At 35.6% G+C, this 288,358-nt stretch overlaps 1 protein-coding gene and 1 long non-coding RNA gene across 4 annotated transcripts; both read left to right on the plus strand.

Moving 5' to 3' along the window:
• Positions 1 to 17,951: 17,951 nt before the first annotated feature.
• SLC16A7 (solute carrier family 16 member 7) lies at positions 17,952 to 174,282 on the plus strand. 3 transcript variants are annotated; one of them, XM_019742386.3, is made up of 6 exons: positions 17,952 to 18,331; positions 101,664 to 101,795; positions 104,140 to 104,383; positions 162,152 to 162,295; positions 165,723 to 166,538; positions 169,800 to 174,282. In XM_019742386.3, the coding sequence occupies exons 3-6, from the start codon at positions 104,170 to 104,172 to the stop codon at positions 170,066 to 170,068; spliced, it is 1,443 nt and encodes a 480-aa protein (XP_019597945.1). In that variant the 5' UTR covers positions 17,952 to 18,331; positions 101,664 to 101,795; positions 104,140 to 104,169; the 3' UTR covers positions 170,069 to 174,282. The 3 variants fall into 3 exon arrangements, with proteins under 3 accessions (XP_019597945.1, XP_019597947.1, XP_019597946.1); XM_019742388.3 differs by lacking the exon at positions 17,952 to 18,331 and adding an exon at positions 18,534 to 18,849; XM_019742387.3 differs by lacking the exon at positions 17,952 to 18,331 and adding an exon at positions 77,547 to 77,687.
• Positions 174,283 to 186,987: 12,705 nt separating this feature from the next.
• On the plus strand, positions 186,988 to 209,114 carry LOC141568595 (uncharacterized). Its single transcript, XR_012491758.2, has 2 exons — positions 186,988 to 187,049; positions 208,827 to 209,114. It is a non-coding gene; the product is annotated as an uncharacterized LOC141568595 (long non-coding RNA).
• Positions 209,115 to 288,358: the final 79,244 nt, after the last annotated feature.

Here is a 288,358-nt window from a genome sequence, read left to right on the forward strand (position 1 = left end):
ATAAGTAGCAGAGCTTGGATTTGAATCCAAGGAGTTCATGCTTTTAATCACTATACCCTGCTACCTTTCTCTCTCATAAAAAGCCATTCTTGGTTCCTTCACCCACAAGAACTTGTTATCCACTCTAGCCTGAATTGCCAAACTGCTTGATCTGGAATTCTGTGATGGTTATTTCTTCCACCTTGACTTATAATTACTTATATAAATGTTCTAACTAGATTATCTAGTAGGTGGTAAGTTCTCTGAGGCAAGGACCACTTCTCACTCATCTTTTTACGTACAGCCTAAAAGAGCAAAGCTCTATAGCATATTGAGTAATAACAGCACAAACCCTAGAATCAGACAGACTCCACTAGACTGGATGTTACTGGTTTACTGTGTGACTTGAGCACAGTTCCTAAAATGTATATGCTTCAGCCTCCTTAACTGAAAAATGGAGTGAAAAATCTTCCTCTTGTGTTTGTTTTGATTAGATAGGTAATGTACATAAATTTTTAACATAGTTTCTGATATGCAGTAAGCACTCGTGATATGTATATTATTTCCATTTTTTGTTACACATAAAAAAGTGCTCAATAGATGTTTATTGTATTAGTGATTCTGTTTTTGAAATTCCATACGGATCTGGCTGGTAAAAAGCACAGAAAATAACTTACCTATTTAAAATTATAGGAGAAGTATCTTAAAATATAATTGTAAGCAAATATTTCTACTTTCAAGTATATTGACTAATCATCCATTCCAGTTTTAACTTGTAAGGGGACAGGTATCAGTTATTACCATGTAGTTTTTCCTTGTGCATTTAAAAACAACGTTCATGAGATGATATCAGATAGAAGAAACATAGGGACAGCTTTGTTTAAAAATTTATCCAGATTATTATAATATGTCCATCTGAAAAATGAATAATAAATTAAAACTCAAGATTAAGGCTAACTATATTTGTAATTTAGGAAATGAAAATAAGAAATGTTAAGCATGATTATTCAAATTAAATCAATTGGAACTGAGAACAAATGGGTTCATGAGCTGTTTATTATTCTAAATGGAAACAAGAAAACCTTATGGTTTCTAAGAAATGGTAGCAGAGCTTGGATCCAAGCTCTTAAATCCAAGCTCTTCATCCAACCCTGATTTTTAGACATTGTAGGTTGCCCTCCTTGGATTCTTATGTGAAAATCCTTAATGAAAGATCTTATGACTCAATAAGGTGTCGATGTAAGAAACATCCAAACCTACAGAGAATTTTTATGAGTTTACTTGAGACAAAACTGATGACTTTTTCCGGAGAGCAAGATCTCAAATGTTCCCAGAGAATAACAGTTTTGCAGCTTCTTTTCTTCATTTGAAATTAAGGAGGGAACATAAGGAAGATTACGTGAAGATGGGAGAAAGCAAGGAGGGGATTGTACTACAGGATAGTTAAGATTATGTGCTCTCTTGAGGGTGGTCACATTTTAGAAGGAGAGGGCTCACAGTGGCATTTCAAATGTGTGTTAACCTAGATGCACCGAAACAATGGACAGGGCTGCTTATGGCAAAGATAAGCCTTTTACTAAAGAAGGTATATGTCGGGAGCATGACTACCCACCATGACCTACCCAGTTAGAAATTCATGATCAGATCACCCTGTGAGGTTACTTTCCATAGAACCCCCTTTTCATCCACAAAGGCAAATAATATTGCATACTTGTATTTCTTTTCTCAGATGATGGAAAGGTACAAGAACATATGATTTCCTTAAATTTCAAATTATACTCTCCTATTATATTTACTTCTGGCTTCATAGGAAAGTATTATATGAACTACAGATTGTTGCTATAGTGGAAATGCACACATTATATGTCTATATTGTTTCTTGAAGGGACTTCCCAAAATAAAAGCTAGTATATTACATTGGGTGGGAAATAGAGGCATTACTTTAAATTAATCTGCATATCATTTTAAATGCCATACATGGGACTCTTTTGCCTTCACCTTCTAATAATCCTTCACATTTTTTGGAAGATTTTAACAGGAAGAAAGATAATACTGATAATCTTGCAAAGGATGAAACGCTGAAGGTGGAAAAAGATTAGCAGTAGGAAATCATTTCAAAGAGTATTTCAATCATCCAGGTGTAGCTTGATGAAGGCTTGAATTAGGATTAGTTTCTGTAGCTAAAAATAAACTTTTTATCCTTTATGATTTTTTAGTTCAAGTTCTAGCAGTAAAGGTATTTCCCATTAAATAGTCTTACAATTTAATGAAGCAGTAAGCCATTTAAATCTAAAACTTATAGGGAGAAAGTAGGTGATATACTCAGAGTTACTAGAGTTGAAACATAAATTCATTTGATTTCATGAGTCCTGGAGCCTCTATGTGATTACTCAGTTCAAGTGGGGAATCTGAGAAGAGAACCTTAAAGCAATGAACTCTGAGAAGGAGGGAGCTAGCTTGACTGATTGGAAAAGGCAGAAGGTAAAGCCCCAGAGCCAGGTAATGTGAAAGTTGGATTAACACATCATGTCACGCAGCAGCGGAAATTCTCCTCAGGTGAATATAAGATGTTCCAGAAGAAGCAAGTGAGCCATTTCCTGAGGGGCTGCCTGATGTCACTAAATTGGAGTCAGGCTAAAATTCCAGCCATGATTGTGAAGGAGGATGAAATGTCAAGAGAAAGAAAAAAAGTTGCAGTGTAAAAAAAAAAAAAGAGAGAGCAGTTAAAAAAGTATAAAACAGCAAGCTAAATCAGTGGTTGCCAAGGGCTGGGAGTGGAAGGAGTGGATTGACTACTTGGTTCTGGTGGAAGTTACAGGACGTACTCATTTGTCAAAACTTATAAGACTGTTTACTTAAAAAGGGTAAATTTTCCTGGAAGCAAATTATACCTCACTAAACTTGAATAAAAAATATTAAAAACAAGCATGATTCACTTAGAAAGGTGAGTATGCTAAAAGAAGTGGAAAAAAAACCACACATGTGATTTAATCCACAACAATTTTAAATCACAGCATGTAGTATAGGAGTTAACCAGGGTTTAAAAAGAGGAAGGAGATGGGAAATTGCATATTAATTTTATTTATTTTATTGCTGGCTTAGTGATAGCATGTATTCTTTATCTGCAGGAATTTCACATAGTTTTGTGTCTTTAATGTGGAACCTGAAGGCAGAGAGAGATAGTACCTGGTTTGCATTTCTAAACTGGTAGGTCACAGGTCAGGTTTTCCAGAAGCACACACTGACAGTGCATTTTGTGGGCAAGGTGTTTATTAGAGAAGGGAAAGGGGAATAAGCAAGATTGGGCAGAGGAAGAAATCCACCTGTGATGTGGACCCAACAAAGTCTTGGCCAATTTATCATGGAGCTCCAGAGAGAAATCAGGTGACCCCTATGGCCTCTACTGACCCTCCCTTTACCAGCTATGACAGTAAACAGGCATGTACATCCATCCCAGGTCACCTAAAGTGATGGGGTAAAATGGCCAGGCCTTCCACTCTTGCCTTGCTCAGTTACCAGGTGCAGGTGAAGCAGTTTGCTGTCGCGGAGGCCACCTCTGAAGGAGGCTGTCTGCTGAGGACGCTCCCTTCAGCAAGTGGTTCTCTGAAGGGTTTCTGGATGGTACATCTTTGTAGCTATCACAGGTCACCCTTGGCACCACTGCCATCTACTTCTCCGTGTATGTTGCAGGAGTAACTCTTGGTGGAGCAGGACTCTGGTGGGTCTCTCTTCCAGAGGAGACTCTTAGAAGTGGGAGGTTAGTGAGACAAATGACAGCTCCTGCCACAACAGTTGTGCTTGGTGCCACCATTAATACTCAGGTGTAATCTTCTGTCTGCAGTATGCATTCTAGGTTACCTCACTCTCAACTACCCCTCTGCTGACATCAGTGACTTACCTGGTGGTGTGAACCAGACCCTCATTGTCAACAGGCCTCAGTCCCTGGTCACCATGCCCTTTTCAGCCTGGGGTTGGGATTCCTATATATGTCACAATTAGGTGAGGGGTTATCAGTAGATGCCTATGTGAATCACCTGAGTCCCACATGTATTCCTTCCTGCTCCTGTTGAGTGTCAGCAGCCTTATTTCCCTCTGATGATCAAAGTCAATTACTCCTGCCAAGAAACTGATTCCTCTTCATTCCTGTTGGTCCCTGGAGATAAGGCAGCCAAAGTAGCCAGGCAGTAACCGTAGGTTATCATTCAGTAGGAACTTGGCTGTAGCCTCTGGAAAAAGGGAGTCCTTTCGGGGGGTCAGGACCTCTAATACAGTACAGCACAGCATTATGGGGACAGAAGTGCAAAGTTTCAGTATCTGCCTCATGGCCCCTGAATTTATGTACAGATGACATGGTCTTGCTCCAGAACCCCAGGGATTTTCAATGGGATTCTCTCACTGGCGTTTGCCACAAACTTCATGTAATGTATACTTTTTTCCCACCACTAATACCACCAACACAATAGAGATTATTGAATTGTGTTTTTCAAAAAGACCTTTCTGTACCTGGGCCCAACTCAAAGACAACAGCTTTTCAATGTCTCAGTCTCTGGGCCTGAGTGATTTCTATAGGTATAAAAATATGCTGCTTCCAAAACCAAAAGAAGCAAACAGATGGCATGCTTCCCTTTTCATGGTGGGAGGTGAGATGTATAATTTATCTTTCCTTTGCATGGGACATCCTGGCTCACTGTGGAACATTAGACCCTTATAAATTTTACGGAAAAGGAGGGTTCCTGAGCTTCACTGTGTTTTATCTCCCTCCCACTGGAGTAATGTGTCCCGTCAAGAACTCCAGTGTGCTTTCTATCGCTTGCTTATTCCACCTGATAAATATAATGCAATCAGTGTAATGGGTCAATCTGATGTTCTGTTGGATATCCAGATAGTCAGATCTCTTCATACTGCATTATGAGAGAGGGCAAGAGTGTTTGCACAGCCTTAGAACAAAGTCTAAATGTATATGGTTGTCCATTCCATATGAATGTGAACTGTTTTTCATCATCTTTTCTGAATAGCATAGAAATAAATTTATTTACCCAATCAATCAGTTTCTAGGGCCTCCAGCTGACTTTTCCCACTACAATAAACTTTTACCTCAAACACCAAGGATGCAATATGGGAGCTGCTTCAACTATCCAGTGTTTAAATCCTAGATGGGAAATGACCACTGAATGGGTCCATTTGAAACCGGAGGCCAAACAAGTCTGCCCACGCAGCTCAGCCAATAGACTGACACAGGAATGGGTCATAGAATAAGTGTTTATTATCAGAGCACTGGTGGTCTGAGAAGGCAGCAGGTTGACACCTTCAAATCTGCCTTAACATTCTCAGTCTTGTGTGGGGTATTTAAAGGAAAATCTGGGCCTTCCACCAGAGGCTATGTGATGGTTCTGAGGGGTCTGCATGGAGCCTTCCCTCTGGCAATGTGGCTCTCTAGTGTGGTCACCAATGCAGGAGCAGTGATGGCAGTAACCTGGAAAGAATGCTAGGCCATAAAGATTGTAATCGGCAAGCATAAGTTTCAGGGTAATTATCTACAACAGGGAACTGGGACAGGGGACATCCTAAGTTCAGGAACTGGGACAGGGAACATTTCAAGTTCAAAGCACAGGAAGGAGGTTGATCAATTGTTAAGCTCTAGGGCAGGGAGAGGTGAGGCCAGGGACACCGCAAGGCCTCTTTTGTGGGGCTCCTAACCGGGCCCTGTTCCACACTGATGCAGTGAAGCCACTGTCAGCTGGACCCTGGCAGTGCTCCATTTATTTTCTGGAACCCATATGCTCAAATGCTTAGAAGGGGCGTGATGATACTTTGGGTCTTTAGGTGACAGTGTCCACTCATACATTCTTCATACTATCTGGTTTCCCCTTTTCCCAGTGAAATGGCTGTAGCGTCCTTTGGGGAAAGACCAGGGGATGTATTCAAGTATAATTGTCATGGTGGGGCAAGGTTGTTTTCCTTAGGAACTCTATAATCGAAGTGTCCCAGTTCTAAAAACTGGCTCAGATCTAAAACCAGGGCAAATGTTGTGATTTTTATTATTATTTTTCAATGGCGTGACTGCCTGCTCTCCCAATGATTCAACTTTGATTTCTCCTGCTGATTCAAAATGAGTAGTGCCCTGTCAGCTGTCCATCTATTATACCCCTTGGTATGTCATGTTCTGTTAGTCATCTCAAAGCACTCTGGATGGGCCCCTCTAGGACGCCACACCATGTTGTTTTGAGGCCTGATTCACCCCATTGTTAACAGTGAGCCTGGTTAGGTAGCAGCCTTGCCTGAACTGCAAAGGGGAGTGACCATGGAACATTCTAGTGGTCCTGGTGCCCCTCTCACCAGCACATTCCTTATGACATTATTAAATGCTGTGCTGTAAATGCTCCCGGTAGAAAAGAATCATCTGGGAAGTGTGTTGGTCATGCACAATATATACATTCCTGCATACTCAGTTCCCTGAGCCTTTTACTGCTTTTCTTCAATCATCTGCCATGGAAATTCTGGCATTCCAACTTTGCTTAGTGTGATGCTTAATTTTAAGTATCAACCTGTCTAGGGTGTAAGAGACAGTTCAATCAAACACCAGTCTACATGTCTTTGTGGAGAGAGATACTTTTTAGATGTCATAAATATTTAAATCAGAAGAGTCCTTAAATAAATCCCAATCTCTCTCTCTCTCAATTTCTCTCTCACTTTCTCTCTCTCTTTCTCTCCCTCCTTCCCTCCCTCCCTCCCTTCTTCCTTCCTTACCTCCCTCCCTCCATATATATAAAATTTCCTATTGATGCTGCTTCTCTGGAGAACCCTGACTAATACATTCATTATGGGCTATTGCTTTTCCATTTTTCTAGGAGCCTTTCTAATAGAGGGTTCACACCATGTCCTGCAATGGTTGCTAGTGTGTTAACTCCTGTATCTTGAGAAAGCACTGCTTTTTTGGTTCCTGTACCCAATTCCAGTGTGTGTGTGTGTGTGTGTGTGTGTGTGTGTGTGTGTGTGTGTGGAGGCTTCCCCACACCAACAAGCAATTCTCAGACACCAGCAGAGGTTCCGAGAATTCAACTCAGTTCTGACACTTGTGGGCTCTGTATGGTGAGACCCCAGCTTGTTACCCATGCTTCTGACCAACTGATGAGTTTCTCATGACCCTCTCCTTGGGTTTGATTAATTTGCTAGAATGGCTAACAGAACTCAGGAAATCTGTTTGCTCACTAAATTACTGATTTATTACAAAGGATTGTGGGAACTAAAAAGGAATAATTTTCTTCCCACCTTCTAAGTTCTTCTACTAGGCTAAAAATCAAATTAACAGAGACAGATTAAGAGGGAAAAAAAATACCCGAAGTTTATGATATGAACGAACATTCAGGGGTCCATAAGCATATGAAAACTCCAAAGAGGCATTGGGTAGTTGAGGTTTATATGCCATTTCAGACAAAGGTGAAAGGGAGGGAGGCAGGGATCTGGGATTTCAAAGGGGAAATAGGCAGTTTACAGGTAGCCAAGACACAGCAGAATGCCATTATAAACAAATTCCTGCTAGGCCACCCAGAAACCATGGGATGAAGGTGGGACTCTAGCTAACAGGTCCCTGCTTGGATCCTTCTAACGCTAAGGAGACTATGTAAGATCCCCTCCTAGAGGAGGCCTTTCCATTTTAATCTCTTAGGCAGGAAAGGGGAGGATCAAAGGTTCTTTCTGAGTCTTTTGTTTTTAACAACCCAGCTTAAAATCAATATCCCAATAAGCACACTTTGGGGGTGGCAAAACTTTGGTTCCCTTCAGGATATTAAAGAATATGAATTAATAGCCAGATGAAAAGATGCACAGAGTGAAGTCCTGAACAAAGGAGTTTCTGTCCTCATGGAGCTTGGGGCCCAGCAAGGAGGCCCGTGGAAGTGTTCTGGTTCTCCAATCTGGAAGCTCTCGCTCTCTGAACCCTGTTCTTTTGGGTTTTTATGGAGGCTTCATTACGTAGGCATGATTGATGAACTCGTTAGCCATTGGTGATTGATTCAACCTCCTGCTCCTCTCTCCTCCCCAGAAATCGGGCTGGGACTGGAATTTCCAACCCTCTGTTCCTGGCTGGTTCCCATGGCAGCCAACATCAGTCCTTAGGTGCTTTTCAAAAAAGTCACCTCACTGACGTAAACACAGTTGTGGTGGAAAGTGCTTGTTCTGAATAACTTATGGCTCTGAAGCATTTTTAGGAACTCAGGTCAAAAGACCAAATATTATAAGAAAAGATGCTCCCTGCTTTTATCACACAGGAAATTCCGAGGGTGTTGGGAGCTATGAACCAGGAACTGTGGATGGAGATCAAATACATATGGTCATCTGAATGACCAAAAATATATGTGTTTCTTATAAATCACAATATTGCAACTGCCAAGTCAATCAACTCTGTCCTATCTAATTTTACATTTTAACTTCCTTGATTAAGCACCTTCAGAATCCAGTCACACAAATACTCACCCAGCCCTACTTGCCAAATCTTGTAACTGCTTTGGGGTATAGTCCTTTATCCTTATCGATACTGTTTACTCCACATATCTAAACAATCTGATACTTTGCTCTCATTAGCATATCTCCCATATGCCCCCCAACACTGCTGAAAAGTTTTAACAAATGAACTACCATGTTGTTTCAGAAGCTATTTGTGATGGGGTCCTCACTGCCAGCCCAGTGATAAACAATGTAGCTCTATGTGCCTATAGTTACCCCTGCTTTCTCAGACCCCTCCTGGTACCAAGTTCCAAAGGTTGGATTACCTAAAAACAGGTTTTGAGAAGTTTGGGGTGCCACGTATTTATTAAAAATCAACTCCTAAGAAGGGAAAGGGGAGTCAGCAGGATTGGGCAGAAAAGGAAATCGAACGGTGACTTAAACCAGCAGATGTCTGGAACAAGTGTGGCCCACCAGCATATCTCACGTTGGACCTAAATGACTGGGTTTTATACATCTGCCACACTCAGTCACCAGATGCAGGCTACCCAAAAGAAGGAGGTGACATCAGAAAATGTGATGTCCTGCAGCTAAGGCAGAATGTGAAGTTGTTGACATGTGGAGGCTACCTGCCACCCATACTCTACACCTGGGGTGCATGTGGAATCTAAGAGGCACTGTGTCTACCACATGGTACCACATGGTATAAAGTTTTCAAAGGCAGGAGACAAAACAAAACAAAAAAACCCAAGAAACAGATAGGAAACCACCTGGCTCTTTCCCTGTTTTTCAGACCTGATTTTCTAAAGGAAAACTGTAGACAGGTCCATTTACTTATTGGAATTTTCTACTGGTATCCAATTGGAGGAAATGATACAGAAAAAGAGCCAAGGAAGAAAGTGTGGCAGATTGTGTTTTCCCAAAATAGCTGCAACATCTCTCATCCAACATGCCTGCATAAATGTATCCTTGCAATTCCCCCTCTAAAGGTGGAATCTAATTCCTCTTCTCTTATGTGTTAGGTAAAATTCCTTTCCAAATATATTCACACTCTAATCCCTGGTTCCTGTGAATATTTTGTCACAGGGCAAAGGGACTTTGCAGATGTAAGTAAGGTTATGAGCCTTAAAATAGAGAGATTATTCAGGTGAGTTCAATCTAATCACATGAACCCTTAAAAGCAGAGAACTTTATGGAGCCCGAGGCAGAAGAGATGCCATGGAAAGGAAGTCAGAGAGATTTGAAGCAGGAGAAAGACTCCAGGAACTGTTGCTTTTTGAAGGTGGAGGGGCAATGTGATGAGGAATAGAAGTGACCTTCGCGAGCTGAAAACCACCAAGGAACTGGGGACTTCTGTCTTACAACTGCAAGCGCTTGAACTCTGCAAGCAACCTGAAAGAGCTTGGAAACAAAACGTCCCCCAGATTGTGAGACCCAGAGCAGAGGAACCAGTCAAATTCACTCAGGCTTCTGACATACAGAACTAAGAGTTCATAAATGTGCGTTGTTTGAGGCCACTCAGTTTGTGATCATTTGTTAACAGCAGCAACAGAAAACTAATACCAACTTATGACCTGCTAGCTAGCATTAGAATGCACTAGAAGAGACACTGAGTGACTTCTGAGCGGAGGCGAGCTTCCACCTGGTTCTTGGAAAGGTAGTTGTTAGCAGGCTGCCTTTAGTGTAGTCATCATGCCGTGAGAATCTAAAACCATGTTTCAGGAGAAATCATGTTTCAGTAACGAGACCCACATGAACCTAGCCTTTGAGCCATTCTAGCCCAGAAAGGGAGGTGGGGTAGAGTGGGGAAGGCCTGTCTTCTGTTGATGTAAAAAATATCCAAACCTGGACAGAATGTTTAGAAGAGTTTATTTGAGCCAAAATTGATGATAATCACCGGGGAGCGAAATCTCAAATGCTCCAGAGAATAACAGTTTTGCAGCTTCTTTTATGGGTTTTAAATTAAGGAGAGAACGAAGGAAGATTCCATGAAGGTGGGAGAAAGCAAGGCAGGGATTGAATTACAGGATGGTTCAGAAAATAATGTGTTCTCTGGAGGGTGGTCATATCTTCAAGAGATACTACTTCTGGCATTTCAAAAGCATGTTAACTTAGATGCACAAGAACCATGGGCAGGGCTTGCTTAAAACCCTTTTGCTAAAGAAATTTCAGGCTTGGGGCATGACTACTCACCATGACTTGCCCAGTTAGGAATCTATGATTCATTACAGCACCTCTTTTTTGCCCCCTCTTTTAACAGGATAAGACTTAAGATTCACTAAGCTTGGACCCACAGCTGATTTGGCTGTCCACCAGATACATGACCATCCTCCAGCTGGAGGAGATAATAGACCATTTCTGGAAGGAATGGGATAGACACAGAAAAATCCCTTGAGATCTTTTCATGGCCAGATAGAGAGCAAGGAGAACCTTGGCAAGTGTACACTCGGGATGGTAGAAGCCAGAGAGAAAACATTCTCACTGGTCATAAGGTGAAGCTCTCAGGACATACAACAGGATAAAAAGGGAAAACCCAGACACAGAGAAACATTAAACTCACTGAGTACTCATACCAAGTAACCAAGAGATTAGCTTCACAAATATTTATCCTACCAATCTAAATTTAGAATAGCGAAAAAGATTCTCACCACTCACTCCCACCAGATCCTGCAGATAAAGTTCTGACAATGTGCTAATGGGGTCAGAACCCTTATCTTCTGCTGGCCTGTGTCAGACACCCTAGGATCTCATCATGTGCAGCAACTTTGTGGGGAAGTGTAGGGATCCAGCCAGTGAATTTATCCTGCTCACAGTGCCAACTGTGGGGGAGGAACAAACTTTCCTCTACTCCGAAGGTTCTTCTGGATGATCTAATAATCAGATAGACATGAGATAGATTAGCAAGAGAGAATGACCAAAATTATTATATACATGTGTATGGGAACCCCACATACATGAGAGAGTCAGAGACCCCACATGCAGGAGAGGTGCAGAGACTGAATGGGAAAACGAGTATATAAAACATCCTGAGTTAAAGCTGAGGTGATGTACCTTGGGGGCTTCAAAGGATCATTGCAAGTGGATAAAAAGAGCAGATATTTAGTAAATAGAAGTTTATTGTGCCCGATAGATAGGTCAAAAGAGGTAATGTCTGATAACCTCTTATTATGGGCAAGACCCCTAATTCGAGTTCTTCTAGGTAGTTGAGGGAGAGACAGAAGTTACTTCTGAGCCAGCTGCTAAAGTTGCCTTTAGTTCAAAATGACCCACATATTTCAGAGGCACATCTTGGGCTGAGTCATTCTGAACCCTCTCACTTCCATAGAAGATATTTCTAAAGTAGCCTATATAGATGTACGCAACATATAAATATAGAAACAGTGGAAGGATGTCTCTCATATTTTGTACATTCTATGAAACCAGGTCAGAACAATCACATTCACAGCAGCTAGCCAGATACAATCTCAGACACAGTATGCTGCCATTGGGTGGCAGGTGCACGTTTGTTTTCACTCTGGCTGAGGGGAGTATTGGTACATTGGTTTTTTTGTCCTTAGTAAAAACCAATCTATTGTGTGAAGTTTCCAACTTCTACCTTCCCCCCTGCCACCTCCCCCTCGCCACACACACACACACACACACACACACACACACACACACACAGATACCTACTTCAGTCTCACAGTCTTTCCATAAAAAGGCTGTTATATATCAGTTTTGTGTTGTAAGAATATATATTTTCAGCCTTGACTTAAGAACACATTACAGCATTCTCATAAGCTCAATGTTTCATTGGGTCTTTATGCCATTATGATTTATAATCTTATTAAGTAAGATCTTGTATTGGTCAGAATAAACTAGGTTATGTTCTTGTGACAAATAAAGCCTGAAATCTCAGTGGCTTAACACAATAATGGTTTCTGGCTCACACAAAAGCCAGTGCAAGTCAAGCAGCCTTTCTTTATCTTTTAGTGACTGCGTTTTGTAACCATTCCATCTGAAACATGAGGCTATTAGAGCTGGGAAAGGCAAGAATGAAAGAGGTACACTGGCTCTTAATTCGCTTTACCCAGAAATGGCATGCGTCACTTTCATTCATGCTCCATTAGAACTAGTCACATACTATGTTTCCCCCAAAATGAGACCTACCCCAAAATTAAGCCCCAGTTAAGATCTCAGCCAGACGGATGCATTTAGTACGCGTTTAGTACATTATGACGATGTTCCAGAAGAAGACGATATGACTGTATTTGAATAATGCAGATTGTTGTACATAAAGAAAATTAAGACATTCCCTGAAAATAAGCCCTAATGGAGCAAAAATTAATATAAGACATGGTTGTATTTTGGGGGAAACATGGTAGCCCCAAAATGACTGTAAGAAAATCAGGGAAACTAATGTCATGCAGATCATGGATTTTGTGAGCACCAACAGCCTGTCCTACTAGTCTCTTGCCTAAAGGCACACTATTATCTCTTTCCTCCACTTGGCAAACATTATTGGTTTCCTCTGTGGGGTTCAGAAGGAGCCAGAGCCAAGATATGCTTCTGTGGTATGCAGATTACTTTGAGATTACCTTTAGCAACTTTAGCCTCAGGCTCAGGAAAACTTCTTCCCCTCTCTTTAACTACCTGGAAGAATTTAAATTAGGGGTCTTGCCCATAAGAGATATCTGTTTTTGACTTATCTATAGGGCAGGGTAAACTTCTATTTCCTAACCATCTGCTCTTATTATCTTGCAATGATCCTTTGAAGCCTCCAACAGGGTACATTACCTCTTCCCTAGCTCAGAATATCTTATATATCCCAAACCCCCTTTCTGTCTCTGAACCTCTCCTGCATGTGGGGTCTCTGACTCTCTCATGTATGCAGGGTTTCCATACATATGTATGCATTAAATTCGGTTAACTTCTCTTGCTAACCTATATCATGTCTGTTTTATTTTACACCAGCCAGAAGAACCTTGAAGGTGGAGGAAAGTTGGTTCCTCCCCCAAGCCTTCTACCTGCAAGAATTTGTGCTGAATGTTGGAAGATTACAGAAATGAATAAAATGTCATCTCTGCCCTCCAACAGTCTAATAGATTGGGGAGATACACACACAAAAATATTATAGCCATACAGTGAAGCAGAAAGAAAATGCCCCAAATACAGGCATACAACAAGTTCTATGGGAAGGAGCACAGAGGAAGCTGCAGTTGATTCTTACTGAAGGAATCCTTGAAACTACAGATGTGATGACATATTTGCTGAACCTTAAAGAAATAAAAAAGCTTAGGCAACTTTGATATGGAAAAGAAAGTAGGGAATGAGAAAAGTGAAAAATATGAGATGATATGGCATAGCTGGGGAATGAATCAGGGCCAGAGAACCTGGAATATGAGGCTGTGGATATATATGAAGTTTGACAACTAAGTTTGTGAACTTGCCACCGTGTGCTTACATGGGCAGCACTGTACAAACACACAGCTCGGTAAGGTTTCATAACTTTGGTATATCAGTGTCATAGCTGTGTTCATGTTGATGTGTGGCGGTGTCTTGCTGAGTGGCGTTCATTATTGTTGTGTGTTTTGGGTGCCATCGCGAGAATATCTCAGCTTGAATTAGAGCAACAAACAAACATTAAATTGCTTGTTAAACTTGTCAAGAGTGGAAGTGAAATCAGGGTCATGTTAGTCCAAGTTTATGGGGATAATGCCACGAAGAAAATGGCAGTGTACAAATGGATTCACCGTTTTCCTGAGGGGAGAGAACGTGTAACTGATGAAGAGAGGTCAGGGCAGCCAGTAACGAGCAGAACTGACAAAAACATTGCAAAAATATGTTGAATTATGTGTCAAAATCATTGGCTAACTGTGAGAAGCATAGCAGACCAAATAAACATTGAAGAGAAACAGGAAAATCTTACCTGAAAATCTTGGCATGAGAAAGGTGTATGCAAAAATGGTCCCGAAAGAGCTCACTGATGAACGAAAGCAAAGGAAAGTTAAAGTTTGCCAAGACCTTTTGGAGAGGCAAGTTGATGTTTTGGGCCATGTTATCGTTAGTGATGAAACATGAGTGTACCAATATAACCCTGAAACAAAGCATCAAAGTGCACAATGGGTCAGCTAATTCTCCATGACCAAAAAAGTTCCATCAATCCAAATTAAGAGAAAAACGATATTGCTAACATTTTTTGATATGATATCAGAGGGATTATTCATTATGAATTTGTACCAACTGGACAAACAGTTAACCAAGTTTACTATTTGGAAGTGCTGAAAATGCTGCGTGAAAAAATTAAACTACCTGAACTTTTTGCCAATTCATGGCTCTTGCACCATGACAATGCACCAGTTCACACGGCACTGTCTGTGAGGGAGTTTTTAGCCAGTAAACGAATAACTGTATTGGAGCATCCTCCTTACTCACCTCATTGGACCCCAATGACTTATTTCTTTACCCGAAGATAAAGGAAATATTGAAAGGAAGACATTTTGATGACATTCAGGATATCAAGGGTAATATGACGACAGCTCTGATGGCCATTCCAGAAAAAGAGTTCCAAAATTGCTTTGAAGGGTGGACTACCTGCTGGCATTGGTGCATAGCTTCCCAAAGGGCGTACTTCGAAGGTGACCATAGTGATATTCAGCAATGAGGTATGTAGCACCTTTTCTAGAATGAGTTTGTGAACTTAATTGTCAGAATTTATAGTGCAAGACATTTGGGTTTTATTAGTTTATATGTTATATACTATTCCCTAGTTTACTTATTTGTGGAACATGAGTTGTTAGAATATTAAATATATTGCTATTCTTTGTTTCTCCCATTGTTATTTCACCTTATGAATAGAAATCAAGGCAGAAATTTTACCAAAAAACTTTCAAATTCTGATCATATTGTTTACTTTCCCCCGAAATTTCATATATATATATATATATATATATATATATATATATATATATATATATGTATATGAAATTTCATATACATATATATACTTTTTTACTCTCTCTCAATATTTGAACAACACTGAGACAATAATTCATAGGATGAATAGACTGGCTTTATTCTCATCCAATTTGCCTTTCAGATTCCTTTCTAATCCAACCAAATATTTACATAGCATGCCTAGCCATAGCAACAAGGCGATTTAGAAATGAATTCCCAAATACTAACACTGGGGCAGTAGATAAATTGTAGCCAGAGTTTTAATTGTTGGAAAAACAAGATTTAAAAAGAAAGCTTGCTACAGTTATGATGTAATGCTATGGGGAGTGATGTTTAGGGGTTGGGCAATGAGTTAAGTAGAACTAGGACATGGAGCTGTAAAAAATACAGGACGAAAAAGAAAAATCAAAGATCAGGAAAAGAGAGAATTGGGTCAAAATTCAGGAAATACATGGTCTTTCTTCTTCTCTTCTTTGAAAGGACATAAAAGTGATGAATGAGCAGGAAAAATGTCAACAGCACACACTCAAGAAGATGACCTTGAAATTTAGATTTTAATGTTGTTTCTTTTCAAATTTAGTTTTCTTTTGTAACGAAAATGAAGTATTTATAGTTACTGCTAGGCATTTTATCATTATCAAATGCCTATTGTATTTTATGCAAATGTTGATTTGCATGTTTTAGCTTTAAAAAAATATAAAGTCCTTTCTAGAATTTCCTGCCTTAATTCCTTAGTTTCCAATCTACCACTCTTTGTAGAACTGTCTTCCAAAGCTTTTGAAGTTACTAAAAATAGCCACTATTTTTTTAACTCATATTATATACCATCCACTTAACATACATCATCTCATCTAAATCTTATGATAGCAATAAATGTTAATATTATTTGTATTTTGTACCTGCAGAAACTAAAATTCAAATTTTGTCCAAATTTACAGACAAGCTATGGCAGAAGTAAGGCAATGTGAATTTAGCCAAGTGAATTAATATATCTCTTTCCAAATTTGTAAAATGTGAGTCATCTAATAAGGTTATTGTATTAATTGAGATAATCTATATAAGCACTTAGAACAGTGCCTGACAACGATGAGCACTTGTGAGGGAGAAAGAAACTGTCCTCTACCCTCAAGTTTCTTTCTGCTGGTCTAATGATCAAATAGACATGAAACAGATTAACAAGAGAAAATAGCCATCCATATGTATGGGAACTCCACAAAAGTGAGAGAGTCAGAGACCCCACATGCAGGAAAAGTTCAGAGACAGAAAGGGGGACTGAGGTATATAAGACACCCTGAGTTGGGGATGAGGTAATATACCTTGGGGGTTTCAAAAGATCATTGAAGGTTGATAATAAGAGCAGATATTTAGGAAATAGAAGTTTATCTTGCCCCAAAGAGGTTATATCTGATAATCTCTTATTATGGGCAAGGCTTCTAATTCAAGTTCTAGGTAGTTAAGGGAGGGGCGGAAGTTTCTTTTGAGCCAGCTGCTAAAGTTGTTAGCTCAAAATGACCCGCATACTTCAGAGGCACATCTTGGGGTGACTTGTTCTGAACCCACACACACTTAATATGTGTAATTATTTATTTTTTGGTATTATTACCATTTTGATTCTTTGCCTTTTGGGTTTCAAAGCTCTCATTATTTCAGCTAACTTATCTTGGCTTCTTGTAAATGATTTCAGTTCTAGGATAAATAAGGATAGCTTCTAGAAAGTTATATTATTATCTAGGATTAACATAACATTTATTTTTTTTCACTCTTTAGAAGCATAAATGAGGAGTAGGGTCAGTTAAATTGACAACAAACAAACAAACAAACAAAAAACTGCAATATGAGTTCTCAAGTCCAAGCCCATGTTTATTCTTCTGGATAGTTTCTTTTCCTCTAAGTAGTTATTAAACCTTAAAGACATCAAAGGAACAGAATCAGCTCTTCCTCTTTCCATTTTCCCCAAGAAACATGTTCTAGACAGGGGAGGGGAAAAAAATAAAGGTATAATAAGCCAAACTGATGACTGAAGTTATCATTATCCCTAGCACTAATGTCAGAGAACTAAATCCTTCTTTGAAGAATGAAATAATTTGAGGAACTAAAAATGAAAGCATTTACAGATGATTTTAATTTCCTATCTATTTTCAAATTCTTGTGCTATTTTCTATGTATTTCCTCTCCTAGTGTCAATTTTATTTCTTCTCTTAAAATGATTTGGTTGGTAAGCCTAATCTCTAACACTGCCATCCTCATGCCCCCCTCAACCCTCCCATAAAATACTCATTTGAAAAATTGCCCATCACTTTCCCGCCAACCTACAAAGGGAGTCTTCTAGTCTTCCTGGCCTCTGCCAGGCTTCTCTCCTTTTGCATGCTTTCCTTTCCTATAGGTTGCACAAGTACCTGAGGTATCTAAACAGTGCTACTGTACACCTGCTTCCTAGGTTAAGCTCCGGCGTACTTTGGATAAAGCCTCAGGACTGATCTGAACAACTTCTCTCTCTACCTGACTTTTGGCTTTCTCTCTTGGTCAAAATTAAAACCTGAAGTGGAGTGACCCAAGTCATAAACTGTCTACAGCGTGACATATGGAGCATGCTCAGTCCTCCGTGAGTCGCTGGGCGGCAGTTTGTCCCACCTGCCGCTGCTGGCGGGGCTCCTGCGAAGCCGAGGGCGCTGGCCCGAGTCCTCCTCCACCACTCCCTCCCCACCCCGCCACCCCTCCACCCCCACCCCACCCCTACCCCCACCCCACCCCCACCCCGCCAAGCGAGTGGCGCGCGCTCCAGGGCACCCACAACGCTCTCTGCAGCCGCGCCTCCTCTCCCTGGGGCCTCCTCCTCCTCCACAAGCGGGTGAGGACACGTCAGGGGACATAAATAAATAAATAACTCCATTCACCACCCAGTGACAGCGAGGCGAATCGGCTGCAGCTAGGGGTGAACGGAGAGCTGCAGCGCCCACCCTGTGCCGGAGACCAGGTAAAGTACACCCCGGGAGGCCGGGAGGAGGAGGCGAGGAGGAGGCGCCGGCGGAGAGGAAGGCGACGTGCGAGCGTCTGCTACCGGGCTGCCTCGGGAACCGCACGCCAGTGTAAAAATTAATGGCCCGCCTGTGACAGACGCGCCAACGCAGTTTGCCAGCGAGCCCTTATATAGACAAAAAACCCCAAAGCTGCCTCTGGAGGAGAGCTCGCGTCATCCTGCGCGCGGAGAATGGCACTGGAGCCGCGGGGGTGCAGCTGGGCTCGGGGCACGCGCGCGTCGGTGAGGGAGGACGTGGGGTCCCGGGCCAGGAGCCTCCCGCACGCTCGTGTGCTTTCGGCCAGGAAGTGCCCAACTTCTGGGTTTTTGCAAGGAGACTCTTCTGATTCTTCCTCCTCTCCTTGCCCATGAGTCTCCCAGGGCTGGTTCCTGCCCTGCGTGCTCCCGGTGCTCTTCTCACCAGCATCCCGCCCCGGGCCAGCAAACACCCCGGGATGGCCTGGCTGCAGCACGAGGTGGGACTGGGGGTTGTAAGAGTGTGTGCGTGTAGGGAATGTCTTCTCTTTTCGCAGATGATCGGCTGGTAGAGCTTGAGAGGAGGGGACCAAGTACCAGGGAGGTCGTTTTCCTTCTTTTTCGGTCCCCAGGTAGCATGGCGGGGTTGGAGGCGGATGGAAAGGTGTGTGCGGCCAAAGCCTGCGCCCCAGCACAGGGGAACGAGACTTGACTGAGTGCCTGCGCCCCATGCTCTCACTGGGTTTCCTGGGCCGCTGCGCCACGCCGGGGGCGCCAGGCCAGGCCAGGTAGCGCGGGAAGCGGGAGAGGCGGATCAAGTGCGAACTGCCTCCTCCTGGCTGATGCTGCTAGGCAGCTGCTCTCTCCACCCCCTTTTTCTCCCTTACTTCCGCGAAGGGGATTGCAGACTAACCTGGCAAGGGCAGTCATGACCAAGGCCGCTTTCCCGGTACGTCTGGCAAGGGCATTTTGTGGTCTATGCCAGGGATATTAAAATTACATATAGACACACACACCCATGCGAGAGAAAATGTAGAGCAATCCTCTACAAGTGTCTCTGCCTCCACTTCCTGAGTGGTACTGAGGAGGAAACTGGTAGTACCGAGTGTGCTGGATTGAGTGTGGGCAGGCTGGTGGTAGTAGGGAAACGAATATTTCATGTCCTCCCTTACCAGGTCTAGTAAGAGACCCATCAGAGGGCAATCGCGGGCAATGATGAGGGTGATGTGAAAAAGATTGGGCAGGAGAAAGCAGTGGGCACTAGATGCCTTTTCCTGGCACCCTGTGCTTTATGGCTACACCCAAACTGAGAGCTCAAGAGGGTTGCAGACCTACAGCAGACACATTAGCTTGAATGTGCTGTGTCATTGGAACCACGGATTCTAAGTGTGCCTTTGGGGGAATGCAGCTGAAAAATCTGAGCTGGGTGGTGGCTGCAGAGAGAGCAGATGAGGCTTGAGCAAGGTGACTCTTATTTAACCCTGGTGAAGCAATCCTAGCTCCACTTTCTGCTTCTGAGTACATTGCATTTAAAACAATCTAAGTGAGCAGACAATTGAATGATCTCAGTGAAAGGGAAAGATTATTACCTTAGGCAACTCAGTGTCTTGTATAACAACTCATAAAGTCAAAAACTGTTTTTTGTTTTCCTGCAAAATTCACATCAACAGTTTGCAATTAGGTACTGCTTTTTTCTTTCAGGGAGTGCTTTTCATAATGGTAAGTGATCTGAAATTTTAACACCCTCTTTCCCAATGTCCAGTTAGTGCATCTTCCTATAAATGCTGTTTACTTCTAGACAAGCATTTACTCACTTATAATATCTGGCTTCTCTTTTTGTCCTTGGCCTTGAGCCTAACTGGAAGGAAGGAGGGCAAAGTGACCTAAAGAAATATCCTTTACCCAGAGTCATATTTTTGGTTCATGAATATGAAATAAAAGAAGTACCCTACATTTGCTTTTAATTCTGTATTCATTCACCCAGCATTTTTTTGAGATAGTCACATGGAAAACGATAATTCACTTTAGAGATTTCAGGCTCAGTTCTGTACTTTTGTAAGATTACTTATTTTACAATCTCATCATCAGCTTTTCTTATCCATAAAATGGGATCGGCGGTACCTACCATGAAGTGCTATTGTGACAAATAAAGTATATGAAAAACACCTAAAACAGAGACTAGCTATGTTCAAACCCCTAAAACCATTCCAGACACTGCACAGTGGTTATCAAGATGAATGAACTTGGAATTCTGCTTTCAGAAAATTCACATCTAGTCATCAGATTATCTGCTTTCTACCCTATTTGCCTTCAATTTCCTTCTCAATGGAACAGACATATATTCAAAATAGCTTGAAAGGGGTTTAACAGTCTAATAAATGTTTGTAAGATATGCTAAAAGGCAAATTTGAGAAGGGGATCTTGTGTTAGAAACCTGTGTGTTCTGCCCCATTCCTTTGCCCATCGAGAATGACCCTGTATGAACAGATATGGAGGATTTTCTTCTTGTTAGAAGGGGGGACACTCCTTCCCTGAAGATTATCTTTGCTAATGAATTGATTTCTACTTTTTGAGGAAGAGACTGAGCTGCAATATCTTCCAGACTTTGGACAGACTAATCTACTCACTCTGAGAAGCCCAAGCAGAGTATCACTATAATAATGTCTCTATGATGCTCACCATGTTTCAGGCACAGTGCTACCACTTGCTGTATATTAACTCCTTTTATCTCTTTAAAAACATTATGAGGTCGGTCTGTCAATATCCGTATTTACGGAATAGGAATATAGGCACGGAAAGTAAAGTAACTTGCTCAAATAGCACAGCCAGTAAGTGACCGAGTTGGGGCAAGCACTCAGGCAGTCTGGCTTTACCCACTAGGTCGTTCAGCTTCTGCCTCACATGAAGCTCAGTGAGAGTGGGGACTTTATCATGTTTCCCATTCCCAGTGCAGTGCCTTGCATGGAATAATTCTGAACTGATTATAGAATAAGCGAAGGAAAAAGGGAGGGAAGGAAACAGAAGTGGAGGGAAGGCGAAGAAAGGAAAAGCGAGCCTCCTTCCCTGCCTACTGCTCTTAATCTGTCGGGAAATCCCACTGGGACTTGGCCCTGGGGGCAGGACAGTTGGCCTGCATTTAGTCATTTAGTCATCAAGTGCGAGTTAGAAAAGCATTCTTTCTTTGGACTGACAAATTAGCCAAAGGTGCCTATACCCCATAAAGATAAAAAAGAAACCTCAACATGGACCAAGGAGGGGGGGAAGGGGGACATGTTATCGTCAGAAGTTTTGGGGTTCAAATTTTAGTTAAGCCACTGGCAGAGTTTGTTTCATGCCACATGGGGTAATACTTGTATGGTTTTTGTGAAAACCGAAGAAGATAACAAATGTGTCTTCCATTCTACCTGACAAATAGAATGGCACGCAACAATGCTAATTATGTTTTTTTACACCCTTCATTCCCCTTCTTCCCCACAATCCATCTCACAGAAAATATCCACTCCAGGCTCCCTTATTTTAAAGTAATCTCTGTTCATTTGAACTGTCTTGTAACTTGATCTGGACTTCTCTTAGGCCAGTTATTATATTTTACCTGAATTAGAATTATTTGGGTAATTATTCCCTCTTCCTTCTCTATATGGTTCTTGGGAGTAGAGACCACATGTGATTCATCTGGGAACTCCAGTGGGACACAGGTCCTAGGTCAGGACAGGGCAGAGAGCTCTGAAATCTGGCCTGCGTGGGTTCTGGTCTTGGCTTTGCCAGTTACTAGCTTGGGCACATCGCTAAATCTCTCTAAATCTTGGTTTCTTCATGTGTAAAAACCCTCTCTAAATCTGAGTTTGAGTTTCTTCATGTATAAAAAAGAGGATCATAATCAATTTCATGCGCTGGTTGTAAAGATTAAATGAGATGATACCTGTGCAACACTTGGCACTGTGCCAAGCACATGCATGGGCATGACTCAGTACATGGTAGCCAATGCTGGATGTTAAATATTTGGCCTTAAGCCTGTTAGGTTGTTTTAAGGATCACTGGTTTATTCCTTTTAACTGATTTTGGGAACCCTTTGAAATGCCAACTTTCCCCATTAGATGTTGAAACAGTGCTGGGTTGCATAATAAACCGTTAAGTGGACTCCTTGTCTGAGAAGCTATCTGGGTTGGTCACAGGCTTTCTCAACATTTTTGGGATGAAAGCAGTTAGGAAATGTGTTAGAAAACAACTGCACACTATCTCTCAGTAAGTAATATAACTTTTTTTTTTCTTTTAATTTTTAGAGAACCCTTTGTTTCCTCCATTGGCCCCTTAAATGGTGAGCCCACATGCCTAGTCTACTTGTACCTTACAATCATAATATGAGAGAGTAGCCTATTAAGGATCATTGTCTAGAGGAAGAAATAACCTGTACCACACATGTTTGGCAATTAGTAAACAAGAGGGTGTATGTACATTTAAGTATAAACTCATAGATAAGAACACTGGAAAAAAGTCAACCACAAGTTGAACAAATTGAAATCGACTATGATAAAACTAGGACTGAACTAATGGGTGCTGTGGTGCCCCAGAGATGTTTAACATATTCATAAGTATCAATGTTACTAAGTGATGCGTATATTTTTGAAAATGATTTTCCTGTCCTACTACTAAAACTGTCTTGCAAATGTTCTCATTAATATTCATTGAATCATAAATGACTTTAGGAAACTCTTACAGGACATTTGAGTGACAGCAACAAAATGCTGGTGTAAAGATATTTTTGTTAAAAGTTTTGTGCCATCAAGATAGCCCCCCCCTACACACACACAAAAAAAGTCTATGTGGTTCAATTATCTAAACTGGTGATTAATTTTTGGTAATATTTGGCCTTAAAACAGCAATTTTCAATTGAAAATATTTAGTATGAGTGGTGAACACAAGAGCATGCAATTGTTTAGATAAATAAAGATGTATCTAAAATGTTGGTATGTTTTAGAAAGTATTTTATTTCAAACATTGGCTGTTTCCTCACTAATAACACAATGACATGTATTCTTAATTATCTAGATCCCTACTCATATTTTGGTTAGACCCAATATGTGTAATAATTATAATTTACAAAAAGAAGGTGCCCTATTAAATATTTTACTTAAAAACTTATTCCTTTTGGAACTAGATTAGATGGGAATAAACAATAAGACTAAAAGGAATTTGTTTGAAAAGCTTCTAAGCAATACCATATCAATGGTATTTACCTTATTTTAAAATTGGTTCTCTAAAATTTCTGAATCTGAAGTTCTATCAATTCTTCTCAAATATGCAAAAAGTGCATTTAGTGATAAACAGCATCCTGTGACAGTGTTTCTCAACAGGTGACGTCATTGGCATTTTTGTCAGGACACCTTCACCTTCATTGCATGGGAATGCCTCTTTCCTTGCAGGACATTTAGTATCTATGGCCCCTGTCCTCCTTATGCTGATAGCTTTCCCTTAGTCATTGTAATTACCTAAAATACCCCTACATTTAATATAGCCCTTGGAAGACTGGTACTAGCTGTGGTTGAAAACTATTGGTCAATAGGATTAAACTGAGAATGTTTAAGGAAATTATCCTTGAGATCAGAGTATCTTCAAATAAGACATTATTTTGCTCTTCCTTCAAAGGATAAAATAAATAAATAAATAAAGTAATTAATTAAAAAAGAAGAAGAAAATTTCGTGAAAAATACTTAGAGTTGAATGAATAAGGTCTTTCTTGTATATATAAGTATTAACATTTACTAATCATGTTACCATGGACCTCCTAGGCTCCAAATCTGCCTTTGCTTTAAATGGTCAACAGCCTGTGTCACCTGCTGCTTCTTAGACTCCTCTTTTGGCTTCCACGCGCTCTTTGTTCTCTTTCTTCTGACTGCTCATTTATAGCTCATTCTTCAGCTCTCCTTTCACCTCCTACTCACTAAATTACATGCTCCTCAGTTTCTGTTTGGAGTTTTCTTTTGCATATATTCTGTTGATTGGTGAAGCTCATCCTCTTTTGGCCTTGGCTTTCACTTCAGTAGGAATAACACCCAAGTCATTATCAGCCTCTCTCTAGGCTGACCTTTCCAAATGCCTGCTGGACATCTCCCCTTTACCATGGGGCCGACACCACCAGCACCCTGTGGTCTCCTTTGAACTTTACGTCTTCCTTCTTCCTGTTGCCTCCATTGCTTTTATTGGTCTTATTAGTTTATTGCATCTAGTCTTGAAGCTTTTGAGGCCCTTCCTCCCCCCGGTCTTGTGTCTCACAGTCAGTTGCTAAGACCTGACAATTGGTCGAAAATACTTCTTTCACCAGTTTCCTCTTTTTTGATGCTGCCACAATTAGGCACTTTTGACATACTGCCTAGAGTCATGTTGTAGTCTCTTAGCAGATCTTCTCATGTCTAGTCTCTCACTGTACCAGTTAATTCTGTATGTGTCACCAGATACACTAACTGAAGTATATCTCCCTTACCTACACGTAAGTAACACTGTGGTGACTCCCATTACCTAGGTCTGAGGACCAATATTTCAGTCTTTGTTATTTCCAAAAGCTTTTTCAGGGTTATCTCCCATGGGCATCATACTTAAATCAAATTGAACTGTCTCCTGTGCCTCATTCATCTCCATGCCACCATACCGTTCGTCATACTGTTATTTCATCTTAAAATACTCTAACTTCCTGCCATGTCCATGTTTAAATGGAACCTCATCTTCACACTGAGCTTAAACAACACCTTCACATTTCCTCTGAAGCCCCTGGATCTGTAGAGAAGCATTCCTAAACTTTTAGTAACATTGCATTTTTAATCTGTCTTATTCATGTTAAACATTTTATTACAGTTGTATTTGTATACATCTTTGGTTTCTCCATATACTACACATTTCTGGTTGTCAGCAATAATAATGTATTCATATTTACGTATCCTTCAACACTTTGGTGGATTATGGAGTTGAAAGGAACTTAGAGGACATCTGTTTCCCCTTTTGTGTATTATTTCTTCGGTATTTTCAATAAACTATCATTTATTGTTTATTTTAAGTATGTACACTGAGACAGCCTGTTCTCTTTAAGCCAGTTAAAATTGTGACTCAATTCTTGTTTCTACCTAGGATCCTTACTCAGCTTTCTGGGGCTACACAAAATAAATCCCTTTTTGGGTTGATCGACAGCCTGTACATATATGGTGACAGCTCACATGTGTTATATTTTCTCTATTAATCTAACACATTCCATTTTTCTACCTGTTCTTTACAGGACCTGATTAAGCTCTTTTTTAGTGCCATTGTGTTTTTGGAAGCATTTATGTTTAGGAAACTCCAGAAATGTACAGAATGGAAATGATTGTTCATAAATATAAACATCTGAACTCTTGTTCATAACTCAGCTAGCTATCAATATCATCAGATGAAGTCAGACGGTGAGGAATAAAGGTGTATGGAGGGACGTACCTGTAGAAGAACCCACGGTTACCTTATGATTGAACATTTTCTCTCTGTGGCCCTCAGTGTAATGAATGAATAAATAAAAGGAAGCAAGGAAAGAAGGAAAGCTTACTTTAAATTTTGGTTGCAATTAGAAATTAGCCACAAAGTAAAATGATCCACCTTTGTAGATTAAAAGGTAAAACAACAAACATGCTGCGTGTGTATAACAAATGAGTTTATAAATACTGGACCAAAAAAGTGGCTGTTAGGTAAATCTATAGAGACAACATTGGAGTAAAAATAGTTTGCCTTTATTGAACACTTCAATATGCTAGGCATCATTTTACATGTTCATTTTACATATTTTAACTAATTTAATCCTCAGCACTTTATGACCCTCATTTTACAGATGAGGGGATCAGGGCACAGAGGTTTCAGGATCTTGCCCAAGGTTACACGTCAATAGAGGGGTCTGGATTTGAACCTATTCATCACAATATGCATTTTCAATATTAGTAGTTTAAAATATTCACTGCTGTTGTAGATTTTCAGAGATTGCAGAGGAAGGAAGTTTGAGAAGTGTTAAAAAAGACTAGTCAACTATAATGAGTTTCGATCTGTTAAACATAGAGTCAGCAGAATGATAAGCCTTCCTTACTGTTTGAAGGAAGTATCTGGAACCAAGTATCTAGGACGCTTAGAAAATGATGACTTCCTCTTACTGCTTGTGAACTCAGGAAAACTGGAGAACTAGTAGGACCTGAAGGAATGAAAAGTTCATGATATCATCCCTCTAGCGCCAGTTGCAAGGTGGTAGAGGTAGAGTGTGCATGGACTCCTGTAGAAGCCCCAGGCTGTGGACACCAGGGGGTGCATGAACAGATAGGGTCTGGTGAATTCTCATGGGTGTGCATATGTCATATCTGCAGTGAAGAGGGATTTTAAATAAAGCCTCTGTCATTTCAAGTCAGAGAATACGATTGTTCTCTAACAACTATTTATTCATTTGCTATGCTCCAGACACCATTTTAGATGTCAGAGAGATGGCTGGGAATAAAACAGGTAAGTTCTTTTTAGTCCCGAGTCACACAAATAATGGAACATATTCTCAAAGCAAGATTAAGCAATTTATGTCCTTTAGTTAACTTTTTAGATTTCCATTGTCCTCCTCTCTCTGTAGTCTCTCATTCTGGAGTTGTCTCTTTTCTCTTTCCCTTTTCTCTCCATCTCAGTGTCACATGTTGGATCAGAATCTTTATAGGTAGATAGAATTTGATGGAATTTTGACTTAGCCATGTCTAAGCTCTTTAACCAAAGTCAAGATATGTAAACCTTCAGAGACCCAATTTCCTCATTTTAAAAGATATAAACAATAAAACCTACACCATGGCATTGTTGGAGAGCAAATAAATAATGTAGGTAACCGATAAATGGTAATCAAAATCATTTTGCTTTTTTGTCTACCTCTGTTTTTGGCAGAGCCTCTTTATTCTTGAGGATTTCTCTGCTATGCACAAGTATTTATGAATTATAAGAGTGCTGTTCACAGACTGAGCCAATTTAGAGATTTATGAAACAACAACAGCAATAACTCATTGACTTTAGAATAATGTAGATTTTCCCAATATTGACAAAACTCTGGGTTTTGGCACATTCAAGCACTGATATTGATGCTGCAAAAATATTTAAGTGCGGAGTTTTTCACTTAGCCTCAAAGTTAGTAATGTCAATTGGGATCCCATCCTACAGATATTTTAAGAGGGGCATTCTTTACTTTCCACTTAGATATTATAGTGCATAGAAGCATAGTTCAAAGCTACCTCAAAGAGAAAGACAACAATCATTCTATGATCATGACTTAGAGATGTTTGTTCATATTAAGACACAAAATGTATGCCAAAATCATTATTGATGCCACTTCCATGCCTCCATGAGAAACCATATATGTATGGTTTCTAGCCCTCATTATTACCATGTAGGAAGGATTATATTCATTATAGAGAGAATAAAGACTCAACAAGGTGAGGCTTCACATTAAAAACCCCCAAAAGTCAATGCTTCAGTAAATGTTTCAATCAAGTAAGATACCAGTGGCAACTAGATCTTACTTCCGTATCTTAAATCAATTTAAATCAGTAAATAACCAGCAAATAATTAAGCATTGCTATATGAAGCACTCTGCATAGAGACCCCAAAAATAATATGTATAAGAGATCTTTCCTGACCCCCTTGAGGAGACTGTAATTTCAGAGATATACTCTGTATGAGGTGTGATCAAAAGATACAATGAATGTTTAAATTAAAAAAAAAAAAATTATTACAGTAAAAGACACATTGCCATGAATCCCCCTCAAAATGCTCCCACTCACTTCAAACACACTTATTCCATTGTCTTTGCCACTTTCTGAAGCAGTTCTGGAAGTCCTCTTTCATGAATGTCTTTACTTCATCCTCCATCATGACAATGATCTGTGTCACATGTCATTCCTGGGATGTCAATTTCTGTCAAATAAAAACATTACAGTGTGTCCTCATCCACCTTATTCACTGGATCTGGCACTGTCCGACTTCTGGCTCATCCCCAAAGTTAAAATGATTCAGGACATCGAGGCAGCCATGACAGCGCAACTAAAGACTTGAAAGAGGACTTCAAAAACTGCTTCAGAAAGTGGCAAGAACGATGGGATAAGCATGTTTGAAGCAAAGGGGAGTATTTTGAGGGGGATTAATAGCAATGTGTTTTTTGCTGTGATTATTAATTTTTATTTAAACATTCACTGTATTTTTTCATCACATATCACATGTGCTGGTTAAAGGTACAATCCAGAGTAAGATTAAGTGTCAAAATAAATGAAAGAGAGCAGTGATCTTCTATAGCAAAAGTTGACACACTGTAGCCCTTGGGGCATATTCAGCCAGCTGCCTGTGTTTGCAAATAAAAATTTCCTAGAATACAGTCATGTTATTTGTTTCACTATTTTCTGTGGCTGCTCTCCTGCTGCAGGGCAGTTGAGTAGCTGTGACTAAGCCTGCGAAGCGTAAAATGTTTACTATCTGGCACTTGGGAGAAAAATATTTGTTGACCTCTGTTCTAGGATTTCAGAAGAGGGAGACTTTCCTGTGTGATGAGGTAATCAAAGAAGGCTTTAATGAAAGAAGTGGAAATGTTTCGGAGCTAGTTTTTAACGTGAAACAAGGTCATTTTAAGTGCCACAAAACTCAAAAGCAAAAACAAACACTTGGATAAATACAAAAGTCTGCTGAAGTATAGGAATCATATCATGATACATAATTCATATAATACTATAATCATTTGTTTATGAGTGTACTTTTTGTAAGTATTCATGTAGAACAGTGATTATTTAACTTAATGAGACATTTGAATCAATGGGTGAACTGTTAAAAAAAATAAGGTTTTTGTTTTGCTCAATAACCTGTGATACTAAAGTATAGTCCATGTAGAAAATCACTGATTTAGAATATGTACTCATTTGATAAAATTGATTATTTTTTGTTGAAGACAGAATTGTTTTCCCCACGTTGCCTCTACCTTGAAAAAGCACATGCATGCTAGACATACACTAATAATTTTTGCTAATCACTAGGTATAATAAAATAAATACTAAGTATTGAGCGTACAACTAAGTGCTGGTACTATGCCAAGAGCTCTTTATGCCTTATCTCATTAAACACTTGGAATAGCTCATGAGATAGATGTTATTATGTCCATTTTACAGAAGAGAACACTAAGGATCAGGTGGAACAAATAATTGACTTAAGACTACAATACTGGTTAATAGCTTCTCTTTATCCAATATGACCAATAAATTGATTCTTTTACAAAGAAACTTTTGAAACTAGGACATAGGTAGGAATGGACTACAAATGTTTCTGAAAGTTTTTATTAAAAATACTGATTTTTTTTATTGGACTAGAACTGTATCATTTCTCTCTGCCTCCTTTCTGTTTCCGTCACTTGATGTCCACTGCTCTTCTTTCTTTTCCTTGCCTCTTAACATCCAATTGTTTGTATTGTCTGCTTTTCCACTTCCTTTTTTTGTAGTACCCCTTCCTAATATCCATTTAGGTCCCAGTTACTTATTGCATGATGTCTTCAATATAGCAGTCAAGGGCTTGAATGTATCTTTCCTGAAGGGATGGCATCTTTCAGAGGAAAAACAAAGAAAGCATCAATGTAAGTGAATACCAGTTTCTTTTTCTGAACTTAAAAAACAGCAGGTACTGTAGAAATATTTGCATATCACTAATTAATTTGACAAAATAATATGTAGTTAGGAAAAGGTGAATGATTCAGAAGAAGCCTCGGGGAGTATAAGAAAACCTAAGTCCAACTCCCACGGGCCACATTAGCATCTGTGTGGAAAGTAATCTGGCCACTTGTGCCACAGGGAGAATATTAATTACACACAGTGATGGCCTCCTACAGGAGGATTTACACACTTCAGATCTAAAGGTCATCCAAAATTATTTCCCTTTTTAATCATTAATTTTCTAAGTAATATATGCATTAATTTAAGAGAAAATACTGTAGCGAGGAGACAAGCAAATTTTTATTGTTTCATTTTATTTTATTTTTATCAATAACATACACTTGTGACTCTATCTTAGTAAGATACTTGGGCCCATTATCTACATTTGTTTTCAAATGTTCCCATAAAAGGGCAGAGACACTTCTATAGACCTATTATCAATTAAAACATATATACTTTAAATGCTCAGAAATCTAATTATTACTGTTCATTAGGATACTTCAGTATTTATGCCCCAAATTATTATGCATATTTGGTCTATAACTTTCATTTAAGAATGAATGTTCCACCCAACATTTTTAGTCAATAAGCTATTTTAAATTATTTCACATTTTATTGGGCCTCTTATTTACTAGCTTTTGTCTTGAAGCAATAATACGTAATGCCTTCTCAGCTATACCCTTAGATATTGAGTTGTGGTCTATACAATCTAAATTTTAAAATATGTTTTTTTGGTATTCTCTTGGTGTCCTAAGGATTGTCAAAAGGATTTACATACTCAGATTTTGGAAATGTTGGGAAAGGGGAAGGAAGGCAAGTGAGATACTTGGTGCCAGCTGTGTGCCAAAGATATGGCTGTGGGGACTGTATGTATCACCTCACATAATCCTGAAAGTCATTTTCTGACAGCCTCAACATCCCTATAATATAACTGTTATTATCACCAATTTAGGGTGGAAATGAAGCACCTGGTGTCTGAAATGGGCTAGGTAACAAAGCTCTGTTTCCAAAATCTGCATTTCCCCCCTCCCCTCCGCCCCCATTTCATGTAGTCTTCCCAGGTCAAGTCCTCCCTCTTTGCACACACATTTTATAGAAAAGGGAAATTATGGGGAAGATAAAAGAGAAATTCTTAGGATTCTACCCTTTATAAAGGTGCTAATTGAAAAAAAATCATGCTTTTCAGTATCAAAATCACACTTGGAAATTTTTCTCAAAAAACAAAAGACAAAATTAAAAGAACCAGAGAAAGGCTGGCAACATTTTGTTTAGCCCCCTTTCCACACTGTCTTAGTCTGTTCATGCAGCTATGACAAAATACCACAGACTGCGTAGCTATAAATAGCAGACATTTATTTTTCCTAGTTCTGGAGGCTGGAAGTCTGAGATCAGGGTGCAAACCTGGCTGGAGGAAGGCCTCCTTCTGGGTCACAGACTTCTCATTGTGTTCTTACATAACACATACAAGGCACTGGGGGGCTCTGTGGAGTCTCTTTTCTAAGGGCACTAATCCCATGCATGAGGCTCCGCCCTCATGACCTAAGCTCCTCCCGAAGGCCCCACCTCCTAATAGCGTCACATTGGGGGTTAGGATCTCAACACATGAGTTTTAGAGCGTTACAGATATTCAGACCATAGCACAGATACATAATCCTTCTTTTTCAAAAATGTTAACTGAACTGTGTATGTTGAGGCTGATGTTAAGGCCAAGAAATCAAGTAGACACAGTTAACACTACTGAATTAGGGTTATGTTTAACTAATTGGGATTTGAATATTGTTGTTTTTCTTTTTTGAATATTTGATGATACTTTATTAAGTAGGTACATTCACCTCCATTTACACATTTATAAAACGAATATTCACATCTTTAAAAAAAGTTAGTAATAATTGGTTCATTAAAATACCAGAACATTATGATTTGAAATTCAATGTAAAAGCCCATTTTAAACCCATTTCAAAGGGATTTAGGAAGCCCTTCGTTATAAGCGATTGAGCTCTTAAACATAGCCTTGTGATAGGAACCTTGAAGATGGCCGCTATGATGAAATTCTAGCATACATGTTTAAAAATGTTTTTTTCATAGTAACACATAGTTTCAAAATATGTGGTTGAGATACTATATGTTTCAAAATGTGAGGCAGTTGAGTTGAACACTATGTCTTATTTATCAACATTCTATAGTATCTAACACTCTTAAAATGCAGTGGGACATTTCTTTACAGCTGACAAGAGAATATGATTGATGTGTGCATTGCAGGTAAAATATCACTTTCTTGACTCCAAAAAGATATCCTAACAAAGAGGTGTGGGAATATCATTAGTTATTATTACTACCTACTGAGTAGCATTTTATAGGAGTTAGTTGATGGGGAAAACAGGAAATGCTCCATTGTTAATTGAACACTTTTATGAACAGATTTAGAGCATAGACCATCTATAGTATATAAATTGTAGTTTACCAAAGCCAAGAGTCTTTCATAAAAATGGAACTAGAGATGCAAGTTGAAAACATGCTAGGATTATGACCAATAATCCTATTAATGATTATTAATTAGTCCTGAATTAAATAAACATGATATTGCCAGATAATCTACTGGGGTGAGAAAAGTCTTTACATGAATATTTTGGCTCCTGAAAAGGACCATCTCTCGTAATTAAATCAATGATTTCAAAGGGCATGGTTCTGATGTGCTCTATATATTATTAAAAGGGATCAGAATAATATAAGGTGGTGAAGTGCCATAATTATACAAGTTTATTTCATTAGGGAATCAAACTTTGTTAAAAAAAAAATAATACATGTTTTACCTATACAGTCATCTCCTTTCTTCATTCCTGGGGTCTCTCAAATTCCCAGAACTATGAAATTCCCAGAAATTTGAAAATAAAAACACATGCAACCACAGAATTTCTGAATTTTTCTATATAATTTTTGTTTCATATATGCCAGTGATCACTAATAAAAGCTTTCTCTACCTTCCTTTGACATTGACTTTTACCTTTTTTTTTTTTCTTTACAATCTCTTGTAAGAGGAATTTCCCGATAGGGTTGCAAGCAGATACGTAAAGAGAGGTGTGTGCCAAGATAAACAAACATTCAGATGCCGAATTTGCCGCTTCTGTGAAATCAGTACACTGTGTAGTCACACACTTGTGCCAGTAATGATACCAGCAAAGTTGTCAGGCATTCTTATCTTTGGTAACTATTCCTGTTCTTGGAGTGTCATGGTGTTGCCATTGCTCCAAAAATCTCCCTTTCGGCTTGTTGCTGAAACAGTGTCCTAATCAACATACCAACCCTTGGGTAGCTGACACTTGTGTTTTCTGGACTTCGCCTTGTCATAAGACGTGGATTTATCCTGTGATTCTAAAGTGGCAGAGAGTCTAAAACAATGAGCTTGTTGGAGCCTGCTTATTGCCTCATCTTGGAGCTGGGCCTGGTTCTTACTTCATGATTTGACTCTGTTGGTTCTTGGCATTGATTCTGGCCGGCACCTAGTGACTGCTCCCTGAAATGTCCTTCAGTTTTACTGGAAGGGGAAACTACAAATAATAGTCATGGGAACCTAATAGTTGCCAAAAGCAGATTGACAAAAGCATAAAGGACAAGCAACAGCATGATGCCTAAAGAAACAGGCTTGTAGCTTTACCACCCTGGGCCTGTAACCTTTAAGTATAAATACATAGAGTAGCGATTTCATTGTACAGCATTTTGCTTGTCATATAACAGAAGAATTGGAGGCACTTAGTAATGTATTTACTGGAGGTAGGAAGTCCCTAAATAACATTTTGTGGGGATTCTCCCTTTTGTTTCTGACCAAAACATTTTATCATTTACTTTGAACCAAGCTAAAACAAATTAGACAACAACAAAAATCATTTGTAATTCAGTTATTCTGGGTAGACTACTAAGAGTGTCTAAATTTGCATGTATCCTCTGTAAGTAAGCTCTTAGATTTTCCTGAATTTATTTTAAATTTTGAATGTTATTTTAGTTTCTTTAATGAAAAAATATTGAGTTAGATGTTTTTCACACACACAATTCTGAGTTAATTTTTAAGTTATGGTATTTGGATTTTATTCTGTAAAAATAACACCATCATTTTCTTAAGACTACTTTATTCTGTTCCTTAATTACTCAAATGTCTGAAGTCATTGTTTGCAAGGGCACAGAATAAAGCATGTTTAATAGAATGAGAAAGGGGGACCAAGTAACTGTTAGTCTAGAGAAAAGAGTAGTCCATGGAAGTTAAAGACATTTCAGCATTTCTAGAATAAGCCCATTATATGAGGAGAGATAAAATACATGTAATGTATTTCCTCAGTTCTCCTAACATGTATTATTTAAACTGTATCTAGAACTGGTACATTTTTTAGTATTAGCCTGAGAGGGAAAGTTCCTGTGAATTGTGTTCTTTACATTTTTATCCATCTGTGAACTGGCAACATTGTTTCTAGAAAGGCAGGTCTTTGACTCCCTGCTGACAGACTCAAAGGGACTCTATCCCTATCCACAGCGCTAGGAAGGTAGCGTGATGTGAGCTGAGTAAATCAAAAGTGGGGGACATTGACGTTGTATGATATCATTAACCCTGAGCTAGTGACTATGTTGGCAGATGTGCAAATGGAAGAAGCCGCCAGGCTGAGAGAAGAATGGAGATGTGCTCGAAACAAGCAATTATAATATTGCTGCTGCAATGACTTTTAGCATTTATTGAGTGCCTACTATTTCTGGCACTATCCTAAATATTTTACATGTGCTATCTTGTTTAATTCATACACTTAAGATAGATACCATTATTACTACTTTACAGAAATGAGAACCAAGGCACTGAGACATTAAGTGACCCCCCAATGTGCACAAACTTAGAAAATAATAGAGATAGCGCTTGAAACTAGATGCTCTAACCCCAGATTCCACATTGTAACACTTGAATCATACTCTTAGCATCTGAACTCTTCTGGGCCCTCTAGAGACAGAGCTGCAGTTGAGTTCTGTGTTGAGGCTGTTTTTATTTCCTCCCCTTTTCCTTAAGCTATGTTGAGTGGATTTTGATTTCTTACAATCATAGATCTATGCCTATGGAAAAAAGTTTGATTAATCGTGTTACTTTAATTTTTACCTACGTAGAGAAGTCTGAGTGTTATAGATTAGTTGTTGGGATTCCAGATGCAAAGCAAACTTGGAAATTATCTACTGTTTCAAATAAACCCTTTCCTCTGAAAAAGTACAAGTAATTATTGAATTTATAATGAGCTATGTTTATGAAATATTGCATGTGAAGACAGTACTAGAATTAATGTTAAGGAGGCAGGTATCAACCAAGCGGCTTTACCTACGGGTTTAGGACACAGTTTTTGCCGTCTTATGCTCACGAAGTTATAAAGTTTTCTCTTGGCATTTTCGTTAGCCTGGAAAGTCAATGACTAAGGCCCTTCTAATCATTTTCTGTTCTTGGTTTTGCAAAAAGAACAATGTCTGTACTTTTACCCCTGTGACAACAGGATAGAATTAGGGACATGTATCTCCTTTGAGAGGAACAGAAAACGGGAAATTGACAAGAGACAATGAATAAGAATCTATGTAGCAGAGGAAGTAGGAGGCATACATTTGTGAGGAAGTGGATAATAAGAATGTACATCAAAGAGGAACCATATGGGATTATTAATCAAACATAAAATTATGCACAGAAGTTTAACCCCTCCAAACCAGGAGAAATATTTATAGTTTTTATTATTCATGGTATTATTTTTTTTTTTAAATTACCCTTCATACCAGCATCTGGGGTTATGGCCTTTCACCTGCTTTACTTAGTTGTGCAAAGTTGGCCCACAGATTGTACTTACAAACCCAGCCCAAATAAAATGTGGTTTGGCAGGCCATTCTGAATAGAATTAGAATATACAGAGGGTGCCAAAGTAATGTATACACATTTTGAAAAAGGAGAAAGCTGTATTAAAATTGTAATACTCAATATATAACTTGTTTCCCCCAAAATAAGACCTAGCTGGACAATCAGCTCTAATGCGTCTTTGGAGCAAAACTTAATATGAGACCCGGTCTTATTTTACTATAAGACCCAGTATTATACTATACTATACTATACTATACTATACTATACTATACTATACTATACTATACTATACTATATTATATTAATACTTATATATTATATTATATTATATTATATTATATTATATTATATTATATTATATTATATTATATTATATTATATTATAAAGACTGGGTCTTATATAATAGTGAAATAAGACCAGGTCTTATATTAAGTTTTGCTTCAAAAGACACATTAGAGCTGATTGTCCGGCTGGGTCTTATGTTCAGGGAAACACAGTACTGATAACAAAAGGTAAATACAAGTCATGTGTATACATTTTTTTGGCACCCCTGGTATAATTAAACAGTCTCTGCCTAGGATCCTAGGAAGTAGTGAGGCTAAGCTGGAATGGAGTTCCCCATACAGTTAATTAGAAGGAATAGCGTTTAGCAGTGTTTCTTAACAACACATCTGGTTCAAGACTTGGTGTGCCGTGGCTGACCCTTGGGGCTCCACTATTATTCTAGCAAATGTAGACCTCTTTTTTTTTCTTTTCCTTATGATGGGAGTTAACATGACTGCATTCATGAGCTTGAGTTTCCCAACCCCATTTCCTTCTGTTATTAGGGCTACCTTATGCTTGGATCCACATACTGATATTGATTATAGATATATCTGGCTCTCCAGTCCTCTGAATACTGGGACACTGCCACGTTCTTGACTAGCTCTTCTGGGAAAAGGAATCCTCCAACCTCAGCCTAGGATCTCAAGCCTTGCTACACGAGAGAGGATAACGTCTGTGGTGACTTCTAGCTTGCCTAGCCTTCAGGCTGTCACCCATCATGCACTCTCCATATATTGGGCTAGGATCTTGATTCATAGCATAGACTCCTCTTAATGATTGCTAGTGATCGTCATATGTCCTGTAATATTTAATCTGAATTGATGTCCCATTCTCTGTGCAACCATCGCTATTCACCTTCTACCAGAATTACTGATTATTTCCCTCTCATTCTTAGATTATGAGGACCTCGAGAGGTGAAATCATCTCATTGTCTCTGGGGATCCACACACAGTGTTCCCCATTGTATATTTCTTTATGATAAATTGAGTCTATTTCTGGAACCATTGGCCCGTACTCACACTGCCCAAACCACCACATGTTTCTGTTTGGTAATTTATGATACTAATTTAGAGTTTAAATTATTTTGAAGTTGTTTAATATCACTAATATTTTATAATATGCCAGAATAAAGGTCAAAAATCCTCTTAATACTTCTCTTAGAATTTGGTTAAAACTAAATGATAAATTAGACCACTTGGAAATGTGGTGGAATGTAGCTTTGTTTCAAATTTTAAGCTACATAAACATCAATTTTCAACATTTAAGTTCTATTAAAATATGGAAACTTTAAAAAATATATATATATGGCAGCTAGGAAAGTGATTTTTTTTTAATCTTGTTCATACATTTTTTGAGCAAGGAAAAAGATGATGCCCAGAGTAATACCCATTTATGCTAATCCAGAGATGGAAATTTTCTTTGCTTTGAGGAAACTATATTTTAGTTATATTTTCAGTATTTCTTCATATATTTATCTACTTTTCTTATTCCACCCTCCAATCACACACCCCTTTGTAGTCTCTGGATCTTCTGATTGAAGTAAAAATGAAATTAATGCCTCAGTCACTATCAAATTCTACATACAGAGTGAAAAGGTGGCATAAATGTACTATGTGCCTCTCAAGTACTCTATTGTGTGCTCAAAATAAGGTAAGGATAAATTGTTAGGTGAACTAGAAAACTATCTTTTAATGAAGATAAGCTAACATTAGAACTATCTATTTAATTACATGTTCAAACATTATTATCAACCTACTTATATGTTGCTGGGCTGCTGTATTATCTAAGCCAGTATAATCTTCCTTCCAAGCTGAAAAATAGGTTGTTGTTCCTCTTTTACTCTTGGTGATTTAAAATAGAACATGGATATTGATAAAAATAAGTCAGACTATAATTATCTTTTTCTGTCATCAAATAGAATGAATTACCTGATACATCTTTAGTCCCTTTTTCTGTATGATTGTTTATCTTTTTATTGCTTATATATGTTCTTTATATATCCCAAGTATTGTGTATATACATATTACAAGTATCTACCTTCGGATTACAGCTTTCTTTTTTTACATAATGTATTTTGATAAATGGTTCTGATTTTAATAGCTGAATTTATCAGTTATTTCTATTTTTTTATTTGTTTATTTTGTTATTTCTTGCTTAATGCACTTTTGCCCACCCCTAGGTCATAAAGATACTATCCTAAATGTCTCTCAGCACTGTCCAACAGACTTTTCTATGCTGATGGAAATATTTTATATCTGGTACTGTCCAACGCGATAGCCCCTGGCCAGATGTCACAATTGAGCACTTGAAATTTGTAGAGTGTGGCTGAGGAGCTAAATTTTTAAACTTAATTTAAATTAACTTAGTTTAAGCTTAAAGAGACTTATGTGATTATTGACAGTTGGATTGAATACTTAAGTTACAGCTTTGTTTTATCATGAATGGTGATTCATTTGGTATTCATTTTTCTGCATGGTGTGAGGGGAAAAATCTAGTGTCATATTTTGCCACATGGATGACTGCATGGCCTAGAGCCATGGCTTTCCCCTACTGATTGATAATGCCAGCTTTGAAATAAAAAAATAAAGTGTGTGTGTGTGTGTGTATTTCTTGGCTTTCTATTCTGTGTTGGTGAATTCATCCATTTCAGCACTAGCACCTCTCACTGTCAGCCTGCACAGCTTTATAAGCCTTTATTAAAAGTTGTATAGATAGTAGCAAGCCTGAGATGAGTCTTCTTCCTAATTTCTTAAAGTGATAACATTGAGTACGATGTTATAGTTTTGGTTTATTATTGTTTTTACAGATTTTATTTGTCAGATTAGGATTTTTATTTCTATTTTTAGGTTGGTAGGGTTTTAAGATGATTTTTTGATCCCCCCCCCCCGTATTCTATTAATGTAGTGAATTATAGTAATTGGTTTTAAAATTTTGTTTATCTATTTATTAATTATTTGTGTTTTGACCCTCGTATTTGTGACGTGCTCTCATCATTCATAGCTATCCTTAATTATTTGTTAATATAATGAAAACCAATGAACCCACTAGCCAACTCAAAACTTAGATTATTAAAAAAGAAATTTAAACGTATTTATGGGCATTTCCCTGACTTCATTCTTTATTGCTTGTCCCACCCCCCCTTCCCAGAGGTAATCATTATTGGAATTTTTGTATTTATTCTTTATTATTTTAGGTGGGGTTGTTTGGTTTTAATAATAAGTTGTGTATGGGCAAAAAGGCTTTTCTAATGTTTAGTTCTCATACAGTTCTCATATTCTCTTACTCTTTAATCATATTTTAATCCTTTCTTGTTTAAAGCCTATTTAATTTGTGTTTCCTGGTTGATAATTTTGCTACCTACTGTCTTTATTGACCTGATTCTCCTATCTGTAGTTTCTCCTGGTTCTTGCTTCATATTGTTTTACAAATGAGCGTCACCTGGATCTTTATCACGTGGGAATTATTTGAAGCTTGGACTAGGCTGGATTAGTATTTGAGAGAATTTATATTTCCTTCTGCGAGGCCTGGAACATTACCCAACACTGTACACTGTTGTTAAATGTTTGAGCCACCTTGAGAGTATGAAATTTAGCTGCAAACCATGTGAGGAATGGCTTGGTCATGAGTCCTCAGCTGATATTTTTTGTTCCCCTTCACTTGTGCCAAGTTTAGAGACAGACTGGTTTTTTTTTTTTGGCAATTGCCAGCTGTGTATAGTGTGTTATGTGTGTATGTTTGGGTGTGTTTGCCTATGTGTGTCTGTGTGTGTATACAGCTGCAAACGTATGTCTAGTACAATGACAGCACAGTTTTATTGAGTCACAGGAGGGCATATCACCTTTTAGACTTTCCATCTCTGGCTGGCTTTGGGCCTTGTGACCTACTGCAAGCACCCTTTGGACTGTGAAGTCCAAGTTCATCAAATGTTCCAAGAGGAAACCTGAATAAAGTACTCCTCTTAACCATCTGGTTTCCCCTTTCAGTTAGTTTTATTCTCTGGATATTCCTTTCTTTCTATCTACTTTTTGTGTTTTATGTTCAATTCTTAGTTGTTTTCAATGGAGGGAATTTTATACTACAGAGGACAGGGACTTACACAAATTAACTCAAGTAATAAACTCAGTAATTGGAAATACAGAGGAATTTCTCGGAGCCTAATTTTGGGAAGTATAGTCAGATCTTGCTGGAATGATTTTCAGGGCTGGTTTTCCCTGGGGCCTACCAATTTTCCATTCTGTTGCAATGCCAAATGAACTCACACTTCTAGTGTCCAACACAGTCCAGCTGACTCAATCTCTCCATGCATACTTCAGATTTCTTGAATTAAAAAATAAAATTGTCTTAGCCTCAACTATAGATGGTAGTAAGGTGGTCTACTATTTAGGTACAGTATACCATATGGTTAGAGCTCAGGTTCTGCTGCTGGACTGCCTGGATTTGAATCTGAGCTCCAAATCTTGCCAGTATTGTCATCTTGGGAAACTTTCTTAAGGATTCAGTGACTCAGTTTCTTTGTCTGTAAATGGGATGATAATAATAGTACTACCTCATAGTTGTGATGAGGGATAAATAGGTTATTACATGTGGAAATTAAAAAGTAAAAGTAATGCCTTGGATATAGTGGCTCCTCAGTAAATATTGGTTGTATTGTTCCCCTCACTTGATGTAACTCCTGGTCTAATTGGTTTGGCCTCGGGTTAGGATCATGTGCTATAAGCTTGTCTACTTGGGTATGTTCCTTCATCATCAGTGAGAAACAAATTGAAAGAAAGTGAGGCAATAGCACATATGACTAATGTAAACTGGTGAAATAGAAACAAAACAACTTGTCAATTTGGTGAAACATTTAATATAATTTCCTTCATATAAAAAAAATATACTTGAGTGATGCAATTGTTACCTAAAGAGACAGATTTAAAACAAAAACAAAAACACCTTACCTTGACTGAACTATATTATGTGTAACATTTCACAGCCAAAAATTTTCCTGTTTCAATTTCTTATGTACTTATTGACAGTCTATTGTGCATACAACATTGTATTATGTGGGCAGAGCATAAAGGAGGTAAAAACAGAATATATTAGTAGGTACGATTACAGATTATAAAAGTAGAACGCTGAGCATTTTACAGAAAAGTGTCTCATTTTTCACCTAAGTCATTCTAGGAAAACCTTACACATTTCAAGGAATGATTTTCTCTGTATTCCTTTTAAGTGCCAGAGGGTTTTATTGTTATTTTTTTGGATATTTTTGTGTGTGTTTTTTTTTTTTTTAAGGGGACAACATGTGACTTAAAAGTGAAGGTTGAAACTCAGCTAATGCCCACAAATTAATACATCCAGTTATGTTCTGGGTTATTTCCAGGCCCTTTGTAACTTAAAAATGAATAAATAAAACTAACAATGCTTTTCATTTGTAGTCCTTTACAGTGAACACAGTGGTTTCATTGATTCATCTAATTAATTCAGTGAAGTGAATCAATACAGTAAACCTCTCCATTATACAGATGAGTACAACTGAGGCTCAGAGACTCTTCAGTGACTCACTCACAGTCACATAACAAATACAGAGTAGAGCCAGACTCAAACAAAGGAGTCCCAAATTCAAGTTTGAGATTCTTCTCACTACTTGCCAGCAACCAATCCTGTCACAGAAATGAATATATGCTATCAATGTATTAGAATATACTCCTGAACTCAGAGTGACTCTAAAATACTCATTTCTACTCATTTTCCCTTTGATTATTTTGCCTCTGGACTTTCAGGATCACAGTGGATGACAACTTGGTCAGATTGAGTAATAGGGAAGTCAATTTTGTATAGTAAAACCAAAAAAAGATATAGATTGTAACCAGGACAGTTTTAATTTCTTTGCCACTGAGTAAAATCAATTTCAACTTTCCATCTGAATATATATCATGTGGGAGTTCAACGTGTACCACTAAGAGACTTTGTTCTTAAAGCATTTATAAATATTATTTAATATAGCTTTTTCTCTACTCTCAAGAACATGGAGAGTTGTTAAAAGTACTCGACCTTTAAATGCAGTGTATAAATTAATTCATGTTATTACTTCAGTTTCACGCCTGACTTGTCTTGTAAATAAAACTTTCCTTCATTAGAAATGAAGCCCATCTTGCAGTTCCCTATAGGTCTCATATCGCTTACACCAGGCTATGCTTCATACATTGACCTGGAACCCAAGAGAATTTATGCACAACTGGTGAATTAAACCAGAAATAATTTCCTGTGGCATTGTGTCACAACCTCAATGATGAAAAAAAATCCATTAATTTCTTTTGCATTTAATTAGGAAAATTTTAATGAATTCTTTCAGAAGTACATAAAATGATAGTTAGGCCACTATTTAGATTTCTTGGGTTTGTATAAAGTACATGTCTATTTCTTACGTAAACTGTTGTCATGCTATTTGTCTATATCTATCTACCTATCCATCTATCTCTGTATGTACCCTCCTTTTGATTTTTATTCATCATTTTATGTCTCATTTTACTGTTAATTTTTCTGGAGAGAAACTTCAGCCTCCTGAGGAAAGATTTTTTTTTTTTTACTTTTAAGTAAGGACGTCTTTTGCCCATAAAGTTTCAGAGGAAGTAAGATTAAATATGAGGACTTGCTCTGGATAAATCTATCTTTACTCAGTTTCCATTTTTTTATATACATTTGATAATCTTCCTCCCTACTTTTGTTTCCTTCACAGACTCTTCTTTTTCTATCCCTTCGCACTGTTTCTGAAGCCTCTGCTTTTTTCTTTCCTTACTCATTTTTTTCAGTGCCACATCTGTCTTCAGAGTTTCAACTCAGTGCTTCTGAGCTGATGGTTTCCCTGCCCTGAACTCCAGCCCTCAGCGATCTCTTCTGCTGCGGTCCTGTATGGCCATTGTCTATGTGGTATCCTCCCATCCAGTGTTCCACATCCCTGCACATTCACCCAGATCTTCTACAGTAGGAACGTGGGGGTCATTCCTGCTCTCTTCCCATCTACATCCAAATTTTCATCAAACCTTTAAGGTTCAAGATATATTCTTGAATCCAACATCTTCGTTCCATTCCTGTTGCCACTGCTTTAGTTGAGCTCTTTAATAGCTTACACCTGAACTATTCTACAGCTCCTCTCTGCTCTTTTTTATAATTATCCACATTGCCCTCAAAGCAATTTTACTAAAAAGCAAACAAACAAACAAACAAACAAACTAATCATATCCCTTCCATGCTTGAAAACCTATCCTGACCTCCCTTTACTGGCATTCCTTTTACTGTCGAGCACTATTATACATGGTCAGTCTCTGCCCCTTCTGCTCATCCATCCAGTGATTCAGGGCCATCACGTGCGAGGCCCATCAAGAATTGCGTCTTTGAATAGTCTGTTCTTTATATGTGAAATGACCTGTCAAACCTTTTCCTCTAACTGCTTGTCTTTCATGACTTAATTCAATTGTTATTTCTTGTATGAAATTATGCCAGAGTCCTATAGGAAGCATTTATTGACTTCATAGGAACTCAGCCTACTCTTGATGTAGCTTTTAGCACACATGACTATAATTAAATGCTTATATATCTATCTACCCACCCTAGTATGTAGTGAGGGGGGGACACAGCATATTCTTGGTGTGTGTGTGTGTGTGTGTTTTAACCCCAGTATATAGCTTAGGGCCTACCATATGGTTGGTCTTCAATTACTGACTAAATAAATCAATTAATCAATGCCCCACTGAACATTCAGATTAAAATTTCCCATCCTTAGAATAGAGATAGAAATAATCTCTTAAGACTACAATGTTTTTTAAAAGACTAGACTCTATTCTTCATATCTCCAAGTCATCTTGGAGGTCAAGTTGTTTGCTAGTTGGTCTGTCTACTTACCTATTTATCTGTCTTAGCTTGGGCCATTAAAACAAAATATCATAAACTGGGGCCTTAAACAACAGACATTTATTTTTCACTGTTCTTGAGAGTGGGAAGTCCATGATTAGGTGCTGGCTACTTTAGTTCCTGGTGAGAGCCCTCTTCCTAGCTTGTAGAAGGCCATCTTCTTGCTGTGTCCTCACAGGATGAGAGGGGGTAGGGAGTGGGGGCATGTGAGAGCAATAGAGCAAATTCTCTGGTCTCATTAGGGCAACTGATGCTATCGTGAGACTGTCATCTCCCCATGACCTCATTTGAACCTATTTATCTCCAAAGGTCCCACCTCCTAATGCCATCACATTAGGGATGAGCGTTTCATATGAATTTTGCTGAAGACAAAAACATCCTTCCTGTAGCATTTTTCATCTAACTGTATCTATTTGTCTCCATCTGCCATGCACAGTGGTAGAGTGGCATTTGGAGAACTCAGTTTTCTCAAATGATAATCAAATTTTTTATTGAGAAGCTATATGCTGAACTATTAAAATGGTATGTTCATCTTGCATTCGTTTAAAATATTATGACGAGTGTACATGTTATACATTAAGTGATGAAAATGATCTACTCCTAAGTAGTAAGATGAAAGAAAATAAGTTGTTTTTAGTAACAACTTTTAAATGGAAGTGGTATTTATGTCATTGCTACACAACATTTCTGCTACAAGCATTTAAGAATGTGTACCTATGTAGACTTTCTGAAACTTTATATTTTATTATTTCCCAAATACGCTATACGAGTATGCCTTTCTGTGTCCAAACTTTTGATCTCTCAGTTTCGTATATTTTCCCTTACAGCGTTTACCTATTGATATTTAGCTTGTCTTTCAAGAGCAGCTCAAATTCCACCCTTTTTAATAATGCTGATCCTTGATGACCTCAACTACAGTAATCTGTTTTCCCTTTTGAATTGTCTTAGTATTCACTAATGGAATAATACCTTTGAAACTCATTGTACATTATCTTGATTTTTAAATTTTTTATGTATTGCATGTAAGCTTTTTGAAGAAAAACATGTTTACATCTTTTAATGCTATATAATAGGTATTAAAGTGTCTCATATATAGTGGGTCCAAATCATCAACTGTTGAAACAGAGAACGAAGAAATGAGAACTGGATTAGCATTGTGGGAATCGTGATACTTCCTGATTCTTCCTTCCTTTTCTTTGTTTACGCCACTGAAAATCCAGCACCAGGATGGCTTCCTATTGTGGTCACTTTCCTTGATGTGGTGCGTTTCCTCTTGGGGAAGCTCATTGTCCTTGTTGGGCTTTGAGCATTGCTGTAGCTTAACATCAAGTTGTGTGTATTGGTTCACTAGTAGAACACTCTTAAAACATGAGCAGGTTTTTCTGCCTTTCATGCGTTAAAATGTAATCTGGAACACTTTGTGGACAGTAGTAGTTTGACATGGCTGGAAGATCATGCTTTAGAAGCACTATGCCAGTGGTATAAAAATTGGCAACTTGCTGAATCATGTTGAGGCTATTTCCTCATCTACAAAAGGTGGGTGGTAAAACCTCTCTTAGTAGCTCTGTGACCTCAAGTTCCCAGTATTGAATGAAGCAAATATGGAAATTACTTGGCTGATGCTGCTTGCTCAAAACAAGTCAGCTCCCTTCTCCCAACTAATGGCTATGGACCAAACTATTAAAATGGTTCTTACTTATCACAGAATCAAGTAGCACCCTGAGAAAACCTAACATAATAGCTCAAGTTTTGAAACGTATTATGTCAGTGGAATGAATATATATGCATTTAATTTTCAATACTTATTTTTTCCACACTAGCTGTTTTGTAATAAACTTGTAAGATTAGTATTTAATCTTTCCAGGTGCTAGTTAAAGGTTAAGCTGATTCTTTGATAAGAAGATTAAATGATTAAAATCAGTGATTTCATGGTATCCATAGGGGGAAATCCTTCAGTTTTCTTTTGGAAGTCACATATTTAGAAACATAAAATATATTACATTTGTTTCAAGGACAAATAGCTGAAAAATTTGACTGTACATGTATTGTATTCTTTTTTTCAAAAGGAGTTGTTTGTAGTTATATATTAATGACTTAGGTCATCTTAGTTTATTTTTGGTTAACATTCAAAATCAGAAATGTCTCAGCATGGTTTTAAGGTCAAGGGTGAGGTAGAGATTGACGGAAATATGCTTTTAAGCTGCATCAATTTGGCTTCCTGAAGAGTCTGACGTACTACAAGGCTATTTCTTCAACTGTTATTAGGAATTGGATTTATTTTGTTGTTGAATTTAGGCTTATACCTCAGGCAAAGACATGAGCTCCTCTGTTGCTATAATAGGCCTTTGGAAAGAAAATACTTTCCGTCCTATATTTTTATTTGTAGCAAAATGTCAAGTCAGTTACCTACAGAAGACAAACCTCAAGAATTCTGGGATATCAAACTTGAAATAGATGGAGACATCTGCCAGGAAAGAAAATTGGTACTGGCTTTTAACAAGGCCTTAATAAAGCAATGTTATATTTAGATTCAGGTTGATACCAAGAAATTGTATAGTTAATGCTATCTGTTGTGTATTATTATGTATTTCTGCCTCATCGATCCATTTTAAACATACACTGAGTACTTTATAGGTTCAAAGTCCTGTTCTACATCGAGGTGGTTGGGGAAGTAAATATAAAGAAAACCTGGTCCATGTCCATACGGATGTTAAGTGTGTGTGTATTTGTGTGCATATTTGCACTGGTGTGTATGGGGGAGTTAAATAAGCAGAGAAATGACTGTAATGTAATACAGGACAGAATATAAGGACCACAAGGAAGAGAGACAAATCTGAGAAGGGAAGGATGACATTTTGATGGGAAGATGTAAACCAGCAGGTACTTTTGCATCTGGGCCTCAAAGGTAGGTGGGATGCATGAGTGACACAGGAGCAGAGGCAAGACTGAAGCCTGAGCACAAAGGCCAGGAAGGAAAGGGCGGGGTTAATTTAACTTCACTGTAGGCTATGTGACTAGGAATGAAGTCGATGAAACCTAAATGCTAGAATTTGGGATGATTTCACTCTTAGGCACATTTAACATATGTGTGGTTTTTAAACTTGCAACTTTAAAGTGGAATAGGGAGGGAATCCAAAGTTTCCATCCCTGCTTTTCTTTAGATTCTTTAAACCAGTCTGGGTTTCTCAACCTCAGCATCATTGATGTCTTGGACGGGAGATTCCTTTTGTGGGGGGATGTTGAGCTGCATCCCTGGCCTCTATCCAGGGCTGGGACCAGGCTGAGGCCAGGCAGGCAGCTAGGGCCCAGCATTCAGGAAGCACTCATTCTCGGGGCCATGTAAATTGTGCCCTTGCACAGGTATGACCTCACAGGTGAGTGAATGCCTCCTTAAATTTTGAGCCCTAAGCACCTACCTTGCCTCTCACCACAGTCCAGGCACTGTCTCTATCCACCAGAAGCTAGTAGCACTCTCCCAGGGGTGACAGCCAAATATATCTCAAGCAATGCCAAATATCTGCCCCCCTCCTCTTGAGAACCACTATGGTCTAAGTGGAATAATTCAGCCTATTTCTTTCTAATTTATAAAATACCAAGAGGAACAGGTATTAGTGTGACCTTTTTTGTACCCAACGTAACAACTAAATACAGATGTACTTTGAAACCTGCTTTTGTATTCATTTAAGGTAGTAACTAAATACAGATGTATTTTGGGCAGTGGGTAAGCAGCTGAGGCACACTTGGGGAGTAAGAGTTTGAAGAGAGAGATGTGGAAAGAAACTGTTGTGATTGATGGGCTGATGGGCATTAGGAAGAGACAAGGGTTTGTATGAAAGTTATGTCATGGAGGAATCCCTCCTGCTGTTAATACACCTGACTTCTAGGCCTTGGCTGCACTGAAGGATGATAATTCTGCTATCTGTCTTGGGGTGGATATGACAAGATTTCAAAGAACCTTTTCCTGGTCTTGTTTAAATGCTCAAAAAAACTATAATGCACTTGTACTTTATTTTCTTTTTACAAAATGAGGCAGTCTTGTTGGTTAATACTTCACTGTGCTGTTTGTATTTGCTATTATCAATTCTACCCTGCCTTACTCGATTCTCTTTTCTTGGGCTTTGGGGAAGCTGTGGCTCTTGGCTAACTACAGTTTGTGTGGTGTAAGTGCCAATAAGATTATGGACACATCAAACTCCAGGGACTACTGATCATATCAGTTAGTATGAGGTCGCAAATCCGTGTCATATAGTATGCTGCCCATTTTCATGGTAAGTGTTAAACGCTTGTAAGAGTGATATGGTTATGCAAATGTTTAGCAATAGAGTTTAATCTCTAAAATTCCAGTTGTCTCTCAATCAATAATATGTCACCCAGCATGCTGCTCCCTATTTTTTGTGGCATATACTACAAAGGTTGGTACATGGCAGTAATAACAAATTAAACAGCTGACTTTCATAGCTCACTAAGCTCTGCCGGGCAGTGTCTGATGTGTTTTATTTGCATTTACTGCTCAGTAGCACTTGGTGGTGGTTGATATTATCATCCCCAGTTTTATGCATATGGTAACTCAACTTAGGTTCATTAACTTGCCCCAATGTCACATGGTTAGGGTCACTTGATTCCAGGTCTGCCAACTCTGGAGTCTATGTTCTTAAATATTACTTAAGCGCTGCCTGTAAGTGGCCTTGCAGATTGCGGTGGGTACCACTCCAGGTGGCGCCATACACACTTACGCATTGTGAGGGCACTGAGATTATTATATTGGTAGGTGTGCGATAAGTACCAAGTGAATTCCACTGCTTTAGAGTAAAGTGTTATTTACTCTAAATTTTTTATTGAATGGTATGCACTGAGTGATGGGAAGGAAAGTGGGCAGTGATTTCTCTCTCTCTCTCTTTTCTGCAAGGACACGTCTAGATGTACATTCCATGGAGGAAAAGATGGAATTCAACTGCAAGGTTGTTCCTTGCCTATTGTGATTTTAGATATTCTAGTGCAGCTGAGGCACTTACAAGAATGAAACTATCCCTTTAGAACTCCTCCTTCAGCTAGTGTTAGTGAAAATTGTATAATGCCACCGGAGTTTTTTTTCTGAGGCCTGAGGCTAGAATATTCCCTCACCATTATTTATTATTGTCACGGAGCCATTAGCTTTTGGCATTAGAAACTATACTTATACGAAAGGTGTTACAGCTGGATGTATGTGCTCCAAATTCTCATTACATGCTGCTGACCGCTCCCTATAAATCTCAGCTTGGAGTTATCAGCTTTCTACTCGTTGGCCCTAATTGGAAAGTTCTCTGCTATATCCAGGTACAAAATATACTATCAGTGCTTGAATTTCTGCCCCTTATTAACATTGCCTTTGTGACTTATTTCCACAATTCTCTTCCCATTGGCAATCTGGCTGAAACAAATTCCTCGGTTTTATATATAAGTGAGCTTATGGTAGAATACATTACAGATCATGCAATGCAATAAACGAGCGCACAGTCTAATACTTGCACCTCTGGAGGAAATGTCCTTTACTTATTAATTACTTGCATACCATCTTCTCACTTAATAATCTAGAAATCATGTATTTTTCAGCAGTTTGAAACTCATTTTAGTTTGAAAATCCAAGTGTCAGCTACACGGTAGTAAATTTCATGAAGAGTTTGCAAGGAGTTGTGTTACAATTACCTAAAACCTATCTACACTTAAGATGGATTCTTATTTGACAAAACTCACTCTTGTCTAATCCAGAGGTAGCAGAGTGAATATTTGTGCCTTTATTGATCTAACAGAAAAAAAAATTTTTTCCCTGGGAGAAACCTTCAGATTTCCCATATGTTTAAACTGGTGGATTTCCCACTGGCCTATCCACCATACCCCCTTAAGAAGGCAGAAGCCGATATACTATATACTAAGAAACTCTCCAACACTCAGCATCTTTGTTCTAGATTCCTTACATAAATTAGTAATGACATACTAAAAGTCAGCATTGCTCAGAAAGATTCATCTTAAGTGCATACTTCAAAGTATTTTTGTTTTCAGTACATATTTAAATATTTAAATAGTTACTTCACTAATTTCAGTTAAATAGCTCTTACTTTGATACAATTGTGTAGAGTAAGCTGAATGTGAACTTTGTTCCCTTTAGGTTTTCTTTTTTCTATTAAAAATTGATTAAACAGTCTTCAAATAAATGAAACTTGAGCTTCATGAGTTCATGAGGCAAAATGATCAAAACTATATAGGTTCTAAATTAAGGTCTATGTAGAATTATGATATTCCCAAGAAATTAAACATGAACACTTCTTTTTTTCTCAGATAAACTTATTTTGCCCCAAAACTAATGTCAAGAAATAAAGAGGACAAATTAATTTAGAAAATTTTCATCATTGAGATTTGAGGTTAAATTATCATCCTCTTTGCTCTAATTGTGGAACAAAAGTTTCAGCCCTTTTCTGATTAAGTGATTCTACAGAATATTCAGACTGTGGTTCTCTTGATTTGGTGGCAAAAATATGTGTAGAAAATAGTAATTTATTACTAGATACGTTACTTTAAGAGTTATAGGGATAGTGGGTAAATTCAGCTGGAGAGACATGTGAAAAAATGAAATGTAGCATATTAAGAATTTTAAGAGTTTATTTGAGCAAAAATGGATCTGGATTGGGCAGCACCAAACTGGAAATGATCAGGAGTCCCCCACCCACAGGAACTTGGGGGAAGTCTTATAGAAAAAAGGCAGAAGCCAAGTAAAGAAATTATTTGATTGGTTTTAAAGCCTAATTGGCTGTTTGTGATTGGCTGTCCTAAGCATTTCAACATCATAACCTTGAGGCATTTACAGGCTTAGATTTTGATATGCATAGGTAGACCACCATGGCATTAGAGCCACATCAGTCTAATGGCCTCTGTGTTTGGTTAATTTAACAGGTAGTACATACTTGTGGATATATATTGTGACTTTGATTATATAAATTTAAGATCAGAGATTTCAACTTTCAGTAGCACCAGACACACTGTGTTAATCCAAATGTTATTCTCTGAGCACATAGATTTGACATACTATTTTTCAGGTAGTATGTAGCTTATGAGAAAATAATTTCTGATTTCAAAGAACTTAGACGATTTTGTTCCCGTTTCCAATATGGGTCTGTACCAGTAAGTACCACTGACTTCTTTGCTTATTCATTATAAAGTAAAAGGAAACTAGAATAAGGAGAAAAGGTTAAAACTGGTCAGCTTCCACTTAAAGAAGAAACTAACAAGTCACACCATTCAGTTGTAAATGTAGTCTTTCCTGGTTTAGCAGAAAGGTTATTTTTGTTTCAACCTCAGATTGCCCTTAGTAAAAGAAGCAGCTACTGCTTGACTCTTTTTGTGTACACATTGGAAGACGAAGAAAGATGTCACAAATACTTAAATTTTTTAAACATATGTCAATGTAGGATAGCACAAAATGTTACTCTCAAATCTGTAGTATCTTGCACACATGCCTAGAGCTCAAAGGACACTAACAGAATGTATTTTGGGGCAAGAGAATTTTTTCCCCCAAATATTTTGAATAATAATCTGATGTTTTATGGTGACTGGCCATTTCCATCTCTTTGTCTTCTTGTGGCCTCTCTGCTCTGTTGTTCTCTTTCTCTGTTTCCTCCCTGTTACTTTCTGTTTCCTCCCTGTTTCTGTTTTAGTAACCCCTTATGTATAAATATAAATGTATCCTATTTTCATGGTCATCACTGTTTGTTTTTTTTAAGTTGCCATTATTTGCCAATCTTGGGTTTCTTATTTTATAGGAATTAAAATTCTAGGCAGAGGAAGACTTTGAAAAATAAAGCTTTTAAGAAAACTCTCTTTCCTGTTGTATTTCAATGGCTTAGTCTCTTTGTTACTGGAAAAAATATATAATTAATAATGCTACTATGTGTCAGGCAAGTGCTAAGCTGTCCACAAGTACTACAGTATATCGTTTTATTCTTTCCGTAACTTATGAGGTAGTCCTATTTTTGAAATAAAAAACTTTGATTTTCAGAGGTTAACTAAATTTTCTGTATTCACAAAGCTCATTAGTGGTTGACCTAAGAAGAAACAGACTCTGACACTTAATTCTTAAATATTCTACAAGTAATTCTTAGATAGAATTAAATATTTCCTAAAGATTTTCTCCAGTCCATTAAGTATAAATACTAAAATCTCTTCCATGATAATCTTCTAGAAAAAAAAAAGTTTTACAGGTTTCTAAAAAGTGGACTAGAATCTCTGATAACTTTGTTTGGTTATAATTAACACAGGAAACATAGTACTTAGTACTTAATGAATATCAAATTATAAAAACAGTATAGGTATTTTTATGTGTCCTGATGAATTATTACATAGTTCTGTACCTTTCCTATTAATACTTGAGTAACATTATACCTTAGTTATTGGACATGATCTGACTTAGAATAGTTCATTCTTATTTCAGTATCAAATACTGATTTAATAGCTTGCGATCCTATCCAGTTTTTATCCGTCACTGGGGAGTCTGAAGTCAGTGATACACACATGAGCAAATTTTATAACCGTTTTGGCTCATGGGTTTTGACCTTGAAGCCTTAAAAAATATGTTGACTTTATTTTCTAAATATTCTTATTAATTCCAAGACTTGATCCAGGAATTGAGAGCTAATTTTTCATAATGGTCTTGTAATGTTACCATCCTTCTTTGGTTTTAGCATTCTCTATTCTGGAAATTCGTTTTTAGTTTGCTCCATCAATTTTTGTTTGATACAAAACTGCATTTTTTGCTCCTGTCTTATTCCTCCTCTTGTAATGTTCTTACAGATCTTATTGTTTATAAGCAAGTAAGCAAACACAAAAACAACCTGAAACTACAACACAAAACTTTTTGTGATAGCGAAGGAGTTGAAACCATTTTGCATAATCAAAATGGTGTAGCAAAAGGCGGTATTGCCAATAAAGAATGCCAGTTATTTTCACTGGATCATTCTCATCATGGGTTTACAAATTTCATCCCTACTTGGAGCAACATTAACAGTTGTTTACCTATTTCTCAGCCTTGTGCCAAGTTTAAATGGTTTTAAGGAAATTCAAGAATATTTCTAGAAACAAAGGAGGCACGGGATTTATATAATTAGTAAGCAGACGAAAAGGAAATCTGTGATTTACTGTTTGTTTTTCATAATTGACTTTTGGGGAGAATTTAATTTCAACTTGTACATTGTCTTTAAATTTTGGTGAATGTTCATTTTTTGTCATTTGAAATGAAATCTTACGCTAACTTGAACTCTGCACTGTGACAGAAAAAAATACTTTAGAATATCATTTTTCCAACCATTGTGATTGTTACTTTTGTTTGCTATAAGAAATTAAATGATGGAGATTTTGAAAAACAAAACAAACAACTGAAAATAAAAAGTGGTGCTTTTCCTAAAATAGTCTTGGATTCTATTTACCCCCATGATGGGAGGATCCATGCCACTCTTGGCTACTAAAACCATTTATCATGCCAAGTGTTTGCAATTGGGTAGGATTTTTTTTCAATGTTTTATTTTGTGTTTACCATTTGATTGACAGATACGATGAATATCATTGGCAGCCCCTATCAAAATCAAGTGCTGCCATGTCCCAACAATTGAAAATACCCACCTTTCTTCTTGGCAGCCTAATAAAGAGGCTGATATTCTAAATGTCTTTTCCAAAAATTGACAAAAATAAAAAATAAAGACAATATTTTGATAGTTAGGCAAAGTTCCTTCAGGAACCTGTAAACTAATATATACAGGATTTTTGAGAGGCACTGTATGTATGAAAAATAGACTTCTTAATTTACCCATGTAAGTCAGAAAGATTTCTAGTTGAACAGAACATTGAAAGCAACATTTGTGTAGAATTTAAAAAGTATATATATATATATATATATATATATATATATATATATATATATATATATATATGTATATAATCTCCAGTATAGGTCCATTGAAGATATATATATATATATATATATATATATATATATATATATATATATGCACATATTTATTTATATATAACACATTATTTGAAACTATTTTGTATAAACTCTTTAAGCTTTAACTTCTCTGTCTATAAGTTGGAGATACCGTATGATAGCCACCAGGCTACACTGCAGTGAGAACTGCATGGTACAGCACATACAAGCCTCTTATTAGGTAAGCCTCTATCCTTCCACCCCACCTCTTCCATCACACAGACCTTCCTTAAACACGTTGCTAAAAGAGCCATCTTCCCCACCCTTTATTTCTGTGATCCTTTTTCTTTAAATTTCATACAAAGCAATTCTTTTAGTTTGTCTTTTAATTTAACGTGTATATACTGCTAAAGCAGAGACATTGTGTGTTCATTTGCTGCCAAATTCTCCTGAATCTAGTCTTACATGCAGCATTCATTCATTCATTCAAAAATATTTCTTAGAACTTACTGTGCTTGAGTTGTGGAAAGTGCAATGAACAAAAATGAAGTCCTTGCCCTGATGGAACACAAAACTACTTGTTGTATTAATAAGTTTTTTTTTATGAGTTCAGATTTATTCTATAATTGTGTAATAGTTTCTAGGGCTACTATCATATATTTGTGAGAATAGAAAAAAAGTCTTTTTTTGTTGCTGTTTTTTACAAAATGGTGCCTTTTATACCTTCTACATTTACATTCATGATAGTCATTTTAGCATGGATATTTCTGAATTGGAGAGAGTCACTGAACATAATCAGGTATCACTGCTTCTTACTTTCTCCTTTTGTGGAAAGAGGGAGCCAATTCCCATGCTTTTCTACAACCTGTGGCTTAATGAACCATTATCAATTGTGCTTTCCAATGGATGTCAGTTTGTGACCTCTCTTAGATGTCATTAATAAGACAGTTTAGAGCTTGTCTTTGATGGGAAGGTACAGTAAAGCTAATACTCCACCACTTTGGAATATCAATACTGTATCCATGTATCCTGAAACACTGAGTAAAATCTAACAAAGCAGATGTTTCCTACTATTGTTTTATATGGTGTGAAGAGAAAAGTGTTTGAATTTACAGATTTAAAGAATATTGTAATAATTCATTTTAGCTTAAACACAATCTAAAATAAACCCTTTCCTACACATTTCCATTGCTGCCTACATACTTTGTGAACTGGTGTACCTAGAGCTTCAAAACGAATTTGCTGTCTTAACATTTCCTATGTGAATACATTATAATTTGTTTTGGGGCTTCGTACCGATGCTGAGGTCTGGAATGTCCTTCCTCTTATCCTTTTAGTCCATTGATTCCTCCTCATCTTTTAAGAAACATGGCTTTTCTAGAATTCTGTCTCTGTCCTTTACTTACCCCAGCCTGGTGAGCTATCCTTTCTCAGTGTTTTTATACAGCCATGCGCATGGTTATTTCGCTTACTACATGTTTCGTACTTATCTATTCCTAGGTTTGTATCCCTTAATTAGATAGTGAGCTCTTTGATACTAGAGACCTTATTGTGTTCATCTTTGTTATCTCTATGACCCGACACAGTATCTGGCACATAGATTGTTTGAGTTTGTTCAGGCTGCTATAACAAAATACTGCAGAGTGGGGAGCTTAAAAACAACAGAAATTTATTTCTCACAGTTCTGAAGGCTGGAAGTCTGAGATAAGAGTGCCAGCATGGGGCAGCGAGTTAGCTCAGTTGGTCAGAGCGTGGTGCTCTTAACAGTAAGGTTGCCAGTTCGATCCCCACATGGGCCACTGTGAGATGCTCCCTCCACAACTAGATTGAAAGAACTACTTGACTTGGAGCTGATGGGTCCTGGAAAAACACACTTGAAAAAAGAGAGTGCCAGCATGGTCAGGTGAGGGTCTTTTTTTAGGTCACAGATTTCTTGTTGTGCCCTCATGTGGCAGAAGAGGCAAGCTAACTTTCTGGAGCCTCTATAAGGCACTCTCTTAGCACCATGCCCCACTTCCTAATACTATCACCTTAGGCATCAGGCTTTCAACATATGAATGTTGGGGGACACAGTCATTCAGATCAGAACATAAATGGTGCTCACTATAAATAAGTCCATTGGATAAATGAATGAATTAATGTTAAGGATTGAGATTGGACCTGATTCTTCCGTGTAGAAGATGGAGCCTCAGGGAAGGTATAGTCCAGAAGGGAGACAAAATTCAGAGAAGATTGCTTTTTGCAATGTGATAGTGGTTGATGTGATGGAGTATAGTGGTAATAATAAAATGAAAGTTGATTGAGGAAGAGCATGCAATGTAGGCCAGAGAATTGAAGTAACCATGAATTAAGATTGTGGTTATGAGACCCAACTGAGACAGATTCCCAAATGTCTGTGAAGAATTTGTAAATAGTGTACAGAGTAAAGAATGATGAAAGTAATTGAAAGTAACTTGATGAAGCAGCTTATTATAATTGGGGAAATAGGCATGAAGATGTTGAAAACCTCATTTTAATGCCATAAATTATTGATGAGTTATCATTGCCAACATGTGCTCAAAATAGATATTTTGTCAATTTTTAAATGCTCTTGGATACTTTAATATAATACATGTAAAAGCTATATGAAATATTAATAAGTAATATTACCTACCACATTAAGGCCTTACTCCATGCTTTGGATTGTGCTGCATATTTTTATATTTATTATCTTTAATACTTAGTACAATGCAAGTGTTTACATTTTACAGGTGAGAAAACAGAGGGTTAGAGAGTTCAATATACCTGTCTTTGATCACAGAACTGTCAAATACCATTTTGTTTGACTTGAAAGTCTGTGCTTTGCTATACTACACTGTACTATGTCCCAACGAGTCTCTGAAATATGTGTATGTTTGCAGCATGAGTATAAAGTGAGAAGCATAAATGTGTGTATACATTTAGTTCATTCATTCATTTATGAAACATTTATTGACCCTCTATGCACTGTGCTAGACACTGCATATGCAACACATTCACATGTCCTTGTGGAATTTATGTCGAAGAGACAGGCATTAGAAATATAAAGAACTGTGTAAGAACAATTTTGATAAATGCTATGAAGAAAAATACAGTGAATGGCTTTTGTTAAGTAGATTACAGAGCAGGGTTTGCCTGTACTTATTTTCCTGTGGGCAAGTGTAATTAGATTTGCAATACAGCTTACTGTAACCCAAGAAGATGCTTAAAATAGCTTTAGATAAGTGGTACCACACCAGTGTAATCAAGCTGAAGAGTTTGAAAACATCGGTCTTCCAAGCAGCTTTTCCACAGCACAAAGGGAATTTTGGTGAACTGAGAAAACTGTGGCATTATACCTAGCAGGTTTTGAGAATTTACCAAATGCCATGTCTTTATTTCAGTTTTGGAAGGTGACTTTGGAACTATCTTAAGAATGACCTACTCTGTTTCCCCAAAAACAATACATATGCACAGAGATGATGATGATGACACTGCCCTTTAGAGAACAGTAGCTCTCTTGCTATATTTCTGAGCATATGGGAGCTTTTGTATTAGAAATATTTAGAGTATTTGATAAATTTGAATATTTGACTTTATATATTGCTTACATTTGGCACAAAATCTAAATAGCAGTAAAACAGGAGAATTTATGTCATTTAAGACTTGATTAAGCTGGGTGATCAAAATAAAACAACCAATCAAACAACCAAAAACCAAAACACAACAAAACAAAGACAAAAACAAAGCAAAACAATGACACTTTACCAGGTATTTATACCCTCTAGGCTCTGTCTTTATTGTAGTTTATAGGTTATAAAAGGTTATAAATCCTAAATTTCAGTTTCAGAAGTCATCTTACACTTGCAATGATATTGTAAGTAACTGGTACATAAGGAATTTGTGAATATTGCAGAAAAATCAGTCAATGAATAATCTCTGTTTATTTCATTTTGATTGTCTTGCCAACAAATGTGTGTTGTAGCTAGACTTCTCTTTCCACCCTTCCCTTTCAAAATCTGTATAATCATATGAAAACTGGTAATTTTCTTACAGTTGGAGACATTTTTGTAATTATCTGCATATCTGAAAACCTTAAGGCTCTATTTCTTATCTGTCAGGGAGCAGATGAAATGCTTTTCAGGAAGTAAGTATAAATGTATGTGAAAGATAGAAGATAATCAAGAAATCCGATATCATAATTGAAGCTCATTATCATCTATCAACTCGAAATACACATATTGTGAGGTTTCCCTATTATCACCTTTCCTGGAATTTCCTTATCCTGTCAGTACCTCTCATCATCCTCTCCTTTATGTCTTCCTTGTGTACTGCTCTCACAAAGGAGGACTCTTACGTTGGGTCTTGGGGAATAAATAAGAGCTTGTCTAATAGAAAAGTGAGAAGAGGATTTTTATTTTAAATAGTATAAAATAATTGTATTTTATTTTTCCAGAGGGCACCACATTCTTCAATATCATACAGGTAAAGAGAGCATTATATGTTCAAAGTACTTTCATGTGTCATGTGAACCACAAAACAATCCTAGTGACCTAAACTGTCTTATCCTAACTTTTTTTATTATTATTAAAGTTTAAGACAATGGTTTGATAGGCATTGACACCTACTAAGACAATAGAGGCACGGAGGTATGAAATAGCATAGGATGAGCTGGAAATGAGTTAATTCAGTGTTGTTAGAACATACAGTGCAAGGGAAGAAGTGACGTTAGAGGACTATGAAGGGGAAAGGGGTAAGATCAGATGGCAAAACCATCAAAGGTCAAGAAGAAATTATCCCAAAGTAGGTGAGGACCTATTTGGTGAGTAGAAAGGGCCTCACCTCCACTACCAGGGCAGGAGTGAATGAATGAAGGACTAATAGAGATACAGGAATGTGTACAGGTCAGAGCAAGACATTGTGAGATTTTATGCCTGGTCTGATGTCTTTCATTTTCTCCGTGAAAAAGAAGCCAGCTTAAGTGGTAGATGAGGGTAAACAGGGTCAAATATACAGTGATGGAAGCAGAACTGACTCTGCGTGATGAACACACAATGTGATGTATAGATGACGTATTACAGAATTGTACACTTGAAACCCATCTATTTTTACTAACCATTGTCACCCCAATAAATTTTAATTAAAAAAACAAAAAAAAAAAAAGAAGAATAAGAAGCCATGTCAACTACAAGTGATAACTAAGGAACATTAGGGAACTTGAGGAGAGGGGAAAATGTTTAGAATTGTGATGGAAAGGAGAAGATACCAAGAGGTGTGAGAAAAACTTACTGGAGAGGCATTGAAGGTCCTGCTACACCTGAAATCTATGAATGTGCAGTGGCATCAATCTGTGCAGTTAATCCATTTTTTTTTTCAGTTCTACTCAGTACTATAATTGTAGGGTCCATTCTGAGTTTGGAAGTTTCAGGCTTCTTTTTGCAGGAAAATAAATGTATGAGCGACTCAAGGATGTGGGTGATTATAGGTGGCATTAATATTTATTGAATATTTAGAATATGCTAGGAAATTTACTTAGCCCAGTATGTAGATTGTCACATGTATTCCCTCCTTTCTCATGAGATATAAAGTATCATTCCCATTTTAAAGAAACAAATTGAAGATCCAGTTAAGTAATTTTACCAATAAGTAGCAGAACTGTGATTTGAATGAAATCAACATTGCAGCTGAGCAGAGAAAACATTGAGGTTAGGAAAGGGCTACTAGTTTTGGAGAAAATTTAAGTGTCAAAAGAGTGGGAAGTTTCAAGGAAATTCCAGAACAGGTTTGATGGAATAATATTTTTAAGGTTGCATGAAAGATAGGAAATAGATTTTCAGTGTTCAAGACTGCAGTGATAGAGGCATTCAGAATGGCCATGAAGTTCAAGTTGGAAGTGGGTTACTGAAAGGAGGGTGGAAGTGGAGGTCATGAATTCTCTGACTAGGTTACTGATTGCAGTGCATGGGTATTGATATTGATACTGATTATGGTGGGATTTTGGAATGAATAGAAATGAATTTTGAAGAAATGACCTGAAAACTTATGACTCCCAGTATTCAGGTTGATATAGCTTGGTGAAATGAACTCAAATCAAGAAAGATTTCTTTGCCATGAGTTGAAGCAGTAATGATAAGAAAGCCACAAACTGGAACTGAGATTATGCTGAGCCTTTTTTCTGGACATGAAGGTATGGAATTAGCATGTGTTCAAGAGGATTTCACTTAAGTCAGGTCCACAAGGAGAAAAGAATGTGGAGACAACACATTTTCCAGGTTAGGAATAAGGAAGTATGTTTATTTTAAAAAGTGGGAGCTCTAAAGGATACAACGGAAAATGTTGGGAAGGACATCTAAAGGAGTATGGTAGTATGGAGACTATGATTCAAATCGGAAAGAAAAAAATACTCAGCTGTATTGGATGAGATTGAGAAAGAGAGGATTAGTGATTAGAGGAAACAGTCTATTTAGAGCTTGACAGTGAGAGAGACAAGAGGCATCGGTGGAATTTGATGGCTTCAAATTGGTAAATGGAGCTTTGGTTTAAAGATATTTTGCTATTTTGTTTTGAAATAGTGCCGTGACCTGACTTCAATTACATTAATGCTTGAGCTAAATGAAGGTTGTGCTGTCTAAAGTTCTGTAGGTGTTGGGCTGACACACATACCTTGTTGGTCAGTTCAGTATCAAATTTGGATAAAGTTAACTGGATTTATTCCTCTGGTTTGTGACCTTGCTTAATAGTGTTTTATTTTAAAAATTCTAAACTTGACATTAGTGCATATGTTATAGGCATAGTTTTCTAATGTTTCAAATCATTACACTATAATGATTTAATATTTACTATTTGGGATTTATATATCATTATCTTTTGATTCTTAGGACAGCTTTTTGCTTAATGATATTTTAATGGAACATTGCTATATTTAAAAATGACATAGTCTTACCTGAGCCCTTTGATAACTATAACACAAACTTAAAAAAATTTAAATTGGGTCTGTAGATGTACCTTCCACAATGTATGAAAAAGAAATGTGGCTTATATGAAATGAAAGAGATATGCCAAGTGCATTTTCTCATAAGAGTCATCAAAGTTTAACACTGGAAGTGCTTTTATACATCACATAGTCCATCAGTCATCAATGGCTGATGCATGCATTCAGGGGCTTCTCATGAAAGAGCTGTCATCTGACTGTATGGCCATTGTGGAAAGGGTGAGCAAAATAGAGGTTGTAATATTTGCTCCTGCCTTTAAAATTGTATAACCCTGAGAACTTGGTTTCTTCAAGCCAAGTATTTCCTGTTCTTCAAAATGGAGATGCTAATATTATGAAAGAATAATTGAGAGCATTGGAACAGCCTATTTAGGTTTTAGATTATTCTCTGACTCTCAGAGGTTATATTTATATGGAACAAAAATCTATCTAAAAAAATCTATCTCTCTGTGAGGCAGCCAAAATAAGAAAACAAATAAATAGATCCCAAATGCAACAACAGGAGAGAGCTCCAGAAAAAGAACTATACAAAATGGAGGCAAGCAACCTACCAGATACAGAATTTAAAACACTGGTTATAAGCATGCTCAAGGAATTTAGTGAGAACTTCAAAACAAAAAAAAATAGCAAGCATAACAAAGGACACAAAACAAACAAACAAACAAACAAACGAAAGAATCAGCCAGAGTGAAGAATACGGTAACTGAAATGAAGAATGCACTAGAAGGAATCACCAGCAGACTAGATGAAGCAGAGGGTTGAATCAGTGATTTGGAAGACAAGGTAGTATAAAGCACCCAGTCAGAAGAGCGAAAAGAAAAATAATTTAAAAAAAAAAAGGATAGTTTAAGAGACCTCTGGGACAACATCAAATATAACAACATTTGCATCATAGGGGTACCAGAAGGAGAAGAGTGAGATCAAGGAATTGAAAATCTATTTGAAGGAATAATGGAAAACTTTCCTAACCTGGTAAAGGAAATAGACATGCAAGTCTGGGAAGTGCAGAGTCCCAAACAAGGTGAACCGAAACAGGCCCACACCAAGACACATCATAATTAAAATGTTGAAGAGGTTAAAAACAAAGAGAGAACCCTGAAAACAGCAAGAGAAAGGGAACTAGTTACTTAAACGGATCTCCCATAAGGTTGTCAGCTGATTTCTCAACAGAAAATTTGCAGGCCAGAAGGGACTGGCACAAAATATTGAAAGTAATGAAAAGCAAGGGCTTATAGCAAAGAGTACTCTACCCAGCAAGGCTATCATTTAAAATGGAAGGACAGATAAAGAGCTCCCCAGACAAGAAAAAGCTAAAAGAGTTCATCACCACTAAACCATTACAAGGAATATTCGAGGAACTTCTTTAAGATGAGAAAAAAAAACACGATAAAAAATATGAATAATAAAATGGCAATAACTACATATCTATCAATAATTACTTTCAATGTAAATACATTAAATGCTCCAATCAAAAGATTGGGTGGCCGAATGGATAAGAAAACAAGACCCTTACATATGCCTACAAGAGACTCACTTCAGATTGAAAGACACACAGAGACTGAAAGCAAAGGGATAGAAAAAGATATTTCATGAAAACGGAAATGAAAAAAAAAAAATGGGTAGCACTACTTATACCAGACAAAATAGACTTTAAAACCAGGGCTATGTCAAGAGACAAAGGAGGACCCAATAATCCCACTTCTGGGCATCTATCTGAAGAAACCCAAATGCTACTTCGAGGAGACATGTGTATCCATATGTTCATTGCAACACTGTTTACAATGGCCAAGATGTAGAGGCAGCCTGGTGTCCATCAACAGATGAATGGATAAAGAGGAGGTGGTACATATATGCAATGGAATATTGCTTGTCCGGGAAGGGAATGGGTTCTTGCCATCTGCTGTGTCATGGATGGACCTGGAGGATATTGTGCTGAGTGGAGTGTGTCAGAGAAAGACAGATGCAGTGTGATTTCATTTATATGTGGAATCTAAAGAACAAAACAAATAAAATACAAATTAGTTGTTAACAAAGTTGCCATGGGGATGTAGGGTATAACAAAAGGAATATAGTCAATAATGTAGTAATAACTATGTGTGGTATCAGATGGGTACTAGATTTGTCAAGGTGCTAGATGGGAAAGGGGTTGGGGTGCAGGGTGAAAAAGGTGAAGGGATTAAGAAGTGCAATTTTGTAGTTACAGAATAGTCATGCGGATGCAAAATAAAGCATAGGAAGTATAGTCAATAACATGGTAATAACTATGCTTGGTGCTAGGTGGGTACTTGACTAGTCAGGAGGATCACTTCTTCTTATTATTATTATTAGTTTCAGGTGTACAAAACAATGTAGTAGTCAGACATTTACACCCCTTACAACGTGATACCACCCGCAATCTAGTACTCCTCTAACATCATATATAGCTGTTACAATTCCATTGACTATATTCCCTATAGGGAAATCACTTCTTAAATTATACAAATGTCTAATCACTGTGCTGTATACCTGAAATTAATATAAAATAATATTGAATGTTAACTGCAATTGAAACATTTAAAAAGGGGGGAAAGATAAAGGAGAAAAAGAGATTCAAAGTACCAGGTATAAAACAAATGTGTTAGGGATGTAGTGTACAGCAGAAGGAATATAGTCAATAATATTGTGATAGCATAGTACGGTGTCAGATGGTGCTGGACTTATCATGGTGATCATTTCTTTAGGTATATAACTGTTGAATAATTACGGTGTGCCCCTGAGACTAATATAATATTGTAATTTAGCTATATTTTTAAAAATAAAAATCTTAAAAAAAACTTTTTCTTTGTAGTTTTCTAACTCATTTGCTGTGGTTCAGCATCCTGAAACTACATTAGGAAGCTGAAAATCATCCTAAAACTAAGTTTCACACTGAGTTCATTTTTTTTAAACTTTTTTATTAGTTTCAGGTGTACAACACAATGTACTAGTTCACATTTACACCCTTCACAAAGTGACAACTCCCCTCCCCAATCTACTGAGTTTAATTTTTGATATTTATTTAGCTCATGGGCTTGATGACTGAATAATAACAGTAGTTTATTTTCCCCATAGATAACTAATGAATATCCAGCATATGCCAGGCAAGGTTAAATCAGTCATCAGAGGAATCCCATATATTCTAGGAATAATCGACTTTAGTGTCCTTGTTGGCTTAGGTGTAGGCTGGGAGCAGCCGGTGGAAGTCTGCAAATCCAACAGTGGATTTCATAGCTGAATAGTTTGGGCCCCTGCTCAGTTACACTCCCTCTCTTGGAGGTCTTTAAGGCACATTCTTAAGAGCACCAACCCATAATTGTGCACCCTAATCATATGTAAAATTTTTGGTAAAGGCCCTGGTGTACAATTTGCTTCATAGAATAAAAAATATAAACTTTTTTAATGTGGGGGAGATGGCAGCTAATAGAAGCTCCAATCAGTTTGGCTCTCTTACATTTCCCCATGCAAGCCCCCCCTTCACAGCCTTCCCCTTCCCCTGCATCATAGAGGTATGATAAACAACATATCAACAAGACAAGCTCAATAAGATGCCTTTGCAGTGTGTTTTGGCTTTGTCCCTCTTCATAGTTAATTTTCAATATGGTTCTAAGGAAATTATATTAATATTTGTTTTCAATGCTGATTGATTTTTCTTTCATCTTTGACTTCTGCAATGAGAGGGGCAGACGATTTATATCTCCGTAACAAAGATGTGTTAATAAGACCAGTGCTTTTAATATTTTTGCTAAAGTTCTGCGATCAAAACTATTTATCCTAGTGTTTTCTCACTTTATTTTCACTCTGAGATGGTGTAAGTCATTTCCTTAGATTCCACTCAGGTAATTTTATTGCACTTGTTTAGAAATCTTAGGTTATACTACTTAAGAAGAAGTGCAGTGCAACTTCTGGAAGTTGGCCATGAACATGGCCGTCTACAGTAGTTGTATATAGTGTTTCTGTAGTGTATGTAACAAAGCTTTGGAGAATCTGTCTCCTGGGACTTTCAAAATCACCTTTGGTGGTTGTGTAAATTTAAAACAATGGATTTGTTTTTGGATATCTAAGAGCGTAAGGTGGTGTGTTGTCGTATGCCTGTCATGTAACAGCAAAATAAATGTTATTCTTCACCTTTGCTATAATGTCCTCACATGCTTCAACCTTGGGTTAGTCAGCCACTGGTCAGCTGATGGGATTTTACATTTTTGCCTTGGTCATAATCACTGTAAGTTTTCTTAGTGTTGGCCATTTGCTTTCAAAACAAACATGTTTTCTGGGCCTGTGAGGTTAGAAAAAAGAAATTTAAAATGTTAGATGGATCCTAGTTATTTTTGGCTTTATTACTAATGCTAACTACTGTCATCAAGTATGGAATTATGAATGAATATTTTATTCAAGAAATGTTTTCTTAATCTCCAGTGAACACTGAATATTTACAAATATGACTGGATGATGCTGTTAACTTAAAGGGAAAACTTTTCACTTCTAAGAAAGTAGGATTATCTGCTGTTTCTCCTAAAAATTTGAGTGTGGATTTACATAGTGTTAAATATCCCTTTTAACTTTACGTTGGTTTCTAACACAGTTCCTTATTTTAAGAGAATTTTTTGTCTATCTTGTCAACTATATCAATAAAATTATTTCAGCTGATAAAATTTTTCATTTTTATCGCTGGTGATAATAACCAACCATGTGTAAACATGAATAATATGTTTCCTCTACGGCATACATATTTAGCTTTTTAATAAACACCTTTGTAAAATATATTTTATTTATGTCTTAATTAAAATTTGTTCATGTTAGAATAGATCATGAAACCTGGGTAATGCATTTGAGTTGCAGCTAAAATTCCTAAGTCGATTAATTATGATATGACCATACACCAGACATAGATAGAGCTTTATGATACCACAGAACATTAAAAAAGCAGTATTGAAGTAGCTGTTGGTTCTTTCTAAAAGCATTGCCATTTAAATCACCTAAATAATGGCCTCTGAAATTACAGAAATAAAAATATTATATTTTTCCTACCTGATATTTGGATAAGAGATTGGACGTTAACATAATTTTCTAGAGACTTAGAAATTCCTGTGTTTATTTATTTGTTTTTTTGCTTCCTCTTTTTATTTGTGTTGATTTTGAGCATAATGAATCAAGGAATTTCTCTTAGTCTTTGGACTTTTCTAAGCTTTTAGTATTGGGTTTATATTAAGGGAATTATAAAACAAGTTGTTTTTTTCAATAAGTGAAAGTCTTTGTAAAACTCTTCTATGATTTAGACATGCATAATTCATAGGGTGATGTATACTAACTTTTGTACAAGGTGAAAGTAATTCAAAGGTCAAAAGGCATGCCAAAACAAATAGAAAACATTTTATTTCTTTTTAACTACCTCTCTTATTAGAAAATCTTTAATAGATGCAATCATGTAACTATAAAATTAGTCCTTATTTTTTGACATATCAATCCACATACACATACCTTTTAAGGTCTTTTTGTTGTTGTTGTTTTTGTTTAAAAAAGTTGCACATTAAAGCAAATGAGAACTTTTGCTGCCCTATTTTTGTAAATAGCAAGTAATGCCAATATAACATCATATCTGTAAATGAAATGAATTTAGAATTATGTATTTCAGCGGTAGTCACTGAAGCAAGAAAGAAAATTAGAGTAAGATGTTATGTCCTTTAACACGCTAACTTTCTTATATAATTTTACTTTTTGTAGTATAATAATACCCATGTTTTTGTAAAATATATTTTGATATTGATTCTACATTCAAATAAATTTGATTATCATTACAAGGACATTCTTGGCATGTGAAACTGACAAGTTTTCATGTGATGTGTCCTAAATGAAATAGTTACGTGTGCATAGTCTGCTTATTATAGTCTTGGAACATCCACAGTAAGCAGATTCACTGCCAGTTTAAGGTTCCTTTCATGTTAGACTACAATGTCAAGTGTCAAGGTTCTCTGGTCAAATCAGGTCATTACAAGTGCTATTTAAATGACATTGTGCAACCACTGTTCTCTTCTCTTAGTCTCTGTTCCTGTAAAATATATTTAAATAATCTTTGCACTAAACTATGCTAGTGTAAAACAATCTGATTTTTCTGGATCATATCTGAAAGTTGATTAATTGTATTGATTTAATAATAGACAAGTATCTGGACTTGTACACTTAAGTCTTGTATTTTTTAAGGTGGGAGTCAGCAAGTAGCTAATATTTATTCATCTATATAAATTAACATTTTCCCACTGTCTTAAGTAGCAATTATTAAAAAGAATTGTTCTTATTATCGTTCTTCTTATTATTTTGTTGCCAAACACTGTGCTAGCATTTTACAAATATTAACTGACTTAATTTAATAGTAACAATTTTGAGTTAAATACTACTATATCCTCTTTTTTCCTAAGAGGATTACAAGAGAAATCAAAGGCTTGTTTCAGGGTTCGTATAATCAAAGAACATATAAGAATTGATGGTCAAACTTTGATGATCTTTTTAAAATGTTTCTGTTTTATTATTATACCTTAGAAATCTTACTGAAATGCTGGGTCCAATTTTTGAATTCAAATTGAATGTAATAGAGTTTTAATGTATTTATGTAAAAATTTCAAGTTCTCATCTTATAAATATACACATATGCATGCACTTATACATTATCCTACCAAAAGTAGAGGGAAAAGTCTCCCAAAAGTTAAAAACAAGTTATTGTTTTGAAATCCCAAATACAATGAATCGAAGTGAATCTCTTTGATGTTTTTGTAGGATAATCCTCTCCATTTTGGGAAATATAACTTAGGATAGAAAATATAAAGACAGGCACAGATGAAGCGAGGCACCATAGTTACAAATGGTCTTAGTGGTGATGTGAAGTGATTAAACGAAACTATTTGTCCATATATAAAGGGGGCCTTCAAATAAAACTTCGGAGATTTCGAGAAGGCACACAGCAGTTTCAGCAAATAAAATAGACAGCTACAGTTATTAAGTCTTACAGAGATGGCATTGGATACCTTTTTATTATTATTTTTTGGCTTAAAAAAGATGCATTTATATTCTCAGTTCTGGATGGAGGCGTGAACTTCAAGATCAAGGTGTTGGCAAGGTTGGTTTCTCCTAAAGGCTCGGTCCTTGGCTTGCACATATCCTCCTTGTCACTGTGTCTTCACACAGTCTTTCCTCTGTGTGTGTACATCCCCAGTGTCTCTTGAGTTGGATACCTTTTTCATTCTTTTTTATTCCTTTTCTTTTATTTTCTTGTTTTTAGCGTGCATCTCAATATTTAATGGTTACTCTATCTCCAATTCTTCTAGGAGTCAATCTTAAAATGTGATGCTTTCCTCTGAAACCTTAGTCGTGGGAATCTTGGCCACCAAAGCACTCTAGGACTTTGTGCCCATAGAAGTGCATTGTGAGTACCCACAGTGGGTAACACATTTTCTTTTTGCTCATTATCCAAGTCGTACCCAGTTTGTGCAATTGGTGGATGGTGACCTGAATGGGAATTTTGGCTTCTCTGGCATTTAAATGTGTGTTCAAAAATAGAATGGATTTTCAAGTTGTCACTTTTATCCTTTAGTCATTCCATGACTTCATATTCTGTGCGATCTTGATTGAGAGATTAAGCTCCAGTTTTTCTGTATATAAATAGAGCTAAATATAAGCCCTTCATCAAAAGGACACTATAAAGGTAATAAATGATAAAGTTCAATAATGGAAGAATTATATTATTATTACTAATGTGAATGCTGGCTTTAAAATAAATGTGGAGGCTATAGGTATTAACTTGTGTTATTTATCTTTATCCTTGGTGCACTTAAAAAAAATAACTTCATTTTAAACAAAAATGATGGTATTTGGATTTCTTATAGTCACATTTTATTTGTATAGGGCTTTGTTACTAAAAGAGTTTCCACACTCATGATTTAACCTAATTTGATCCTCAATACAATCCTGGTATAAAGCAGATCAGAAATTATTATCCCTATTGTGCAGATGAGAAAACTAATGCTCAGAACTGTGTATGTCTTGTTCAAGATTGTATAACTTGTAAGACAGAGAATTTGAAATCAGATGTTCCCATAACATGATTTTTTCAGAAACTATATTTAATTTCTCAAATTTCCTTTCTGCATTGGATTGCTACATATTTTAACTATAGGAGTAGTGTGATAAATTCACCAAATTGTATTACCTGTTTGTCATGAACAGCTCCTAGACCAAGTCTATGGTTGTATTCCATATACTTCTTCTTCAAGTTCCTGAGCAAATCTTGGTATGCCCGTGAGGAAGGCAGAATCATGGCACCCTATGTCCTAATCGCTGCACTCTATGAAAATGCTATGTTCCATGGTGAGGGAGAACTAAAGTTGCTAATTAGATGTCCTTGAGACTATCTTTGATTAAGTGCATGGACCAATGTAATCATCAGGGTCCTGATAAATAAAAGAGAGGTGATAACATGAAAAGGATTCAACCTGACCTTGATGGTTTCAAAATGGAGGAATGCAGACATAAGCCAAGCAATGTGGGTGACTTTTAGAAGCTGGAAAAGGTAGGGAAACAAATTCTCTCCTAGGCCTCCTAGTGATAACTTGATTTTAAACCTGTGAGACTTTTGACCTACAGAATTATAAGATAATAAATTTAGTTGTTTTAAGCCACTAAGTTTGTGGTAGTTTGTTATGGTAGCAACAGAAAACTAAAATACTGTGAGATTAGAAGTTTGAGAGTTGAGTGGTTTATACGAGCATGTCATCAGGTCAATCATGGGGTATTTGGCCCTTTGATTTGTTAATTTTTGTCTCATTCTAAGCATATGATTGTTGAGGTCCCTTGTAATGCTTCGTATTGTTCCTTCGGATACATTGTTATTAAGGGAACTGGTTTATCCCTGCCTATTCCTTATGAGCTAAGACAGTAGACTGTATATCTTGAGCATCAACTGCAATCACAGGCCTATTGAGTATGTGGTTAAGAAACAGACACAGGTAAACACCTTGTGTGCATTTAGTTAAATGAGATTTCTGTTTTTCCTCAAATACATCTTGCATCTTAGCGGTACCCTTCAGTCAATTCCTTCAACTTGTATTTTAGAACCCCATTCTTTTCACACTTCACTAATTAGCATTTCATTTGCCTGGATACAGCTAAAAATCACAGAAAATTAAAAAAGGTTTTCTCCAGGGCACTTAACTGTGTGGAAATATATATAGATCTTCATGTGGTCTTCGAGAAACTTTTGAAAACTGACCCTACAAAGGATATCCCTCTTTCTTGTTTTTGCCTTAACTTTATCCAGCAGTTGATAGAAGGGTAGCAGGAAAAAAAGAAAAAGAAATTATTTGAGCAAAATAAGTCACTGGAATGAGAGGAAGGTTTTAAGTAAGTTACACATCAAATACCTCCTTGACTTCTATATGCCTTTCTACCTTGAAACCACAAAAAGAAATCACTAGGGAGGTAAACAGAGCATGCACAGCAATATTTTCCATATTTAAAACTTCCACTAACCTGCTCACTGTGTTGTCATTTGTTTCACATAGATTGTGGATTCTGTGGGTTGATGTCAATGCTAAAGACCAAATGATTAGGCTTTTTCTTTCAGTCTGAATTGGCCAGTTTTATATACTTTTGGCAGTGTCTGTACCTAGGAAAAAAATTAAATTGAACTTTTAGTCTTCTCCATACATGTTATGCTCCAGAAATAATAAATTGAGACTTCCTATTATGACCAAATCGGTCACACTTGCTAATGTGTCCGTAGAATATCTGGTTAATAATGAGTACATTTGTTTCATATACAGGGGGACTTTTCTATGCTATTATCCTAATAATGAAATCTTAACATTGCTAAATAGCTTTATGATGTTATGGCAGAGGCCTTGAGTAGGTTTTATGATTTTGATTCTTACCTGTAGGATATGTGAGGTGATGAGTTAAACTATGCAATATACTGTATTACATGGCAACTCTAGTAAAACTTTATATCTCTACTTTACCTTTAATGATTCTGGCTTGTTAACTGTATATGAATCTATCTTTCATCACTAGAAGAGTGACTATTTGACAAAAGAAAACCTAGCTTATTTATTCTGGAATCTGTACTATTCATAACATAATAGCTTTTGGATGCCAGCTGCTCACTAAGTGTTGGTTAAATTGATGCATTAACATAAGGGAACAAATAGATTCAGCTAGCCCCCTCGTCTCATCTATTTGATTCTTAAAACTGATGCTAAAGTGGAGAATATGGCTTGGATATATGGTCAAATAGAGATTCTAATTTGAACTAATGTCCAAAATTTAGGCTTTCCTTTTGTATGAGCAGAACCTTCTCTAGCAAAATTACCACATGGTATTGACCGAACCAGAATGCACCTTCCTCCATAGGAAGGCACATATGGAAAAGAAATGTCTGTACTTAGTTTTTGTTTGTTTGTGTTTTTTTCCTTTCAAATTCATCAGTCAGACGTGGAACAGACTGAAGTGTCTACATTTGGAAATATGAAACCAATAGGTAGGTGAGAAGTCTGAGACTCAGAGAGGTTAAGAATTTGTTCAGGGCAAGAAGTAGAGTGTAGGTCTGAACCCAAGCTTTCTAACACTAAACCCAATACTTTTTCTTTTTCTCAAGAATCCTTTAGAATAGATTGAAGAAGGACAGCAAGGAGTTACGCTACACAATAGTAGGAAATAGCTTGTTCCCCAGGGGTTGAGGCTGGAGCCTGTCACAGGGCGAGACAAAGGCACAAAATGTCCATATGTTCATTGTGCCGCTGAGGACGACACCAAGAGCGTCTAGTTCACACAGGGAAGCAGAGAGGAATAAAACAATTGAAGCCACAGGACTTTTATCAAGTCCTAGGGCATAGTTACGACTCCTACAAACTGCTTTTGCCATATGACTTCACATTTCTTTATTTTTCCCCAGCTTTACTGAGAAAGAGATGATGCATAACATGGTGTAAGTTTAAGGTGTACAATGTGATGACTTGAAACACGTGTAAATTGCAAAATGTTTACCACAGTAGGTTAGTTAACCTTCCGTCACTCACATGATTGCCATTTTGTTGTTATGGTGAGCACATTACAGCTCTACTGTCCTAGCAACTTTTGAGTATACAATACAGTATTATTAATTATAATAGCCGTGCTGTGCCTTAGGTCCCTGGAACTTACTCATCTTATAGTGGAAGTTTGTGCTCTTTGACCAACATTTCCCCATTTCTTTCCCCATCCCTCAACCTTTGGCAACCACCGTTCTACTCGATGTTTTTAGATTCCATTTGTAAATATAGTATTTGTCTTTCTCTGCCTGACTTATTTCACTTAGCATAATTCCCTCAAGGTCCATGCACGTTGTCACAGAGGACAGAATTTTCATCTTTTTTACATATCTTTATCCATTTATCTGATGATGGACCCTAGGTTGTTTCTATGTCTTGGTTATTGTGAATAATGATGCAATGATCGTGGGAGTGCAGGTATCTCTTCAAGATAGTGATTTCATCTTCTTTGGTTATAAACCCAGAGGTGGGCCTGCTGGGTCATACAAGCAGTTCTATTTTTAAGTTTTTGAGACGCTTCCATACTGTTTTCCATAGTGGCTGTACCAATTTACACTCCTACCAGCAGTGCACCAGCGTTCCCTTTTCTCCACATCCTCGCCAGCATTTGTTATTTGTGGCCTTTTTGACAATAACCATTCTAGTTTTCTTATTTATATTCCATGGCATAAGCATTTGAAAGCTTTACACTTTCATTTAAAATAACTTAAAAACATTTAAAGCTTTGATTAACTTTTACTAAAGATAAAAACTTATTGAGGTGTGTAAGAATCTCATTGCTGGTGAGGGGTGAATAGGTTAGTAGATGTAATGTTGCCTTTATGTACTCACATTCTCTTAATTTCTAATGCATTTGTAATGTTTTTAAAACCAGGAGAAATGATGGGTTTTAATGGCAGTAAAAAAAAATAGTAAAGCTCGTTAAAACACCTATGTTGGTATTATTGGCTATAACAATAGGTAGAAACTAAACACTTGATCACATTACAAAATAACATACCCCTGTTATTTGTGTGTGAGTATGTGTGTGTGTGTGTGTACACACGTGCACACATATGCACACATGGTGGTGGTGTGTGCGTGTTGGAAAGGGGAGGTGAGAAGTTACCAGTTTTAACTAGGAGCATGTCATGGTCTGAGTTTATATTAACTATATGATTTAGGCAAAGATACTGAGGCTTTATTCAAGTAGAGAGATTGGATGCTGGGATAGCAATTGGGAAGATACCAAATTTATTAAAATTAAGTGGTGCCTGTGGGAAAGAAGGAAAAGAAATAGGTTTGAGTCCTTGTGGAATAGGATCTACTAGGATTGGCAACTTTGATTTGATAGCAGTGAGGGGGAGAAGGTGTTGCTGGCTCTGAGACTTCCAGCCGAGTCACTGGCAGAATGTTGGTTCATTTAATAGGAAGCTGTGAGGCCACAGTGCATATGGAGGGTGATGGCAGGGAGCTAAGAGAAAGCAAAGGTTCCAGGCTAGAGGATATATTTAAAGAATTCTCTTTCTGAACATGGTTCCTGTATTGGCTGAATATAGTAAGATTTTCTATCGACTGGATAACAGTCGAAGAAGAAAGGGTCTTAAATGTTCCATGTACTCAAATCACTTCTAATAATTATATTCTATTCGTGAGCCACTGTCGTCAACAAAAAAGGGGGAAATCTGTTGAAATGGTAGAATACTTTGCTCCCATTCTATTTTCCTATGATCATAAAAGAATTCTTCCATGAAAACAAATGTAACAAGACTTTTTTTTCTTTTATGCTTATCAAGGTTAAAAAAAAAGTCCTTTTTACATTATAACTCTAAGGGTTAACTAAATCAGGGAATAAACTTGGAATGCTTTCTCCTGTATATGCCAACTTATAGCTCCATTATAATTCTAGAATTCATAAAATAATATGTTCACAGTCAGTTTTGCTAAATGAATGCTAAGATTATGGTGCTTTCTCCAGGAAATGAATATGGAAAAAATGTTATCCCGATGAGAAAAGCAATGCATTAGAAGAATCCCACTGTATTTGTGAGGAATTTTATCTTTGTGTCTTCTGACTAGTTTACTGCCTTTTCTCACCCAAAATATACACCTGAAATTTCTGCCCTGTGGAATTTTTTTGCACTTTTTATTCAGATGAAAAATTTGGGTTTTCCACATTAATTCCGTTCTCACTCCTTCTTCATAATGCAGAAAACATCACAATCTTACAAGGGAAATGTGCAAATGCTGCCTGGAACTTGGGAATAATACTACAAACAAATTCATTGCCAAGAACTTATTGTCGTGTTTCAAATGCAGAATTAGTAACCTGTTCCAAGAGCACACATGCTATTCATCAAGGTTCTCCCCTGAGACTTTATTCCCTCTCTCTCCTGTGTACCCGCATTTTTGAAGAATTTTGGAAGTTGGAATATAAAAAAGAGAAAAAAAACACAAACTCACATTATCATATTTTTTGGAATTGCTCTTGAGAATTTGTAACCTTGGCAAAGGTTAGTCACCTTCAGATCTTTTCTCCCCAGGGCTCTTGATAAACAAGCCATTTCTGCATTCGGCTTTTCTTTTTTTAAAGGTTTATGTAGCAAACAAGACTGTTTGTATTTATTTCACGTCCCACAGAACTCAGTTTTTTAACGTTAATAACATGATTTCTCTGTGATTTAACTAAGGTATATTCCTTGTAAAAAAAATGAGCTAAACTGTAAAGTTTTACTGTGATTGCACAGGTGTCAAAAGTTGCATAATAAAGTCAGTTAGTTGTATTTGCTATTTTTTTTCAGCTTCAGCAAACACTAATTTCAAATTAAATAATTTTGAATTTTTGGTAGATGTGCTAAAAATGTATATTTAAGATGTTAAAATAACAGTAGGATAAATATTTTATGTGAAGAAAAATAAATTCTACGTATAGAAAACAAATATTTAATTTATAATTAGAGCTCTTTAAACTTTTCTAACAGGCTCTGTAAAGTTAATATACCATGGTTTCCATCACGTGGATAGTAAGTTTTAAGGGTTTAGTATTGTAATAACAATAAGCAAAATCAGTCCCAACTTTTCTATATAAAATGTATCAAATAAACAAATAAATTTCTGGGCTATTTTAAAAAACAATAAGCAAAGTGAAATAAGTCAGACTGAGAAAGACAAATACCATATGATCTCACTTATATGTAGAATCTAAAGAACAGAATAAATGAGCAAAAAAAACAGAAATAGACTCAGAGATATAGGGAAAAAAACAGAAAACACTGGATGATTGCTAGATGGTATGGGGGTAGTGATGGAAGAGAGGTGAAGGGATTAGAAAGTACAAATTGGCCGTCACAATACAGTCACAGGGATATGAAATACAGTACGGGGAATATAATCAATAATGTTGTAAAGATTCTGTAGGGTGCCAGGTGGGTACTGGACTCATCAGGGGGATCACTTCATAGACTGTGTAGATACCTGACCGATGTGCTATACACCTGAACCTGAAGTAGAATAATATTGAATGTCAACTATAATTAAATATACATATAGTCATGAGATGTGACGTACAGCATATCCTAAGGGCTATATACGATGTCAGAGGCATACTAGATTGGGGGGGGGGGGGTTATCACTTTGTGTAAATGTCTATTACATTGCTTTGTACACCTGAAACTAATAAAAGAAAAACTAATAAGCAAAACATACAAAATAAGTAAAAAATATATTGTTGACGTTCCTGCATTCTAATTTTTATAGATCTTATGTTGTCATTACTTTCTTGATAATATAATTTTTATATAAGCAAGCTTAGACATATCTTTGTGTTTCTCTTTTAACTTTAGAACTTTTATGATAATACTAAGAAATTAATTATACATATAAGAGCTTTTTAAATTTGCGCTCTTGTAATTAATAACATGTTTACTTAATAAAGTTAATAATCATTTATTTGCATAACATATAGTCTTATTGTCATATTTACATTATATCAAAGTAGTTGATCAAGCAAACAACTTCACTGAGATTTTATTCCTCCACTTTTTTTGGAAAAGAAACTCCTTTGAGGTGTCTCTACAGAGTACAAAATGGAGTTATATTTAGTCGATTAATCACCTAAATTATATCAGCTAATTTTACCCCACATAAATGTATTGAACACTTGCTAGCTACTAAGCATTTTGCTGTGTTGGGACAAAGATATTTGAAAAGTTCTCAGTAAAGGTGTTGTCTGTTTTTGATTGTCAGATGTGTTATATAATTGTGCAATCCATAGCACGATTTGTTCAGTGTACGAGTATTATTACAATCTCAGTGTATGTTTAATTTTGTACTAGGCAAAATTTCCTGATGTTTTTATTTTATTTTATTTTATTTTTTGAACTAAAGTTTTTAATAGAAGAGACAGAAAAATACTACATCTTATTTTGTAAAAATGTTTGCTTTATTTGCTTAAATTAGATGAAGTGTCCAGAGATTATTTATGATATTACATATGATATTATTGTAACTGTTATATACATTTAGATATGCAGCTTATTAAAATCTTTGGGAAGCATATTTTACAACTATTGCTTAATGCTAAATATTGGCATCTTTCACATGAAAAATCAGATTCCCCTCACCCACTGACCACAGAAAGGCTGGACTGCTGTTCAGTGGACCTTGGATCCAGACAAACTAGAATTGGAATTCAGGACCCAATATCTAGGCATCAGCTACCTGACCTTACATAAGTAATCAAAACTCTGAGCTTTTAGTATCCTCATGCTTAATATGTAGCATAATGTCTATCTTATATGGTTTAGAGAATGATCATGGATGTAAGTTGTTTGGTAAAATACCTACCTATACTATGAGAAATCCTCAATAAACAATAGCTCTTTATTTCTCTAAAGGTTACTGTAATTTCTTCAAAAACAAAAATGGCAACACTGACCTACCATCAGATTCACCATCACTCTTAGGGAGGACTGTTGTGATAGGAGCATGCATTTACAGAATGACTGGCCGAGTTAGGAGTGACATGTGTGATTAAGAGGCAAAATGAAACTATTAATGAATGACTCTCAAGGGATTCAGCACATGACCTTGACCCCTTTATTATTGTTTATGATTTACTGAGTTATCTAGTCTGAGAAATGGTGAAGATTTACCGACACATTCTGTACATATTATAGTACTATACTTGATATTAAATCATGTGATTGTACATACACTTGAAAATGTGACTATATCAACATCAGAGAAAGAGAATCAGAAGATTACATTTAGCAGTTCGGATTGCCAGACTTGCTCACCTTCTTTGACCCAGAATATAATTTAAGCCAAGTTAAATTTAACTGTGAAAAGTATGAACTAATTGTGCATGTCAAAGTTAAGTTCAAGAAGAGAGAGAGCTACCTTTCCCCTATTTGAGAAACGAAAGAGGGAAGGGCAAAGCAGAGAGTCTCTTGAGATATGTATGCAAAGTTGCTTCTGGCTAAAAGTTAATGATCAGTTGCCTCTGTTTTCAGCTCTAAGCCCTGAGAAAAGTGTCAAATTCATGTTCTTTATCTATTCAGGTAATTTTTAAATTATACAAATTATAGCCATGTTAAGCTATACTGTAGATTATAGACTTTTTTTTTCAGTCCTTTAATATCAGTGTTAGATTTCATGTTCTAAGCTAACAAAAGAATAATAAAAAACTCTATAAATGTTGGCTGACAAAAAATATTTTGCTTTTGAGTTGTACTGAGTTAAAGCTAATGAAGGATTCTATGCTTGTATTAGGGAAACAATTTTTAAATGTTTTTTTATGAAACTATTGTCATTCTTAAACCTCTTGGCTAACAGATGTATTAATCACAATTTAAAATAATATAGTACATTATATAGTCTGCCAAGTCTTCATTAGTCAGGATAATTTTAAATTTTGCCTAACTTTGAAATTTTGAAAATAGCACTGAATCTTGAATCACTAAAATTTCATTTTTACTTGATATTATATGACAATATAAAAAGTAATCTTAGTTTTCTTTTTCTGAATCATAATAATTTATAAATATCTATGTGTACTTTGCTGAAAAAATTGTAAAAGTAAATTGGGCTTTATTATGGGGGTTAGGCAACTTATTCCCCAAACATTTGGGATTGTATTATGGCAAGATACATAGTTATATTTCAGGTGATGCCATAATTTAGATGTAATTAAAGACATTGCTTACTAAATTTTTCCGTTTTCAAAGTTGGTTTCTAAAAATAAGAGTATCTGCTTTATACAGAGTAATCATATTCTGCGTCAAGTTCCCAACATAAAGAGATACATTGCTTAAACCACCGAAGCCATCAATTAGATGAATTCATATAGAGAATTTCAGTTCTTTCTAGAGTATCTGGTTATTGTTATCTTTATTCAGCAGGTATCCAAGGCCAGGGAAACTTGTTTTGGTTGTATTTAGACTCAAGTGATAAAGACAAGCAAGCATCAAAAACTAAATGTTACTGTGGTTAGATATGCAGTTTTCCATTTATATTTCTCTTGAACTGAAATTAAATGTCAGACAATGATTGATGCTTATATAATTGAAATGTGGAGCTAGCAGGAACCTTGAAGAACATCACATTTTACAGATGAGGAACTGAGTCTAGAGAGGGCAAGTAACAACAGCTACTGGGAGTGCTGGGACTAGAATTAAAGTCTCTATTTACCAGCTGACAAATAGAATTAATGGTTTATTAGTCAATGTTTATGCTGGTTTTGAAAGGGAAATCATATTTTATCCCTTACTACATTTCCATTTGGAGGTGTAGCAAAATAAGCACTGGCATTTAAGGTGTAGTTGTGGAGTGATATTTTCCAGATTCATCCTTGGCACTGCTAAAATTTAAACATATTAATTTATTATAGTTTATTTAATCTAGTCCTTCTGTCTGTATATAGATTTGCTTATATATTTATGTTCTCAAAGTTAGAGAAGAGAATACTGCCAGTTTTTGTTTTCATACACACTAAATCCATGCTGACAGATTCATAATTTATAAGTTAAACGTTTAGGTGGCTGAAGTTTCACTAATTAAGGAAATTTAAAATATGAGTCAAATCAAAGTATACAAATAAATATGAAGTGTCTTCATTTAAAGTTTGAAGCTATCTGCATACAGTCTAAATCTAAAACAATTATTTAACTTAACGATGATTACAAAATTAAGTTTGAGACCCTGTCTATTAAGACAATGGCTTTTTAAGTTCAATATGTATAGATTTCTTATCATGTTTTTAGTAGACTCTTCACGTCATCTTTTATTATTAGATACTTACATTCAGAACCTGGCTTACGCATGTTACTATGTAGGTGCTATTCACTCCATTGGATAGTCACCTACTTCAGTTTTCTATTGATTATGCAAATCAGCTTACCATCAAAGAGTTTGCCTCTCCTCCTTTAGCCTATTATCAGATATATTCCATGAATTGCTAAAAAGTTCACCAAGGGTCTCTGTCAGTTACCCTTAGATATCTCTCTCTCACACACACACACACACACACATGCACACACACACACACATTCGTATACAAACACACAAGGTCTATCCAAAAAGGAGGGAGACTGAGAGTACCAGTATTTTCAATGTTGTAAATGTGTCGGCAAACGGAGCTCAAAATCCCAGCATCACAGTTAAGTTGCTTTGTTGACATGGGGAAATCACATAACCTATAAGAGCCTCTGTTAAGTGTGCGATGACTAGGAGTTATAACAATAGTAGTTAGTATGAGAATCACGGGAACATATATAAAACTTTACCTTGTAGACTATACATCCTTATAGAGCCCTTCCTTGGGCTGTCATAACAAAGAACCACAAACTAGGTGGCTTAAAACAATAAAAATTTATTCTCTCTCAGTTCTGGAGACTGGAAGTTTGAAATTGAAGTGTCAGCTGGGCTGTGCTTTCTTGGAAGCTTCTGGGAGAGGACCCTTCCTTTCCTCTTCTACCTTCTGCTAGCCGAAGTTTGTGGTAGCGTAACTCCAATCTATGCCTCCATCTTTAGGCGACATTCTCCCTGTGTTTCTGGATCTCTACATGGCCATCTTCTTATAAGGACACCTGTTATATTGGATTAGGAGTCCACCCTACTCGAGCATGATCTGATCTTAACAAATCACATTACCAATTTACAAATTAGGTCACATTCTGAGGTATTGGAAGTTAGGATTTAAATATATATTTTTTGAGGGACACAATTCAACATAATAGTCTGCCTCCTGACCCATCCCAAACTCAAGTTCTCCCCATGCAAAAAATATGTGAACCCAATCCCAACATTTCCCAAAGTCTTAAGAATTCCAACATTGATTCTAAGTCCAAATTCTTAGTCAGTTTTGGGTGACACTTGGGGTATGGCCCATCCAGTGGCAAAATTCCACTCCATCTATGGCCTTGCAGCCTAGCAAACAAGTCATCTGCTTCCAAGATATGACAATGGGACAGATATGGAATAGCCATCCTATTTCCAAAAGGGAGAAATTGGAAGGAAAAAAGGGTCACTGAGCTAAAGCGAGTTTGCAGCTTAGCAAATTCCCTTAGGTTTAAGGCTGGAAAACAGTTCTCTGTGGCCAATGCCCTCCCTCTCTGTTCTTGCTGGGGTGGTCTCACACTCTCAGCCCTGGCAGCGGCTAGAGCTGAGGAAGTAGCTCCACCCTCTGGGACTGAAGAGGTCGTTATCCGAGGTCTCTGCACCTGTGCTTCTCCCTGCAGTCACTCTTTCTTCATTTCATCCTGTCTCTGTTTCTTTCAATCAAGGCAGGCAGTGTTTGTGTTGGTATAACTTTTTTTTTTTTTTTTTAAAGCCTTTTCCACTTCTTATGCAATTCATGGTATCCAAGCCATCAGACCAAAGGGTTTGCCACAGAGCTTTCCTGGATACTTGCATCTCTCTCCCTCACTTCTGCTGAGATAGATGATTGGACCCACGAGTCACACACCGAATCCTTTTAGCAAATGGTTGTTCTTGACCCTGTTTTTAGAGCACACTGTCTGTATAGGCTGAAAATTTTCTAAATCATCCAGTTCTGGTTCCTTTTTGCTTAGCAATATCTACTTCAATTTATGTCTTTCATCTCCCATTTTCTTATACACAGCAAGGAGAAACCACGCTAGACCTTCCACGTTTTGTTGGAAATTTCCCAGCTAAATATCCATGTTCATCACTTACAACTTCTACTTCTACCCAGAACACAATCAGCCAAGTTCTCTGCAACTTTATAAGAAGGATCATTCTTCCTTCAGTGACCAATAGCATGTTCCTTATTTCCATCTGAGACCTCTTCAGAAGTGTCTTTTAATGTTCATATTTCTAACAACGTTCTGTTCAAGACAATCTAGGCTTTTACAATTAAGCTCCTCAAACTTCTTCCAGCTTCTACCCATTACCAAATTCCAAAGCCACTTCCACAGTTTTAGGTACTTATTACAGCATTATCTCCATGTTACAGTACCAAAATCTGTATCAGTCAGGGTTCTCCAGAGGAGGAAAAATAAGATTAATTTTAAGGACTTGGCTCATTCGATTATGGGGGCTGACAAGTATGAAATCTGTAGGGCAAGCAGGCAGGCTGGAAATTCATGTAAGAGTTGATGTTGCAGTCTGGAGACCAAGTGCGTAAGACCAGCCAGCAGGCTAGAAAATCAGGCAGGATTTCTGTTACAGTGTTGAGGCAGAATTCTTTCTTCTCTGAGAAACCTCAGTTTTTGCTCTTAAGGCTTTCAGCTGATTTCAGGAGGTCCACCTACATGGTGGAGGGTAATTTTCTTTACTTAAAGTCAGTTCACTGTAAATGTTAATTGCATCTACAAAATACCTTTACAGAAATATCTAGATCAGTGTTTGACCAGACAACTGGGCACCAGAGCCGAGCCAAGGTGATACATATAATTAACCATCACTGGTGGGATGTGTAGAAGAGAGGATATGGAGAAGCGGTTCATATTTTTCTGCAGTGTTTCTTTCTTCCTGTCATTTCTTTTCTTTCTTTCTTTTTTCAGATAAAAGAGAATTGACTGAGAATTTGGAAAATTTCTAGGGAAAACTAATATTTCTGCTTTTTATAGTTTGTCTCCTCAACTTTTCTTCCTTCTTCTATGACTCAGAGGCTCTTGGAGACTTGACTTCATATACTGGAGACCTAAATCCATGGGTCATACATTTCTCTGTTTCCCACTTAACCAGATAGTTCTGTTAAAATAACTTTAACATCATAACTATTCTTTGCATAGCTTTTTATTGTTTACAGTGTGCCTCTATATCGATTTCCTTTTGGGCTTGCCAGGCACACTGCAACCTCAAGGACTGCGTATGTTCTGCCACCTACCAGGAGCTCTTCCTCCAGACATCCTTTTTTTTTGTACTCACACCTTTCTAGATATTTGTTTAAATGTCGCTTTCTCAGTGAGGCTTTCTCTGTAAAGCGTTCTCTGACCAACCAGGTTTAAAATAGCACCATCTTACCTCCAGCTCTCACGATCTCCCTTTTCGGTTTTATTTTACTCCATAGTGGTTGTCATCATGGGAAATACTTTGCATTTTCACTTATTTGTTTCTTTTCTGCCTTCTCTTCTTTACTAGAATGTAAGTAAGCGCTGTGAGACCAGGAATTTTAGTCTGTTTTGTTTATTACTTATTCCCAATGCCGAGAATAGTGCCATGCCCATAGTGTTTACATAATATAGTTATTGATTAAATAATTAAATCTTATTTTAGTTACATAAGTACTAATGATTTATAGACATAGATAGAGACCCATACTTTTCTCCTCTCTATTGCTGCCCTTCTCTCCCTCTCTGTTCCTGTAATTTAAGGATCATTATTGTCATACATGGTTTTATACTATTACTATAGATGCTTGCTTTCACATAATATTTTTTAAAGTTTTATAAGTTATCACACTGTATATATTGGTATACCGAATTAGTCCTTTTGCCACATACTTTATTTGAGATGGCTAAAACAGATAGCTTTAGCACATTCAGTTTAACTCTGTATATTTCATTCTATGAATATAGAATGGAATACAATACTTCCATTGGAATACAAACTTTAATTATCTATTTTGTTATTGTTATACAGTTAAATTTTTCTAATTTTTTAAAACTCTTGTGTCTATGCTGCTACAATCATTTTTTATTAAATATATTGGGATAATGTTGGTTAGTAAAATTATTAAGGTTTCAAGTATATGTTTCTATAATACATCATCTATATATCGCATTGTGTGTCCACCATCCACAGTCAGTTCTCCTTCCATCACCATATATTTGATGCCCTTTTCCCTCTTCTACCACCCCACACCCCCTGTACCCTCTGGTAACCACTAAACTGTTGTCTGTGTCTATGAGTTTTGTTTCTTTATTTGTTTGTCTTGTTCCTTTGTTACTTTCAGTTTTATATCCCACATGTGAGTGAAGTCATATGATTCTTGACTTTTTCCTGTCTGACTTAATTTGCGTAGCACGATAATCTCAAGAACCATCCATGTTGTCATAAATGGCAGTATTTCATCTTTTTTTTTTTTTTTACATGTTTTCCGTGTACATCTGGGAGAGAAACTGCTGGTTGTAATATATGCACAGCTTCAACAAGGTGATTTTTGAAGTGTAGGAGAGTTCCCACTGCTCCACATCCTATGCTTGTTTGGAAGCTAAAGAAATGTAGGTTTTAAACCATGGTTTGTTTAGGTTTTGTTGCTATTGGCTCCAGTGTAAAATAAAAAAAAATAGTGTTGTCCCAGGTGGTGATGGGAAATAGTTTTATTTTTCCTTCTCCTCTCAGGAGGGATTGAAGGTATGGAAGGCAGGCCCAGACCAGCACCTGGCCTGTATCAGTGAGCCAGATTCTTGTGCCCCATCTTACTTGGACCACTCTGTCCTCTCCGTTATTCAGAACATGAACTTCTCTGCTTCACGGACGTCTTCTGGTTCCAGATTCCAGCAGACTCATTGTTTTACCACACTGTGGAGATTTTTGTTGTTGTTGTTATCATTTTGGTTAGTTATTTAATTTGGCTTTCTCTTTTCAGATTTTGCTTTTCATCATCTTGCAGCAGAGGGGATATATATATATATATATATATATATATATATATATCCAAATACAAATTTAGATCTGCTTTGCATTCTAATTGGATCGGTTGCAAACATGGCGTTATTATATAAAAATTAAAGAAACTTACTTGTGTTCTTACCTAGATGGAAGGCTGTGCCAATCTCTGTACCAATATTGTTCTGCAAGGGTGCTTTATAGTAGGCCAAGGACTTTAATTCAAATGTGGTTTTGGATCTAGTCAGCGATTTGAACTACAGCTTTAATAAAACCATGGAATTCTGTACTATGAAGCATAAAATATTTGACTATGACTAGGGATATTTTGTAGGCAGGAAGATTTCATTTCTGTCACCTCTATCATAAAATAACTTACAAGGCTCTTATACAATTTAGAATCTTTAGCAGTATAATATGCATGTCAGGATGATTTTGCTCCATAACACTCCATCTATAATGAAGCTAACCATTATTTAGAGAATTTTTGGCATTTTATATGTGGGTATAGAAGAACATCTACCAAAAATGATGAGTTAGTTTTAGCATAATTAATATGGAGTTGTTCTTTCTGATAGTAATTGGTTCAGTTGTTGCTTGAGGCTAGATCTGAAATATACTAGTAAGACCATGTCTTCTACATAGACAAAATAAATATTGAAGATGAGAATTCCATGATGTTGAACAAAATTAAACCTAACTCAGTGAGGTGATTCACTGTGTTACTTATAGACTAGACAAGTTGCCAGTGAATATGTTTTTTTTTTTGTCCAATGGTAATCCTTATCATATTTAATTTTTTTAGCTATAAAACATTTACATTAACATTTAATTAATATGTTTTCTTCTCTTTGCTCTAGGTTAATATCATAGACATAGTAAATAACTGTCTCATATAAGCTAGGAGGGCATCCACAACAATGAAGAAAATAACACAGTATCCATTTCTTATCCATAACACAAATTTAATATTGGAGACATTTTATAAGGATGAAACTATGTGTTTCATTTTGTGTATCAGTTTTTTCGAGTGACTTCAGTCTCTGTTGGACTTTATTGTAATGTTTTCTGGGGCATCATTGGTTGTCTAAAAGAAAGAGTCAATTTTATTTGTTAGTTCTCCAAGTATGTCAGCATCTCTCTTACCAGGAACCTTTGCAAAAAATATTCTTAGATCATTTTTGTCTTTTCTTTTCACTTGATTAAATCATACTCTTCATTCAAAACTCAACCAAAATATATTTATGATCTCCTCAGGCTGGTTTAATTGTACTTGCTAATACAGTAGTTATTACTATAGACAGATTTTCTCATCTAGAGTTTGATGAGAAAATTGCACCTCAATGCCATACGTTTTAGAATGGATTGAATTAATTTACCTCATATGCATCGAAGTGCATAATATTTATGTATCATCATTGGGAAAACAGAGAGTAATCATTCAAATCACTTTCTGTGTTTGATGGTTTAGATAACTCCAGTTGAGAAAAGCTACCACAGAGTATTATAATCTCCCCCCTTATTTGTTGTTATCTCCCACAGAATTTTATATTCTGGGAAGTCACGGACTGCATCTTGTTCTATCATTGTACTCCTAATTCTTACACATTGAACTCCTTCTGTGTAGGAGTTCTTTGATAAATATTTGTGAAAGGATCGAAGAAGGAAGCTTCTTCTAGCAGAACTTCGATGGTAGACCTTTTTGAGGTGACCAGTAACTCATATCACAATGTCCATGAGGGATATGGGAGCCCAGATCACATGTGAACTAGTGTTACTATTTGGGAGGTCCAGCAGGTGAAGAAGAGTGGGGCTAATCTGCAGTTACAATTGTCTCAGGGAGTGGTTGGACTGATCTTCTGCTCTAAGGTCATTTTATACATAACTGAGCTAGTGTGGGACAGCAAGGGCAAAGATGGGACAAGGCCGCATGTCTCTCACTATCCAGCAGGCTAGCTTGGGTTATTTACTGGGTAGTAATGACAAGGGTCCCAAGAATAGGAAGAGAGCAGGGGCTCACATGCACAGATGGTTTTCAAGTATCTACTTCTTTTCATATTTGCTTTTGTTATGAACTGATTGGACTGATTGTGTATGTCCCCCCCCTCCCCAAATTCATGTGTTGAAGTCCTGCGCCCCAATGTAGTAGTATTTGGAGATGGGGCCCTTGAGAGATAATTAGATTATGAGGGTAGGGCCCTGATCTGATGGAATTATTGCCCTTGTAACAAGAGACACCAGAGAGCTTGGTCTCTCAGTCTGCACGCATGCACAAGATAAGGCCATGGGAACACTCAGTGAGAAGGTGGCTTTCTATAAGCTAGGAAGAAAGTTTTCACCAGAACCCGACCATGTTGGCACCCTAATCTCAGACTTCCAGCCTCCAGAAATGTGAGACAATAAATTTCTGTTGTTTAAGCCACCAAGTCAATGATATTTTGTTGTGGCAGCCCACACAAACAAATAACACACAGCACGTCTCAGGGCCAAGCCTAGAGCAAATGTGAAAAGGAACTATTAGAAAGATGGGTACAAGGAAGGGAATAATTTGTGGCCACTTTTGCAATCTACCATAATTGCGTCATATTTTTTGAATAAATATGATTTATTGTGACATACTTAAAATTGTATAGGTATCACAAATTAATAAATTAGGCTTCTTTTGATATAAAACATTACAAAAGAAAGCTAACCCTTTAGAAAAAAATGACCTGGAGTCAGACATTCTGATGTTATTCAGGGCTCACACCATGCACTTAATTATTAAGTGTACTTCAGTGCTCTCATGTTTTACTAGCTTTGCAGGCTATGTCATATTTCCCAGTGGATATATTCATGAGGCCAAATGACAATGCAGGCTAAATATTCATTAAATTTGCCTTCATATAATCTGTTCAAAATTTAAAATTTCTATTATTTCATTGTCAATTGACCTTCAGGCAAATTGTCAAGAAATTTATGAGGGTAGCAGCATGAATATGTGTTCCGAAGTGTCTCTTGGGTAAAATATGACTCATGGCTTTCTTGCTCCTAAAATGATTAAACCTCAAACCTCAAGTTGACAGCAGAATCATTGTACAGATTGATGTTCTCAATGACTCACATTTGACAGAATTTGCTTCTGATTTATTATGCTTCTAGGTAAAAAATTTACCTCACTATTTTTTTTTTTTTGTATTTTTACTATGCTCTTTCACTAATTGGATGAAAAAAATTCAATTTCTCTTGTACTGAGGACATACACATTTAGAATTTAAAAATTTTAATTAAACTTTTATTTTTTTAAATGTGTGATTTCAATGTGTTTTTTTTTATTTTTAGTATGCTGGTATCCTACTCTTTTCTTTTTTGAAGTCAAATAGCTCCTGATTTTTTTTTAATTTGTATCTAACAGTAACACTAATACTTATACAAAAATCCATTTACTAATTATTGGATTTTTATTACCATTATCTAGTCAAGTACAGCAAATATACTTGAAAAACAATCATAGACAATTAGGCGCAACCCCACTAACTGAGGTTGTAATTTGTGGAAAATAGAAAATAAAGAGACCACTTTTCTCTTACTCCTCAGGAATACTTTGAATAATTATAATATTTTAAATTTAATTTTTAAAGAATTAAAGTATGTCACATGAAAGAAGGAAACAAAACACAATAAATGGAAGCAGGAAAGATAATGTACAATTGCTTTCTACAATATTTTCATCTACGGAGCAGATCAAAGAACATTACTATTATATATATGTATATTTATATATATATATATTATATATTATATTTCTATATCACATATATACTTGATAAACACTAACAATTTTAAGTAACATTTACTTAAATTAGAAAACAGATTAATATAATGAATATCCTGCAGCCTACCATTCAACTGAAGAATTTACTAGAAACATTACTTGAAATGGTTTTAGTTCTCTTCTGCTTCATCCCCAACCTACCCCCCCCCAAAGAGGTAACCATTATTCTAAACTTTGTATCCATCCATTGCTTATGTGTGTGTGTGGGGGGGAGTATACCTGTGCTCCCCAGCTTTGTTGAGATATAACATTGTATAAATTTAAGAGTAAAACAGGATGATTTGATACACATACATGTAGTAAAATATTAGGTCAGTAGGGGTAATTAACACCTTCATCCCATTACTGGATGTTAGTAGCCTTAATCCAGTATCTCCCCAATTCCCCCACCCCCCAAACCCCTGGCAACCACCATTCTACTCTGTTTCTGTGAGTTCGATGTTTTTAGACTCCACATATAAGTGAGCTCCTATAGTATTTGTCTTTCTTTGACTTATTTCACTTAGCTTAATGCCCTCAGGGTCCATCCGTGTTGTCATAAATGGCAGAATTTCCTTCTGTTTATGATTGAATAATATTCCATTACACACACATTCCACATTTTCTTTATTCATTCATCCATCATCTATCAGTGGACACTTGGGTTATTTCCATTCCTTGGCTATTGTGAATAATGCTACAGTGAACATGGTGTGCAGATATCTTGTCAAGATAGTGATTTCATTTCCTTTGAATATATACCAAAAAGTGATATTGTTGGATCATATGATAGTTCTATTTTTGATGTTTTTGAGGATCTTCCATGCTGTTTTCCATAGTGATTTACTAATTTATAGTCCAACCAACAAAGCAGCAGGTTTCCCTTTTCTCCAATCCTAGACAACACTTGTTATCTCTTTTTAATAATAGCCTATCTAGCAGGTGTGAGGTGATATCTCATTGTGGTTATGATTTTCATTCCCCCAGTGATTAGTGGTATTGAGCTCTTTTTCATATATCTGTTAGCCATTTGCATGTTTTCTTTAGAAAACTGTCTATTCAGGTCCTCTGCCCATTTTTAAATCAGATTTTTTTGTTGTTTTTTTGCTATTGAGTTGTATGAGTTCCTTATATAGACTATATAATTACCCCTCATCATATAGTCAGTTTGCAAATATTTTCTCACATTATGTAAGTTGCCTTTTCATTTTACTGATTCGATGGGGTTTTTTTTGTTTATTTGTTTTTTTTCCGTGCAGAAGCTTTTTTGTTTGGTGTTTTTCCACTTTTTAAATTTTTTTCTTTTTTATGTTTTTGGTGTCATATCCAAAAAAAAAAAGAATGTTTGAAAGACCAATGTCAAGAAACTTTTTTCCTATTTTTTTTTTTTTTAGGAGTTTTAGGATTTCATTCTTGCATGTAAGTTTTTAATTCATTTCAAGTTAATTTTTATGAGTGGCGTAAGACAGGGGCCCAATTTCATTCTTTTGCGTGTGATTATCTAATTTTTCCAACACTATTTATTAAAATGACTATCTTTTTTCCATTTAATATTATTGGCTATCTTGTCAACTGTTAGTTGATAGTATATGTATGGGTTTATTTCTGGTTTTTGAGTCTGTTACATTGATCTGGGTGTCTATTTTTATGCTAAGATCATACTGTTTTGATTACTAAAGCTCTGTAATAGAGTTTGAAATCAGGAAATGTGATGCTTCCAGTTTTGTTCTTTCTCAAGATTGCTTTCGCTACTTGGGGTATTTTGTTGTTTCATATGAATTTTAGAATTTTTTTTTCTATTTCTATAAAAGCATGCCATTGATATCTTGATAGTGATTGCATTGAACCTGGAGATTGCTTTGGTTAGGACATTTTAACAGTATTAATTCTTCTAATTCATGAACCTCAGATATCTTTCCATTTATTTCTGTTTCCAATTTATTTAATCAAAGTCTTATAGTTTTCAATGCACGGATCTTTCATCTCCTTGGTTAAATGTACTTCTAAGTGTTTTATTGTTTTGATGTTATTCTAAATGGGATTTTGTTCTTAATTTTTTTAGGTTGTTCATTGGTAGTGTATAGAAATGGAACTAATTTATGTGTATGGTTTGTATCCTGAAACTTTATTGAATGCATTGACCAATTCTGACAGCTTTTTTGTTGAATTATTTAGGATTTGCTATATGTAAGTTTATATTATTCACAAACAGAGACAGCTTTACTTCTGCCTTTCTTACATAGATGCCTTTTATTTCTTTTTCTTGCCTAATTGCTCTGGCTCAGACTTCCAGTACTATGTTGAATTAAAGCGGTGAGAGTGGGTGCCTGTGTATTTTTTCTCATCTTAGAGGGAAAGCTTTCTGTTTTTCCCTGTTAAGTATGATGTTAGCTGTGAGCTTGTCATGTATGGCCTTTTGTATGTTGAGGATGATTCTTTATATACTTCTTAAAAGTCTTTATCATGAATTGTTGTTGCATTTTGTGTATTGAGATGGACATATGAGTTTTATTCTTCATTCTATTAACATGGTGTATTACATTTATTGATTTATATATGTTGAACCATCTTTGCAGCCAAGGGATATATCCCATTTGATCATGTTGAGTAATCTTTTTAATGTAGTATTGAATTCAGTTTGTTAGTATTTTGTTGAAAACATTTGTATTTAGTATCAGAAAAATGCTGGTTTCACAGAATCAGTTTGGGAGTCTCCCCTCTTTTGCAATATTTTGCAAGAGTTTAAGGTTTGGCATTCATTGTTCTTTAAATGTTTGGTACAATTCAGCACTCAAGTTGTCTGGTCCTTGGCTTTTCTTTTTGGGAGATTTTTGATTACTAAATCAATCACTTTACTAGTTATTGATTTGTTCAGATTTTCTATTTCTTCACAATTTAGTCTTGGTAATTTGTATTGTTCTAGGAATGTATTAATTTATTTTAGGCTTTGCAATTTGTTGGCATGTAATTTTTCATAGGGGGCTCTTATGATCCTTATACTTCTGTGGTATCAGTTATAATGTCTCCTCTTTCATTTCTGATTTTACTTATTTGAGGTTTTTTTTCTTCTCTTTTTTTGCTTTAGTCTAGCCAATGATTTGTCACTTTTGTGTATCTTTTCAACAAAATTGCTCTTAGTTTTATTGATCTTTTCTATTTATTTATTTATTTATTTATTTAGGTCTCTATTTTTGCTATGATCTTTATTTCTTTCATTCTGATAATTTGGAACTTAGTGTTTTCTTCTTTTTCTAGTTCCTTGAAGTATAAAGTTAATTTGTTTATTTGAGATCTTTTTATTTTCTCAACATAGGTGTTTATCATTATAAATTTCCCTCTTAGACTTATTTTTGCTACTTCCCATAAATTTTGGTATGTTGTGTGAACATTTTCTTTTGTTTCAAGATATATTTTGATTTTTCTTTTGATTTTTTTATTTGACTCATTGGTTGTTCAGGCATGCATTGTTTAATTTCTACATATTTGTAAATTTTCCCATTTTTCTCCTGTGTTTCTCTCTAGTTTCATTTCTTTGTGGTCAGAAAAGACACTTGGTATGATTTCAGTCTTAAAATTGCTAGGACTTGTTTTGTGACCTAACATATGATCTGTCCTGAAGAATGTTTTCTGTGCAATTGAGAAGAATGTGTATTTTGTTGCTGTTGGATAGAATGTTCTGTGTATGTCTGTTTGGTCTATTTGGCATAAAATATATAGCAAGTCCAAAGTTTCCATATTGATTTTTTTTGTTTGGATGAGCTATTTATTGTTGAAAGTTGGGTATTGAAATCCCTCATTATTATTGTATTGCTGTCTCTTCCTGCCACAGATCTATAAGTATTTGCTTAATATAGTTAAGTGCTCCACTTGGGGGTTCATATTTATTTAAACTTTTATATTTTCTTGATGAATAACAGTTTAATCCATTTACATTCAGAGTAATTACTGATAGGTAAGGACTTATTAATGCTATGTTATTGTTTATTGACTATTTTCTAGATCCCTTATTCCATTTTTTCCTCTCTTGCTATCTTCTTTTATGAATTAATGATTTTCCTTATTGGTATGCTTTGATTTCCTTCTCTTTATCTTAGTGTATCTTCTGTAGGTGTGGTTACACTGAGGCTAACATAAAACATCTTATAGATCTAATTGTCTAGTTTATGCTGATAACAACTTTGATCGCATACAAAACACTACCCTTTACTCCCTCATCCCCCACACTTTATGTTTTTGGTATCACAATTTACCTCTTTTTATATTATGTATCCATTAACAAACTATTGTAGGTATTGTTATTTTTAATAAATTTGCCCTTCTCCTCTCTGTCCTCATGGCTACTGCTTTGTCATGGCTTACTGGACTACTGCAATAGAATTTCACTACTTTGTTGATATATCCTCTGTCTCCCTTTATCTATCTTCTTTACCCTATCTCCAGGATCATTTTCTAAAATGTAAACTGACTAAATCACATTCCCTCGCTTAAAAAGCAGAATAAAAATTTTAAAAATCCTTGAATTCTCTGAAAAGCATCCCACCAAATATTTCTGAGTCACATGAGATCAGAGAGAGATCAAATAAATTTTTCTGCTACTGTTTCTTTGGAAACAACAACTACAACATTGCCTATGTAAAGGATCATGTCTGATGCGCTCAAAGTAACTGATTCTCAAAGACCCAAAGCTGAGGAGCAGGCAGTAATGGAAAAAGTGCCCCCTGTCCAAATCTACACCAAATTTGATCTTCTGAATCTTAAAACATCACTGCATCAGAGCCTCCAGTCTTTCAGGAAAACAGTTTCTTTAGCTTCTGTCTTTAAAATCTTTGTCCACTGGAATCCCTTGTTGCTGTTGGACCCAGGTTTGAAATGTTGTCATTCTAGTGAGCAGGGCGGAAAGGATGGCAGCTTGTTGTTCCTATCTCAGCTGCTTGTCACACTGTTTGTTAGGCTGGGGTGTGTGTTATGGGCAAACAAAAGGTCAGAGAAACAGAGTGCTCTCTTGTGGAGCATAAAGGATGCAAAGGAAACATTAAGGCAAGGAAGTGAAATCTTCATCCAAGCTGCAGCAAAGTCAGAACAAACAGGAATGAATCACCTGGAGCAGAATGGTACCCAATGAGGCAGGAGAATCTCTGGTGTGGGACAATGGGTGGATGCCAGGATGGATGAGGAAAAGGCAAGGTGGAAACAAAATTAAACTCATAAAATAATTAAAAGGTAGAGAAATTAAATTAGGATCAAGATGATGCTTGGAAGTATGGATGTCTTCTCTGCCCAGGTGTCAGCCAAACCTGAAAGAAGGCAGCCTACAGGCCTTTAGGAGAAAGCTAATGGGGACAAAAAAAGAATGGATGCAATGTGCAAAGGTGAACAGTTTCTAGTAATTTTGTTACTTCTAATTTGCTATGGCACAAGTATGTCATCGATTCCCAGAGAACTGTCTTTGTTTGTTTATATAGTTTGGTGGCATTCGCCCTTTCGACTAGTCCAGTGAGAAAAGGGGAAAGAAGTTTTTCTTTTCTCTGCCTTTGTGATGATGCTTCTTTCTGCTGACTTTCTAGAAATGCCAAGCAGGATCGGACCAACTGATTTATTTTCAGCAGCTCCTGTAACTCTCATCTAGGCTATTTTAGCTTTGGGTTCATTTTTATTCCAGTCAACACTAACCTTATTATCAGTGTTCAGTGAATGTTACAGAACAATAACATCTGATTCTAAGTACAAGGGCTTGAAATTGTGAATTCTGTGGAACTCACACTGAGGATCTTTCGAGTGAATCTTGAGCCTGTCATAAAATGTGATGAAAATGACCACTTTCTGCTCTGCCTCCTATTTCAGCTAGCTTGTATTGATCTTTTATAAGAAATGACAGCAGTTAACAGTCTCCACTGAGGTCAGTGTCATAAAATTTATATATAAGTTTGACAAGAGGAACACCTTTTGGAATGTTTGTATTATAAATAGCCAACTCTATAGATATCAGATATGATATCTGTAGTGACTATTTAAATTCTATTGAACATGATATTTTTATCAAACAATCCATAATTGACATGATTCTTATTTGGTAGTTGTATAGCATAATTTTTAAATTTAAGGTTGTATAATTGAGACAAATATGGGAAATGCAAATGTACAGTTTATAAACTGAAATATTACATACTTCTTTAAAACATTTTGAATATATAATATGCTGTTTTCATTCTGTCTTTGAAAAGTACCTTCATGTGATTTATTTGCAACATTGAACCAAACTGTCCCACTTTTATGGGAGTATATTCTGTTAAAGAACATGAAAATATGCTTCAATAATTTAATCTTACTTGATAAATGAACAACTATTCAATCATGCACCAGATACTCTGAGGATCCCATACAATAACTTTTACGGAAACGAAACTGTGATTTGGGAATTGAATAAAGTTCTAAGCACACTCGAGGAACTAATACTAGGGCCCTTAGTAGCCTCTCATATTTAATTAAGCACAAGTACTTATCTGCCTACATAATGGAATTCCTTCACTTTGTTCTTTCAAAAAAAAACTTTTCTCATTCAGCCTAGTTTTTAGACTCTTGGAAACCCTGCTCAAATAATGTCCATCTGTTTATTTCTAATTTTTGAGTGGCAGTAGCATTTTCCCAGAGAAAGGGAAAAAATTGTTTTTCACATGCTAAGAAAGTATATAAATAGAACTATTTTAGTGTCATAGAATCAAATATGAGCTGAAAGGGACCTCAGAGAACACTTAATCCTACTCTATTTTTTTTTAACAAATAAGGAAAATAAGAGCCAGTGTGAATGTCACTTGATCAGAGGGTTACTACAGTTTATTGTAATACTTTGACATTTATTGTGATATATGTATTTAAGTTTCTCATGGTACTATATCTCTGTGCATCACATAAAGCAAGCTACAGGGTATTGGAATCATTTTAATCACTCAGTCATTTTACATTTCCAGCATTCACTGGTCCTTCTTGTGCAGGCTGGTAGCACATTTTATGGCATAACCTTTTGAAGAATATTTTTAAATTATTTGGTTCCAGTAGTGCAAATAGTAACACTCAGTTCTTTGTGAGACATGTCTCTTTAAATATACTTAATAATAGAAAATTCAAGTTTATTAGACTTTTAGGGGCCACATCATTGATCTCTTCTCCACTCCCACTCCCAACTATTTTTCAAACTGAAAGAATTTACTTGTGTCTGACTTACACCTGTAAGAAATTTTAAGAGAAGGTACTAAGGCTATGCCCCTGAGAATATTTTACTAGACTAAAGATAGGGCGGACAATGTATCTTTCAACCTGCACGTCCTGTGTTATGTAGGTTGTCCCTTTTCCCTTTTCATCCCTGCTTGCAAACAGGTCTCAAATTTACTATGACCTCATTACCTCTTCTAGTATTTATTAAACATAACTAATAATAACCACTTCATGGTACCAACATTCTTTCTCCAAATCTCTTGCCCCAGAACCCCAAATACACTGTGTGCATTTTCTGCATTTCAAGGTATTACAAGCAAGAGTGTTACCAAATATTTTGCTACTACCTAACAGAAGTCATTTTTCTAACTTCTTTGAACAGGGTCCTCACCACCAGCTGTCTATCCCTAAAGCCAATGTCATATATTTTAGGATTTTGTTTTACACACCGAGCCTGAGATGTTGTTGGTCTGCCAACCAACTCCAGTATCTTAAGGTTTACAGCAACAGCTATTTATTTATTGTCCATGCTACTTGGAGGCTATGGGTCAGCTGTAGCTATCGTTGGCTCTGGTGGGTTCGGCTGACCTTCAAACATATTCTTGTTTTCAGGGATCCAGACTAAATGGGCATGTTCTTTGACTCACAGTTGTAGAGTCAAAAGAAACAAACTCATTTTAAGCTTACTCTTGGATATGGCTTATATGTCATTGGCTTAGAATCCATTGTCACATGGCTTAACCCAAAGTCGGTGGGTAAGGAAGCATGACAAGAATAGGTAGGGAACAAATAATAAAATTATAATTAATTCCATTTTTTCTTCAGGTTGCTCAGAGAATGTCACTAAATATGAGTTGTGAGAAAGATATTAGAAATGGCTTTCCAACTGTGCTCCAAGGAATTCTAAGCATTTTAAGAGGAACCTCCAGGACCATTTCAGGGAAGGAGTCAGTAACTTTTGAACATTAATGTGCATCAGCATCCCCTGGAGGACTTGTGAAACTGTGCTTTTCTAGGTCTCACCCCAGAGATCAGAGATCAGTAGGTCTGAGATGGTGTCCCAAAATTTAAATTTCTAGCAAATTACCAGGTAATGCTTACGCTGCTGAACTGGGGCCACACTGTGAGAATCCTAGATAAGATTTATGAGCAAGGGTCAATTTCTTTTACCTTAGTATAACGAAAATTTAGCTAACAGGATGAAGCAACAGAAATGAAAGATATGAAACATTAAACCTTAAGATTCAAGAGTGATCTTTAGTGGGATGCTCTGCCTTCTGGACATACTGGTTCTCAGCAACAGCCCTGCCCCCAGGGCTCCACTGGGAATCTTACCTGGGGCTCCCTGCAGTAGCACCCCCCCTGCAGTGGTTCTCTGCTTGGGCTGTGCCTCTGCAGGATGGGGTCTTTTATTCATGGCTCCGTCTGAATGGCATCCTGAGCCTGCAGCTCTGTCAGGCACCTTTTGAATCTAGGTGGAGGCAGCCATGCCCTGATGGCTCTTGCATTCTGCACAGTGACAGAGATGGTGAACAAGTGCAGAAACCACCAAAGCTTGCAGTCTGTGTCCTCCATAGGGGTTGCCACCTTGGCACCATACTGTGCAACTGTATCTGGGGCAGCCAGGGAGCTCAGTGCTGGAGTGCAGAAAGCAGAGCCCATGATTTGAGGCAGCACATACCGAAGTCCCACGAGCTCAGATGGCCCCTTTGAGACCGTTCTGCCCTGGGGCCCTGGTGGTCTGGGGCTGTGATGGGAGACACAGCCCTTATGATTTCTGAATTGTCTTGGGAGTTATTCTTCTGTTGTCTTGCAACAAATCGATCCTACTTCTGTAGAGATGTCTGACTAATCTTATCAAATGGTGTTTTGTCCGCACCCTTAGTGTTCTCTTCTGATCGCACTTTCTCATTATTTTCAGTATGGATGGGCTGAATGTTCTCGAACATTTAAGTTCTGCTTCCTTTTTTGAGTAGCAGTCCTGTCTTTTCATTTTTCTCTTCTAACTTTTTACTGTACGGAGTCAGGAGAACCAAAGCCACTCCTTCAACACTTTGCTCAGAAATGTCTTCAGCTAAATGCCTGATTTCATCACTCACAAATTCTACAGAAGTTAGAAGATGGGCACAATTCAGCCGAGTTCTTTCCTGCTTTATAACAAGGATTGTCTTTTCCCCTCTGTCCAAATAACATGTTTCTCATTTCCATCTGAGATTTCATCAGAATGGGCTTTGCCTTCCACATTTCTACCAACATTCTATCCAGGATGACTTAGGTATTCTCTAAGATTGAGGCTTTCTCTACAGCTCTCCTCTTTTCTTTCTGGGCTCTTACTAGAATCACTCTTAATGGTCCTTTTATGGCAATAACCTTTTTCTAGCATGCACCTCAGAACTTGTCCAGCTTCCACGTGTTACCCAGTTCCAAAGCCACTTCCACATTTTTAGGTATTTGTTACAATAGCATCCCACCCCTGGTACCAGTTTTTATCTTAGTCTGTTATGACTGTTGTAACAGAATGCCACAGACTGAGTGGCTTATAAATAACAGAAATTTATTTCTCACAGTTCTGGAGGCTGGGAAGTCTAAGATTATGGTGCCAGTTAATTCATTGTCTGGTTGCGGCCCTCTTCCAGGTTCACAGACAGCCATCTTTCACTGGGTCTTCACATGGCGAAAAGGGTGAGGGAGCTCTCTGGGGCCTTATTTATAAGGGCACTGATCTCATTCATAAGGGCTTCACTCTAATGACCTAATTGCTTCTCAAAGGCCCACCCCCTAATAACATCACATTGTGAATTAGGTATCAACATATGAATTTGGGGGGGACACAATATTCAATCTCTAGGACCATGTAAGTCATATTACAGGTTCTGGGAATTAGGACAGAACATGGACATACTTTCTGGCAGCCACTACATAATTATACATAATTCTAAAAGTATAGTATTGGAAATCAAGGGAATTACTTGGTATGGGATGTTAATTTCCAATTTTTCATAAAAGATTATGTGCTGGTTCATATTAGTTTTCTTAATTTGCACATTGTAAAAACATCTTTAGTTAGTTTGACTCCTATTACAATTAGCATTGTCAGATCCTTTTAACTACAGTAATAATTTGCATCTAAAAATAGGTTTTGTATTACTGACATTTTGCAGGCCGTGCGCTATTGATATCTCTCTTGTCTAGTTGTCAAAGTAAATTAGTCAATAATATTTAAAAGATGGTCCACTTTGAAAAATAAAATAACCTCCCAGGATTGGATTCCAATTTTGATTCAGTTATGTGTTGGAAAAGAGAAGATTTGGTTCAGTTTAATTCCTGTTATAATATTGGGTGAGTTGTCACCTAAACTTAAACATTTTACATTAATTTGACATTACTATATCCTTTTATATAAGAAAGAGGAAATGGCAAAAAGACTAGTTACTCATTCTTTAAGGAACATATTAACTCCTTTAGATGAAACCATAGGCCACTTTATAGGTAGGTTGTGAAGAACAACTCATGCTTTATGTGTAGACTATCTAGAAGAATTTATAGTGAAGCCTATAAATCAATAGTCTCCTAACAACTATTGATTTAATTTGGGACTTAGTTTGCTGAGTACATTATTTTTGGACTGTATTTTGAAACACAAACTTCTGGATAGCACAGGCTATTGATTAGGGTTCATAACATTGATGTACCCTGATTTAGTTTTGGGAAGTTGAAGAAATAATTATTCACAAAATATATAAACATCCTGATATTCTGTGCAACTGAATGAGAAGGGGCCTTGAATATAACACTAGAGTCTAACCATTGACCATTGCTAATAGTTTCATTACTTCTTTATCCTACATCTTGTACTCCACAACGTCATCAACCCTTATTGATTTCTAGAAGACAAGACAAAATTCTTGGGCTTCAGCACATCTCACCACATAAGTTTTTGAAAAATACTTGACATAGCTAAATGTTTTCAGTAGTCATCCAGTCACCCTTTTGTTAACGACAGTGATACAGTATAGTCTATATACTCAGAAACATTGTAAAAAGACAGATATAAATAAACTGGAGCAATGATGGATTTCTAAAGGCTTGGAGGGACAGTTGGGGTTTAGAATTCCAAAGGAGAAATATTTGAATTCCAGTGGACAATACAAGCAAGGATGTGTGCAAGAACTGAAATTTGGGAGTCCACTATAGAAATAAAACTGAAGGAATATATTTGTAAGCAGAAAGAGCAGCCTCCAAGATGGTGTGTTAAAGTGGACCAGTAACAATGGGCTGTCAAAAAGACGCCAGTCCTGGCACCGACTTGATAACTTATTGGACGTCAGTTACACTTTTGAAAAGTCACTTGGCACCTCTGCTTCTTTATGCCTTCATCTGATTAATGTGATTAAAACTGCCACTTCCTCGTAGGTCATGAGATTATGATAATTTGAATCTTTAGACAAACATTGAAAGTTCTAAAGCATTTTTTTTCATGCACCCTGTTATAAGTAAACCCATCATAAACATGGTGCATAAATGTGAACTGCTACTAAACCAAATTCGCTGATACCATAGCCCAGCTTCTAGCTATGGTAATTAACACTGCTTTTGTAGGAGAGAAGAAGCTTTATACTACCTGGACTCCAGGAAGCAGTTTCTAAAATGGTTGCTTTCTCAAATTAAAGGAAAGCCTTCCTACTTGCTTTAAGGATTGGTGGTCTTCTACTGTTTTCTTCGCCAGGCACACACATACTAAAATGCTACCTTTCACTTTTAAGACTAAAGACCAATATAGGCACTGTGTAACTATATCTGCCTAAATGTGTATAGCATATACTATGTTAATCGATGCAGAGAAAGAGATGTAAAATAGATTATTATTGCTATTGCTACCAAGTGGAGGGTTTCTGGGTTATTGGCCAGTTTGTTGAAAAAAGCCCTGGTATGGGTTGGTATTTCTGGAAGAAAATAGACCACTTCGGTTAAGGCACTGTGAAAATTTGGTAGAAATGTTGGTGAGCACTTAGAATGCGGACTTGTCCAGATCGCTGTTATTCTGGCCCCTGAGCAGGCCTCCATGAACCCTAGTAATGATCAGCATAGACTGGAAGGTCAAAGTCCAATCTCAAATGCCTCAGGCTTTCCTATGAGACTTTGCCCTGAACACAAGGCAGCTCTCTCTGCCAGAGGAAATGGACAGAACATATATTTCCCCAAAATATAAACCAGGTTTTCTAGTTGTGGATGGGCTGGTTACTTATGGTAGGATGGAGCTGCCGACCTTGAATTATCCAGCTTAAAGAAGTCACAAAGGCTCCCAAGACTCCTGGTAAGACAAGAGTAGATGTGAGCCACTCCCCATTGCTGTTACCCCAGACCTTGGACATCCATTTATGTGAATTCTTCATTCTTAGCACAAGTTAAAACTTTAATTTTAGCTTTATCTATTTCTCAGATTTTATCCATGACTTTCTAATTGTTACCAGTCTTCATTCTACTCCTTACCCTCAGTTGCTCATTGACTTGGTAATTGGAACACAGACTTGCCTTACCCTCTCACGCAAACCTCATCAGACCTGGTGGCTGCATTGCCTTCATTCAGCACTTTAGGGCTGGGAGTCTGGGTGCAAGGCAGGCAACTGGCTATTTAATTGAAAGAGCTGACTTTTTCTTAGCTTTAATCTAGGCAAAGGAATGCTTGGCCCAAACAAAATAAACTCTTAAGTTCTAGCAGCTATAGGCTCATCACCAGATTTAAGGTGAAATAAAGGTTTTTGATGTATTAGTGAGATTTAGCAGGGTCATCTACCACCCAGACCTGATTAGGAAGTGTGAATTCTAAATCAGAAGATCCCACAAATAGGTTTTTTTTCTTGTCTTAGACTAATTGTAAGGCGTGTATATTAATTATAGTATTTCTAATAATTATCTTTTAAATTTTCTTTTTCTTTCTATTGTCAATGGATGTTTTATTTAACTGAATTTTAGAGCAAATTATTTGAAAGACTATAGGGAATTATTTGTGTGATAGCTAATGAATGCTAATAAATTTTCTTCTCATAATGGTAGATATGTAATCTATTGTTATTTATTAGAAAACCCTAATTCTTCATTTTATATTTTTCATGTTTATCTCCTGTATATGTGTTGATCATTTTGTTTAAACTTTCATAGTCCTATCAATGGATTGAGAAAGATATATATATATATGTATATTATATGTATATGTATCTCTATATCTATAGATCTATCTATATATACACATAGATATATATACACACATATATCTATGTATATATTCTTACGTATATGTGTATATATATATATATATATATATATATATATATATATATATTCAATTTTGCTAATTATTAAACCAGGGTCACAATTTATTGGAGTGAGTTATTGCTAGTGGCCCCAGTGAGGCTTGTGGAATTCAAGTATATATATAACCCTTATTTTTCTATCTCTTTAGATAATCGAGTGTTTGTTACACCTCTCTTCTGTTGTATTGCCTTCAAATATCACACTTCAAGGACTAGTGATTGGACTTAATAATTTCATATATAATCCAAAGAAGTCTGTTCCAGTGGGCATCTGTCAACAGGTAAAATTATACTTTCAACTCTATTTTTCTTGATTATGCCCACAAATAAAAGCCATAAGTTGTATGAAATATTTCATAATTGTGCTCAGGAAAAAAACCATGATGCCAGTGAGTGTGTATGAATGAGATCTTGATTATTAGTCTACTCAAGTTGTTAATAATGAACAGGTGACAATCTTGGAATTAGAAGTTTTTAAGACTTAATTGGTTCTGGGTTCACTTTGCAATGGTTTAGTTAAGAGACGATAAGATGTCAATTTATATGGAAGAAACAAAACAGGTAGGAGACAAGGAAGTGAAGAGGTATATGAGGAGAGACTGACAACCTGGAGTATGTAGTTTTAATTAAAATTTAGTAAATATGCTGGGAACAGAACAAAATATCATATACTGAGATAAACTGGTGAATTACATTAAAAAAGAACCATATAAAGAAGAAGCAGAATTGAGAAAAAACTAGCTCAATCATATAATGCTTCTTTTTAAAGGTCCCTTTCTATGAACATAGATTTCTGTCTTAAAATGGAAATCTCAACATCAACTTGGCTCATTAGTAAATTTCAATATTAATACTCATAGCATAATTTGAATATTAGTAAATTTAAATATTCATATTAATATCGTTATTTTAAAATATAAGATTATTTTTAAATGTTTACGATTTTTGAAAGATTGAAAAATCATCTAGTTGTATTTTTAAGTGTTTACCATATAGCAGATGTGATAAAAGCTACAATAATTTAAACTCATGAATTAGTAATGCAAGAGTTCTTTTCCCTTTTATACAAGCAGGAAAATTGCAGTGTGAGGACTTTAAATATCATAATTGTTTTTACACTTTGCTAATAAAACAAAAAGTGGTTTACCACATAAATGCCCTCTGGTAGTTCCTCAGTATTCTTCTAGATTTTTAAAAAAATATTTTCAAGGAATAAGAAAGTTGACTATTTTATAACAAAATTCAATAACATATCAATTCAGATTCTTGAGACAACTTTCAAAGACTGCTGCTTTCAGCTGGTTTAACTAATATGTATAATCTGTCTCTTTTTTTCTTTCTTTCTTAAGTTTTATACTTTAAAAATATATTATTTCCAGTGCTCATGTACTGTAAATCTACCATGTTGGGTTAATTGATGGCCAAGGAGAAGGCTAACTTCAAATTAAATATACGGATAATTTTTGTTGTTTTCAAGAAAGCAAAAATTATGACAAAAGCAAACTATAAATATACTGAAGACTTACAAATCTTTTCATTTAATCTGCATGTATCAATTAATAAATCAGGACAAACAAATGGTGATGAAGCACTGGAAGTCCTAGTCAGAGCAATTAGGCAAGAAAAATACATCAAAGGCATCCAAATTGTAGTAGAAGACGTAAAATTGTCTCTATGTACAGATGATATGACCTTGTATTGTAGAAAACCCTAAAGACTCCACCAAAAAACTGTTAGAATTAATCATTGAATTCAGTAAAGTTGCAGGATACAAAGAAACATTGATGTTAGGGAACAAAGATGTTTTTAATTTAATATCAATTGAATTAAATTGTGTATGATCATTACTTCCACAGGAGAATGGGTGCTCTATATCATAAAGCTAGCCAGTAAGTGTTTCTAGCCATATCCAAAAAGAAAGTATCATTCTTTTAATGAATAATAACATACCACCCATTTGATTGAGAGAATTTCATTGCTACAAAACATACGTGAAAGGTATTTATAAAACAGGTGGAGGTGGCATCAGTTTTGGATGTGCATTAAAATTAACTTAATTCATTAGAACCATACAATTTCTCATCATACAAGTTTAGAAAATAAATCTGCGCTGAAATATTTTTACATATTCTCAATTATTAAAAGTGAAATTCTAAATTATATATAATTTAATTCTTTAAAATTCATTAGATTTAGTAAATGGTTATTTTTAACATTTGTATTAAAAAAACTCAAACATTTTGGATTAAAAAGTGTCCTGTTCTAAGTGATGACAGCTCCGTTTTCCTTATACTTAGAAATCGGATTGCAATAGCTTTTATATTTTGTCTGGTTCTTCAGTACGGAGCTGAACACTTAACTTCTTGAGTAATTTTGTTTCCAATGCTTTCAAGTTTTAGTCCATAGCAGTCAAAGTTATATACCTGACTCCATTTGTTTGTGTGTTTTTTTTTTTGTTTGTTTGTTTGTTTTTTTGGTAAATTTTCTGAGTGTAAGAGTATTAAAAAATATTCATGAAAAATTCTATAGTTGTAGTTATAACTGGAAAATACAATTTTGGTGACTATTAAGAATGATGAAAATGAAAATATGGTTTAAACCATTATTTTATTATTTTAATTATAGGTTACTTGAATTTCAAATAGAAGAGCAGAAATGCCACCACCAGCAGGTGCCCCACTATATCCACCTCCTGATGGAGGATGGGGCTGGGTAGTGGTTGCAGCATCTTTTATCTCAATTGGATTTTCATATGCATTCCCCAAAGCCGTCACAGTATTCTTCAAAGAAATTCAGCAAATATTCAATGCTACCTACAGTGAAATAGCATGGATATCATCCATTATGCTGGCTGTGATGTACGCAGGAGGTAAGATTCTTTGGAATAAATAAAATTCTGGATTAAGAAGACAATTCTTCCATGCCATAGTTTTACATATAGTGTCTTGGTATAGTAAAGCCCTGTTTTCATATTATTTTCACTTATAATCAACTCAAAGTGTAATTAGAACCGAATCTATAATAATTTTAGTGATTCAGCATCTTGAACTACTCACATCATTCTGAGACTTACAGGAGTATCTATTTAGCTGAGGATTTTTTTGCATAAACTAAGATTTACTAAATTGTGGAACTTCTAAGAGAGACACCTTTCCACTTTATTTGGAATAAATTGTGTACTGTGGTAGAGCATAATTTGTTACTATTGCTACAGTTGGTAGAAATGTTTTCCTCTGAATGAGAAAGAAACTCAAGTAGTTGACAATCTATAAGCCTAGGAGGTATATGAAGTACTTCAGTTTAACTTATAAAAAGGGAGTGTTGTCATGTACATTCTGGATCCATTCAGGTTTATGTGATAGAAATAATTCCATATATCTGTAGTACTTATTAAATATGACATTTAAAAATTTAAATGGTTGCCTGACAGTTATCTTGTTACATTCCATGTTCAAATGAAGGTATGATTCATGAGGGATAATGAATAAATCAAAGTACCACATCACTTATGAATGTTAAATATATATATGTATTGGAATTAGTACATTATTATGTGACCTATCTTTTTTAAATCGATTTCACCAACAGACTAGACTGTCTTATAGATTTTTTTAAAAGTCATTACTTAAAGTATTTAGATTTTCTTTTCATTTTTCAACTATATATTTGACTTTAAGAGACAGGTGTAGACTCAGCATGTAAACACTTAAGGAAATCATACAAATCATGTACAGTCTACACTGTAGTACAATTCCTTACTTTACAGGGGAAGATAATATAGCTCTCATAGTGATGGATATGATGGATAGAAAAGATATCCAATGTTTATTAGTATTTACTTTCAGCTAAGGCCTCTCTAAATTCTTGTTATGTGTCATATGACCTAATCCTTTAACTGTCTATACAATAATTACTATCTTCTCTCCATTCTATAGCTGAGGAAATAGATAAAATAGTTCTCTTAAGTCAAATAGCTCATTACTGACAGGTGGAAATTGATACCCCAAACATTTCATCACTATGCTCTTCTGCATTTCTCATACCTCTAGGAAGTGACAGAGCCAGATCTAGGCCAGGCTTTCTACAGACCTGATTTAGTTGCTTCAGCCACCAAGGTCATTTGTTTAGTGCCCTTGTTTAGTTATTCTTTAGGATTTTGTCTCTTCATTGTACTACCAAGGTAAAAATTTGATCCTCCAATAATTCCGTGTGTGTGTGTGTGTGTGTGTGTGTGTGTGTGTGTGTGTGTGTGTGTTTTCCATTTTCTGTATGTCAGCGATTTTACATTAATTCAGTATATGCCTCCCTTACCCTTTGGTTAGGTTAAATTGATGCATTTTTGTTTCTAGTACCAATAGGTATCTTTAAAATGCTATATTGGTATGTCAATGGAAAACTCTGCTTCTCAAATACTTCCTCCGATTCTGCTTTGGACAGTTTCTTCAAGGATTATAACTGTTATTTCTGATGACTATAGAAATAGTAAATATTGTGCACAGGGTTTTGTTCCTCTATCCCATGGGTCAGGTGTTCTTTAATAATGCTCTGCTAGAGCAACACTCAAAGTCATCGTGCCCATGAGCTGTAAAATGTGTTAATGTTAAGATATATAGTTTTCCCCTTCTTAAATACACCTGAAATAGATTCCTATGGTGAATTAATTTGTCTGTTACATTTTGACCTCAGGTCCTATATATTCATAATTTTCTGTTGCGTAGATAGTTGACTAACTTATAAGCAGGACAAAAAATTTATATACCTTTTTAGTTAAGTCAAGCCTTAATTGACTTTATTAGTTTTAAGCCAACAGTTTCAAAGTTCCAGGGCCTTAAGGCAATACAAGTTTATTTCTTGCTTAAGCAATGTTTCATCCAGTGGCTATGCCATCACCTAAGGCTTTGTAGTGTTCCCTGAATCTGATCCACCCAGCTGGACAGAGAATGAATGTAGATGTCATGGCAGATCATATGAGATATTTTAGGGGCCAGGCCTACAAAGGACAGACATCATTTCTGCACACATTCGGCGGGTCAGAACTCTTATACTGCCCTACCGAGAGGCTGGGGCTGCAGTTGGGGTTGCTGGAAAATACAGGAAGAAATCCTAGAGGAAGAAATGAATAGGATAGCATCCAGTGAAGTCTCTGACTGTGCTTGATATCCCAATAATCATTCTCCATCAAATGAAAGCAAGATGTGTTTATGGACTTGTCATGGTCATTTGACAACCTGCTATGCCCTGGATGGATTTAAAAGGAGGCTGAGAATGAAGAATGATATAAATTTCTCAAACCATTAAATCTCGGTATCAAATTATAGTAAGTAAATATCTGTAATATATTTATCATTAAATAAATGTTTTCATTTTATTCATGTTCTTATTTTTCTATTTTTAATACAGTATAAATGTTCAAAAACACAAAAGAGAACTCTTTTGAAGTTCATTAAGAAAGTGGTAGTTTGGTTAAATAGTTATCAATTTAGAAGAAAAAAACTACCTTAAAATGTTTAGGACGATAGATGAAGAAAACATATACAGATAAAAGATCAAGAGGGATTTTGTATCTGGTTGTTTCAAGAAAGCAATACCAGATGCATGAAAATACTTAATATGTGGTAATTGATAGTAATATTGATAGTAATATACCAAATAATTAGTTGGCATATTACTTAGAACCCTTATTCATCAAGGCTGAAATATTTTGTATGTCATTTTTTGCCATAGAGAAAAGTCAGGAATTGCAGAAATTCTACTACTTTCTGGTCTTTCTCTTAAAAGTGGAAAAGCAATTCCAGGCCTACTGCATACTGGATAGAAATGTCACTACCTACTATGACCCTGTGGAATGGAGACCTCATACACTTACATAGTTTGTTGGAAATAACATCCATGTCTTCTCTGGATAATTAGTTTTTAATCTTTTATCAAAAAATATTTGGTACATTTAAAACTATAATCTTAATATGAAATCAATTCGTCTTATATAGATGCAGATAATTTTTTCAGGAACATACTATTTTGAACAAAGTTCTGATAGATTCAGCTAGTCTAAGACACCAATATCGGTCCTGTTACTCAGGTGGAAGTGTTTTTTCAAATGTGGTCCACAGATTTTTCTGCTTCTGAATCATGGGTTGCTTGTTAAAAATGCATAGTCCTGGGTCTTATCCCAAACCCTCTTTTATCAGAATTTCTGTGGGGAGAGTTCAGACACTTGCATTTCAACAAGCATCTCCAAAAACCACTTCTCTTTAGATACAGCATAGGGATTCACTTTTGTAGAAGAAAATCAATATTTTATGTAAAAACATTTAAATTTTCCTTTAATATTTGAAAGATCTCTATTCACAGAGGCCTTTTAGGTTGATTATTATAAAATAAATTCAAAGACCATAGGGTGACACGGCAGATAATGTACTGTAAAGTAGGAATGACTCTCTCTACGAAGTGACTGAAACACTCTGTTCAATGTAATGCTAATTACATTAGCTTACAGAACATCTAAGATCTGGCACGTTCATTAGGGCTTAGCATTCAACCTATTAATCAGCACGGTGGGGTCACCGGGTATGATGGAGGGTGTGCAGAGGCCTGGCCTGTGATGTCAGGGCTGGAGTCTCTTGTAGTAATTAGTTGGCATCTGGGCCTTGGTAGCAAGGTATTATCTTCCGTTCTGATGTCTGAATTAAAAATGAAACTAATAAGAGGTATGTGGGAAGGACGGAAAATAATGCAAATTATGTTTATCCCTTACTTCATCCTTAGAATAATGGCATTAAATTACACAACCCATCTGGCCATCCATATGGTCTGCTGGAGCTCTAACGAATTTCAGCAAATAGGTCAAGCAGAGTGGTCACCCCATTAATAAAGCACTAAGTAGAGGTAGAAAACATATTACAATTTAAACTTTCCACATTGTTTAGATGGATATAGGGATTTATTTTGTAAACAGTAATTACATAGGATTATCTTTTACTGCAATGTTTATCTTTGTTACTCTATCAAAAGATAATGTGAACATGCTTAGCTATATAATTACTGAGTACAGATTTGGGACTGCCAGCCTCTGTGAGTACGTCACGTTATTTTTCTGGTAATGTCTTTTATGACTTGGAAGAATCAGCCATTTTGGAGGGAAGAGTTGGCTTTGTCTCCATGGTAACTGTTCTGTTTTATGTAAGCAGTGACTGCCAATTGTGTTAAAGTCATGGTGATGGTTTCATGATGGACTGCTTTACACAGGGGACCAAGCATTAGCCCACCTTTTTTGAGGCCAAGAAGCAAAAGGTTTTAGGCATAGGAGGTTGGTGGCCATAATATACAATGTGTATTTTTCTATTCCTTCTTAAGTCTAAGTAAGCACATTGTATTATTTTGCTTAGTGTTCTAAATATTTTGCAGAATAAAAGAGACCATTAAAGTAAGTCATATAGGGCTGTATCTTAGCAGCAATGATAAGTTCCATTTCTGTGTTTGAGATAACTAGGGCTGTCATCTTAGCTTTACATAGACCATAAAGTACTAGGTACACTTGGACAGTCCTGTGCGAGCAGGCTGGGTACTCCTTCTAGCTGTGCCTTTGTTTATTTTTTTGTTGTTTTTAATCCATGAGCGTGGATATTGCTCAAGTTTTCCTAGGAAATACAGTACAGTGTGGCAGAAGCCATTATGCTCATCATCGATCCATGAGCTTCTGTGCATTTTTCAGCTTCTTTACGCATAGGTTGAGGCCAAGTGACTAGTTCTAATCAATAAAATGTAAGCGTGTGTCCACCTGGACACCCTGACAAGGCAGTTCCAGCTGGTGCGCATCTTACGTTTCCTTCTTCCCAACTGCATCAACTTTGCTTCACATGACATGGCTACTGGGGAAGATCCTTGGCCACCTTGTACTTTGAATGAGTAGGAAAGACAATTTTATTAAGTTTCTGTGGTGTGTTAATGCAGAAAAACCTAGACTATACTGAGTAATATAAACATGAAAGCTTCAATTGTTGTATAACTATAATAACAATTATGTAAATTATACGTGGGCCCTAGAACAGACTATGAGATGCCATTTAGCATATACTATGCCATAAGAAGGTTGGTAGATGTGTTACTTCTTCAGATCTCTGTTAGGGAAGGGGAAGCCTTCAGAGTCTCAAATGAAAAAGGAGGTGTAAGTGGAAATCATCATTGCCAGTTTTCACGGGAATAAAAGTTCAAGGCACAGACTTAGGGGTCAACCAAGCCCATGCAGCTTCTTGTGATTGAAGGCTCATTTTCCATCTCATGACAGGGATGGAAGGAGGCAGAGATCAAGGGCAGATCGCAAGTACATATGCTTAGGTCTGTGAAACTTTGCCAGGAGATACTTTCCCTCCAAAAGTCTCGTAATCAGGTCCAAATAATATTGGATTATTATTGCATGTTATTTTCAGCAGCAAATAATTTAAGAAAATGTACTGAAATCTTTTTTTTTATATGTGTGCTTTAGATAGTGAACATTCCACTTACTGACTTATAAAAAGAACCTCCTTAGTAATACGTGGCCTGGCAAGAATGCCTTTTCTGGATTTTGGCTTGAAATTCCTCTAAAATATTATTATATCATTACCTATTTTATGCAGGTGTGTTTTGGTGGCAAATGACAGAAACCTGATGCAAAGCCCTTAAGGTCTAAGAGAAGTGTTTCTGTGTACAAATCAGAGGAGCAGCACAGGTACTAGTGCCTTCCAGGTCAACCAACACCAGTGACTTCTGTTTGTCTATCACATCGCTCTCCCTTCTGTCTCCTCTGCTCTTTCCAGGGAGGGTGACTTTGCTTATTTATTTTGATATCCTCCCCCTGACACAGGAAGGATGATTACCAGGATCTCAGTTTTATGTTGCAGTCTCAAATTTGACAGAGAGAGACTGGGCCTCTTCCCTAAGTTATAATTTGACAAATTCTGGGGAAGATTGCTGGGACCTGGCCTACTTTACATCTGCCCCTGCAGGCAGGGGATGAATGGGGGGCAGCCTGATCATTGGCAGCCTGAGTGGAACTACGCATTTGGGTTAGAAAAGGAGCAGTCCCTTCAAAGAAGGATGAACGGCTCCCAGAGAGGAAGGAAGGTTTTTGAAGAGACTAAACAGGTGCTCGCTACTTGACTTTTTAAGAATACAGACTATTACATGATTTCCCAAGATTAAAACTATGTGTTACTTTTTATACTAATCACTCTTGAGTAATTTTGCATTTAGATAATTTCTCTATAGCCAAGTAGTTAGCTAGATATATGTCAAAATGCATATACTGTATTTAGAAACTCAATCGCTTAATGAAATATGATACTTAGAAGCCATCCAGAGACTCAATTGCACCTTACAAGTGTTGGTCCCTTGAGTGGAACATAGATATGGCAATTCCTGGGATCTCAGGAGGGTTTATTAATAGTTTAATAGTCCAGTGAGAGGCACATGAGCATTGCCATTAAAATAATGAGCTCCAAAATAACATATGAAATGTGGGCTTTGTTGTTTGGGCCACCTGTTTGACCTTTGGGCCTTCACTTTCCCCATCTGTGAAATCATAAAAGAAAAAAATACATTATGTATTTGTACATGTGGTATCTATTGCTCGGGGTCGTTGTCAGGAATTATAATATCAGGATTATGGTGTATATAAAGTACTGAGTTTCATGCGTAGGGATTTTTAGTGTTTGATTCATGGTAGTTGTTTCTTTTGCTACCTCCAGAACTCTGAGAAATAAATTTCTATTGTTTAAGACATTCAGTCTATTATTATACTATTTTGTTATGGGAGCACAAGCTGACAAGTGCAGGCAGACTTCAGCTTGATTTTTTTGATCTTCCTTAATACTCTGTGAGCTACTGTTAGTTCTCATTGAATGCTTTCTTCTTTAAGTAGAATCCATATATGATAGATACGTGTGGGGTTAAGTTCCAGAAAGGTCCTATTGAGTCCTCGTGAGGTATAGCATGAAGTAGTTTCCTGAACTGTATAGGTTAATCTGAAAACTATTTCTATGGATGTTTCTTTCAAAAGAAGGAGCCATCGTATACCCCCTCAAACAGCATTTATATTAGAATTGAGAATATGCAACAGGTTTTCTAATTAATTATTTTAAAATGACCTTATAAAAATAGAAATTTTATATTTTCATATGCTGTGAGTGATTTAAGTTTGATAGATTATATCAGGGAATTGGAATATCCTTTGAATACTTCTTTCTTCCTTTAGTATAACAGTAGTGACTTTGGCAGAGTAATTGCACTATTCCAGAGAGGTTTTTAAATGATGAATCTAGATGGCTGCCCTTGAGCAAGAATTTGCTCATCTGGTTAGAATTACATATGTACATGTGGGGTAGATAGATGTAACCCTAAAAGAGGCCTCTGGCTATGGCAAACTCTGATCTGCAAAACCCAGCTATTGCACAAATACTTATTTGTGATCACCAGAGGTGGGGATGCATAGGTAACTGATTATTATAACTGGGGAGAAAACCTTACGTAATTCCATTCGTTCATTTATTTACCCTACAGATATGCATTGAGCATCTGTTGTTGAAAAGTACTGGCTTGGCACTGGGAAAACCACACCAAACTATCAGACTCAGGCTATACTTTCAGGATATGAAATAGCCATTTTCACCCTTCTTTATTTAACTGTAGTTATGATACATATGAGTAAAGGAACACAGTAGTGCCATGAAACTATATAAAAACAAAGCAGATCTTAAATCTGAGCGATCAGGAAATGTTTCTTTGAGCTGAACTTGAAGGAGGAGGATGCTGCATTAATCAAATGAAGGGAAGGATTTGAAGCAGAAGAAATAGTATATGTGAAAGCCTTAAAGGGGAAGAGTTATAGAGAATTCTAGTAGCCCAAAGGAGGTGAACTGAGTATATGACAGCAAGATGAGGAGCGGTGTAGTTGATGACCTAAAATCTACCAAAATTATCCTGGGCAACATATTTTGTGTCCATGCAGATACAAGAGAAGAGAATCAGAAGATGGGAGTCTAGAGTACCAAGACCACAACTTTGTGTACTTTCCCCCATTTTGTTGTATTTTAGGGACATATTCATAATTCCAAATGTGTTCAAGTACAGTCATTTCTCATTATTTTCCTTAGTTATGTTCTATGGCATTTCCATGGACACTGAGTTAATGAACACCGAACTCTTATCCCTAGGGGCAATGCAGGGTTAGGTTCCTGTGAGCCTCTGGTCACATTTTCATGAACAGATCAACACCTAATCTTGTTTTATGTGTTTCTGTTTAAAGATATTGTGTTTAATATATATTTTTGATTCACTTACATTGAACTCACGGCAAACAGCACTGTACCTCATGCCTGAACAGAAGGTAACGTATATATTTTCTCCACAAGGCACGGCACAGCCTCCTGGTGCTTAGGAACACCAGCCAGCATTTAAGCACTGTACTTGAAGGCCATTTTAAACAGAAAAATCACCAACAAAAAGTACAAAAATGTGGGAAACATGACACTAGGTAGAGAAAAGGACACTTGTCTGCAGTATGAGAACTGAAACAAGTAGGTGGAGTGTCACCTCATTAGACCTCAGCTGGGAACATGCATGTTGGTTGCAATTTTTCCCCATTCTGCACATCTCCATGAGTGACTGAAAAAGCACCACAAGTATTGATTTGGGAGTTATGAATACATTTTAGTGCATAAACGAGTTCAAAAACATGGATGAAAGACAATGAGGATCAGCCACACCTGTAGACGTTTCCTCTGATAGAACTAGCTTCCGGGGCTATATAAAAAGATTTGGAGTTACCCAATTTTTGGGTAACTCCAAAAATTGGAGTTAGGGTTTTATTTGTTGTTTCTAAGAGTGGGATAAGTGTGTACAACCTCAAAGTTTATTTACATTAGGATTTATGTAGATAGACGTTGATTAGCTCCCTGGATTTTACTGGTTCTTAATAAAGGAATACAGCTTTCATGTTTTTAAAGTTACAATAGTGACACTTAGATCTTTTTAGTGACTAGGAGGGCATTAAGTGTAAAGCTTTGGAAAGCGTCTTTGGAAGCTCTGATAAAATTTTGAAGACAGATGCTAAAGTGATGCCCCATAGCCTTGCACTGTTCTGATTAAAATGTGCTCTGCATACTATGGAAATGTCTGATGACTATAGTATTCTGTTGGTCTGTGTTGTTCTTTGGCTTCCCCTCTCATGCAGTCAATGATTAGTTTAGAAATTCATGTGAGAGACCAAATGGAAGCAAGCTTTATGTTTTCTCAGCACCCCAGGAATGAATGTGCGTTCCTAGAAGGCTGAAAAGGAATAAATCCAGTAAATAGAACTCTGAAATGCTTCAGACTCATCTGTTCTCTTCAGCTGATGAGTAAAATGAGTCTGTAAATAAGACTCTGGGTGAAATCTAAATAATGAACAAAGGGGAACAAAAAGGAAAACATTATTTATGTTTAAGTTTCTTTTGGAGTTTCTTTTAATTTTTGCAAGCTTCTACCAGATAACCCAGTGTTCATGTCCTTGACTTACATTCATATAGAAGCATAAGAATCATCCATAGACCAAAATCATGAAAGCATCCTTTTAGTCCTTTTAATTAAGATAAAAAAATATCATACAGTAAGTTAAAAATATTTGAGATTTTTTTTCTCAACTGGTGTAAGTTGTTGTAATACTAATGGGAAGATGAAATGGTGTGTGCTGTGCAAATGAGAGTTGTGAAATCTCTGTGGCTCAAATAATAGATGGTTGCTTATTTGACTTTTGGGCAAGAACTGGGCTGCAGAAACTGTTTTTGAAACAGAAGTCTGTCTCAATACTTCAGATTTCTGTCTTCTTCCAAAGCGTGGACATGAATGTAGAGATTGAGAAACTTTTTAAAGCCTCTGTACATTCCCTGTCCCTTGTTGTCTGGGACAAACTTTGTTTTTGTCCCTCTCAGAAATATGCAAAGGGTTGAATTTTAATAACCTCAGTTAGAGTGTCCTTGAGCATTTAGAGGTTGTCATTAACCTTCCAGATACTTCTTGGGTACAAAAAGTATTTCATGATTAGCTTAAAATACATGTAAAATATCTATGTAGAGTTAATTTTGCCTTTTCAGACAAAGAAAACCAAGTTTAACGAGATGACTCAGATAAAATGAACTAAAGCCTTTCTCATGAACACTGTTCCTATCAAGAAATGATATTAAGTAACTTTACGCTTTAATATTACTTAGAAGTGTTCCTTCAATCAAACATGATATGTTTTAGAAGCTGGGTAAAACTTTACAAGGGCAGCATAACCTCTGCTCCTTAAAGTTGGTTCCCATATTATTTCAAACACAACTGAATAGAAGCTTGAGGTAATTCATGAGTGCTTGTGAAACTGCTTTCCCTGACAAAACAGCTTGGTCCGTGCATACTATTAACATTCCAAACTATGCTTGTGGCACGAAAAAGGAAAACATTTTTATTCATTTTGTGTTTTAATTTATTTTTGTGACCTCTTGTCTCTTTGACTAAATTTATTCTTTTACAAAAAAAAAAAAAGTGAACGAACTAGCTGTTAATGTTGGATAATTATTGTATATAGATTTTTAAAAATCTATCTACTTGTGAAGAAACAGTGAAAAATAGAAATGCTTTTTGTCTTCTATATTTTTGGCATTAATTCTCCCTTGGGGAGTCCGTAGTAGTGGCAAAAACACATCTCACAAAGAATTTGAATTCCTGTTTGGTTTCAGACAACGCTTTTTTGTTGCTTTAGCTAAATCATATTTATTTACCATAGAGTGAATTTAATAAGGTTCAAATTAAATTAACTGACCATTTCAATATTGTTACCTTCAATGATACTTATATAACATTCATGATTTTCCTATTGTAACTATTTTTTTAAGAGGTGTTTTTTTTTTTTCCTACCAGCAGTCCATTTCACTTATTCCTTTGTAGTGCATAATCATTTTTTATTCTACTTTTCTTTTTTTTTAAAATTAGTTTCAGGTGCACAAAACAATGTAATAGTTAAACATTTATCATTTATATCCGTCACACAGTGTCAACCCACCTCGCCCCATCCACCATCCCTCTGACATCATACACAGTCATTACATTTCCACTGTCTCCGCTCCCAATGCTGTACTCCGCTTCTTCCTGTAAATATATATATATATATATATATATATATATATATATATATATATATATATAATTGTAGTTGACATTCATTATTGTTCATTTTCAGCCTCAGGTGCACAGTGCAGTGATCAAGCACCTACATCATCCCTGAGGTGGTCTCCCCAATGAGACAAGTGTCCACCGGATACCCCACAAAATCTCTACAACGTTATTGACTACACTCCCCAAACTGATCCTCTCAACCCCGTGGTCATCTTGTGGTTACTGACTGTGCTTTCTAATCCCCTCACCTTCCCCTCTATCCCCACACCCGCTCCCATACAGCAACCCTCAGTTCCTCCTCCATGCCTCTGAGACTGCCTCTGATTAGTTCATTCATTTATTCTTTTCTTTAGATTCCACATATAAGTGAGATCATATGGTATCTGTCTTTCTCTGTCTGACTTATTTCACAAAATCATTGGTTTTTAAGTAAAACTGATTTTTTTTACTACATTTCTAAACAAAGGCACCTTTTTTTTTTTCTTTCTAGAGGTAGTGGAATAGTGGTTTAGCATGGGGCCTTGGATTGGCTGAGTTGAGATTCCAGCACTGCCACTTACTAGCTCAGTAGTTCTGGCAAGTTACTTAATGTATCCCTCCTTCAATTCTTTATAAATAAAATGTCCAAATTTCTTTTCTTGAATATATATTTCTGAACTCTCTGTTGATTCTTTTCATCTCCCCTAATTAAACACAACAAGGAAGTACAGTGTGATTATCCAGGCAAGCATAGTTACCACTTAAACCTGTGTATATTGCGGTAATGTTCCAGCATTGAGCTTACTTAAGGTGTTTTGAAAATTCAAAATTATCCAAAGACCTGGACAGCATCTCCAGTGTGGAAACTAGGAAAAATGGAATTAAGAAGAAAAGAATCATATGATATTGCCAATGTTCTTAGATTTCGACCTAATAAAATTATAGAAATAATAACATCCATCTTTCTATTACTTAGATGACATTTTGCCAATCTTTCTTCTAGCCATTGTCTAAATTTGATGTTTTAACTTTTAGTCCTTGCTTTATTCTTTATCTTCTAGGTTTCTTTCCCCAAATTTCTTACTTTTTTAGTGAAGTGGACTAAGAAAATCTACCTGATGTGGGAATAAATAGGTTGCAAAATCTATTGTAATTGTAGAGAAATCATTATTTTATCACCTTTTGCTGTGAATGGCTGTGTATTTTTTTGAAGAGACTTGAACACAGTATGTGTACAAAATTAGCACCATACTCAATGACATAATACGGCCAGAGAAAATTCAAAATAGAGAAGCTGAAATGATCAGAAACACATATTTGTGAGTTTGTGTTTCTTTTTGAAATAAAGAATACCTCTTCTACCAAGACAGACAAATCAGATTTTGTCTTTACAGGGTAGAAATACCAAGTGTAAGAAGAGCTATAATAAAACAATATGAAGTCCTGAAGGGTATGGATTATGTGAATAGGTGTGTTAACTAAATTTCACGATATTGGAATTGCAGTGAGAAATGAGAAGGAAAAACAGGGCCCAAGATAAGCCTGAAAAATATAAATTTTACAATATAAGAGAATGATAATCCAATAGAATTTATGATCCCAATAAAAAAATGAATTAGACCAAAATTTTAACAGAATCAAATAAAGTTTTGATAAATTTATGAATGATAGTTCTAGATATAAATAGAAACAAAGGTACATAATATATACACCTTATCAACCCAGCCTTATTGGAGATTGTTGAATTATGAATTTATTAAGAATAAAATAGCATGCTAATTTTCAAGGAAATACTATAAATAGGATTCAGACCTCTGTCTGACTTTAAAGTTCATATTTCTGTTTGCTTTCATATTTAGTTATAAAATAATTTCTTACCACTATACCTCATTCTTTACTTTCCTAATTTTCAGGTTTGGGTAATGTGCAACAGCCATATATTCCATCCATCCATTATGGCATTGCTGTCAAAAGAACACAGAATTGGAAGGACAATAGATTTGTCCTAGTTTGGAATTTTCTTAACATTATTGTTACTTACGTATTCGTAGTTGACTTAAATTTCTTATTAGGTCAACCTTTTTTTTTTTTTTTCCTTTCTTGTAGCACACATTCATGAATTTGGTCTATGTTTAATTATGCTTTAAACTTATGAAGGCATAATTAGTTCTCATGTTAATAGAAATGTATCTTTCTATTTAAAAAGGACCAGTCATGGTAATGTGAACTTCTTATGCTACTAAAATAAAATGGAAAAAAAAGGTATTTTTTTAAGTCAAATGGACCGAGGAATGTCCTATTTCCAATAACTCCTTAAGCATGTTATCTAGCCCCTCTAAGCTTTAGTGCTTTCTCTACAAAATGGGAGGAAATTATGAATTCCAACCCAGATATTTTGTTGTAATAACAAAGGTAGTACATGAAGTTGTCATCATCACCATCACCATCCAATCCCTCTTCAGTGAGAGCCTAACTGCCGTGCTTACATCCTTAAATTTGTCATTAGCAATAACTTTTAAACCCTTTATAATCTCAGTTTTTTAATATCCTACTATTCACCACCATGTCCTATTTTCCAGCCCATTTCCTCCAGGTACCCCAGCTCTACTAATCCTTCAACAACCCTGGTACTATCTATTGATACTGCCACATTTATCACTGCTCCCCTCATGCCATCTTTACCCTCCTTACCTAACGAGATGTCAGATTCAATGAGTATCACTTCCTTGCATACATTCTCAACTTTCATACCCACCATTCATGTTCCTGTATCCTCGCTGAAACCAGAGCTGGTTAAAGCTTGTTTGTCACCTGCTCAGTGCCTACACCTGCGCAGCTAAATGTAACAAGGAAAATGTACTGCAAGATTGACTGTTGTTGTTTTTTTTAAATTCATGATCAGTAATTTCAAGTAGTCCCTTAAGCTGCCTGGTAACCATACTCTATATTTTGTTGCTGTAACCCATTTTCTCTCCCATTCTATGAGATGATTATTTGTTTATTGAATCCTCATGCATAAAATCCACTATCATCTCTTTCTTCATTCTTCACCCCAGGTGATAAATTTAATTCTTATTTCATTCAGAAAATCAAAGTAATCAGAACCAACAAATGTTTCTTACCTGTTTACATTTGGGCCTGTATACTTTACCTTCTGTCCTGTACTGTCTGCATCCTAGCTAAGGCCAACTCCTTTACTCATGCATTTTATCTTACTGCTCACCTGTTGAAGGTCATTACTACAGATGAAATTCTTTTCCCTTCCCCAATAACAATAGCTCCCCTTACAACAGGATAATTCCCATAGCATATAAACATGATGTTATATCTTCCAACTTAGGAAAAAAACAAGACAAAAAAACATTCTCTAGACCCATATTTCCTGTCAGCCACAACCCTATTTATTTCCTTCCTTTTAAGCAAAACTACTTGAAAGTGTTGCTGTATTTATTATCTCTAATTTCTTTCTTCCCAATTTCTTTACCCCATATTCCAATCGGATTTTTGCTCTTACCACTCATTGGAAATTGCTCTTTTTTAAGATCCCTCATGACTTCTATTATCAGTTTAGTGGTCAGTTCTCAGTCCTCATCATACTGGACCTTTCAGCAGTATTTGATATACTGTGTTTCTCCGAAAATAAGACCTAGCTGGACCATCAGCTCTCATGCATCTTTTGGAGCAAAAATTAATATAAGACCCGGTCTTGTATTATTTTATGTAAGACCTGGTATTATATTATATTATATATTATATTATATTATATTATACCCGGTGTTATATACTATCTTATATTATCTTATATTATCTTATATCATATCATATCATACCATATCATATCATATTATATCCAGTCTTATATTAAAATAAGAGTGGGTCTTATATTAATTTTTGCTCCAAAAGACACATTAGAGCTGATGGTTCGGCTAGGTCTTATTTTCAGGGAAACACAGTAGTAGTAGATCACTCTGTCTCTTATTAAATACTTTCTTAATTTTACTTGTAAAAGACCACACTTGTGTTTTTTTTCTTTTGATCCAATTAGACATGTCATTGAAATAGTTTTTCCTAGTGTTTCTTTAGTTTCTTAAACTATCAACATCGAAAGGCCAGCTCTTGGATCTTCTCTTTTCCATATGCACTTGCTCCATAGGTGATTCATACTTTCTCATGACTCGAGTTATTATTTATAGGTGAATGACTCCCAAATTTATCTCTCTACTCCCAGTAGTTCCTGAACTCTAGTCCTGTATATAAATCTCCTTTCAACATATCCACTCAAATGCCTAATAAACATCTTTAACTTAGCCTATCTAAAATTGATCTGATGATATTCTCCCCCAAACCTGTTGATCAGACCAAAAAGGTTGGAGCGATTCTTGATTTCTCTCTCTCTTTTTTTCTTAATCCCAATTAGCACATCTTTTGGTTCTATCTTCTAAATAAATCCAACATCTGACCATTTCTCATACCTCTACTGCCATTACCTGGTTCAAGGCACTATTATTTATATATTATTTGTAGCCTATGATTTGGTTTCCCTGTTCCTGAATGTAGCTGCCAGTAAGATCCTTTTGTAACCTAAGTCTAGTCTTGTCCCTTGTGCAAACTTACCCAAGGATTCCCATCTCACGCTGAGTATCTAATCTCCCCTATTACTTCCCTGACCCTATTATTCTTGTCCTGCTCATTCTGCTGTAGCTATACTGTTCACCTAGTGTTCCGAGAAGATGCCAGCCATGCTTTCCTCTCAGAGATTTGTCCCTATTCTTCCCTTTACTTGGAATGATATTCCCTTGAATTTATAAATGGCTACCTTTGTGCCCCCACTTCTTTCAGATTTTCACTCAAAATTCACCTTCTTAGAGTGGTCTTCCAGAGCTATCCTATCCAAAATTTCAACATCACATCCACATAGTTCTACGCTCCTTTCTTGCATTAATTTTACCCTGTGTAGCACTTATCACATTACTTAGTTTTTATTAGGATAGCAGTGTCCTGTAGAGCAGCTTTCTGTGATGATACAGATGTCTTTAAAATTTGATTGTCCAATATATGTTATCTACTAGCCACATGTGGCTATTATTAAACACTTGACATGTTCAAATTAGCTTAAGAAAGGAACTTATTTTTTATTGTATTTCATTTTAACTAATTTATAAAACCCTCAGTTGGCTAATGGCTATCATATTGGACAGTGCATATTTGGAAGGTAAATTTTCAGTTCACCACTGGAATATAAATTTAAGGAGCGCAGGGATTCCCCTCCCCCCCCATTTTGTTTGCTCTTGTATCCCTAGTGAGTCGATAAGCCCTGGCACATAGTAGGTGCTTAATATTTTTTGAAGGAATGAACAAATGGATCATTATCAACATTTTTGTAATAATCATAAAATAAGCTGTGAAAGACTGGGTTCTGTTCCTAGCTTATGCTACTCTATAATGGTATGATTTTTCAGGAGTCATTTCTTTTCTTGGAAACCAGATTACTTCATATTTTTTCTTTCATTTCATAAACATGTATTGAGTTTCCCGTATGTGCCAGGAATTATGCTAGATATTGATGTACAAAGATGAAAAAGACATGGTCCCTGACCAGGAGTTTCATCCAATGAGGAAAAAAGAGAAGTGAAAATGATTAAATCTATGTGATAAATTTAAAGAAAGAAATATGAACTGCTTTTGGAGAAAAAAAATAAAAGGCAGCCTCAATGGTCAAAGGAATACTTGGTGGGAAGAGGAATGGCAAGACTTCCTGCAGGATAGTGAGGATTTGTAATGTTTAGAAAGAGTCAGTCTTTTAACACGTTGCGTACGGATCACGAGAATCTTCACGAGGGATTTAAACCCCGCCGTACGCAACGTGTTAATTTAAGCGTGACAGAGACCATATTTGAAATTCCTTCCTATAGCATAAAATGTGGAAATGTGGGATATTTGAGTGAGAGGCATTGCGTAATATGACTTTATGTGCTATTATAAGGTTGCAGTGTAAATATGCAGAAAAATCTCTTATAAATTCTGAAATCCTTCAATTACTTTTATTGGAGTTCGAAAATAATAGTTATTTGTTTTTAATCATTGTTCCTCTGTTTGCACTGCTTTTTAAATTTCTGTTGCCTTTTCTTTTCATGTATATCAGAAGTATTCTGCTGATAGTGAATATTTTACAAATCCTTCTTTTTTCATTCCTAAACAGTCATGCAGGTTATAAAAAACTGACAATAAAAAAATAATTATTATGGAGATAAAAAATACATAATATCATTATATATAACATAATGTGTATACTATATATGACTTTAATATCACAGACACTGCATTAGCTTCTAAGCAGTCATGACACTTTCCAAGAAAAGCTTAGTGCAGAAAAGGCTGAAAAGTCCTGGAAGTGCTGAGCAGCGTCTTGTAGATCATCAGGGGAATACAGCTTGTGTGTCCATCTCTTATTCTAGTGCTGAGGATTAGGTGACAGTGGAATAAAGAGCACTGTGAATGTGGTAAAGCAGGGTGCTGTTTCACCTTTCACACCAGCCAAAGAGCATATCAGGTGTCTCCCCTGAAAGCTTAGTTTGTTGTCATAGTTTAATATCAGTTTTCAGGTGCATATATCAATGAAGAAAGATGAAAATAAGATTATTAAATAAGAATACTAACATTAATATTAATAATATGCTTAAAAAATCACATTTTCTTGAGGTTAGTCTTCAGGTTTTTGTATCAATTATAGACAAATAATTATGATTGAGTTTGCTAATCTAATGTATTACTTACCAAATAAATACATGGTGTGCTTTATATGATAGAATTTATAGTAGTAGACTTGCTGGAACCAGTTGGGTGCTTATATCTGAGATGTTTGCCAAGCTGCAAAACAGAATAAGGCTAGAATTTAAGACATAAATGTGACTCTGTAATTTAGTTATATAGAACATTATTAACTAGTTAACAGTGTCATTTTCATTAAAAGTATTTCAAGAGATGGTGGAGGTATATTTTTTATTTGAGGAATAATTTCTTTTTACAATTGAGACATATATAGAATTTCTGCATTTAAGAATATAACAATAACAGAAAGTCCATATCAGTTTTTTAACCTGTGAAATGAAAGGGAAAATGGAAAATTTTTAGTTTATGAAAATACCAATAGATTAGACAAATTATGCAAAGTGTAGTATGCTTCCTACTATATAATAAATTACTCAAAAAAATGATAGCTATTGATATTCCAGTGCTTAAGAATATCAGTATTGTTGAATAAATGTTTTCCCTCAGGAACACATCCGTATTTAATCACAGAGATACAGGGAATAAGTTTTGCTTATAACTGAAGAGATAGAATGTTGCGAGTGTGTACTTAGTGTCATGTTATTGGTATAGCTTATCATTAAACAGCTAGAATCCACTTCCAACTCCATGAATTTAATATTATTTAGAAAAAACACTTCAAACTTTGAATCATAATTATATGTATTTATATGTGTTTACAAAGTGAAGTCGAGTCTCCTCCACTGGACTGCTGCTTTACTTTACAGATAAAAAACAAATTAAGAAAGTTATGAGTTTTCCAAAAGCCACAGAGAGTAGAGGTCATAGGATGGAGAGCATCTGTTTCTGACTTCCAGGCTTTTGTGGTGCCATCTTTCAGGATTATTTCTCCTTGTTAGGCCAGTCTCCATCTTTCCTATTAAAAACAGTATATGGCATTGTTCCATTAGAAATAACTGTCCTCAGACAAATTATTTTCACCACAGAAAATGTTTTATGGATTTAAAATAATTTCTGTGCTGCTTAATTACACTCTGAGATATGTGAGATATATTTTGGAAACTTTACTAAAGAGATGTAAGCTACGTAGTGATTATGATTACCATCCTACTTGGTGTGTAATAATCCTTTAACTTTTGAACATATTTGAGCCTTTGAAACAAATATGAGCAGTTATTCCATTGCCCTCCTTAGTATCGTTTGACCAAGCCACTCATTTTTTGTTCTTTTAATCAACTCTCGTAAATCGGTCCCTTTGCTTTTAGACATTTCACTTATTTCTCCCTGAACTGCCTCCTAGAAGTTCTTATTATTGTAATTTATTTTTTGAGTGTTGACAGTTTACTTGGCACTGTTCAAAACATAACATCTTTCTTTTTAGAGAGGTGACACAAATTGCCACATTGTGTTTGGTGTGGTCTCAGCAGACCATAGAAAGAATGTGGACTAAACCATTTCAATCAAGTTCAGGTTATGAGGAAGGGATCAAAACTATTAGTTAGTAGGTAGAGTTCAGAAGCATTTCTTCACCTCAATTTTATTCTTTCCCTGACCGTGTTTAAAGTTATCTCAGTTATAGTGAAGAATGAGTCTGTGTGGCTAATTTGGGTTGCCTTGAACCTATGGATTTCCAGACTGCTTCCCTGAACTCCAGTGGCTTTCATGTAGAAAAAAACAAACAACTTGAACCTCTTTGGGGAAAGCCCTTTGGAACATAAACAATGGCTATATTCAGTTAGCCAAAGTGTGTGGTTTTTATTCATTATTTTAATAACTGTTTTGAATACAGACTATCTAAAGTTTTTAGGTATAGATTGATAGATAGTCCGATCACTATTCTCATGGCCCTTGAATACTGAAATCTAAGGTCTAAAATCTTATTGGCCAATTTATGATCTACTGGATTTGAATGAATCTGTTAGTAGTGAGCAAGTTAAGACATGACACTGAAAATGAAAAGGATACAGAACTGGGCACCAGGAAATCTGACTTCTAGACTTGGATCCTCCACCTCTAGGCTGTCAGAGTTTGGGGCTGTGATGGTATCCGTTGTGCTCTGTGTCACCTTCCTGTCCTAAGATCTAGCACCCACAATTCAACTCCTTCAAAAGCTTTCCACTCAGTAATCATTACCTCTTAAAAAAAATTAGGAATTTTGTGGTACAATACTTTGAAAATAAGATTGTTCAGAGATTTGTACTTTATGGCCAGTGCATAAATGGATCAGAATTGAGATATGCAAAGTTATTTTAAATGATAAGAAAGGGACTGTAGGCTGTAATAGCAATTACAGTAAATCCATTTACTTGTCCAAATAAGGAGGATGTTCAAAAGGAATGGTCAGGAGGCAAATTATTAATACCTATCCTAACACTGTCCTGTGGTTTAGGAACTTTAGCCAACTAATATCGAGTAACAATTCTGTTAGCAAGATTATTGATAACAGGTAGTGGATATAAATGTTGTATTGAGAAGGAATAAGAGTGCATATTCAGGTAGAGTGAAGTATTTGGTCATGGAAAGATGAGCTAATCCTTGGTGATGACTTCTCTGTTGTTACCACAGACTGACTGTGAGAGGTGGGTACTAGCAGAGAGAGGATAGGTGCTTTGAGGACAGAGGGAGTCGTCTGTGAAATCTCAGTCAGTGGCAAAGCTAGATTATTTGAAAATCATATAACAGTATTGGCACGCTGTTGAAATTATATTTGAAGCTTGAGATCATAGAATTTAAAGACAGTCATGGAATATATCAGTCAGTATAGTTCTGTGATTTTTCTACAGCAATTTTCAGGTTTTTAGTATAAGTGTTTGAAAAGGTTATCCTGGTTTGGTTATTTTCCAGATGAATTTTATGGAGGGAGGAGGAAGTGCATCAAGGATGCTTTCAAAGGCGTTGTTGTAAGAATTAGCCATCCAATTTTAAGTTCTATAAGGGAAAGAAGCATAAGAAAACTTGATATATGTTAGAGGTTGGAGGGGAGCTTAACATATTTAAACTGGAAATCTGATGAGACTGACAAATTGCTAATAGTGAGAGTGAGAGCAAGTGAAATGAAAGGTCCCAGTTGGTTAGGGGGATATTTACATTTGTATGGGATGGGAGAAGTGCCATATTGGTTGATGACAAATTCCAACATATGACTATTTGGTCCATCATTGAAGTAGAATGCAACAAAAAAGAGAAAGACAAAGGATTAGAGGAAATGAAAAGGTCAAGAAACCGAGAAGCCACATATATATTGATGTCCCTAAGAAAGATGACTGGCATTGAAGTAGAGCTACACTCTTGGCCCCAAGCCAGCCATGAAAGTGAGAGTGGGTGAAAGACCTGGGTGCCAAAGGATAAAAGCAAGAAGGAGGTTGGAGAGGGTGCTATAACTTGATGGTAATAGCTTCAAAGAAGTACGAAGACTTATAAAAGAAAGGGCAAAGGTAGAGAGGGAGTTGACAGGTTGACAGAGAACAGAGAGAACTCTTATGCCACTTTCTGGCCCTGGGTGGGAGATAAAATAGTTCCCAACGGAAAGAGTGGCAAGGAAAGGAGTTTTTGTAGTGAAATAGCCATGACACTCAAAAAAGCCAAAATAGCAAAAACATAAACAAAAGATTGGGAGTTCCATATTGTACAGTACAAAGGTAGAAAGTAGAGAGTATTGGGTAATGGCTTTGATAGACCAGCATGGATATAAAAGATCACTTCTGGGAGGATTAGAGTGAACAGGAATTTGAAGCATAGTGGGGTGAGGCCAGACAGAAGAGTGGGGACACTCACTCAGATCTAGTTCTCTGCTCTAAATATTTCCAATGGTGACATAGGGGCATCCACTTCATATTCCCCTCTTAACTACAGACAGGGATATGGCCCTAATGGCTGTGAGCAGCTCTTTAGGCAGAATGTAACTGTCTGTCAATAAATGATAATGGCTTAAACTAGCACGGCAAATGATGAATATGAGTTTGCCCCAAAAAGATGAATATGCTCTCAGATTACTGACAAAAATAGTATTTGAGCTTTCAAGACTAAGAATCTCTCATTCAACAATGTTCTAGGTAATGAATACCACACTGTGCAACCTATGAAATGATGTTCAGCCATAGTTGCCCCTGAAAGGACACACACTTCTATACATTGTGGCGTACTTTTCTTTTTGTACAATACAGGAAAATAAAAACCTAGAAAATCTGAAAGTTCACCAGCTTCTGAAATAGGGAAGTATCTAATAGGTAGGTGTCTTATGTAGATATTTGGCTGAGGTTATTTTTCCCAATATGTCACATTTTAATCTGATAGTTCGTTTTTTGTCAGTTAAAAATTGCAAAATACTTTTCCACTTCAGATTATTAGTAGTGTCATTAAGTTGGGTGAAAGTCATGCCCCATATGTATCATCACTGGATACTCAACACGTTCTCATTAATCATGCCTATGTGTGGTTTGGATGATTAAGTTCATAATTACCCACTTTTCCCCTTAAAGTCATTTTTTCTCAATATTGAGCTTACTGCTAAAATCTACAAAATTTCATAAAATTTCATAAAATCCATAGAATGTGAGGGCATCTAGTAGTATTATAAGTCACCATGTTCATTACCATGCAGATCAGGTGGATATTTCCTTTCCTTGTCCCATCATCTCTTTATAGTTTCTTCCTTCATGTAAGTCTTCTGTGACAAGAAAAGAAAATTTGGAAATATGGTGTCCTTTCTCTTTCAGTCTCACTGTCTCTCTCCTGTTTCTCTTCTTTATTATTAAATGGCATTTTCTGATTCCCGTGTCATAATTCATTCAACATTTTTATTCCTCTCATTTGATTATAATTTTATAGCCTTAATTCTTTAATTAATTGTGAACACTAAAGCTCTTATGACTCACCTTTCTCTATAAGAAGCCCAATTTTTTTTTACATTGTGAAAAAAAAAGTAGTACGTTGTAGTACAGTTGAAGAGTTATGTAGCTAGAGGGTTTTACTAATCACATGCTTTTGTGGTCTTATTAATTATTATATAACAAGGGATTGGATGCTCACTTTGAAAGAGTTTAGTTTCATTAATTTTTTGCCTGGTTGTTATTTGTCATTTAAACTTGGCCTGTTAAAAATGTACAACTGAACACAGAATGACAGTTTAGGAAAAACTAAACACAGCCTTCAAATAGCACAGTGAGGCTTGCTGACAGTGTAGCTCACTTTCATATCTGAATAGTGCTATCCAGCTGTCTGCATCTGTGGCAAAGTTAAAAGTTCTAGGACGAGAATCATTCTTTCAGATTATTGATAATTGTTTAAGATCTACTTTTGTTGTAGTAGCAGGTGGCCTGCAAGCTTTCATGTTTGCAAAGAGACTCTTCATTGTCTACACAGAGCTCCATTATGACCCAACTATTTGTGGAACTCTAGATTGCATTTTCAGGACAAAGGAGCTCTATCATTAGGTCAAGATCTACCAGGAATTATTGAAGATTTACCTTGCATGTGTCCATACCATTTATTGCTACCACCTTTCCTTATTGCTGACGGTGATAGTGCTCTTTGAGATCCCTAATACAAAAGGCGAAACAATCCTCTGACACTTACTTAGGTACATCTCTGTCGGCACCTTCTACCAAAAAGAACTCTTAATCTTCTATTCCTATCCACATCAATAGTCTTATGTCTGCTCTAAAAGATCGGGCTCTCTACAATTAGAAATAACCATGAAACATGGCTCCTAAAATGATAAACTGCTGGAGTTTCTAAAATTTCCCCAATTTCTTGTGCTAGTATATAAATATATTTTAAGTGTGGTAATTAGATATGTTAGCATATAGGTATATATTAGATTTACTCTTCTGTAGATGCAGTTGAGTAAAATATTGGTACAACGCAAGCAATGTTATTTAATAAACAAATGAAGTCACTAAAAGACAGAAGGAATAACTTAGTCAAGGAGGACTAGATTGGTGGCCATATTGCAGACAACGTTTTACCTGAGTATCTGGGCAAAGTCTATCTTTTTTACTTTTTATTTTCGTAATTTAGTTTGGGATGTACGCAGAAACCAGGTGGCATTTTTGTGTTGAAATACATGTTTTTCAGAATGAAATGGTTTAGTAGTATTCCATTCTACTAAAATATGACTGTTATTAGGTTGGTGCAAAAGTAATTGTGGTTTAAAAGGTTAAAAATAATTGCAAAAACCACAGTTACTTTTGCACCAATCTAACAATATTATAGCTGTAAGGAACTTTCAAGCTCTGAAGTCTCTTCATCATCTATGCTTATCTCTGCAGCCGTGTTTATCCATCCAGCCTTCCCACGAATATCCCAAGACCCATAGAGACTTTTTTAATAGATTAGAAACAAAAGGAGAGGAAAAACATATCACTCCTCAAAACAAATAATCAACGAAAATCTAAAGCAATACATGTATTAAATTTCTGCCCAGACAGGTCCTAAATATATTTATGCCAAGTGTCTTTCTTTTTGACCTGGTCTAACTCTTATGTAATACTTATTAATAATGAATACTGCACATTAAATTAAACACAAAATATGCAAGCTCAAACATGTTTAGATTTTTACATTTCATTCTTATGTATGTTCAAAACTTATTAATCAAATAAGAAACTACCTTTAAGACTTTTTCAGAAAATCTGAAATGACAAATACCAGTAACACTTTATATGTGTGTCATACTTTAAAGTTTATTCTGTTCCTTAACATGTCTTACCTCATTTGAATTTTAAACAACTTAGGAGTTTGGGGAAGGATACAATCATTATTTTCTAGATTACAGAACTGAAGTTCAGAAAGGTTAAGTGACTGGCCGAAGATCACAGGACCAGTCCGCAGGAAAGCAAGCCCTGTAGCCCCAAGCTCAGTGCTTTGAAGTGTTTGACAGCAGGATAAGAGTCCGAGATACAAGTCACATTAACTTTTATCTCTACTTTTTCAAATCCTTGAGTTCATTGGCTATCTAAGCACTTTGATTTAAAATAAAAAGACCACATTCTAGTCTTTGCTCCATTATTTGTTACCTATATGACCCTCACGCAAGTCACCTAAGCTCTCTGAGCCTGACTTCTTTATCTTTAATGTGGTTATAATGAAGCTCTTGGCTCAGTGCAAAGAGGTCATATGACTCACCCAAAAGGGATAGTGCTTGGAAAATGAGTGAGTACTGCTATAAACTACAAGCAGATACTGTTTCATAATATTGTGGCATTTTGTAATGCGGATTTCACCCACAGGTAAAGACAGAGGATCAAATCTTAACTCCACCATTGGGAGCTAGATCCTATGCAAGTTCTTGAAACAATATGAGAATCTGTTTTGGCCACTGTAAAATAATGATTTTTGAGTGATATTTATATCACTAATATAATGATATTTATATATCACAGATTTTTATGAGAAGTCAGATGGGTTAAACAAGAGTGTGAAGGTCTTTATACACTGAAAAGATACTATGCAAATACACATATAAAGAGGGTGCCAAAAAATGTATACACATTTTAAGAAAGGAAAACTATATTAAAATTGTAATCCTCAATATATACTGATAACAAGAGATGACTACAAGTCACGTTTGACTTCTTCAATTACAAGAGGTACTCAAAGTGGTGACCATCAACGTCCAGACACTTCTGATTATGGTGAACTACTGCTTGAGCAACACTGACCAAAGTGTCCACTTGTATACATGTTTTTTGTCACCCCTGGTATATAGAGAAAGCCTCATTGGCATGTAGTATACTTAGAAATGTTATACTTTTTAGTCCTATGTCAGAAAATGTAATGATTCCTGAATCTTTATGGATTCAAAAGGAAATGAGGCAAAGCTGATATATGAAAGGGTTCTATGTACAAAAAGACCATATGAGACAAAAACTGGCTTATCTTCATACATTTTCTTTTTTGCCTTTCTCAAGTTTCAAACTTTTTTCTTTATTTCTTAATATTCTCAAATACTCAAGATTGTCTTTTTTTTTTTTTTTTTTTTTGCTGCTTTATAAGGGACTTCATAAAAGTTGAACTGACAGTCCATACTGACTTCCTCTCTTCACATATAATTCATCACTCTATGCACTCCATGAAAGTGACTGCATGCTTGAGCTAGATCGAGTCAGACTTCTAGCCTCGTCAGTCTAGGCCTCCTTATCCCCTCCCTGCCAACACCAATTTTGCAAAAGAGGGTATTAGATGAAGGGTTGATTTCTGTGAGAGTTGACCTAAGAGATCACTTTATAAATGTCTTTGTTGAAAACGTATGCAGTTCATTCTCACTGGTATGTGAAAAAAATCCCTGAGGTTGCCAAAACAAGGGAGACCTAAGCTGGGCTCTGGGAGGTAAACAAACATATTTAATAACTATATACCCTCAATGTGAAAATTCTGTGGATTGTCTCAATTCAAACCTGACTTTCTAGTTATAGAGGGAATCAACAGATCACCTGGGAAATTCAGATTAGAATCACAAATATTCCACATATCAGTGAAATCATATGGTTCTCTACTTTTTCTGTCTGATTTATTTCGCTTAGCATAAAAATCTCAAGATCCATCCATGTTGTCGCAAATGGCATTATTTCATCTTTTCTTATGGCTGAATAGTATCCCATTGTGTATATATACTACATCTTCTTTATGTGGTATATAAAACTGAAAACAACAAAGGAAACAAGGCAAACAAATGAAGAAACAAAAACTCATAGACACAGACAATAGTTTAATGGTTACCAGAGGGTAAGGGGGTTGGTGGTGGTAGATGATGGTAAAAGGGATCAAATATATGGTGATGGAAGGAGAACTGACTCTGGGTGGTGAACACACAATGTGATATATAGATGATGTATTACAGAATTAGACACTTGAAACCTATGTAACTTTACTAATCATTGTCACCCCAATAAGCTTTAATTAAAAAAAAAGAGGAATCACAAATATTCCTAACATTCCTTTAATATTGTAGTTGATGATGTGGATTTGAGGGCTTCAATGACTTCGACAATTATAATTTTTAATTTTATTTACGTAATTAGATATTCTTCAAATGTTATATTCTGAAGAAAAGTTATGAAATGAAGAGATTAGGAAAAGTTGTTTCATTGGGTTTATAATATTCTTTAAAAAAATCCTCACACAGTGCTCTAAATTTATACATTCATGCAATACTCTGTAGAGTTCCTTAAAATTCATCTTGAAGTTTCCTTTTCTGTGACACCAACAATAAAACCCAGTGCATTTCCTGTATAATTAAATCATCTTGAAAAGATTTTAAAATATGATATAAAATGAATGCAAATTTGTGTTTTATAGCTCATGAATATATTTTGAATGTTCCCTTTGTGCTTTGTGACTCAGGTGGCAAACAACTGAGGTATAAAGAGTATACTACTACAAGGTTCCTGAAAAGTCATTTTGATTTGAGACATATGTAACTTCTACCTCAAAAACATAGTCTTTATTCTGGAATAAATGTATTTTTGCAACTAGGAAACCTAAATAATATTCTCATCACAAGCAAAATATGCTATATCCTTCCTGAAGTCAGTATATTCCATTGGATCATTTTAATGTGCTTTGGCTTACGAATATCAATATCACTCTTCAGATGAAAGGTGGCTCCAGTAATGCCTGATGTCTCAACATCATTTGTAACATGTACAAATGGTGGGGAGCCTGTGGCTTAATGGCCACTAACTTAGTTTGAATTTATGATGCATTGCAGCCATTAGAAAGAAATAAGCCGCTTTAAAACAGTTCATGGAGGATAAGAGTTCTATTTGTGGTGGATTTTATTTCTTAATGTCAGATAGGAAAATATACCCATTTCAAAAGAAAAAAAACAAAGGGAAAAAGTCTGCAATAAGATGGGTTTAGGGTACAAGTCTGCTAATTTTATGTAATCATGCTGTATGACACATCATTCACTGTGCCTGATAATAGCTGACCATGAGGGTATCGCCCTGTTGGTTTTGCATTATATTCAAACATAAATTTAGGATGCAATTTCCAGTGTTTTTAAAAACACTTTCTTAATAATATTCATCATGAAATATTTCAAAATAAGTAAAATATTATAATTTTAAGGTAATGGAGATTGCCATAAATTTAAATACACATCAACATAAGAATAAAATAAAACTCTGAAATAACACTTATCAAGTATAAATAGTACTCTATGATTGGTACTGTAGGAAAAAAGAGAAGCAGAATGCATTTGTTGGCCCTTCAAGGAGATTACCATCTACCCAAGGTAACAAGATTTTGGTAGAAATAAATATTTTAATGCATGGCTTTAATAAGAAGTCAAGGCCACAAGTGGTGAGATTTATTCCCAATAAACAATTAAGAGATTTATTCCCACATCCCACAATAGATGGCATCAGTGGTTAGAAATGTGAGAGTCAGGCTCCAAGGACAGACCTTCATTGACCATATGGAGTTTAAGACGGATTTAAAAGAAAAGCAGAATATGAGCTAGAACAACATGTGCATAAAACGTGGTGGAGGCAAAAGAATAAGACTTGCTAGAGGCTTCATGTGATAGCAAATGGTTTATCTGGGAATAGCTATTTTATAATAGAATAATAGAAGACAGAGAGCAGGCTTGCGTGAAGTAGGCTTTAAATGCACATGAAAAACAAAAGTTTTCAAAAGTAATTTCAAATACAACACGCAAATTTCGAAATACAGTAGTCACTAAGGTCCACTGGAGGGGAGTTCCTGTAGTGAACTGATGCACTCCACACCCTGCTCCAGCATCACTTTAAAGTTGGATTGGTCCAGGAACCTACAGATGTCCTCTCATTGCACTATAAACTGTCGCAGACACTGCAGCCATCGCAGTTAAATACATAATCCCATCGAAACAGCAGTCTGACAAGACATCATTTTAGGACCCTAACAAACGAACTTTTGACCAGCCTTGTTAGGATCTCTCAGCCTAGTTCTGCCTGGCAATTAAAACCAGTTGGTTCCTTATCTTTGTCTGACCTTTAGTACTAAACATAAATCCTTCTGATCACCTGTCCTCCTCATATCTTTCTCCACATACTGACCTACGTTTCTCTAGTCATTTCTAGTATCACATTGACATCCCTCCCCGTGCTCCGGAACTGCTCTTACTTCTTTTACCGGCAAGTCCTTGTTTCTTCTCTGACTCCACTTCCTCTCAAGTGGAAGCAGCATATTGTTCCACAGTATTGTAACAGAGAGCCACCATCACCCTCCATACTCACCCCAAAACTCAGTGTTTGAGCTTGTGCGCTGAGGCACAATTGCAGGTGTGATAAGCAGGAGCATTGCAGGTCAGCATCAAATAGGGTGCATAACTCCGTTTAACTCATCTACCTAATTCTATCCACAGGCTATCTTCTGTGAAAGAGCTTTGGTACATACCTAAAAGCTTAGAGTATAATAATGAGGCTGCTTATTATCCTATGAAATCATTCACAGTTGTTGGAGTTCTCAGAAGGGATTAGTGCTTAGCAATGGACCTTTATAAAACACTCAATGCCATCTCTAAAAACCCTGCCCTCTTGTAACATCATTAAATAATTTTATTGCTAACAAAGTGTTGAAGTTCCTTAATTGCTCTGGCGAGGATAAAAGTGAGCTGCCTTTTTGAGTAACTGGGAAAATTAAATGGGACTTTTCCTAGTGTTTCTAATACCATTGCTGTGAAATGAAGAGACTGTCCTTCTTTGAGGTGACTTGGGCTCTTCACCTTAAGATTTTTCCCTGTCGCAAGCTTTCCCATATCTCTGAATTAATGTTACTGTCCCTCATAGAACCATATAATTACAGATATTTTGGCTATGATTCTGTTTCCATCTTGCCAACTCTTGGACCAACACAATTAATGAAATAGATCCTTGCTTCTTTGGTGTTTTAGTACCTTAGCTTCTGTCCCATAGTTATTGCTGTAAACTAAGATAAATACGATGTCTGACAATTATGTTCACAAACTTGTTGCAATGATGTTGCTAGCCTGTTTTTATACCAGAGGAATTATTCATTATGAATTTGTACCCACTGGACAAACTGTTAACCAAGTTTACTATTTAGAAGTGCGGAAAGGGCTGCGTGAAAATGTTAGACGAAAACGACTTGAATGAAGTTTTCACCAACAATTCATGGCTCTTACCTCACGACAATGCACCAGCTCACATGGCACTGTCTGTGAGGGAGTCTTTAGCCAGTAAACAAATAACTGTGTTGGAACACCCCCCCACACACACACTCATGTGATCTGGCCCCCAATGACTTCTTTTTTTACCTGAAAATAAAGGAAATATTGAAAGGAAGACATTTTGATGACATTCAGGACATCAAGGGTAATACAACAACAGCTCTGATGGCCTATCCAGAAAAAGAGTTCCAAAATTGCTTTGAAGGGTGGACTAGGCACTGGCGTCAGTGCATAACTTCCCAAGGGGAATTGTTCAAAGGTGACCGTTGTGATATTCAGCAGTGAGGTATGTAACACTTTTTCTAGGATGAGTTCGCGAACTTAATTGTCCAACCTCATATAAAGAGCTCATAAATGGCAAAAACTGGTAATGCTTTGCCTCTACAGTATAAGTTAATGATCATCATTGTCATATTTCAATTCACTATTTGTGAAATTTTTATCAAATTATACCCTTAAAGAGCTCTATTCTTTGCATTCTTCTGGTGCAGATATTATCACCGATATTACATTTGGGTAAAAAAATGGGTTTACAACAATCCCACGGTAGATATGTGGCCTAAGCTGTTGCACTTAACACACCGACCACATTTGATTTGGGAGGTTTCAAGTTTTACTTGAAGAACCACTTTAGCAGTCTAGGTCACACCATCACAGGAATGAAAATTTTCCACCAAGGAATAAATTTAAAATTTATCCACCAAGTATGGAACTATAAGATTTTCAATGATAGTTCACTTTTTACTGACAAATCTTTAATTCTTTAAAGCATACGTATGAATGATTATGAAATGCAACTATAAATTGTAACTGAGTAAGGAAGATAGGTAAACTGAAAAATAAATTAGGGTGTTAAATATTGCAGAATACTTAAACTTCAATCTTAATATTTTCTGAGTTGGTAGGTTGCAAGAAAGTTTGTGGGTTTGTTCACTGGAAGTTGAAGTATTTCTTGCTTGATGTCTTCCATGTTGTCCAAGTAAGTAGTTAGGGAAGGTCATATGCTGAGTAATGGCAGAGTGGGAAAACGAGAGGCTTTTACATTCTGAGAGATTTGGCAAAAAAATTAAAATAACAATTGCATATAATTTGAGTGGAATAGGGTGGCCAAGCAGCTTGAAAATAGGCACCCCTCTATGAGATAGGTGACCATGAATTTCAATTAATGACAATTTCTTATTAAACTTAAAAGAAGTAAATATTAGTCAACATGAGATGACTACCTCAGTTCTAGTGAGTAACTAGTGACGTCAGAAATCAGAGCAGGGCAGTTTGCTATTGGCAACAGGACAAAGAATGCATTCAAGCTGCATTTGTAAAGTGAGGTGAGTCAACAATAGGAAGACTTTTTGCTTTGAAAACTTTCCCAGATGCATCAAACTGGAGGATTAAATTATTTTCAAACAATAGCACCACACTGGCTTTTAGATCTGATATGGGATACGTGACTTGCTTAGTCAGACTTCTCAAATGTAGAAATGTAGTATTGGTCAAAATAGGTATCTTACCCTAACAAAAATGCAATGGCTCAAACAAATATCTGGAAGAATTACTCTTGGCCCATGTTCTCATTCAGATTTTCCTTCCTTATCTTCTTATTTTCTCCTGCAGGTTTTAATTTTTTTAAACGTAAAATGGTTTTGAATTTTATTTTGTTGTGGTAAGAACACAGCATGAGAAGTACCCTTTTTGAGTGTATAATACAGTATTGTTACCTATCGGTACAGTCTTGTACTGTTCATCTTGCTTAACTGAAACTTTATGCCTATTGATTAGTAACTCCCCAATCCCCCCATCCCCAAGCCCCTATCAACTATGATTCTATCCATGTTGTCCAATCTTACAGAATTTCTGTCTTTTTTGTAAGGCTGAATAATATTTCATTGTATGTATATGTGACATTTTTTTTTAGCCATTCATCCAGCATAGGACATTGAGGTTGTTGCTGTATCTTTGCTATTGTGACTAGTGCTTAAATGTATATGAAAGTGCTAATATCTCTTCAGGATTCCAATTTTAATTCTTTTGAAATATTCAGAAGTGGGATTGCTGGGTCATATTGTAATTCTATTTTAATATTTTGAGAAACCTCCATACTGTTTTTCTATAGTGGCTTCACCATTTTACATTACGGCCAACAATGTACGGGGTTCCAGTTTCTGCACCTCCTTGGCAACACTTTTTACCTTTTTTTTTTTTTTTTTAATAATTGCCATTCTGACCGTTGTGAAGTGATAGCTCATTGTGGTTTTGATTTACATTTCCCTGATGATGAGTGAGGTTGAGCACTGCCAGAACCTTCTCCTTCTTTGCTCATGTTTCTGGGTTAGTCCTAGGACCAATGGGCTTGCTTAGGTTATGTAGATGCTTATTAAAAATAAGACCGAACAAAGAAAGAGCATTAGAGATCTTGTTTCCCAGCATGTGTCGTAGTTTGGCTCTCATAAACTCTTATAAAAATTAAAACAAAAACAAAAAACAAAAAAAAAATACACAAAAACAAATAGGGTAAAAAAATTCAGAGGTACAATGAAGGGTAGGTTCTTTTTTCTTCCAAGGAAAATGAAGGGTAAATTGTCCTAATGCAGTCACTCCTCTTTGCTACCACCATCCTTTCCACTCAGTTTCAGAGCACTTTCAAGAAGTAAGAGAGCATTGGCCTGAACCTCAAAAAAGTCCCTAGGGACTTTTGAGGCCAACCAGTAGCTAAACGCAGTAACTTTATGCTATTGATTAGTTGGTTCACAGCTAATTTTAGGGCACAGAGGAAAGAGGTGTCTTATGTGCTCACTTTGCTGCCAGCCAGTCCTCCACAGTGTCTCCAGACAGTAACCTAGGAGGGCAAGTGAGAGATTACTGTGGAAGTGGGGAACTCCAAAGAGTGTTTTACAATGGAAAGAAAAATTAAAGACAAGGGGAACTATCTTAACGAAAGTTGATGGAAATGGAAAAGTTTAAAACAATCAAGCATCTACAGAGATTATCATGATCTAAAAGATAAACTCTAAGGGGAGACATACAATAATAAGAGTTTATAGAACAATAACGATATTATTTACAACTATGAACTTCTCTAGATAGCATCCAGGCCATAGGAAAAGTAAGGAAGGGGAGTGAATGATGTCCTTGGGCTGTATCTTCATCAATATCTTTATCAATAGATAAAAATACATTTTGGAGAGTCCCCCTTTTCAGCATATATTTTTCTCTATATATATATAAATGTTCAGTTATCTTCATAGTTAACATCAATTAATGTTTTTTTCCACAATTTTCCTGTTTTAGTTTTGTTTTGCTCGCCAAAGCCACATTTATTGGATGTTTAAGAAAGGATCTTACCACCTATAAGGAACCACATGTGATATGTCTTTAAATTGTTGAACAAGTAGATGATTCAGTGCACAGAAATTATTCTGACAAAGAAGGAACCACTCTTTTAGAGCTTAATACCGGGGGTGCCAAAAGAAAGGTATATACATGACTTACATTCATCTTTTGTTATTGGTATATATCGAGTATTGCAATTTTAATACAGTTTTTTCCTTTGTTAAAGTGTGTATACATTCCTTTGGCACCATCTATATGTAGAACCCTAGGCTGCAGAAGGAGCAATGCTTGACACCAGAGTGAAAATACATATGAATACCAGTTGGACTCACTGTGCTATTTAACTAGTAATTAGCAACATTGCTCCTAAGAAAAATTTAGGAGCTAGCATTAGAGAAAAACAAGTTAATTTATTTTTGAGTTTATTTACTAAGAATCAGGACAAAAGGCAAACTTTGTAACTTACTTACCTCTACACTGAAATACAGTTTTACTGCATTGATTTTCAAAATCACCAAAGTTGTATTCACAAAATGTGTCATTTTTCATTTAATTGTATTTGTCTTTAAAATTCATTCAGGCAATTTATTATGTCTGAACTCGAGAAACGTGAAGAGAAAAGATGACAACATCATAATTTTGTATGACAAACCCTGCACTTTTAACTGCATTTTACTCTTGGAGCCCTAAGTGACTCTTTTCTCCCATTTCATTGGATCTAGTTAGTTTAAGTCCAATCCTCCCCATACCATACTGGCAAGAAGGAAGAGATTGCTGTCACTGGCTTAGAGTCTAATGCTACTCGTCTGGGGTGGGGATTCATGTTGGAGAATTTATTGCAGTGTCCATTACAGTGGTGATAGTGACAGTGGGGGTGAAGGGCAGTGGCCCTAAAAATTGAGACAAGTAATTAAATTTCAAGTTAAGATTTAAGTCAACAAATACAGCAATGGAAGACACACTACATAAAGTATACATAGAGGTTACCTTTAAGATGGATTTTGGAATTTATGTAGACATTTTCTATGTTGTCAAGAAAGGCATTCCAGGCAGAAATAATTAGAATGAATGTGCTAGGAGAATAGGACGTTTAATTTTCTTTTGTTCATTCTGTATCCTTAATGCCTAGAATTATGTCTAAAACAGTAGGCTCTCAATATTTATAAGATGTACTAAATGAACAACATTCACACAGATAATAGATCATGAGAGAATGTAAAAAACAAAGTGGAAAATTGTGAAGATGAAGACGGGTAGCATGATGAATGGGCCATACCTCTTTTTAAACTATTTAGTCTTTATTTTGAAGCTGATAGGCAGTCAATTAAAGGTTTTAAGAAGAAAAACCATGATCTATAATATGCCCTTTGAAAAATCACTCTGGTCATCTATTTGTATCCAGTAGAAGGTGGTGTGAACTTCACATTAGGAAAGAGAACAAGGATGAAAAGAAGGAAATGATATATTTAGGAACTAGAATTGCCAGTACTATGTAATTAATTTTATGTCAGATATAAAACACAAGGAGTAGTCTAGGATGATGTGTAACTTTCTGGCTAGATTGAATGGATAGAAGTGACACTAAATGAAATCAGGAATACAGGAGCAGAGCAAATTTTATTTCAGAGGCTTGAATGAAACAGTATTTGTGACTTGACTGATTTGAAGTGTCAGTGATATACACAGTTGAAAAACGCTAGAAAGGCCTTGTTCATCTTGTTTTATAATCATTAAAGAGTTCTAGTGTAGAATTTTGAATTTGGTAGTTAAAGTCTGAAGAAAACTTAGAGAGTAGAATGAGAGATGGTTTTACATTCAATGTTGAGCCAAGCCAAAGAAGATTAAGTTCATGTATCATTACTATCGTTACCTTCGTCAAGAGCATCCTTAAGAATGCCCCAGTTAGTTCTGGCCGTCCTGGCATTCCTGAATAGACTTTACCCCCATGCGTCTGAATCTAGCAGAAAATTATTTTTATTTCCTTTCGAAGAATATTGACAAAGTAGACAGCAAGATAGTTAGGTATTTTATGGATGAAGATGTCCTTGCCATCTGATTTTTTTCCTCAAAATCAAGTAGGCAATATCTAATGTTCTTTATGTTTAAAATGAATGATAGTTCACAATCAAGAAATATACATACAAATTGTGACATAGTAATATGAAAGAAAGGCTCTAAAAATTAAGTTACTATTTAGGCAGAAATTATTACCACTACTAGACTGTTTTATAATAAAATTATTATTGTGTTATACATTTGAATAAATCAATTATTAAATATTGCTATAGACATACAGCAATAAAATTATCTTTAAATATAAGAATTTAAAATATCTCTGTACAAAAACATAATATGATATAGTTTTAATTATTATTTTCCAATTATAAAAATTGTAGGAGATGTTTCTAATTGTTTTCTCTTTATTCTAATGAATTAACACTAGATTGTAGCCTATTCCCTGGTCCTAAGCACATATATAGATCTTGTGATCTTACCCCCTTCTGGCTAGCTAAATGGAGGAACAAAGTCCAGTAAGGAAAGGAGACCATAGAAGTAAGACATCGTAAGTAGAGGGGGCCAGGTGCTTGGTTCAAACATTTCTTTTTTTTCCTTTTCTGATCAGTGGATGAATTGGCCGGGATTAAGATTAGAATTAGTTTTTTGTGAATATGAATTATCTTTAAGCCCTTTATACTTAGCAATATGAACTGAGTCAGTAATGATTATCCAGTTTATATGTACATAATACATATTTGAAAACCATAGTCCTCTAATTTGAGTTTTTAGTAGTATTCCTAGATTGTACAAATTTAACACATTTTTCAACTGTGATAATTGTCCGTCATTGGAATTCCTTATATGCATTTTTGTTTCCCTCTGTCTTCAAATAAGTCTGTACTTCATAGTTGACTTGTTCTTGGACATTGATTTCTGGAAAATAAACACATTCATTTGTCAGACTGCTTTAGAATAATATTTTAATGTGTATTTTTGTTTTCATTTTTGAGTCTTTTTGCCATTTTTAAGGCTGGCTAATTTATTATATAATTTGATATAAACTATATTCTTGGGTCAATCATAAATTTTTGTAACTCTTCTGGATGGATCTTTAATTTCAGAAATTACTGCAAAATGTACTTGTGTTTGCAGGTAGAATATGTGAAACTTTTCTTGATCTCTACAGGCTTTATTCAGTGCAGCTTAGAGTAAGTCTTAGGGACTCATTGTTAAATAATCAGTAGATAGGATTTAATGTTTTTTTTTTTTTTATTTTCCTGTGTTAGGACCATTTGTGTTCTCTCAATGCCTGATAATAGGTTTCTAATTCTTTTAATATTTGTGCTGATACATTTACAACTTAAGTTCAACTTGGGGATTATACAAATTCTTTATTATTTGTAAAGTAACATACAAAATCTCAATGCATTTGTGATTCACTAGTAATCAATGTTATAAAGATGTAGAAAATAGTGATTTACCTTAAACTCTGTTGCATCTGAGTCTATTTATTCAATCCTCTTACTTCCTTTACCTTTGTTTGGCTAACATAAATTATTTTATTTCTTTTTAACAGATCATAATGATAACTAATCTTAGTATACAGTTTTATTTGAAGCATAGATTGCTCTCTAAAAAGCCTACAGTGTGTATCAATGAGCCAGTGTAATTTGGCATTTCAAGTTAAACAGTTACTATTTCAAGTGAACAACACACATTCTTGGCAAGAAACAGAAGGAAATGCCTGATGCTGAGCCATAATTCTGTGGAAACAATGCCAAAGTGCCCAAGGAAACTCTTGGCGAGGCTATACATTTTCACTTGTTTCTCTATTTGTTCTCTTGGTGTCAAGTCTCTAAACAGAAACTCAGAGCATTTGCATGGTGTCTGGGCATAGTTCCAATATGTACTCAAAAGAAGTCCTGAAAGTAGTCATTCTGTGAGAATAAGTAGGATGAGGCGTAGGCCGTAGGCTGTTTGATCTTACCAGCTGTGCTCTGTATTCTCTTAAGGGGCTTCTTTCTTTAATCCTTTGGGCCCTCTCCAGATTACCACATAGGATATAGGATAGGTGATGCACTTAAGCTCTGGCTGAATTGTTTTCTAACATAAGTTAACTCAAGCTAAATAAATGAAGAGGGTCTTTACCGATTTATTGCTTTTTGTGAGTTGTCTCTAACTCTGGAGTCAAAGTTGCTCTGGCCTTCACCTGTTATTGGGGAAATTCCACGAATTAAGTATCTTAAACAAGAATGTCAGGGATGAGTAAGAAGCTATTCTCTTTATAGCCTCCCTTTGACCTCATCATGGATAGCTTTCTTATTAAGTTGGTTCAGTCTACCTTGAATATCCAAATGGAATGTCTCAAGATGAATTCATAATTACATTTCCTTTATTATATCATGTAAGGTCTGACAATTAAGTTCATGAACTCATCCTACTAGAAGTGCTACCTACCTCTGCTGAATATCACCGTGGTCACCTTCTAAGTACTCCCCTTGGGAAGCTATGCACTGACACCAGCACCTAGTCCACCCTTCAAAGCAATTTTGAAACTCTTTTTCTGGAATGGCCATCAGAGCTGTCATCGTGTTACCCTTGATGCCCTGAATGTCTTCTTTTCAACATTACCTTTATCTTCCGGTAAAGAGAGAAGTCATTGGGGGTGAGATTAGGTGAGTAGGGAGGGTGTTCCAATACAGTTATTTATTTACTGGCTAAAAACTCCCTCACGGACAGTGCCATGTGAGCTGGTTCACTGTTGTGATGCAAGAGCCATGAATTGTTGGCGAAAAGTTCAGGTCATTTTCATCTAACATTTTCATGCAGCCTTTTCAGCATTTCCAAATAGTAAACTTGGAAGTGCTTAACTGTTTGTCTAGTTGGTACAAATTCATAATGAATAATCCCTCTGATATCAAAAAAAGGTTAGCAACATCAGTGCAAAAAGTTCGTGAACTTAATTGTCAGACCTTGTATGACATTAATTGAGTTATATGTAAGATTGTATAAAATTTTGAAAAGCTGTATCTTTGCTTATGTATAATTTCTATGTGTTTTTAAAATTAGTTAGTGATCATTCAGAGTTCACCAGAGACACAATCACTATCAAGCAACCATTCCCAGAACTCAAACAAGTCGAGGTTTTTCTTTCAATTTTCTCCTTGCTACAAATTTTTGTACACAAAAAGTATAGAAATAGTGACTTCTTTCTGAAGCAACAATGGAATCTACATATTAAAATGATCTGATGACCACTATCATTTATTTAAAAAATAAATGAGTGAATAAGCATAGGACCACAAAATGGTAAATTTTGCACTCAACTCTTATTTAAACTTACATTTTCATTATACTTCTGTAAATCATTTTCATGTTTTTAAGTACTTTTAATCCCTTTTTTCTTTCTTTACAAAAGCATTACATATAAATATAAGTTATTATGTTTTTAAATTTTCTGGGATAATAAGGCACTACATGTTAACAACATCATTCTGATTGAGCTTCATTATAATATTATTGCAGTAGATTTGATAAAATAAGATAAATATTTAACAAAACAAACATCTAGTGGAAAGGTGTCTTTTAATGAAATAAATGTGTACCTACAGATGCATATTCTTTATTGATAGCTAAGCAGATACAGGATTTGGTCTCAATTATATTCCTTTTTTTTGGTTTTGTTTTATAGGTGTAAGCACTATAGGTGTAAGCATTAAATAAATTGTCCACATAATACATTCACAACACAAATACAGTAAATAACAATGGGAAATATTTGATTTTATAAACATTAGTCAATTCTTTGAATTTGCCCCAAATCACATAACGATATATTATCAAAAATTGTCTGTAATGATCTATTAGCTAACAACTCAATTAAGTCTTCCCTCAATTTTAGAAAAGCAGGGAATTGGAAACCATCTCAATGACAAAAGGAATATTTTCCAGTCAAGAAATTTCTCAACTTCTGAGAAGTCTACCAAAAACGTTTACCAAAAGGCAAATCACTATACTTGTTCTTTTATCATTTGGGGCAAATTTTTAACCCAATAAACTCATAAAGGGTAGAGAAATTAAAACATACACATTTTCAATACAGTATTTGTAAAGGTTTTGTCTGTGACATATTTGAAGTATGTATTTGTGAAAACAGAGATGCAGACTTAGTTCATTCATCCTGTGGGAAAATGATACCCTCCAAATTAAGTAGCAAAGCCAGTCCCTACTCTCAGACTAATCAGCTAAATCAGATTAAATTTCAGTCAGAAAATGTCTGAATTGATTTTTAAGTTCAAATAAATATTTTAATATACATTTGGGGATTATTGTAAAAGTACTGAAAATCAATTATAGGATGCATATTGTAAAAGTTAAGTCAAAATAAAAATGATGTTGATCTAACATTTATGTATTTTTGCAAAGCTTAAAAACAAAAACAAATCTATAGGCTGTTTGTAATACTTAATTTGACATAATTCAGTGTAATATGCACCGAAGATTATTATTTATTTGTGAGGTAAGAATATCTCAAAAGGCACAATATTATATTAGTAAATAATTATCCAAAAGTGTTTTAAGAATCAGGTGTAAATATGCAGAAATATGTCACTTTGTTTTTATATATATTATTATGAACTTTGCCTGTGAATTTAATGAAAGAGAAAGTATATGCTGCTAAAATATAATTAGTCCAACGGCTACTTTAGTATTTATTCATGAGTTTAACATACAAATTTGGTACCCTAGTAAACATTTGAGTTATAATTAAAAGAAGAACTTCAATGATAAGAACTGCTCCAGCTGTTCAAAGGTGCTTTTCTTTCCAACTAATGACCTGTTCTAAGAATTAATAAACAGAGTAGCTGAAAATAATTAAATTTTGAAACGATCATTAATTTTTATCAATGCTTTCTTCTTCTTTGAGGTTTTTTTTATTAGTTTCAGGTATACAGAACAATATAGTGATTAGACATTTATATAACTCACAAAGTGATCACCCCAATTAGTCTATTACCCATCTGCCACTGTACATAGTTATTAGAATATCATTGAGTGTATTCCGTATACTGTACTATATATCCCTCTATTTTTTTAAAATTATAGTCTACATTCAGTATTATTTTATATTAGTTTCAGGTGTACAGCATGGTGGTTAGACATTTACAGAATTTATGAAATGATCCCCCTAGTAAGTCTAGTATCAATGCTTTCTTTATCAATTCTTTGCTTTATTGTTCTCATCAGATTCTCCCTCAAGGACAATGCATTCTTTGAGTACAAAGAGATCTGAAGTCATTGAACAAAAATTACCATCACTTCTGTTACCCACACTACAATGTATATGATTTCTGAATACTTAGATAAGACCACATGTCCCCCATGTATAAAGTATGCATATCTTCAACAGTAATATGCATAAGACAGGAGGCATCATAGTGTTTTTTTTTGGGGGGGGGTGAAGTGGATGGGGGCTTTGTTAATCTTTAAAAAGCATCTAAGACAGTTCTTTAATTGTCTCTGCTGCCTTGGGGGTTTTAATACCTCTGAGCAGTGGACTCTTGGGAAAACAGAGGTAGGAAAGAAGAACCTACATGATACTTGGATTTAGTACATATGGAATTTGTGGACTGAAATCATTGAATCCTTAAAATACCAACACCCAATATTTTTGGGAACGTTTCCTTTACCTCCAAGAGTAAGTATACCTCTATTTGAATACAGCTTACTAGAGCAGTTTCAGTTGGTTGAGTCAAACCACGCGTTCCTCTGTCTAGAATGCCTTCCTTCTTACCCACTGTTGAGTTTCCCTGACTCCTGGAGGTGACCTTACGTGCTCCTTTCATGTAACTGTTTTGAGCCTTCCATAATAACAACATCAGATTGCCATTTTCTCTAATTATTTCCTTATATGCCTGAGCCATCCTCATCTACTAAACTCTGAGTTTTCTTAGAGTATAACCCCCAACCCTTTTTAGGGTAAAGTAGGGTTTTAAACCCTAACAGCTAAGGAAGCTGTTAAAACGTCTGGCATATAAAAAGCACTGTCTATATAGTATTTGTTAATTGAATAAATGAATTCCAAAACAAGTTACCAAGCCATAAGATTGTCAACATTTATAAAGAAAGCTTAAAAATCACTTAGTGTCATGGTTTTCAACAATCATTCATTCAAGCAAGTGAACCACTTTTTTTTAACAGAAAAACACTCGCTTTTCCTGAGAAACTGTTTGGATGTGAGAACCTGCATCTCTTTGAAAGTAGTGTCTCCATGACTGCTTGAGCAAAGATGATTGATTTATTGGTAACTGGAGATATTCAGAGATAGGCCAAAGCTGTAGAACCATAACAATTTTTTTTTGCCACTTTACTAAACCACATTGCCATTTATTCATTTATTTCTCCATTTGCAATGAGAAACTAGTCCTCTATTACATAATTTCCTGTAGTATCCCCCTCATACCTTTCCAATAGAATGCTAAACATCTAATTTTTTAAATTAAATTTATTGGGGTAGCATTTTTAATTTTATTATCCATATAAATTTCAGGTCTGTATACTCAATTGTGAGCTCACCACAAGTCTAGACTCCTTCCATCACCTTGTATTTGTCCCCCTGTACTCTCTTAGCCTTTTCTCTCTGGTAACCACTATTCTGTTGTCCATATCTGTGACTTTGGTTTGTTTGGTCATTTGTTTCTTTTTGTTTTATATCCCATATGAGTGAAATCATACAGTTCTTGTCCTTATCTGTCTGACTTATTTCATTTAGCATTATACTCTCAAGATCCATCCAGGCTGTCGCAAATGCCAATATTTCATCTTTTCTATGGCTGAATAGTATTTCATTGTTAAACATCTAATTTTTGATGAACAACTAGAGTTGATTCTTATTAATTTAAACAGAATTAACTGTGTGTGTTTCAAAATGTTGAGATTCACTTGCAACTTTTTAAAGTTCTGTGCTTTTCTATCATTCTTTCATTGTCATGTCATTTAAAAATGCTATAAATAAATTATAATAAATGTCATGAATGATGACTGTTAATACTAAAATACCGAAATCAACAAGGTAAAAAACCCAATTTAGCACTTTACCTAATAATGAGTCTACAGATTGCATGTTTATTGTAGGAAACAATTTTTGATAAGTAATATGCATTGTTTTTAAAGAATGTAAGCCTCTCTGGTAGGCACCATAGCAATTAAACTTAAAAATAATGTCAAAACTAGACCAGAATTAGTCATTTAATAAATTTGTGATTTAACATGTTTTAAATTGTATCTTTTATTTGTAAGATACATGAGATATTCTGTTTGAAAATCTTAGAATAAAAAAACCCACAAATGTTTGACCAACCTTCAGTTCTTAAGTCACTCTCCAATATTCTTAATATGTGGTCACATAACTTTTACTTGAACAGTTTAAGGGTGAGCAACTACCTTTTAAAGAATTAAGAATATCTTTCTTATACAAAATCAACCTTCTGTAACTTCTGTCCTATCTAATAACTCTCTCAAAAATTTTTCAAATAATGAAAGGAAGCTATTATGTTTTTCCTACGTCATATTTTTCCTAGATAAATATATACATTTTTTTCCAACTATTCCTCATATAACATTGTATCAAGTGTTCATGTGTAAAAGAACTCCCCTCTTCAGGTAATCTACTTCCATTTATCTAGCCCAGAGTATTTCAATGGGAGCTTAATGGAATTTAGGATTAGGCAAATCTTTGTGTTGTAGGTCTTGCTACTGCAGGAGGTGTAGCATCTCTGATCCCATCTACCAAATATAATACTAACAGTGCTTCAAATTTCTGTGGAAACAGATGTGTTCTCTAACATTTCCAAATGTCCCCTGTAAGAATAGATTTTATCTCAGTTAAGAAGCTCTGATGGGCAAAGGACTTGAATTAGACATTTTCCCAGAGAAGACATACAAATAGCCAACAGGTATATGAAAAGGTGCTCAGCATTACTAATCATCAGGGAAATGCAAATCAAAACCGCAGCAAGATATTATCTCACACCTAACATTTTCCCCGAAAATAAGCCCCAGTTAAGATCGTCAGCCAGACGGACGCAGTTACTACTTTATGACAATGTTCCAGAAGAAGATGACATGCTGTATTTGAATAAATGTAGATTGTTGTACGTGAAAAAATAAGACATCCCCTGAAAATACGCCCGAATGTGTCTTTTGGAGCGAAAGTTAATATAAGACCCCATCTTATTTTGGGGGAAACACAGTATTTGAAGGGCTATTATTAAAAAGATGAGATAACAAATGTTGATGAGTATGTGGAGAGAAAGGAACCCTTGTACACTGCTGGACAGAGTTTAAATAGTTGCAGACATTATGGAAAACAATATGGAAGTTCCTCAAAAAGTTAAAAATGGAGCTACCATATGATCTGGAGATCCCATGGCTGGGTATATTATATCTGCACTCCCACTGTGGTATTTATTCACAGTAGCTCAAATCTGGAAACACCTAAGTGTCCATCAATGGATAAATAAAAGAAAGTGTGGTATACAAATAATAGCCCTAAAAATGAAGGAAACCCTATTATCTGCAACCACATGGATAACCTGGAGGACATTATGCTAAGTGAAATAAGCCAGACACAATAAAAAAAAAAAAATACTGCATGGTATCACTTACATGTGGCATCTAAAAGAGTTGAACTCATAGAACCAGAAAGTAGGACAGGGGTTGCCAGGGTCTGGGGAGAGTAGAGAAAATGAGATGTTGGTCAAGGGTACAAACTTTCTGTTATAAAATGAATAATAATTCTGGAGAGCTAATGTACCATATGGTGACTATAGTTAATAATAATGCATTCTATATTTGAAATTTGCTAAGAGAGTAAATCTGAAGCGTTTTCACCACACACATACACACACACAGAGACACACAAAAGGTAACTGTGAGGTGATGGATATGTTAATTAACTTGACTGTGGTAATGATTTCACAATGTACACATATAGCAAATCATTGTGTTTTACACCTTAAATACATATAATTAAAAAAAAAAGCTCTGATAATGTAGATGGATTTTTTGGGGGAGGGAGGTATTCACAAATTCTCTATTACGTGAAGTCAGCATAACAATGTTGATCTGAGTGGGACTTGCTGACTAAAACACTTCCTATAAAATTGGTTAATATTAATCATTAACATTTTCCTAATAAACCAATTAACCCTAAATTCAACACATGTTTTCCATGTTATGTCCTAGAATTTCATTAGAGATATGATAAAATGTCTAGAAAAAGATTGGTGTACTATTTTCTGTATTTCTTTGACCAAAATACAGAAATAAATGAGTTTAGCTTTAATTGATAAACATGCTGGGTTCTATAAATGATTGCTTCAAAAAAAAAAAAAAAAAGAAGTCTTTTAATGATCTATTACAATTTTTTCCTAGAAACCTTCAGAATTTATGTCAAAGTCATTAATCTATGAAAAACATTATTGTTTGTTTCTGAAAAGTGGATTCATGTTTCCCTGACTCTGCTTGTCTCTAACATCTTCACTGTTTTTTATACATTATCCTAACACATTGATTCGATTACCTCATCAGCATCTATCAATGCTTAGAGATACTCTTTTCCATATATTTTCACATAAAAATTTTAATTTTCTGAGGTGTGAATCCTATACCTATCAAGTATCTCAGGTGTTACACATTTGCCTGTCCTGCCCTTTTTCTGAGTTACTCTTCATGAATGTAGTTTTAGTTCCCTCACCTGCATATTATCACTCTGCTCAGAGATTCCATTTCTTCTCTGGAAATCTCCACTGGCCTTCTATTTAGTGATATTACACTTATTAAAAGTATTTTCTTACTTTTCTCTATCAAATAATTAGTATAGTCCCAATTTTTTGGTTTTGGTTTGAACTTACATTTACAGTTAACTCCTTCATTTTTTACGTTATTTTCTATATTCTGGCTAGGATTTTTTAAAATCAAAATATACTGCAAGTATCTTCCTCTTTTCCTTAAGCAGTTGACAAGCTTGTTTGTGGAAACCAATGTTTGTTGCCGATGTGTCCAGTTACTCCTCTTTCTGTGGGCCATCATTGCAGGTGTTGTTGGTATAAGTAGTATGTGGTATTCTTAGAACTTGTTGAAGAAAAGGAGAACTTTTTCTAGAAATCGCTAGTAGATTTCCACTCATGCCTTAGTGGCCAGAATTGTAACGTAAGCCCAGCCATAAATCATTCAGAGGAAAGGGGAATGAGTTTTCCCTAATTGGTTCTCTTAGTAGTAAAACAGGATTGATTCTCACCTCAATATAGAATTTAATTCAATGAGCATATGGCTGCACGGTGAAAAGCAGACTCCTGCAGGGAATCCATGTTCTTCCAAAACAGAAAGCAAGAGAAAAGGGATGCACAGTTGATAACCAAGAGTATTAGCCAAGGGAAGACTCATTTAAATATTAGTTATTATTTGTTCTCTGGAATAAGTAGAGAATACTAATTATTATTACTCTGTAGTACTTTATCCCTTATAATATACTAGAACTTATGTCAAAGGTACACAAAGAATACTAAGAGCATGTTGTCTTGGTACTAAGTCCCTTAGATTCAAAACACACACACCCATACACAGATACATCTATATGTATTTGTGATATATATATGTATATATATGTACATATATACATATATACATATTTATATAGATAAGACAGAAATCTGTACTATATACAGTATCTATACTATCTACAGTATAGTAGATATTGGCAAAGGTGTTGGGTAAGTGGACCTCAAAACTTGAGTGAGGAATTTTGTTTAAAACATCTTTACTCATAAACTAAGGTATTTTTAGAAAGAGCAGTTAAGATGAATGGAGATCATATACACATCTCTAAAATGACCTTTAACCTGGCATATGTATTGTTTTTTTGTTTTATTTATGGTTTCAATAAAAAGAGAAAGTCACTTAGTAGATTAAATATCCTCTTAAAGTCTTGTCTTCTGTGATGAATACTGATATCATGCCAATTAAGTGATGGTAGCATATGACAATTCTAAACCAATTTAGAAAATAATTTAATATAATTAAATTTAAAATAACTACTATCTACTTTATGAAATAAACTGTCTCCTATGCCTAAGTAAATTATAAATATGTATAAAGTTATACTCCTCCCCTCCAAGAGTTGAAACTCTACTGATTGATGCAAATATGCAAATAAATATACCACAAGGTAGAATATTATTACTATCTTAAAAGAGGAACAGAGTAGTGTAGCAGTTAAAAGCTTAGGGGTTACATTAGACAGATGGGTTAAGGGAATACATTATGCCAGTATTATTTTAAAATAATTTTGAAGAATAGATGGAAGAAAAAAGTATAAAATTTCATAGGACTTCATGCAATATTCTATGTATAATAGGAGTTATGAAGAAAAAATATCCATGAACGGAAACGTATTTTAACATCCTTTGGAAATTGTCATATTGTTTATTAGTTGCCTAAGACAGATATGAATTTTCAATTTACAAATTGAATTTTCCTTACTGGTTAATGGAAACATATATATATTTCAGGGTACATTCTGAATTACATATCCACATTTCCAAAATCCCATTGAGATTGAACTATTTCAACATTTAATTGAGTGTAACAAATTGGAAACGTCAGAATCACTTTAAACTTTCTGTAGTTAGGACACACTGAGATAATTATTTGAAACTAGGTAAACATTCAAACTATGGAAGAGAAGCAGGTATTTAGTAGACGTTAACTACTTGTTTACTGTGTGATAGTATTAACAGATTTTATGAAATTTTTAATAGAAATTGAATTTTTTTCTCTTATCATCATAGTTGTGATATCTTAGACTGTAAGTAGGTACAAGTCAAGTGTCCATTGGTGAACTAATAAGGAAATTTTATGATATTGTATCACAAGAAGTCTACAGTAAGGCTGCTCCTGGCTTGGCTGACGTATTGGCTCTTTGATCTAATCACGGGCTTAGATACCTACCTAATCTTCAAGGGAGAACCTCCGTGGACCAAAGATGACTGTGGCACCTCTAGACATCACATTATCATGAAACATTCAGAGGCTTTATATTGTTTTATAAGACTGAAGAAATACTTTCTCAGAAGTCCCCAGAAAACTTTACCCTATAAAAATTGCCCCCAAATGCTTATGTTCAGATCAGTATTTGGTAATAGGAATGGTCCAATCAGGATTGGCTTATAGTGCTTGTGATTTATTCGCCACTATTGGGCCTGGGTCTCACAGAGGAGGTTAGGTATAACACAAAATCAAGATTCAGTTAGGAAGAAGGAAGAAGGCATGGCGCGGGGGTAGGCAACCAACAGTTTCTGCAAATACAGTCTAATTTTTTTATCTTCTTAAACATTCCAAAGAGCAGGGAATGTCAAGTATAAATTTTGTGTAATGTGATATTACATGTACATTTTTGTTTTTAGGAATGAGCATCATGCATGTAAAAGAGATATAATCATTCCTCCCAGGAAAAATGACTCTTCGCAGGAGTGTACACAGCTAGCGTAGGCAGTTAATCGCAGAGTGCTGGAGCATTACTTAAAAGTTATTACTTCACACCTCAGTTTCCTGATACATAAAAAGGGAATGAAGAAACAGTACCAACTTTTACAGGGGTTGTAAGGATTAAGTGTGATTTTTCTAATGTGAAGAGCTTAGAAATCTGCCAAAGTCCTCAAGAAATGTTATTTTTATTATGAAGCCATTGAACCAGCCTTAAACAAATGAGAATGTCTTTCGTGGTTGAGAATAATGTGACCTATAAACATGAAGGAAGTGCTTGGCACTTTCGTCCTTGGGCATAGAGAATGGTCACTTTCAAACCCTTTGATTTATATTAAAAGATTTTGATAAGATGTCAATGTGATATATAAGATATGGAAAATGAGCTATAGATTTATAGATGCATTTTTAAAACATGGCATTTAGTACCTCATTAAAGTTTGATAGCTTCATCTATTGGAATGATGAGCAATCTCTCTGAAGAGGTGTTATATCTGCACATACCTGTGTCTGAGAAAAATAAACCATTTACATATAAAGGGGAAAACATTCCAAACAGAGGGAACAACAAATGCAAAATGAGCTTGTAGTGTAGACCATGTCACGCTCCAGTACCCACTGCTCTGTTATGCACCAAGTATATCTAGCATGTTAATCAATCCCTCTCTTGATTTCTACAACTACTCAGGCCACTGACTCAAAACCTTTACATACTTAAAATACTAGTGGAATGCTGAGTGAACACACTGTGAGTGTCTTCAGCTGAAAAAGATTCCTTTTTTGGAGCTGGATCAGCTCTAGTAAGATAAACTGGGGCATTTGTTGAACAGTGTGCTAACTGATGATTTACCTGGGTCACATTTATGTCTTCTTGCTTTTTACAAGCAAATACAATACAGATGCTTCCTAAGTATCAGAGACTCTCCCTCGCGTTTTTCACAGAACTTAAATAAAAGGACATCACACGGAGAGAGAAACCAGGTGGATTTTTTTTTGCTTAGATTTCACCTTTTCTATTTATTTATTTTTTAATTAAAATTTATTGGAGTGAAAATGGTTAGTAAAGTTACATGTTTCAGGTATACAATTCTGTAATACATCATCTGTACATCACATTCTGTGTTCACCACCCAGAGTCAGTTCTCTTTCCATTACCATATATTTGATCCCTTTTACCCTGATCTACCACGTCTCTACCCTGTTACTCTCTGGTAACCACTAAACTATTGTCTGTGTCTGTGAGTTTTTGTTTCTTCATTTGTTTGTCTTGTTCTTTTGTTGTTTCCAGTTTTACTATAAACCACATATCAGTGAAATCATATGATTCTTGACTTTTTCTGTCTGACTTATTTCACTTAGCGTAATAATCTCAAGATCCATCCATGTTATTGCAAATAGCATTATTTCATCTTTTATTATGGTAGACTAGTGTTTCATCAATCTCAACTTCAGTGCAGACATAGACCTCAGGCAAACAAGTAGCTAATGAAGAGGATCCCGCCCTCTGCCCAACTTTAAATAGTAACAGTTTACTAATTCAAAAAACCTCTTGGAAAAATATTTTAAGTTTAGAAAGTCTCTGTTAGTAAGAAAAATACCATGGTATAAACACAGATAGATTTCTGAAATTGCAAACAACTTTCTCCCGGTCCTGCCCTAGTGCTTTCTATCATTTGATTTGACAGGATACTACATATACAAATTGGAAATAAAGCAAATGAAAAATAAATTATAGCAGTTTATCATTTCTTCTGTTAGTGTTTATACTATGCATAAAAATTTTTAGGTGGCTCAAATTGATAGTCAATTTCAATTCATGCTTTTAGATTGATCAAATATATTTTATGAAATGTTCATTACATAACATACTTTCCTTCCTCACAGCATTTATTATGTACTCATGCAATATACAAAATAAATAAAAACAAGCACTGTGCGTTTATGTCTACGGAACAGAATAATAATATACAAAAGAGTAGACCTGTGTTTATGTGTGTGTGTGTGTATGTGTATGTGTGTACATTATACATTTTTAAAATGTGAATTAAAAAACCCATCTGTTTATAATTTGTTAGGAAGATTCATACAACTAAACAATGTCTTTTTCCTGGCCATAGTTTATTACAATTAAAGGGTGCAAAACAAATCAGGAAAGGGAAAAGCAAAGGGGGCAAAGTACAGAGGAAACCAGTTGCAAACTTCCAAGAGCCTTTCACAACAGAATCACAAAGGATAGGCTTAATTCCTTCAGCAACTAGTTGTGACAACATGTGTGAAGAGTTGTTTAACCAAGAAGCTAGCGCGTTAGAGACTCAGTACTTAAGGTTTATGTTGGGTTGCTGGTCACACAGGCATTCTCTGTGTGATATGTACCAAAATTCCAGACTTCCAGAAGGAAAGCAGATATTAAGCATAAACCACATCATTTGTAACATGTTTTAAGCACAGTGAACCACTCTTATCAGCTAGGGAATGGTGGGAACACTTCTGAAATCCATATTCCCAGATGCCCCCCAAGAGCCCACCTTGCAATCAGACCTTTTTTAGGGTGGTAGTCTTAACCCTGCCATGTCAACTCTTTTCTGCACAGTAGTTAAAAACACAAGTTTTATAATCAGATAGTCCTGGGCTAATATTTACATTCTACCACTTTATGCTGATGTGATCTTGAACAAATTATCTAAACACTTTGTACACCTCAGTTTTATTAACTGTTGCAAAGATTTAATTAGGCAATCATATCATTGGATTGCCATGAAAATCATATACAATAATGCACGTACAAATCTTAGCACACTGTCTGCAAAGAGTAATAACTCAATAAATGTTGATGAATAATAACAGTTTATATGACAGCTACCTTCACAGAGCTTGGAATAGAATATATGAACAATATTCAAACAAATGAAATGGAGAGTAAATTAATGCTTTGTTGTGTGTGTGTGTTGTCAACTATAAATGCAATAGGAACTCTAAGAGTGGGCAAATCCTGTAATTTATAAGAACCCACAAAAGCTTCCTTGAGAGAATAAATATTCTTTTGCTAAGTGTTATGGAGCCACAACCGCAAAAGACAGTAGTAGCTGACAGAAGTAGCTTCCAGAAGATAAAACAGTAGCTGAAGTATGGTGACAGTATTGGGATCTTACACCTCTCTCTGATGAAGCTCTCTTTTACAACTTCATAGGTAGCATGAATGTGGCTATTATACTTGACACTAAAAATTCTTAGAATGGAAAACAGGATCAGAAGAAATAGTCTGATTTAGATGGAATCTGATGCTTTTGTGAATTTTTTGGAAATAAGACATTATTATTCTTACACACCATTTTTTTATAATTGCTTGACAAGTAAATAAAACAAAGAACTTGGATGAACAATAACTGCTCACTTAGATATGGGCTCAGATATAACTCTCATCAGGTAGAGAATTTTCTTTTTTGTTATAACTAATGATTAAACATCACGATTACTTGAAAAACACATGCTGAATAAAAACTTCCGGAATGACTAAATGAATAAATAAATGAATGAATGCATGAGCGCAAAATATAATTAGGCCTATGATTCATTAAAAAGGGACACCCGTGAAGCTAGCTCATGTTTAATAAAAATCACATGTGATGAGAATTTATTTATTTATTTGTTTGACATTTCATCTGTCTTTTTAATACAATAACCAAACTGCTTGGAGGATGGAGAGAGGTAATGGATGGTGTTGTGTTTTACATCTAATGTTAGATGCCTCTTCAAGCTAATGCACATTTAGATGTTGTTTACAAAATAAATATATTTTTATATCATAATTTTAATTTTTATCCACAACTATTACAAAGTAGAAACATTTTTATGACATTTTGTAAGTATTTAATATTAAGGACTAAGGAGCTTTGATTATTTCTGAATAATCACTTATAAAATATCTTTTTTTTACCAGAAAAAAAATATTATAGATGAATTGTATATCCTTACAGGATATCATTTAACTAAAGTATATAACTTAAATAAAAATTATTTGTTAAAATTAGAACTCTTACTGCATCTTGACTGCTGCCAATGTAGAAATTATCAAAACCTCCTCAAAAAAGAAAAATAACAAACATCATCACCTCTAAACTTTTTCTTTAGGGAATACCCTGAATTAATCACAGTAATGGGGAAAAGCCTTAATGTGGTTATTCCAATCTATAGATATAATTATTTCCTATAAATTGCAAATTTAGCTGTGATTCATAGCCTATGTTCCACTTTAAATTTACACAATTTGGGCAAACACATTTATAAAATGTAGTAATCCATTTGTTAGTTATCCAGGCACCACATACTCGTAGAAAATAATATACATAATATCAATGATCCTGAGAAGAGATTGTTGTTATTAACCTAACTGGAAAATGTCCATTAATTAGTTTGATAGTCTAGTATTTATCAAAGCATCCATCACCATTCTTAAAATAATTTGTTGATTATTTCTTCCTCCACACTATAATGCATTGAGGATTATAGTTGTGCTTTTTGTTATTTTACCCTTGGTATGTATCAACTGGCTTTATACTAAGAGCTCAAGAAATATTGAAGTGCTTTGAGTTGAATTGAATTGGTTAAATAATTTTAAGAAGAGCAGTGTCCCTAGTTTCAGATAAAATATAATTTTAAGTTAAGAAGGAAATGTCAAATCAAATCATTTACACATTGACAGGTCTCATTAAATAGTATTGACTTTCACTGACTCTAAGGTAGCCTCAGTGTTCGGTTGCATTATTCTATAAAACACCATTGGAAAAAAAAAAGTTTTGCATTAAAATAAGATGCAATACTTTATTTATATTTAGAACTTTAAGTTTATAATTAGAAAAAGTATTTTTTACATAGTTAAACAGATTATTTTAATCATTCTTGAATATTTTACACACACACACAAACACACACACACACACACACAGGAAAAGGTATGTCAAATAAATTGAGTCCGGCATTCCAAAACCTTCTTCCCATCCAGTATCTAGCACTTCTAAATTAGTTTTTGAGTCTGAGTCCTTGATGTTCATGTTTCACACAGAAGATTGTTTTCTTTGTTGGTGAGGACGTACGTTTTAATTGAGAGATCCACCATTTTCTCTGGTAATTTCATTTAAACTACTGCATCCATTTGGTAAATTTGATGCTGGTACTTTTCTTGACCTTACCAGAATGTGTCAACAGATGATTTTTTCAGACAATAATGAGGATTCCATTTTACTTTTTCAAAATGTCCTTAAATGGTTTGATTGAAATGTGAGATATTATCATTATCCAACCAAAATAACAGAAATAACAACCAAATTTAAGCATGCATAGGCCATGATAGTTACAGTACTACCTTGACTGCCATCTGATGGACAGGGATTGTTAACAGACCATCAAATGTAAGACATCTTTATTTCTAATATAATAAGCTATGGAAACAATTGGTGTCTTAGAATCAAAGAAATGTGGTATTAAGGAAAAATCAGGAATTTGATCCAAGATGGCAGAGTAGATAAATGCTGTGCTTGCCTCATCCCATGAACACATCAAACTTACAACCAAGGTATATATCAATCAACCTGGAGAACCATCTGAAGTCTAGCTGAACAGAAGTTTTATAACTAAAGATATAAAGAAGAAGCAATGTCATGGCTTGTAGGAGGGATGGAGATGCGAAACGGTCTGACCCCAAACCTCTGTGTGGTGGTTGAGAATCGGGAGGGATATCTTAACTAAGTAGGATCCCCCTAGAGGAGTGAGGGATCCCAACCCCATTCAAGGATCCCCAGCCCAAAGTACTGGTGCTGGGAAAAAGAGCTCCCACAGCATGTGGCTGTAAAAAACATTTGGGATTCCAACTGACTGGGTGGGATAGAAGGCTGTAGGAAACCCAGATATCCTCTTAAAGGGTCTGCACACAGACTCACTCACAGGTACTCACCCTGGGCTTTGGTGGAAAGATAGTGACTCAAGGGGTGTCAGAGACATATGGGGAAAAACTGACTTATGTAACTTAGAGGTGAGGACTGTAAGGACAGTTGCCATTTTCCCTGTGTGGGCTCCCCCTTCCATGAAGCCAGCAGGTGGGCACCATCTTTCCTGTGATGAATCCTCCCTCCACTCCTAGGGCCAAATCTGAATCTTAATTGGTCTAGTGAGCTCTGTTCGTTCCACTCTGGTGACTCACTGAGACCCTGCCACACCCAACTCATATACCACAGGACGCTTTATCAGTGGCTGAACTTTATGGGAGATAGTAGGTAGCAGCCAGCCTTGGAGTGTCCTAGCTTTTTGTGGAGCTACCCCAGGCCTGGTACTGGTGGCGTACATCCTTGCTTTGCAGCATGGCCTCTCCCATGCACCTCAACATCCAGCACAAGCAGCGACCAACCATGGATTGCTTTGTAGTTCCTACCAGGTAGTCCCCGTCTAGTCACAGGCAGTGGCTAGTTATAGGCAGTGGCTGATCTGGGCTGATCTGGGCACCAGAGCACTTCCCAAAAGGCCACAGAACAAATGTACTTGGAGGTTGGCTTCAGACCACAGCAGAGTACCTCCAAATTATGCCCACAAGTAGCATACCCGAAAGGTAGTCTCAACAGGCACCAGAGCTAGCTGGGGCAAATCCCACTCCATGGGGTAAGCCATCTACATAGTAGCCCATAAGCTGTGGACATGTCCAAACCACCCAGCCAGTTAGTCTGAGGGTCAATCCTATCCACTGATGTGCCAATAGCAATCAAAACTCAACTATAACAGGAAGGCACAACAACCCATACAAGGGACACTCCTGGAGCACCCAGCATGGGAGACTGTGCCAGGGCCCCACAGGGCACCTACTACATAAACCCACATGGCAAGACTAGAAGACATAGCAGATTTACCTAATACATAGAAACAGAGAGAGGCGGCCAAAATGAGGAAACAAAGAAATATATCCCAAATGAAAGAACAGAAGAAAACTCCACAAAAAGAACCAAACAAAAGGGAAGCAAGCAACTTACCAGATACAGAGTTCAAAACACTGGTTAAAGGATGCTAAAGGAACTTAGTGAGAACTTCAACAGAGATAGCAAGCATAAAAAAGAACACAGAAATGATAAAAAGGAACCAGTCAGAAGTGAAGAATACAATATCTGAAATGAAGAATGCACTAGAAGGAATCATCAGCAGACTAGATGAAGCAGAGGATTGAATCAGTGATTTGGAAGACAAAGTAGCAGAAAACACCCAATCAGAACAACAAAAAGGAAAAATAATTTTTTAAAAGATGAGGATGGTTTAGGGATCTCTGGGACATCAAGTCTAACAATATTTGCATAATAGGGGTAACAGAAGGCAAAGAGAGAGAGCAAGGAATTGGAAACCTATTTGAAGAAATAATGACAGAAAATGTCCCTAACCTAGTGAAGGAAATAGCTATACAAGCCCAGGAAGTACAAAGAGTCCCAAACAAGATGAATTCAAAGAGGCCCACACCAAGATACATCATAATTAAAATGAAAAAAGTTGAAGACAGAGACATTTCTAAAAGCAGCAAGACAAAGGCTGCTAGTTACTTAAAAGGGAGCTCCCATAAGATTGTCAGCTGATTTCTCAACAGAAACTCTGCAGGCCAGAAGGGATTGGCAGGAAATATTCAAAGTGATGAAAAGCCAGGACCTACAACCAAGAGTACTCTACCCAGCAAGGCTATCATTTAAAATTGAAGAAGAGATAAAGAGCATCCCAGACAAGATAAAGCTAAAGGAGTCATCATCACCAAACAAGTGTTACAAGGAATGTTAGAGGGACTTCTTAATGGGGCAAAAAAAAAAAAAAAAAAGAAAGATTAAAAATGTGAATAATAAAATACATATTTATATGCAATAACTATATAGTTATCAACACTTAGTTTCAATGTAAATGGATTAAATGCTCTAATCACAAACATAAGGTGGCTGAATGGATAAGAAACAAAAGCTTTACATATGCTGTTTCCTCGAGACTCATTTCAGAATTAAAGACACACACAGACTGAGTGTAAATGGATGGGAAAAGTTATTTTATGAAAATGCAAGCAAACTGGGGTAGCAATACTTATACAAAACAAAATAGATTTTTCAAACAAAGACTATAACAAGAGATATAGAAAGACCCAGTAATCCCACTGCTGGGTATTTATCTTAAGAAATCCATAATGCCACTTTGAGTGGACATGTACATCCATATGTTCCTTGTAGCATTATTTACAATAGCTGAGATGTACAGGCAGCCTAGATGTTTTTCAATGTATGAATGGATAAAGAGGAGGTGGTACATATATACAATGGAATATTGTTCGGCCATGGGAGGAAATGGGTTCTTGCCATCTGCAGCAGCATGGACAGATCTGAAAAGTATTGTGCTGACTGTAGTATGTCAGACAGAGAAAGACAGATGCAACATGATTCCGCTTATATGTGGAATCTAAAGAATAAAATAAACAAACATTCAAAACAGAAACAAACTCATAGATACAGAGAATATTTTCATTGTTGCCAGATGGGAGGGGATTGGGGGTAGGTGAAAAAAGTGGAAGAGATTAAGAAGTACAAGTTGGTTATTACAAAGTAGTCATGGAAATGTAGTGTATAACATAAGGAATGTAGTAAATAATATTTTAATAACTGTGTGGTGTCAGATGGATACTAGATTTATCAGGGTGATAGATGGGATGGGATTTGGGTGATAGGATGAAAACGGTGAAGGGATTAAGAAACATAAATTGGTAATTACAAAATAGTCATGGGAATGTAAAGTAAAGCATAGGGAATACAGTCAATAATATGGTAATAACTATGTATAATGCCAGGTGGGTACTAGACGAGTCAGGGGGATCACTTCTTAAATTATACAAATGTCTAACCACTATGCTGCACACCTGAAATTAATATAAAACAATACTGAATGTCAACTGTAATTGAAAATTTTTAAAAAGGGAGGGGGAAGGTGACAGGCAATAAGAAGTCCAAGTTTCCAGGTATAAAACAAATGTCATAGGGGTATGATGTACAGCATAGGGAATATAGTCAATAATACTGTGATAGCATGGCACAGTGTCAGATGGTTGCTGGACTTATCATGGTGATCACTTCTTTAGGTATATAAATGTTTAATAACTATGGTGTATACCTAAAACTGATATAATGTTGTATGTTAGCTATATTTTTTAATAAAATATTTTTAAAAAATAAAAATCATAGTGGGTTATAATTAAAAAAAATTAACTCTAAGAGCATGTATCGTATGTGTGCGTGCTCACACACATTTTTATTCTAAAAAATAAAATTCTAACACAAGTCATTTATATAATCCCTAGATTTTTGTTACATAAATTTACCTGCACTTAAGGTAGTTAGACAATTTAGCTATGTCTTGTTGAATAACTTTTCCATCAAAAGTTGAATGAGTATGGTCATGAAAAACTGTATGTTAAACACTTCTACCTTATGATTTTCTGTGCTTTCACATATATGGTTAAAGATAACCAGTCAAATTGATTGGAAAGTATTGAAAAATCTTTGTTATATACCATGTGAACTAGTATTTTTCTTTGGTCATTACAATATGCTTTCTTAGCCTTCAAAAATGAAAAAAATATTACAAATAAATGACCCAGTAACTGAGTGTTTCTTAATCTCCTCTCTCCCTCAGGTCCCATAAGTAGTGTTTTGGTGAATAAATATGGTAGCCGACCAGTGGTACTAGCAGGAGGCTTGTTATGCTGTCTGGGAATGGTCACAGCCTCTTTTAGTACCAGCGTAATAGAGCTTTACCTCACTGTCGGATTCGTTGGAGGTAAGTTTTGTTTTCCGCTTATTGTCTTCTTAACACTTACCATGTTTCCCAGAAAATAAGACTGGGTCTTGTATTAATTTTTGCTCCAAAAGGTGCATTAGAGCGTATTTTCAGGGGATGTCTTATTTTTCCATGTTCTACAATCTACATTTATTGAAATACAGCCATGTCATCTTCTTTTGGAACATCGTCATGACGTACTAAATGTGTCCATCTGGCTGGTGATCTTAACTGGGGCTTATTTTCGGGGTAGGTCTTATTTTCAGGGAAACATGATATGATGCTTGCAAAGCTCTGTAGGAAGCATGAATAATAGAACATTATTGTTTTCTCTGCATTTCCTTTTTATAGCAGATGCGATCTTAAATTATTTTAATCCAGTACATTGAGATACTAGCTATGGACTGTCCAATTAGACTAATTTCAAGTAATGGAAGAAGAAACAAGTTATCAGACATGTGATGTGCTATGATATAAATATCAAAAACACAACAGCTTTGGTCTGCTTTTACTGTTTCACCCATTTCTCTTTAGCCAGTTAAGATGGTATTGTGGACAGAGACTTTCTGGCATATAAATAGTTTTATTTTTAAAAGTTCATTTTTCATTGCTTGTTACTATTTAGAGTATCTGACATATCACTTAGAGTAGGTTAAAATCGTGTCAAAAAGATGTTTTTCTGGATGCACTATTCAGCTTTAACAATAGAGTTATCGGAGTCTGTTTTCTGATTAGTTGTAGTACTCTGTATTGCTACCTCATTTTTTTCCTTACTGGAGGATTCTGTTTAAGAGCTCCTAAGGCACATTTCCTACTAAACACAAATATTTTCAAATGGCATACTGTCATTTGATTATATAATAGTTGTTTCTCATGTATAATGTCTCTAGACTCAAACTGACTGGACTATGTAGTTTGGAAACTACTTTTATTAGCCTCAACAATAAATTGAATCAAACAGACCTATACTCAGTTTTAAGAAAAATTAGACTTTAATATGTAAAGGAATTAAATATTTTTCTTATGCCTAAAGACAAAAAGACAAATATATTTCTCTTTTTATCATGATTTTAGATCAGTCTAACGTAGGACTTATGTATCATTTGATGAAAAAAAAAATTAGATGTATTAAAGCCTACAGTCATAGTGATGTCAAAATCTTTCTCTTTACCTGGTGGCAACTCTTCCTTTTTGATATGATGAAACACCTTTTGTAAATGAAAATCTTATTATATTTAAGAATTGTCATAGTGGAGAGAATAATACTCTTTCCTTTGTGCAGAAATACTATATATTGCATTTAATCATAGAAGTCAGACTGGGTCTACGAGTAGATGCATTAGGGAAAAGATGGTTTTGATATCACTGTATCACAAATAGCAGCAGCATTACATGTTATTCTAACTTCAATTCCATTCCTTTTGACTTTGAAGGCCTTGATGCTTCTAGAGTCAACCACTAAATATACCTATATGGGATTTATCTTTTTTTTTTTTTTTAATTAAAGTTTATTGGGGTGACAATGGTTAGTAAAGCTACATAGGTTTCAGGTGTACAATTCTATAATACATCATCTATATATCACATTGTGTGTTCACGACCCAGAGTCACTTCTCCTTCTATCACCATATAGTTGATCCCTTTTAGGATTTATCTTAAGCCATTATCAGCCAATATTTTTGGTATTTGATATCAGACAGGTCTTGTTTGTAAAACCCAACTCAGCACATAATAGGTTTGTGATCATGAGTAAATTAACCTCCTTATGCCTTAGTCTCTTTGTCTTTAAAATGGGGGAAATGATAGGTCTTCTGGGAGTTGTTGGCATGATTAATGTAACAAATTGATATAGAGTACTTTACAGAGTACCCAGCATTTTGTTACTTTTAAATAAATGTGAGCAAATAATGATAATCACAATGTCATTATAAAACATCTTACAGTTCTAGAATTTAGTTTTTTGGCAAACCCTTATTTTAGTTGTTGAGGGGAATTAGAGCTTAAGAAGTCTAAGTGTTTTGCCCAGTAGTACACATAGTTAAGTAGCTGAGACAGATTTCGGTCTTTTGATTTCAAATCTCATGTTTGTTTTGCCATGCCAGAATAGGAATTAGATGACTGATATCTCCTAAGGAGAACTTGGATTAACATCTGAAGGCAAAATTTCAGGTGACAGAATGGAGATGGGGGGAGATAGCACAAGATAAAGAAACTTAAAACACAATTCAAAACACAATTCCTGGGTTTTCATTTCAGTTCTTCTACTTACAAACTGCTGGGCAGTTTCATTATTTTTAATGGTCTAATTCTATTTTTTATGAGGTAGATTTAGAGATCATACTGCCCTGTTACTCTCCAAGGCATGTTCTTGGTTCCTTTCAGTTACCTTTTACAGACCCTCCTACCCAGAGAAGATATTTGTATTAAATGTTTGCAATAACTATTTGTATTCAGAACTGAGTATCCCAGAATCTAAACACTTAACCACTTCATAATACTGTCTCAATTTACACAAATTGGTAAATGCAAAAAAATTCCTACTTCTATGGCCCCTAAAATAATATAGAGTAAGACCTAAGCTAAAGGGGAAAGAGATAGTTTATATAAATCATTTTCATGTACTTTTTAAACAAACATATTCATTACATTGCTAAATAGTACCTTGGCGAGCTATAAGAAGCAATTCATTTTTCAAAGGCTATACTTAGCACTGCCAAGAAGTTCCCTAGACAGTAGGAACTTTTGACTTTTATAAACAATAACGTTTAATCTCTGAAATAAGAATATATTTGAAGCCAAAAAATTATATTTTATTTAACACACATGTGCATCTATATTCATGAAATGTGGAATGTGAGGGATGTAGAGCATGAAATTAATGGCATGACTTTATTATTCCTTTTTATTATTTGCACGGCTTTGAAAGAATGTCTTTGGGGAGACCTAAGACTGTTTATAAGTGACAAAGTTTTTAGTCTGTTCAACTCTGAAAAGAAGGTATTCATATTTTAAATGCAGGCTTTCCCACAAGGGGAAAAAAAAAAATCTGTCCTATGTATGTGTATATAAATGAAGAAAGAGAGGTTAATTTATCTGTGGAATTAAATGATAGTAATTAAGAACTAATGATTTTGTCCTAGTTTCAACCTATTCTACGATTATTGAAAAATCAGTAGAAGTTCTTGGTTTTATTTTTGTGCTTTAAAATGAAAGGAATATGAAACTGTCATACATATCAAGTGTCCAGTATGGGAACCTTTTTGTTTATGTGCCATTCTATTGATATTCATAATTAAGAAAATCACTACCTGCTGTTGCATTTTTAGGTCTGCCTTACCCATTTAAAAATGTACATTTTGAAAAAGTAATTTATTTTGTGAGTGGCATAATGTTTGTGTTTTTCTTCTTTTTGTTTTGTTCTTCTCAGGTTTAGGTCTAGCCTTCAACCTGCAACCTGCCTTGACAATCCTTGGAAAATACTTCTATAAGAAACGACCCATGGCGAATGGACTTGCCATGGCAGGAAGTCCTGTTTTCTTAAGTACCTTAGCTCCTTTCAATCAGTTCCTTCTTAATACTTACGGCTGGAAAGGAAGCTTCTTGATTTTGGGAGGTATATTTTTGAACGCCTGTGTGGCTGGGTCCCTCATGAGACCCGTTGAACCCAAACAAACTAGTAAGTCTAAAACTAAGGTTTGCGTAAGAGCAGATGATTCAAGTGTGAAGAAAAGCCACGAGAAGAAATCAACATGGGAAAGAATTAATGATTATTTAGATTTTTCCCTTTTCACGCATAGAGGATTTTTGATATACTTATCTGGAAATGTCATTATGTTTCTAGGATTTTTTGCTCCCGTTATATTCTTGGCTCCATATGCTAAAGACAAGGGAATTGATGAGTATTCTGCAGCCTTCTTGCTGTCTGTGATGGCTTTCGTTGATATGTTTGCTAGGCCTTCCGTAGGGTTAATTGCAAACTCCAAACTTGTTCGACCCCGAATCCAGTACTTCTTCAGTTTTGCAATTATGTTCAATGGACTGTGTCATCTACTATGCCCGTTGGCAGAGGACTACACAAGCCTGGTGCTTTATGCTGTATTTTTTGGCCTTGGATTTGGGAGTGTTAGCAGTATCCTCTTTGAAACTCTCATGGACCTTGTTGGTCCTCAAAGGTTTTCCAGTGCCGTGGGACTCACCACAGTCGTGGAGTGTTGCCCAGTTCTTCTTGGCCCTCCTCTTGCTGGTAAGAATATTCCCCAATAAGCAAAGCAAAAAGCATAAAGTCAATAGCCATTAGTCTAGACTTTCTTTGTAGTATATAATGTGGTTTGTAATAATAAATAATAATAGCCTGAAAGACTATGGGTGTGCTAATTTTAGGTTTTATTATGTATTTTTAAACTTCGTAATTAATTGACTTTATACGTAAATTTGTTTCAGAGCCCAAACCTATGTACTTAAGAATTTAAGTTAGACTGATAATTAGTAGCATCATTTTCAGGTTTTTACCCAGATCAGTTATTTTGGGCTTTTAAAAATGTATCATAAAGGTAAAATGTCACTTTTTCTTTATTTTATTATTGGTGAATAGATTTCTCTTTTGCTTATATTAAAATGAGTCAAAATTTTAAAATAACACTCTCAAAAGGACAGGATCTATTTTCTTAGTGGAGTGCATTGGTTATATTAATATGGAACTTTTTACATGCCTATGGAAGAAATACTTTTATAATATCACTGATAAAAATATCTATACTATCTATATCTATATCTGTATCTGTATCTGTATCTGTATCTGTATCTGTATCTGTATCTGTATATCTATCTATATGTAATGCAGGAATATATAGAATGCAGAAATGAAGGAAAATCCATTCAAGATCATTTTTGTGACAGACACTTACATTCCCTATTCATAAATTATAAAGACTACCTTTAAATTTTAAGATCTGAAATATTTTCAGTGATGCCGACAAAAGTATCTGTGCTAAATAACCAGTAAGGAGAATAAGTAAAGACACATGTATAAGTTCATTTCTAAAGTTAAGACTTTATTTAGCCTTAAACTTTAGTGTTATAAAAATTAATATTTTTTGTGGGCCAGTCTTTTCCAGTAACCACTGTCTGTTGTTTTGCTTAACACTTAGACTCCTGGCCTGCCCCCCTAGTGGTCACAGTAACTGCTGGCCTACATATAAATTTTTCCATGTATTTAAGTCAGTTTATAAACTACTTCCTACAAGACATTAAGGAATCATTTTGAAAGTGGGAAAATTCATGTTTAATTTGTTAATCTTAAGGCATCATCGACCTGTCGCCTTTTCCTGTTTCGCTTGGTCAGGAATGAGTTGTGTAGTTGACTTTCTGTCCACCATGGCTGTCCTCTGGTATCTAGCACAGATGTTGTGGGTGTTATGTCTCTCAGTGTGGATATACCATGGCACCAAAACTGTTGTCAAAAAGAGTGAAAACCAATTGGTCTTATTTGTTAGCCTCTTGATTATATAAGACAAGTACAATTGACCTATCTTACCTCATACAGAGGTAAGTTTACCAAATGGGTTTTTAGAAGCTATTCATGAGCAATAAAATTTGCAGTATCAACAGAGAAAATTGTATTTCACCAGCCATGGTGGGATTAAAAAAAAAAAAAATCAAGTCAGGTCAACAGATGTAGTGAGTAGGCTCTAAGGATAAAAATAAAGGAATCTGATTTGGCTACTTCTACTTGAGCTGAGAACCTGTATCAATAATATTTACATCAATTTCAGTGTCCTTGAATGCTTATTGTGTTAATAATGCCAAACAATTGCACCAGTGGTGCCAATGGCAGGAATTGTTTTGTGGCTTTCTGTTGAAGTTCTAAGACTGTAGCCATAATATATCTACTCTTTTATTTCATCCTTTTTCTGCCTCCTGCTTCCCCTGACACTCCGTGACTTTCAGACTGGCTTCTCCTCTACAGCATTTGGTATCAGCTAGAGTGGTGTCTGGCATATCTGAGGCACTCAGTAAATACTTCTGCACGAGTGGGTATCATTGTAGTTACTTCTTATAGTTGCTGTTGCTCCTCCTTGTCTAGGAGAGCAGCAAAAGGTAGGGAGAGTGTGATTTTTATTTTCAGTTTTTTCAGCCCAAACTTTTACTGATGCACTCACAAAGAACTGAAGCTTTAGTTTTGGAAATCATATGTGGTTTCTTGAGAATGATAAAAAATTCCCCAAACCGTCAGAAAGTATGGTTGAGATGACAGCCTAAAGTGATATTAACTCTGATGGTTATGTATTTAGAAGTATAACAATAATTGCTTGGATGGAAATATTTGACTTATAATGGAAAATTAAATTGTGCAGTTTTTGTTAGGCTTATGTATATGTCATATTTACTGAAATAAGCCTATTCCACCATTTACCTAATTAGAACAGGGAACTTTATTCAAATAGATAATTTCACACATAGCAAAATTTAATACTGAGCCACTGACTAGATTTTAGTTAGAATGATAGAGGTGATGACTAAACAAATAGGCCTATATCAGAATCTCCTGAGATACACAAATGATAAACAATATAGATTTATGTAAATTAAATTTTGCTGATAATAATTGTTGTTAACAATTAGGTACCTGCATAGGCAAGAGGCAAAACTATAAACCGAAACATTTTAAAAAGTCAATAAACCTTCAGATGATTTGGCAGCAGGCTAGTTCTTCAATGTTTTCAAAATCAAATGGAATAAATATTTTCATCCTGATTAGTTTGGTCTTAATAATTTAGATTCAAATAAAGTAAACAACAACTGTGATTAGCCCAAGAAGTGACATAACAATTAAGAGGTTTGGTGAAGCCATTTGAAAGAGTAGTTAAGAATATGAGATTCAGAGAAACATGGTTAAAATCCAGATTCTGCCACTCACTAGCTCTGTAAAAATTGTTTAGCCTAGTGCTGGTCATAGAAAAAGCATTTAGTAAACATTATGCCCTGTCAGGAACTTTATAAAAGTCTTTGGGTCTTTCCTAAAGAATGTAATGTTTCCCTCTTTATTGAAAAGCTAGGCAGCATGGAAAGGATGAAGTAATGTTAATGTGTTTTCTGTAAATACATAGATAAATATAGCTATTTGTACATTTACAGATACAAAAAATGCACCTCCTGCATGTATGTATTTATGAATATGTACCTCAAAACATATATATATATATATATATATATATATATATATATATATATATATACTTACTTTCTCCTGGTTGTAGATTTTTATTCAGGGAAATGGTTTTCAATAATTTTAGTGTGCTGGTAATATTAATATAATGCTGCATATATGCCTTTATTTGCATATATAGAAGTCATAATCTAGAATACTTGTTTTATTTGTTAAAGTCTCATTTACATTAACTTAAATAAGAAATAAGTACATACTTTGTGGAAGAATTTATTTGAAACTTTTATAATTTATGACTCTTTTATTATGCTACCTTAAAAGATGCTTTTTGTCTCTTAGGTAAATTGGTCGATGAAACTGGAGAATATAAATACATGTACATAGCCTGTGGAGCTATTGTGGTCCTAGCAAGTGTGTGGCTGCTCATTGGCAATACCATAAACTATAGATTGCTTGCAAAGGAAAAGAAGTTGGAAGAAGAAAAGAAGAAAACGCATAAACTTGAATCCGGAGAATCTGAACCCTTGAGCAAGTCTAACCAATATGATGCTAAAGTCCAAAGTATGAGAACAGGGAATAATCCCTCAGAAAGAGAAACTAATATATAACAAGAATCACACCTCTGATTTCAATGTTTATGATTTTCTTAGGAGTATTTTTCCCCCCAAAATATTTGAAAGGTTCTTAGTTGAAACAAGGCATGATAATTAAGGATGGAGATAAGATTTTCCTCAATGGCGAATTTTAAATGTTTCATTTTTAAAATTAATTTGGGCGGTAAAATTTTGAGATTATGCACATAAAGAATCAATGTAACCGATTTTTTTCCATACATAACTCTGGTTGTGGTTGTTAAAATAATTTTAAAGTCTTCTTCCAGTGACTTCCAGTCTCAATTATAGAGATCTGATATCCAAATTCCTGGTTTAAGTAGTTAGAAGGACTATGTTTAATCCTATAAGAATGCCCTCTCCACATTTCATTTTCTATTTGATATTAAAGTGTGAGATGGAATTAAGGGAAAATGAATTTTACACACACCCATGTGCACATAGAGTATCTGGAGAACAAAAGACATGTAAGTTAAAAAAAAATATTATCACCGTACTACTTTTATTTTTTAACTTAAAAAAAAAAATCCATGGAGAAAAAAAATGTATTACATCTGCATAGTACTTTGCAATGTGGGTTTTAAAGATAAGGACATGGATGAAAAAGAGATGATCTTATTTTGAAAATGCAACTACTGTTGTAAAAAAAAAGCATTTGCATGTTTATAATAAAATTGAAGAAAAGAAGATACTCCATTTTAAGCCATTGTTTCTGAGCACTGTTAGATTTGATTAATCCCGGAACATGATTTCTTTGAGGGGGCCATTAGTACCTGGTGCTAGAGACTAGCATGCTCCAATAATTTTCAGAATATTTACCTAATATGTAAATTAAATTAAAAGCCTAAATAACTCCAAGCAATGAGCTATGTCCATTGATTTTAAAAAGGATTTTTGTTAGTAATCCAGAAAGTAATAACTAGGGATTTTTCTTAACTTTCAGACACACTTTCACACTGAGACATCAAAGTAGAATCAACCAGAATTCTCGTGGACAGGCTTACAGAGAGGCTGAATTCTAATTTTTCTTAATACATACACAGTGGTGACCAGGAGGTTACTGTTATGAGTAATCCATCTGAGTAAAGCTAAGAATGGGAGGTGCTTTTAATGAGCCTTCTAAATTCTCTCATTTCCCTCCCTTCACCAAAATGCAAAAGCGAAAAAACAGAAACCACGAATAGGCTTTGTATTCAGCCACTGAAAAATATCTCATGCTATAGGAATGGAAGCCTTTTAAAATTCTGCCCTCTACTGGTTAGACTTCCTGCTGACTGAACATAATCAGGAGACTGGTAGAAAAGGCTTCTAGAACTGGATGGAGGCTGTGTGTGACTTGGTATACACTTGTGAAGTGTAGGTATCATGTATAACACGATAGCAGGAAGCTTTCAATACTGTAAGCCAGGTTAATTTAGCAGTTTCTCATTTTCATAACTGTATGAAAACATCTGGGATTCTGAATCACTCTTGAAAACAGTCATATGATAGTTGTGTACATTCAGAACTATAAATACCATTTTGAGTGATAAATTACTTTTAAACAAGAAAGACATTGTGCAGCATGGCTAAAGTTATAAATATTTACATCTACAAATCTGAAGTTTAAGATCATGATTAATAAAAAGCATTTAGTGCTTGATTACTGAAGTGATGTCACTCTTAAGATGTCAAAAGGAACTTGCCGTTTTTTTTGTTTTTGTTTTTTTAATTATTATTGCAGTTGAGGCAGGTGCTATTCTTATTTCCTATAAGATTGTACCTGGATACCAAGCTTTTGTGATAGTTAATGTTAAGGATTTTATTTGTAAAATTTATGCACTGTTTAAGCATGAGGCTCATGTTTAGAAAGCTATATACAATTCCATATTTCATTTAACAGTCACTTTTTGCATGTGAATAGATATTTGTACTTCCCAAATATTAAGTAAAACAATATGTGCCAATACTATAGCTCAATTAATCAGGGAAACGTGGCAGTGTATGGCTGTATTTAATTTGATTTCACCCAGTCTTGATTCTGGAACGAGTTATTTTCATATTATTAGTGCTTTTGTATTTAACTCTGACTCATCATAAGAAATGTAACATTATAAATTGTATAGTAGCTCTCCAATTTTAAACATTTTCAAAAATATCTTGAATTCTCTGAAGACACATTCAAATTAATATAGATATCAGACCCCCGGGGGGAATAAACAGCAAAGTAATGATGGTGGGGTTTTAGGTCTAAGGTTATAGTCTGCTTTATCACCTGCTGGTAGAGACATGCTGGTGGGTACATTGCAGTGGCTTTCTCCATGAAAGGAGATTTACATACTGATTAATTTCTTGTCACGTCAAATTCAGTTCATATGTATTCCATTGCTCTTTGGTCATTTTCATTTCTAACACTGATTATATTAAATTGTTAAGAAAAGAAAGGGAGGGAAGTTGCACATTCAAAGCACATGATGTGATATATACAGTCATGCCTGGGAGCAGTGCTGCACAAAGTTGCAGATATTCACACATATAAATTCCCGTACGTAAATGTGGAAAATTAAATCAGAACATACTGAGAACAGTGACATCAACTCATTCATGTACAGGGTTCAGATTGTTCCAGGGTAACATAAATTTTTCTACTTGTTCACTCTTCTCACTCCCTTGAGCTTGTTAGAATATTTGTTGCTTTAACAGCATCTTTGAAAGATTGAGAAGAGAAGATCGACCTAGAGAATTCATTTTTCTATAGTCACATAAACGGAGGAGGGAATATAGTGGACTTCTGTGTCTGTAACAATTTCTTCCCCTAGGGAATGATACATTTTAGGTATTTAAGATATCATGAAGTAAAAATCACAGAACACTAATAAAGTCCCTTGTCAGTCCCATTCCCCTATCATGAAATTGTACAAAAAGAAGGTTATCATAAACCAGGATACCAAAATATTCATGGTCACTGGCTAGTTTATTTTTCCATTTGGGATAACTGATCACCCTGTATTTTTCACCATTTAGCCTTAAATACTTGTATGCCTTCACTAATTTATGAAGAGAATATTGGATATAAATTTGTACTAACCTATTCCCACCCTCTTTCCAGGTTATTTTTGGGTCCAGTTAGCACACATTTAGGAGGCAGTGAGTCAGGCTCTAATGTACTTCACGTTGGAAGACATGATTTCTCAATGCCAATTCATCACTCAGATGCAAATTCATCACTTTCTTTCAACCACCTTATCTCACACACCCCCCCTCCCCGCCCCAGACACTAGGAAATAAGTAAAATCATTAGGTTTGATATATTTGAATGTGCACTTTAAAAATCTCGGGATTTTTTACACAGCCTTCTCTGGCTATACATGACAACTGATATAGAAAAAAACAACCACAAGATGTATGATGTAAGTTTTATATTGATGTTATAAAATGTAGATATCCTTAATCGATTAGTTGAAACTTATTTTCCATCCAAAAGTATCTTTAAAAAAACCCAACAACCTCATTTGTATAATGTTGCAGACTTTAAATAAAATTAAAATCATGATTGTTAAACTCAATTTAATAGGGAGAAAGGATAAAAACAAGGAAGGGAACTAATATTTATGTATCATGCATTTTGCCTACCTTAATATTCAATCCAAATCATAAGTAAAGACTATTGGCCTGATATCATAGATGAGCAAAACAAAACCCAAAACAGACGTACAAAGAAGTTCAGCAAATTGCCCAAAGTTAAAAGGTCATATGTGACAGAATCAAAACTAAAACTCAAGTTTATCTAAAAGTAGAGAGATGCCCTGGTGTGTTCACTATTACGTAGCCTTCCAATAGAAACTGTAGAAGCAAAGCTAGATAAAATATAAATACAAAAAATGTAAACCTTATATGGTAAACCAATTAATTTAACTGTAATTTGTGTTACGTATGATTTATATAGTGCTATTAGAGACTGCATTGCTATAACCTGAATATATAGTTTCAAGTTGCCTGATTTTCTAGCCAATGAAAATTATTCTAAATCATGGTAATGATTATATAATAGCCATAATTGTTTTAATGTGACTTTTTTCGTATAATGACATATTTATATGACTCAAGCATAGTATATTTTCCCTGGGGTTGGATTTAGAAGAAAAAATTATTTTCTTTATGGATAAGTAATTCCCATATTGCTTGCTGCTTATTATGATTCATAAATAAAAAGTCCTTACTATGAAACATTATTTTCAGAATTATAGTGATTCCCATTTACAGGTGTATCCTAAATTACAAACAAAACAAAAACAAAAACAAACAAAAAAACTTGTAAAATGTCATGAGATACAAATGGTTTGGTTCATCTGTGCAGTATATATTCATTTTCATCATTTAATGCAATGGCCCCTACACCTTAACTCATTTTTTAAGTTATCTTGAACATCTGCGTTATCATTTCTGTCCATTTGTCCTATATAAAGAACAAGCGCCATTGCTTCTGCCTTCTCCCTCTAGACTTTTGACATCCTTAGAATATTGTTCTCCTTAGCTCTATTTCAGATGGTATACTTCTAATGTCTTTCATTTCTCACAACATCACCCGTGCTGCATCTGCTCTTATTTTTTTTATGTGCAGCAATGGCCATATTCCTGGAGTCAACAGTGTATACTTTTGGCAATGTGCACTCATCTTCACAAATAAGGGAACTGGTGTGACTGTAGGTTTGAGGTTTCTTGAATAAGGAAGGTGCTCATATTCTGGAAGATTTTTTGTTAATGTGAGTCTTCCTTATGCATGATAAATATATAATTGACTATGATTTTTAAAAATATGCTGAAAGTGATCTTTCTGTCCTTGGCCCTTACTATCCCGAATGTTTCCAATTAAAGTGCCTGACAACTTGGGAAAAACAAGGCTTACCCTCATGCACAGCACCATAACATCCATCCTGTAGGCTCTCTCAATGCAATGACATCACTGATACATCATACCAGATAGATTCCTTCTCACAACAGTTCACCATACCAAAGAGCATTAAAATTATTGAGATAATAATTGAAATGATAATCTTTCCTCATGTCATTTTTTTTTTTAGGTTTTGATTTCTACATATCCATGTGTATGACCTCATGTTTGAGAAATACACTTAAAAGCTGAGAGGCCTAATTATCAGTAACTATAATGCTTGTATACTCAAAATCATAAACTATCTCTGTTGATAACTGAAATATGAATAATTTGCTGAGCTCATTTTTTTTTTTTTTTTAATTCTAATTTTCTCTTCTTTGCTGTCACTTGTGTATACACTCTAGCTTTTAACTCTTATGGTCCCACAATCTGGTTTACTTTAGTCGTCTGTCCCCCACTGCTTTCCTTTCACCTCATTTGACTTATATGCAGTCCATGAAAAATTATTGTAGTAGTATTGAGAATCATAATTTTAGGTCTCTACCTTAAGAGGAAAAGTAGTATTGCAAAGAGAGTATTTGACTTTAGTGGAGCATATGGGAGTTTGTCAGAGCACATTATTTCTTCCATCCCAATTCCATGCTGCTCTACCTTCCCTCCTTTTTTTAAATAATTATTTTTAAAAATTATTTTCTTGTAATTGTTTTCCACAATGTCTATGTCAATTTTAGCATTTTTCAAATAATTATGGCCTTTTTCAGTACAGAATTTTTGTTTCTTTGGCGGGTTTAGTTTACTACTTCTATTTTCATGACCTCCATGTTTTTCACTCTTCATATGTACTTGTTAGTAAGGTGTGTAATATTCAGTATTTGAAGAGGCAGTTACTTAGTGATTATAGATTCTTTCTTCACATGGTAAAACAAGCTTTTTGTTTCTTTGCTTTAAATTCAAATATGGCAAAATAAGCTAGAAAAGTTCTGTATGAAAACACTGGCACTCAACACTCTATTAATGTGTAGGTTGGTTAAAAGGTTTGGTCAGGTGAACAAAAGAATGGAATTCTTATCTCATATGATTGTCAGAACAAAATTTTAAAACATTCTTCTAAGGCTGTAATTCTAGGTGCGTTGTTTTACTTTCATATGCATCTAAAAAAAAGGTTTTTAGGTTAGTCCCAATTTATATAGCTTGTTCATTAGAGTATAAATTTCTGATAGACTGTTTAATCTTTATTTTCCTACCACATGCTATTCTAAGTATGAATATTTCTGAATTTAGTGAGAAAGGACATGTAAACTGCAGTGTTTACTTTCTAAGCATTATATGTAATTTTGATTTTTATTGCATTTTATTTTGAATGTATCTATGCATCAAAGATATATTTAAAATTCATGTGTTTCATCTTCTCAGCCCTCTAAATTAGGTTTGTTAGATACTCACAGTTTTATAGACTAATACTAGAACAGGTTAAGGGCTTTGTCTAAACATGTATCTGTCCTCGGAGTAAATGACTGCATAAACTATCCTATTTGCAATGGTGAATTTTGTAGAGTGAATACATACTTTCCTGGAAACACATTCTAACCTCACTTGATAAATCCTTTATTTCTAAAATGAATATATTTCTCCTAACTGAATCATAGTTTACAAAATCATAGGGGAATGAATGATTTTGCACAATATATATTTTTATAGCAATATATGTCACTAAAAATACTCATCAATAATTTGTTTATAGAATCCATGTGTCAGTATTCCATTAATTTCTTTTTTTGGCTTATGTTCTTATGTGATTTTAGAAGAATTATTCATTTATCTGTTTCCTAAAAGTATAATGCCAGAGCACAGAACACACAAGTTTGTTAAATAAGTCGTATGCAAGAAATTTTTGCCTTTGTGGAGAACACCCCAACAATATTTCTTGATCTAAGAATCTGAGGATGGGTTAATAAAATGACTAGCATAGGATCCATGTCAAACATTCTTGCTTTTTAAATAATCATTTCTCCTAGTTAAACAATGCTAAAACCTATAAGAGGTATCTGGCAAAAGTAAAACTAGAGTTTCTTTTATCTTAGAGAAACCATCTACCTCCATCCCCATTTTATCTAGATAGATATTGTGTTTCTAGATTTTTCCCTTTTGATTCCATACCAGAAAGAGAAAGAAAACAAAATAATAAGTCACTTCTAAATAAAACATCCCTGGTGAATGGGAAGAATACTTGCTATTCTCACTGTGAAAGTATCAGAACAGTAATCTGTACTCAGTATTTGTTGCTTAGTTCATCAAGGATATTTACCATAAGAACATACTTTAACAAAAGTTTTGATAAACAGCTGTGTCACAGTAAAATCTTTCACGAATAGGACCCTAAACACATTTGCAGTCAGTGATGTGTTTGGTTAGATTCAGCCAAACTGACATTCGTATACTGAGTTTGCATTGTCCTTGTGACCTGGGAAAAGCCTCAGTAGCTGCAGTGAGTCTATCAGCTAAATATAAAGTTCCTTCTTTGTCATGATAAAAATGAGATCACATGTTACAAAGATATGAGTCACATATAGAAATTCATATACTGTATTAAAGATGGAAGAGCAGTATCTTTCCTTCTATTGGCTAAAATTTACATTTGCTTTAAAGCTTTTTATTTACAAGCACTTCCCTCCAAATATTTTAAACTAGTGTGTTGATTAATATTTTCTAGAATGAATAATTTCCCATTTTTGAGGAATTTTAAAAAAACATTTTATTTACTACTTATATTTCTTCAACAAATGTGTTTTTCTCATCTCACAATTACATTTGGGCAAGTATTTAAAGTAAGGTTATTGGGCTAAAAGTTATACATAATGACTTGTTGCTAATACAGATATAAGACATTCCTTGGCAATAGCCACACCTAGCTAACTCTTGCAGAAAGGAATTCTTTAGGGGTTGGATTTAGGGGTCAATCTTAGAAAATTTAAAAAGTATAAATTATATCTTAGGCTGTAGTTTTATGATTTTTAAGTAAAAAAATAGAAATGTAGTTGATTTCTTAATAAGCATCTTAAAGGCCGCGGAACAAATGACCATACTGTCACATGGTCTATCAACTATGGTTACTACAACAGTGAAATAAAGAGAAAAATAGCTTTGTCTGACATCTAAAATAATCCAATCAGTTGTTTTTGTATGACTTAAATCATGGCTATGTACATATTTCATTTTCAAAAAATCAATAATAATTGAAAAAATCAATATGATTAATTTAAATGCCTGTAAAAGTTTAAAAATATATGACAGAACCCTCTACTTTTGCCTTCTTATGAATGAATGTACTTAAAGTGATTGTGATCTGATCTTGGAACATATATGTGTTATTTTTGTATATGTAGTAGTTCTAAACTTGGCATATAAAACATGTGGAAAAAAATTAACCAAAAATGAAAGAACTGGCATTTTCATACAATATATGTTATGTCTTTAATCAAGCATAATGTAGATTTATTTAAATCAGGAATATATGGTTGATCATTTAAAAATTCTATTCAGTTCAATATGTTCCTACTTCTTCATTTTTAAGCAAACTTGTTTGAATAACTGAATCATTTACCACTTAACTTTCATTTACACTACAGTATTAATTGGACTTAATGTTTTAGAAAAATCTCTGTCCTAGTTTCTAACTTTCACTACATAACTAATTTAAAACCAAATGTTGAATTTCTCCGTGAGAGTACATATTTGCCAGCAGTTTTGAATATATTTCAAAGTGGTCTCTTTCTTAACTAGACTGTGAGCTCCTTGTGGACGAGGATGTTATTTTAGTTACAATAACAAGTTGAATGCCTAGCAAAGTGCCTGGCACAGAATAATTCCTTTGTTGAAATAAACCGATGGATATAGATTAACAAATGAATACTGCAGTATTCTATGATACAGACTGAAGGTATATTAGGAGAATTCTCTGGCTAATTTTCAAAGATATAGAAAGCAAACACTTGTTCATTTTATCTTTAAATTGATAGTCTCTTTGGAAGATTTCATTTTTATTTTGTCAGTAAACATTCTATGCAAATGCTGAATTATTCAGCAACTAAGCTTCATGGTACATATCAACTAGTTGTATTTTCTTTACAAAATCAGAAATGCTCTGTTTAGGCTTCCTGAAGACAAATGTTGACAATCATTTTATTGACCAAAGGTGCTACTTATTTTTCAATATTTACCTTGATCATAAGTCTGCTGAGCTTTATTTCTTTTTTTTCAGGGGTTGGGGGGGGGTGCAAATCAATAAGAATAAAATTTTTGCCTGAATTATGCAATTTATTGCTGTATATCTTTCTTTGTACTCTATTATTATGGTATTTTCATTATTTCTTACTGCTCACTAATTTTTATTGTAGGCCTATGCTGTTTCTTAGAAAGTAGATGCATATATATTTATATAATATGTAAGGAGAAAGCTGTATTGCTTATTAAATTAAAATTTAAATGACAAATAAATGTTCATGTTAATTTTTTGAAATGAAATATACACTGCTTTTAAGACCATTAAATGCTATGCTTCTCTATGCTAACCAAAAGATAATTTCAACAGCTTAAATGTCAGGGAGCTACTTATTTTTTCCTGAATGTACATAATTGATTAATGTCAATGGAAGTCAGAAACAGTCAAAATATAAGCCATTCCTAAGGGCTGACATGAATGTTTACAGTTTGTTTTTCCATGAGTATACAGTTTAATGGGTTTACAGAGAAGGAACACACTCAGTTCAAAAAGAGAACATTACCTGCACCACAAAAGTTCCCCTCAAACCACTTCTCAGCCTATTTTCCTTCATTAATTTTTTAATAGACTTTATTTCTTAGAGCAATTTTCGGTTTACAGCAAAATTGAGTAGAAAATACAGAGATTTCTCATATATGACCTGTCCCACACGCAATTGACACATTGTTATCACCCAAAGCCCATAGTTCACAGTAGGGTTCACTCTTGGTGTTGTACATTCTATGGGTTTGGAGAAATTCATAATGTCATGTATTCACCTTTATAATATCATATGGAGTAGTTTCATTGCCTTAAAAGTCCTCTCTGTTCTACCATCCCTCTCACCTAATTCCTGGCAAGCACTGATATTTTACTGTTTCCCTGGCTTTGCCTTTTCCAGAATGTCATATTGTCATATATTCGGAATCATACATAATATAGCCTTTTCAATATGGCTTTTTTTACTTAGTGATATGCACATAAGGTTTCCTCCATATCTTTTCAAGACTTGATAGTTTTCTGTTTATTTGTTTTTGGGTGTTTTTGTTTATTTGTTTGTTTTAGCACTGAATGATAGATCGTTGATTTGATGTACCACAGTCTATCCATTCACCTACTGAAGGTCATCTTGGTTTCTTCCAAGTTTGGGCAATTATTAAAAAGTTCCTATAAACATACACTTGCAAGTTTTAGTGTACAATAAGTTTTCAACTTCTTTGGGTAAAATACCAAGGAGTGTAATTATTGGATCATGTGGTAAGAATATGTTTGCTTTTGTAAGAAACTGTCTTCCAAAGTGGCTGTACCATTTGCATTCCCACCAGCAATAAGTGAGGGTTTCTGCTGCTCCACATCCTCATCAGCATTTTTTTTCAGTGTTCCAGGTTTTGGCCATTCTAATAGGTGTATACTGGTATTCTGTTATTTCAGTTTGCATTTCCTTGATGACATTCTCAAAAAGACCCTATTTCATTCGTCTATATGTTGATACTCAGTTTTCCCACGACTATTTATTGAAGAGATTATTCTTTTCCTACTGTATGTTATTTTTAGCATTGTCAAAGATCAGTTGTCTGTAGATGTGTGTATTTGTTTCTGGGCTCTCCATTCCAGTTTAAGACACAAAGCATCTCCTCCTAGCAGCTCCCTTGTAAGCCCTGAGATTCATTCTGATTGTATGAATTTGGATCATGTGTTCATCTTTCAAGTAATTCCTGTGTCTAAAGCATATCAGGGCTTTGTTTGGCCAGGCTAAATCTTGAATACAGTCGTGGATTGAGCCCCTTTTGAACATTGTTGCATGAGTATAGGTGGAGTATATTTCCCCAAAGAAAAGTTGAGATGCTGTATCAGAGAAGGGAGGATGCTGGGTAGGCAAAAACAAAAATAGCTACTATATATTGAAAAAAAAAAAAAAAAGTGACTTCCTGTTGCTACATTTCTATTTTTTTCATTTCTAATTTGCTTTAGATGTGATAACTGAGACCTCATGAGGTTCAAATTAAAAACATCATTATATTATCATTATTGTCTCAACCTTCTTGACTTCTATACGAAAGGCATTCTGGTAAAATGAAGTTTGCTCATTACCCGAAGTTGAATCTCATTTAAGCATTTATTTTAAGGAATAATTGACTATAAAACATAACTATATTCACTATCACAAAGTGAAATTTCATATTGTATTTTACTCTTCAAGCTTAATTATCAACAAGAAAATCTTTTTAGAGCAGTTTTCTACGTTTTCTTCTTCATAGAATTTCCTTTATAAATATTGTTTATACAACTTTTATTTTAAAATCAAGAAGTGAATTTAAAGTTTGGGGTTATTAATTTTATATAATATCGAAACCTGATATGCTATCAAATGAAAATTTAATAGAAAACATAAGGATATGACACAAAATATTTGAATATTATTTTTGAAAAGATATAACCAAAATTTCATATTTACATTAGGAAAATGGTGATAATACATATTACTGTAAAGTGCTAATATTCTGTCACAGATTTTTTTATATACTATATTAGGTAAAGTATACTTTTAACAAAATTAGTATGAGAAGAATGAAGGAATGAAGTTATCTAGAGATATCATTAAGAGAGCAAAGTATCATAGAAAGATGCAGCTACACCATGTTTATATGTATAAAAAAATAACCTGTGAAATCTAAAATAAAAAAGCCAAACTCAGAGAGTGGAAAAGTGTTTTTGGAGTTGGGGAAATAGGGAGAGTTTGGTAAAATGATACAAACTCTTGGCTATAAGACAGATGCATAAGGTCTGAGGATCTAATGTAAAACATGGTAGCTATAGTTAATAAGACTGTTGTATAATTAATTTACTAAGTGACTAGAAGTTAAATGTTCCCACCAAAAAAAATTTTAAAGATAAATATGAGGTGATGCACATGGTAATTAACTAAATGGAGGCAATCTGTTTTACAATGTATACCTATATCAAATCACCATCATGTACTTTTGTATGAGAATTATATCTTAATAAAACTTAAATTAAAAAAAAAATAAACAGACAAACATATGAAGTATAATGTATGCTTTGTCCTCAGGAAGACTTTCCCGGTGATTTTCCCAGTGTTTGCAGATACCAAGGCCTTTTTGTAGTAAGTGGAGGAGTCACCTCTGGGACAAAAGGAAGTCCAAGAAGGCAGCATGTATAAGACCAGAACTCTCATTACCTGCTTGAATCCAAGCAACATTTTTTTTTGGGGGGGAGGTGGGGTGGAAATCCTCCTACTATTACATTTGAAAAAGATTCCACTGCTTTAAATAAAAGTTTGAAGATCAAAACAATAATAACATTAAACTCTTAGTCATTGTATTAACCATTTCAATTACAAGTGATTGGAACCCAACTCAATATAGCCTGAGTAAAAATAAAATTTATTGACAGGACATAGCATACTTCATGGAATTGAAGTAAGACCTGTAGACTTTAGGGAATCTCTGACATAAGGATACTTGACATTCTCAGGCTAGTCTCTGCTGACCCTCATCTCTGCTTTTCTCTATGTGAATCTTCATCCTCTCTGTGTGATGCAGGAATACCCTCTGGTGGTACAGCCACACAACTTATGACTACAGAAGACAGAGCTACTATCCTCTACCCCCTACCCATTCATACGTGTATAATATCCCCAACTCCAACACACGGACTTGTTGAGTTCCAGTTTAAAATCCTGGGGGGTGATTCCCATTGTCCTTTCTTGGATTCCTGCCCACCTCTGGATTAATCTTGAATCCAATTTACGTGTTAGAAATCTCTCAGCTTGGGTCACATGACTGCCCCCGGGATCAGAGAGCAGATTCTGTGAGCAGAAGGAGGGAAGAGAACTCCTGGGCAGACAAAGACATTAGGTATCATTAGGTACCACAATCACCAAAGAAAAAAGGTTACTTATAATAATTTGAGTAACTTCTTTAATTCTCTATTGTTTTTGCTTCCCTCTGAGCCAGAGGTACAAAAAATAATTATTTAAGTGTGTAACAAGCTTTAGGGTTAATTAGGGCAACGCACGTGGGGAGTGAACAAGGAGAAAGGCATGTTGGAATCTTTAAAAGCCAATTTAATTTCGAAAAATGTTTTAAAAATTGTCAGTACCTTAATGTTTATTCAAATATTTAGTTATCTTGCGATTTCAAGTCACATTACATGAGAGATTAATATTTTTATCGTTTATTAAAACAGACCATGGGCTTGCAAAGATTTAGAAAATTAGCGTAGTGGGACTTGTTCTGTTGACAAAACATAAACTCTGAAATTGATTCCAATGTAATACTTGGAAACAAATTGGCTACAAGTCAGCAAATGAATAAGGATTAATTTTCAACTCATCTGCCATCCTATATCTAGGGAATGTTTAGTAAATCCTTTGGATATTGCTCAATGAACTCTAATTTCTAATTGGATTTGATATAACATCTTCAATCTCTTGTCTTTTGGCCTAGTTTCATCATTACTAAGAAAGATAGAAAGCTCAATATTAGCAGAGTTCCCAACAGATAAGATTCTCAAATACTTTTTTCAGTGGAAGAACATTCTTTGCCCTTGTCTGCAAAATTTCTAATTTTACCAATTTACTTTAATTTTTATTTATTGAAGATATATACTATGGGAAAGATTTTAATGAGTCAATCTATCTCCTGAAATATTTAACAAAATTTTATGCATATGTTTGTGCTTGCTTTTGCACACATACATGGAGAGGGGACTCAAAGCTTTTGTCAGAATTTCCAAGGCATTTGTGCACCAAAAAAGCTTAAGAAGGGCCAGTAAAGAATATGAGAAACAGAAAGTTATCACTTATTTGAATAGAAACATATCAACAATTTTAACGTTTTGGTCTTAGTTCATTCCACTGGGGACCTGCTAAACACACTGACATCAGTACTAGCAATACTCACAAAGACAGGTCAACTGCTTGCTCTGAGCTGGCCCCTTACATTCCATACGTTACATAATTTAACACTTGGCATCATCATCCTGTGAAATAAGTGTGATCATCCCCACATTGTAGTGGAGAATATCGTAATTCAGAAAAATGAAATACTTGCCTAGGGTCATATCATAGTGAATGAAAGAGCCAGAATTAGAATCTATTTCTGGTTCTCAACCAGAAATGGTTCTCTCATTCTCTACCCTATTTATCGTGCTAGGAATAGGGAAGACATGCAGTAAACATGAACTGAGTTAAATTAAAATTTTGACGTAAGAAATGTGTGCTACGATAAGAATGGAACATATTCACCTGTCATTAAACTGTCCTTTGAGTAAATAATCTATAATATCCCTTCTACTTCATCCTCATCTCATAAATATTTTTTTTTCTAATCACTGAAAAAGTACGAAATGCTGATTTTATTGAAAGTCATCTCATCATTTTGATAATTTAGACAAAATGTGTCCCCAGAATGAGGCAGAATTGCTTAGAAGTGCAGAGGACAGTTAAACTGTCACATTCTTTCTTCTGGGCACTCTACTTCTCTTAATGGTGCACAGGCCATATTAGCCTCTCAGTCACACATATCACATTATTAATTATAATCAAGGAAATCTAACTCATTTTCATATGGGATTCTGTAAAACTACATCTTTGTCATATGTATACTTGCCATAGATGTTTGGACACAGTTATAGTATTGAACACTTATTTCGATGATGTATTAATGGTAGATTCAATTCAATTCAATGCTAACCTATCAAGAATTTGAGATGCTGACTGCTACATCCATGATATTCATGTTCCTTCCTTTTTTAAAAGCAAAATGATCAGATTTATAGATAAAAAATAAAAATAAAAACACAAATCAAATAAAAATGCAAAGGGAGATATTATGATGGTTATCTTTTTCATCTTATAACTACTAATGATGAAATTAATAAGCATTTATTTAGATAACACCTCATTTGCCATCAGAGGAGGAAATGGTGAAATTTCTTTACCTAGTAGAATTACCCAGAAAACAACAGATTTCATTTCTTGCTGAGGACAAAAAAAAAAAAAAAAAAAAGAAAGAAAAATTGAAGAATGAGGAGGAGATGGAGTAGGGAGAGAAGAAGGAGGAGAAAGGAACACACTGTTGGAGAAAATCTTTATTACTCTAACCCGGCAGTATATATAACCTGCTGTTACTGAGGTGAGAGAGAAGCCTGTGGTAAGGATATCACCTATGACTATTTCCTTTCAATCCCTGCTATAACCCCTGAGGAACCCAGACAATTGGAGCTGATTAGACTTTGTCACATTTTAAAGCTATGTGAGAAATTAATTAAACTATTAGAGTCTTTCCTGGAAAGCAACTGAAACAAAGTAGGAGATCATTTTCTGTACATCCTGAGGAAAAAAATGAAGTCACATTTAGAAACCTGAAGAAAATTTTCCAGAATTCTTTTTACACCTTGCAATAATATGGTAGAGTACTAAAGCATGTCTTATGAAAATCATCACTCTGGCTTTTATAAGTTGATATAAGTTTATAGAAATCTGACTGGAAATATCTTATCCCAACTTGAATCACCAAAACCTCCTGCAGGCAATAATGGGAGTGGAGACGAGATCTGAATTTGTCGTGGGCCTAGGGGCTCCCCCAGCCCAAGACACGAGAAACACAAGCAGGAAGAAAAAAAAAATCCATGGAACTAGTGTGAGAATCACATTTTACCTGTTAAATAGTTGTCAGTTGTCAAGGGGCGAGAGCCAGAGAGGAATAAAATGGGAAGGGTTATTGTATCAACTTTTTAGGTGCCTGCTTTTAAGCGTGACTAGGGAAAATAATTTTTTTAAATGCACCCTGCCAAGGTAAGATAGGATGTTGGAGAGACATAACCTTTGGGCATAGATAGTGAAGTATTGCCAATCTTAAAATGAGAGATTTAAAATCCACAAAATCAAGAATACATTTTATTAAACATCTTCTAACTCTCCTTAATATCCTGTCTTAATATTTATCTGAAAAACTGTTTTGGAATTGGGAAATGAAGAGGCAGATGGTTCAGACTTATTTTAATTTGGAGATAAAGATAATCTCCTGATTTAAAATGAAATTGGAACGAACAGTAATCATAAATTAGCCCTCTAATGTAATATTTCTATGGAATCTTGGTATTTTAAATACTATTTACCTTTCAGCATAACTGGATTTGGGAAGGGACAATTGAATACCATATGGAATTGCACATGTATGAAATATGTAGCGAGTCCACATTGGTTAACTCTTTTAATCAGTTAGAAATGGTCAACGGCCTATTTAATAAAATCAAGGCTTTTAGCACTGTGCCTGTGGTAGATGCTAAAAAGATATAATCTCACATATTTCCTTCACATTATTTTAAGATGAGATAAATAAAAAGATTTCACTTATAGGTGAAATAAATGGAGCAAAGAGTGGTTACATGGCACACCATATTTGTAAATCATGGAAGAAAAAGAATTTAAATATCCAGCTTTCTCCCAGTACAAAAAACATTTCCTCAGTTTCTTCATTAGTTGTATATAGTTGCCTCTATTCTCCATTAATTGCATATTAGAAAAGGATAAGATAGCGATGTTATAAAAAAACACACACCCTGATCTTTATTAATAACTCATAATTGACAGAAATATTTGCTTTGCTGTCTAAAGGAAAATGTTTATGTTCTTTTGTGATGAAACAAAATAGTAATAAAAAAACTAGGATGATCAAGAAAAGAGAATATTGGGAAACTATAGAAAGAAATACATTAAAGGAAAATTTCTACATCAATTAACTTTTTTTTTTTTTTTAGATCTATGTGTGTATAGCTCTAACAAGAGTTATTTGTGTAGCCAGACCAGAAGCAATGTATCGGTAAGTCTTACTCTTAAACTCTTACTGGGTAGCCAAGCATTAATGCATTAATATTAAAGATCAAATTCCTGTGGTGCTTTCCAGGTAATAATCTTTTGAATTATCATTTATTTCATTAGTTAATAACACATCACTAAAAAGAATTATCTTGTTCAACTCTTAAAGCTTCATTCTGTAATGTAAAACTGGTGATTTAGAATTTGTTTCATCTTTCAGATCTCTCCTCATATACTTCAGAATTCTACTGATTGATTTCATCAATCAGATATAAGTAAAATGCTCAAGGATAAAAAGACATATCTAACTCATGAGTACACAAGAATCGTGTCTGATATGAGGCATAACCTGTTAATAATAATGCTCTATGTTACATTTGAATGTATAGAGGAGAGAAAAAACCTTTTTCCTCTACCACCTTAAGTTCTATGGCTGCATTTTGCAAATTAGACGGACAAAAGATTAACAAGAGAGAAAAAAAAGCAAAAAACAGAGTTTACGTACAAATGCAACACACACACAAAGGAGAACTCAGTGATGAAAAACTCCAAAGTGTGGTTAAAATTTGAAGCTTATATGCCATCTTAAGCATCTTAACAAAGGCTGATAAATTTGTGGAGAAGTGACAAAACAAAGGAAAAGGAGTCTGGGCTTCTAGGAGCTATAAATGGTGGGAAGATAAATATATGGGTGAAACAAAGAGAAGAGACGCATTATTTTAGTATTTTAGTTTGTGCAGACTCATTTGATGCCAAGTTTCTGTCGCCAAGGTAAGGGTTGTTTTCCTCCTCCTGATATGGGCAAAGGGAGGAAGAGCACCTTCCCAAAGGGAAATTTATGTTATAGGGGAAGATCAAAGAGCTTTTTCTACATTTTGCTGCTCCTTAATTGCCTTCAGCTCAAAATAATTGTGATGCCAAAGTGGCACATTTTAGGTTAGTAGTGTATTCTGAGCCCCTTCAAACCCAATTTCTCATACCTTTTAAGAGGAGTGAGTGGAGAAAGGTGAAGGACATAACAGTTAAATTATGTGACATTGAAAGGAATATGGTGTCAGTGAATTCTTCTAAATGATTGTACGTTGCCAGAAGAATTCAATTTATTCTTATGATCTAAATCATAATAGTCTATATGTTCTCTTCTCGGTGCCATAGAACAAAGCAAAGAAAGAATGATAAGGATTATGATGAATTAGATATGCAGATACTGATAAATTGGATACTGGAAAAATTTTAGAACAAAATAGATGTATTGATCTTCCAAACTTTTCTTGGAGATATGCAATAACTAATAGGAACAGGAAAACATCAAGTTATAGATATAATTGAGTGTGACAAAATACTTAAAATGTGAGATTTAAATAGTTGCACATTTTATCAGTCACTAATTATGCTGTAGTAGTAAACAACCCTTAAATCTCTGTAGTTTACTTCCCATTCACATGACATATATTTTTGGATCAGCTGTGGCTCTGACCCACAATTATTTTTCATTTCAGGATTTAGACAAGAGGAGATCTCCTATATAGGACACACTCTTCTGACAGAGGGAAAGAGATTGACGGAGCCATAAGCCGGCTATTTAGGTTTCTGCTCAGAAGCAGCATATGTCACTTCCCTTCATATTTCACTTCTCAAAGCAAGTGATATGATCAATACTGACACTAATGAAACAGGAAAGTAAAATCTTCTTAAGAACATAATTTTGAACAATAATGCAATCGGTCACATAAAGACAAAATTATTACTCATCACAAGTTAAAATTTATTTCCTTCTAATTTTCATATAGTTAGTAAAGTCTATCATTTCTCCCTACAAATATATTCTAGGAGCCTCTTGTTTACACTGTCACCATCCTTGTTCAGCAAACTTTCATTGCTTTCTTCAACCACGAAAGCAGCTTCCTAGCTGCTTTCTCCTTTTCATTCCTTGACTCCATCTCTGCTATACTCTCTATACTCAAGGGTCACCTCCTTGAAATATGATATAATCATGCTAGTGTTTAAAACTCTATAATCATTTTCTTTCACTCATAACAAGACTAAAATTCATCCCCATTAATGAACAATGTCCTGTATGATCTCTTTCCTGCTTCTTTCTCTATATTCTCCTCCTGTGCTTTCTCCCTGTCTCTAGACTCTCAATATACACCAACATTTTCCCTCTTGACTCTTCAAATGACTCATTCCTTTCTTTTATTTTGTTGTCAGTTTAAATGTCATCTGATCCAAAAAGTATTCCTCAATAGCTTTATCTAAAGTTGAACCCCTTCACAGTTGCCTCCTTCCCTGTTATTTTCTATTTTAACCACTGTTTATTTCTTTTATAGCATCAATCACAACTTATAATTATCTCATTCATTTGATTATTTTCTTGTTTTGTTTTCTCTCCCCTAGGAAGTTTCCATATTAGTGAAGATCATCTCTTTCTTGCTTAATCATTCTATCTAAGCCTTAAGAACTGTTTCTAGACTATACCATATTAGTTATTATAGAAATATCTGATAGTTTAATTAATACTGTAACAAATTCTATGCAATTAGCACTAATATAAAGGAAATATATTTTCTTAGAATACCATGGGATACAAAAGAGAATTAGTAAATGACAGATCATCGAAGTTAAGATCTTCCAAAAAAAAAGAAGAAGTGTATAGGTAATGTCGATCTTCCACAATTACACTTGGAGAGAAGATCAGCTAATGCTATAAAGATCTACTCAGAAACCTCTAGAATGGACTCCAGTTATAAGGAAGGAACAGAGAGTTACTAGCATTATATTCAGTCCCATTACATTTGACCCAACCACCCTGAACTTGTGAAGTGATGAATCATGACCCTGAGGGTAAGCAGACAATTAATTAATAACCCAAAAATGCAACTCAACCTGCAATAAATGTAAAAGGATCCTAGCTTCACAGAAAATTTATGTGTGCTTTAATAGCTCAAAAGATCCAGAAATCAGTTTATGTGGGTCTGGTTGAAATTTGAAGATGATTTATTCAGACCCCATCTATTTGCCTTCCTCTTTGGATGATAGAAGCAAGCAGAATGGGACAAAAAGTATAGAAAAAGTAAAAGATACAATAATATATGTCTCTATATTTACCAGTATCTATGTGGAAGTGAGACAGGTGTCTGCATTCTTTGTGTAGTCGTGGCTCTTGGCCATCCCAGCACACACATGGTCTCTTTATTGCTGTACTCTCTCATCTGTATCCTTCTCCTCTTATAACCAATAACCATTACATTTTTTACCCCAGAGGACAAGTATGCAGAAAGGAGAGTGTTCTTCTTAATTTCAGGTCTCAACAATCGTGCTCCCATTAGTTACTCTATATATACCTCTTTGTCAATAAAACAAACCAGGTGATCATAGTAAAATAATAATAATAATTCTTTTGTAACATGTATTTTTAAATTTCTTATTCTTTTCTTATCTCAATACCACTGTGAGATAAATAGCATGTGCATAACTCATTCACTAATTTATTTACAGACTCCCTAATATGTGTCAAACACTGTTCTGAGGACAACACATGTCAACCAGACATGGTTTTCTCATCCTCAAGGAGTTAATGTTCTAGTAGGGGAGGTTGGCCTTTGTTTCTCCACAAACTCCCCTGAGAGGAGGCATTTGTTTTTTTGGTGTTTACAATATAAAATCAGATGAAAAAGAGGAGGCATAAGACGAATGCTTCCTTAAATGCAACAATGATCAAAGACTGAGCGACAGGTGCACAAATAACTGGGATACACAAATAACAGTAACAGGCGGTGGTACTACAGAGGTATAGATAAGGAGTTACGGATTTTTGGAGAAAAAGATAAATATTGCAACTTGAGGTAATGGGGAGGTTTGTGGTAGAATACAGAAGAATGATGTGGGAAAGAGAATAGCGAAAGCTTGATAGGTAAGATAGCATTTTACCAGGCCTTGAAAGACGCGTGGTAAAGCACTGACACAATACTGTTGTGCCCCAAATTGTCATGATACTTTGGTCTAGAATCAAGGTATAAGTATAGAATTAGGCCTTTTGCCATTACTCCCAGAGACCCACTTAGAAATACGAGGTTTGACAATTATTGTGTTTCCCCCCAAATAAGTCCGGGTCTTATATTAAGGTTTGCTCCAAAAGATGCATTAGGGCTTGTGTTCAGGGGATGTCATCCTGGAAAATCATGCTAGGGCTTATTTTCCGGTTAGGTCTTATTTTCGGGGAAACATGGTAAGTTCACGAACTTATTGAAATGATGTTGCTAACCTTTTTTGATATCAGAGGGATTATTCATTATGAATTTGTACCAAATGGACAAATGGTTCACTAAGTTTACTATTTGGAAGTGCTGAAAAGGCTGCATGGAAAAGTTAGATGACCTGAACTTTTTGTCAACAATTCATGGTTCTTGCATCACGACAATGCACCAGCTCACACGGCACTGTCTGTGAGGGAGTTTTTAGCCAGTAAGCAAATAACTGTGTTGGAACACCCTCCCTACTCACCTGATCTGGCCTCCAATGACTTTTTTCTTTACCCAAAGATAAAGGAAATATTGAAAGGAAGACATTTTGATGACATTCAGGACATCAAGTGTACTATAACAACTCTGATGGCCATTACAGAAAGAGTCCCAAACTTGCTTTGAAGGGTGAACTAGGTGCTGGGGTCAGTGCATAGCTTCCCAAGGGGAATACTTAGAAGGTGACTGGGGGGACAGAGCCAGGAGAGCAGTTTCCAAGCTCTCAACCTCATGTGGAAATGTGCTGGCTCGGGTAGTAGATGGCCATCAGCTGTGACCAGTAGGCCATCAGCTGTAACCAGTGAGCCATTACACACTAATATAACTGTCATGGCTATGCTAAGGGGTTGGTTGGTTGGCAGAGAAGCGGACGGCAGATTGTGGCTCCTGCGTCCTCTGTCTCCAACCCAGCCACCAAAAAGAATATAGTGGTATGACGCCCCTATCTATGGCTCCGTTGGTGTTCCTTTTTGGCCTCACCAGATCCTAAGTTCTTGTGCTGGGAGCGGGAGCTGAGAACCTGCATGACAGTGACCTTAGTGATATTCAGCAATGAGGTTTGTAGCACTTTTTCCAGGATGAGTTCGCAAACTTAATTGTCAGACCTCATATGTCTTTTCCATCCCCACAACTTTAGTTTCTGCTGAATTAGAAGTCCTTATTTCCCAAGACAGGAACAATTTCACCACTGGACGTATTTACTGAAATTGTCCAGTGTGAAAGTGTTCCTGTCTTGGGAAATAAGGACATTGAAGTTGCGACAGTCCCATGATCATTTGATGTATTATATGTCAGTAGTCTAGTGGACAAAGCAAACACCCTGCCGGTGAGGGAAAAATTAATTCTGATTATCAAGAACAGCTAGACATACTGCTACATAATCAAAATAGAAACTTAGAGAGTTATTAAAACATCTCTGGGAGCTTTTATCCCTGATAAGAGTAAAAGGAAAATTGCATCTTCCACAGCTTGACAAGAGCAAAACAGCCAAATGTTTGGACTCCTCAGGAAGAAAGGTCTTAATCAACCCACCTGGAATATAAAGACTTAATAGAGCATTTCTCAGCAGCCAGGCTTGATAAGAAAAAGGCAACCAAAGTCTTAGACTCCGCAGGGAGGAAGACCTCCATCATCTGACAGGACAAATACCTAGACTAGCTACTGGGCTGGACAAAGAAAGGTAAGGACAATCTAGAATGGGTGGTAGAGAACGGAGCTAATGAAGGTTATTTATGGCCTCAGGGAAGGCTGCAGCAGTAACCCTAATTACTGAGTCTTGTTAAGAGAATGTGGTTGGTTACCACCTTGAAGAATAATTGAGTTACAAGTAGATCTGAGTGGTGTAAGTGTAGGTTAGAACAGAAGCTTTTGCTGGCCTGAAACATCTCTCACCTCACCCCTACTTTCAGCTGCAGTCATGGTAGACCCTTCCATGCATGCTGATAGCACCCCTCCTCCAGCATGAGCTGCACATTGTGCTGTATTTCTGCCTCATAATTGTCACCAAAGATGCAGAAGCTCACTCAGTTCATATGTAGTCAGTCATTGCCTGGTGGTGCAGGAGTGTTAATGCTGGAGGGGTTGGGATCCGATGCATAAATATTCTAGCTGTCCTCTGTATGGATACTGGAGGCATTCTGTTTATTTATCAGACAACTTGGTGGCTGAGTTGAGCTCCTGTTGCCTGCAGCTGTGACCTCAAGAATATGCCCTTTATTGGCTTTTCCTATCGCATGTCATGTTTTCCCTATTCTCTCCAGCTTTCTGGAATGGACTTCCAAATAAAATACCTGTACCAAAATTAGCATCTCAGGTTCTATCTATGGGAGACTCAAACTAAGACAATTATGATGTAACTTTGGAAAACAAGTATCATTGTATATATAACAGATTGCACATAACAACTAACTCAAGTGTTTAGGTAGCCAAATAGTACAAAGAATAGCAAAGTGCAATTATTCAGCTGCAGTAAAAAGAGTTTTACATTACATAAGTTGGATAGCCAAGAAGAATTTTAGTGTTGGGAAAAAGGTCCATCTGTCATTTGTGTTAAGATGCTTATTATTAGACATCCTACATTGCTGTGCTTTATGTACCAAATTAAAATGGATAGAGCAGAACTGTATGAGTCACTTATCTCCAGTTTGTTTGTTTTTTTAAATTAGTTTCAGGTGTACAAAACAACGGAGACATTTAAACCCCTCATAAGGTGATAACCCACCCCAAGCTACTACCCCTCTGACATCTTATGTAGCTGTTACAATACCATCAACTGTCTTCCCTATGTTGTATTCCACATCCCGTGACTACATGTACCTATATATTTAGTTACAGTTGACATTTAATATTATTCTACTTCAGCTCTTCAAGTGTATAGCACATTGGCCAGGCATCTACACAGTCTATGACGTGATCCCCCTGTTAAGTCCAGTGCCCATCTGGCACCTTACATGATCTCTACAACATTGTTGGTTATATTCCCCATACTGTATTAACTATCTATTTATATCTCTTAGTGCCTTCACCTTTTTCACCCTGACCCCAACCCCGTTCCCATCTATCACCCTGATAGATCTAGTACCTATTTGGCATGATATCTAGCTATTACAAAATTGTTTACTATATTCCTTATGCTATAACCTACATCCCCATGACTACAGTATAACAACCAATTTGTACTTCTTAATCCCTTCCCCTTTCACCTGTCTTTAACCACCCTCCCATCTTAAAGAAGTCCCTCTAAGAGTCCGTGTAATACTGGCGATGAACTCCTTCAGCTTTTTCTTGTCTGGGAAGCTCCTTATTTGTCCTTCAATTCTAAATGACAGCCTTGCTGGGTAGAGCAATCTTGGTTGTATGTTGTTGCTTTTCATCACTAGGAGTATTTCCTGCCACTCCCTTTTGCCTGCAAAGTTTCTGTTGATAAATCAGCTGACAGTTTTATGGAAGCTCCCTTGCAGGTAACTAACTTCTTTTCTCTTGCTGCTTTTAAGATTCTCTCTTTGTATTTAACTTTGGAATTTTAATTATGATGTGTCTTGGTGTGGGCCTCTTTGGGTTTATCTTATTTGGGACTTTGTACTTCTTGGGCTTGTATGTCCATTTTCTTCACCAGGTTAGGGTTCAAATAGGTTTTCAATTCCTTACTCTCTCCTCCTTCTGCTACCCCTGTAATGCAAATGTTGGTATGCTTCATATTGTCCCAGAGGCCCCTTAAACTCTCCTCAGGTTTTGGATTCTTTTTTCTTTTTGCTGTTCTGGTTGGGTGTTTTCTGTTACCTTATCATCTACATCACTGGTTGGATCCTCGGCTTCATCTAATCTACTATTGATTCCCTGTAATATATTCTTTGTTTCCATTATTGTACCCTTTATTTCTGACTAGTTCTTTTTCATGGTTTCCATCTCCATTTTTATGAGATCATTGAGCATTCTTATAACCAGTGTTTGGAACTCGGCTTCTAATAGATAGCTTATATCTATTTCACTTAGTTCTTTTTCTGGAGCTTTGTTTTGTTCTATCATTTGGGGCATGTTTCTTTGTCTCCCCATTTTGGCTGCCTCCCTGTGTTTGTTTCTATGTATTAGGTAGGACTGCTATGTCTTCTGGTCTTAGTAGAGTGGCCTTATGTAGTAGGTGTACTGTGAGGTTCAGTGCTGCAGTCTTTCTGGTCACCTGAGCCACGTGACCCCAGGTATGTCCCTTGTGTGGGTGGTGTGTGTCTTCCTCTTGTAGTTGAGCCTCAGTTGATAATTGCACATCAGTGTGAGGGACTGACCCTTGGATTCACTGGTTGTAAGGACTGGCCTTGACTACAGTGGGAGAGTTGTTGTGCAGGAACTGATCTTACAGAGCAGGATCTGCCTCAGCAGGATTCTGGTGCCTGCTTAATTCGCCCCATGGGTGTGTCTTACTTGGAGACGGCTAGGTGATGCTCCAGCTTGTTTTGAAACTGGCCACTGGGGGCGCCAGCCCCAGGACAACCTTGGAGGGGATCCACTGTAGATCTACTTCAGCCACAGCCCGTGCCCCACCTGGGGCCACCGAGCAGGAGCCAGAAAGAAATTCGCAGATGGCTGCCATCTGTGCTGTGCTTGGAAGTGCCTTTGAAAGGCCAAGCCATGAACCAAGTCCGGCTGCCACTAGTGCCGGCTTAGGGCTGATCAGCCAGAGGTGCAGGACACGCTCAAGCCAGATACTGCTTGTCTGGTTTCTGTGAACCTTTGAGAGACCCTAGAAAAGTGCAGCTTGAGCCAAGGCAAGCGGCCACTGAAAGCAGCCTAGGTGTTTCTGAAAGTTGGGCGGGGCCGGGTCTCATATTGCCAGGGTGTGGAAAACAAACAGCTAAGAGGCAGAAATAGTGGCCGCCAATGTTCTTTCACAGGGAAGGGGGGAGACTTAACAAAGAAACAATGGCTTCTGCCAGCTCCTCTGTCTGGGAGAAAGCTGCCCCTCCAGCCCTCACTCTGAAGCCAGATAATTCAGTTCCCTACCATTTGTCCCTCCCACCTTTCCAGCTGCTGCCCCTGTGCTGGAGCTCAGTGCAACTGATTTCATTGGTGGGTAAGTCTGTGTGCAGTCTCTTTAAGAGGAGCACCTGTGAGTGCAGCTGCATTCAGTCTCACTCAGTCACAATCTCCGCTGTTTTTCACAACCTAAAATTATGGTGAATTCTCTCCCCAGCACTGGAAACCTGGGCTGGAGTGCGGCTTGTATCTCTCGCTCCTTTAGGGGATAGGGAGACCGTTACAGCTGAAATAGCCCTCCCGATCTTTAATGGTCACACCCGGATGTGGGACCAGCTTGTTCGGCGTCTCTGACCTTCCTACCAGTCTGGAGGTGGCTTCTTCTGCACGTCCTTAGTTGAAAGGCTTCAGTTCACATTGATTTTAGGCGATTCTCAATAAAGGTTGTTTTATAGATTAGTTGTAATTTGATGTGGTTGTGAGAGAAGGTAAAAACAGCATTTACCTACTGCGCCATCTTGGTTGTCCCTCCTCCAGTGTGATTTTTTTTTTTTTTAATACAGCATTTATCGCTTGTTTTCCTATATATATTCATCATAGAAAATTTGGATATTACAAAAATATATAGAAATATTACTTATAAGCCTACCATCCAAGAATTACCATCAGGTAGTGTGAAACAAGTTTAAAGTTGTATGATATATATACCATGTTTCCCCAAAAATAAGACGTAGTTGGACAATCAGCTCTAATATGTCTTTTGGAGCAAAATTTAATATGAGACCCAGTATTATTATATTATATATTATATTATATTATATTATATTATATTATATTATATTATATTATATTATATTATATTATGTTATATTATAGACTGGGTCTTATATTATAGTAAAATAAGCCAGGCTCTTACATTAATTTTTTCTCCAAAAGACGCATTAGAGCTGATTGTCTGGCTAGGTCTTATTTTCAGGGAAACATGATATGTGTATATATAGATATATACATACATATATATATATATAGATAGATATATACATACATATATATATAGCAAAAAAAAGTATACACATTTTAAGAAAGAAAAAAACTATGAAAATTGTAACACTCAATGCATACTGATAACAAAAGATGAATACAAGTCACGTTTGACTTCTGCAATTACAAGAGATGCTCAAAGTGATTACCATCAGCATATTTTTAATACGATTTTTTCCTTTCTTAGAATGTGTATACATTTTTTTTTGGCACCTTCGGTATATATTATGTATATTATATTTATTTTATATATTTGTATCATATATTATATATAATTTTATAATTATATATATATATATATATATATTCTGTAAATATAAATCTATGACTGCATTTATGCTGTGTAAATGGGAAGTAAAAAGTCCACATCTCAGACTGTGAACATGAAGCTCAAATAAACTAGTCCTCTTCTCCTTTACTCCTTGTCTAATGGCTCTTCCAAACCGCCCAACTGTCATAAGATTGATAATAATATTTCAAATAATATTTCATCCTACAAATCTGCTATGGTTTATTGACCTATTCTTAAGCAATCAGGATTTTTTTTTTACTTTATTGTTATTATATGGGCAAATCCACAGTGAGACTAATAGGTGAAAAGTTAGAAACACTTCTTATTTTTAACATTATTTGCAAATTGCTTTTCTGAAAGACTAAGTTAATCACCTTTCTACCCAGCAGCAGTGAGTGAATCCCTCCACCCTCATCAACACTAGGTTTGGTTTTGTTTTTCTGAAACAGTGACGAGCCTGGATCATCAGAAGAGACACATTAAGAAGATATTGCAGTAAAAAATAATTTTAATAGTGCACTACTGGGCCTTGCCAGGTGCCTTATGGTGAGAATGAATCTGAACACCTGATGAAATCTTCACATGGTACTACCTAGACCTGAACTAATCAATGGGGTCTATATCTAAGTCATAATTACCCATCTTTGCATCTATGTTTTTGGTTTCACAACACAGAAATCTGTTTTAAAATGTGACTCTTAGAGGTATTATATTTTAACAAGAACTGAAACTTTAACTTAAAAAAAACAACAGATCATCCTCAATGCTTTTTAGCCTACTGAGTCAAACCCAAGCCCTTCCTCATGAGTAATGCTGTCCTCATTAATTTGTTTTCTGCCAGATGGCTTGCTAGTTTAAAATCCCTGAAGTGATAGGTGTTTTATTATAGACAACCCACTTGGCTGGGAAAAGTAAGACTGCAGCCTTTCACACCTTCACTGAAGTTAATGAGTTCATATCAAGTTTCTGCTTTTAATCTCTTGCTTCTCCAAACCACTCTTCATATGGTATCACAATAATACCCCACCCCCCAAATGTATCTAATATTATGTAACAGATAAGTATTTAAGGTTCAATGTCCTTGGCCTATCATTCAAGTCATCCATCCTTACCTTGGTCGCATTCTTCTGCGTAAACCCTGCACTTTTGCCAAGATGAGTCCGCTCACAGTTCAGTTATGTTAATTTTGATCAGTTTGACTCTTTTGTGTATTTCTGCTTTCAGTTTACCTCCTTTATTTCCTCTTCTAGTGGTTATCTACGCCTCTTCTGAGCGCTTAACTTGTTTTCTGTACCACCAATGGGCAACAATTTATGTGTTGTCTTTTATTGTAGTTAGGTAAATTGACATGTGATTACTGCAGATTACAAATTACAGGAATGCAGGAAACACAGTTTGTGAATTGTGTACATACCTTACTGTACTTAACAAAGAACCTTGCAAAGAGTAGGTGACAAATGAATATTTATTAATTACAAGTCTAGATGTATTTTCCAGGTAATGCTAATAAATATTAAATGACTCATAATAATACCAGTAAATTGCTTACCAAGAAACATTCCACTAAAAATTTTAAAATGTGCTTTCTTACTGTCACTGCCAAGGTACATAACTTAGTTTTCTAATAACAAATCTAATGCTGGCATATGACTAATTTTAAAATTAGAGTTTAAGTAATGCTTAAAATAGCTATGACCTAGATATGGCATTGAAGGAACAACATACTATGAAATTAAAGCATCGTATGAGCTTGTGTACCTCAGTGGTTACAAGTGGAGAAGGTCATGCTTAAGAAAATTATATAATTTCAGTTAAAGGAAATTGTGTTTTCTTTCTTTAGTTTACTATAATGGACAGGTTCATAATTTTTTTCAGACAGTATTTAGAGGGCCTATATATATTTCAAACCATTTTGGGATAAATCTATTCTAATTTATGTATTAATAAAAAGGTTAAACATGTAAGGGTTCTGCCTCTTTTTCCTACATCATTTAAACCTTTATTCAAAAATTGCATAACATGTTAACTCTTCATTCTTAATGAAATATCAAGGTGAAAATATAGGAAACCATTTCTTTCTTTCATGAACTTTGAAATTTCTCCTTGTTTATCAAGAACTTAGAAAATTAAGGTTGTCAAAAATTCATCTAGCAACACATATTTATTGAGCATCTACTATGTACCAGATAGTATTTCAAATGGCAAAATATTTCACATGTAAACAAATAGACAAGATTTCTAACCATATGGAGTATATATTATAATTGGGCAAGACAGACAAAAAAGTAAAACATAATAAATAAGTAAATCGTATTATAATATAACAAGTACTTAAAATAAAAGAAATAGAAATAAGGTTAAGAATTTGGGGGCAGTACAGCTTACAAAATTTCTAATTTTAAGACTTAGTTCATGAGCGCACGTACTAACCCAGTACAAAGGAAAAATAACATACTTATGTTATGTTATACTATGTTACGTTACATTACGTTATATTACTTTATGTTATGCAATCCTGAGAACAGAAATTAGTCAGTGAGGTAAAAAAAATACCTTAATCATTTATACTTTATTTATGAACTATTCATAGAACACTTACTTTGTATTTGATACTGTTGTAAGTGTTTAGAGTAAAGTCGTGATAAAAAGACAAGTTGTCTGCTCTTCTCAATCAATAATCAGGAGAAAAAAATAAAGACTTAAGTAAATAAATAAGCAATAAAAAATCATAGGAATAACAATATTGTACCATGAAAAATATTATTATGTGTATAAGATAGAGAATAATTAAATTGTTACCTAATTTCAGATCGTTAGGGATAGCCCCTTCTAGTGAGTGGGGGGGGCATAGTATCAGATCAAGTCAGAGAGTTAAGCAGGGTCAGATGCCAGAAGCTGGTAAGCAGGGGTATATAATTAATATAGTAAATAATTATAGTTATCTTTTAAAATATGACTTTGACTGCTATGAAAAAATAGACTGTTGGGAATATAGAAGGCAACTATAATTATGAGGCAAGAGATGATGGTGGCTTGACTAAAGTAGAAGTTAGAGGGAGAAGTTATCATATTAGTATTATGTTTTGGAGACAGAACCCATAGGACTTGCTATCATGGTGAGTAACAAATAATGAGAAATCAATTAAGACTCCTTGGTGACTTAAGCCAAAAAATGTTGCCATTTACTATCCACTGGGAAAGACTGAGAGAAGTGAATAGAGGAGTTTGGTATAGAAATTAAGAATTCTGTTTTACATAGAGTAAAATGGTGGTCACCGGGGAATAAGAGGTGGTGGGATAAGACTGATGGTGTGTAGGGAATACTAGACATAGAGATCTAATGCACAGTATAATGAATATAGATATCATATTGTACTATAATTATGTAACGTGACAAATATTGCTACAATGGCAATCATAATATGCTATATATACATAAATGTGTCAAAGTAATACACTGTACATTTTAAATTTACAAAATGTTATATATCTTTTTTTTCAATTAAAAAAAATTTGTTTTAGCTGAGTTCAGTTTGTTAAGCTAGTAGATACCCATTTCAATAGGTCAGGTAGTGAGTTAACCTGGCTTCTGGGAAGAAATTAGAGAATGGAATGCCATACTGAAATCAGTTTTCTAAACTAACTAACTAAATTGACTTCAAATTTAAGTTAGAGGTTTTGTTAGAAATTATATTACTCTGATTATATACTTCTATAACTGCACAATATGTGGGAAAATGTGAGCAAGAGGCATTTCCGGGGAGAAGATAATCAAAGGCTATCTTTTAAATTGAAACCACATGGTGGAACTGAAGAAAGCGGTTTTACAATCTGCAATTATCCTTATCGCACTTATTGCCTCAGAATATAAATGAGTTATTTGTCTAAATTCAATCATATTTTATAGAGTCATTAACAGTTAAATGAAAATTTTTAATTTAAACAATCTTTAAAATTTTTTTGCAGGAAAAAAAAGGATCTTAATTGAGGAAATGTAATCAGTATTATCAAGACCAATGGAGAACTAAAATACTTTGCAGCTAAAACCTCTTTGACCCTATCTTATAATGGTTAAATCTATTTGCTTTTCTTTTCGTTTTTCCTTTGAAAGAAAGTATTACATTCTAAACTCATCAAAGCGAAATTGTGTTCATATATGTGTTCATTATTCAGGATATAAGAATTACTAATACTGTTAGGATTATTTTTCCTAATTAATCACATTAAGTTTTATATTCACCAGATGTACCACATTTCTTTTTTTAATACACTCTCTAACCACAGACCAAACTAGTTTGGGAACATGTCATCATCATACTACTCCTTTCAGTTCACTTCTGTTTGATTGACTCCACAAAAAACAAACAAACAAACAAACAGAAAAACAAATCTCATTGCTGCTAATTTTCAAAAAATTAATGGCTGTATACTCTATCAATGTCATAAAGAAAAAACAAACAAACTGTGGAATATATTTAGAAATATAGCTACCCTAATTTTGGTAAGTGATATCATTAGCTTGTAATTGTGAAAATTACATCTTTTATATGTGTTATGATTTACAAAGATCTCCTTTTAACTCCCAAACATTCTATAAACTGTAAAACTTGGGGAGGCGCAGATATAAATAGATTTGGATGAAATACGGTGTTTGATATGTTTAATTCCTTTAAACTTACTTTCACCAAAGGCTTAGTTATACTAATTAATTAATGGCTATGAAAAAAGATCTGAATCATGATAAAGTGCTAACACTGCAGCACTCACCTTGAGTATAGAGCTAATGGAGCATTTTAGATTCCTTTTGTGACAACATGGATGGATCTTGAGATTATTATGCTAAGCAAAATAAGTCAGACAGAAAAAGTCGAACCATATAACTTTGCTGATATGTGGGATATAAAACTGAAAGCAACAAAGGAACAAGATAAACAAAGAACCAAAAACTCATAGACACAGACAATAGTTTAGTGGTAACCAGAGAGTAAGGGGAAAGAAGGGATGGTAGAAGAGGGTAAAGGTGGTCAAATATATGGTGATGGAAGGAGATCTGTCTCTGGGTGGTGAACACACAATGTGATATATAGATGATGTATTATAGAATTATATACTTGAAACCTATGTAATTTTACTAACCATTGGCACCCCAATAAATTTTAATTAAAAGAAAATTCCTTTTAATCTCTGCAGCAAACACTTGCTCTAGCATTGTCTAGCTGGACCATTCACTTCTACCCCTCTTTCTATTCTGTGACTTTATATTTTTCAACATTACACATTCTATATTCTACTACTTTGAACCCATTGTGACACCCTTTGAAGAATCAGGACAATGCAAATTTAATATGTATATGAATGAGTCCTATTTAGTATAGGGATAGTCATTTTTCTGTGAATTTTTTATTTTGGCTATTCTTTTTGTGTACTTTCTCCCCACAGAAGATATAAATTTTAATGCAAGTCAGTAGTATAGGTACAGAAAATTTTAGGTTTTTCTTTTTTTTTTTTTTTAGATATCCTATTTGATTTTTAAAAATGTTATCTGAGTAGCCTTAAAAGTCTTATCACAGATGTCAAGATATGAGATACTAGTGAGATATGGTATGTGGGATATGCAAGAGAAATTAATTTTATCCCTATTAAAAAATAAAAATGACTTTTGTAGTTTACTTTTCCTGAGGAAAAAAAATCAGAGACTTAGACATAGCTTGCTATTTATATATCATCTTTTTTCTTTTCATAAAGAATACAAAATAACATAAATTTCTATTAAATAACTGGCTTAAGTCAAAATACAATTTTCTATTTCTAAAGGTAGATTTAAATTAAATAAAGATTGTAGGTTGATTTTAATTTATATTATTTCAACAGAAATATTAAAATTGGCAATGTTAATAATTAATCTACTAAACCCTTTCCCAAATTAATATGACTAAAAATATAATGTTGGGCCAAACTTTTTACAAGACTTTGTAAAAACAGTTTTTAAAATCAGGTTCAAATATAAACCTAGAAATTATACAATTAACATATATATAACATATATATATATATATATATGCCAAAAAATGTATACAAGTGGACACTTTGGTCAATGTTGCTCAACCAATAGTTCACCATAATCAGAAGTGTCTGGATGCTGATGGTAACCACTTTGAGCACCTCTTGTAATTGCAGAAGTCAAACATGACTTGTATTCATCTTTTGTTATCAGTATATATTATTACAATTTTAATACAGCTTACAATTTTAATAGTGTTCCTTTCTTAAAATGTATATATGGTGCATATATATGTATATATATATATATATATATATATATATATATATACACACACAAATATATGTGTGTGTGTTAAAATATCTTCTATAACAACACACACATACAAATATAGAAAGCACTATTTTTGAAACCAAAAAAAATTAATTTACCTCTCTATTAAGAAACCCGATCATGTTTTTTGCTGCATAGACAAGTATACAAAGATCTCATTTTCAACTGAAATGAGATAATTTTTATCCTAACACTTGATTGTTGTTAAGAATACTGTTTTTCCCTGAAAATAAGACCTAGCTGGACAATCAGCCCTAATGCGTCTTCTGGAGCAAAAATTAATACAAGACCTGGTCTTATTTTGCTACAATATAAGACCAGGTTTTATAATAATATAATATAATATATGTAATTATAATATAATATAATACAATTAATATAATATATATAATTATAATATAATATAATTAATATAATGTGATATAAAATATAATATCAGGTCTTATATTAATTTTTGTTCCAAAAGATGCATTAGAGCTGATTGTACAGCTAGGTCTTATTTTCGGGGAAACACGGTAAACTTGCTCACACTTCTAAGGGTTATACACTGCAGCAAATTGTCCAGTGTTTTCCTGTGAATGGCAAGTTACTCGCCTTTCACAGAAATTGAGAACTTGTCTTGGGACGGATTGGTACATTTCATCTTAAATGCACGAACAGTCTACAGTTGACAAAGTTTTTCCTGTTTTCTCCAAGCTCTCAGGCTGAGAATATTCAAAGGAAGGGTCATCACCCTGGTATGCACTTATAATGAAATGGAGTCGTTGGGAAGATACATTATTTTACAAGAGGTGAACTGTTCCTTAAAGCCAATCATTAAAAGGGCCCTATCACTACAGATGCCAACCTAGTTCCTCCAAGACAAATCTTTTGTTTAAAAACTTTAAATATATCTTGTCCTTGCCTATTTCAGTTCAGTTTTAACTGTGGTTCCTCTGGTTTTCAATAAGACTTGAGATCTACCAATATCTTTCCTAACTCTCAGGACCATGTGGCAGTGTAAACATTTCAAGATTTCCTTTTGAAACATCATTTTTCAAATATTCTGTTTTATTTTAAATCTAAGACTCTCATCACTTGAAGTCAAAACATTTCCTGAAGAGCCTATGGGGACTTGTTCAACTGGTTCATGTGATACATATATACATATATATATATATATATATATATATGCTAAGCAGATAGGTTTCTGTAACCATTTTTCATCTTCAAAACACTCAGCAACATCTACAATTTACCTTTCAACTTAAATACCATGTTAAGAATTCCTCTACTAAACTCCCAGCTTTTTGTATGCAGCAGGAGAGTAATTAGCTTTTTTCCAGGTTTTTCCAAGATTTTTAAACCATTCACAAGTGAATTGTCATTGTTTAATAAGATTAGTCATTTTTGTAGCATCATCCAGAATTTTTTAGAAATTTCATTTCTAAAATTTTTTGGCAGTAGCACCTGTCTGTGAAGGAAGCAATGTGTTATGACATTATTTTACAAGAGGTGAACTGTTCCTTGAAGCCAATCATTAAAAGGGCCCTATCACTACAGATGCCAAACTAGTTCCTCCAAGACAAATCTTTTGTTTAAAAACTTTAAATATATCTTGCCCTTGCTTGCTTCATGCAGTTCTTTGCAGCAGAAAAGTTTTCTTGAGTTTCAACATCATTTACAAATCCTACAAATGCTATAGCATGACATTTATTGGTGAAATCTGTTGACTCATCAACCTGGAGAGAGAAGCTGTTGTTTTTCAGTTTATTATATCCAACCTTTTCAGCATGATGTGACACACCATCAATACATTAATTTATTTACTGTTTAAAAGTGGAACCTTTTCGTTTTATCATACTGCATCTTAGCATTTTACTCACAAAAATTTTACATGCTGGCAGTATTAGTTTTATTTTTCTGAGCAATAAGTTTTGCTGCTGCTAAGTAAATTGCTTCCTAGGCCTTTCAAAACTAGGCTTTATTCTAGTTGTTTTGGAATTCCAATACTTGTTTAAAACACTCTGCACCATTATTTGTCAAATGGCTGTGAGTTTGGTGGAGCCATTCGTGTATTTGAAAGTTGTATTCCACAGACAATGAACAATGGAATGGGAACACTTGTATTATCAACCCAGTAAAATGCATTCCTAAGTAAAAACAGGTGATTTTGTGTCCCCAATTCTGTTACTGCAGTGAAATGACACATAAGATTTTAATTCTTCATCATTATCTTCATCAGAAATTCTCCAGAGGCATAAGCCTAGAATCCTCCTCTTCTATCTCACACCTTATCTTCAAAATTTGCCTCATTGAAGCTCAGATATGTTTGTAGTGTGTGTGTCATATGAAATATGTAGCTAATTAAATGTAAAACAAAAGGGCATAACAACAACCAAAAAAACTACAAAAAACAAACAAACAAACAAAAAAACGAAAACGAAAACAACCCCACCAAATCTTCAAAATGCAATTTACTTTTAACTTACACCATTTACATTTTATAATATTTGAGTCAACAATAAAGAAATAGAGAAAGGATGGGTAGGGAGAACAGCTGAATCATGGCACTTAAGAATTCCTTCTTTACAATAAAGAATTCTGTCGGGCCTCTACTCCCACAAAGCCCCTCTCAGTTGCATGCACCTTGGCTAAAATCAAATATATCAGTGTCCTGTGGGTCTTGCTACATTGATACACGAGTAATGGAGGAAGACAGGCATTTCATAAAGAAGCCCCAAGTATTCCACATTATTTAAAGGGAGACTACTCTAGAAGTCGATGGAAATTTATTATACAAGCAAATACCTCTTAGTTTCCATTGCTTCAATAAGATGGACTTGGAATGTACAAAATTCCCTATAATTTTGCTCCTTCGTCTCAATAGGATGTGTAAATATATCAAAGGGAGTAAATTTTTCCCTTTATTATAAACTCAGATTTTGTAAAACATCCCACCTGCTGCTGCATTAGAGAATTCCACCCCATCCATTTGCTCTTTGTAAATAAGAAGACATCTTCTTTTGAACTGTGGTCTGCAATCTAAAGAAATGAATGCTTTGAAGTAGCATAAAGAGGAACAGTAATAAGTGAAGAAGTGTCACAGAAAATTAAACAGAATAACTATGATGATACAATACCTGGAATCACGTCTTTCTACTACAGTTGTGTGTTAGTTTTCAGATTCTGCATTTTCTCATCCTGAAAAGGATGTGGGGAAAATATCATTTGAAATGTGCCTTGCACGTAAGTATGCAGCCTGTTTATCTAGGACAGTCATATCGTGGCTCAACCCTCCTGCAATACCTCAGAATCCACGAATAAATATTCAGCATCTGTTATACTCCCCCACACTTTATTGTTGATTGGAAGCCAAAACAATCATGCCTTCCTCTCTTCACACAACAGAAGGTATACTTTTGGCACTCAAATGTTAAATAATGCCATTATAAAGAATGTTATGTATGAAAAGTAATTAAAAAATAAACTCATATGGCACTTAAAGAGATTTTTTAAAGGTTGTGCTTTGGTAAAAACAAAGAACTGCTGATCACATTTGAAACTCTCCTAGGTTTATTAACCAAAAAAGCAGGAGCTTCAAAGTTAAACTTCATGTTCTAAACTTACTTTTTGACCACCAATTCAACTCAGATTCGCCCTTTAAAAACACTGAATTATTTATATTCATTGACATGAATAAAGGCTGGAATGTCACCTCAGACATCCTTTTCTAGCTCTAAAATCTAACTTTTAAAATTAAGAATTTAGTACTTGAACTCGGATGATATTCTGACAAGTTCGTTTATAGTGGCTATACAGAGGTCAAGCAATGATAAATGTAATATCCTGTGTGTTTTTATATTAATTTGTTAATTGGTGAATGGAACCTCCATTTTAAGTCATAGGCTTTTAATAAAATTTGCACCAGTAATTGTCATAATATACACGTAAACTCAAGTATTAGAATGTTGATAAAGGAGAAGTTTCAAGCTTATAGGATAGCAATGAAGAAAAACTCCGTTGTTAGGTATACTGGATTTGAATCACAGCTCCATCTCTTGCATGCTGGACAAGTTACTTATAGTTCTCTCATCCTCAATTCGCTCTTTGTAAAAGAGTGTGACTAAGTCCCTCTCGTTGGGTGGTTTGTGGATTAAAGCACATATGTATCTAAGGCAGGGAGTATATTTCCTTGCATGTAGTGTGCAACCTTTGGAAGCCGCTTTTATCTGCTACTCCAGATCACAGAGCTCTGTAAAGTAGAGCCAGTCGCCCAGCAACTGTTGTATTCTCATTGTACAATGCTGCCTGGCACACAGTGGATATGCCCCTGGTGTGTTTTTCAACAAACTTTTTCTATTCTCTCGTTCCATCGACATGATATACACTAAAAATAAAAGTACTTGCTACTACTATGCTTTCTTCATCTTTTTCTCCTCCGATGGAGAAACATAGCGGCATATTAGAAAGGCAAATGCTTATTTTTCTAATAAGGGGCATTCTAGAGAGTGTAGCCCAGCAGTTGGTCTCTAGCAGCTTCTGGATTCACTTTCTTGAAGAATTGAGCATAAGAAATAATATTCTCACAACTCTGTGCTGATAAGGACAAGAAGAAATCACATTTCTCCCACCTGTACAGCTCTAATAATTGTTCTTTTAAATGTTTCCTTGATTGTGAGTCTTAGATATAAAGTGTAACACTTGGTTACAATCCTGCAACGTATACTTAGCAGCAGCAGTCCACACTACCTCTGACATCTAGAAGTTCAATGTCAGTCTAAATGGTAACAAATGACAAAAGTTAATTGTTAGCCAAGATCCCCTTTCCTCTTGTGTACCCTAATAAGCATCTACACTTTATAGATAAAAGTCTTTTTTTTTCTTTTTCTTTTTTTGGAGGGCAGGGTTCCTGGGCATTTATTTCTTAAACTTTCATGGCCAGTGCTCAGGACTGGAGCTACGGTGGAGGCTATTAGGACTTTGATCTAATCACTACTGTTAGTAAAGATGGAGGAGCATTTCTCTCCCCACCCACTTCTGGGTTCTGTAATGTTCAGGTCTGTATTCACGGGTGCCTAGCAGAGCATACGTGCATATGGAAATCTGCCCCACACTCCACTAACCAAGATATATGCTCTGCTCTAGGCTGTGCCAGCTTGGCTAGAAGACACCCTGTTGCAATTTCATAAAGGCGCCTCCTGGGCTAATGATGTGCCCGGATTCTCTCTCTGGGACCCCGGCACTGGAATAAGGCCATCTTTCAATGGATTGGCATTAAAATCACAAACCATTGTTTTTGTCTAATCTTTCTTTGTAACTCATAATGAAAACTTTTCCTCCCCCAGCTCCTAGTTTGTCTCAGTGCCCTAATTTTAGAGGCAGAATCTTTCTTATTTGAGGGAAATTATTTGATTAAACGCTTTCTGACACAAATTCCTAGTGCAAATGTGCTTCAAAGTAACACAATTTCGTAATTTTTATTGGAATTGACATTAAAGATATTAAATATGTCTTCTCAGTTTCCTTCTCAGTTGCCTTTTCTCTTCTCCACAGTAAGTTACACACAAAAATAGAGAAGGAAAAGATTTCGGACATAAAGTTTTTAGGTTAATTCAGAATTCTTGATTCCACAAATGTTTTATAAAATTATTATGTACATTTTTTTCTCATTTCAAAAATTAACAGGGGTGATACCTCTATCTCTATCTCTATCTCTATCTCTATCTCTATCTCTATCTCTCTCTATCTCTATCTCTATCTCTATCTCTATCTCTAACTCTATCTCTTTCTATCTATCTCTGTTGTTTTGCTTTTCTCAGTTAAGTTCCTTAACACTATAATTCTGGACTCCCCGAGAAAAGTGCTTTTCATTATAAAAAAAATTGTACGGAATAAACTATTGTGCAAACCAAGAATTTGGCTCCATGCAGATTCTCGGTTGAAGTTCAGCAGGATAGAAAGACAGCAATTCAAAGTGGGAACCCACAATTGTATGTCCCAGTTTTTAGTATCCTTACCTTATCCTCCAACCAAGATAAGGGCGGCATTTTTTAAGATGGGAAGGCTCCATATAAATGAGAAGCTTACACTGAAAAGAAATTTATACATGTCTTTAAACATTGCACTACATGCATCACAGAATGCTCAACAGATCCATTCACTGAACACTGCTCTCAGCTTGCACATTTGTAGCACTCTTAGAAACATCTTTCATATTCTACAACTTGTGTCATTTGTCATTAGTTTGGAATACAAATAATATTGTATGTACTTATTTTTACTTGATAATTCACCAAATCCTCATCTCTCCTCTAGCGAGAATGCTTCTTTTCCCTCCTAAGGATCCCTTTCCTCAAGATAATTGAGAGTACATTCTTAGAGGCATCCATATTCCATGAGAAAATCCCTAGACTTTGTGCTGGAGAGGGAGGTTTTATTTGTCCCCCTGGGAATGGAGGACTAAAAACCTGCTACTAGAAGCTGGCTGCCTGTGGGATGCTCCTGTGGTTGCTAAGCCTGAGGCTGATATCACTGCTGATTCCCAGAGATTCTACAGAACCCCTCTGCTCATCATTGGCTGGAAGGCATGATCACCATCGGTAAGGTGTAAAGAACGACATTCCTCCCCACTGAGGCTGGGACTCAGAGGGGTGCCCTGAAGCTACATGACTCACCCTGGCTACCTGAATCTAATTGTTCTATGTCACAAGTGGACTAATCTCTGAGTGCCCTAGTTCTTCAGGGACACATCTCTTTCAGTATGATCTATCTCTGCCCACCCCCTCTACCTCACTTACACACACACACAATTTTCCCCATAATTTTCTGTGACTTGTGACCTCAAGTCTACTACGTCTCTCACCCGTGGGAGTCACACTGGCCTTCTCATTTCTCTCCGAGCATACCACACATTCTCCTATGTCTGGGCGTTCCACCCAATGCGTCTCCTGGAAACATGCTTCCACCAGATATCCATCCATAGCCATTTCTACCAAAGATATTCTTTCTTCATCTTTGTTAAGCCTTTATTCAAATACAACTTTTCAGTGAAGCCTACTCAGATCAACCCACTTAGTTTCAGTAGTCTCAATATTCTCCTTTTGCTTTATTAATTTTAAATTTATGCATATTATTTCATTCCATAAGTAATGGTACACATATTGTACAAATAAGGTTTTTACACTGTTTATAAAAATTTTGATAGACTATGTTTTAGAGCAATTTTAGGTTTACAGAATTGAGAAGCTAGTCCAGAGAGTTCCCATGTACTCTGAAGAGTTTCCCCTATTAACATCTCCCTTTAGTTGGGTACATTTGTGACAACTAAAGAGGCAATAGTAGTTATTATTAGCTAAAGCCCATACTTTACACAGATTTCCTTAGTTTTTACCTAGTGTCTTTTTCCTTATCCAGTATCCAATAAATAGTACCACATTACATTTAGTTGTCATGTCACTGAAGACTCCCCTTGGCTTTGACAGTTTCTCAGAATTCCTTATTTTTGATGATCGTAACAGTTCTGAGGCATACTGGTCATATATTTGGTAGAATGCTCTTCTATTGAAATTGGTGTGATGTTTTTCTCCTAATTAAACTAGAATTATTGTCTTTGAAAAGGAAGGCCACAGAGATAAAGTATCATCTTCATCCACTCCTTACAAGGCTATGTACTATTCACATGCTTTATCACTGTTGCCCTTGATCACCTGGCTGAGGTGGTGTTTGTTAGGTTTCTCACCGTAAAGTTACTCTTCTTTTCCTCTTTTCATACTGTACCGTCTGAAAGGAAATTACTATGCACGGTCTTCACTTGTAGAGTAGTGTTGTATGTATTCTCCTGTTGTAGTTGAGCCTTGATTGCTTTTGGCCCATCAGTGCATGGGATTGACTCTCGGGTTGATAGGCTTTGGTAGTTTTTCACCATTCTTAGGACTCAGCTCGAGGTCATCAGCTCACTTGGAGAGTCTTCTCTGATCGTGCTCCAGCAGGGCATGTGCATACACACACCTGGGATTATCTTTCTAATGAAAATGGCCTAAACTTGATTTGTGATTAACATCGTGCACACTTTCTTTCCTCAACATTCTATAAGCTTTCACCCATTTCCCACTTCCAATTTAATTATCTCTCTTTTCTCACTCTGGCAAAAAATTCATTTTAAGAGCTTGTCAGGCAAATATCTGGAAATATATACAGTGTTTATTTTATCTCAGCCTTGGGTTTGCGAATTATAAGTATAGTAGTTTAATATTTTATATTTAAATCCATACATTTTCTTGACATATTCTTCTCTCCCTTGCTTTGGATAAAAAGTAGAGAATTGACATTCTTCCAATTAAATGTATTCTTAAAGACTGTTTATCTTGTAAGTATCCTTAGTCAAGAGTTGTGAAAGCTTTATTTGGCCTTGCAACTCTTCTATATTCTTTCAAACGAGGGGAGCAATCTCCACCATGCTCAATTGTATTGCCGTCTATAACAAATCACTCTGTTGGCTCAGTGAGTTTTCTTTTTAAGCATTTCCCACTAAACCCCAGGTTTTTATATCGAAGATCCTAATTTGGTTTTCCAGTTCACTGTCTTACTGACTAAATATGCTTATGCAGCAAGCTGTTTTTAACACAGCCTCTTGCTTAAGTCTGAAGCCTTTCTCCTCCTTTCATAACGACCTAATTTGCTGACTTCATTCTGAACGATTTATTTTCATAAACAGGCTACCGCATAAAGGTCAGCAGTGAGAGCCTACACATCTTGAAATTGAGCACATGATTATTATTTAATGCATTTCTTTTTCTCTTATTTATGTCTGAAATGATCCTAGTTTGGAGGTAGGATATAAGAATGTTTTGTTTTACCATATAGAACAAATACATTTGCTAAGAGCTTGGGGCCTGAATGCCTTTAATCTCAGAATCAATTATAGATGGGCAGAGTATCTCCATTCCACAGCTATCCTCAGACAAAAACAATAATGCACAAACGGATGCTTTCTGTATAAAAACACAGTATTTTAAAATAAAAAACTAAGGGCTGGTAATAAATGCCAAATGGGCCACCATTTGGCCTGCCTGTCTTTAGACTAGAATGGGCACATAGCACTGAAGTCCGTAAAGCAGGCTGTCCTGCACTATTGTGCGCTATGCTTGAGTCCTGACCCAGAGGGACCATTGCAGAGAATTAAAGGTCTGTCCATTTTCAGTGACTGTTGATTACTTAGTTGCTCTGTTGAGGACTTTCAATTACAGTGTCAGCTAGAAGGCACACTCCAGTTCACTGGGTCCTGCCTTAAGGCATGTTTGATTCCTTCAACAAGTCATTAAACAGGTATCTGCTAATATGTCACTATTTAGCCACTGCTGCTCTCAGACAGATTTAAGCCAAACACAAGCACTTTGGGAGTGCAGGACCTGTGTCAATTGTCAAGGAAAGTTTATGTTGTTCAGTTTTGATAAAAATAGATATTGTAATGGTCAATGGAAATGCAGTCTCTTTAACATACAGTCAGACAATGAAGTTTGTGAAGTTTTTCCACAGTGTATGCACGTGGTGGAAAATTCATGAACTTAATTGTCCCACCTTGTATGAAAAACTAGAGTGATATAAGTGAAGGTATTATATTTCACATTTGCTTATATGTTTTTGTTTGTTTGTTTGTTTTTGTTTGATTTCCCTGAGGAGATCAATAGATTGAAATGAGATTAAAATAATTAACAACGGGGCTGAAATTCTGTCAAGTAAATATTACTACCCATTATTTCTCAAAATAATCTTTGCCCTTTGGCATCCATGGTGTTTTTTTCTCCCATATTCTTTCATCTGCCTGAGTTATCCCTATATTCCCACCCCTTTCTTTCTTCTTCCTGCTAATTTCCCTGACCTCTCTCCTCCCTTGTTTCTGTATTCCTTTAATATTTATTACAGGGCAAAAACATCCAAGACAGAGCTGATTTGGATACTCTTCCAGTTGCTAAAGTTGGGTATTGCTTATACTGATAATTAAATTTAAGTAATAGCAATAATAATAGCTAGCACTAGAAAAGTACTGCTCTAATAAGCATTTTGCTTTATTCACTCGTTTAATCTTCATACTAATCCATTGAGTAGTTATTATTATTTCCCCTATTTTACAGAGGAAGATAATGATGCACAGAAAGAGTACGTGTCCCCCAAGTCCACACATCCAGAGGGTGACAGAGCTAGGATTTGAAACCAATTTTTTTTTTTTTTAGTGGAGAATATTGGGGAACAGTGTGTTTCTCCAGGGCCCATCAACTCCAAGTCGTTGTCCTTCAACCTAGTTGTGGAGGGTACAGCTCAGTTCCAAATCCAGTCACTGTTTTCAGTCTTTAGTTGCAGGAGGCACAGCCCACCATCCCACGAGGGAATTGAACCAGCAACCTTGTTGTTGAGAGCTTGTGCTCTAACAAACTGAGCCCTGCGGCTGTCCCTCTAGCACCAAAAGTCTTACTTGTAAGCACCACACTGAACTAGAAGTTAAGTAATGATGGTACCTATCCGATACACGGCCAGTCAATACATATTAGTTCTCTTCCCATTTGCTTTCCTCTTTCTGAACCGTTAAAAATGATATCTTCATTCAGCTAATTCAAACAGCAAATGTTTACTGAGTGCCTTCTATATACCAGGCACTTTTCTCCATGCTAGTGATAATGTGGTGACTAAGACAAACATGTGAATATCACTCATTAGATCATTCTTGTAATATTATTATTCTCATGAATGGCACTTGTTGGATGGTGTCTATTTCTTTCCTACATTTTACCCACAGTCCAGACTCTGCACTCAGCGTACAAGCTGTGTGAAGAATGGGCAAGTTATTTAAGTTCTGTTTCTCAGTTTCCACATAAGTAATTTGGGGATTATAGGGCCTATCTCTTAGAGTTGTGGGGATCATTAATGAATTAATTAATGTAAAGCACTTAGAACCATGACTGGTTTCTAGTAAGTGTCCCATTGCTCAATTGTTCAGCCTTCCTACCCCCCTACCCCACTTAGTTTTCATATATGCTTCCCTCGGTTATTATTTGTTGAATAGGTAGACACAAAAAGAGGAACTACTCCCTAGTCTGCTAAAGATAATGTTCTTTGAAAGCTCTTTCTGCTTGACTAATTTGCTTTGATTTTTTTTATTTCCTTTAGCACATAAAATGCTAAACACAGTCCTTATATGTGCGAAGGTCTGCCTTTGGCCGCTATCCACTATTAGTAAAACGTAAGCTTTCATCGTTATTCAACTAATGAAAAAAGGGTTCAGCCATTGCTGGAGAGACTGGAACTCAAAAAAGAAAAAGGTTATTCTTTTTTTCCATTGTAATGAACCTATTCATATGCGGATGGATCATTATGTCTTTGGTATGAAGTCTGGGCTTTTTGAATAGTTTCTCAAATTTTATTCCTTTTCTTTCTTTTAAACAAACCATTATCAGTCTCTTTTTCATTACTCATTCTGTTTGAGAAAGGATAATTTTTTTTTCTAATGTCAGACACAGTTTTAGACTCTTGCTTTTGCTGTTAGCAAGATCACATTGCCTTAGCCTGGGAATTTGGTGGGGACATATATAAACTTGACTTACATTAATTTATTGTACAAATTCCCCAAAGTTGAAAGAACTCACTGTAAAAATTCCATCCAAATCTCCTCTAGGAATGTTCATTGCAAGGCAAGCTCTCAAGGGGTCCATCTGCATTTATGTATAATGCTATTAAGTCTTCTATAATGGTTATGGTTTTACATTGGACTTGAAGCAAAATATGAATCAGCTATAAATGTAAGAAAGTTTAGGAAAGCATTTATAATCGACCAGAAAACAAATTTTCTGGCAGATTATGCCATAAGTACATTCACTTAATTCAACATTAACTGAACATCTCCTAGGCATCATGCCAGGCATTGTGCTAGGTGCTGAGGTCAATGATGATAAACATATATCCTTTAGGAGCTCTCAGAATAGTTTTGGGAAGCAGACCTGTAAATTGTTTCATTTTCATTGAAGAAATAGTAGTGACAGAGAGATGCACAAGATACCATGGAAACACCTAATCAGCCTGGTGGTGAGAGATAGGTTAGGAAGACTTCTTGGAGGAGGTAACTCCAAAGCTAAATATTATAAGATAACAAAAATCTAGCTAGGTAGTATATCGCATGCACAAAGATATGGCGGTGAGAACTAGTATAGCATGTATACAGAATTGCAAGTGGTTCCGTGTTGGTTGAGCATAAAATATAAGGAGTAGCATAAGATGAGGTTGGATTCCCAGGAAGGGGTTAAATTATGGTGGCTTCCTTTTGGTTTTTGTCCTGTTAAGGAGATTTAACTTTAGCCTCAGAGCTATGTGGAGCTAGTTATAGGCTGGAGATGACTTGGTCAGATTTGCATTTAGATAGATCATTCCATAAATTGTGTGGAGACTGGATTTGAAAAACCCAGAAGATTGATTGTACAGGGTTCTATAAGAAGCTGTAGTTGTAAGCGACGATAAGAGCTTGAAATCAAGCTGTGTAGTGTAGGGGAAGAAAAAATAATTTCTTTCTACCCTTCTAAGTTCTTCTGGTTGGTCTAACAATAAAATTGGCATGAGTCAGATAAGGAGAAAATAACCAAAGTTATTACATATATATGCAAAGGGAAGAGGGTTCCCTATGACTAATGGGACTGAGAACAAATTGGTCAGTTGAGGATTATATGCGATTCTGGACTAAGGAGAGAGAAACAGGGGTCTGGGACTTCAAAGAGAAAAGTAGACAGTTCACAGGTAGGTGAGAAAGAGCAAATAATTGTTAAATAAAATTATTGTTGAGCCACTCTGAAACAATGGGACATACAGGAGAATCTAACAAACAGACTTTGCTACAAATTTGCCATGCTTAGATTATATTATGATGCTAAATTGACAGCTCCCTTCCTTTAAGCAGGTTTTTCTATCTGAATTTTCTATCTTTAGGCAGGTAAGGGGGAAGTAAAAAGCTCTTCCTGAGTCTTTTGTTTCTTTAAAAATAACCAGCTGAAAATAATTAATATCCCTCAAACGCAGAGATTTAGGGTGGTAAAACTCAGCTTCGACTTAGCAGTAAAGATGAAGGGGAGAAAATTTAAAAAGCAGTAAAGCTGGAGGGGGGAGAATTCAAAAGGCATTTAGTAATTGAAATCAGCAGAACTCAGTGCTTGTTTGGATTTGGGGGATGATAAGTGAAGGATGAATCCAAAATTTATCATATAAGTGGTTAAATACATAATAAAAAGGAATCAAATATTTTAAATTAACTCTTTTTAAGTTACTTATGCAGACTATATTTCTAAACCTTGTCTAAAGAAAACAACAAAACATACACATAATAATAAGCAGACCACAATAATAGAATTGTTTTTAGTTGTTGTTTTTTTTTTTGGTTGTTTTTTTTGTGGCTCTAAAATAAGTAAAAACAGACAAACTGAACACTTAACTATATTTAAAAAACAGAAATTGAAAAATAGTAATTTTGTACAAATATATGTAAATGTATCCTTGGCTAATTGAAACTAAGACGTGAACTAGGTGGATTTGTCCTGCTAAGTGTTGCCTTAATGCCATGTTGGCAATGAAGCCAGACTGTCTAGTCTTGGTTTTATATTTCTGCTGCATTGACAACATAGAAAGCTAAACAATACACAGAGTTTTGATCCAATTTCATGATAGCTGCAGAAACTTAGCTTGAGGGTTTGTTTACTATTGTTGGTGTCCACAGTTTCTGCTGATGCCCCAAGTCTGGCTGAATTAGATACTATTTTAGTTGGTTTTAGGATTCCAACTGTGCATTCTTTTCCTCTGATGAAAGGAAATTATAGCCGCTATTTTTAATCTGGGCACAGTAGATATTTATTCCCTTCATTCTTTATACAAACTCCAGTAGTAGCACATTACACAGATAAGTAAATGGAAGCCAAAAGGGTCATAGAGCAAGAGTGAAGTAAAGGATTGATCCAAAGTCCTTCCAGAATGAGTAGAAATGTCCTTCTGACACTGCCTTTAATAACGTTATGTGTTCTAATCACTGGGCGGATAGAACAAAAGAGATCAGTTATCTTGTCAGTCTTCATTTGTTATAATTTATCACTCAGTTCTTTCAGGATTTTTTTGGTTATTTTATTTTTATTTTTTTATAGTAAATACACTGTTTAAGTAAGGGGAAAACAAGATAGGAACTACAATGTTCCTCACCAAGCTCCTCACACAGGAATTAGGAAGTAGAAGTAGCAAAAATTTGAAATCATGTGGACTTGGGTTTTATTCCAGGTCCCTTCAGGCAATCATTTAAACTGAGCTGCAGCCTCCTTTTCATAAAATACAGTATTGTAAAGAGTAAATGCAATGTTCCAAAAATACTGCATAAAATAGGTAGCTTCTAATAGTATTTTTTAAACCATTTTCCTGGGTTATTTTACACACATGAGACTACAAAATAGTGCAATGAGATAATTTTTTTAAATTTGAACATTGAGATAACAGACTGAAAAATTAAAGAAAAAGTCAACATTATATTATTAGAATAAAGCAGAAACAAAATTAAATTTCCAATTAATTCCAAAAAGTGCATTTTTTCTTATTCTAACATGGATTAGAATATATTTATTAAAAATGGTAGATCATATTTATTGTTTACTTGAACCAAACACTTTGCTTAATATTTTATGCATATATTTTTAATTTAACTTTAAGAACAATCTTTTGAGGTCAGTATGATTTTTGTCCATTTTTTGCAGATGAAATAACTGATTTTTAGAGAAGTTAATGAACCTGCCCAAGGTCACAGATTAAGAAAATAGTGGATAATCCAACACTCTAAACACATTATTAAATACCAGAGGTGCCAAAAAAGTAAATGTATGCACATGGCTTGTATTCATATTTTGTTACTGGTATACATTGAGTATTACAATTTTAATACAGGTTTTTCCTTTCTTAAAATGTGTATACATTTTTTTGGCACCCTCTGTAGAAAATGCTTTGAAATAGATATCTTCTGTGATCAATCTATTTTGTCAATTTATGTTTAAGACCAGTAAATACTCTAAAGAATCATAAAATTGAGATTGAAAATTGCTGCACAAGTGTCTGTGACCATATATATATATATATATATATATATATATATATATATATATATAAAATGGATGAATCCAGAATATTACTTGCATGCATCATAAACTGGTTCCAACCCATTAAAGCAGCAAAAGAAATTTATGGAAAGAATATTGAGTAATTTACAGTCTCACTGAGAAGGCTAAAGACATGGAAAATCGTCAATAATACAGCAGGCAGAGCAACATCCATAACACCACAAGATCAGCTCACTGGAGACCAGGCTGCTGTGAGCACTGAGCCCTGCCTGTTACAGGCAGCGCAGCAGCCACACCTGTGGCACTGCACACAGGCCATCACTGCTGCACCCTTTCCCAGAATCCCCAGGAATGGGAGCGGCCTCTGAAGTTGCCACTGCCGACCTCTCGATTGATTCTCCGGGAGCTTCTGGCCAGCATTAGGCGGAGACTAGCAAAGCAAGTATCAGACAATTTCAAATTCTACTTTTAGAAGGGGTTTCTGCTTCCCTACATCCTCAAACAAAGGGAAAGGATTAAGATTCTGAGAAGCAGCCCTGCCCCACAAAGACAAAGATCTATTCCATTGCAGAAGCAAAAATGATCAGGCAATTTACTTTAAATTTGTGCTCAACAAGACTTTTTGTAATATGTCTGTCTATGTCTTGTTGTTGTTTTTTTTAACGCTGAGTTAATAATGAATGTACAAAATCATTCTGTAGCATGCATTTTTAATTGACCTGATGTATATTATGCTTTGTTGTTGTTTTTTAATATAACCTGAGAAGTTTTGAAAATTTTGTGACTCATAACCACTAATCCAAAAATACTGATGAGTGATATTTATAAGGCAGTTATGTTATGTATTAGTCGAGTGACTCATGAAATTTAAGAGTATAAAAACAACGACAACAAAAAAACATGAAAAGCTGGTCATCCTCCCAGCACTAGAATGTAAAGCCCAGAAATGTAAAGTAAAATTTTCTAAATGCTAGCTAGATAAGGACAAAGCAAGAAGTTTATTGTATCTTTGTATATTTCTATCTAACCTCATACCTATCACAGTAGGTGCTTCTTGATTTAAATTGACTGGAGCCAAGTTTTCATGCCTCTCCAATCTTTCCATTATGGATACTGTAGTCTTGCGATTATTTTCGCAACTTTTTAATGTTATCTAGCAACATAAATTGAAGTGACTTAATTAAACTAAAGTCCATTTTGAGAGTTCATGATCAGTTAAACCAGTCACATATATTATCAAGCTAGTAAACTTACATATGTGGAGGACAATTATTGTTTCTATAAAATGTTATATTCTTGGACTATCTAGCTTAATACTTTCACCGTGAAAGTAGAAACTTAAAATAAAAGGGGTCTGCCAATCTATAGCATGTTACTAAACAAACTGTGTGTGTGTGTGTGTGTGTGTGTGTGTGTGTGTGTGTGTGTCTCCTTTGAATATTTGGCTAACAAACATTATCATAAGCTATAAATTTCCAGGTAGGTCATAGAATGCTGAAAGATGCAATCTAATGCTTGAAGGTTAGCATTAAACCTCCTTGGGAAAACCAAACTTCTAAAACAAATGAACAAAAAACCTTACCTGTGGGCAAAAAGTTGAGGCAAACTGGCACCTCATTCAAGTGCTATTTAGTCATTGAAGAACCCAAATTTCCTTCTTCTGAAGTATTCCTATTTAAAATGTGACATCTTCCCTAGGGACAAAGGACTAACACAGTGTCTTTGAATTTGAATTTGAAACCATCATCCTTGATATTATTAGCTTTGTAAACTTAATACATATTAAGATTGGTAAAACTTGTCTTACTATTTCATTGTGTCTGTTAAGGTTATTGTAATCATGCCTAGTCCACACTTAGTGATAATTCCAATAGTTTACCTTTATAGAAACAAACAAAAAGAAAAACATTATTGTCATTATTCTAAAAGTCTGTCTTTTCAATACATTCTCAAGAAGCTTTATCATTCCATCCGAAAGTCTTTAGTTTTAGTGTGTGCCACTGGCTAGCTATAATAATTCTTTGTTTTTATCTGGAGTCAGCACCCTAGGAACAGACTCTTTGAGCTCTATTCTTAAGTTCGGCAACTGCATAATCAAAATATATTGATTCAGCCTTCTTCCTTCAGATTCCAATACAAATCCTGTCCACAGGCGTGAAGACACTTAATGTTCCTGGGCCAGTACTACCTCAGTTTTGCTTTTAGTCCAATATAATTTTACTGTTTCTCTTTCTTAATGCCTACGTTTTTCATTAAATCATTCACCAAAAACTGTGAGAATGTATTCTATGCTAGACTAGAGAGAGCAAATATATGATAGGCATGTTGTTATTTCTACCAGTGCCCAAGACAGGTATCCTTCATTAATCAATCCTGCCAGGTTTCTACGTAGTATGATTCTCTCCACAGTGTCCTAGATAGCTACTGCCTGGGAGTTGCATTGCAAGTTGAAACCTACTTAAGATCCCTGTGCTAAATATGACAAGTGATAAATGAAAAACACTCAGGCTGACCACACAGAATACTGAGATAGACAGACCAATAAACTATTCGATATGATATAGTAGTACCTAATATGTTACTATAGATTTGAGCCTAAAAGGCAATAGCTAAGAAAAGTCAGACTTGGGAACGAATATGAAAGAGGAAAATAGTCTCTTCCCAGATGAGGTAACGCCCAAGTTTAGTTTAGAGGAACAGGTAGGAATTGACCCGGGTAAATTGGAGGTCGGTGAAGGGCCCTCCACTGAAGGCGGAGACAGTAAAATGTGTCAAGCTCATTAGACTTGAGAGACCATGGCTCTTCTGGAAAACACCAGCACACGTAAACATAGGTGGGGATAAGATGTTGTGAGGGATTCATCACAGTCAAGGTGTTACAGGAAAAGAAAAGAGGGTCCTGGGCTTCACATAGAAAATAATTCAAACATGAGCCAATACAGAGTTTAAAGTAAAAGTTTAAAGTTTAAGTTTATTTAGCAGGAACTAAGCAAGAAGAAATCAAAGCAAGCCCACAGACAGAATGGTGGTCTCTAATTGCTAGTGGAAGAGGGACCCCTTCCATTCCCTAGGCATATAAACACATATTAACATATAACATATAAACACATTATATATGTTTTCTGTTTTCATGGAAAATTCATTGGTATGGAGGAAAGGAGGATACAAGAACAATGGTAAGTTTAACTTCAGTAAGATGCAAAAAGACTAGTGGCAGGGATTTTTTTTTTTTTTTTTCCCCTTGTAAGGCACAACCTGTGTTTAACTTGCTAACCACAGGGATGGTCCTAATGGAATCTCTAGTCTTTAGAAAAGTTTGTTCTGTGTCATTAACATCTGCCTGAGTTCTGTGTCTTGGAACATGTAAGCAGCAGACTTGGCATCCAACCTCTTACATCCTTCTTCTGTAAAAATAGCCCTCACCTTTCTCTATATTAATGGCATAGCTACCTCTGGAGTGTTCGATATTGTTCTAAAGGCAATGAGAAGCCATTGATGAATATAAGACAAGGGATTCCTAATGCAGAGAGATCACTTCCCTAGCAGTGTGAAGAACAGATTAGAAGAAGGTAAAGCAGGAGTTAGGGAAACCTATTGAGGGGCTTTTGTATTAACAGAGGAATGATGAACGTGGTGATCACACAGAAGAGTTTTTAAGTTCTAGTTGATAGAACTTGGTGACTCATTACCTATGGTATGAAGAAATGGAAAATAAAAAATCAAAGGTGAGTGTCAAGTATGTACTCTCTGGTTTCATTTCTGTCCCTTAACTTCAGTATTCTTTATACTGGTCTCTGAGACTTTGAGTTCCTAATATCATCATAGCACTAGCTCTAAGCCCTTAGGGTTTTCCCACCTATTAATTAGAACCTTGTCATTTGAAATTCTCTTACTACTTTAAGAGTCTCCACTAATCTTGGGCTTCATTTGGACCTAGGGGTAATGGTACACATGATCTGCTTGCCCTACTGTTAGGTCTTTCAACTAATGTTAAATTTCCCGACAGGCACATTTTTTAAAATCCAAGAGATTTCAGAGACTCAAATCTCTGGTCTCATTCTGCTGTTGCCTCCCCTAGTCTCTGCCTCACATGGTATGTTTGTGAAGACTCCCCAGTCTGGCCCACCTTGAATTGTTAGTCCATCCAGTTTTCACCTCATTCTGCAGCTTTTAAAAGGAACACTTCTATAAAAAAAAAAAAAAAAAAAAAAAAAATGAAGTAACTGGTCATTACAATATTATTTTTATTAAAGGATAAGGATAAGAATGAGATAACAGAGGCAAGCGACTAATGAGCACATTTTCAAGAACTGTGTCTTACTTTCATAAGAAAAGTCTACAGAGTTATAAAGCCATTATAGAGAGTGATGGAGAACAGCTGCCATCATCTCCTGCAGGCAAGTACCTTGAGGGGAAAACCCAAAACTTGCAGTTCCCACAGAGGAGAATGTATCTTCTTGTGTCATTTACGCTTTCCCTGGATTATTAGCTATAGCTGCAGATAATATATTTAAAACATGGCAATGCATGTACCAAGTACAAGAAAGCAAATACAGGTTGTTTTATAATTCACTGTAAGCTTTTCCAGCCAGGTCATTCCTAATCCCTCCATTTTCATGTCACCAGCACACTGAGCAGAAGCCAGAATTTCCTAGGGCTTTGATGGCACTAACTGGGTAAATTTCTCGAAACCCTGGAGCAGTTTAAGAATACGCCTTTGTTTGAGGTTGAAATCTAAGAAAAATCTCAAGAGAACCAAAAATTTTGTTTCTACTGTAGCTTCTCACATGTATAGAATATGCCTGACATACCCGTTTAATGTACAGAATATGCCTGACATACCCATTTGATGTACAGAATATGCCTGACATACCCATTTAATGTTTAGGAATTGTTCCATTCCTGTTAACAAGAGTGGGTGGCACACAATGCACATCTGGATGAGGCAGGCATGCAAAGGAGATGAAGGTGGAGCTAACAGGTTGGGTTGCAACCTTGGGATTTCCCTGGATGAAACCTGAACCTGACCCCTGTGCACGGAGGGCAAGGAGACCGAGGAAAGAGGCAGACCACTCCAGATTGGTAGGTTGGAGATTTAATAAGCATGGGAACTTACATATGAGACTTGTTTTAGGCAGCGGCAGGACATCAGAAGTTTACAAATTTACACAGGAGCTTTAACAAGGTTCACTCATATATATTGTCCAGATGGTCTTACTCTCTCAAGGCTTTGTCCTTGAAACAGCTCCTAGTGTGGGAATGGTGCATGGAACATACATTCCAAGGACAAGGATGGGGATGAGGGGTCTCCAAATGCCAGGCCCACCTTGTGTATCAACTGGAAGTTATGTCCTCTCGATGAGCTCCTCCAATATAACGTTGGCTGGAAGGTGCTTGGGGAAGTAAGAAATAATCCAGGCCATCTCAGAGGAACAAACTACGTACCATTTCTCAGAAGCACATCTAAATGATCCTCAGAATTATCTTTTGAGAGGCAATGTTCTACATCTAATAGGGCACTGGACATGAGTCAACATGGAAAAAGTTGATTCTCCCTTCAAAATCCAACACCGTTATAGCATCCTGACACCTGGGTAACTAAGAAGTTGCTTCTAATAAAGAAATTAGTGAAAAGCCTCAGGTTGAGTATGGCCTTTGAAGGATATTTGAAACTCTGGTCTACTCTATGGTATTTCCGTGTTTTCCCAAAAATAAGAGCAGGTCTTATATTAATTTTTGTTTCAAAAGATGCATTAGGACGTATTTTCAGGGGATGTCCGTGGCGACAGAGCCAGGAGAGCAGTTTCTAGGCTCTCGACCTCACATGGAAAGGTGCTGGCTCAGGTAGTAGATGGCCGTCAGCTGTGACTGGTTGGCCATCAGCTGTTACCAGTTAGCCATTAGCCATGAATATAACTGCCTTGGCTATGTTGTTGTTGGCTGGGTGGCAGAGAAGAAGGCGGTGGACTGCACATCGTGTGGAGCCTGCTTCCTGTGTCTCCAACCCAGCTGCCAGCGAGACTATAATGGTATGACTCCCCTATCTATGGCTCCATTGTTGTTCCTTTTTGGCCTCACCATACCCTGCATTCTGGTGCGGGGTGTAGGAGCTGAGCCCCTGCATGACAATGTCTTATTTTTTCATATACAACAATCTACGTTTATTCAAATACAGTCACAGTGTGGGGACAGAGAGCAGTTTCCAGGTTCTCGATCTCATGTGGAAAGTGGTGGCTTGGGTAGTAGATGGCCATCAGCTGTGACCAGTTAGCCATTAGCCACTGATATGATTGCTGTGGCTGGTTGGTTGGCAGAGAAGCAGAGAGAGGATTATGGATCGTGTGGCTCCTGCTTCCTGTGTCTCCAACCCAGCCGCCAGTGAGACTATAGTGGTATGAATCCCCTATCCGGGGCTCCGTGGGTGTTCCTTTTTGGCCTCACCATATCCTGCATTCTTGTTGTGGGGAGCAAGACCAGAGGCCTGCATGACAGACCCAGTTTTATTTGGGGGGAAACATGGTATTAAATGTGTCCATCTGGCTGACGACCTTAACTGGGGCTTATTTTCGGGGTAGGACTTCTCTTCGGGGAAACATGGTAGCAAGTGGCATTAACTAAAACTGCTCCTGGTGAATGGTGAAGTGTCTGTAGACTGAACAAAAGACAGAAAAGTGAGAAAGAGTTTTGCTTCATTCTGGGCATCTGGGAAAATCTGGCTAGGTGAAGGGGCCCAGATACTAATTAAAGCCCTTGGCAGTCAGGTCTTTTTCCTTAATCAAAGGTAAGTGCCAGAAGTTTCCTTAGATTACCAAAGTTCTTTGTTCTAAACCTGTGTTTATCAAGCAGCCTTTTGATTACAATTTAATTTGCCATGTACTTTCCCAGAGGGCAGAGAACATAACTGATATACTTGTATGAGCATTTGAAGAAATATAACTTTTATTTGTCCTGCTCCAATGCTTGAGGTTTTTTTTAAAGTGTCATGACAGCTTTATTGAGACATAATTCACATATCATGCAATTCAACCATTTAAAATGTATCATTCAGTGTTGTTGTGATTGTTGTTGTGTATATTCACAGAATTGTTAAACCGTTACCAAGATCAAATTTGGATTTTCTACTACTTTTATCACCCCTCCAAAAAACCTCATAGCCATTAGCAGTCACTCCCTTTTTTTTTTTTAGGATTTCCTTATCCAGTTTTATAGAGATATAATTGATATATAATATTGTATGTTTCATTTGTACAATGTAATGATTCGATACACACACACACATATATATATTGCAATGTGTTTACTATGAAAAAAGGTAACATGACCTTCCTCTTACATAACTACCATTTTTTTCTTGTTATGATAAGAATATTTAAGATCCACTTTCATAGCAATTTTCAAGTACATAATAAAGTATTGTTATCTATAATCACCATACTGTATCCTAGCTCCTCAGAACTTACTCATCTTATAACTAAAAGTTTGTACCCTTTAATCAGCATCCCATTTTTTACCCATTCGTCAGTTGATACACATTAGGGTTGTTTCCACTTTTAGCTATGATTAATGATTCTATGACTATTCTTGTAAAAGTTTTGGTATTAATATATGTTTTCAATTCTTTGGGGCATATACGAGAAGTGCAATTTCTGGGACATATGGTTACTCTATGTCTAACATTTTGAGGAAATGCCAAACTGTTGTCCAAAGTGATTTGACCCCTTTACCTTCCCACCAGCAATGTATGAGGGTGTATGAGGGTTCCAGTATCTCCACATTCTTGCCAACACTAGCCAAAATGTGTGTTTTTTCTTTTTCGTTTTTTATTTTTATTTTTATCATAAGTACCTCTCTTTTCTATCATAGACATCCTAATAGTTGTGAAGTGGTATCTTATGTGGCTTGTACTTATTGTCCATTTGTATATCTTTTTTAGAGAAATGTCTATCCAGATCCTTTGCCAATTTTTAATTGGGTTATTTATCTTTTTATTTTGAGTTGCAAACATTCTTTATATATGCTGGATACAAGTCTTTTATCAGTTATGTGACATATAAATCTCCAATTCTTTCACCTAAGTCCACACCTAAGTCTTCTATAAGAGCCTGGCTTGTAATAAAGGGTTAATGGGGAAAAAAATCCAATTCCATAGGTATTTTTTAAATTTCTTGATGGGATGGATTGAACCCCAGACTTTCAAAGCATACTAGACTAGCAGAAGACTTTCAAATGATGTTCATTTTCAATGTTTAATTAATCAATGTTCATTGATTAATTGTTTTGCAAAGGTTGACTAAGCATCTAATTTTGCAAAGACCTTTGATTTGGCAAGCAAAGACAAATAAGACATATTCTTTTTTCAAGGCATTTAAAGCCTTGCAGAGAAGAGGAAAAATACAAGTATATACTTACAAATAATGTGGAAAATGTACTCGTGGAGATTTGGTTCATTATTATAGGAATACTAAAGATGACCTCCAACTAGGGAGGTCAAGTGTGGCTTCCTGGAGCAATTGATGACAAAACTGAGTCTTAAGGTAAATCAGGTAATTTAAAGGAAGAAAATGTAGGATGAACAAAAGCAAGAGAGAGAACCACAAAGTGTTTGATGCTGTTGTGTGATGACATAAAAGGCAGGGAATGCTTGCAAAATATGATTATAGAGGGATTGGTAGGAGCCAGATACCATCACACTATATGGCTAGTTATAGAGCTTGAATTATATCCTGTGGTTAATAAACTGAAACCTCCAAAATTAAAAAAATTGCATAGTTGAAATCTAAATACAAATGCATATATACAAATAAATACAAAGCTGAAAAAGTGCAGTAGAAAACGGCATAAATTCAACAAAAACATTAAGCTCTTTCTAAATGTAATATCTTCATTTATAAAACTCAATCTGAAAATGACTTTAGCTAAATCTACCCTGCCATATGTGACTACAATGAATTTATTCACCTTCACTCTCTTTATAATTTCAGCATTTCTCATATTTTTCTTAACTTTTGCATATGTCCCTTGAAAATTAAGGCCAGAATCTTCCCACTATATGGTTACATCTTCCCACTATATGGTATATGGTTATTTTCCTGCTTATTTTGGGGTCTTTGAGAGAGCAGATAGTAGTGTGTTAATTTGGGCATCTGGTAAAAACATGGTACTAGGGCAGGTGAAATAAATCATTGGAGCAAGATGTCTAGAGGATGGAGATTCAACAGATTTATTCTCATTCAAAATGCTATTTGCCTGAGTGACATCAGCAAGATGGCAGAATGGGAAGCTCTAGACCAGGGGTGTCCAAACTGCGGCCCATGATCCATTGTTAATTGGCCCACAGCAAATTCCAAAAATATATTTAGTTTATTTAAATAAACCAGGTGAGGCAATATGTACTTCACTTCAAGTGAGTGGCCTGGCTGTTTGTGTATTTTATCGCATATGGCCCTTGGTGAAAACCATTGAAAAAAGTTTGGACACCCCTGCTCTAGACCCTCCTTGCCCTTACAAACACACCAATTCAGAGAAATTCATGGACAGATTTACCTTTATGAAAAGTTTTTGTTGAAGATTACTTGACTATATATGTGTGGGTTTATTTCTGGACTCTATTCTCTTCCATGGGTCTATATGTCTGTTTTTATGCTAGTACCATTAAATTTTGATCACTATGGCTTTGTAATAGAGTGTGAAATCAGAAAGTATGATGCCTCCAACTTTGTTCTTCTTTCTCAAGATTTCTTTGGCTAATTGGAGTCTTTTGTGGTTCCATATGAGTTTCAGGATTCAGAAAATTTCTTAAAAGCAATTTATGTTATTCTTTCAATGCCTCTACATTCTGTTTATGATAACATTCATTCTCTTTAATTAATCCCCCGTCCCTTGTTATCTGACTGCTGCTTCTCCCTAGTTTAAACTCCTGCTACTTCTGGGCATCAGTACTCCTCTTCAGGAAAAGTCCACCACATGCAATTCCTCTTTCAATGAGTGGCTTCATTTTAAACCTCCATGCTTTGCACCCACTATCATATACCTCCAAACCCTTCGGTGGCATATTATTATTTAGCAAAATATAACTTCCTCTAAGAAGTCTAGGCCTGAAATTTAATGTAAATGTACTGCATACATACTTCGTATCACTGTTCATGATCATGCTCTGTTGAAACCCTTATTTTATTTATATTGCCTCTCCCATTAGATTCCTTGAGGGGAGTTTCCAACTATCATATTGTGCCTTCCCAAGGCCTTGTGCAGAGCTTCATACATTGTCAGGGCTCAGGCAATGTGTATGACCTACGCATAGGACTGAATGAATAGGACTGAATGAATAAATAAATGAATGAATTGGTTATGGTCCAAAAGATAGTGAAACAGAACATTTATGTTAATACTTAAAGTCTTTTATGCTCAACTCAAAGATGTCAACAAGACGTCTGTTTCATCCTAAAAATACTGACACATAATAAGTACTTCAAGTTTATTGAATTGAAAACATTTTGTAAGTTGGCAGGAGCTATATGCAATTTAAGAGAATATTTATTTATTTATTTATTTAGGTGGCTGGCAGTATGAAACATTTGCTGACCAAAAACTGGCTACTCAATCTTTCAATTGCAACTGAAGAGATGATAATGGATTTCTTTCTCTGGAAAGCCTTTTAAAAATATGACAACTTATTTTTTATTGAAGGTTGAGCTATAAATTGGAATGGGTAGAAAATGACAAAACTGCTTTAAATTTATAAATTACAATGATTGTATGACAGAACCCTTCAGAGTGTTGAACTTCTGTGTGCAAATCTGCATGCTCAAATGGATGAGAGAACCACCAGAACAGCATGGGCCCTACTCACAGGTTAGCGTGGACATCAGGACCGATGACTCCATGCACTGAAGTGTTATGAGACTGTTTCTTACATAATGAAGCTTCCTGGGGAGTGCAGGGTAGACTTCTCAGTTTGTTCCAAACATGGCTAGAGAGACTAAAGAATGGTGACTGGCTTGTGTGTCGTGCTACCACGTTGGGTTGGGGTAAGGACACTCATTTGAGGTGGGAACTTACAAGTAGTGCCTAGGGAAGGAGCACTCAGGCTTTACTATGAGCTTGTTCTGCCTAGGTTAGCAGAATAGGGCGAGGTTGCAGTGAGGCTTAAAAGTGTCAGTAGGTAGACATCAAAACCGGATTCACCCTCTTGAATATAAAACTGAATGTTTACTCTTGATACTCCTGATTTCTTGGTTGGGAAAGACCACAGTGTTCCTCATACTAATAATATATTTGCTATTTTTTTTCTTATGCACACATAGATCCCATTGCATCATAAGATTGCTGAAAATGATTGATATATACCGTTTGGATAAATAGCTGAAAATACTTTCACACTTGTTTCATGAAAATTAATGTGTAGAGGTGTTTACCAGACAATAAATATGATTCAATAATTTTAAAAATAAAAAAAATGAAATAAAATGGTTGAGATAAAAGGGTAAAAGTTACTGTTTGCACATCTGTCTCCCTATCTGGTGATTCTGATTTAATATTATATTCAAGAACTATATATATATTTAAGATTGACTTCTTTTGTAATGTTACTAATGCATAAGAATAATACATTTTCATATAGAGAACATTTGTGAATCACAAAGATGATGCAATTAATATATATTAACTAAATAGAAATCTTTAAAAAATTTAACCTCTTAATTAGAATTAATCACAATTATGAGTTTTCGCTGCATGCAATTTAACTATTTATGAAAAAAAAATCAAGGTTGTGATAAGATCCCTGCCAAATCCTAATATTGGTAGTAAAGTAAAACAGATAAAGAGTATAATGAGGTAGATTCTTCTTTTAGAGATTAACTGTTTGATAGGTTTTCCTGAGACTAGAGCATATCCATTTTGAGTAATATTAATTGGCATTCAAAATCTTTTACATAATTGTACTCTTTTAAATCACTTAGATGTATGTTTAGTGACTCTTTTAAAAAATAAGTGGAAAATTAGAAATAATCCCTGGAACAGAAATGTGATTTTTTTTTTTTTTCCCACAACTCAATCCCGATGAACTCATCTGAGAGCAGTGCTAGTATCTGCTCTCAATGAAAGTAAGTGATGAACTGGGATCCATTTAATGGATCACAAAGTTGAATGAGAAAGGCTCTGAAGGGCTATGAGTAAGATTCAACTATATTGGTCACCTTATTCATCACTGAAAAATAGATGTTGGAGGATAAACTCATTCAACTCTGGCTACTTCAGAGAATAAAATCAGGTCTCAGTTATAACTGCATTTTTCTTATAATGGCTAAAAATTAACTGCCCAAGTCTGGCAATACTGCTAAACTTTCCTAAATCACAGGCATGATTTGTTATGCCGCTATTACAGGAAATTTGAAAAGACTGATAGAAACCAATAATACAAAGTGACAATTTGTATTGAATTGGATAGAGAAACTGTTTTCCCATACAAGTGGAACTCTTTTATAGCTATAGAGTATCCTTGTTTCTTTGTTTGTTTGTTTACAAGAGGGATAGTTGGTTTACAATTATGTTTACAAGAGGGATACTTGGTTTACCAATATGTAAATACTGTTTAATCTTTCTAAGTTTGAGTGATAACAATAGTTTTGTTTTCCCAATTATCCCTCTGCTTTACTTCCCTAATTATTCTTTCTCACCATTTCCTTTTCTCCTTCCATCTTGATCCCTTGCTCTGCACACACTATTTTTTCAGGGCCAATTTGTTTCCCAAAATGGAAGGATCTGCTTATCTCGGGGAGAGGAACTTTGCCCCAAAGAGCTGTTCTGGTCAGATAAGCAGCCAGCGTGGATTGGACAGGACAAGCCTGGCCAATCCTCTCCTGGACGACAGGGAGCAGCAGGACAGAGCCATCTGATGAGGGAGCAAGAACCACAGTCAAAGCTGATGGTTGGACATGTTGGGGGTGGGATAAACATTTCAGTGTCTGAACCTGAATGTGTTATGCTTGAATTGGTCATTCTGTTACAGGTTTCTTTCTCTGGCTGCTATTCAGTATATTCCTAATGGATTTAGAATGGCAGCTAAACAAGTGCTATCTCACGTAACTGAATTTTGAAAACATAAATCTTCCTCAATAGGTCCTTGTGAAATACCCCCTCTATTAGCAGCAAGGCTCCCAGGGTGTTCTGTCACTGTTCTTTGTTTTGTTTTTTTAAAAAATGGCTCCATATTTGATTTGATTTATTTTCAACATTTCCTAGTCAATAGGACTTTTCATAGTAATCAGATAAATACTAGTGGTGTATTTTGTTTGGGTACACAACAGGCATTTTAATTAAGGGATTGTTTGTGTAGCTCTTTGCCAACAAAGATGATGCTTCTAACCCTGCAGCTGTGTGCAGTTGTGGCCAAATCTGCTAATCAGTGACCCTGCTGATCACATCATTGTTTGCACACATAAGTTAGATTGACAACTGCGACCAGCGCCTCTTTTCTGGCTGCCTTTCAGTATGGTCTTTCTGTTCCCCCGAGGATTAGGCTATTGCCATATACAGACAAGACATATGGAAAGGTACAGGAATTTTTTAATGGAGGATTTTCTGAGAAGAGACTACATTAGGACGCAAATTGTAGCAATGATTTGGATAGATCAGTAATTTCCAGATTTGAAAGAGGCTGGGAATCACCTGGAGGGCTTGTTAAAATACAGATTGCTGGGCTCCACCCACAGAATTTCTGATTTAATTGGTCTGCTTGGGTCAGGAGGGATATTTGCCCTTTTAATACATTGCCAGGTGATGCTGAGGCTACTGGTCCAGGACCACACTCTGAGGAATAGAGGAGTGGATTATCCCACAGAGGCCTCAGGTACACCTCACACTCTGGTCCATTGTAACTTTGGTTGCATTAACCATTATTAACACTCAGGACCTTTACTCATCAGCCCTTCTGTGCATCATTTTAAAACTAGAGGGCGGGCTTCAGGCTGACTTTATAAATTCATAATCTATCCTTATCCTCCCATTTTCCTGACACTTGGATGTTTCACACTGATTCTTTTTTTTTTTTTTTTTTTTTGAGACACTATACTGTGTATGACTTTTCTCTCAGAGGAAAACAGTTATGTCCTTTGAAGATGGACTAGGCTATAAGAACTTGTTAGTGGTGTTTGAAGGCTGAGCTGAACACACAGACAGGACTAATCAAAGTGTTTGAGTAAATGGGAGCTGTGTGTCTATTATCTCAGTTCTGCTCATTGAGAAGCTTAGGTGACATTAGAGACTCTGATTTCAAGCTTGGCTTGGAGCTTGAAGTCTCTGTTGTCTGACTGTAGGCCAGTGTGTAAAAACGATATATTGATTTTCTTAATGTGCTTTTTTACCTTCCTGTCTAGTCTTGAAAAGGTCTAATAAGGTCACTTCCTTTACTTTGAAGCTGTTGATGAGGATTTTTGCAGCAGATGTGATCTGTCTGGGAATGCTGGTATTTAACAATTTTGAGTTGTACTCTAGGCCCTTGTCATTTTGTTAATTAATTACTGGCTACTGTTATTCAGAGAATGCTACTGCCATGACACTGAGAGGGATAAAAAGTATCCCTTGAAGAATAATGAGGAGATAACTTTGAAGTGCCCAAAGTAACTAGATTTCAAGTTCCTTGAGGGCAAGAGCCATAGGAGAATAGCTTCCTCCTTTTTAAAGTTCATATCCACAAATTTTGACTACATTTTACCTTCAACACCCACACTTAATCCACTTATTAAACAAATGATATTAGCATAACCTTGAGGAAAGGAAGTGCTGAGGGGTAATTTATCTTCATATTTCCCAAAGAATGATCCTTGAAAATTAGTGTCTTAGAAATAGTTTCCGTTATCAAAGAATTTTGGAAAATTCAGAAAAAATATAACCAACCACCCCTGCTCAGAATCATAATACACATAAGCAAAATAAAATCCCCAGGAGGTCTTGTGGGGGAAAAAAATAATAATGTCTTAAAATCAAAACCATATATTTAAGGTAGTGTAACCTGAGATTCTTTAAATTCATTTAAATATAAACCTCCCTTTTCTATCATGATGTTGAAGATGTCCCTTGAAACCAATGTTATAACAAATACTGCTTTAGAAAACACTGATAGAATTTATGTTTGAAAACAAGACTGGAGAGTAAACAGACGTAAAAGTTTTTGAGTACCTCCAGTACAGCCCATGCACACACGCACATGTGTGTATGTGTGTGTGTGTGTGTGTGTGTGTATACATATGTGTACACACACACACACAGACATTCTTGCATTTGATTTTCAAACAACCCCTCCATTTAGGTATTATTATCCCCACTTTGCAGATGATAACACAACAGGAGAAAGAGATTCATTAATTAATGTGTGGTTTCGCACATGAGCCATCCCACATAATCATCAAGGGGAAGTAGGGCACAGAGCTCAAGCACTTGCAAGGCTGGCCGAGCCCCTGCTTAGGGAACTTGCAGCACATAACCACAAACATAGCAAAAGGTTCTTTTCAGAAGAATTTGATAATATTACTATATAAGCAGTATTAAAATCATCATGAAAAATAATGCTTTTTAAAATTCCTTCCACTTATTTAATAGATTAGAATTTTTTATTTTATGTTATTTTTTTTTTATTTCATAAAGTCTCCCCCAAACATTTGCAGTGTCTGGTATCTCTGAAGTTCTTATTCTGTCTCTGCTCTTCCTCTTTCTCCTCTTTCAACATGCCAATTTTAAGTGCACATTCTTAAACTACCAACTCCTATCTACCAACGTTACTCTAAGCATCACTCCAAAATTTCTTATCCTCATTGAAACCTTTCATTCACTCCCCCACGTAACTTTTTCACTGTTTATTACTCTCTCACATTTATAACATCCATCATCAAAGACACTCCTTTGCAAATGACCTCACCACTGTCTTCTCTGGTCCTCAGGACTTCATACTCACTGAAATTACACCACCAACTCTCCTGGGTCTCCAGCTTTCAGATGGGATTTCTCAGTTTCCAGAATGAAGGTAAATCCTTGGAAATAAAGCTCACTGCCTAGGAATGATGAACAATTTCATGACCAAAAAGTAGTTTTCTTAAGTCCCTCTCTGTGACAGAGTCTAATGATGTGACCTGAGCGTCTGTTAAGGTGGATCCAATTTCCTTTTCTACATGTCCTGGTTCTTCCTATAAAAATCACAGTTTCCTGTTATGTTAGGAATTTGGAGATCCCAAGGTCCAGGTTTTGCTTGTGGATTCTGGTGGCAAAGGCTGTGTGGGATCTTGTTCTGGGTCACCACCCGGTTTTTCAGGGCTAGTGTGGCAGGGGTCTGGTGTGGTTCTGGTCTAGACAAGGGCTGGGCAACACTGTCCCCTGCATCTGGAGCCATGTTTCACATTTCAAGATTGTCTGCAAGGGAGACAACTCCTCATAACAAATCTTTCTCTCTGTCTCTGTCTCTTTCTGTCTCTCTCTGTCTGTCTCTGTCTCGCTCTCTGTCTCTCTGTCTCTCTCTCTCTCTCTATCTCTCTTTCTCTCTCTCTGTCTCTGTCTCTCTCTCTCTCTCTCAATATCTTATTGGTTCTGTTTCTCCAGAGAACCCTGACTAATATGTTGTACCATTTGTCTCTCACTCAAGAATTCTAATGAGGCTATTATTCCTCCCATTTTCTACTACAACATCTATTCCTACCACACAGATTATTTCTTTCAGTATACAAAATGATCAGTTCCCATAAAAAGAAGATGTGTTTTTTGACCACTTCTCTCCCTTTCATGATCCAGTGCTCTGCTCCTTTTACATCAAAATTTTCCCAAACAGTGACTTATAATCCCTACTTCACTTTAAAAAATCACCCACTCACTTAAAACCATGCCAGTTTTACATACGTGCCTTTTCCCAATGAAGTGCCCTTTGTCAAAGTCATGGATAACTTCCACATTACTATATCCAATAGCTACGTCTTCATCTCTCATCATACTCTGCCCTTAGCTTTTTCTCTTAGCTTCGTTGATATTACAATTTCCTAATTTTCTCTTTTGCTGACAGCTCCTCAGGTCCTATGCTCCTTCTTCTTTTAACTGACTTCTAAATGCTAGAACGGTCCAGGGATTGGGACTCGGTCAGTTGCTATTAGGTCGGTGCAAAAGTAATTGCGGTGTTTGCAATTATTTTTAACCTTTTAAACCACAATTGCTTTTGCACAAACTTATATTTCTTCCAGGATTCCAAAGCCATATGTCTAACTGCCTATTGAGAGCTCCAGTTTTAAGTACAATAAAAATCTCAAAGTTATCAAGATCAAATTTGGAATCTCCAAAACTCTTTCTCCCCCAGTTTTCTCCAACACAGTTAATGACATGAGCATCCATTATTTGCTTAGACAGAGAGTTTTACCTGATTTTTCCCTTTTCCTCAGCACTGGCTCCATCCAATCTCTCAGAAATCCCTATCAATTTTACTTCCAAAATGCTTGTTAAACTTACCTTTGTTTCTTCTATACTTATTGCTGCCACCTAAGCTAGGCCATTATCTCTTCCCTAAAATAGTGCAATTGTCAGTCTCCTTTGGTCATTCTAATTCCCTACTCGCCCTTCAGCTCTCCCAGATCCTCTCTGTATCACCATGCTGTCTTTTAACAACCTAAATAAGATGATGTGACCACCATACTCAAGCCTCACAATTACTTTTCAAAATGGTTCAAATAGAGTTCAAATTCCTTATCATGGCTTCCACTGAAAACCCTATATGATGTGGCCCTTACCTACTTAAGTGATCTCATTGCATACAATTCTACCCCTCACTAAGAATGCTGTAGCCACACACTGATCTTTCCTCAGGTTTTCAAAGAAAACAAATTCATTCCTTCTTTATGCTCTTTGCAATGGCTCTTTATGCTCTTTGCAGCTTTTCTGCTGCTCTTTGTGTGGCCAACTCCTTCTGAATTCAGGTCTCAGCTTAGTTGTGACCCCCTCAGAGAGAGTTTCTGTCTACCTTATCTGCCCCTAACACACACTTAATCGTCATCAAATCAACATAGTTCATTTTCTTTGTATATTATCAAGAGTTGAAATTATTCTGTAAGCTTACTTTCACTTGAATTTTTGTGTGTCCCTCAACTGAAGCATGGGCTACTCTCTGGTTTGTTAGTTTATCTAGTTGTATGTTTTCCCTGCATGAAAGCAGAATTACAAAAGAATAACTAAGTAATGAAAGGAAAAATATAAAGTGTTTCAAAACACAAACTGCATTACACATGCATGAAAATCACATACGGTAAAGAATGTTGTTCTCTAATGGGAAGAGTCAATTGTGTAAGGTCATTAAAAAGTAACTCAAACTCCATTATATTAACAAATGAATAAAATTCCATCAGGCTAGGGCTGGGAGGTTGGCTATTAATAAAACACTGCAGTCCTTGCCTGCATACATAGTCCTTAAAAACCCATCTAAAAATTTCCTTGAAATCAGTTAATATAGACTGATCTTTGGCATACAATAAATAACACTTTTACCTAATGAAATAATAGATCTATCTCATTTATGATCATCAGTGGATACTAAAACATTAGGAGACTGATATGGAACTTTTTAATGTAAGGTTTAGGCTAATAATTTAGCCAATTTTAGCCTAAATGTCACATTTATGTTACCATTACTTAAAAGAGGATATACCTCACATTATATGCCTCCCACTATGTTGGGAGAAAAGCAAACAGAAAAAGAGAAAAAGCACATAAAATAAAAACAGTAAAAACAGAATCAAATCAAGCCTCTAGATGGAACTGCCAGCTAAGACAGCTACGTGGAGACAGAGGAACATGTGAAATTATATCACAAGGATACAATCAGGCATATCTAGAATGCAGGGAGTTTTATAGCACAAATGATGTACCTTCTTATGACAGGAAGATATTCCATCTTTCTGATTCTAAGACTTTTTGGAAGAAAGGAAGAGGTGAGACGTTAATATTATATAGGTAAGATACCTGAATTCTCATTCTTCATCCCCTCCTCCCTTTTTAGACGCTGACCATTAAATGGGCAGTATGAGGGGAACACTATTCAGAAATAGATAGGTACGTGGGTGTTTGAGAACACTGAAATTAGTGGCACACTTTCCTAGCTTATTTGTGAGAGGCTACAAACATAGACAGAGCATTTATGAAAGGGGATATGTATATGAGCATTAAGGTGTAATTCAAGCTTCCGGAATTCAAGGGGGATATAATAAGGTTGCAAAGAGGTCTGGATTTGGGAATTAAAGACCACAGGTAAAGACCAAATCTACTGAGTCAGCACCAGCACAAATAGCCAGAGGGGACCAGATTAAACATAGTGACCATCAATTCTGGGATCGTCATTACTCTAGGCATTGATAGCATTGATTCAGTCAATTCATTTTTTCAATGATTTCAATCATTTACTTAATTCATTCAATTAACAAATATATACTGACAGTCTGTTGTGTCAGACACTGTTGCATTATTCTCTTTTCCTCAAATAGCTTAAATTACAGCTGGGGTGAAAAGAGAGAGAAAATAAATTAATGGGATTAATGAATGAAAATAAATATATAATAAGAAAACTTCAAAAGAGTTGATAGAGGGTGTCTAGATGACTTTTTTAAATGAGATATTATGAGGAGATAGCATTTAAGCTGAATCATCAGTCATGATTAAAAAAAAAAGACAGATATTTGAATGTCAAGGGCATGTGAATATTATGAGGAGGTAACATTTAAGTTGAATCATTGGCATAATAAGAAAAAAGACAGATATCTGAATGTCAAGGGCACATGAATTCATGGTAAATTGATAGCAAATTCAGAAGTCTAGGATGGAAATCATCCTAATGTATTCAAGGAATCAAGGGAAGGTCAGTGAGTTTGGACCACAGAAGAGTGATACTACCTGCATTGGAAAAGTAGTCAGGGGCCAAATCAAATTCTATTTAAAAAGTTATATTAATTATTTTGTGTTTAATCGCCTCCCTGCTTCAGTTCTTTGTGTCAGAGTGATTGTTATGAAAACACTCTTTAAGCCTCCCTTGTTTTTCTTTTGCTTTTTCTTGGTGAACATTTTGCTACTGACTGACATTTGTAAACCACAACTGAACCACCCCTCTCCTTCTCTTGGCCATTGGTATCTACACCCAGAGTTTGCAAACCTGAGAGTTTTGAGGACACCATCCTCAAGAGTCCCTTGTACCATGTTTCCCCAAAAATAAGACCTAGCTGGACAATCAGCTCTAATGCATCTTTTGGAGCAAAAATTAATATAAGACCTGGTATTATTTTACTATAATGTAAAACCCGGTCTTATATAATATAAGACCGAGTCTTAATTTTTGCTCCAAAAGACGTATTAGAGCTGATTGTCCAGCTAGGTCTTATTTTCGGAGAAACACGGTATGTCTAAGACATCTGATATCAAGTAGGAGTTGGATTACAACTACAAAATTAGAGGGAAGAGTCAACACAAGACCACCCTCACCTCTGACACCATATGTAATTTCAGAGGGTTCCCCAAATCATTCTCAGTTTTGATAATTTCGTGGAAAGACTCAGAACTCAATGAAAACTATTATACTCATGCTCTGAAAAGGATAATTATTCTCTTCCTCAACATCCTGCACATATCCTTTAAAAAAATTTCCATGTGAGATTATTTTCTTGTAATTACAGTTTGTTAACTAATTTTAGAATTTGGCCTCTCTACTAGAATATAATCCAGAGGACAAGAATTACATTTATCTCCATATTGTCTGATACATAGTAGGAGTACAAAACTCTATTTGAATGAGTGACTTCATTAATTACTAGACTATGACCTCTGTTGACGGCAGGGCATGTCTAACACCTTTGAAATAACTTCATCTCGGGAATCCTGAAGGCTGTTTCTCACATGCAAGGCTCACGATTAGTGTGTGTTTAATGACTGAACATGAATTAAAAGGCTCTCTATTTTAGATTCAGCCTTAAAGATATGAAAGGATTAGGATGTTACACTTCTTAGAAAAGCTTTTATGGGGCTACTAGTTCTATTGAATTTATACTTTCTTTGGTAAGCATATTCTCCTGATGAAAAGTTTCACATTTCCCTATGTATTCAGACATAAGTTTAACCACCATAGGTAGCTACTATGCAATGAAATGAGCAATGATTTTAAAATGTGAGGATCTATGTCCTAGTGTCTTCTGTACCACTTGCTACTAGGTGTATGAACTTGGAAGTCATCTATGCTCTCGGCATATCAGTTTGTTTTTTACTTAAAAATATTAATAACTCTTATTCAGTATGAATGCAATGACATTTGTGAAAACAACTAGTTCAATGTTTGCTATGTAGTAAATACTAAGCAAAGATTTGAAAGACTAACTCTTTCATCCTCAGCACAACTAAGCAACTTTCTCTACATTCCTAATGCCTTAAGTGGAGATTATTGCTCTTGTTGCCTGAAGACCATTTAAAGATAAGGGCACAATTTAGTTTTAAAAGATGAGCACAGATGCAACCATATTTGATGTGAGTACCAACATTCCACCTCCCATACTGAGAGAAGGTTTTGCTAATTGATTACAACACACTTCCCTGGCTTAGCCAGAGGGAAGATAAAGATTGATGCATAAGCACATGGTCTCTGGCATTAGGCTACCTGATTTTAAATTGTTGTTATGCAAATGACACAGAGCTTGAGAGCCTGTAATAGGAGGGATAATATTAATAATGATAATTTAATTTGAGATAAAATGTTTTAGGGCTGAAATAATTTGTAAATTTGGGCAAGGAACTTAACCTCCTTACTCGGTTTCCTCATATAGTAATAGTTCCTAGTTGATGGGATTACATAAATTGACTTACAGACACACAAACACACACACGTTATGGACTGAATGTTTGTGTCCCTCACAAGTGCATGTTAAAGTCCTAATTCCCAATGTAATGATATTTGGAGGTGGGGCTTCTGGGAGGTAATTAAGTCATGAGGGTGGAGCCCTCATTAATGGACATGGTGAGATAGTCTCCTTCTCTTTGCCTTGTGAAGGTATAGTGAGAAGGCAGACATCTGTGTACCCGGAGGGAACGCACCAAAAATCTGACAAGGCTGGCAACTTGATTGCAAACTCCCAGACTCCAGACTTGTGAAAAAATAAATGTGTGCTATTCAAATCACCCAGTTTATAGTATTTTGTTATAGGAGCCCAAACTCACACAACATATACAAAGGGTGCCAAAAAAATGTATACACATTTTAAGAAACAAAAAAAATATATTAATATATACCGATAACAAAAGATGAACACAAGTCATATTTGACTTCTCTAATTATAAGAGGTGCTCAAAGTGGTTACCATCAGTATCCAGACACTTCTGATTGCAGCGAACTACTGCTTGAGCAAGATTGACCAAAGTGTTAACGTCTCTTAAAATTTGTATACATTTTTTGGGGGACCCCCGGTATACAGACAGTCTCTGACTTAAGATGGTTAACAAATTTTCGACTTTACGAGGTTGTGAAAGTGATATGTATTCAGTAGAAACTGTACTTCGAATTTTGAATTTTGATCTTTTTCTGGGCTAGCGATATTCAGTATGATACTCTCTCCTGATATTGCGCGCTGTCAGTGAGCCACAGTTCCCAGCCAGCTGTGCCATCACTAGGGTAAACAATGGGTACTCTACAGTGTGCTGTGTTGCCAGTGTTTTTTGGATATTGTGTTTTCACATCCCGTCATGTCTACAAAACACCCATCTGTGACTCCCACTTCTGGTGAGAAGAGAAAGGCAATTACTTATGAGATAAAACTCAAGATTATTGTCAACTGTAGGCTAATATAAGTGCTCTGAGCACACTGAAGTTAGGCTAGGCTAGGCTATGATGTGCACTAGGTTAGCTGTGTTAAATGCGTTTACTACGGGTTTATCAGGACCCTATCATAAATCAGAAAGCATCTGTATAAACTCTCTCTCTACACACACACACACACACACACACACACACACACACACACACGGTCTGCATTGTCTTTCTACCACAGCGAGCATCTCAGAATATCAGAGTACTTTCAACTCCCTGAACTTCAGATATTAGAACGTGTTACCATATAGTTACGTTCTTTTCTTTTTTAATGACATAAATGGAAAGAACCATGATGTTAGTGCTTTTCAAAGAAAGTCGGACACTGAGAAACTCATCCATTCTCAGGATTTATTCCCCACAGATGGGGCAAATTATTCCTGGGCGATTGATGAGGGTGTTAAGCCAATTATATTTTAGTCACCAACTAGATTCTTAGAAAACATGGCTTTATTTTAATCCAGTATGAAAATTATGCAAACTGGATCACAGACTTGGTAGAATTAGGTTGAGCTAGAATAAATCAAGTTAAATCAGTGAAAAATAATATAGAAAGGGCAAATTTGGTCTACAGTTCTATAGTGTGTCTTTGAATAATGATTTTTTTTTTTTTTTTAGCACATGGTGTTGAAACATTTGGGAAGGGAAAGCCAAAATTAATTTAAAGAGAAGATAATATTGTGAAACAAACTCGCTGCAGGACTCCAAATGTTTAAAATTCTCATATAATTTATTTTGTTGCTTTCATGGAATTACTTTAAAAAAAATTGCAGAGTTGAAATGTACAATTCATGACAATGGGTTTTTCACCCCAGCCTTTCACACATGGCTAGGCTATAGGGATATATTTATTATTATATAAATTTGCAAAACACTGAGTTGCTAGCAAGTATGTCAACACATATTTTTTGAAGGCTTCTTATGTGGCAGGGTATGCTCTAGAAACTGGAAATAAACTGATGTACAAACAGACATGAATCCACCCTTGTAGAGGAATAAGCAGATAGTAGTTAATATATATATATGTAATATATATGGTGTATATATACAAATTATAAGAGTTTTTATATGTATGATACATATTTATACACATAAGTACAGCTTGTGCTTTATCTTTTTGATCCTTAGCACTACTTCTGTGCATGCCCTTGGGTCCTGTAAGATGGAAATTTCAGCTCCTTAAGGTCCCCTAAGGCTACTAGAACAGGTATAGGCAGGATATTAAATAAGTTTACCCTAAGGCCACACTCTTGATAGGCCAAAAAAATGTTACCACTAGCTCCATATTCTTGCCATTCATTTTCCCATTTCAAATTATTGTTAGCTATATTACCCAATATAATTTACCAGAGAGTTATGTAATATTCATGTTCCAATTAATTCTATGTGCATACTATAATAGCAAATAATATGAATCCCCTTCCCATTATTAAATCACTTTCATGTTGCTACAAATAATGTAAAGCTCCATGGAGTAAAGTTCCCCAAGTGGATCTCTTCTATTTATTCTTTTCTCCTACAGGTAATCATAGAAATGCTAATAATGAAGCCTAAACATAATGAATCAAAAATATAATCCCTCCTACTCTTTTGTCCTAAAAGAGTTGAAGTCATCACATCTCTCATTTCTTTTTCATTACTTCAAACACAACCAGAAAGGCTTTATTCTAGGAGAATCCTTCACTATCATCCCCTGGATCTGAAATAGCATGTATAAAATGTTCTCCCCAGCACGGGCCAATTAGTTTCATTATTAAAAAAAAAAAGAAAAGAAAAAAAGATAAAAAATAAAATAAAATAAATCTCATGTCTCCTTGAAATTCACTAAAAAAACTGCATCAATTACCCATTCACTGACCTTTTCTATCAAATCTTTCTTTCTCTCTCGGGTTAACAGGAACTTTGTGTAGTGTTATTCAAGTCATGCAACTCACAACACCCAAACACTCATGGTAACTTTTCAACTACCTATGGTAGGTGTCTACTCTTGACTTAGCAATATTCAGAGGTTTCTTTTTACTAATTTCTTGGATCCTGACCCCATTTGGGAAAGAAGGATTAGCATTTTCTCTCTTGATTTTTTTAAAATACCTCTTTGACTTTTTTCTCACTATTACTCTTTGGTTTTTGTCCTTGCCCTAGTAGCGAAAGCAAAGCAAAGCAAAAGCAAAATAAGATTAACAAAACCCCTCTCTTTTTTGGATTCATTTTTCAAAAGGTATTCATTTAGGTATCACTCCTTTGTTTTCTATATACCCCTAACCTACTGCTGTTTAAGAGCTCAACCCTTCTCTTAAAAATATGCCTCCATTCCCTTTAGATTGCCTTTTAAAACTTCCACGGCACTAACTCAACTCTGAACAGTAGTTCATTGTTTATTCTAAACATTCCGTAATAGCTCAGCCTCCTGATGCTCCTCCACAACTTCTAGGCCAACCTGATTCTCCCATCCAAGGTACACATGTCATTGATGATATTTGGAGCCTTTGGATATGTGATAATTCATTTAGATTTTCTTCTTCTTCAACCCAGAAAGATGAACCATTCCACACACGATGAAGGCCAACCTTCCTCTGTTGCTGCTCATTGATAAAATCTACTCCCCTAGTGTAGACCAATACACTCTGGGTATTTGAATTCTACAACCATGATGAAAATTTTTCTAATGCTTATTGAGTATCTGATACTTGGTGGAGAACTGGAAAAGAGGGGGAACAAATTCAGGAGATATCAAAGGTCAACAAAGGGTAATCATTTACCTAGTCTCCCTCTTATCTTCCTTACCACCCAATTCCAGAGATGAGGACTTGTGATAAACGGGTCAAGTTGAGATGTTGTGATGATCACCTAGGGCTGATCATTTTGAGCAGATGTGTCTAGGGTGTGTTAAAAAGCCAAAACTAGATGCACACAATATTTAATTAGGCGCAATAGTCAATAAAACGTACCAGCCAATAAGATCTCTACTTTTCCTCAACGCTTATGGAGGGAAGTGGCAAATAAATGTGAGGAGAATACTTGCTTTTCCTAAATTTAATAGTGCATTTTAATCTTTTTTTGCTTTATAGTACTGGGCTATGGTACACATATAAACATATATGCAAAAAATAAATTTATTAGAAATATAATGTTAGAACAGTTTTTCTCTAAGTAAGACACATGGGATTCTGTATTAGAATTACTTAGAGTGCTTACTAAAAATATAGATTTCTGAGCTCCTCACAAGACTTACTAAATCCAAAGTTCTATTTACAGGGGCCTCTAAAACCACAATTTTAAAAACAGATATTCCAATGATTCTTATTAATTCTATAATTCAAGACCTGCTTTTATTTACCTAGTCATTTTGATATTAATGGAGGTGTGTGTGTGTGTGTGTGTGTGTGTGTGTATGTGAAATATGTGGTTCCATAAAACACATTCTGTACCAATACTTTCCTTCAAGCTGTGAAGTCAGAAAAATACTTCTTTTATGGGTTAACAAATGTCGACTACACACACAAATACACGTATGCAGGTGTGCACAAAGGTTTTACACTCAAATATATTTAGCACACGCTATATTACATGACCCCTTTGGAGGTTTCCAATTCATATTAGTATATTAAAAGCTCTGAGAGCCTATAAAAAAACTGATGTTTCTCAAATCTTTCAAGCAACTGTTTGTTTAATTGTTTATTATTTTTTCTTTTTGTCAAATCAAACTGTGACTATTCAACAACAGTTTAGGAATCACCATTCTACTCAAATATTATGAAGTATCTTATTGTAAAATATTATAAAGATCCACCTCTTCTATTTTTGACTTCAGGTACTTTTGTAAACAACTGATGCTGGTTTGGAAGGAAGTTTTTGTTTATTCCTGTCTAGCTGTAAGTATGGAAACATTTTCTCTATGTTGAATAAACATAAATTTATACTAGCAGACATATGAACTAAACTTTTACACTTTTGGTAGTTATTAAAATGTTATTTTAATCATGTAATCAAGTAACAAGCTTAGTACATTAATATTCAGAAAGCGACTGACAGGAAAACTTTTGTTCTGTACTCTATTATCCTGGGTGTTTGAGAATAGCATCATTTAACAGCCATTAAAGTGTGAAAAAATATACAGCTTTAACCTACACTGAGAGATTAAAAATAGAAGCACCAGCAAATAGATTTAAATATATGTATCACCAGACATATAGTTCAGGCAAACCCTTCCCTCTTTCCTGCTAAAAAAAAATCATGGGAAAAACAGTGACATGACATTTTATATTCTAGTTTTGATTGTTAAGGACCATTTACTTAATTTTTTCCCCACAGGTCAGAGACCAATTAAATAGTTATGTTAATTTGGTAATAAATCTCTTCTTCCATGTTTATGTCTCCTTTCGATTGTAATTTAGGTGTCTAATCTACATTCTATCACTTGTTCTTAAAGGTGCGATGGTGGTGCGTGTTTCCCCATTAAGATGGGATAATGTGGAAAGAAATGGATTTCTTCTAGCATACTGAGCATAATGAGTAGCATGTGGGAGCTCAGTACTGGGATGGATCCTACCTGGAGAGGCTAGTTCATTGAGTTCTCATATTCTGAGGCTGGTGCCGAGTGATCCAGCTACCTAGTAGGACATGTTTTAGGTTGTTTTGGGTGGTGGGACTACACTCTTTCAGGCTGGACACACATGCATACATATTGCCACTTCCATCCACTTCTCAGCCCAGAGTGGGAGGCCAGACGGGCACTGTTCCAATCTTCCCTCTTAGCAGGCTGGGCATTCTAACAGAGAAGAAAAAGAATAGATTTGTCTCTGCACTCACTAGTAATGTGCTACTCTAGTCTTAGTTGAGAAAACATTGTTTTAGGAGTGGTCAGCTGTGCTCAGCATTATTGGATACCCTGTGCTGCTCAGATGGGCTATGCCTCAAAGGGACCTCAGCTCTTCTCATTTCCATGACAACAGTAGCTCATGTTTCTAGATTTTATAAGCCACTGATGTGATCAGCTAGTCCACTCGTACTTCATCCTGTGTATCCATAACGTTACTCAAAATTCAAACTCACACTTTCATCATCATAACAAAACAGTTTATGTGTCGGGGTCTAGATGCTTTTATTATTGCCTCAAGAAATTGATGACCAAGTCAGGGAAGTCTTAAAAATCTGGGCAGCTAGGCCCAGGGGGAAACCCCAGGCATTTTTTTTTTAGCTTCAACAACCAGCTCTGTCACTCTCCTGGGGACTGTTTCTGTTCATTTATTTACAAATATTGCAATTCTCCGTTCTCCCTAAACATCAAACTGACCATTCTTCACAGACTTCAGAACTCTCCTCTATTCCTGAGGGGTGTGGGGGAAGGACGACAGTACAGGACTTAAAAAGTTGGTGTTAATTAAATGTGCACAGTATCGTAACTGCAAAAACACGCTGTTTTTCTTATCACCATTACTTAGATAAGCATTTTTAATTTTAAGCTTAGAATCAGATACAATTTCTTATCTATGTAATTAAATGTGATATTAATATTTGAGATAAACATAAGGTCATTATTTTCTTACAATTTTTTTTAAATGAAGTGATGGCTGATATAAATATGAGCCTTATAGATATCAAGTAGATCTTTAAAAAAATCTGGGATGGAGCAGAGAACTTAACATTTTCTGTTATAGAAAACTATAGTTTCAGAACTATATTTTCTGTTATAGAAAACTATATATTCATAGTGGAATCTATAGTTTTCCAGTTCCCAGTTTTATTGTTTCTTGGCATTATTAAGTACTTGAATGAAATAAATTCTGTTATAATTACATGACCAGAAAAGTATGCAATGACTTGCTTAAATTTACTATGTAAAATGGGGATTAGAAGCAGGCTTTCTGATATCTTTATACAAGATATTTGCTACCCAACAGGCCACTTTTTATTTGTCTTTCAGAATGTGAGGCATATCATTAGTGGATAAAATAAAAATAAAAGGAAGAAGATCAATATATGAGAGGAAAATTATATCAACCTGACAGATGAGGACTTTAATGGAGAACATAGATTAAAAAGTAGTTGGTATTTATCTATTGCTATGTAACAAACCACTTCCAAATCTTAGTAGCTTACAATTTAATATCTTTCACAGTAGGTTGATTGGCTTCAAATCTCTATTATAGTTACAGAAAGACTGCAGTTGCAGCAAGAATCATCTGGAAGGACCAATTAGGGAGAGCTATCCAAAATGGATCTTTCACTTAGAAGGCTGGTCTTTTGCTTTCTGTGTGACCTCTCAACATGACCAGCTTGGATCTCCTCACAGCATGGCAGCTCACTGTGGTTCAACTACGTACATGGCTGCTGGCTTCTCCAGAGTAAGTGTTCCAGTATACCTAGGTAGAAGCCTTGGTGTCTTATGGTCTAGCATTGGTAGTCACGCATCATCACTCCTGCCACATTCTCTTGATGAAAGGAGGTCACGGGATGTTATAGTTTATGGAAGGGGCTATCTTTGGAGACTAGCTATTACAGTGATGCTCAGAGGTAAGAACAAGGAAATTGCATAGAAAAATCTCATGTCTTTCTTCCCTTGTAATATAAATTAGTCATTGATTCTTAGGAACCCAGAAAGACCTTAAATATCCTCTATTTAAAACATCTCATGCATTCTTAAAGAATCTGAAGCTCAGGTAAATGTCTTTATGTTTACAAGAATAAAAATCAGTAATTATATCTTAATATTTTTAGACAATGAGGATGTCACAATATTTTAACAATTAATCTAAACAAAATCCCCCAAAAGCAAAGAAGTGTAGGAACAGTGTCTCATCTGAAACAACATATAGAACTTAACTTGATACAACTGAGAGATATCTTACAAAATGTATATAAGGTAGGCAATAGTCTTTAAGTTTTATATTTACAAGTAAAAGAAGTGATAGTATATAAAACTAGATAAAAATGTTCTGGTTTCTTATTGTGTTTCTTTTTTTGTTATTTCATTCAAAAAAATGTGACATAAGTTTGCAATGACCTATTTCACTATATACTTCATAAGAATATTTTCATTTGAACTATTTTTCATTTTTGTCAGGTACAGACGGTATGAGTAGTATTATTTTTATTAAGTTGAAGTTTTATAAGTAAAAAGGGAACTAGTGATAACCCACCTGGAATTTCCCATAGATTACCCTAGAAAATGCACATAATGACAGAAAATATTCAAAACTATATACTAGCTCCTAGTTATTTCTGTTCTGTGAATTCTTTGGCAAGGGGCTTTTTACTACTACGAGGGGACTGTGTGTTTCACTGTTATTAACTGTGTAATGCATACATGGAGACTAAGCTCTGTGGGCACAGCAGCTAGATTTGACCGATAAATTTGCAATGCGAGAACTCCCCTCTGAAAACTCAGTGCACCTGGAGAGAAAGAATGTTTTATTTTGCAATATAACATTGAAATATGTCAAGCCCATGAACTGAGACTCGCTGGGCTGATATGTGTTCTCAGAATATAGGAAACAAATTGCTAAGGCTCAAGAACAAGCCCATTCTATGAATAGAGATTGACTTTGCTGGCAAGGGAAGCCAGTTGCTCGGGTTTTAGGTGACACATTCCCATTCTGTACTTTACCAAGAAAAAGGTTTGCAAAGCAAACTACTTGAAACGTTTTCCCAGAGGTTTCCAGTGAATATCAAACCCATCAAGCATCACATTTATTTTAGACACAGACTCCCTATGCCTCAGGAAACTCAGCTCTAATGTCATTGGAAGCACCTGTCATCTTCCTTCACCTTTTACTGTCAGGCTATCTGTGCCTTAAGGTAGGTCACCTTTCTTTGGCATTCTGCTTCATTATAGGTTTGGAAGCTCAATTTCTTCTTCCACAAGAGCTTTATTTGGAATTTGAGACTTTTTCTCTTGCCCCCATTTACTCTACCCGTTTCCTATTACATGGTCAAACTGCTACTCTCATTCATATATTTATTCAACAAAATATTTCTATATTATATAATATAAACATAACATTTAAAATATCATACATTGTATTTTATTGAATGATTATTTATTGAACACCCACTATGAGGAAGAAACACTTAGAGGTAAAGGAGTCAGAGAAATAGACTTGCCCTGAAATAGACCGCCACTGAATGAGGTTGGGCAAAACAATTCCAGGAAGAAGGTGAAGGAGTTTCTACATAAACAGAACAGAACCAAGGTCCAGTAATACTTTTTTAAAAATTAGAATGGGTGGGGGTTTCCCCATGACATATGTAGGAATCCTGCTTCCCACTATCCCTGAGAATTTGAGTCTAACTCCTCTATGAGGATGGAATATATCGTTTTTGTAAGAAAATGGAAACAGCTTTCCTAATAATATTTTTCCCCCCAGATGTTTCCTACCTGGCTTAGGAGAAAAATGAGCTTTTTGGATTTTGTATGCAAGGTTGAGCTTGGACAATATGTTTTTGTTTTATTATTCTAGAAACATTTCCTAGAGTCTCTCAAGGTTAATCAAGTACACCAGAAGTCTCTATGGGGGTTGTAGAATCTAATTATTATTCCTTGTGGTTACCACACCAGTTTCTTCCACCCTACTTTTAGAATTCCTTCTGAGACAGTGAGCAAGTTCCACAGCCATGTACATATAGATAGAGTTATTCTTCCTCTGATCGGATTCTGAAGGGCAAGATGAGGAGAGGAAGGAGGCCCTTTGGTTTCAATGACTGATCACATCTGAGTTTTTAATTCTAAGTTTTGCCATAATGCTAAAATACAATGGTTTAATAAGCATGTCATGTGTAATAGGATGCCCAAACGAAGTAGGAATGATTTTACTTTGAAGGGGTGAGGGCTAGGGGGAGAAATATGACCACCTGCTTTGCCTTGAGAGCAGAGATAGAAACTCACCTTGATTCAGGTTATATTTCTTCAGAAAAGAGTGAGTAGGAACTCACCTTAAATTAATATTTACAGATGAAGGGGTACAGTGGATAATTTTATAATGTAATCTTTTGCTCTCTGATTAGTTTAGTAAATGTAAGCCAATGAGGCTCCAACACTAAAATAATTCCAATGAAAGATAGAGATGAGGCTACTGACCTTGTCTTAGGAAGAGGGTCAAAGGTTTTGTTGGTAAGAATTGCTTTCTTAACAGGGTAGGGCGGATGCTTTGCCCCCCATTGAATGGTGCTTACTTTTTTAAGAACAATGATTCAGACTGGGCACACAACTAAAAACTAATTTAAAATCTTTGTGCCCCAAATGGAACCTTGGCAGAGACCCGGACCACTAAGGTCACCTTGCTATGCCTGTTTAAACAAAAAACTAGAATCACAGTAAGAATGTGAATGAACAACAACTCTAGGATGTGGGGTTATGTTCTCAAGGAGATGTGTTGAATTTTATGTGGTTAAGGTGTAGCAGATATTATTGGTTGCTTACCCCAAGGCCATTCCTCACCCCTTTATCCCTTGTAGCTTTCCTATCTTGCAGGCTGTAAAGTTAGTTCTCTTTCACTGCAGAAGTAGCTATATAATATAGCCCTTGACACTGATGTGTGAGGGGAAATTTAATAGGGAAAGTTTCTGGAAAATATAATTTCTAGTTAAACTGGTGAGGAATACGAGAGCTGGCTGTCTCCCCCTAGCAACGCTCCCCTTTCCAGCCTTATTATGTGTACAAGATGATGTCTGCAGCTGAGACAGCCATTTTCCTACTGGGGAAAGGGAGATGGTAACACACATGTGGCTGACCAAAACCCACTCCCTACGAATAATTCAGAACAGAAAGAAATCTGACATTTACTGAACCCACTGAGTAGTTCCCTGCCTCCAGACTCTATTTTTACTGAACAGTAAATGCCCTTCTGGTTTAAACAACTGCTATTCGGATATTAATACTTGTAGTCAAAAGCATTTCTTACTATAATAATAAATAATGTTGGTGCTCAAGGCATTAGGTGAAAAACAAAATACATGTGAAGATAAAGTTCTTCCAAGTTTGGGAAGTGGGATTTTTAGTTTCCTGTACCTTCTCAAAACTCTTTCACTCAAATATTTATTTGGATAACATATTAGTTCTTAGAAGTAGACAGGGTAGTGTTCTGATTAGTGCCTTATAAATGAGGAAACTGGAACACAGAGGTAAATAGACTTTATTTAAAGCAAAGCTAAGGCCTGAACTAAGATCTGTGATTCTTTGTCTGGTAAACTCTAATATGTCATGTTGCAAGTTAGAACAACAACAACAAAAAAGATTTTGCATCAAAGAAACTGGATTCCAAATGATACTGATTCTCTTTTTTGTTTCAAACTAGGGACCAGTAATACACTAAAGAAAGGATTTTCACCTAGGTTTCCTCCACATTCCTCATAGAAGCGAATTTATGCAATTACCCCAGAGAACTACCTTACTACAACCACCACCCAGATCCTGGCTACAGTAAATGTGTTTACCGTGGTTACAAATCTAAAACTAAATAGTTTCTAAAAGGAGCTAGAGAATGTTGTAGCAGAACCATTATAACTCTAGTTTTCCTGTTTCTTTCAATTCACACCCTGCTGCAGAGTAATATTCCCTTCTGGGAATTCATGGTTTGCAAAGAGAAAACCCATCCAGTTTTATAGCTACTTCACTGAAATACAACAAAATAGTTTGCACCTAAATCCAATGATATAAGTCCTTAGGTGGGCTAATCAGCCTTTATAGAAGTCTGTTCATCTCTATACAGAAGAATCAAATACAGTGTTTTTTCAAATGACCTTTAAAAATAACAAAAAATTAATTGCTTTTCTCTTATCCTGGTAATTCAATTTATTTTGGGATTGTCCTTTTATAATGGAGAAAAGGGTATGGAGTGCTTTTGAAACGAACGCAATCGTTCTATGAAAATAACCCACAACTATAAATGTTTCATATTTTACCTCACAAATGCATCAATAAGTTGAGGGTAGAATCAGAGGCAGAAAAATATCCTGAAATGAATAGGCTCCAACAGTAATTTGTACTTGGCAGGCCTGTATTTATTGAGAAATATATTATTTCAGGTAATCTTCTGAAACAAAGTATTCTTGGTCCTACTTGGTTTTACTATAGATTGATTCCTTTTTGGGGCTGGGTTAGGGGAAATATTTAGCATGTCCAAAAGTATTTGATAGAAGTTATTTTTGCAACACAATTTACCAAGTGCAAGCCACGAGGCTCATAATATAACAGACATTGGGGGGTTTTAGGGGAAATTTCACGCTTCCTTCAGAGAACAGCTTCTTTTTTAAAAAATGATAGAAATATTGAAGAGGAAAAAATGATTTTTTTTCTAGTAGACATGAAGATAGGTTTTAGGGTATGGTACAACAATAATCAGTAGCGTTCACACATAATAGTTTCAATCATGCCCAGGTAGGTGCAATTACTGTTACCCAATAATTCCCAAACTGATGAGAGAATGAGGAGAAAATACTAAAACATAGGAATGAGCATGACAGAGAGTCGGGATGAAGTAAAGTGATGAATTAAGAGAGAAAAGGGAAAGATTTAGGAACATAGGTAGTTAAAAGAATGGAGAGGAAGTAACAGCAACAAGCAAAAACCACATGTTTGCATTGTTGTGTGCTAATTAGCGACATTATGATTAATTTATATCTGATGACAATTCATTGTGCTTTTTTCTTATAAGCCTGTTATTTCAATATATCTTTTAATTTACTTTTTTTTTGTTTTTTTACCATTTGGAAAATGCTTACTCTTGAGCTCATTCATTGCTTGATTGGCTCACATATTCATTCCTTGTTCATTTATCCAGATATTAAATATTTATTGGATTATTTTAATGTGCCAGGAATTAAGTTAAGTCTTAAGAATACAGATAGGCATAAGTCACTTTCCTGATGGCCTGACCGGGGAGGGACACAGAAATTCAGACAAAGAATTAGAAATACCTTTAGAGGTATTTTGATACAAACATAAGCAAGATGCAAAGAAAGAACATTGAAGTCCAGAATCTGGACACTTCTCAGTACCTCCACTGCTACCTCACGGTCAGATCCACGTCATCCTTTGCTGGATTACTGCAGGAGCCTCCTCACTAATATCACTGCATCTGCCTTAGCCCTGCTCCATCCACTCTCAGGAGAGCAGTCAGAATAATCCTGAAACAAGGGCTTAGGCCATATCACTCCTGTCCTCACTGATGGCTCCTGCTTTCACTCAAAGTAAAAGCCAAGGTCCTGGTAATGGTTGGGAGGCCCCACCGTATCCTGCCCCTGTTCATCTCTGCCTACTCCCCTCCTTTCTTACTGCATCCACCCACACTGGCCAGCCTTGTCTTATGGCCTTTGCTCTAACAGCTCCCTCGCTTGGAAAGGACATCCTGCTTAGCTTTGTCTTTTCAAATATCTTCTCAAGTCTCACTTTCTTAATGAGGCTTATACTAGAACCGCATTTACCCTGTTTCCCAGAAAATAAGACCTAGCCGTACCATCAGCTCTAATGTGTCTTTTGGAGCAAATTTAATATAAGGCCTGATACTATATTATATTAATTATACTATATTATAAAGACCCAGTCTTATAGTAAAATAAGACCGGGTCTTACATTAATTTTTGCTCCAAAAGACGCATTAGAGCTGATGGTCCCGCTAGGTCTTATTTTCCAGGAAACACGGTACTATGGCAAATGGCCCCTTTTCTACACAAATGCCCTAAATCCCTTATAACGCTCTGTTATTTTTTCCCCATGATAATGTCCACCATCTAACACGCAGCATAATTCATTTACTTATTTTGATTGATGATAATGTTTTATTGTTTATACTCCTCCCTGACAATGAAAGCCGCAAAGTGCACGGATCTCTCTTTGCTCACCGCAGTATCCCAAACATGGAGAACATTTAGTAGGCACTTGATGAAATGTTTGTGAATGAAAGAATGAAAAGTAAGAGGTCTATTCTACCAGAGGGGAAGGAGGGAAGAAGGAGATTAAGAAAAGCTAGTCCAAATTAACGTCTCATATATTTAGACTGCTGACACCAATATTTGTTTGACAGTCATTCACAAAGCAAAAAATTCCCAGGCATAGAAAACTGTGTGAGCAATGAAGAAGCTGGAAATAAGTATGTGGTGATGTGAAAATGCGCCTAGTACCCTAGGTCAGGCTTCAGAAAACTATGGCGTAGGGGCGAAATTCAGGCCACATGCTATTTTTTTTATAAGTCAAGTTTTATTGGAACAGAGTTATGCCCATTTGTTTAGGCACTATCTATGGCTACTTTTCCTCTACAGCAGAAGAATTGAGTTGTTACAACAGAGAACAAATGCCCCACAAGGCATTATCATCTGACCGTTTAAGGGAAAAGAAATGTCCCCTGTCCTAGGAAATAAGGTATAAGTGAGGGCTTTAAGCTGGGAAGCACCATGTTCACAATTATGATATGGAAAAATCATTTTCTAGTCAACTCAGTTTTCCTAGTTAGTCTTTCCCTCAAGATATCTCATTAGGTTATTTTGCATATGTGTATGTGTGTAGATGTGTATATTTTTATTTTGTTGTACCAACTCTAAAAAGAAAATTTCACCGTCTACAATATATTTTATTTCTGTTTTGTCTTCAACCAGAGTACCCTGGTCTTTGTGGGACTTCCTGGTAAATATAGCAGTTGCTACTAATGACTAAATGTGCGATGCCACAGAATACGTTTAAAATTCTTCAAGGAGTAGGCTATGACATGAGATGTTTCTGATTAAAACATGAAATACTATATGGCTTCCAACACAGCTTAGTTAGTTATCTATGTCATGATTTGGGTTTGGTTGGCTTTCCAATTTTTATTTTATCCTCTTTTGGAGAAACTGGATAAAAACAGTACATTTGGAGAGTAAGTTAATTGCTGGGGTGGGCCAAATACAAATTAATAATGTAAAATGTCTGTTAGAGAGTGAGCTAGAATCATCACACTAATTTCATTTATAAAATTCAAACTGCCAAGAGACTGTATAACACTAATGATGGCCAGTTGCCTAATTAGCTCTGCAACAGTCTTTCTAATTTATTAAAGTAAAATGACTCATAGTTGCAAACCTAGGGCAGCAGATAGCTTCCTGTTAAAAATCTGTTTTTAAAGTATGGGGTGGGTTTAATTACAGAGGTAGGCTACTATGTGTAGTTTTCTTCTGTAAATAAGAATGTGCAAGTGATATCTGGAAATTCAAACTATTTTTTTTTTAAAAAAAAGGGGGTTTGATTTATTATTAGTTGTGTATCTATTTTTTTGCTCAAACTGATTACTTTGGGTTATTTATTTATTTATTGCTTTGGGAAAAAAACACAAATTATGGAATCTTAAAACCAAGTCATTTCTAAGATTTTTATCATTATCTATTGGATTTCCTGTCTTTGCAATATTCAGTTTTAATTAGAGATAATCCAACCCGTGAAAGGCATGATTATATTGCTGATTTTAAACTTTAGGACCCAGACATTTAGTTTACTTAATACCCACAAAAATCTGCCTTGAGGAGGTACATAGTGTGGGAGTCATTTCTTCTGCTTTCAGAGGCATCTAGGCATCCTTCTGTGATCTGAAAATATAAAGCTATCAAGAGGAAAAAGAAAAAGTCGTCTGAAAGGAACAGCCACCAGTATGAATGGGCTGGAATCTCCCAGACTGGCACATCTTGAGATAGGTGACATAATAATATGGCATGTCGGGATACACTTTTGGGAATTGCTCCTAATTCCCAGTCACACAACCAGGTCAGCCAGGTATATTAGCAGCATGGGCGACTGATTGGAAAAAGAGTCTGAAGCCCTCTTTTTAACACAGAGTGGCTGTAAGTTTCAGGTATATATGGTAGATGGAACCAATAACAGTTAAATACCATATAGATATTTGACTAATCTTTGTGAATGAATTGAGAAACATATGAGCCTTTAAGTTGCAAACTCCAGAGGATAAAGTGAGATATACTTGCTTTTGCAGCCCTTTCAAATGAATGCTCTTGAAAATTGACCCTAGGATTGACCAAGGCTTGCAGCTCATGGGAGTGTGTTATCATTCTACCTAGTTGTTCATAGGTTCTGACTATTAACCTTACTTTACAGAGAAAAAGATATTTAAATGGTTTACTGTATTTTATAACACATGTAGCATCCTCATATATCTGATAATCAATAAAAGGACTCTAGCAAGGCAAAGAAGTCTCAAGGAATCAGCAGGTTATTCTCAAGTTACTTAGGAGAGCAAGACATTCTTAGCACAAGCCAGATATCCAGCGGTTTTCCAATTGAAAGCATCAGGCTACCTTGATTCTTCTTTTAGATCAAATTTCCTTTTTAGAGAAACAAATAAATTGCTTATATGCATCTTACTCGACTGACCTCATAGAGCTCAGTCTACTTCATTATTATTAAAGAACTCACAGAAACCACTTCTTTTGAGATATATTTTCAAACATCAGTGAAGAGTAGAATTGTACCAGAATTTCAAGTAATTTCACTTCTCAGTTTAGAATTATTCTAATAATACATCTGCTGCTTCAGAAATTCAGCTCCTCAGATGAAACTTTAAAATGAATAAAAACAATTCTCACTCTTAGATGTGGATTAAATTACTATTGAAAAATGCAAATAGTATTTACTTTGGTCACACCATACCTGCTAAACCAGTGATTGGATTATATGTGTTTAGAAAGAAAACACCCAAAAGAAACACCACTTTCTTTTATTATACATTTTTTGGATTTCTAGAAACATCTTGCACAACATTTTTCAACTTTTCAAGTTGCATTCTGGCATGTTGTGATGTGGGAAATTGCAAGCTTTGAAATTTTATAGACTTCTATCTGTCAGTTACTGATTTTTGCGACCTGAAGATAATTACTAAATCACTACAGGCCTTGCTTTCCATGTCTCTAAAATGGGAATTAAGCACTTCAGTTATAGGACTATTGTGAAGAATAACTGAGATAATGAATTCAAAGCTCCTGCAGCATATAATTATACAAACTAACCTTACAATTATTATGATCATTATCAAATGGAAATATATACAATAATTTGCTAAATAATTTTTTAAACAATATTTGCTTCTATTCTTTTTAGCAGTGTTGAGTCTTTCTATAACTGTTAACCCAGTGGAAATTTGTTGTATGCTCATCTTAGTTCTGCAAAAAACATACAAATACCACACACACATACGCCTAATATCTTTTTCTTTAATGTCAAGTATATTTCACAAAGCACAACACAATATTTTATTCCTGTACGTAGCAGAATACATGTCTTTATGCCTTATCCTATCAGTTTTTAACAGATTCTATTTTAAACAAATCTTTGTTTCTTTCCTATTTCCTATGATTTCATTTGGTGGCTTTCAAAGTTCCTCTCTTTAGCAACTGAGCCCTCCTCCATCCCTTTCAAGCAAAACATTACACAGAACTTCAATATATAAAACTAATGCAAGTTGAGCTTTTATTAAAGCTGATTCAGGGATTTTTATTCACTTCCCCTCCTTTATGCCTGCACCCCAAATTCACTCCCCAATGAATCCCCAAGTCACTCTTGAAAAACTAGGCACTACAAAAGACAGTTTGAAAACTGACATAAAACCTGCCGTCCATGTTGAATTGCCTAAGCACCTGCAAAAGTCAGCCAATTTTAGCCAAACCACAGCTGACTTGCATACCTATGAGCATGAAATAAATGTTTGTTGTTGTAATCGTGTAGCATTATAGTAGCAATAGCCTAATAATAAAGAAGTTATACCAATACTTGTTCCCTTGCAGCATATGAACGCGAGGTTCCCAATCTACACTCTCTGTTATACAATGTATCATCAAAATGCTTGATCTCATCAATATGAAAATTTTCTCATTTTAGTTTTCACATTACATTAACACGGGTGAAGTTGAGTATCTTCTCATATTTGCTTTTTTAAATTGGGCTAGATAATTTTACCCAGCTTTATTGCTTTACTGAGTATAATTGATAAATACACACACACACACACACACATACACACACAGTGTACAACTTGATGATTTTATAATATACATATATATTGTGAAATGATCACCATAGTTAATTAACACATGCATCACCTTGCATAGTTACCTTGGGGTAGGGCAGTGAGAACACTTAAGGTTTACTCGCTTAGCAACTTTCTAGTATATAATACAGTATTATTAACTATACTCACCATGACAGGACATATTCATCTTATAACTGAAAGTTTGTACCTTTTGACCAACATCTCCCCATTTCCCTCCCTCCCCAGCACCTGTCAACTACCATTCTGCTTTCTGGTTTTATAAGATTACTCATGCCTTCTAGATTTACTCAGGCCCAAACTTGAATATACCATTTCCATCAAATGATAGATTATTGCTGTGCTGGCCTAACAGCATCATTATCCACTAAGAATTGTAACACCATTGGCTCTGCCAGTCATATTGGCATTCTAGCCTAGACCCGCTACATTTTCTCTGTGAACTAGTCAAAACCATGAGCCTTTTGTGTCACATAACCAATAATTTGAAGTGCTTTACTCAAATTTACTTTATACTGCCTCAAAAATCTAAAGAGGCCCAATAAGAGCTGCACATTTTTATAGTGGGAAAAAAGTGGCAAGGAATAAACAACATGTCCTTTATCTCAGAGTGGCTGCCTCAGCAACTACACTATTGCAACCTAAAACTTCCTTGATGTAACAGATTCTTGAACTTTTATGGGCTTAAATCCCATCTTCTGGTTATTCCTTTTATTAGGACATCTAGAGTATTTGTTGTTTCCTTCTCATCAGGTTTAGTTAGTATGCTATCATAAATACAATGAACTAGTACGATGTGTGTGGAACATCAAAACTCAAACAATCAACGTCACAGCGAAGTGAATCATGAGAGTAGGAGAGGTTAGCCTATCCTTGGGGCAGGGCAGAGACTGAGTACTGCTGTATCTTTATGCAAAGGCAAAATGCTTCTGATTTTTCCTTTCGATGGAGATCAAGAGGAAAGCATTCGCCGAATCAGTGACCACATACCAAGCGCCAAAGCCTTTAATGATCTGCTCAATTAAAAATATAAACATCCAACATGGCAGCTGAAGCTGGGCCTACCATCTGATTAAATGTATGGTTGTCAATCTTTACCAACCATTATCTATCTCATTTTTGGGAAGGCTATAAAGGTTAATTAAATAACAATATGAAAACTCCTGGCATTTCTTTCCCAAAGGCATTATTGGGGCTGATTAACTATCTTGGCAGGAGCAGGATAGTTTTTAGTAGTTTTGGGGCATACACTGGTATTTCATACAATAATGTCTCTTATCTTTCTAGTCAGAAAACCAATGTGACTATTCTGTCAGCTGCTAAGTATATCAATTCTAAATATACATTCCAGGACTTGGGTAATAATCACAATATGGGATTGTGGAAACGCTTAGAATGTTACAACACAGATTCACCCAACATTTTATTTTGACCTGAGCTCCATAATCTCTTATTTTAATTGGTATTTGGTTTCCCAGATATCAATGTTAGATCAGACAGACCTGTAGTTGGCCACAGATCTTAGGGGGGAGGATTTTTATTGTACATATTTTCAGAACGGTTACAGGGTCCTTCCTCAAGGCTTCCAGGCTTCTCCTTGGATCAATAGGCTCTGGGTATCTCAATTTAATTTGAAATGACCTGGCGAGGAACCACAATAATCTATTGCAGCAGCTTTCATAGTCTTCTGTTCAACAGTTATTGAGTTTTTATTATCTAATAACACCTGTGCCAGTGGTTTCTTTGGGTTTCTTAACCCAAAGACCATCATATCTTAATACCAAAGATCCTAAAGGTGAAGGCTTCCTGATTGTCCCTCTGGCTTTGCTTTTCATTAAGAGAATTATATCTACTTTGCCTCTCATGTTTAATTGCTTCACTTTGTTCTCTATTATTTTGTAGTACCATCATTCCATTGATACTAGCTAGCCCAGTTCCACAGCAACAAATCCTATCATTAACTGCAGCTTATAAAGGACACCCTCCACCAGTTTCTCAATAATCTGGTGCCTCCCTTTACCAATGCATTTCTTTTAAATTTATAAAATATTTTTTTTTAAATTTTCAATTATAGTTGACATACAATATTATGTTAGTTTCAGGTGTACAAAATAGTGGTTATTCATATATATATATATATATATATATATATATATATATATATATATATATATATATAACTTATGAAGTGACCACCTTGATAAATTTAGTGCCCATCTGTCACCTACATAGTTACTATAAGATTATTGACTATATTCCCAATGCTATACTTTACATCCCCATGATTATTTTTTAACTACCAATTTGTACCACTTAATTCCTTCCTCCCCCTTTCATCCATCCCTGCAAACCAGCTCCCATCTGGAAACCATCAGAGTGCTCCCTGTATCTATGAGTTTGTTTCTGTTTTGTTTGTTCATTTTGTTCTTTAGATTCTACATATAAGTAAAATCACATGACATTTGACCCTTGCCTTTCTCTGTCTGACTTACTCCACTTAGCATAATACCCTCTAGGTCCATCTGTATTGTTGCAGATGGCAAGATTTCATTTTTTTATGGCTGAGTAATACTTCATTGTATGTATGTACCACCTCCTCTTTATCCGTTCACCCATTGACGGACACCCAGGTTGCCTCTATATCTTGGCCATTGTAAATAATGCTGTAGTGAATAGATGGATGCACATGTCCCTTCAAAGTAATGTTTTGGGTTTCTGGGATAAATACCCAGAAGTGGGATTACTGGATCCTTCTTTGTCTTTTGTTATAGCCTTTGTTTTGTAGTCTATTCTTTCTGGTGTAAGTATTGCTACCTCAACTTTTTGTTTGTTTCCATTTTCGTGAAATACCATTTTCTATCCTTTTACTTTCAGTCTGTGTGTATCTTTCAATCTTAAGTGAGTATCTAATAAGCAGCATATGTAAGGTATTTTTTTTCTTGTTGTTTTTTTTCCCCCCATCCAGCTGTGTCTTTCGATGGGAGCATTTAATCCATTTACATAGAAAATAATTATTGATAGATATGTAGCTATTGATATTTTCTCCTCCTTCTCCGTCTCCTTCTTCTTCTGTCTTAAAGATGTTCCTCTCAGATTCCTTGTAATACTGGTTTGGTGGTGATGGACTCCTTTGGCTTTTTCTTGTCTGAGAAGCTCTTTATCTGTCCTTTGATTCTAAATGATGGCTTTGCTGGATAGAGTAATCTTGGTGGTAGGTCCTAGGTTTTCATCACTTTGAATATTTCATGCCAATTTCTTCTGGCCTGCAAAGTTTCTGCTGATAAATCAGCTGACAATCTTATGGGTGTGGGTTACTATTGTGCATGAGGTATTTTTTTCTTAGATTTACATATATGAATTTTGTGTCTAGCCACATTATATTTTAATTTGTAATAGTTCTCTTGGGTTTTTCAATTATACAAGTATATCACATGAAAATAATAATAATAATGTTTTATCATCTTTTATATTTTATTTCCTTTTCTACCCTAATTATTTGATCTGATATCTCTAGAACAATGTAGAATATATATGGGTGACACTGTTGTCTGAACTTTAATGAGAACATTTTCAGTGTTCTTTATAACACATGATGGTGGCTTTTGAGAACATATTAATGGTATGTGTATTAAGTGTGGAGAACACATTGTAGAAACACACAGGTGATGTACTGTTACATCTGTGTGTTTCTCTACATTTTTATGAAAACTGCAAACTAGATATCTATTTTCAGATTCTTAATTTTTACATTTAATACTTTTCTTTTACATAACTCATTAGGCCATATAGGGCAGAAGGCCAACTTTAAAACCTCAATGGGGGAAAAATGACAAAAGAAATGTAAGGATCCTTCAAAATTTCAAGGTCAGATAAAGATAGTGTGAGTGGAATAATTTAAATGACAAAGAAGTAACACCAGTGAGAAAAAAATTAGAAAAATAATTTAAAATGTAGATAGGACTAATAAAAATAATTTATAATTATTAACCTTATTACTGATCAGAATACTTATAGATATGTACAGGTATTATGCCTAGAGAAAATCAATTTTTGAAAAACTGTGTTTACAAAAGAACTTTGAGAACAAGTGAAGAAAAATAAGAAGACTGATTGCACCATTGGAAAAAAAGAATATCGTATTTGGCAGCAGGACAGCAGATGGACCAGCATGAGAAGATTGTAAAGTGAATGCTGTGGATCATAAGATCATAAATGGCAAATATTTTTGAAAGATGGGATGAAGGACATTACATTTTAGAGAAAATGGGAAAAGGGAAAACACTCCAATCTGGTTTCAGCGTAGCATAAGCAGGTCAGGGGAAACTAGTGCTGTGGTTTGATGCTAAGGAAATGGAAAAGTGAGCAACAAGAAAACAGAGTGAATCCAAACACTGAAATTCAGTTAAATTGATGATGTCATCAAGGTAGTAAGATTGACTTTTAAAGAAAAAGAAGGATTTTGCCGGGAACATAGGGAAGCTTCAGTTGAGGACATAGGGAGAAGGGTATTCTCAATGTTAACTATTAACACAGATAAAAGGACTAGGGCCAGTAGACAGCAGCAGAGACAGGTAATAAGAAATAAGGTGTGATGTGCTTTGGCTGATACAGAAATGTGTTAGGTACAAAGGTTTGAAGGGAGACTTACTAGCTTGAATTTATACTAAATGAGAAACTTAGAGTGATGAAGAGGGAAGAGAGTTGAAGAAACTGGTTAACTTTAATCATCCTGAATGGATATGGGAAAGGTGTAAAGGAAGCAGTGAAAGCTTCATACAAATAGAGATGGATGACAGAGTCATTCAGAAGTAGAAGGAAAAACATTAAGAGGATGAGAAACAGGTTTAAGTAGAGAAACTGAGAGGACAAGATTTAAAAGGAAAAAGGTGTTTTTTAAAGGCTAAAGACAGTAAATTTCAGAACCAAAATATATATTATGAAATGAAAAAATAAGATGGAAAGAGAAAGATAATTGAATGTGGAGAGTAAGAAAAAAAATTATATGCAAAAAATTATGTGAAAATAGGGGAGAAATAGAAGCAAGAGTGAAATCAGAGAGTATAATGGATTAAAATCCCTGAAAAATGCAGAGCATAAAAGGGAGTTGGGAGTGGGATGGCTTGTTTTATGCTCGTATGTCAACTTGGGTAATCTGTGGTGCCCAGGTTTTGGTCAAACACCAGTCTAGAAGTTGCTGTGAGGATATTTTTTACATTTGATCAACATTTAAACCAGTAAATTTTGAATAAAGCAGATTACCATGTATAACGGGAGGGCCTAATCCAATCAGTTGAAGACCTTATAACACGCACACACATACACACACACTATTGATTATACCCTATAGGTTCTGTTTCTCTACAGGACTCTGATTAACACGAGGGAAATATTAATAATGTAGCAGATACTGACAGTACTATTACCAATTTATGAATCCTTATAACTTACCAGCATTTGAAAGATAAGGCAAATTTAAAACCTGAAAAGATTCATTCCAGTCATTCTTAGAAGTTAGATACAAACTAAAGAATTACCACAACTGTCGTTTTAGAATGATCCTCCTCTTTCTTGGCCTCATTCCCACATTTTTAGCTTACTATCAACAGTAAAAATTTTACCAAGCTAAATGGCAAAACAAGAATTTTCCACTGTCTGGCCCCCAAAGAACACCGATTTTGACAATCACTTACAAAGAGTGCCTTTGTGGAAGTCTGGGAATCCAGCAAAGAACTAGCACATCACTGGAGCAAAAAAATGCAAGATTAGATACATTGAACAGGGGCAAGAGGAAGTCTCACTTTACTAGTATCATGTCACCCCTTCTCCAAAGTGGCACAGCTCACTAGCAAGAGAGACATTCTCAGCCTGTGATTTCTCCCAAGTGGCCGAGTGAGACCAAGTGAGTGTGTGTCGAAAGAGGCCCAGTGCTTTCTAGCTCCGTCTGGAATAATGAGGTGTGCTGCATCCCTAGGGGCAGGAGTGGCTGAGAGAACAGCAGCCAGGGATCTTGGAGGGTATCCTACTAACCGCTTTATTCTGATACCATCAGGATAATGCAGGAGCCACTGGAGACGCCTTATCTGTGTGTCCTTTCAGTTGGCCAACAGGCGCCCCCAGTACTCTGTGCACCTTTCCCCCCACCCCCCACCACACACACCCTGTGGCTGGATGCCTGTGCCCACCCGGGAAAGCAGGAAGTAGGAAGGTTTGCAGAAGCTAGTGAGCACATGCAGAAACCCAGACCTACTGCAGGCTTAGGAGAAAGCAGTCTCCTAAAAAAAGAGCATTTGGCACTACCCTAGGGAAAGCAAAAGGGAGGCTGAGAGCTAAACAGATGACAAAGTGCACATAGAGTGTATTTATAAATTGCGTGTCACTGAAGTGAAAAACCTGGCAGACTTTGATGGTATTAAAAAGATTAGCCCGTCATTAGCATATCTTGAAGAAGTAGGCAACATGCGTGGATTAAAAAGATAGGAATGAATCCAGCCGTGTAGAAAATAAACAAGAAATTTATTTTCTTTAAAATATTGGTTAGCATGTAATTAAGGAAGGTAAGTTATAAAGATTTGTTTTAAAAGCACACAATCTCTTATAGAATGTATATTTTATGCAATCCACCAAATTCAATATAATTATGCTCATCTTGAACATAATATCAAGAGTATATTATTTTGCAACACTAAATAAGAGGTATTTTTATAGTTGAAACAAGATCTAAACTTACGTAATACTTGTCTGGTACTCCTTAAGTAATTTACATGTGTTAAATTCATTTACTCTTCATGAAAGTCCTATGAAGTGTATACATTGTCTCCAATAAAGGTCAGGATACAGAAATAGAAAGATTAAATAACTTGAACAGATCACAAGGCTAGTAGGGAGTGGCAAAACCATATTTGAACCCAAACTTTCTGGTTTTCTTAATTACTACCATGTTTCCCCCAAAATGAGACCTAGCCGGACAATCAGCTCTAATTCATCTTTTGGAGCAAAAATTAATATCAGACCCGGTCTTATTTTACTATAATATAAGACCGGGTATAATATAATGTAATATAATGTAATATAATATAATATATAATGTAATGTAATATAATACTGGGTCTTATATTAATTTTTGCTCCAAAAGACACATTAGAGCTGATTGTCCGGTTCGGTCTTATTTTTGGGGAAACACAGTACATGTTATCACCCCAAATATCAACTCTATGCAAAATGCCATGCGGCAACCATGCACAGCAAAGCACAGGAAAACATGTTTACTGAGTATATACTTTATGTGTATGTCAATTTGCTAAGCACTCCTACCAACCTCACGAGATAAGTGCAAATGAGGAAACAGAGGCTCAATGATCTAAGGTAATTTGTCCAAGATCATAGAGCTTGTAAATAATAAATCCTCTACTCAAGTCCAGGATCTTTGTAATTTCCACTAACTGAAGTGGGAATCAATGAAGAAACCAATATTTGTTGAACATCAGTTGTGTACACTTCTTTGTGCCACTGGTTGGGGATATAAAGTATAGTTCTTATCCTGAAGTGTTCACTTTTGTGTAAAGACACTATGCTCAAGTAAAATTAAGCAAGTTTTATTTTCAAATCAGAAAAGTAAATCTAAGTAGTCCCTTAATACAAAATTATTTTACAGACAAGAACACCCAGATTAACTGGTTTAATAAGGTCACAAAAACAGTAGCAACAGAACAAGAATGACTGACAGCCCAGAACTTTTGACTTTCCATCCAGCCATTTCTTCCCTGCCGCACACTTGCTTCTGCCAACAGAATGGAACAGACAGAAAAGCTCTAGTTCAAATGAGGAAGAGAGTACAGTAGGCTGGACCAGTTGACACGCTATCTGTTTAAGATCTTATTTAGGAGGTAGTTTTTTTGGATATCTGCCAGTTCATTAGAAGAAACAGGATTGGATTTATTTCAAAGCAAATATAAAAATACAAGCATTTGTTTCATAATTGTGCAGATGCTATTGATTTTGCTACACTGCTGTGTCCATAGCAATTAATGTCCAACATCAATTGTAATAGATATAGAAACATACTAACTATACATTATTTGCACAAATTTAAAAAGTAGGGGCATTAGCCATTAGAAGTGATGGCAATTGAACATGACAACTTGGAGATACTTGTTTGTTAAGATTCCACAATAATAGCATTTCAGAGTTCTTGCAGCATTCCTGTTAAATAACGGCTTGGACAGCTCAACAACAAAACTTGATTCCATTTAGCTAAAAATTTCCTTCCTAAACCATCTGGGCTGGCAGGTGTTCATCATCAGATCTGAGTTGCTATGAGACTGGAACTTGCTAATGCTAATGAGATATAGAGACAGAAGCCTAAATTTTGCTCATTTGAAACAACTTTATATTTGCCACTACTAGAAGTACAAGCACTGCCTTATGCCTTTCCAAAATGCAAAATTTGTAATTAAAGTTTCCCAAGGAGGACGTTCTAGTGATCAAAACTGACAGAGTAAATTGATGGCATGTGTGTTTGTTTTCATTTTAAACTCTGTGTGAATCTTAATCCGTTCCCTCTTACTTGGTAGAGAGCAGGTCCCTAGTCAGTATATAATTTTAAGGTGAACAGGCAGGAGAAGAAAAGAAGCATCTTTTCTCTCATGTGCTAGTTGTATACCTATCCTGATAGGAAGAAGGGCCTCCAGTCATTTTCATAGTGATCATAATGAAGTGTGTAGGAAACACAATAAACAAAGTTATAGAAAAATAAGATTAAGCTGGTGATTTCAGTAGTTTTAGTGGTCAGCCACCATCACATAAAATTCATCCTGATGGTCACAAAAAGGCAGACAGTCTGTAGGTAGGGCAGAGTTATAGAAAATGTAGACCTGATACTCAACAGGACCTTGAAAAAATAGAGAAATGGCTTTATAGAAACATGATGAAGATTAACCAAAAAAATTGAAATTGCACATTTGGAGACCAGAATTACTACTTAGATCTAAGTAACAGAACCAAAAGATACGTGGAGTCATGCAGGATCCTATGACGAACATGGGCATATAAAAAAATGTTGGCACATTGGATGCATTAGTAAAAGTGACAGTTAGTGTTTTTATTTTCTCAACATTGTGTTGCTATATTAAGTAGAGATTATGTCACAATGTTCACATGACACAGGGGAGGAGTGCTCATTGTCTTCATTCTAGGTTCCAGGCTGAAGAAGCAGCAACTCTCTAAGGCATGTTCTCCTTATGGCAGACTTGATGTTGTGGTATATTAAGAAATATATATTTGGCTTTGTTTCTGGTTCCTAGTTCCTAAAACTCTTGTATTTTATTGGTTGATAAAGAGCATCTTTTATTATTGTATTTGGTTCTTCATACAAGAGCTGCCAAGACCCTTGGAATGTCCAGAGTGCTAAGGGTGACTTTTTACATGCTAATAAGATGACTGGTGGCTGAAGGCCCCTATGTAGCTTCAGGATAGGAAGCTGTTGCCAGAAAGACCAAAGCACTATTAGAGGATTGGAAGTTTCAACCCCATGAGCAGAGAAGAGGGACTGGAGATTGAGTTAATCACCTATGGCAGATGAAATCATCAATCATGCCTACATAATGGAACTCTATAAAAATTCTTAACTGTGGGGTTTGGATGGCCTCTGGGTTGGCATACTCATCTCCATGACAGGAGGGTGTCACATTCTAACTCCATAGGGACAAAAGCTCCTCAGCTCAGATCCTCTGGTCTTCAAGCTGTGTATCTCTTCATTTGGCTATCTATTTGCATCATGTATAATATCCTTGATAATAAACAGTAAATGTAAATAAAGTGATTCCCCAAGTTCTACAAGCCATTATAGCAAATTATCCAAACTGAAGAAGGGGGGTGGGAACCTCTGATTTCAGCCAAGTCAGACGGAAGAGTGGGGAACCTGGGAACCCACTACTTGTGATTGGTATCTAAAATGGGGGGACAGCCTTTTAGAACTGAGCCTTTTATCTGTGGGCCCATTAGTGTAAGAGTTAAATCGTAGGACACCTAGTTGGTACCTGCAGAGAAGTAGAGACTATCCTGATGTGGAACACCCACATATTTGGTGTCAGAAATGTTGTGAGTAGAGAAAGTTTTCCTTTAGCAGATTAGAAGAGTACAAAGGAATTATGCCATGCTTTATAAGGCCTCAGCTTAGATGACACATTGTAACTTCAGATCACATCCCATTGGTTTCAGCAAGTCACATGGTCTACACCACAAGAGCTTGGGAACAGGAGTGAATATTTGCTGAGTTACAACCTAATGTACCACAACTTCTATGAAATATAACTTAGCAATATATATCAACACAGTCCCAGAAATACTACTTCTAGGATTTTATCCTACAGGTATATGGTGCAAATATGAAATTATGTCAGTAGATGATTTTTAAAGTAAATTAAGTTACCTCAATTCATTATATCTATGCAGCCCATTAAAAATAATGAGGAGACACTATATATCCAATTGTGGAAGGATCACTAAGATGTACTATTAGGTGTAAAAGCAAGAGGAGTATATATAGTTACTATAATTGTGGAGGGAAATATAAATATGCCTGAAATATACTTGTATATGCATACTATCTCTGGAAAGAGTTATTAGAATCTGGTGATAACAATTATTCCTTGACCTTTAAGCAGCAAGGAGAAATGAGTGGCTGGAGAGAGGAATAGAAGGAAGACTTTCTTTTTTTCTGTATACTGTCTTTTTATTATTAATAAATCTGGTATAAGGCACATTTTTACTCATTTAAGAAAAATGCAAAAGCAATATATAAGTTAGAAATATAGAATTCTTCTCATTTTTCATTGTTATGTAGTTGCTGATAGTCCAGCATTTTCTGACTATCTGACCTTTATGTTCCTCTCTCTCCCCTCGGTGAAGCTATGGGTACTCTAGAAAACTTCAGCTCCCTGTGTAAACTATTGCATCAGGGATACCTGGTTCTGCCTCAAAAACTGCTTCATTTCACTTGTTCCTCTTTAGATTCCTACACTTTTCTCTCTGCTTAGTTTTTTCCTCTCTAACTCTTATAAAAGGGTGCTTTGCCTTGCTCTTCAGGTTCCTAAATCCACTTTCATTGCTTTTTTGAAAACTTCACAACTGTTTATTCAATTGCATTGGGTTTCATGGATCTGTTAAAGAATTTTCCAGATACTTATTAAAGATGGTGAGAAAGTTTTTATTCAAGAGAAGCTTTATGCAACAGGAGTTTTGCAGTAGGGGAGAGGGGGTCAGGCTCAACTCCTAATACAACAAAAACAGATGGAGATTTATTTCCAAGAAGTAGGGTGGAGGTCAGTAGATAAAAATTTTCTAGAAAGAAATACCAATTCTAGAAATTGGTAATTGGGAATTCTTGCTAGACCTACTCAACAGAACTCTTGCTGAAGGCAGGCCAGGATGATAGGATATCCAGGATGGGTATGAGGAATTTAATCAGATATTAAGGATGGAGGATTTTCAGTTAAGTGACTCAGCAGGATTCTTGTTAAAAGTATATTAAGTGGGCCAAAGACAGCTGAAAGGTGAGACCTACTCAAAAGGTACAGTCAGGGGAGCCTGACTCATATTTGATCAAGGAGAGTCTTCATCAGTCCTCATCTAGTCTCCAACTCTTACCACCTTCTGATTCCTCTCGTTAACTTCCCTTCTTTTATCTGTTTTGCTCTCTATTTGTCAAATTTCTGCAGCGGTCCCTAACTCTTCTCTTTCTATTAGGCAGAAAAAAATCCCCTTCAGTTCTATCTTTAGGCCTCAGGCAAGAGATTACTGCCCTGGGTCCCGCAATGTAGAGACCTCAGCTCTGACCCTCTCCTCAGAAGCCAAGTTGTCAAGGGATCGGTGGATGGAACTACCTTGAGCCCATGCTTCTTCCCCTTCTAGACTAATTCTGGGGACTGGCAGCACTAGAATTCCCTGACTAAATGACCCTCAGCCAGGTCCAAGAGGCTGTGCCCCACTCCTGACTGTCCATTACAACCAGAGAAATTCAAAGAGCCTAGAAACTTCTAAAATCAAATCTGGCCTTCCAGATTGTTATAAAGATACATTTGTCAAGGTAGAAGGATAGTCATCTTATGTAATGGTTTGTACCTTGATTTATAACTTAAATATGTGGGCCTCTGTTTGTATTCTTGCTTTGGGCCCTGAGATTTTTTTTTGGTCAAGAGCTGGTCAGAATCACCAAAACCCATGTTCATTGGGCAAAGTGTGTGTTCCCCTCCTGTCATGTTGACGATAAGTGGCTCATTAAAATATCCTCTAAGATGAGTCCTGGAGACCCCTGGTGGGGGTGGCGTGTGTGTGTGTGTGTGTGTGTGTGTGTGTGTGTGTGTGTGTGTTTGTGTGTGTGTGTGTGTGTAAGGCCTGATGAGTGAGTGCTACCAAGTGTAAATGCACTTTCAAAGACCTTATACTCCTGCTCATATAAAGTACAATCTTTTTTTGGATTCCAACTCTAGTTAACCCATACAGTGAGTATGCAGCTAAGGAATAGATTTTATAGGGAAGATTAGTAGCTGGAGATGGAGCTAGAAAAAGTTGTCTCAGGCAGTGGAATAAAGTATCTGACTGCATTTTGCTGGGCAACTCAGATGCCACCCAAGGGCAGCTTGGTAGATAGCCCACATTGTACCACCAAGGCAATAACCTGTTATGTCACACACAACTTGTAAAAATAATCCAATTAGGTAACTTATATATCCCTGTGTCTCAATGGAGAAGGGAGATTGGATGTCTGAACATTTGCTTTAGGGGAAGGGGATAAATCTGCCTCCTACTTCCCATTGATACGTAGAGCTAATCACTGAGGAGAAAGTAAGAAACGAAAAACAAACAAAAAACCCAAACATCTACAGAACAACTATTGGGACCATTTGCTTTCTGGGAATAAAGGAATAGAGTATGTAACCATTATTCTTTTGATAGTTAACTAAAGTTTCTTGGCAATAAAAGCAAGAACAGGGAGACTTACCAAAAAGAAAACTGACTGAGATTCTGTGAGCCTGGAAAACTTGGACTGGGGTAGTGTCCCTCAGGAATAAAGACTATAGTGTACTGAGCTATAAACTTCACATTACACCCTTAGCCAAGTATAACATGGGAGGAGAGAGTCATCCTCTTTAAAGAACCTCAGCAGCTGAAATGTTGATAACTAAGCTGCAGATAATGGCAAGAACAGCAGAAGCACAAACACTTCTTGAGTGCACAAGACATGGTTTTCAGCGGACTTGTTCTTCAAGTCCAGCTTCAGCACGATGATATATGAGCATGCAGAATCTGCTCCTCATACATAAGAATACGTACGTTTACTGGAGTAGGGAAATCTCCAAGAGGGATTTTGAACTTTCTGCTTACCTGAGCATATGATGTTCAAGCAATTAATTTGAATATTAAAATAGATATAGTCCTATATGTGCTATAGGCTTATGAAGTGGATATAGGATACAATCTGAATGGTACTCCAAATTTTTCCTCCCAAGGAATAGCTCAGGCCTCAAGAATTCATGTCACCCTATCAGTAATTCCCATAGTTTTTAATATGTTTTGTTAAGTCATTGAAAGCTTTTGTTGAAATGCAAGTGTTATGTAAATCATTGGTTAAACATGAGTGTGTTAAATTAATGTTATGTAGAGAGGAAGATAGCAGAATTCCAATACAGTAGATTGATTGCAAAAAGAAACAAGTTAAATTTGTTTAAGTAAGAAAGCAGGTACAGTTTTCCTTTTTTTAAAAGACCCATTATTGAACAGATAGCAAACTGAAGGTACAGAAATCAAGTCTGAGAAGTTCAGAGAAACAGTGAATGATGCAATTTTGTTGTTGTCCTATTTTAGGACTCTATCTTTTGTAGTTATACAGTTGTACCCAAAAAGATTCTGTAATTTATACTGAGAATAAAAACCAACAAGTAAGTCTTAAGTCATAAATAAGGTCATGGTTAAGAGTGCAAAGATGCCATGAAAAGTGATTGAAGTGTGGGTGAGTGGTGAAGTGGGATGTTTGCTAGACTAGGACACGGAAAGGAGGAAAAAATACAGAAAAAAACAATCACTAGCACAATCTTTCCTTTCTTTGCCCAGTCACTGACAGCAAAACAGCTTTGTCTTCCACCCCCACCCCCCACAAATAACATAAGGAAGAAGAGTATATTTGCATATTCTGTGTTTACCTGGTCACCAGAAAATACTATCTATCCAAAACCATTCAGATTTCAGTCAAACCAGTAGCCAGACTTTAAAGGATACAGTTGGCTGTAAGAGAAGTGATGGCTGATTTCATCAGAATCATCTTTGTCTGATTGAATTGACTTTCTAAACAAAATCTGAATTTTCAAACATCTGAGACAAGAAGACATTATTAATAAAAGCACATTTTTGAGACATGTATCCTTGTGGCTTTCAAAACCTGGCTACACTTAAAAATCATCTGGAGAGCTTTTAAAAAAAATACTGGTGCCTAAGTCCCTTCTTATAATAATTAAATGTAAATCTTTAGGAATAAGCCTGGCCCTTGGTATTAAAACAAATGAACAAACAAACAAACAAAAACTCCCCAGGTGATTCCAGTGTGGAGCCAGGGTTTAGAAACACTGACTGGAAGAGCCTCATTGTCTACATATTTGTATGTTCTCTGGGACAAACTGATAATACTCAAGTTTCTGTTTTCCTGAGAACTGATAGAGTTGTTGTTTCAAGGTGTGGTAGATTATATTATTTTACCACAATTCTTTCATCCCTCCCTCACTTTGTCATTGCTTTCCTGTTGGTCAAGTATATTTTTCCACAGTATTGACTTCAGGTTTGACTATATGACTTTTATTAACTAATGAAATGACACTTGTGTCAGTTTTGATCTAAAGTATTAAGGGGCATGGCAACTGCCCACCAAGACTCAGGGAGCTTACCTCTCATCCCATTAAGAGAGCAGGTAGCCATGAATCTTTCAACCTGAATCCAGGAATGCAGCTATACGAAGTTTGATCCCAGTCCAAGGTCTAGAGTCCCAATTCGTCCAGCTAAGCCAATCTGAATCTACCCAATATCAGCAAAACTGCAACAAATATGTAACATGATGAATACAAAATAAATTTTCTTGAGGTAATCCTGAGATCTTAGTTTTGTTTTTAATTCAGCATTAGCATTGTTGCAGGGGGAAAAAAATGAAACAACTAATTCACAAGTACTTCTTTGTAAAGAATCTATATATAAAGCATTATCTAGCAAATAAGAGGTGCACAATAAGTATTAATATTTTATGTTTTTATGTAAGGTTTGTTTAAATTTGATAACATAGAAATGAGAAATCACCAGATTTTAAATTGTTTGGATTAAATTTAATTCAATTATGTCAAAAAATAATGTGGTAATCATTAAAGTTTAAATAAATTAAATGGATTGTATCTCTATGGCCTGCTAGTTATTCTGTCCTTTAATGAAGAGGATTCTTAGAACTGTTTTTTCCAGTAGATAAATGGATCATGTTTGTGGAAAGTATCTGTATACTTAGCAAATGTGTGTATATAAAGCTCAAACATTGTACTGACTTGGAAATATTACCTGTATTTCTAGGGTACAGCCAAATGTTCAGTTAAGATTCAGAGAATACAATTTATCATCTAAAAATCTAGGCGTTGAGTCACTGAGACATATTTGATAATTAATGCTTAGAAATTATTAATAGCAATAAACAGATAATACTTCTTGAGCAATAACTGAGTCGAGACAAAGAGTTATGGATAAAAACCCTTCAAAATGTTTTTTGTGATATATTAGGAGTTATACTAACCCTTTGTGATATATTAGGAAGTTATAGAGAGTTGGATAAGGAATCACAAAAATCTTTGAAGAAGAAACTCTTGGTTAGAAAGCAAAAAATGTCCTAATTTCAATTAAACTATCTTTGAAACTCTCTTTGCCTTGACAAAACATACTGTGATTCACTTTACAAAGTGTTTTAGTTCTTTTTAATAAACCTTTTTATTTCTAAAATGGTTTTCTTAACTTCTTTGTAATAATTATAAATTATTTTATATCTGCTTTTTGATGATCCATCAGTAATTACTGAGGGATTTATATACATAAAATAGAGGTACTGAAAAAATTACCTTTACATTATGGGTAAAGCAAGATATAATTATGTTGTCACTTCCTCATGTTTTGAGAATTACAAGAAGGCATTAAATAAATGCAAAGAAGACCCCAACTTTTTTCAGTCTATGAAACTGCCATTCATTTGTGAAGCTATTTTATAGCAAAGGCAAAAATAGCATAACAGAATAATATAAGAAATGCAGGGCTCACACAAATGGACTTTGGTGTCCAGGTGTCTGAAAAAAAAAAGCATTAATTTTACAGTATCTTGGGGACCAAGCTGATGCTCCACACATAATCCACAGTGTCACAAATGTCCTTAGTAAACCACATTCCCAATTGCAAAGCCTTCACACTTAATATAGCAGAATGTCACTCTGTGCTCACTGGGTTGCCAAAAAGTGCTAGCAAGGTTACCACTGTGTCCACTATCTTCCCCCTGAGATGGGAGAAAGTAGACAATTCAAATTAGGTGTAAAGGAAGGAAGTAAGTAGGGTAGAGTATTTTTTATCCAGAATGTTTGTTTGAGCCTATGCTTCTTGTTGGTTAAGTCTTATTCCATGCATAAACGTGATCCTTGCATTGGACTTTCAAAATATAATAATAGGATGCTAACATTCTCCTGCAATCAATGAATGGTGGCCTATGACTAACTGTTATATTGCTCTTCATTTGTTCATGTTTTCACATTTTTTTTCACTCACATTCATAGGTTATGTACAAATGTATGGTAAATGAGTGCTAGATATAAATCCACAAATATTATAATACCAGAAAAGCTATCATTTATGGGGAATATATATTTGATAAGAAAAAGTCATAAGTCCAAAGGAGAAGGTCAAGTTAGCACTTAGCTGTAGGCAGCCTGGGGGCAATAAGACACCAGGAAATGTTACTGAGAAGGTGTAGGTTCTTTTAAGAAAGTACAGCCAGGCTGCTTTTTCCTTTTGTGAGAGGGAAACTCCTAAAACTTTTCAATCATAGATTAGTTAAATAAAGGGATAATCTCAGAATTCCTGATACAGTGAAGGTAGGACATGAGGCAGAAAAATTGTAGTGCCTAAGAAAAGTTTATGGAGACAAGTTGTGCTATTAAGAAATGGAGGAACATAAAGTCGTAACTCACATCTAATCAAAGACATCAGAATTTAAAACAAGTAGAAGGAAGAGATGGTTAAAAGCAAAAATGGAGAAGTAAATACTATTTATAAAACATATATATATACGTGTATTATTCGTAGGGCACATCATATGTACGTTGCAAATTTTTAATGTTTGACTTTCCCTTTTATTTAAGAATCTAATGTTTCATGCGCAGACATCAAAAAGGTTAAAAATGACAGGGCAGATTCCTTGTAGACATGATTCTTAAATTAAAATGTTATAGAAGAGTATTAAAACCCTCAGTCTTCAGGTTTTTTATCTATATAATGGGCAGATAGGACTAGATAATGTCTGAGTTCTGTTCAGTAGTACCTTTTGTGATTATTAAATGAGTAAGTTAATTAATTAATGGATAAAGTTTATTATCCCTTCCATCTCACAGTTTGCAAATTAAAAGTGATATAATTTTGTTCTCATTTGAAACCCATGCAGCAATCAGCAGGCTTGCTCTACTTTCTAAACACGGTCTCCATTCCCCCTGCTTGAAGCTAATCTTTGTACCATAGATGATAAAAGAGATAAGAAACATTTCCATACACTTATATGGAGTAATTTACAACATATCTTATTTAGTAATGAAGGAGGGGAGGATGTTTATGTATTAAAAAAGGAATGATGGAAGAGAAAACCAAACATCAATAATGACTGATTCTTCAGATAGAGGAAAGGAACAATGTGAAAGGTGTAGAATAGAAGCAAGGCTTCTGTGAATGTAAATTGTTTCAGCGTTTTTATTTTGAACGCATGTAAATATATTTCATAACTTAAGAAATAAAATTGGAGAAAAACTATTTGATAAAGAGTTGAAAACATTAAAACAAATGAACTTTATGTATAAAGTTGGTGGCATAATCAAAAGAGAAAAACATTATTTCAAGTGACTTGAATAGATAGTATTAAATATATAGTTTTTGTTTTGTTTTTTTGTTTTGTTTTTGTTTTGTTTGTTTTTTTGTTAGGTTTTTTTTTGTGTTTTTTTTTTGGGGGGGGGGAGGGAACCAGCAAGCACATTTATTGTGAAAGAAATATGGAAATTCTTAACTAAAAAAAGCGGTTTAAACAAATAATATGTTTAATATGATCTCATTCCCTGGGCAATGAGAACATATGTTTTCACTTTCTTATTTTTATCTAATATTATACATAGAATTTTCTAAACAGCTTTACTGAAGTATAATTTAGCTACAATCAAATTCACCCATTTTAAACTTAAATGTGGAGTTTGGTAAGTTTTGGAAAATGTAGATGGTCATGTAACTTTTATCTTGGTCAACACATAGACTATTTCCAAGTCAAAAAATTCTCTTGAGTCCTTTAAGAGTCAATACGGTCCCTCAACTCCTGACTCAGTGATTACTGATCATTTCTGTCACTTTGATTTTTATAGAATTTTATATAAATATAATCATCAGCATGTGATCTTTTGTGGTGTTTTTTTTTTTTCCACATAGTGTGATATTTTAGTTTGTCCATGTTAACACCCATATCAGTAGTTAATTTCTCCCTATTGATGAGTGTTATTCTATTATGTGGCTATACCACAATTTGTTTATCCAGTCACCAGATCACAGCATTTGAATTATTTCCATGTGTGGCTAGTATAAATGATACTGCTTTGAACATTTGGATATCAGTCTGTGGGTGGACATATATTTCTCCTGGGTAAATACGTAAGAATGAGAGTTCTTGAAATTTCTGGTTGATATGGTAAATGTATGTTAAACTTCTTAAGAAAATGTCAAACTCTTTTCCAAAGAGACCATGCTATTTTCAATTCACATGTATAGAAATGTATGGGATTGCACATGCATTTTAAAAATGACATAAACAGGAAAAAGTTGCAGACTCCTTTGCAGATACCAATGGGAACATTCACAGTTTGAGAAAGTGATCTGAGGGCCTTTGTGGCACTAACAAGAGTAATTCCCCTGATTTCCATTGCAAAGTTCTGCTCCAGTTACAGAGTTCTGGCTCTAGCCTCTGCACTGTAGTCCTCCACTCCTTGCTTTACCTCTCTACTTCTTTAGTCTCCGCTTTGGCTCTCAGTACCTCTGCAAAAGCTCTGCCTTTGTCTTTGTTTCCCCAGGCTGGGTTCTCATGTCTTTCTATCTGGCCAGCCCCATTTAAATGGATTCTCTTCCAGCCCACTGTCCTCCCCTGGATGTTCCATTATACTGTGTTCCATTATACCTCTTTTCAAATAGAAAGTTGTTTTCAACCAGAAGTTCCTTTTATTGGAGGCCTTGGAATCCCAGTTTTCAGGAATTACACGAGGGCCTCCTTCACCAGGAAAGTGACCAAGACTGTGCTTTTAACTATATCTCTCACAGTAATTTGTGTGATTTTTAAAGCAAAAACCTACTTTCTGTGGTATTCCACTTGACCCTGGAGAGTGTCTTACTTTCCCTTGGTGCCTATTTAAGTGGATACTAGCAAGTTGCCATCATTCCCTCCATGGGGCAGAGGGTGTTTTAGTCTGAATTTGGGGAACGTTGGTCTAGGCCCCAGTGTCTGCCCTATATACACTTCCCTTGAATTTTAGCAGTTTAGCAGTTAAATTTACTACTGTTGGCCCAACTGCTCATGATTCCTGAAACATGTATTAAAAGCTAGATCCAAACTGTGATCCTAGGATAACCTAAGAAAGTAAGTTGAATAGTCCTGAATTCTATAACTAATGGACTTGTATAACTAAAAGAAGAGAGGTGTCCCATTTACTGAGTCCACTAGGAGCAGGGCAAGTTTCTCAAAGGCAGTGCATGTGGTGGCTAAGGACAAGGGAAAATAAGAAAAGTTTTTTCTTTTTCTTTTTTTTTTTTTTAATACAGCTCTATCACTTGCTACCTTTTTTAATCTTGGCAATTTACTATAAGCTTAATGAACTTTAGTTTCCTCATTTGTAAATGTAAATAGTCATACTCATCTCGTGGGATTGTTAAAGGACCAAATGAAATAATATATTTAAAGTCATTTACCCAGGACCTGACACATGATAAATAGTCAATACATATTGCATGTGATATGACCTATTAATCCTAGTGTTCCTTAAATGTCCTCACATGGCACAAAGCATGTACTGTCTACATAATTTAGAATTAATTTATTGTAGCTTGTTATTCTTGTGTATGGTTCCCTACAGAATGCAAAACTTACTAAGTGCAAGCTATAGTCAGCCTCATAGTGGTCTATTTAGATGGCTTCACAACTACAATGTTATTTTGTGTGGTGAAAAACAATTTATTGAAAATGAAGAAAAATGTAAATGATTCCTGTAAAGAAATTAAATTAATGTTAGGTACTAGAACACAGATGTTTTGTGTGCCATACCTATGCAACCATGTCATTAAATTCAAATCTTTAATTAACTGACATCTGTTTCTTGTTCAATTTGGAAATGATTCATCGAAACCATTTGCAGAAACAAGTACACTTGTGAAGAAAAAAAAAATGTTCCTGACCTTTTCTCCCCTTCTATTTTTTATACTTTATTATTGTTTTTTTAAATTGACTGGTGACTGACTCAATGATTCAGAATTAAGACATATCTGACACTCCAAAGCCCATTTATCTTAATTCTTAGCTTCATATACTGTACAACAAAAGATTCTATAATAAAATCAGAAACACTAAATAATATTAAATCGTGAAAAACAGGTTGCTGAAACTTTGGCAAGATAGTCTGGTTAATTTTAGAAGAAAAGCAGATGAGCTAATTTTAGACTAGTCCTGAAGCTCAGCTTCTATTTATCAAGAAACACTAACATTTCAATTTAATTAAAAAATTATTTCTGAGTATCTATTTATTAGAAAAGGAGCTATATTTCAGCTGACCAAAAAAAAAAAAAAAATAGATGGGGGGCATTAAATGAAATATGAGATACATTTATTCAAGTTCTAATTCTGAAACTGACTTTGTAATGTAGTTAGCCTCTCTGAATTCCATTTGCTTACAAATAAGTGATAATAATATTAAGACCAACATCAAGGGGCACAGTGAAGAGTGACATAAATGTTGTTTAAATGTCCACTGTAGTAGTGCATTATTCACAATAGCTGCTTAATAAGTAATAATTTAAAACTACCCATGAGTAGCTACCCAGCTCCTCAGAACCTGCTTCCTACATGTTGGCAATTTCCCACATTAGCCATCCATTTTGTCATGATAAAGCCAGAAAATTTGAATTCTTAGCCTCTCTTGTATCTAAGGCTGGGCATATGCCCTAGGTATAGAGAGCTGAGCTGCTAGGTGTAGAAGTAGTTGACTAAAGCAACAAGACCAAAATGAAGTAACAGTCAAGCCTTTAATAACTTACTTTGATAATATCTAAACCACAGACAGCGCTGCCCTCTCCCCCACCCCTTCTTCCATTTTCCCCTCATGGAATGGCTCACAGTTCAATGGTCAGGGGCATAGACATGGGGGCGACTCACTGTTGACAGAGCACTGGACAAAAGCTTCCTACAGTTGTATGGCTACAGGGGGCACCGGGAAGGGTGAGAGCAGAAAAAGACTGGGTACTAACTTAGAGTGAAGAAAAGTGTCTTCAGTGTTCCCCCCCACCCACCCCCCACCCCGAGTAAGGAGGTTTCAGAAGAAGTGCCTGAGGAAGGCCTCTCTGAAGGACCCAGGAAAAGAGGTCTCTGAATGAAGGTACCTGGGTTAGGAATGCAGATATGCATATGAGCATGGCCAGCCATGGTGCCGGAGCCCTCACTGCAACTCCCTTCAAAGACAGCAATTTAATGCACACCTCATCTGGTGCAGCAAGAGAAGCTTTTTTCTGTCCTCCTCTGAGGACTGCCAGATAAAGCCTTTGTCATGCCTGCTGTTGAGCCTGAAAAATCACATATAGAATATTAGTCTGGGAGCTGAAGTCCTCACTGTGATCCTTCAATCAAGTAAATCAAAGAAGGTTTCAAAATAGACTTGCACAAAGTGAGGAGGTGGTCTCATTTGATGGGGGCGCAGGGGCGGTATTTCTCCTTTCAAGCACAAAGAACCATCTAGTTGATTCTGATATGGCAGAGGTGAAGCTCCTTGCATTTGAATCTGACCATCCTCATTGCTGAGTGATGAAAGCAGTGGGGCCACGAGACCCTTTCTCAGCCCATTGTGTGATTAGGTCTTATTCTTGGTTGCTTAGTTTCAGAGACTGATCGTCTGAACTACCTGGCTATGGTGCCATCTACCAAAGTGAATAGTGGATGATCTCAGTACCATCTGCTGAAGAAAAGTATATGCTAAATCTAGAGTGAGACCTTATGTGCAGTTATCAGGAGACATATGTATGTGGAGTTTTAGTATTCTGAATAGCACTTTCTAGTCTCCTCATTTGGTGAGATTTATTTACTTTACTTTTTTTTATATTAGAAAATTCTTTGTTTATAAATTTATAGAATGAGGATACATGAAATATATATTGTGTTCAAGTCTTGGTATAGTACCAATAAGATCATAAATATTTTAAATTAGCGATTAATTTAAATAATTAATAAATAAATTGCCAGAAGCAAAGATATCTATTCACCTCCATTTACGTGAAGCCATCATAAAGAATTTGATCTCAAATTTAAAGACAGATTACTTTATTAAATGTAAATTCAATGAATTCAGGAAATAGGTAGTTTTAGTTTAAATTAACAATTCTTTATCATGATTTAAGCTCTATGAATATTAACATTATTTCACTTTAAGAATATATTTAAGGATAAGTAAAAATAATTTAAAAAAATAAACGAAAAAAATTTGTCCCTTTTCCCAAAAACTCAAGTTAAAATATATTGATGTAAAATCAGAATGATTTCTAAATATTATCAGGACATTAAACTTGCTGCACTCCTATTGGAAAAACAAACATTGATGATATAGATTGAATTTGGATTAAATTATCCATTATGATGGAAGTCTTACTTTGGTTTCTTAATGTGACTGTTTAGGAAACTTGATAGAAACAGTCTCCAATCCTATAGTGAAATTTTTAGGTAAAACAGACACAGATACCTAGCTAGTTTGCTATCTTAGCAGGATAAAACACTCCCCAAATTAAATAATTTTATTGAGATCACTTCCCACTGATGCCAAATGTATTTTCCCAACATATGAGTATACACGCTTAGACATTATTTTTTTCTTCACCTTTAGAAAAATTTTCATTCTTTTATTGCCTCTTGTTAAAATGGAAATTGGTCTAAAATCAAATACTAGTGTTTTAAGACAAGTCCTCATAGGTAGGAGTCAGGAGGAAGTGTTGAGGGAAGAGGAATCTTTCAATATCATTCCTCTCAGAGTTTTGTATTATGGCATCTGTGATGTTTTATAACATCACATAGAGTTATCACTTCCTCCTTCTCCTCACCAACTTCCCAATCATGGTCCTTGGGACTCCTTCAATGCCAAAGTTTTGTTGTATAGCCATGACCTTTACTTATATAAAATCTATAGTAAGAATGGAGAAAAAAGAAGAAAGAGGGAAAATGAAAAACATCTCTTGTCCTAAATCTGGATCAAACCCAGAAGAAGGAGAGTTCCTTAGAGGAACTTTGTCAGATTTAAGATTTCCTGGAGAATCAGCTCTGCTAAAACATAACACATAGATTTAACCAAATTAATTGTAATTGGGTCAAATTATTTAACACATTATATCCTTTATCTCCATTTTCCAAAAATATATATTCAGTCTCTAAGGAGCTAGCTAGTAGCTCGCTAGCAGAGACTTTGAAGGAAAACATTGAGCTTCTTAATTAAAATCTGAAATTACATTTTATAATAGCTTAAGTGTTTAGGTGCTCTCAAGTATAACACTGGAGGAATTCAAGTAAGATACTTGCTTGGCATAAACAAACAAGTTAATCGTAAATTTTACCTGCTATACCTTTAATTCACAAAATATGATATTCAATAATATTGATACGTTCTGCTTTTTGCTTTTGTTTTACTTGGATTTGTATGTTAAAGGCATTTTTAATTCTACCCTTGCATTATTTTAGAAAGTGGGGCAAGGGACATTTCCTTCATAAGCTTTTAGTTTTCACTCAGTCAAATACTATCAGAATTTGAAAGCAAAGAATTAAAAGTTTCAAGTGGAATTGGAATCAAAGAAAAGAGGCTTCTGTAAACTTTAAATCCTACCACCCCCTTTCCTAAGCCTTTTTTTTCTTTGTTTTGCTGTCTCACAGGGTTGTGGGGTGAAAAATGTGGATCAGGAACATGTTTGGCAAATCATAAACTCTGCGTAATTAAGTAAGGCCTTACTAATTGCATATCAAGGGCAACAATTAGCAGTTTATCCTCTTGTTTTTTGTCATGTCTCTGCTTTCATTTATAACTTATAAAAATCCAGAGTTTGATATTTATGTAATTTAGTAAAATACTTTGGTGTTTACAAATATCACTGAGAATAAATTTAGAATATTTTAGGCAGAAATGAGGCTACATGCTTAAGATAATTAAGGTTATCTTTTTATTTTTATTACTTAATCATGATTTTCCAAGTTCAGCTAGCTTGTTCAGTGTAAGAAAATATGTTTTATTTCTAATTAAAATAAAACATAAAACTAATTGGAGTGATGGGATGCTTTTATTTTTCTTCCCCTTGCTATGATTTATAAAACTTCCAGACATACTAAGATATGAATGCATTAACATTTCCTAACTTTTTAACCAATGCAGACTTTTGTAATATTAGCTTATCCTCTTTCCCACATATTTCTTAAGGAGTTTTGTAATCATCTTTCCCTCTACTCCAATTCACTATTCAAACACTTGGAAGCGGTTCAATGAAAAAGTTTGTTAAATTTTTATAAAATAATTTATATGTTTTTATTTATGATTACATTTCAGATGTCTTCTATAATATATTTAGCAGGATTCTTGATAACAAAATGTTTTACTAGTATGAGGCACTTATGTTTCATGCAGTCTGTCTTGACAGAGTCTTTGCATAATTCAAAGCTTATGTAATTCAAGACAAGGCATAACAAAATGGTGAATATTTCTGTCTACTAGTATACAGAATAGTGTCACATAACATTAACATAAACATAGTTTACAATCATTCTTTATTCCTCAGCTTAGGAATTATGCTAATTTTAATCACTTTTACATTTTCAGGATTCTCATATTTCAATCCTTGTCAATGAAGTGAGATTTACTAACCCATGTTTTTAAATTTATAAAATATGTCATTCCCAAAGAATATTCAAATATATAAAACAATACGGTAGATAAATGATTAAGGTTTCCTCTTAAAAACAAAGCATGGTGACATAAAACTCCCACAAACTTGTATTCTTCATTTGCAAATTCTGGTATGATGAATACCTAGCCACAGACTAGCTCTTCTGCTGCAAACAACTATAAAATGTACAAAAATGTTAGGAAAGTAATTGTAATAGGTAGTATAATGGCTTCCTCAAAATGTGCATACCTTAATCCCCAGAACCTGAGAATAAATTACCTTAGACAAAAAGGGAATTTGCAGATGTGAATAAGACTATCTACCTAGAGAAGGGAGAGTATCCTTCTGGATTATCTGGGTGGGCTTAAACATGTCAAACCTTCCTAAACTGTGTTAGAGAGATGAGACAGAAAGAGAAGAAAAAGAGAAGAGAGATGTTATGTGAGGAGGAGTCAACCCATCGTTGCTGTCTTTGAAGGTGAGGAAGAGGAGCTATGAGGTTGTTGTAAAAATGTTGGAAAAGGCAAGGTAAGACCTCTAGAAACACGGCCCTGCTGATACCTTAATTTAGTCCAATGAGACCATGTTAGACTTCTAACCTACAGAACTGTATGATAATAAATTTACATTGTTTAAGCCACTAAGCAAGTGGAATGTGTTATAGCATCAACAGCATGCTACACAGAATTTGGTATCTAGAAGAAAGTACTGCTGTAATAAATACCTAAAAGTATGGATGTGGCTTTGGACTTGGGCAGTGGACTGAGGCTAGAAAAATGTTGAGGGACATAATAGGAAAAGCATAACATGACCTTGAAGCATAACATGACATACTATTAGTAGAAATATGGACATTATGACTGCCAGTGAGGACTCAAAAGGAAGTGAGGGACATTATGGTAAAAACCTTAATCACTCTAGAGAAAGCCTAAATCATCATGGAATTATTGTTGGTAGTTACATGGGTACTAAAGGCTTTTCTGGTGAAGTTCCAGATAGAAGTGAGTAACATGTTTTGGAAACTGGAGGAAAGAGGATGTCTTTCTTATACAGTGACAGAAAACTTAGTGAAATTGTGTCCTGCATATAGGTGAAAGCAGAATTTTTCAGCAATAAATTTGGATGTTTAGCTGAGATTTCCATGCAAAGTGTTGAAGGTGAGTCTTGTTTTTGTTTTCTTTTTTCTTTTCTTGCTGCTCATAGTAAAATGCAAGATGAGAGAGATAAATTGAGGGTAAAACTTAACATGGAAACAGAACATGGTGATCTGGGAATTTCTCCACCTACTCAGATGGCAAAAAATGCTAAACTAAAAGGATTCATTATCAGGAAAGAGTGTTCTCAAGGAAAAGCCAAAGCATTGCTCAACTTTTTGCTAATAACTCTGAAAAACCAAAAGCTCAGAGTCTTCAGTCACACAAATCTCTTTGAAGAGATTATGATATGACTCAGATGCTCTCAGTCATTTCCGAGTAAACAAAAATAGAGAGAGGATTATGTAGGTTAGATGTGTGGATGAGTCCTTTATCTAATGGAGTGAATTCCATGATATATATGGGACTTCTAGAAAGTTCTTGAGAATTTTATATCATCAGAAATACCACCAGCTTGGACCAAAAGGAAAAAGACAATAGCAACTGAAAGTACCCAGATCCTCCAAAATTCTACAGGCAAGAAACAAGTTGATAAAACTACTCAGCTTGCAAACACAAGCTATCTTTCATGGAAAAAGAAAGACATCTTAGAGGACAGAAACGTAAGCCTAGATAGCAGAGTTTCAAACTCAGAGGACAGAATTGCAAACAACAGAGGATTATTCCCAACCTTTGAAACCTAATGGAATTTGCCTGGTGGATTTTGAAATTATTCGTGACCATTGACACTGTTTTTTTTTTTTTTTTTCTCAAAATTTTCTCCCTTTTTGAACCATAATGTCTAAACTATTATCTTGGCTCTGTCCAATCATTGAAATGTAACTGATTTCTGTCCACCTGTGTTAGACTTCTGACGTATAGAATTCTAAGATGACAAGTTTGCATTGTTTGATCCACTATTACACAATATTTTTCAGCCATTGGACAATAAGCAGCTCCTGAGCGTAATTCCTGAGAGAAGGGAAACACACAAAGTGAGGCCCATGATCTCCCAGGCTTTCTGTCTGAAGGCGGTTAACGAACTGAAGTCAATAGAGCTAAACAGAGCAGACTGGTCTTTCTGAGCTGAGGAAGCTAAGTTCAGAGGTTGGGGCTGCTGAGATTGCCAGTGCAGGGTACCTCAGAGAAGCAAGATTCAGAGAAATTTGCTGCAGAAATCTGAATGAGGTCTCTTAAGTTTTGATGAATTACTAAGCTGGGCCTGTGCAGGGTGAAACTCCATGAGACCTAACCGAACTGCTACCAGGGAGCTGTGCTCTAAATAGAGGTTTAGGAGGTCACGAATTTCTGGGAGATACCAGATTTAGGACAATTCAGAGAAAAGAGACATTGCAAAACACTGGAGATTCAGTTGAAATATTGGAAAGGCTATGTTTTAGGAGTAGCCCTTCTCTAACATTAGAATCAGAATTATTTTGTATGTGACCTAGAAAAACTTAATAACATGACTTGAAAATATCAAGCTACTTTGCTAGTAAATTAACTGCTTGTCAGAATAAATTCAGCAATCTTTATAGGAAAATAGCAATGTCTAGATTATCAGCACTATAATATCTACAATATTCAGCGTAAAATAAAAACTTATTTGAGATATGGCACAGGAAAACATTAATCATAAGTGGGGAAAACATCAATCAATTGAAATAGACCCAGATATGAAAAACATGCTGGAATTAGTGGGCAAGTATTTTAAAACAACTATTCCAAAAGTGTTTAGGAATTTAATGAAAAGGATGGAAACGATGAATGAGTAGATTAGAAGTACCAATTGAAAAATGCCTACTATTAAACAAATAAACGGAAATTCTAGAATTGAGAAATTCAGTTTATGAAATAAAATATTCACCTGTTAGACTTAACAGTAAATTGGACACTGCAGAAGAGAGGACCAGTGAATTTGAGACAGGGCTATAGATGGCATCCAAATACAGACATAAAATGGTTAAAAAGAATAAACAAAGCTTCAGTGAACTGTGAACAATATTAGGGGGTCAAACATAATTCATTGGAGTCCCAGCAGGAGAAGATGAATGGAATAAAAATATTTTAAAAATTAGCGGCTGAAAAATTTTCAGATTTGTAGAAAATGTTCACTCTGAAGATCCAAAAAGCTCATTGTCCCCAAGTCTTATTAACATAAAGAATGCATGAGATATTATAGTTGCATTGCTTGAAAATAAAAGTACAGACTAAAGCTTAAATACAACTAGAGGGTGAAAAGAGACACACAATATACAGAGGCTCAAGAATAATCATGACCATTGACTTCTCATCAGAAATAGTGTAAACTAGAACAAAACAAATTCCATCTTTAAAGCTATGAAAGGAGAAAAACAGTCAACCTAGAATTATTTATAGAGTATAGGCATACTTAATAAATAAAAAGAAAATAGAGATGTTTTATGATAAAAGCAAAAAATGAGAAAACTTTTCATTAATAGAAGTACCACAAGGCATGTTAAATTTAATTCAGAGAAAAATGACACTATATGGAAAGTTAGGTCTACACAAAACAATGAAATATATCACAAATGGAAAATACGTCATAAATACAGAGTACATTTTTCTTCTTTCTTAAATTCTTTAAATTTAATGAATTGCTTAGAATCAAAAATAATAATGACTTGTGGCTTTTATTTATGAGATATATAAAGGTAAAATGTGTGACAAAATGAGCTCAAAATATGGGATCAGGGTAAATTAAAAAATACTATTTTTAAGTCTCTCCATTATACATGAATGCATAATAATTATTAGCACACTGTTGTAAGTTAAGGATGTATATTATAATTCCTAGATTAACCAATAAAAATACAAGAAACATGTATAATGAAATGTCAATGGAGAAAATAAAATGGAATGTTTAAAAAAAAACTCAGTTAATGCAAAAGAAGTTAAGAAAGGAGGGGGAAAATAAAACAAATCAACCAACCAAACAATTCCCACATGTGCTAAATAGAAAACAAATAGCAATTTGTTAAACTTAATCATATCAATACGGTACAACTCTTTAGACAAGAATTAGTTGTACCTGTGATAAAGACCAGCCTTCCAACTCTAAGAATGTTTTCTAATTTCC

Source organism: Rhinolophus sinicus, chromosome 1 (assembly GCF_057876585.1).
Source record: "Rhinolophus sinicus isolate RSI-liver-muscle chromosome 1, RSI-T2T, whole genome shotgun sequence".
In the NCBI taxonomy this organism is placed as follows: domain Eukaryota; kingdom Metazoa; phylum Chordata; class Mammalia; order Chiroptera; family Rhinolophidae; genus Rhinolophus; species Rhinolophus sinicus.

What these genes read in the sequence shown, in the direction of transcription:
- SLC16A7 (XM_019742386.3), top strand. Translation starts at nt 104,170, where the DNA reads ATGCCACCACCAGCAGGTGCCCCACTATATCCACCTCCTGATGGAGGA. An exon ending in GGCTGTGATGTACGCAGGAG is followed by an intron (nt 104,384 to 162,151) that starts GTAAGATTCTTT and finishes TCTCTCCCTCAG; the next exon opens with GTCCCATAAGTAGTGTTTTG. An exon ending in TCTTGGCCCTCCTCTTGCTG is followed by an intron (nt 166,539 to 169,799) that starts GTAAGAATATTC and finishes TTTGTCTCTTAG; the next exon opens with GTAAATTGGTCGATGAAACT.